The sequence below is a fragment of the Lacerta agilis genome, chromosome 4 (assembly GCF_009819535.1).
Source record: "Lacerta agilis isolate rLacAgi1 chromosome 4, rLacAgi1.pri, whole genome shotgun sequence".
Taxonomy (NCBI): domain Eukaryota; kingdom Metazoa; phylum Chordata; class Lepidosauria; order Squamata; family Lacertidae; genus Lacerta; species Lacerta agilis.
Window position 1 is genome coordinate 70,371,994 of NC_046315.1, and position 241,683 is coordinate 70,613,676.

Consider the following 241,683-nt stretch of genomic DNA (forward strand, 5'->3'; position numbering starts at 1 on the left):
AGATTGCTGAGCTAAAAGTTAAAAGAATGGGATAAACCCAAGCTTATTCTTGAGGTTAGCTCCCAGACTAAAAGGTTGTGGTAGACGTAGCTGTGAACTGGTGATCTCCCACTCCCCAATTGTTTTTACTGCTTCTAAAACAGAGTTTTTAAGGGAGCACTGTTTGGAAAAAGTTGCTATTAAAATTTCTTATATCTACGGCTACTACTTTGTACTACACAAATAGTACAAGTGTCTGGATTAATCTTTCACCAAAGTTTATTCAGCTAAATTTGAGGCGATTGTGCTCCTAAGCTATGATTTTGTGTGTTTCTTTTTAAGTCTTGCACATCAGTCACATGGCAGAATCAAATCTTCTACTTACTCCATGTTTCAAGTTTTTCTTTTTGGTTTTTTAAGGAACTGTAATTTGGCCATTATTAGTGATTTGCCTAGAGCTGTCAAATGGACACTTAGCTGGTGTATAAATCATGCTGTTCTGGCTTCATCATCTCAATTGTTTCTGAACCCGTGCTTTCACTAACAGTTTCTCTTAATTTTCTGTAGTTCAGGCACAGGAATATTGGACTGCTGTTCCGATGAACTGAACAATTTTTCTATTTAGACTTTTTGGATAAACAAGCTGTGATTGTTGATCAGGAGTCTGATCTCTATAGTAGAATGTATTCTGTTGCACTCTATAGTAGTATGGGAATGGTGTTTTTGTGGAATGTAGGTTACTGTGTTTTCATACTCAGAGTAGACCCACTGAATGAAAGGGCATGATTAATTAAGGTCCATTCATTTGAACGGGCCTATGCTGGGACGCGGGTGGTGCTGTGGTCTGCTGGCCATATGACCCAGAAACTATCTGCAGACAAATGCCAGCTCCCTCGCCCTATAGAGTGAGGTGAGCGCCGCAACCCCAGAGTTGTCCGCGACTGGACCTAACGGTCAGGGGTAACTTTACTTTACTTTATGCTGAGTATAACTTAGTTGGCCCATGGTAGCCTTGCATATTTTTTTCCAATTAACTCTGAAAGTGTTGACAAATGGTATTATTTATAAAATTTATTATATCCAGGGGAACCCCGGGTGGCAAACACACATGTAATGGAAATATAATCAAAACTTTTAAAACATTTAAAAGCACCTGAAAACAATGAAATGCAGTAAGACATTTAGTCAAAGCGAATTCTTGTGAATGCACCGTAAAATGTGTTGCAATTGTAGCATGTGCTAAAGATAAAAGATTTTTTTTTTTAAAAAACTGGCTCCCACGGCTCCAAAAAATTATACATACACAAAGCAGTGCATCTGCCATCTGTCCAAGTCGTGATTTGTAATTTTTTTTTAAAATCAAAGACAACCTCAAAGAAATATGCTGCCGGTCAATTACAACTCAGCATTGTTGGAAAATAAAAAGGATCCCTTGATTATTTGAAAAGTGGAACAGTGTTTTAATCTTGGTGAGAGTTCCTCTTTTTTATTGTTAAAATTTGCCTTATCTGAAAACAAACAGCCTTATCGTATCCCAGAAGGCTAATCCTTAATTAGGGTTCGTTGAAAAAGTTCTGCTTTAATAATTCTTGCCTTGTTCACTTCTGGTACATTGCAATGAGCTTCCTAAGAGCTCCTTTAAAGCTTGCTAATCAGTGCCTATCATTTGACTTGTCACTGTGTTGGATTACCGGTATTTTGCAAGAAGGGGTGCTGTTATTTTGAGGCAAAACTGGAAGCCATGCAGTAAGATTTTCCTTAACCATCTTAGATTATCACATTCTTCTCTCTCTCTCTCTCTCTCTCTCTCTCTCTCTCTCTCTCTCTCTCTCTCTCTCTCTCACACACACACACACACACACACACACACTCACACTCTTTGATATTGGGCCAAGCAATGTGAGGCCCCTGCATTCACTATAAGGGCAAATTCCTCTGACTTTTCAAATGCATTAACTTAAAACAAAAGAAAACAATGCCTGTTCAGTTTCAGCCTTGCAAAGGAAACTTCCGGGCCTTAAATTGTGGAACACTTAGTTGAAAATTCAAAGTGGCACAGAAGGGAGAGAGATGGCCATTTTGGTGCAGACATTGCTATTGGAAGAAGTGTTGCTAATATCAGTCATAATACCACTTCCTGACGGATTTGTCCAAAGGCAGTGTAATTTGAAGAGTGTCTGGCTGGGAAGCTTGTAAACTGGGCATTGTGGACAAAGCTATCCTGTGTGTCTGCAACATTTGGTAATGGAAATGTAATCCCAATGAAAGCAGGAGACAACTTTTAGATAGCATGGCTAATAACTATTTGTAGGCCTACTTTTCATTATTTGTCTTAATTCTTCAAAGCTATTTAAGTGAGTAAATATCACGTAAGCAGGGCTGGGGAGCCTGTGCCTCTAGATGCTGGACTCGCAACTCCCATCAGGCCCAGATAGCATGATCAACGGCTGGGGATGATGGGAGTTGTAATCTAGCAACCACCCCTTCCCAAACCTCATTTCAGAGTGATCATAGAATTGTACAAATTCCATGAACTCAATGTAATGTGCTTCCTTTCGTCTTGTCTTGAATTTCCTGTCACTTCATGAGGAGACCTTTGAATGGAAAATGTCGCACTTCACTCTCCTCTTCGATGAAGCAATTTGATGTATTATTGTTGTGATTCTTACTGATTTTGTATATGGCACATTGAGCCATGAAAGGAGGTACCTTTTAATATTGCTGTTTACTTATTTATTGCATTTATATGCCAGATTTTTCTCCAAAGAGCTCAAGGCAGCATACATGGTTCTTCACCTCCTCATTTAATTCCCAAAATAATGCTGTGAAGTAGGTTACTGGCCCAAAGTCACCAAGTGAGCTTCAAGGCTGAGTGGGGATTTGAACCCTAGTCTTCTAGGTCCTGGTCTGACACTTTTAACCACTACACAACACTGGTGATTAATGGAGTTCAGTTAGACAGAGAACTGAAACAGGACCATGCAGCCATCTTGTTGTAATGTTTGAACTAGGCCATTGCATCCCATCTGCATTCAGAGTTCAGATAGGTGTTTTTTCACCCTAGAGTTTCTGGTGACCTACTAGTGGAGTAGAGGAGAGAGTTTGCAAGTTGGAAGAGACAGGCCTGGGCATTAGTTGTAGGCTATAGCTGAAGGGTGAAATGTTGCAGGCATAAAATACTAGCAAGGGTAGTGAGAGGCCAGGCTCTGGATATTTTTATACCTGATCTGGCTACATCTGAAGTGGCACGCCCCAATTCTGTTCCTGAAGATACCTAAGCACACACATTCATAGGCAGCTCTCATAAATTCTATCCATAACTAACTGGAGTAAGTCATAGGCTAACCCCTATTCCTTCTATATTTGAAAATACTGATGTGTAGGAAGGATGTATCACCTTTCCATCCAAATTTTGTTATCTGTCCAAATACTGTAGTTCCATTTTGTATGAGATTCTCTTTAGGGTTGGCAGACACGATGTGGGCCCATGGTTTCCCCAAGGTCACTCCCATGGGAAACTTTCAGGGTTTAGCCGCTGCATTATTCACTTTCTGCCACTTTGGTCTTATTTCTAGTCCGTTGACTATAATAAATTGACGACAACAACTTCCTGCATATAAAGAAGCCTTATGCACGGAAATTTTTCCTGGTAGTTACAAGGAACCAGCTACTGACTCTAACATAACTGCCTAGGGGACATGGGGGCTTCGGCCCACACAATAAAATATCTGAGGCACCTGTCCCCCAGAAGTTGAAGAGTATTCCCATTCAAGTGGTGTGTGTTCACTGCATCATGTGATTATGTGGGGTGGGGCTTACCTGGGCCCCCACAACATTTTGTTCAGGTGGGCACCCCAGCCTCTAACTAGCCTAGACCATCTAATTTCCTAAGACAAGCACAAAGCCATGGCTGCCACTCATCAGAAAAATGACAAACTCACAACCCCAGCCATGGAAATACTTTAATCTGACTGCCAACCATTGATGTGTGCTTTGATGAGACTGTCCTATGAAGTTGCTCTCGTACGCATGCATATTCAGTAATAATAAATACGGTATCACTTTTCTGGAAGGATGTAAACATGATGGGGCCTGTAGGTTTCTCCGCTTCTCTCCTCCTTCCTCCTTATCCTTTCTGCTTCAAGGCACAGAACTCAAAAGTCTCTTAGGAATGCAGACAAAGTGTTTTCACTCCACCCCCTGGCATGTTTGCCATAAGGTACAGTTGGGACCAGTTCACAGTGAGCTTCACTCCCTGTTCCCTTCTCTTACTTTTCACCATTTCTGACAGGGCTCAGCCATTCTCTGCTGATCTAGCCCAGGAAGTTTTATCCACCATCCCTCAAGACCAAATAATACACCCTTCTTTGGGAAATTATCCTCACAGCTTGTCCTGATTTAAGACCCAAGAACAGACCTTAGAACTGTCCCAGGTGAAAAAGATTACACAAGAATTAAGCACACTCATACTGGCTCCCCTAATTTACCTCAGGTTTTTGTTCTTACACAAACAGCTGCTGTCAAAAGAATATTTGCTCAGAATTGCAGTTAAGATGGATACTCTGAAGGTACTCTTGTGTGCTATTCAGTACTTTCTCCTAAAGTACAATCTTATCATGAACCTAAGTTGGGTGTGGGGTTTTCTCCACCTCCTGACAGAACTAGCATCAATCCATTTGCTCTTTTCCTGCCTTGACCTTTGTAGCAACTGTGGGAGGATTAAAAAGAGCCTTGTTAATGCAATGAAAATTGCTAATAGCAGTCAAAGCAAGCGCCTGCTTCTATGTTTGGTGTCACATGATGGTGAACCTAGGAATTTTTGTTTCATTCCTGTGTGCAGTGCATGGAATGGGCACTTGTAGAGTCACAAATGCTGAACCCAGTTCTTCTGCGAGCCATTTAATTTAGACACAGCATTTACACGAATGGAAAGTTTTGAGTTGCTTATTGCTCTTTTAACAGACGAAATCTGATAATGAACTTACGACCTCCAATTTTTTGTGGCATTTTTTGAGAAGACGGCAAGAAATCTACAGGTTACAGGTAAAACACTTTTTTTTTGTTATGTCACTGAACTGATAGCATATTCTTTAAAATGTACTGTTAAATATTCTGAGACAACTACTCACTGGTAAAGGTTGCCCTGATACAAACACTTGAAAGTGCATGTTATGTTTACTGTTTGATAGTTGGGATGTACTGTACTTACAAATGTGTTCCACTTCTTTGACTGTCATGCACACTGAAATGAAAGGAATTAATTTTTTCATCCCCTAGGCAACTCAAACTTAATTTGAGAAAAAATTAGGCAGAAACGTTCCTTCCTTGAAAAACATGATTATGATAACTATTTGGAGTTACTCTGAAATAGCTGGATTGGAACAATCAGCTTTAGACTTTTTATTGAAATGCTGTGTAGTAGAGGTTAATGGAGCATTGGGAACATTAGCTCTTTCTTTTTAGGTTTTCAAAGTAGATGACACAGATCTGCCGGTGTTTGTGGCTCATTGAAACCAATAGGACATACTTCTGAGTAGACTTGTATAGGATTGTGTTTGCACTGCAGACACTCTACCACTGAGCTGCAGATAAATGATTGTGTAGGAGATATTTTTGGCATAGAAAGCATCCCTTGTAACACAATTGGGTTTGAAAAATGTCGCCTAGCTAACAGCAAAGTCCTGACTTGTGTCCACTCAGGAGGAAGTCCTATTGACTTGGAGTTATTTATTTCTTTTGTTGCATTTATATCCCAACTTTTTCTCCAAGGAGCTCAAAGTTGGCATACATAGTTATCTTCCCTCTCCGTTTTGTCCTTGAAATGACCCTGTGAGGTAGGTTAGGCTGAGAGACTGGGAGTGGCCCAAGGTCACCCAGGGAGCTGCATGGCTGAGTGGGGATTTGAACCCTGGTCTCCCAGATCCTAGTTTGACACTCTAACCACTACACCACCCTGCCTTTCAGTTCAGTGGGGCTTACACACAGGTAAATGGGTCAAGGATTGCAGCCTCAGCTTGCATGCCATGTCCTATGTTTGTCAGTTTAAAATATTTAGAACTGGTCTTTTGATTAAAAATTTCCACAGCAGTTAAAAATATATTTTTATGAGTTTGGGGGTGGGGGTGGAAATAGGCTGTATGTGAGATTCTTCTAACCCCTGGATCCAGCAAGCATAAAAATGTAAGCCAGGCTAGCTTCCTGAGTTGAGCTGAGTGCCTGAGTGATGGGCCATTAAGGGAAGCAGAGGAATGGGGGCTCTGTGTGAGGCTAGAGGAGAAAGAGAGTGAAGTGAACTAGAGGAGAAAGAGAGAACAGTATTTGAGATTTTTGTTTGAATCCAAGGCTGCGGCTCTGGGAGAAACAAGATCCTTTTGGTACATTGATGCCCTGAACATCTCAGGCTCAGGTTGCAGATATGTGTAAATAAACCATATATCAGAAAGACACCACAGTCTCTGCTCTGCTTCATTTCCAAAAGCAAACATGAACCCCAAGGTAATCACTTTGAACCCCAGGAATCTCATACCACTCAGAGAATGGAGTGGTGTGAAACAATATTAACAATAATGGGTGGGTCCAATGTATATGAATGGAAAGAGTTTCTTTTCACATAAATGTTTCACTCCATTGTGCTTGTGTTTCTAAAAATTATGCCTTTTTTGTCAAACATTTGTGCTCCAGGCGTATTGTGGAATAAATTTGTCACCTCCTATATTTTCCTTTACCATTTAGGTGGGTAAAGGCCACAGAGCATTAATTTTACACTCTAAAGGACTGCAGTTGGTGAGATAAGGAAAAAACAACAACACCCCACTGTTTAAATGGGAAGCAGTCCTTAGAACTTGTGTCAGTACCAAATTACCCCTATTTGATTGTTTCCAGGTAGCTATTAGCCTGAGCGCAATACGGGAAGCTAGTGTTAGCGTATTACTCTGGGTTTTGTGTCAGTTGCCTTTCTAATCTGGTTTTTAAAGAAACATCCCTGGTGTGCTTGAACAGGAGTTGAGTAATTACTTTGCTAGGATACCTAGTTTCCATGACAGCGATGTATGCTTTCCTGAGCAGAAGATCAGGGAAGTGACCGAATACACTAGTAGGCTTATAAAACACCTGCGTGTGATGTATAGCCATGACAGACTGAAGCACTGGTGGTGGAAAACATGATTGCTGGTCTGGATTGAGATCTAGCCACCAGATTTGGATGTGTAATTCTTTTTGCTGTTGCATCAGTTTTGGACTCCAGATCAAGTGGCCAAATTAGGTCTAATACAGGGTTGAAATGGCTCAGATTTCCCTCACCCCAAGGGCTTGGAAACCAAGGCAAGGCTTCCAATTGGCTGCAGGAAGCTCCTTCAGATTTTTGTCTTCTCCTTAGCATTCCTTACAACACATTTTGCTTTCCCAACCACTAGATAATGAACTATAAAGCAATGCTTCCAATTGCGTCTACTCATGTCAGTATCACTCCTCGCCCCGTATATGTGTGATTGTGATATTTAGCTTCTGTTCACACTTGCATTATTAACCTGGGATTTAATGCTGTGGTTTTTTAAAATTATATTTTTGGTTTATTAAAATTCCTGGGCAGTGCCAAGAGCTCCCTACTTGTCTTTCAATGAAACAATAGTATAAAGCCAATATAATCTTTGCATATAGATAGGAGCTGGTCAGTAATCACACAGTTCAAAGATAGAGTTAACTCTTATTAGCAAAAGCACAATCTCCACGCTCCATGACTGAGTGTCATACCTAATGAGCAGAACAGCTCATTCCCGGTGGTCTTCCTCCATAAAAATCAGTTGCTGAGACTCCCATCTCCTCAGGGCTTTCCCCAAGCAATTGGAGACTATGCCTGCATGCAGCCAACCTCTCCTTTGCTCTTTTCATGCCTCTTCTGGTTTTGGGAGACAAGTGGGAGAGGCGAGATTGTCACAGCAGGAGGGGGAGACATCAGTGACTCTTCACCAGTGCAACCCATCTCTGCCTCTTTACCTCCCTCATCCCACTTGCCAGCTTCTGCCTCTGATTCTGGCCTGCTCTTTGCCACATACTCTGCAAGCTCACTTTGCCACTTTAGTTTCTGCTCAATCATCTCCCTCTTTTCACTCTGACCACTCATTGTTGTCCCATCACCACTCTGGGGGCTCTGAGCCTTCTTCTTTTGGAGGTTACACAACTGTTTCCTTCCACCATTCCTGTCCGTCCAACCAGTCCATGACGTCAGGCCTCCTGAGTTTTTCTGCTCTGATTACTTCCCCTCCTTTTTAAAGATTATGCTTATTTAGCTTTATTAATGTGGACAGATACTTTATGGAGAGTTAGAGCTAACTCACTTGAAAAGGGAACCTTGTGATCAAAGCATGGTCTTAATACATTCAAGGGCATATGTTTTCCTTTGTTTTGTGTACAAAACTTCCATTGATATCTATGAAATTTCTCTTGTGTGATTTTTTTTTTAAACATTCCATTCATTCTTGGATAGAAGTTAAGTTTGGGTTATAACCTATAAAAATAGTTGTATAACTCTTAATAATAGGTCAGGAAGCAATGAATTGCAGCATGTATAGTGAAGCACCCTCCCTTCCATTGCTATGACCTGTAGGGAATGCATTTGAGGAGTTCAATATGCCTTTGTGCCCTGTGGGGTCACCAGCACAAGGGTTTGAGTATAGATTTTGCCCTCCTTGCTCAGCTGTGTCTCCATGGGCTACATGGAATGTAGGAAGTATTGGGATGTGGGTGGCGCTGTGGTCTAAACCACTGAGCCTCTTGGGCTTGCCAATCAGGTCGGTGGTTCGAATCCCCACAATGGGGTGAGCTCCCGTTGCTCTGCCCCAGCTCCTGCCAACCTAGCAGTTTGAAAGCACACTAGTGCAAGTAGATAAATAGGTACCACTGTGGCGGGAAGGTAAACGCTGTTTCCGTGTGCTCTGGCTTATGTCACAGTGTTCCGTTGTGCCAGAAGCGGTTTAGTCATGCTGGCCACATGACCCAGAAAGCTGTCTGTGGACAAACGCCGACTCCCTCGGCCTGAAAGCGAGATGAGTACCACAGTCCCATAGTCGCCTTTGACTGGACTTAACTGTCCAGGGGTCATTTAACTTTTTTTTTTTACATGGAATGAAATAAACTCAATGTAATTGGAGACAGCAGCAACTCAGCTTCCACCTATGACAACAAGGTTATCAAAGACTGGCTGCACCTTGATCAATGTTCCTTGTTAGCAAAAAAAGGGCAAATGTTGTGTGCAAAAGGTCTCTGGTCCAACCCTTGACATCTCCAGTTAAAAGGAATGGCTGATGTGAGAGACCTTTTGCTGAGAGGCAATCAAAGTGTGGGAATATTAGGATAGATATACAACCTGCTCAATCTAGTAGTAGTCAGCTCTGCATGTTCCTATGCACACGCTTGTAAACTCAACATTCATGATTTGCATTTTAGCTTGCAACATTCACACCGAGCATCCTACTTGAAAAGTGGCCCTTACACACCAAGCTTAAACCACAGGGAATAATGTTTTAGTGGTGTTAATAGAACACACTTGCCAGAGAAGAATGCTTATATGATCACAATTAATTTTAATGGAAAACTTTAATGGAAACTTGTTTAGTTTAGGAACACTGGAAACACTGGAAATAGTATTGTTTAGGAACGCTGGCAATACTGGCTCAGAATTGTCTACACCAGGGCTTCCCAAACTTGGGTCTCCATTGGTTTTTGGGCTACAACTCCCATTATCCCTAGCTAGCAGGACCAGTGGTGAGGGATGATGGGAGTTGTAGTACAACAACAGCAGCTGGTGACCCAAGTTTGGGAAACCCTGATCTACATTGACTGGCAACAGTTCTCCAGGATTTCAGGCAAGAGACTTTCATAACTACTTGGGATGGAATCCAGTCTTCTGCATGCAACCCAGACAGAGCATGCCCCACTAAGCTATAGCCCTTCCCTTAATCCATATACAAACAATCATGTTCTAAAGAGCGATCATCCAAAATGGGTTTCGCCATATTTGTACTTTTAGATTATCAACCTTGGTTAAATTAATAAATTTAACAATCACTATTTTTCACTGGCGCATTTAACTGAATACTTGGAAAGCTGGTTTTAAGGGGCTTAAACAACTCACTGGGATAATTAAAGAACAATCCCATTCTTTTGGATTTTTGTTTTATCCCAGCTAGTTTGTTTTACAATACCACGCTCAGTCAGCTAATGTATGCTTAACATGGCAAATGCAATTTTCTGCTGCAAATTATTTTTCCACGGCAAATTAAAACTAAGAAGTGAAGTGGTACAAAACACACACACACACACACACACACACACACACACCTGAATTGAATGTGGAGATGAACAATCTGCCTTCTCTGAACTGATAGCTGGCAGGGCTTCCTGTTTTTTGGATGACTCTTCATGTGACAAATTTTTACAACTATGCTAGTGGAAGACAGCAACTGGTTTTCAGTTTTGGGGAAATGGAGGTGCAAGGCAGGCTAGCTAACCCTCTCATGAAGCAGTATGAATAGCCAGCTGTTATTCAGAGCACTCCCTTGTCTGTCTGGGAATTCTAATTAAAATCTCTGGCAACTTTATTTAAGCCCCAAGTCAGTCAGCTGAGAGACACGGGAAGCCAAAAAGTGTGGTATCTACACTACTATCAAAGCTCTGGATAAATCTTTCTCTTTTAGTGTGCTTTGATACCAGCCTTCTAGACACATTTTGTACTCTAAATAGGGCCCCAACAGATTACCTCCCAACCCATGATTTCTTTTTTTAACCCTCTATTAGAGGGATGTGGAAACTGTACCTCTCCAGATGATGATCCCAGGGATAATGGGAGCTGTAGAGATGGGGTAGAAATTAAATCCAGTTTACATTTAATGGGAAATCTACCTAATTCACCCCCCCTTTTTTTGGAAAACCATCTGAAAACTGAAACACAGCAATCTTCCAAAATTTGCACAACTCTGAATTTTGCAATGAAGTTCACCAGCCAAGTAATGTGCACACAGATTCATAGACTGTGGGAAAGTGTGCATAGAAATACATATATTTGTGAAAATAACATGTAAGAAGCATTATACCAGGGGAAATTGTTTTACTAAAAAAAAAGCTTATTAAGCAAAATTGAATACAAATGTGTATATTATGAAAAATTAGCACTAAAATGCTGATGAATTTTCAGGCGGACTTTTAAGAAACAAATCAAGAAAAAATGTGGGAATGCTGAGACCAGAATGTGATACTGGAGAAACAAAAATGGATAAATTTGCCCATCACTCACTGTAGTTCAGGAGCATCTTGAAGGGCTGCAGACCAGTTTATGTCCTATTATCCTATAACACTAATAGCAAACTCAGGGCACTTTCGGGTTGCTGCTATTTTGGGGTGGGATTTCAATCACACACCTGCAAATTACAGCTAACTGCGAGGTCTTGCACAACGAAGCCATTTCCTCACAAATATTGTTTTTTTTTAAAAAAAAAATTATGATAAGGAAAATGTAGCCGAAAGTTTGGGAAAAGACTTGCTTTGATGCAACATTGCCCAGCTTCCCCACAAACAAATCAGACATGGTGCTCATTAAACAGCCAACCTCATCTGATCTCCCTGCAAAATCAGGACGAACACGTAATTAATAGGTCTTCTTGTTCTCCAGGCCAGAGCTAAAATGTCACCACCCATGTGCAAGAGGGGAGATTTCAGCAGGCTTGTTGTTTGGAACTTGAGGTGTGCAGGAGGGGAGACCTTACAGACCCTACCAAAACAGGACAGGGCTTGGGATGGTGACTGGCTTGGGTCGGTAGTGGAATGGGAAACTGGGTGGAGCAGAAAGAGCTGTGGCTTGGCAGTAGAGCCTCTGCACTGCACACGGAATGTCCCAGGTCCAACCCCTGGAATCTTAAGGTAGGGCTGGGAATGTGACCTGTTTGAGAGATGCTGCCAGTCAGTGTAAGCATTACTGAGCTAGACAGAACCCTGCACGAGGCAGTTTCCTTAGTTTCTATCCTGGAAGGAGGGCAGCATAGCTAGCTAGCTCGCTGGTTGGTAAGCTGAACAAAAACACTCCAAATGGCAACATTTTGTTGCAGGGCCCACTTGTAGTGTTGTTTTCTTATTTAAAACAGAAGCAGACGGAAGAAGAGAAAAAAAAGCAAATTCATGAAGTATGTGTGTACCAATGGCAATTAGCCACGACAAAGGATTGGTGTGGGGAACGGAGGGGGGGGGGAGAACTGTGCCCTGCCCTCACCAAGCTTTGCTAGTTTGCTTCTAGAAGCTTTTGGTTGGCTGTTGATGGGAGCCATTGTAGTGCAGTAGAGTGTTGGACTGGGACTTGGGAGACCAGCATTCAAATTCTCACTGAGTTGTGAAGCTCATTGTGTGACCTTGGGCCAGTCACTTCCTCTCAGCATGTACATTTTGAGCTCCTTGGAGGAAAGGTGGCAATTAATATATAATATAATATAATATAATATAATATAATATAATATAATATAATATAATATAATATAATATAATGCTGGGCTAAATGGACTTTGATATGAAACAGCAAGGCATTTCTTATGATTATATTTGTATCAAATGGGCAATATTTGCTCCAGTTTTCAAAGTGCAATCTGAGCTGAACTGAACTGCAACACAGTCATGGAATATTCCCGAGTTCTCTCTGATGCAGAGCATCCCTGCAATTTAGGATCACATGCTGATGGAGGTGATTAGTCTTGCATTCCAGTTCTGTAGCAAGATCGTTTCCCTGCCCATCACCACTCATTCCTGCTGTTTGGGAAGGAAGTTCAGCAGTCGTGTGGTTCTGCTCAACTTAGCAACTTTGCCCCAGAACTTATTCCAGCTTATTATTCATTTCCTCTGATAGAAATCGGTGCAGAAAGGATTCCTTACTTACGTTAAAATGACTATTTCAAAGTGGTGGTGGGGAGTGAGTTTAATAAACAATGCCAGAATGCAATTCCTCCTCAAGAGAAGTTAAGGCTATGTGTCCCCCCCCCCCACCATTCATGAATTTAAAAAGAAACACACCTAAAAATGAAGAAGGAAAACTCAGGAATATAAAACCCAACCACCTGGTGTTTTTACTTGGTCCCATAAGGCTGACAATTTTCATAGTTCTGCTGTACCAGTAGCTCTTACACCAGCATAATGCAACGTTCTTGTGTTCTTCTGCTTACTCCATGGTAAACTGAAATGAACCTAAGCATGGACTGGCTCTTCCAGAAGAGAGGTTTTTACTCTCTGTGGCTGACCCCCTCCACTAGTCCAGGTGTGCAAAACAAAGTGCTCTGACGCCTTCTGCTTCACCCACATCACTAACCATTTGCATGTAAGGCATAATGTATATGTACATTTACATATATATACATTCAGTGGTACCTCGGGTTACAGATGCTTCAGGTTACAGACACTTCAGGTTACAGACTCCGCTAACCCAGAAATAGTACCTCGGGGTAAGAACTTTACCTCAGGATGAGAACAGAAATTGTGTGGTGGCGGCAGTGGGAGGCCCCATTAGCTGAAGTGGTACCTCAGATTAAGAACAGTTTCAGGTAAAGAACGAACCTCCAGAACAAATTAAGTTCTTAACCTGAGGTACCACTGTACATATGTATATGGTGAAGTGTATGTCATGAAAGCAGATTTTCCTATAAGATAGCAAGGAGTCAGCCATGAAACTTGAGAAAAGTCTAAAAGAACTGTAGACAAGTGGCATGACTTAAATTTAAGCTAACAGAAAGTGAAATCTTGTCCCAGTATGTGAGGCATGATAATGACATCAGGATGAAGAAAAATAATATAATTGCCTTCCATTGCAAAGAGCGAACCAAGCAAGACTTGACAACCAAGACTTTACAACAGACCTTTCCAAACTGTGTGTCACGATGCATTAGTGTGTCAGCTGCAGTGTGTAGGTGTGTCATGCGAATGCTCCCTGTGCTCCTTCTGGGGCTGGAAAGGGGTTAGTTAAACCTCTGGTTTGCCAGTAAAACTGAATTACCATGTTGTGAAATGACGCATGTCTAAAAAATGTGTCACCAACTTGAAAAGTTTGTAAAGCTCTGCTTTACAAGAATAATAAACAGATATATTGTCAAGGGAAGAAAGCAAGGCTGGCTACATCTGTAGGGAGAGAGAATTGTGGGAGCTATGGACTGGAAGCTATGGACCTCAACTTAGAAGGCTATAATGGACAAGCATCTCAAACCTTCTATAGATGTCCAAAAAAAAAAAAAAAGGAAGAATTGGTACAGCGGACAAAGTTAAATAGTTAATGTTGGATTAACAATATGGGATGTTTTGGGACTACAACTCCCATCATCCCTAGCTAACAGGACCAATCAATTTATTTATTGCATTAGCCCTATGGCCATAGCACATAGTAAAAGACCAGGCAGTAGCCTGACACGATTATGCAAAGAATGGACTCCATGCCTCTTGACCAGGTGCTGCTGCCGGTGAAGGCTAAGAAGGCTTGTTTGGCTAGTAGAGAATTTGGAGTTTTAGCAAGCAATTTGTAGAAGGTAAGTGATTTGTAGAAGGACCGGTGGTCAGGGATGATGGGAGTTGTAGTCCCAAAACATCTGGAGGGCTGAGTTTGCCTATGCCTGGCCTATAGCATCTGTAACAAAGAAAGAAGACAAAACTGATGAATACACTTGCGATGGAGACCCCTGCAGCCCTCAGGATTGAACCCTCTGGTCATCAGCTGGAGAGCAGAAGTTTCAATCCTGCTGGGATCTGCTTCACCAGAACATTCCCTGTGGGGAGTGCACTGGCAAAGCAGACCCTGCAGTAAGCAGATTTGCACTCTTCACTCACCAGCTGATAAGCAGAAGATTGAACCCTCAGTCTGGAGGTTCAAAGAACAGTAGTTCAAAGAAAACCAGAGGTTCAAGGAAAGCTCTTTTGTAAACAGCAATCTTGGGCTGCCTCCTGAACAATAAGAAAAAACAATGTGCTGGTTCCCCCCCCTCTCGTATCAATTATAATAGCCCCTTAAAGATTGACTATAGAAACATGGTATTAACAGCAGAACAACATAACTGGTTCCATCAGCATATGATGAGATGGCCCATGAAAAAGATGGGAAATCACCCTGTGAATTGAATCTTTTGGGGATAAAGAGTTTGTCTCCCAATGTCACTTCTGTGAAAAGGGAAGAGCTCTAGCTGTGGTCAGAAAATCCCAAGTATAGTTCTTGGTACCTCCAGCTATTACTAGGAGTGACATCTGCCTGAAACCCTGAGAGCTGTTGCCAGTCAGTATATGAAGCTAGGTAGACCAATGGTCTGACTCTGTAGAAAACTGCAAACACACTATACCTTTAAAACATATCTGAAGCACATTTTCCCTCCTCAAAGAATTCTGGGCACTGTCGTTTGCTTCTCACAGAGTTACAGTTCCAAGCAACCCTTAGCAAACTACAGTACCCAGAGTTCTTTGAGGTGTGAGATGTGTTTTGAGTGTGCTTTAAAGGTATAGTGTGTGTGCAGCCAAAGACAGATTCTGTGTTCCTGCTGAAAAGGAAGCATAGCCTCTATCAGGCAGGGGATGTGCAATGTGAACTGTTGCTATTCATTAGTATGCTGCTGTGGAGCTGCAAACTTGAAGCACCTGCCGTTTATCAACTTAGACATAAGAAAGATTGACAACACTGAATAACAATAATCTGGAGACGTCACTCTGGGTACAATAACACATTTTTCTGAGATGTGTTTTAGAAAGCTTGGTTCTCAGCTTGAAAGGCCGCTGGATAGCTTCTAGACAGGTTTTAAAAGCCATTGTTCTCTTGGAAGCCTAAAGCATTAAAAACAAAATTGGTGGGAGGGAACTGACACTGATTTTATATTTCGGCAGAGCTTAACTTCTAGAAGAAGAAAATGCCTGGCAATAAGTTAAACCCCCTGACCTGGAAGTCATTTTCTCTACTCCCTGATGTTGGGAGACCTCAATGGTGCACTCAGGGTAGGACTTTTGGGAAGAAGTTCAGGGCCTCATTCAGCAGAACGAGCAGTTGGGGTGCTAACTGCAAGAGTGCGGGTTCACTAGATTTGTGTGTGAAGTAATACACATTACCACACACAGGAGTGGCTTCAAGCCACCCAGTGAGCTTTGTAGCTGATGAGCGATTCACACCAAGATCTCCCTAGACTTAAGTCTGGTGTTCTAGCCCTGGGATGGGGAACCTGTCCAGATGATGTTGGACTTCAACTTCCATTGTTCCCAGCCAGCCTGGCCAATGGTCAGGGTTGATGGAGAGTTGTGGTCCAGCAGTATCCAGAAGGCCACAACTTCTCCATCCATGCTCTAGCCGCTCTGGCACACTGGGTTCCCAACGTGAGTATCCTTGGCAGGATGTAGAAGTCTGTGTGCACATAGAAATTGCAAACACAGTTCTCTCTGCCAGGGTTGCTTATAAAAGTGATAAAGACTTAGCTGTTGGATGCACAGGAGGAGAATGAAGGGTTGGCATCAGCCCCGGCTGCTTCCTGTTTCCATGCTGAGAGATACTTCTTAGGGCTTTAGTTTATTATTATTAAGCTCCCTTCATCTATAGCCCAGACTGCTGCTTTGCGTGTATCTACCTTAATAGCAAGAGGGCTCTAAGCAGTGAACAAAACATAAATTACATAGCATTGTAAAAATACATTGGGTCAGGGTGTTTAATGTACTTTATATTAGCTAGCGTTCGCAAGGCGAGGTGGATGTTCTCTTCGTAAGTCTTACTGCTTCTTCTGCTGTGTTGCGTTATCTTGTTTTATGAGGTGTAATTTAAACCACAGATTGAGATCTTATTGAAATCCATACTTTTCTCAACCAGTTTTAGCTCTTTAACTATACAGGCAGTCCAGGGAGTCCACGCAGACTACATGGCAGAACAGAAATCAGAGAAACGCAACAAGCAAACATCTCTAACACCAAGTTACAAGGAGAGGGGTGGGGTGGGGAAGAGAAGAAGCTAACCTTACTGATTTCTAGATTCGAGATCCAGTTTTAATATCAACTGACAAGATATGAACCACTTTTATTTGTTAATTTTATATATTATTTTTACCGTTGCTTTAGCCCACCTGCTTGCTCAAGGGGCTTTTTTCTCTCTCTCCAAAAAGATGATTATGGGACAGACAACGTGACCCATCCCCGCTAAGATTGCCACTTAGTTGTAGGTTGTGAGGGTGACCCACCAGTTGAAGTTCAGTGCTTTGTGATGGTTGTGTAAAACTGAACTTAGTTGGCAAAGTGGCTGTTCACATTAATATACCCACAAGGCAGAGAGATCATGCCATTTTGGTATTTTGTACAACTTCCCAACAAACCATGGCAGCAGCAGCAGCAGCAGCAGCCAGCCGCATTGCTGCTGCGGCAGTTGGGTGGTCGATTGTTGGCTGCTGGCAGCTAGCGGGCAGATGATTGATGGGTTCGTCAATACGTGTGATTGGCAGTGGTGGTCAGGTGGGTGAGCGATTGTCATCAAGTCCCCCCGAAGAAAGCTCAACAAGTCTGGGAATCCCCCCTAAAAAACCTCAACAAGTCTGGGCGATCTTCCCCCATTTCCTCAATTTGGAGTCCCCCCAAAATAGGAGTTGTCTTATATACGGGGGCATGTTATACACGGAAAAATATGGTATGTAGTGGTGGAACTAGATCTGACCCACATGTTGGTAATTAACAAAAGAATCATCTGGGTGCCTAGATTCAAAATGCAGGGCTTTGTGCCGCCAGCAGAGTTAAAAACACTCTCAGAATTATGGTCTTAACCCCTTCATGCACTATTTAGCATTTACACACAGTTATGTTTGACTGCAATTTTCCACAGGAACAGGGAGCAGAGGAAATGCATTTTCCCAGTTCTAGCAATGTCTGGGCTACAGTAAGGTTTACAGATACTAGAAACGGTATTTCATAGCTATTTATTTAAAATTTCATAGCTGACATGGGCAAGGCCAGAGTCCTGTCCTCCCAATAAACAAGGCAAACTTTATCTTGTTTCAATGTTGTGTTTTTATGGTGCTACTTTTTAGGACTTATTTTTATTTGTTCTTGGGCCTGGGGATGATTCCAGGAAACAGTGCTGCTCATGTCCATGATGCCAAAAAAACCCCACAGCCGACACTTTTTTTTTTTTAAAAAAGAAGTTTAATCCAGATTTCACTTTACAGTAGAAAATCTGAAAAGTCAAAGTAACTGTGAAATGTCTGCAGTCAGTCACTGCTGGTGAGGAAGCTTCATAGTGCAATGCTGTTTGGATGTGGCTTATCTCTAATGCCACACTCCTCCTTCTATTTGCTCCTCACCTGAGCACAACATAGCTGCTTTCTTTCCAGAAGTCCACAATACCAAACACAAGACACTCGTTTCCACTGATTGCTGCATACCCCATTTGGAGGAGAAATTTGCAAAAGTAAATATCGCCAGCCTTATCTGAACAGTTACCATGATTTACTATGGGCAAACCAGAGGCGGGTGCAATATCTATTCCCATTTGCTTTTTAGTTTTTAAATCCTGTCTTATGTTATATCTCCCTATATTACTATTTTTAAAAGCCCAAAGTATATACTGTGTTCATGTTATCCCAAGTAATTATTTCTCTGCACGCAAAGTATGGTTCCCTCCACCAAAATATGATCCCTTCCACAAGTTTATTTCTAAGATTTATACCTCTGCACAATGTAAGATCTCTCAACCCAGTAATTTAAAGTCCAAAATGAATTCAAAAAGTGCCCCGCAGATCTGGATCAGTAGAGGGGCTGGGCAAAAGTCTTCTGCTAAGCAAAACACAGGGACATCTTTTCCCCTTCCCCCATCCCATCTAAAATTTAAATGGTCAGCTTGTCAGGGCAGGCACCTGCCCTTTGCTGTTGTTATTGTGGAAAAGCACTACAAACATAAAGCTACAATTTTAATGCATGCTTACCTTGGAGTAAACCCCACCGAACACTGTGGGGTTTTGCTTTGATTAAACATGTGTATGTAAATGTTATTATTGTACCCATTTTGCAGAGAAACCTTTTACACATGCCCCTTACCGGGAGTGGGGAGTTAAAGAAACCTCTGCTTATTTGCCACAAGAGGTCAGTGTATGCTTGTGTGTGTGTGTGTGTGTGTGTGTATTTAAAAATCACATTGCTACAGTGTATGATGACATTAATAAGCGACACACACTGCGAGGTGGGTGAAAAACATCACAGTTCCAAATTTATAGCATTTCATGCCTTTCAGAACGCCACTGTGCCTGGAAGCCCTTTCTGTGAATCATTGCTTAAATGTGTATTTAATGCTGCCTTGTAAAATGGACAAGCTTAATAAAATACTACTTAGCTGTGGCAATCAGTTTACTCGCCCACACAGGCACATCTGTTAAGCATTGTATGTGCCCTCAGATATACTGACAGGCACACACACGCACATTTTTCATGCAACACAACTCCTTCTTAAGCAATCCATTCCAAACATTGTGCGTGCACATGTGTGAAAGAGAGAAAAGAAAGTGAGCATTTCATCTGCATATGCATACATAGATCCAACTACTTCTGGTTTCAGGGAGCGGGGACATTGATTCAGCTAAGATCTACAAGAATGTGTCAGTCCTGATAGCTATCGAGGCACGGCACACAGGGCCTGCATTGACTATACGAATCCATATGGCTAGCTTCCCTCACTCTGGGGTCCTGCTCACCTCCTGGGCAACTTCATTCCTTTTTATTTTCCCTGTGAATAATGAATACAGGAATATTGCCAGATTATGTGTGAACTGGCAGCTTCCTTAAGTCATTTTCAGATGTGATGTTAACACTTTACAACCACCCGTGCTTTCCTGGGAGTGAATAAGTCCCATTGAGCTTGTGGCCTCTATTACAAGGAATGGGTAGCGTTTGCTGTCCTACAACAGCCAAGAAACTGGAGTTGGGTCAAGGAAATGCTGTATGTGATTCTGTCTTTCTTGCTACTATATGCTACCATGGGGGTGATAGGGACTGACAGAAGCAACACATTCCCCATAATGTTTCCTTTGACCCCGAGGGAACATAAATAGAAGGGGGAACCAGCATGGCACCTTCTTGATGTTGTTGGGCTATAATTCTTATCATCCTTGACCGTTGGCCATGCTGGCTGGTGCTGATGGGACTTACAGTTCTAGAGGGCCCTGGCCTATTCCTGATACATAAGGGTTAGGCTATGAAATTGTGCTAGGCAGTTATCCTGTGCTTTGTATGTGGTATGATAAAGCCATCGTTGTCCAGGACTTGCACACCCATTTGTTTTGTTCGGCTATCATCTCAGACCAAACAGGCTTTGAAGGTTTTCATGCATGGTCAAATCTTGCAAAATCTATTTGGTTGGAGATGATAGTGGAAGGAAACCCTTACATTTCTATAGCCTATGCTAAAATTGGATTACTTGCAAATGTGCCGACATTGTTGTCCTCAAGATGTACCTGCCAAAGCATCCAGGGTGCATTGCTTCTGTACGAAGGAATCCAGACTTGGCCAGAACCAAAGCATAGGAACATAGGACTGCCTTATATTGAGTCAGGCCATTGGTCTAGTTCAGTATTGTCTACATGGGTTGGCGGTGCATCTCCAGGAATTCAGGGATTTCTCCAAGTCCTGTCTACTGGAGATGCCACAGGATGAACTTGGGAACTTCTGTATGCAAGCAGATGATCTACCTCTAAGTGATGGTCATAGTCCAAGCATTTAACTCCAGCTCTGCACTTATAGCAAGAGGTAAATATCTGTTGCATTCCATGAGAATGGTTGTACATGCAATGGTTGTACATGCAAGATGTGTGACCTGCAACTTGCATTATCCAGTTGAACAGGCTTAGCTGAGGAAGGGGGTGATTGCATGACACATGCTGGCTGGCAAGAAGCACATTCAAGTCCAATGTGAGATTTCAGTTCTAAAAGCAATATTAGACATCCTGGAACTGGTCAACTCCCCACCTGATGATGGCCCAGATATCTTTTTTGATGTTCTGTAATTGCAGTGCAACACTTTATTTATGGTTTACCAATGCACATCACAATTTATGTCTACAAAGGCAATGCAGCCTTAATTCACACGCACCACTTGGTATCCGAAGAAGTGTGCATGCACACGAAAGCTCATACCAAGAACAAACTTAGTTGGTCTTTAAGGTGCTACTGGAAGGAATTATTTTATTTTATTTTTTACTATGGCAGACCAACACGGCTACCTACGTGTAACCACTTGTACATTTTGGTACAAATGGATATCCAAAAGAATATTATTAGGTTAAATGTAGATAAATGGCTCATCTATGTGCAAATGCTTGTTCTGTTTTAGACTTCAGATCTCAGGGAAGCCTTGGAGTTTTTGAAGCCTGTAGGAATTCTACACAGCCACTGATTTTAGTGAAAATGGATCAAAGCTGACAAGCAGGTAGCAAACTGACGATACCACGACTTTCTCTTTACTAGGGTGTATGCAAGGATACTCTGCACTTGGCTTCGGGAAGGTGATAGATCATTTTTAAGAACTGCACAGCCTCATGCAGGCACAACGCTTTAGATTTCTGTACTTGGAGCAGACTTCTGTATTTATTGACTCCTGATTGTTTTATTTTTGTTGCTTTTCAGGCAAGAACACAGAATTCATCAGGCAAGCTATGTACTTGGACAACAAAGATGACAGTGCCATGTCTAGAAAAGTAGATATGGAGCTGACCCAGGCCCCTATCCCACACCACGTGGACTTGCTCGGAGGTGTAGCAGCAGAACCGATTCCCAACAATTTCAGTGAGCTGGAGCTGTTGAAGGAAATGATGGCTGTTCAGGGAGAACCACACAAGCCCTACCCAAGCAGTGCTCCGGAACAGGAATGTTGCATTACCCTGGGGAAAGATTTCAGTCCACTCTCCATGCAGGGAAGGTAAGGAAAACCAGAGTCCACAGATTCTGCTTCATCTGATGGCATATTGGTGTGGTTGTTTTTATTCTCTGACTCAGTCAATAAATGTTTTATTTAATGTCTTCCTGCAATATAATTAATGGGAAAGAGGCTTAGTTAGGAGGCTGGAGTGGCCAATTGCTGGGAAGGGATATTTTCTCAGCAGGTTTCAGAACTAATATCTGCTTTTATAGCAGCTGTGTTGCACACATATATATATATATATATGGGGGGGGGAAGTGATGTTTTCCGATATCTTGTTTTCCTTACTGATGTTTTATTTAAACCAAATGCTCACAAAAAGGATGCCTTTGTACGGCTTAAAGTTGAAACATAAATAGCCAAAGTAAAGGAATTAACTCTCTAATTATGGTTGACTGCTCTAGACATAAAAATGATCCATTGTACTACGGTTACGAAAGTTTGAACAACACCTATTCTTTCAGAGTTTGATTACATGGGGCAAAGTGTATCTATGGGGCCTCCCCGTAAGGCTGATTGGTGTGGTAGCCAAGTTCGTCAATGACACCAAATAAGTCAGATTGATGAAAATCCAATCAGACTGTGAAGTGCTCCAAAAGATCTCTCCCAACTGGATGAATAAATATTTCTATTTATTTATTTACTAATTAGTAAATTAATTAACTAAATTTATATACCACCCTTCAACCAAAGGTCACAGTGTGGTTCACAGCATGAAAATACAAACTGAAAATACAAAATGCACATCATAATAAAAAGCCTGGTTATAGAATTACTGCATAATACACATCAGCACCATGCTGCCACCTGGCTCTTGCCACTTAACCGCAGAAGTGGAAGAGCCTGCAGGTAAAGTCAACCAGTGGATGGTGGGAGATATAAGGAAATAAGGAAACCGTAACTTCGCAAATAGATGAGTGGGATTTGAAAAGGAAAAAAAGATACTAAAAGGAAAAAGTTACAGGTGGGTAGCCGTGTTGGTCTGCCATAGTCAAAACAAAATAAAAATTTCTTTCCAGTAGCACCTTAGAGACCAACTAAGTTTGTTCTTGGTATGAGCTTTTGTGTGCATGCACACTTCTTCAGATACACTGAAACAGAAGTCACCAGATCCTTAAATATAGTGAGGGAGTGGGGGAGTGGGAAGGGGTATTACTCAGAGGGTGGTGGGAATGGGTGATCAGCTGATAGGTGTGGTGAGATGGCTAAAGATAGCTTTGTCATGTATAATGAGATAGGAATCCAATGTCTTTGTTCAGACCAGGTTTCTCCATAGTTTTAAGTTTGGTGATTAGTTGCAATTCAGCCACTTCTCTTTCCAGTCTATTTCTGAAATTTCTTTGTATTAAGACAGCTACTTTGAGATCTTTTATAGAATGTCCTGGGAGATTGAAGTGTTCTCCTACTGGTTTCTCTGTCTTGTGATTCCCGATATCAGATTTATGTCCATTTATCCTTTGGCGTAGAGTTTGGCCTGTTTGTCCAATATAGAGAGCTGAAGGGCACTGTTGGTATTTGATTGCATACACAATGTTGGAAGATGAGCAATTAAATAGTCCTGAGATGGTATGTTTGATGTTGTTGGGGCCAGTAATGGTGTTGTCCGGGTTTATGTGGCAGCAAAGTTGGCATCTGGGTTTATTGCAGGCTCTGGTACCAGTGTCCATGTTGAGTCCTGTTGTTGTATTATTGTGGGCGAGGAGCTGTTTGAGATTGGGTGGCTGTCGGTAGGCGATGACGGGTCTTCCTCCTAGAGCTTGAGAAAGGGAACTGTCATTGTCTAGGAGAGGTTGTAGATCTCTGATGATGCATTGTACTGTTTTAATTTGGGAGTTGTATGTGATTACTAGTGGTGTTCTGTTATTTTCTTTTTTGGGTCTGTCTTGCAGCAAGTTCTCTCTGGGTATCAGTCTGGCTCTCTTGATCTGTTGTTTAACTTCATCAGGTGGATACTTTAGTTCTAAAAAGGTTTGCTGTAGATCTCTTAGGTGAGAGTCTCTGTCTGTAGAGTTGGAACAGATGCGGCTGTAACGTAGGGCCTGGCTATATACAATGGATTGTTTGGTATGTTTGGGATGGTAGCTAGAAGCATGTAGATATGTTTGTTGGTCAGTTGGTTTACGGTATAAGGTGGTGTCTATGTGTCCATCCTGTATTTTTATAGTAGTGTCCAAAAAGTGTATGCAAGAAAGTCTATGCAAGAAATACAGTTTTTGCTCCCCCAGTCTCTCTTGCTTCTGTCACCAGGAGGAGGAGCAGCAGCCCTGTCCAGGGTGTCCTACCTCGTGAGGGACTAGTCCCCTGGCTAGTCTCACAGGCATTTCCAGGATGGGGTTCTTTCCTTCGTGTAGCCCTGCAATTCAGGAGGAGGATGGCAGTTTGAACACCTGAGGACTTGGAGAGGATGCTAAACACTTTTGCTCTCCTAGCTTCTCTTCCACCAAGGTACAGAAACCGCATGGACAGTGACAATCTAAGGATGCACCCACTCAGTCCTAAAAATCCCAGCACCCTTAACAAACTAGAATTCCCGGGATTCTCTGGGGGAGAAGCCATGTGCTAGAAATGTGCTTTAAATGTATGATGGGATGCAATCTTAAAGTGAGAAAGCCTTGCTGTGTGAAGTACTAGTATCTGTCTGATCTAGCTATCATCTTCTTTGAGATCAGCTATTCTCTTGGAGCGATAGCTCAGGAATTCATAAATTGCCCAAGTACATCTGAAAATCTGAGGATTTGTGTATGTGTGTGGGAACTTGCACACACCTTTCCTCACTCCTTAGTATGTCTTGCCTATTTTATTATTTACTACAGCCTTTACAAACCTAGTACCCCCCCAGATATTTTGGAGTAGTGAACTTCCACCAGACTGCTGGGAGTTGTAGTCCAAAACAGCTGGAAGACACCAGGTTGCTGAAGGCTGGCATTTTGAACTTGGCTTGAAAACTTGGGTTAGTAAATATTGATGTGCCTGTATTTGAAACCACGTAGAGAGTGCCTTCCACCTCAGAAAGGATGGTACTGTAGAGTTCAAACATTTTGTTGCCTGAGGTGAAAGATGAGAAAAAGGGGGAACACAAAATGTTCAGGAGGGTACTGTACCTTCCTTATGAGACAAATTTAAGTCCCTTGGCCTTTTTTTAGTTTTAGACAAGGCAACCAAATGGGACTGCTATCATAATTTTCAGCCCCTTTAACTTCAGGCACTGTTTTTGTGTCCAACACTGCCCCTCTCTACTGACTGCCTCTGTCCAGGTTTGATCCCTGGCACCTCCAGATTAAAGGACTGGGAGCAAGAGACTGAAAAGGCCTCTCTGGCACAGAGCCTGGAAAGCCAGAATAGACAATACTGGACTGGATGGACAAACATTTTGGTTTGATATACGGCAGCTTCTTGTGTTAGTAAGGAGGATCCACAACACATAATTAACTTATAGAATTTACTGCCACAAGATGTACTGTAGTATTGACAGTAGATTTACATGGACTTAAAAGGGGATTACAGTTAGATTTTGAGCCTTTGCCTTGCCATTCAAGGGAGGCAAAACCAAGAGCAAAAAGTATTTTGTTGGGTTCAATAGTAAATGAATGTTTTGTTTCATATTTTCCTCAATGTAAGGAGTGGGAAAGTGACATTGCTAGGGAGATGTAACAATCAAGTGCCTGGAGAGACGCATTCTCCTAGCAGTGCTCAGAACTAACTCTCTCTCAAACATGCCGTATACCAGGGGCTGTGCCCCTGATTTCTTCCCTTGCCACCCCCTGCTACTCACACCCGCTCAACAACCCCCCCATTCCCTGTAGACCTTTTCCAGCTTTCCTTAGACCTCATCAAAGCCCCCACCCCCTTAATGACCTCACCATGTTCCTTTAGACCTACTCCCCTTAGACTTGGCAGCAGATGGGTTGGATGGGAAGTTGGCCAACATGCAATGGTGGCGAGGAAGAGGCATGACTTTCCTGTGCCCACCTTGGGTCTCAGCAGTCAGTCAGCAACAGGCTGTGGAGGGGCTGAAGTGTGGCCTAGGGATTTTGAGGGTGTCCCTTCAGGCAGAGGTGCCACTCCCAAGACACACTTACGTGTGCTGTTTGGGATGTGGTGCTGTGGTCTAAACCACTGAGCCTAGGGCTTGCTGATCAGAAGGTTGGCGGTTCAAATCCTCGTGACGGGGTGAGCTCCTATTGTTCGGTCCCAGCTCCTGCCAACCTAGCAGTTTGAAAGCACCTCAAAGTGCAAGTAGATAAATAGGTACCGCTCTGGCGGGAAGGTAAACGGCGTTTCCGTGCACTGCTCTGGTTCGCCAGAAGTGGCTTAGTCATGCTGGCCACATGACCCGGAAGCTGTCTGCGGACAAACGCCGGCTCCCTTGGCCTATAGAGTGAGATGAGTGCCACAACCCCAGAGTCGTCCGAGACTGAATCTTACGGTCAGGGGTACCTTTACCTTTACCTAGCAGTGCCCACTGTTTCTGGTCACCTTCCTAATTGACTTATTGGGATGAGGTGACAAAAACAGCAGGTGGATCACCACACTGGCCAGGGAGGAGGAAGGTAACCAGTGACAGTGCTAGCCACTCTGGGGCACTGGATCTTGGGGGCGGTAGCACCTGGTCTGGCAAGTGGATGAGCTAGTGGAGAAATGGAGCAAAATCTCCATGCCTTCTGCAGAGATGTTTTATTTGCTTTGTGAGCATTTGAGAGGCATTCAGGGGGAATATATGAGAGAATAAAATGCCAGTTGCTTTAATTCATCGGTTTGCCAAACCTAATATGTTCCCTGCGTGCAACTTTTCTTCTTTGCGCTCAAATAAATACGTATCTGACAAATAGGTTTGCTAACCTTGATTCATTTCTGTGAAGAAAATCTGACTATTTATGTTTCTCTCTCTCTCTCTGATGACAACAGAAATGCAAAGCTGTATTCTCCAGCATTTCACTGCGGCTGTGTGCCCCCTCCCCTAAGCCTCCCTAAAGATATCTAGCTGCTCATGTTGGGAGACTGACTGCATGACTAGATGGTCCTGCATGGCAATTCTTATGCAACAGATGCCAGTAGCATCACCAAAGAGACATTTCCCCAATGGGGTTTGTTTTATTTTTTGCTTGCATGTGAGGTGAGCCATTACTCTTGTCCCTTGTGAAGAACGTTCTATGTAGTAGAAAACTCCAACAGAGGACCTGAAAGCCTGAATTAATTCATCTTTTCTATATTCTTAGGATGAGTACTTCAGCCGCTGTTGTTGATTTACGTAATGTGCATTTCCCAAGGTTTTAAAGAAATAAGAAGAAGAATGGCAATAATAATAATAATAATAATAATAATAATAATAATAATAATAATAATAATAATACCACCAGCAGCCTCAGATAGATCTAGACATTAATCTTTATAGGAGCAATAGGAGCAACTTCACCCGCTTCAATCATGCCGCTGACATGTGAGCACCAATCCTCTTTAGGGTTTTATTGACAGCTGTTTCATCATGTAAACCTCTTAGAGTGAAAACCATGAACGTGATTTTAATGAATATGTCTGATAAAAGGAATAGTAAAGCCAAGGTGGGGTGGGAGGAGGAGAGTTGGAAAAGCAGTTTTTCCTTTGAATTATTAGTTGTATTTATGTTGGGGTTTTTTTTATGATCAGCGCTGCAAGGAATATACAGATTGGATCAGCAAAGATCCAGAGGAGGATCTCTCTCTCTCTCTCTCTCTCTCTCTCTCTCTCTCTCTCTCTCTCTCTCTCTCTCATTCTCTCTGTGTGTTTTACACATTGCTAGGGCATTTCCCCTCACGATACAGGTTAGCTACATTTGCTTCAATTTCCAAGAGAAAATGTAGAATGGATGCTACTAAGGGTGGCCAAATAAGAGTGTGATTTGAAAGCTTGTCCTCTTTCATCCAAATAAATTGGATTAAATTAAAAAGATAATCCTTTCCCCTCTTTTCACTTCTCTCGTCTGGATTCAACACAGCAGCACCATTATTATTATTATTATTATTATTATTATTATTATTATTAGCCCCAGTTTGGTTTCTGCTTTTTGAATTACTCTTTTTTCTTTAATGGATTATGAAGTGCATTGGAAACTGCAGTAGCTATACCCCAAACGTGTTGGGTAAACTTACAGGGGAAAAAGAAAAGAAAATGGCAAATCCTTAGAGCAACCTTTTAAGGAGCTTCTGTTTCTTTTACCACAGGTTGAATAGCAATGTGTATCCAGAAGGTTGCTATTCCAAATCTGTTCATAGTTGTATAACAGCTTTAAAGAGGATTATAGAGCCAGAAATATTTTCTCTAATCTATTTAGTTAGAAATGAGAATATCTCATAGTCCATATCACAAGAAATATGGCCAATTTTTATACATTTTACACGTTTAATCTGTAGACAACATCTCTCCCCTGCCTTGCAACACACATACCGGTAGGTTGCATTAGACAGCCAATCTTGCATTTGTTTGGAGCGTCACCTTTCAAATATATGTAAACCTAATTGAGTTGTGTGAAGTCAAGGGAAAGACCCTGGATCCAGAGCTTAGCTGAGCCCTGGGACATGAGTATGTGCAGAGTGCATTTCTTTTCGTTTGCATTATTATTGCAACTAGTTCCAATTCATCTAATTGTAAAGGCTTCCTGGGCAGGCTGTGGCTTCCAGTGCAGCTTGAACTTTGCAACTTCTCATTTTAGAATTGAGGACTGTGCTGTGTTACGTATAATCCTGGCTTGCTTAACTACTTATTGGCTATAATGCAGAAGCTGGTGACTCACCCAGGATCATCTGCTGTGTTTAGGGACTTTGGCGGGATTTGAGTGCCAGTGTTGTTGGCCTCCCTCGGACCTAACTCTGATTTTGTTTACAGTTGCCCCAGTTTGAGACGATGCTCTCTATAAAATAACATTACCATTGCATCATTTAATTTTATTTATAATGGTACTTATAAACCACCAACTAATAAGAAAAAACATGTCTCTCTCTAAAGCAGTGTTTCCCAAACTTGGGTCTCCAGCTGTTTTTGGACTACAGTTCCCATCATCCATGACCACTGGTCCTGTTAGCTAGGGATGATGGGAGTTGTAGTCCGAAAACAGCTGGAGACCCAAGTTTGGGAAACCCCGGCCTAGTCAATCAAAATGCTGCTTTGCCTTGTGTTGGAAATGCAAAAGTGGCATGGGAACGTACTTCCACATGTGGTGGGAATGTGATATAATTAAGGAATATTGGGGAAAGGTTCATAATGAATTAAAAAAACTTTTGAAAATCTCTATTAAGAAGAAACCAGAAACCTTCCTCTTGGGAATACTACCTCCAGAAATTAAATCAGAGAAAAGAACGTTAACAATGTATGCCCTTACAGCGGCCAGAATTCTCTTAGCAAGAAATTGGAAGAACGAAAATAATCCCACAATATATGATTGGCAAGCTTTAATGATAGAATATATGCAGTTAGCGGTAATGACGGGAAGAATGAGAGGTCAATTCAATCAAAAGACACAAAAGGAATGGGAAGGCTTTATTGACTATTTAAACCAGTACAATAACATCAAAATTTCCTGGCAATAGAAAGGTGAAATCTATATATACGTATTGAATATCAATATATTATTAGAAAGTAATAGAAGATCAAGTTGGATGTAACAAGACCTGTGTGAGAAAAAGGGTTAAGATAAAGAAACAAAGAGTGCAAACGGAAGTCAAGTGTATGTAATTGTATTGTAACAATGTTGTAAATAGTAACCTCAATCTAGACTTTCTACTTTTCTTTTCTCTTTTCTCTTTTTCTTCTTTTTGTTCCTTTCCCAATTTCTCTTTCCTCCTCCCCCTCTTTCTACTTTCTTTATAACCTTTTCCCGTTTGTCTTCTGAACCCCCTTTTAGGACTAGTTTTTCTTTTTAAATACCATCAAATTATGTGTGGGCTGTATCTTTTTTTTTATGTGTGCTTCGAAACTATTGTATATTTTGTCTTTTGTTGTTTAATAAAAAATATATATAAAAAAATGCTGCTTTGGATCTGATTTCTTTACTTAGTGCTCCATTGCTTTCACATCATTCCAGGTGTGAGGAATGGTACATGGGATGCTTCAGAACAATTCAGCCAACATGACAGGGTGGGGGAACAAACATGGAAACTGAATGGTTGGAAAGCTGGTGGCACTGCACATGTCCCATCTACTGGTTGTGCCAATGCCAGCAGCTGTTTTGGTGAATGGTAGGTGAAATTGGGAACAGAGGACTGTGAATTATGAATATTTTAGAGCTGGCACATTTGTAACATTGGACACCTGCTTTGCCAGCTCTCCATTTACTCTATAAATAAATTCCCAATATTGTGTTGAGCCAGTTTGCTGCTTAGTCTCTTTCCCGCCTGACCTCTTTAGTTCACTCTTCAATGACTTCCAGAGACATTAATTAGATTTGTGTCACTGATACTGCAGAGGTAACATTAAAGCAATGACCTGTGATTTAGATCAACATCTTGTGCCTCATCTGAGAGGAGCATATACCTTTTGCTTGGCACCAAATTATTAACAGCAACAACAGTGTATCTCAAGCTCAACTTTTAAATCATCTTTTAAGAAGTTGTTGAGTTTCCTTATGCACCTCAGCGCAACGGCTAATATTCAGCTGTAAACTTGGCTTGAAAGTGCATGTGTGACCCACCAAGCCACCCACCTTGGGCACCTAAGTGCTTGGTTAGCCCCATTTTTGCTGTCACACAGAAGCAGAAAAACCACACATGAAATGGGCTTGTTTGCTTTGGTACAGAAATGGTACAGGTTAGCTGTTCACCTTTTCCCTATCTAATAATAATAATAATAATAATGATAATTTATACCCCTCCCATCTGGCTGGCTTTCCCCAGCAACTCTGTGTGGCTTCCAGCACTTATAAAAACATAATAAAACATCAAAAATTAAAATCTTCATAATACAGGGCTGCCTTCAGATGTCTTCTAAAAGTTGTGTAGTTATTTATCTCCCTGACATCTGATGGGAGGCCATTCCACAGGCTGGGCACCACTGCCTGGTTCCCTGTAGCTTCATTTCTCACAGTGAGGGAACAGCCGGAAGACCCTTGGAGGTTCTATATAGTTATGTGGATAATGGATATATATCTGTTTGTATAAAACTGGGCTCGGAATGGGTCCTTGTTAAGTTCTTTTACGGAGAAGGTCTGTAGGCTTGCATAAAGAATGTCCCAGAATCAATCCTTCAGCTGGGTCTGGGGAATGTCTCCTGACAGAAACACTGAAGAACTTCTGCCGGTCAGTGTAGACAACTGGATGGAACTAGTGATCTGACTCAATATGAGGCAATTTCCCGTGCTAATGTTAGGAATTGATTTTTGCCTTTTTCTGTTTAGCCCAAGTGGCAAGTGTTACAGCCACAATAAAGTACTCTAGTTTAGCCTTGTGTTTTGCCCTGGAGGAAGTATGGATTGATTTTATGCCACAAGGCAATACTCTCAGTTTTAAATGTGACAACTACAATTATAAGTAACGGTTGTTTCTTGCCATATATTCTCCCACCCCCCACCCCTTATCTGCTACAAACTTGTAGGGAGAGAATCACCTATCTTTGATGAACTTGTAATTCGAATAGTGTGATATTTACTGAACAATCCTAAACATCAGTTACACTGAGGAGATGCACTCACTGGTGCAATGTTCACCAAATTCTATTGTTATATTCCATTCCCAATCTCTGAGCGGTGCATGATTCCTGAGAGCTCCAGAAGTGGTTCACCCAGGGTCTGTGTTTCCTTTTGTAAATGAGGCACAGCAGAGACTGTGGTATCTTTATAATATATGGTTTATTTACACATATATACAACTTGAGCCTCTGATGGAGGGGTCCCCAGCATCACACTCCAAGAGGGTCTGTGCAGGGACATGACTGTGATTTCATAGAATCATACAGTTGGAGGAGACTTCCAGGGTCATCTACTACAACTCCCTGCAACGCAGTAATCTCAACTAAAGCACCCAAGACTGATGGTCATCCAACCTCTGCTTTAAAATCTCCAACGAAGGAGAGTCAACAACCTCTCAAAGGAGTCCGTTCCACTGTCAAACAGCTCTTACTGTCAGAAAGTTATTCCTGATTTCACCCCCCCCCCAACACAAACAAGACATGCCAGGCGATGCTGAAACCCCAGTGGACAGATACTCTGCAAAAGCACACATGCAACCCAGAAACATTGCTGGTTTGAGTTCCTACAGAAGACAAGACCTCCCCTCCCTCCTCTCTTCCCAGAGAACTGGAAAGATGATCACAGCAGCCACTTCCCCAGGAAGCCGAAGCATAAGACAGTACATACGGTAGTTGCCTTCACACAAAGTTTCAAGTCCTGCCAGAGGCTGGGAACACTCCCCACTCCCAAGACTGAGTTCCTGGTCTCCCATTTGGTCTGCATAGCTTTAACACGACCCCCGTTGTAGGATAAGGTTCTCATGCTGCCTGCCGGATTCATCTGAAATGGGTTTCTAGTTCCACCCAGCTGCCCTTCAAGTCAACAGAACACTGTACACATTGTCAGTGAGCTTTATCAAGGCTTGTGTTTCCTGGGCACTTGAATCTTACCCCATCCCCTCAGTCCAAACAACGGCCCTAGTGATTCTGAGTGTAGCAAAAGGTCTCTGCCTCCATCTCCCAGGGAACAAAGGCTGTGAATATGATTAATGTTCTGTCAGAATCCTTGAACCAGTTTGTTGAATAAGCATTTTTAAAAGGTAACGTTATAAAGCCAAGGTGCAGACTCTGTGCTGAGGTTGTGTTTAGGGTTTTTGTTCACGCTCGGGCAGTTTCTGAGTTCTGACATGTGAAGAATGCTGGATTAATTTATAAGGCCTGCAAATGACCAGCTCATGATCGGATGGTTTTCATATATTAGGAGTTGTAATGCAAGCTCCGTTAAGGTCTTTTCAAATGATTCATTTGGAGGAGGAGGGCTTGAAAACACACCTGGCGCAACTGGAAAAGCAACAAAACAACCAAGCCATCTGCCTGCCCCCTCTTCTAAGGGGAATAATAGATTGCTTCATGTAGCTAATGTTAACATGGAGAAGCAAGAAAAGCACTATCCCACCCTGAAGAGTCTGGAAAGTCTCTTCCTCACTTCTCTCCAAGACCAAGGGCTGATTTGTTGTTGTTGTTGTTCAGTCGTTCAGTCGTGTCCGACTCTTCGTGACCCCATGGACCAGAGCACGCCAGGCACGCCTATCCTTCACTGCCTCTCGCAGTTTGGCCAAACTCATGTTAGTAGCTTCAAGAACACTGTCCAACCATCTCATCCTCTGTCGTCCCCTTCTCCTTGTGCCCTCCATCTTTCCCAACACCAGGGTCTTTTCTAGGGAGTCTTCTCTTCTCATGAGGTGGCCAAAGTACTGGAGCCTCAACTTCAGGATCTGTCCTTCTAGTGAGCACTCAGGGCTGATTTCTTTGAGAATGGATATGTTTGATCTTCTTGCAGTCCATGGGACTCTCAAGAGTCTCCTCCAGCACCATAATTCAAAAGCATCATCAGCATTTTGGTGCAAAGCAATTTCCCCATGTGTATTCATTTCTAGGCGCATGTTTTTCTACTGTATCAATTTTTGTACACATTGCTTGCCTGGAGAACTTGCATTGCAAAATTAAGAGAATTGTGTGTTTTGAATGATGGCTGTGTTTCAGTTTCATGCATTGTTTCAGACAGCAAAAATTATAGGTTTACCTTTCACTGCAAAGTGAACTGCATGTTTTCCCCATTCTTATGTGTCATCTAAACCACGACTAGTGGTTAAGTTCTCTGCTCACTAACCACAAGCAATGGTTAAAAGAAAACAACCCAACCATTTGTACAGCTTTGTGGAGATGATTACAATTGAAATTAACTGCTTTTTTTTTTTAGGTATCACTTCTCTTTGCCCAAATTCTTCAGCACAAGATCCAAAGATAGTTGCTTTACGGAGAGGACGCCTCTGCTGAAAGTTTCCCCTGAAGAAAATGGGTGGGTAGGAGATCAGCTTTTTGCTGTTCCTCAATGTCTCAGGATTTGCATCCTACCAATGGCATGGACTCTTGGAACAGCAGAGCCTATGGTGTGTGCTGATATTTGTCAATGGTGTTTTTCAGGATAAGATGCATGGCTGTTCATAACACAGATTTCACCACAGATGATGACTCTTGGGAAAACAGCTCTGCTGAGTTTGAGCAAAGGTCCCATCTGGGAAGTGAAATGCCCAGCTTGTCCAGATCTGCTTCCTCCTCAGAGAAATGTGAAATGTTGGACAACTTCCATGTCAAATTCAATTTAACCAAGATGAGGTATGAGCCAAACCTTTTGTTTTGCCAGTATTGAGGGCTAAGGGGAAATTGCCAAGAAATGGATTCCCCCCGCCTCTGTTTCAACAAATGAGTAAAATAACACTCCATATTTTTGTGTCATATCTTGCCATTGATTTCAAGGATATTGCACCAATGAAACTGATGATAAAATCTGTTCAGATTTATAGGTCCATGCAACAATAGGGGCTAAGCAGGCAATCACTTCTAAGCCATGATAGTTTATGTGACTAGAAAACCTGATTCACTGCAGATTTTCATGTTTGGAAGTACAGTAGTGCTGTCGGTATTTCATCTTGTGATCTGTCACTTTATGCTTCTGTTTAGAACTCAGCTTCTTAGCTTTCTTGCATGAAAGTGTCTATAACTCATGAAGGGAGGAGATACATGTGTAAGACAAAGGGCTAGTGAACAGTTTTCATGCATCTAGTTCAGAGATGGGGCAGGGGAGCCTGTGGTCTTCCAGATGTAATTGGAGCTTCCATCATCCTTGACCATTGGCTATGATGGCTGAGTCTTGTGAGAGATGGGGTTGTATCCATTGCTGGCTTTCTGCTTGCACGACAGGCTCCTGCTCTCTCAACAGAACTTTGCCCTGCTCTCCTCTTCCTTGCTGCCGCCACTGAAAATCTGCTCCAGGCGGTTGGGGGGCCCTTTGGAGCAGATTTGGGTGGTGGTGGTTGTGCGGGGAGAGAAGGGGAGGTGGAATGCTGCTCACTCCCTATTGGATACATACAATCCATGGAGTCCATCAAATTTGGAAAGTGTTATGCATTCAGTGGTCTGTGTTTGCCTGAGCTTGAGTTTGGACTAAAGATTCTGAGCTCCTGTGTTCTGATTCGATACATGATGTCTAATCACAGAACATTTCAGGATTTGGGCCTCTGCCATTGGCCCTTGAACTCTTGAGTCATGATTCACAGCCAATCACGTTGGGAGTGGGAGTGGCCCAGGCTTTCAGGAATGTATATAAGCAGTTGCTTTGCCCCTGTTTCCCAGTTATGTACTTCAGTAAAGGTTCTTGCTGTTATCACCATGTCTTGCCTCGTGGGAACCCACCTACACACTTCAGAAAGCCACAGACTTCCCATCCTTGATATAGTGGGTTGGTTCCAAGCAATACACCCCCTCATTTTTAATCTGAGCGGCAAGAGCGGACTCTACCACATCTGATGAACTAACCGGAATACAGTCCATACTCCATTCAGATATAATAAATGCAGCAGCTAATATTTAATTTGGTTAATTGCTGCTACACACACACACACACACACACACACACACAGTTAGCAAGAAGGAAAATTAAAACCCCTAGCATCTGCTAATGATATGTATTGTGCCCAATATTTGTGTGTGTTGGTACCTTTCCTTCTTAACCTTTGCTTTTCTATTTTCTTTATGGATACATGAATGCATTGGAAGCAGCAGGCTATTTCCTTGTTCTGTATCATTGCTGTGTAAGCACAGTGAGATGCAATTGCCCTAGTTATGTGGAGCAGTTGGCTGCTACGCCGGCATTGTTTCTTTTATGCCGCAGCAGAAAGGTGCTCCTGACAAATTGCTCCCCAAAATATTTTCGATCCCATATTATTGAATAAACATACTAGTGCTGCCAGTTGCTGAGATGGCCTAAATCTGCAAAACTCGATTGAGTGCTCTGAGCCATGCATGCTGAAGGCCTAAAGAACAAGAATATTAGCTAGACATCAGAGGCCTTGAAGGGGTAGAGCAAGCAGAGTGAATGCCTGAGTCCAGGCACCTCAGATGAGCAGCCGTGTGCCTTTCTGCAGAGAACAGTTCAATGGGAAGGGCAAGGGAATGATTCCTACCTGTTATAGCAGGCTCAGGAGATCTACACCTGTACAAGTGGGGAAACATGTCTTGGTTGGTGTGCAAGGATAAGGGTGACTTAGACATCTGTTCATATCTCTCCTGCAAGTTTAATGTCTTGCTGGCTCAGATTTTGAGGTCTAAAGTAGTACTTTCAGGAGCGGAAAGAAATGTCAGCCCCAAACCTCTTAAAAGTGCTGCCATGGATATTAGAGAAAAATATATTTGCTATTATGATCCCAGAAGTATCTCTGCTCATGCTTAATGCATCATTCAATTTTGTTAAAACGAACCTTGGAAAATTCTATGCTGCTTAAACAGCCTGCCTGGTCAACATAGATATTTATTTATCTGCAATTCACTTGTTTTATTCCTATCTCTGGAAGAGTAAGGAAAGACTTTTAAGGAGCTTAAGTATTGTCAATAATACTGTTTGCTAGCATCATCGCATAGCGACAATAATTTTGTATCCTCAAGGCTGTTATGGTGAGCATCACAGATAAGAAACTCATACCTGACCTAAAGTGAAGCATTTTGTTTTGAACCTTGTTTCTAAACTAATTGTTTAGAAAATGCTGGCATGTATGTGATAAATGGGACTTTACATGGTACGTTATGCATGATCATCCGATACATTTTTTATTTATTTATTTTTTTACAAAATAGGAGATTCTGGCTTATCTATATCATATAATTTCAAGGTTATAAAATTTAGTCAGTTCAGACAAAAATTGAGGAAACCATTGACACCTTAGCGCCCCCCCTCCAATCATCTTGGCTTCTTCCCTTTTCCTTCTTTAGGCAAGACTTTTAGGTTAGGGTTTTCTCCAATCCTTCCTAAAGCGACCCCAGCCCATCAGGGATCACATGATGAATGTGATGGTGTCACAATACTGCATAGATGATCAGATTTGGCTACATGGTAATGATACCAAAGGCAAACAAAGTCAATTTAGAAGTTGAGGGCTTACCCCACCACATTCTTAAATTCATATACAAATACGCTGCTCAGCAGAAAACATTATTCAGACTTCTTGCTCAAGAACACAGTTCTTACTTACAGATTACTGTTCTTTTAGCTTATTATTTGTTTTCCTGCAGGGGCGTACATGCAATTTCAATAGAAAAGCTGACTAGCGTATTCCGAAGCAGGACACAAGTTGGTGCTAGAAATATGGAAAACTGTATATTGACTTCATTCTGCAGTGGAATACTTTGAATAGAGCTGGCCAATATTATTTATAACACGCGAGAACTCTGCTTGCTTGCCTCCTGTGGAGGTCTGAAGAAGAGACACTTTCTGTGGTTGGATGTCCTGCTGTGGAGAGTCATGCAAGTTCCTAACTTGCACTTAACTTGGAAATAAAAAAAATGTGGATGTGTGACCCCTTTTTGCCACATCTCACTTAAACTGCAGATGCTCCGTTGGCTTTTTAAATTTCCCTAGCTTTTGTCACAGGGTTGCAATGCTATGTCAGATTAGAATTGCTGTGAAGGTCATGGGGAAAGCAAATGTGTGCAAGTCAAGGTCTGACCAAGGCTAGTTTGCTAAGCTGTTAAAAGCACCGAATCTATAAAAGTCTAAGCACCAAAGGGTGGTGGTTGTTGGTGGGTGGAAAATGCTCTAAGTGCTACAGTTTATTAATAAAATTGCATTCTCCTCTCCCAGTGTGAGCTCTGCATGGTATTGTGTCAATTTGCCAAGATGACTTAGTTGTTTAAGGACAAGTGCTTCTGGACTTTTAAAGGATTAATGTAATGGTTCCTAGCTTTTATTGTCATTTTGGGTGCCTCTTTTAGTAACCATAATTTTAATCTTATTTTGAAAAGATTAAGTCAGCCTTGTATTTAATATACTGCATGCAGCTGTAGTTCACATAATGACATTTGTAAAATAAGTACTTTAAATGTGGGGGGGGGGGGAACCATACAATTATAATAAAAGCAGATGCTTAAATATATGAGAGGGAACCTTGACATAAAGTGAAGGCAAGCAACTCTATAACCAAAAGAACTGTTGCATGTAATTTTAATACATGGCTGCATACACCCCGCACATTTAAAACACATTGCTTTTCCCCAAAGAATCCTTTGTATGACCTAAACTCTGTCTGCTGGCCTTGCAAGTTTGTGATTAATAGAATAATACCCGCATCTCATATTCTTTCTCTGTGAAACTTTTCTCCCTTGTTTCTTTTCTTCTTTTTTTTCAGATGCTGCTTAAGATTCCTAAAAGTTTCTGGGCTCTTCATCTTTGTAGTTGTATGCTCTGTAAGTACTGGATTTCCAAACTTTCGGAGTAATTTGGTAGTCCTTATCAAAGTTAAATCTGATAATACAATGGGACATACAGCAAAAACACTGCAGTGTGCTTTTGCTATAGTCAGTCAGCAGTGCCCGTCTCTGTGATATTCCATTCAATTCCCCCTTTCCACCCACTCTTCCATTCTTCCCTGCCCTAGTCAGTCAACATTCCATGGATACTGGGCATGCTCAGTTCTCATTGGTATGTGCTTGGATTTCTCCTTAGGGTTCTCTCTCTCTCCTCCCTCCATCTGCAAAACTTGGGGTTTCCCCAAGCTTGCAAAGGCTCTAGTTTGTGCATGGTTGGTGCTGTTTTGGCATCTGCACTCAGCCTGAACATTGGAAGTAGGACCATGATTTTAAATAGGATATAAAATGTCATATGAAGCCTAGGAGCACGTCTACCTGTTCTTCACTCTCCCAGTTAATGCTGGGAAAGTGTTCCTTTACCAATGCAGTGCCCTTTCCCCTTGGCTTTCGGATCTCTCTGAACTGATGCAAGTCAAGATTAACCACACAGAAGAATTCGATGTCTCAATTCCCCTAAAAGCAGACAACCTAAAATGGAGGTACCAAATGTGATGCCCTCCAGATGTTGTGGAACTCCAATTCCCCTCCCCCCAACCAAGATGACCAACAATGAGGGATCATGGGAGTTGTAGTCCAACATCATCTGGAGGGCACTGTGTTGGTTAACCCTGGTCTGAAACATCCTTTTAGCTCTTTCCCCCAAATTTATATCTTTCTAAACATCTGATTTGGACTAGGGGATAGGGATGATAAGCTAAATTAGGTTGAAACATCCAGCAAGGTTAAACCTATGGTGACTTGGGTAGAATATACACACATATAAAAAAATCCTGTTGTGAATTTTTTTTAAGTTTTGAAAAATACATTGAATTTGCCATAGCTCACTTCACCATCTAGTGTTACATTTGTATATTGCGCTTTACAACACACTTAAAACGTTTTATTTGCAGCTGTATAGCTGAATCCCTGGTACAAGACGATACAACTGATTAATTTAAAATGCGTTTCAAAAGACTGAACTGCTAGATTCAACTGATACTTTATTAGATGTGTAAGTTAAGATAATTTTTCAAGTGACACAAGAGATTAGTTGCAAATCAGTTCAGATGAGAATTACAAATACAGTACAAAAATAAATAAATCTGTATATAAAATGCAATGTATAGTTCCTCCTCCTTTTCCTTTAAACATATAATTAGGAACTTTATATGGATAATATCAAAATGGCTTTTCTAACTTCCTGTACTTTACTGTTACTAAGGGGTTATGAAGGAAGGGAGAAAATGAGATCTGGGTAAGGAACCTAGGAGTGTTTTCATGCACAACACTGAAATCCACTTTGCTTTTCTGGATTCTGTCATTTGAACATAAACATTTTATTGGCTAGAATATATAAAAATGACTGTCCTCTGCTTTTAATCACTTGTTCGTAAGACTCATGTGTGAATTCAAAGAGTGTGTATGCAAGAGGCTCAAAGGTGCTCTTATAGAAAGTTAACTAGGTAAAGGGACCCCTGACCGTTAGGTCCAGTCGCAGACGACTCTGGGGTTGCAGCGCTCATCTCACTTTACTGGCCGAGGGAGCCGGTGTACAACTTCCGGGTCATGTGGCCAGCATAACTAAGCCACTTCTGGCGAAACCAGAGCAGTGCGCGAACTAATGATGATGATAATAATAATAATAATAATAAATAATGAGTGGAATCCTTCTTCGTTCATATGCCAATTTGGTATGTGTGGGTTGCAGCTAAGTAACTTCTATTCAGAATAGACCCACTGAAATTAACAGACCCAAGTGAGTTCTATCTATTTATTTCAATAGGTCTTCTCTGAGTATGACTAATATTGGATACAATCTTGTAAGTTTGGGATGTAAGGCTAAGCAACAGGACCCTGACTTTAGGAGCTCATAATAAAAGCAACAACTTCTTTTTGCAGGTCTTAACTTTTTTAGAGGCAGTTTGTTTAACAGTTCGGCAGTTTCCCACATAACCTTTTAATGTGCCCTCAGATTTTATTTAGCATTCACCCTGAAAATGGAACACCTTGGCAGATGCTGGCTGTGTCACCTATGGACGTCTACAGTATCCTTTACCAATTACTTTTGTTGTTGTTTTTAAAACAAAGCGGTGGAGCTGCTTAGTAAAGAATCACTGACAGTAGGCTGATTTCAAGATGGTTGATACGAAATGGCTGACTCGTTGCTTGCTAAATTAAATCCTGACAGTGATTTATTTCTTGTGAGGCCCTGATGCTTCCTCGTGGGACCGCTTCTAAACCAGCAAATTAATTCATTTGCAAATCTGTTTCCCAAGTTTGCTATCCAAGTGATAATGAAGACTGCAAAGGTCTGTTTTTTTCTGTTATATCTCCTTTAGATGCCTCCTGCATCTCTGCGGGAAAGTAAAGTGGGTGAAAACTGAAGTGAAATTCCAGAAGTGTAAATTTTGTGAGGTTGTTTGTAAGTTTGGGTGAGAGCAACAAAACAAATGGGAACAGCATGCAGTTTTAATTTGTCTATGCTTTATATAGCAATGGTTATTTTATCTTTAACAATGCTTTCCACCAGTTTTCTTGGGACAGATGTTAAGCTAACCAGAATCCTATGAACCATGCTCCTGAATAGGCTACTCACACATCAGGCACAAGATCTACATGGCAACAGTCTATGCATATGGGTTGGCTACTGGTAGTGGGGCTGCCATTGCTAAGTCGTGCTGGGGAGAAATAAGAGAGTTTGTGCACATCCCGGAGGCTGAACAGTTATGGGGAACTGGGACAGCCAAGCCATGAAACACATGTGTTGAATCTGTGTAGTGACTTCCAATGATTTGATTGGGATACTGGCTTGTCCCCCTTTGGCTGCTGGAGCCTGTGACTTGGATATGTGGTCAACACTACACTGTAATGTTTATCCCTCTTCCTCCTTGCCCCTTCACTCACTAATTAGCAATGGCAACCTGCCAGTCTGATAGGAATATGAGCAGGCTGTGGTGGGGCTGGTGCAGGACCCAAATCCAGCTTTGACATGTGAGAGGTTTCTAAGCATACTGAATGTCTTCATTTTGAACAGAAGTGTTTTTTAAAGTTAGGTCCACAGGGGACAGCTGCCGCGAGCACTTCGCCCTGTACAGCCACCCCCGGACGTTTCACGGTCTATGAGTGCTGCACCAATGACAAACGGTCCCCAGCTGCAGCCCCCCCAGACTACTAGCTGGAACCTGCTTACTTCATTTAGCACAGACGAGGATATTGTGAACAAAGAAGTTGTTTATTGAGTACAAAAGCTTGTGGTTGCTGATAAATAAAAGGATGTTCAATAAGCTTATAACGGTTGTCCTATACCGGCCTATTACCTCTAAATGATACCGGCCTATTACCTCTAACAAATAACTAAATACCAATAACAACACGTTTCACAATCTGTTTACCCTCTCTGCTAACTTCCACCTCAGACTCTTAAACTCCCAGCTCTCACTCCTGACTCACGCTCTGCTCAACTACCGGTAACTCAACTCTCCTTCTAACTCTCCACCTTCTAACTCCCCACACGTCTAACTCCCTTACAGACCACAGGGAGGGGTGTTTTATACCCAGGCTGAGCCCGCCCCTAAGGGTTCTAACTGTCACAAAATTTAACCCCTACCTGGCTTTGGGCTAGTTCTCCACAACAGCCTTCCCCTCGATACAGTGATCTATACTGAGTTTTGCTGTCTTCCATCCTACCTTGTGCTCCCTATAGAGTTTGAGGATCTGACACATCCCTTCATTGGAGCCAACTCCTAGGGATCGAGGTCCCTTCACCCCTCCATGAAATATTTGAGGACCCCCCCTGCTAATAGGTTTTGCCATTCAAATGGCGTTCATGTGCCATGTTTTTGTGATTGATTATGTGGGGTGGGGCTTACCTGCCCCACCCCCAATATTTTATTCATGTTGGCATCCCAGCATTCCTCTATGCTAAACCAACAGTTTCTTTCTTTCTTGGGTAGTTGAATTGAGGAAGCCAATATCCCTGTGCTACATAAAGGAATGGCGAGAATAATTCAGAGAGGTGGAACCGTCAAAGAGTCTTATGACACCTTAAAGACTAACATGGCTTGTGGGCTTCCCACAGGCATCTGGTTGGCCACTGTGAGAACAGGATGCTGGATCAGGTAGGCCCTTGACCTGATCCAGCAGAATCTTCTTATATGGATGTTCTAAGACATGTTATTATGGCATAAGCATCCAGGGACTACTGTAATAAAGTTTGTTCATGGTGTCAACAAATCGCTTCATTGTTTTAGCTGCAACTGACCGACATAGCAACCGCTCTCGAAATGGTTACATACAGAGAAACGTGTTGGCCGAACATTTATTTTTAAAAAAATGTTTGCTAATCACTGTTTTGTTTTTAACCGAGAGTGATCTTCTGGAACATTTCTCTTCAGCCAACATCACTGTGGGAGATGGTCCATTTGTGCCGTGATTAATCTGGCACGGCATCAAATCACCTTGTTCCCTTCTCCTCCCCCTCCCCCCACTATTATCAATCTTCATTGATTTGCCATCCGCTTAATGCATGCTTGGTCCTCAGTGCTGAGGTGGTTTGGCTGCTGTTCTCCAATGTGAAGCCAGCCAGCCAGCCATGCCCCCTCTGACTCTGGCCTACAAATGCTACCTTCAACCAATAGGAATTTTCCATTTCTATTAAGATTTTGCTCTGAATCTATTTTGATCGCAAATGCATTTGAGTTCCACCTTGGCAGTGATTCAAATTAAATAGCTTTAGTGTAATTTTCTGAAATGGCGAGGTTGCTGCTGTTCCTCTTTTCATCTGTGACTTATTGGCTTAAAAGCTCAAATACTTTATGATGGGAAGTGTTTGGTTCCAGTGTGTACAACTGCAAGCAAACGCTTTTACTGGACAGAGAGCTTGTGCTAGGCATGTTGTTTGTAAAGTATTTTTGGACAGATCAATCCAAGTATCTATGCTGAACATGAAGCACCAGTAACCAAGAAAGGAAGCATCTCTGAGAATTGGAAGGAGATCCCAATTCTCCCCTTTAGACAAGATCAGATGTTCCCTCACATAGGGCCACCAGGATATGATCATCTGATAATCCTCAGTGCTCTCAAGGCTGGTAGATTCAAAATCACCACCAGTGCCTCAAATGCTTTGGGCAAATGAATTAGAGGAGACTGTAAAATATGTCTGCTTTCTGCCATAATGAAAGCAATTTTTAGTTTTATTGGCTTGTTTGGAATTACTTGGTCTACTTTCCTATCCATTACCGCACTTCCTTTCATGCTGTGTCCCTAATAACTTCTGCTCTAATCTATGCTAAATTATAATATTTTATGCAGGCAAATGGAGGACCGAGGGCTGAAACAAGCCAAATTGCCATATTAGAAATAGACTCTCTGAAAAGAGAAGGTAATAAGGATTCTTGTTTGTTAATAAGGCCTGACTGTATGTGCAGACTTACAGGCTTGTTTGCAGGGTTAGGGATTCTGCTTTTTGCAGTCGGTATGTTAAGCAAATAAATGTTAGCCTTCAGGGATGGGGCTGCTTGTTCCACTTCTATATGCACTCAGTGAACCTACCTTGATTGTCTGAAAAGCCCCCCCCCCCTGTACACAATCACCGTACACAGTGATGCATGCATAGGTTGTATCCAGCCCTTCAGCTGAATATGTCAAAGTAAAGGTGCAGGGACATCAGGTAGGATCCTGTTCCCTCCCTCCATTTGTGAAGGTCTGAGAGGCGCTTAAATATCTGGGGGTTATAAGAAAGCAGGACAACGGGGAAGGCAAAGGTTATGTCCCATAGTGTCGTGAATGCAAAACAATACATCATTCACCTTTCTCTGCGCAAACCCTGCAGAATTACAATGTACTGAAAGGAAATAATTAGAGGTGTGGAAGAATTTGCATACATATTTACACACAGATTGATGCTTTTGCATAAGCCACTTCCATGTGGAACCTAGTTAAGCTCATCTGGGCTTGCCATTCGTCATGAATTTTCCTGACATGTCCTGGTTTCCGGATGTAAAAATGGTGCCAGGGGAATTTTTTTTCCCAAACTGGCAAAATGCCAGGGAAAATCCAGATGTATGGAAAAGCTCAACAACTTTGCAGGTATCAGGAATTAAACTTTTCGAAATATGGCAACCCTAAGCTTGTCTCATTTAACACTTAACCAATGGGCCTACTGGTTAAGCATTTCAAAGTAGGTCTGCAAAGGACAGACCATTTTATATGTGTTACAAGCTCACTCTGTATTGACCACTTCGTTCTATATGTGTAAGATATTGTGAAAATGGAGCTTGCTTTTCCTCCTGTAATTTAAAGTTTCCTTTGTTATGCCTTTTGAACGTGCCATTTGTGTAATTACAGGGTATATTTTAGTCATATTGTGAAAAAGGAAGCAGCTGTAATTATGTGCACCTGAAGCCTTTTGCAGATACAAATTATTGGCTGTACTCATAAAACTGGCTACAGGCTGTCAAAGTGTCCCAGGCCATTAGGTTAATTAATATAGGCCAGTGAACCATTCGGAAGCACAATTCAGAAGTTGAGATAGGATTTGAACCGTGTAGTCTCCAACTCATCTGGCCCTGGAAAATGTAGCAATTATTCCCACCCCTCTTAAATATTGCAAGATTAAACTTTTATAGCGGACAGTTTTTCAAAATGGGTATAATTATTGCTGCCTGGCTGCATCCTTAATCTTTTTTTTATATAGAAATTCAGTTTTTCAGAATGAAAATATATGACTACATCCACATCATACATTTAAAGTGCATAGCTTTATATAAAATATGTGTGCATTATATATGCTTTAAATATACAGTCTAATTCTGTGCTCCACACTCCTCTGGTGGTACTTTTAAACAGATTTTATTGAATATAATGGAAAAGAGGTGACATAAAATAATAATAATAGAATGATTTCCCACCATATTATTGTCCAAATAAGGACGCAGTGAAATTCAGACAGGACTGTTTGGAATTTAGTGCTATACTAATTTTCTCACCCAGGCCAACATCATGGTTTTTCATAGTGGATATTGTTTTGATCTTTTTTGGCTTGAAGAAGCAAAATAAATAGCTTGAAAACTTTAAAAAGCATCACTTACCAGCAATATAGCTCAATAAGGAAGAGACTGTTTTTAATTGCTTTTTGTCTCATTTAGGAATCCTTGGGACATGCAACGTCAGACTCCACTCCACACAGCTGGCAGTTTTATTTTTGACATTTATATCCCACTATATCAGGAGCTTAAGGCCATGTTGGCTGGGGCTGGTGGGAGCTGGAGTTTGGGGTGTTGGAGAATTCTGACAAAAATGGAAATGGGAGTGGAAATTGCCCATGTTCATCTACTTGTCTCATGTCTGGGATGGAAATGAATCTGGAGAATACGAGTGGTGTTCACAGACCCTCCAAGTGTCCCTATTTACCAGGGATGTCCCAGATTTAGAAAAGCTGTCCCAGTTTCTGATTTGATCCCGGAATGTCCCACTTTTCCTTAGGATGTCCATATTTTCATTGGAGAAATGTTGGATGGTATGTGTTCATTGCTTATAGTCTGCAAATGATACATAATTATATTCCCACCCCCTAATCTGCATTGCTTTTCATTTGCGTTGAAATGGATGGGGTGGAACAATGGAATGACTATGCAATTACATAATTTACTTAACCAGTTATGGAAATTACATAAGGTATGTAATTCTACCACAGCAGACAGCAAGACAAATAGCATAGTTTTTGAAGGAAGATGAACTGCAGCGGAATGCAAGCAGTGCTGCAAGTAACAAACATTGGACGAAACTGAAAATGATCCCTCCAAATGATCTCTAGTTGGATTCCAATAACATGAGAACCAGGTTGCAAACACATGCTATAAATGTTTATATCCATTCATCAAGGATTGGTCAATAAGGTTTAGCATAGCATGTTTTTATATAGGCCTTTTAGAATGTTCTTATTTTGAATCCTTTGAAATGAGAGCTCTTTGGTTTTTCAACCTCTTACATAGCTACATACTGTAGGTATTCAAGCCATGTTGAATTAGTTGGCATTACTGTAGAATGCTGGCACTGCTGTTGTTTTTAATTGTGGCATTATGAATGAGATATTCCCCAATGACGGCAGGCTCTTCCCTTCAGAGACAAAATTGCAGTCCTTAACTGTCTTGCCAACAGCTATGAACTTCAGCAATATTCGCGATTCTGCCCTTCTAAAGGTTGAACTGGCAGGGCCCTTTGTGGCAGATGTGGCTGGTCGGCAACCAGAGGATTACGTTGTAGTTCAGATTGGACAGGTAGAAGACTCTGGTCCAAGAAGGAGACGTCAGCAGCAGGTAAAGTTCAAATACCCTGGACTGATTTCATTTTATGTTCATAAGACAAAAGGAAATCTTTCTTATTTCACTATTATGTTTAAACACCCTTTGCAAGACAGTGCAGGGCAGGTTAAAATCCACATCTATTTCAGAGGAAGGTTTGTGTGTCCTGTATCCAAGGTTTGTTTGTTTTTTGCTTACTAATCATGGACTGCTTGCATGAAAAAAAACCATGATCCCTGCTTTGGGGAGAATTCTAAGCCAGGGGTCATGGTATTGTTTCTCCCACACACTAGCGAGGAGGAGTCAGTGGCATATCAGGGGGTGCACAGAGGCAGTTGCCCCAGGTGCAAGATTGTTAGGGGTGCAAAATTTCAACACCCAGCACTGCCTCTGTGCGCTTCTGTTGAAAATGGCTTCTCTGTGCAGACCAGGATGCAGCTTCTCCAGACAACAGAACAATTCTTCTTTCCTTATCTCTGTGGCTGCGATCTCCTGGGTGATGCGGATGCCGTTAGGCAGTTGAATGCACGTGAATACCCTGTCCATTTCCCTCCCACCCACCCTCTGTGTGCCCCTGGACATTGGCAACCCACGCTATGTCACTGGGAGGAGCAATGTAGCTGAGATTAGCACATTTGCAACAAGCCATTAACTATGGTCACATCTGCACATTATATGCCTGAAGTCCTCCTATGGCCGTTTGCCAGCCATGGCTTCCCCAAACAGATCATGGGAACTTTATCTCATCACCATATTTGCCTTTGTTAAGATGTTGTTCTCCAGCCTAGTTCACTTCCAGGCTTGGGGAGAAGTTACTTAGATGGTGTCAAGTTAAAGCAGAGGAGGTCAGGGTTCATTTCTCATGCTGCTTTTGATATAAAAAGTAAACCTCACCCATTTTTTTTAGAGCAGCAAGAAAACAGATGTTTAATGAACATGCATAAGTGTTGGGCCCTTTGACATACTGTACCTTGTATCTCCCCTTGTGCTAACAATAATCCTCGTGATAGCACAAAAAGCTGAATAACACCCAGCCGTTTAAAAGTTCTCCAAAAGTGTCCATTTATAAAGAAGAATCTCCCCCATCAAATTAGCAACTCATAAAAATACCCTGTGGTAGTGGAATTCAAGCAACAGCATTAATCTCTAACTTATTCATGCTACGTCTTTTTTCTTTTTGCAGATCTTATACAATTGGACCCTGCCTTTAAATCTGAGAAAAAACGAACAAGTTATTGTGTCACGAACTTTTGAGATGTTAAGCAGGTTGGTGTGTGAATCCAGAAAAAAAAACCACTTGGTTTTTTTTAATGTTAATTTACTAGGTGCTCAAATCATGGAAACCAGTGGGGGATATCCAGTTGTGGATTCCTGCTTGCACAATGGGCTTCCTTGTGTGGCAATCTGTTCTGCACCCCCAAAATCTGTTCTGGAGAGTTGGGGGATCATCATCCAGAGTAGATTGTAAGAAGTGTGAGAGGCTGAGGATGAGAGGTACGGAAGGGGAATCTCATTGCATCTCAGAGAGTGACGTTGGATTTGACCCATGGGTCTTGCCTTTCACTTTTGCATAAAACTACTGCACAGCCATAATATCCCATCCACACATACGTACAGCAACTCTTCAGAGGGAATTCAGTCCAGGTAACCAGTTGTAGCAGGACCCTGTCTTATGGGGCCTTTCCTCCACTGTTCTTCCTCTTGGGCAGAAGATTTGCCACCCAGGCACCTTCTTCTGTTTCCCTAACCCAATAATAGCGAATGCTTCAGGTAACAGAAAAAGAAAAGAAATCTGTCTTCATGAGTGATGCTTTAAGTGTATGGATGTGTTTACATTTTCTATATGACTTCTATCCCACATTTGTGACTTTCAGAAGTTTTGTGTTCTGGACTAAGGTGTTTTCATCGTTTGTGAAAGCAAACTAAATCAAATTCTTAATATTTTATGATCTCAATTTAAGTCATGATGTTGCCCGTAATAGCTCCGAGAAAGCTATCTGAAAGTGTAAAAAATAAAATAAAATAATGATAATGCTTTCTAGCATTGCCACTTCGTTCTGTCAAACAGTGTTGTTTTTTAAAAAAAATATCTTTCAACAGTAAAGAAACATCCATAAGTATTCGAGCGTTTCTCCAGGAATTGGAAACCATCCCTCTTTCCATGACTCATCAATATCTTCATGCAAATGTAGAGGCTCAAGTCACAATTGCTTCAGTTATTTTAGCAGGTGTTTATGTGCTCATCATATTTGAGGTAAGAATATATATTTTTTAATATAAAAAACTCCAAATAGTCAAGATGAGAAATAGGAATAGAATTGTTTTGAATAGTTAATGTATTCCAGAAATTCCAAGCCGAAAAGTTGCCTGTCAGTTCATTACTACTAAGCACATCTACTGCGTTATATCGGGCTCAGTCAATTTTCATCGTAGCTCCAATTCAATTCCAGTAACCATTCAGTTTTTAAATCTGCCATTTCTATGGGATTTGAAACTTGACTGTAATATCAGATCTCAAATTCCATGACAAATTATACTCAACTTAAAAGGCATTGATTGAGTCCCGGCATAATCCCACACATCTTTGACAGGAACACAGTGACTAAATGAGAATTTGTTTAAACACCACTGTCTGCTTATAGTCACACTGGAATCTGTTTTGGTTCTTAGTGCTGTGGTCTAAACCACAGAGCCTAGGGCTTGCCGATCAGAAGGTTGGGGGTTCGAATCCCCGCGATTGGGTGAGCTCCCGTTGCTCGGTCCCTGCTCCTGTCAACCTAGCAGTTCGAAAGCACCCCAAAGTGCAAGTAGATAAATAGATACTGCTCCGGTGGGAAGGTAAACGGCATTTCCGTGTTTGCCAGAAGTTTGCCAGAAGCGGCTTAGTCATGCTGGCCACATGACCCGGAAGCTGTATGCCGGTTCCCTTGGCCAGTAAAGGGAGATGAGTGCCGCAACCCCAGAGTCGTTTGCGACTGGACCTAACGGTCAGGGGTCTCTTTACCTTTACCTTTTATGGACTAGAAGGGTGTCAAAGTTGTATTGCAAGTCTGTGATGAGAGCAAGCAAAGATACCTGCCTCAAGAAACCATGTTGCTTGTGCCTTCCCTCTCTGCTCATAGCATGTCATAATCTACTTGATGTAGGGAGCTATGGCTCTCCTCTGGTACCTGCATGAGGCTTGAAGCTGAGGTATCCAGAGCACAGTTTGCCATTTTGAGCACTTCTGCATCAAGGCAGGACAAGTAGATCAGGGATAGCCAACATGGTGACCTCCAGAAATTGTGGGAACACAAATCCCATCATCCCAACCAGCATGGCCAATACACAGATACTATTTAATGATTTAAATATACTGCTATAACATAAACAACTGTGGGAGAAGGCTTGTTTCTTGTCTTGCTTGTGGGCTTCTCCTAGGACTGGGGAACCTCTGGCTCTCCATATGTTGTTGGAATACAACTCGCATCATCGTTGATCATTGGCCATGCTGTCTGAGGCTGATGGGAAGTGGAGCCCAACAACGTCTGGAGGGATGCAGGTTCCCTATCCCTGCTGTGGGTGTTTGAATATCTGCTGTGGAATATAGGGTGCTGCATCTGGCAGGGCTGACCTTTTGTTTCATTACCACAATAAGGGTAGATCTTCTGCTAAATGCACCTACGGGCCGAAATGAAATAAATGGGTAGCTGGCCAGAATCTGCCAAAATTGGCCCCCTGAACAGTGGTGAAGCAGGGCCTGGTTTCTTCTTTGGTTTCAAAATTAAAGTCCCCTCCTTCAACTCTGTATCAAGGAATTTTCCTTTTTGGCTGAAGAGACTTTGGAAAACACAGAATCTGAACTCTGAGAGGTATTTGGATTACAGGGGCAGCAGGGGAAGGGAATGTTAAATTAGTTGATGCTGTTTCACTTATACCTACCTACCTACCTACCTAGTGCCCCTCTAAGTTTTACATTTCCCCCCTGCCCCGGTTGTGTTATTTGTCTGGGCACCTCACAACTTTTTCAGCAGCCCATCCTCCTGACTCTATAAGTAGATGCAAGATTATTCTGCTCTATAATTAGGATGTGCAGCCCTGACTCGGGCTGAAAATTCAGAATGCATTTAACCACTTGGTGGCGCTGCTTGCTGTTCTTAAATCTTGGATGCTGCTTTCAGATCTCACACAGAGGCTGTTGTTTTCTGGCAACAATCAGCGAGGTGCCATTTCTTTGCGCCCGGAAGCTGAAAACCAACTTTCAAGAGTGTCCCATTTTTATATCCTCTCTTGCCTTATAAAATATTGAAAAGGGCCACGTTTCGATATGAGCTGTGCTCATATCAAAACGTGACCCGTCTTGCATCATATTTGTGTTTTCTTGTTCTGGTGGAGGCAGCTGTGGAATATTAAGCTGGGTTAATTGAATGCTACTGTACTGCTTCCAGCCTGCCCAAGGCTGCCTAGGGGAAAGAGAGCTGCAAAGTCTTAAAAACGTAACAAAGTGCAAGAATACTCTTCGGCCCATGCACATGCATGTGCATATGTATGCATGCTTGTGTAGTATTCATTCCCATGCATCCAAACTTTCAGTACTTGTTTATTTGGCAGCATAGGTTTTCTGGGGTAGAAGAATAAACAGTAGTAAAATGAATAGCTGCAGAGGAAATGAGATGATAAAAGACTTAACAATAAAGCTAAAAGGTACATAGGCAAACTGGTTGAATTGAAGAAAGGCAATACATTAAAAAATAGAGAGCAGGCATTTCACATAAAGCTGAATATATACCTATAATAGCGAACAATGCTGCATCTGTTGTACCTCAGTAGAACACACAGCATTCCAAAGGAACTACTAAAATTGTGTGCCTTGATGATACAGATTAATTAAATACAGATGTTCAGCTTTTTGAAATCCTGCTGGGGTTTTTTGTGTTTTGGCCGAAGATGCATACTTGGTCTGTAACCATGCTTGATATATTTTAAAACATTTTTTTGGGGGGGGGAGTGAGGGGGGAGTGAGGTTGGGGTTGCTTTTTTAACTTTAGGTCCTCCGTTTTCATTTTAGGAAGCAGTTTTATTTTGCAGTTTCCTCGAATACTCTTCCTTGTAGCTTGGATCTTGGCCAGCTAGTATTTTTTCTGTCCACTCTTGCTTACAAGTGCAACCAGCTGAGTTTTGACCCAGAAGTGTTTCAGTAGCTTAGGCTACCCATAGCAGAAAAACACAAAGCAAAACAAACAATACTGAGATGACAGTTCAGCTTTATATACTGGCCTGTTTGTCACAAACAATTGTGCTTTTATTGAAGTGGCTCTGACAGAACAAAGGTTCACCCCACCACCAAATATGGTAGACCTGAACAACTTGTTTTACCAACCCAAGTGCAGCCCACCAGCCAAGGGTTTTGGCTCACCAGATGATTGACAATTCTGGGAAGGGCTGCAGCTCAGTGGTAGGGCAGCTGCTTTGCATGCAGAAGGTGCCAAATTCAACCCCTGACATTTGCAGGTAGGACTGGGAATGTCCCTTGCCTGAAACCCGATTAGCAGATCGGCAGTTCGAATTGCCAATTAGAAGGTCGGCAGTTCGAATCCCCGCAACGGGGTGAGCTCCCGTTGCTCAGTCTCTGCTCCTGCCAACCTAGCAGTTCGAAAGCACATCAAAGTATAAGTAGATAAATAGGTACCGCTCTGGCGGGAAGGTAAACGGCGTTTCCGTGCGCTGCTCTGGTTCGCCAGAAGCGACTTAGTCATGCTGGCCACATGACCCGAAAGCTGTACACAGCTCCCTTGGCCTATAGAGCGAGATGAGCGCCGCAACCCCAGAGTCGTCTGCGACTGGACCTAATGGTCAGGGGTCCCTTTACCTTTACCTTATAAGTCCGCTCAATCTCCTCTGTGAGATGGCAGTTGCAGCACAGCACTGCTCCGCTGCCATTGCCGGGATCCTTGGGTCAGTTCCCAATGGCCGGTGGGGGATGTCCCAACCTCTCCCTCCGGCCATGGACATTTGAATTTGGCCTGCCTGCAAACTGGGGCATTTGCAGGAGGGCCGTGAGGCAGGTTTTGTATGGGTAGAGCTGACTAGGACTGCTGCTGGAGCCTTCACTCAGGTGCATTCCATGGGCTTAAATAAGGACCACCTCCTGGACCCGGCACCACAGTCGTCTTTGGATCTCCCAGCCACCTTCCTTTGCTATATGGCTCACACCACTCACTATTGAGGGTGTTGCCTTTGGTATGAGCTTGCTATGGAACTTTTGGTCACTGTATTTGGGGCCAGGGAGGAATTTATTCCCTACAGGGTTCATGAGCCCATGGAGGGAGCTTGTGGTGCACAACAGACTGGTGCTCTGCATGCATATACAAGTGCAAAGAGCCATTGTGTGTATTGGTGTTTGGGGGGCAGAGATAACCCCTTCAATGCATTTTGTACCCATGCTTGTGTGTGTAATGGGTTTAGGGAGTCTGTGTTGAGTTCAGCTGCTGTGCATTCTGTGATGGGTCTAGGATTAAAATGGAATACTGCTGAAATCTGAATTCAGATAAAATGGGCAACAGAAGCTAAACCTGTTTTATCAGGTTTTCACCCTATTGTGACAGAAACAAAAAAAAAGAGTCACAGAAGTTGCTTTATTACTTTCTGTTCAGCCGAAGACATTCTAATGAAATTAGCAGTGAATGAGCTTTTGTGGAATGATGCTTTCATCAGAAAATAAATCTGAGTAATATTTTAAGTATTGCTAACTCGTTTGAAGGTGATTCAGTGATAACAGTAAATTCTTTCAATTATATTAAACCTTTTGCAATTGCATTTCATTTAATGAAATTACCCATTTGATGGCTAAAGAAGAATAAGAAGATTGTTTGTAGAACCAATCTTGTGGACATCCTTAATCAAGTTGGCATGCAGGCCTTAAACATTTATTGAGATATTCCATCTTGCCACTTCTCTCTTAAATATTTGCAAACAGGCGGCAAAGTAATGAAAACTGCATGAAATGCTGTATCTTTGTTTCCACAGGGGGAACATCTATGTAAAAGTGATCCAATTGTTGCAATTACAACACACCAGCCACTAGAATGTGGTTGTGAGAGAGGAAATGTGGCTTGCAAAGTGTCTCTCCACAATTCAAGTTTTTGTCGAAAGTAGGGTGATTTGACATTCTTCCAATGTGGGGACAAAACGTACATCTCCTTGCAGATCTAAGGATGAAACCCTGAAGTGAAGCATGACACAACTAAATTATACTTCCTCTCTCACAACTTCCTTTGAACTCAATTGGCTACTAGTTAGTAAATTAAATTGTAAACATGAACCCTAAGCTGCCAAATAGGTGATTCAGGACCCTCAGGGTGGGGCTGCCTGTTGAAGTGGGTGTGGCCCAAGCATTAAAATGGGTGTGGCCAAAGTGTAAAAGCAGGCAGTAAAACCTTTCCAGATGGATATAGTTTATGGACTGTGGACCAGTCACTTCTGATGCTGACATGCCAGTAATTGCCTTGAAGATGTTCAAAGGACCAAGAAGGGAAGATGTGACTGGATCTTTACATCATATGGAGTAAGAGTTAAAAGGACAACAACTGGACTAATAGGGTTGGTCCCTCCTGTTTTTGCAGATTGTTCACAGGACATTAGCGGCGATGCTGGGCTCCCTGGCTGCCTTAGCTGCCCTTGCTGTGATCGGTGATGTAAGTAGCAAAATCTCATATGTTCCCTTTACAAACTCCCAATTCCTAAATCCACTTACAATCTCGCCAAGATCAGCAGCCGTCTTTGGAGGGAGGAAAACATTTCAGTGAAAGTGCCCGTAGTCATCCACGCTATTTAGCGTAGGCACAAAACGGCTTGTGTTGTGTGTTTGCATGTGTGAATCAGGACAAGGACCCTGAGAGTTCTTTGCAGGTGTAAGAAACGTGCGCGCGCACACACACTTACTTATAGTTATATAGTTCTTAAGTCTGCCATCTATATATATGATTGCCTCATATAGATGAAACACTTAAGAAGGCTTCCTAAAGTCGATCTTCATTTGATGTACTATGCATGATGATGGAACATAGGAGGAAAGCATCCTTGAGATGTGCTGGCTACAAGCTGTTAAGGTCTTGATAGCCATGTGATAATGGGTGACTAATTCAGATTTCTTTAAAATGGGATTAGACAAATTCATTGTCAGGAGCTGGAGTCAGGCGTAGGTCAGCAACAAAACAATATAACATCGGATGGCAGTGAAGTTAACTCTTTATTCAAAGAAACAAAACAGCTCATCCCTAGTGGTCACAGCAACTTTTCCCAGTAGGTCTTGCCCCAATGAGGCAGCTGCAAGGATTGAAGGCCCTCACCTTCCCACTGCTCTCTAAGGCTCTTCCCCGGTTAATTCCCCAGCAGCCTAAGACTTCATCATCTTGTCTCACGTTGCTCCACCCTCTTCATTTCTCTGTGTGTTCTGTGAGACTGGTGGGGGAGGGGGAGGGAGATGGTCACAGCAGGATGGGGAGACCCTAGGATTCTTCAGCAGCCTGCCTCATCTCTGTCTCCTGGACCTCCTCCTCTCCTGCCTCTGAGTCTGGAGTGCCCTCTGCCACAGCCTCTTCCTGCTCACTAAACCCTGTTGCCTCTTCAGTTTCTGACACCTCCTCCTCCTAGTCTGCTCCCTCTTCTTTCTCTGACCCTTCACTGCTGTCCCACCACCAATCCCCTGGCTCTGAGCCTTCTTCCCCCAGCTGGTGCCTCCCACTAGTCCTCTGCATCCACCATGGCATTCATGGTGGATGAAGCTATCAATGCTCATAATAGCTCTATAATACTTCCAGGCAGCATGCCTCAGAATTCCTGTTACTTGGTAACAAAAGTGGAAGATGGCAGATTCTGTTTGTGAGAAGCCCACAGGCTTCTGTCTGGTCACTGTGGGAAAGAGGATGCTGGACTAGAAAAGCTTTTGGTCTGATCCAGCAGGAGTGCTCTTATTTTCTTAACAATACCCCTTTTTGTTGTGATTTTCTTCTTCCTCTCCATTATCTATTCAGTTCTTTAAATTATTATAAACATTCTAATTATTATAAACATTATTATAAACAGTATTTCAGTTTTCATTTATTTCTATAAAGGCGCAGTAAGGTGTAGAAAAACAAAAATAATAAGACAGTTGAAAATGCTTAATGTAGGCACCTTGTAAATGAGACCTTCAAGTTGTCTGCGTTTTACAGTGTCAACGGAGAAATTTTTGCATAAAGACTAAAGTGCATTTTAATAGTTTTTTTTAAAGAGTTTGCATTTGCAGAGCTAATCACTAGGTAGGAGATCTATGGGATTAAATGATAATTGCACTCTCTAATTGCAGAAGCCGAGCCTGGTCAAAGTAGTGGCATGGATTGATTATGAAACTCTGGCTCTTTTGTTCGGAATGGTAATTAAAAACTATATATACACCTTGCGCCTTAAGTGTTCTGGAATTATATTATATCAAACTTAATCGTTGCTAAACGTTAAAAAAATATGCTACATTTGAGAGCAGCTACAGTCATATTAGTACCCTTTGAAGCTTTTCCCAGTATAGGAATTTGGAAATTTAATGCCTCTTAATGTGACTGGAAGCTTCTGGGCAAATTTAGGGTTGGCAGATTTTGAAATAATTTTGGCATCCTCCATAGGCTTTTGTGGTAGGAGAAATAATTTCATAAAGCAGGGAAGCATGCATTCCAACAGATATGACTTCAAATTTTTGCTTTGTTAGTACTGACCAGGGCTTTTTGTCATGCAGCATGTTGGCACATCAGCACGTCGCTGGGGGCTGCACAACAGAAGCTGCAGGTGGCATGATACTCTGTGTTGCATGACGGAGGCTGCGGGTAGTATTGCAGAGGGCAGTGTAAGGCTCCCCCCCCTTTAACAAAAAGCTCAACAAATTCTAGCACCTCTTTTTCTAGCCCTGGTACTGACTATCAAATGACAAGCAATAAATAGATCCTTAAAAACTTGGAAGCAGTTTGCACTGAACCTCCGATCATTTTTGATCTAGTAAAGATTAAGTTTTGGGGGCCCTCCAGATGTTTTTTTTAAATATGTAGTGCACCCACGATTACTTGTGCACTTGCAAAATATTTGGACTGGATATACTGCTTCATTTCCGATGAGTGCATGTCCTGTAATTTCCTGGTTGCATTCTGTAGCTTTTTATACCACAAACATTGTGGTTTATTAATTTTTTTGTTGCCCTGTAGTTCCAGAGTTCAAGTAATGCACTGGGGAAGCATATCGGGACAACTACTAAAATGGAATGATGTGTGGATGGTCCGGTATAAATTGACCTGCGCTATTATTGCATCTGTGGCATGCTGCAGGATACACCCATAAAAAGACCCCAGTGTGGAGGGTGCCCTGGCGAATCCCTCTATTCCAAATGAAAACCTGTGCATTCCCTTTTAAGTTTAGTAAGGGAAAATACATGTGCAAATCTGAACAGAAGGATTCTCCAAAAATGGGAAGGGGTGGGTGCATCAAAGCATTCTTTATTGATAAAAACTAACTGTATGAATAGCAAAATATTTTCTTTTCCTTTTTTTAACCTCCATAGATGCTTTTAGTTGCCATCTTTTCTGAAACTGGATTTTTTGATTATTGTGCAGTAAAGGTAGGTCTGTTCCTCCCTTCATTTTAGTGGAAAGCATTTATATACTATTTAGCACCAGAATTTAATAATACTTTGGCACCTGTGCTATACAGAACAACAACAACAAAAAAAGCATGCTTGAGTCCATTTGACAGTCTCTCTTCCCCTCTCAGGTCAATTACTTATTTCTAGCCTATTCGTGCTTTGATCATTACTGGCAGACCTTGCAAAAAAAAAAAAGCAGCAACATTCATTCTGTAATTTTCTAAAGGTTTTAGCAGATGGACGACGCTTTTGGCAAAATTATCTTAGAAGCGATGGGAAAGGGCTGTAGGCACAGTGCTCAACTTAGACTCTCTTAAACCCTGTTTAAATTAATGGTACTTAAATGCCATTAGTATCAATAAGGCAAAGAGGACCACTTCTCACATTAAGTAGTGGCAAATGGCGAATGCTTGCTGCAGCATGTACTATCAGTTTCAGTGCATGTGCATTGCTGTAATATAAAATGGATTCCTTGGCAGGAAGAGCGGAGTATGTTTTTGATTTTTTAAGAAATGACAATAAAACACACCTTTGCGGCATTTTACATGTACTCATAAATTTTAATGTTAGGCACGATTCGCTTTGGCTTCATTATATCTTAGGGAATGTATGATGACATTGGCTTTTGTCTTCTGAAATACTTAGATTCGTAAGGTTCCTCCCCCCCTTTCCCATTTTGAAAAACTGGCAAAAGTCATTTTGCCCAATTACCACAGCTTAACAAACACCGTACCTCTTGGTATGAGGTGATGCTGAACAACAGCTCCACATCTAGTTGCTTAGCAAGAACTGTGATGTTGTCCATCGTGCTAATCAATTCCATCATATTTCCTGTGTGTCTGTTTTTATTAGGCTTACAGACTCTCTCGAGGCAAAGTGTGGGCCATGATTATCATTCTCTGTCTTATTGCTGCGATTCTCTCAGCCTTCTTGGACAACGTTACTACAATGCTCCTCTTTACCCCAGTCACCATAAGGTAGTTCTTCAAAAAACAAACAAACCCAAAACAAACAAGCAAAACCCCATAAAGGTGGAGTGGGCAGGGGATTCAAACCATCTTGAGTGTCCTAATATGCCGTCTGAACACAGGCAGGTAGGGGGTCACCCTGACCATGTGTTCACTCAGGTTGCCTCACCTCTCTCTTGACTTCAGCTGGGCAACAAGTCCCCCTCCCCCATATGGTCAGCTCCAATGTGGGCTGTTTTCTTACAGTCCCAAGAGGCTGGGATTGTGTTTGTCTTTACTGGAGGAAGCAAGGAGCGAAGGAGGAGGATAGACCTGACAGGCAGCCTTTGGGTCACCAGGATTTTTGCAACAAAGCAATGGTTGGGAGAAAACAAACCCAGGGAGGGATGTACCTGGAGACCTTCCAGAGAGAGATGAGTCATCATGTGACTCAGAGCATGGTGTGGGCAGCTACATTTATTTATTCATGTGCTTGCCCCATTCATGCATAAAGGTGGAGGTGGAGGGTTGACCTTAGACAACCAGGTATTTGTATGCGTGATGGCAGCTGAACCCAACCTTATCTCTCTGTGCTTTATTCTTTCATACTGTTCTGCTTTATTCTTGCTTCAGTTCTGAAGTGCAGCCCACTTCAAAACTGAAGCAAAGTGCCTGCAATGATAAGTTTTCAGTTGCCCTCACCATTGCGTAATAAAATTCCACCCCAAGCTTTATTTGAGGACTATCCCCATCACATATAGATACACACCCTCAATATATTGACACTCCTTTCCCCTGCCTGCTGGTTTGTGAGTTTTCAGCTGGAAATTAGTCTTGAAGCCCAAACAAAAGTAATTGTACTTTTCCCTCTCTCTGATATTTTATTAGGCAGAGCTCCACCTTTCAGCCCATAATGGTAGAGTTGTCTCTGAGTAAAATAAATATTGCTAAGGTATTGGTTGTTTCAGATATGCTGCAAAATGTGGAAGTTGACTTAACTGGTAATAATTTATGTGCACATATATTTTTCATATGCAGATGTCATGGTGACATGACTTTTTAATCTCCTTATCTGGAACTCCCCCCCCCTCTCTCACACACAGTTTTTAAACAAGCTCTGTTTCCTCCCCTCCCCTCTCTTACTGCTGTGTTAGTCATTCACTTTATTTTGTTGCTGTCTTCCTCAGACTTCTTCAGTCCAATTTTAAAATGGTATTCTAAGCTGCTATTACCATGGTGATGCAGCTTAGTAGAAAATTCTCCTGATTCCTTGACAATAAGGCTTTAGCCCTTTACCAGCGGTGCATGAAATATGATCTTATTTTCTTGTCACATGTTGCGGCAAAGTCAGTATTTTGCAGGAGTTACCAAGATGAATCCCAATCCTATATACCAGGGGTGGACAGCCTCAGGCCCAAGAGCCATATGTGGCCCTCCAAGCATTTCTGTCTGGCCCCCGGATTTGTCCCCAGCCAGTGTCCCTTTCCTGGGCCACACCAGTCATCATTCCCGCTCTACACCCTTCCCAAGTGCTTTTATGTGCTTGGCAGGACTAAGTGTCCTTAAACTACGTGATTGCATCCTGTTTGCCTGGATGGATGTGTAGAGTAGAAACCTTTAGCTTTTTCTGTGGCTGGAATGTAGCTCCCATCAGTTGCTCTGTTCACTTTTGCATTTGACCCCGTCACATTTGCCTCTGGCCTTGCCTACCACTGGCTTGTGGCCTCTCTGCTGAAAAAAGTGGGGTGGGGTGGGGTTCTCCATATAGCTGGAACAGCACCATCCATACACAAGGCAAGCTGGTTTGCAGAAGTACAAACAAACCCCAAACCAGTCCAGTTAGGCCTGAGCATGCCCAGTGGCCATGGAATACTGACTTGACTGTTGAGAGGAAAACATGGGGCGAGTTGGGGAGGAAATGGAATGGAGTGCCTCGGAAGAGGCATGGCTGGCTTGACCCCTGGAAGAGGAGCACTCCACTTCGCAACATTTTGTTGCAGGGCCCACTTGTGAATACTAGTCGTCTTGCTTTTGTCAATAGGAAAGGGGATTTAAGGAGAGGAAGTGGAGGAGCAACCCAAGCAAACTGCAAACAGATCTGCATCTATTATAATTTCCGCTAGATTCCGCTGTTTGAACTGTTTGTCTGTGCTTTGCAAATCAGGGCTGTACAAGAAAGCTGCAATCTAATATTCAGCAAAGTGAGAAACTATTATGTGAATGCTCTTCTTATGATAAGAGCGAAAAATGATTTGCTCTTTGGGGTGTGGGACACGATATTTATTTTTATCTATCACAAATACTAACGGGCTCTCTTTCTGGCATATAGTTTGAGCTAGCTTTGGAAACATAAACCAGCGATTTTAGAAATCGTATGAAAAGGATCAGATTGTATTTTTGATCTGTGTCATCGCAGGTTATGTGAGGTGCTTAACCTAGATCCCAGGCATGTCCTGATTGCCGAAGTAATCTTCACAAACATCGGAGGGGCCTCTACAGCTATTGGGGACCCACCCAATGTGATTATTGTTTCAAAGCAGGAGCTCAGGAACGAGGTATGTATTGCTGCCTATTGTGCAAATGGAAAATAAATACAGATGCTCTATTCAGTAGTGCTTATCTGTTCTTCCCCACTGTGCTGAAAGATAAAAGACTGCACCTGTTCTGGCAGAGAACCAGTTGTTATTTTTTTCCAGACTGATGCTGTAAGGGATAATGCAAACCTGAGGAAAGAAAGAAAAACACCCCACACTAATACATAATACATATGCATCTCATCTCTGATTAATATAAATTCTACTTTAGTATAAAGGCTGCAGTTCCATATACACACTTACCTGGAAGTAAGTTCTGTTGAATTCACTGGAACTTACTTCTGAGTAGATAAACATAGGCTTGCACTGTAAGTGATGGGAATTATGGGATTTGCAGCTTGGTAATTGGTTTGTTTGTTTGTGATTTTGCCATCCATTTAATCAGGCTTTTTAGTTGTATTGACCATTGCCTTGTTTTCTCCCTTCTCCTTAATCTGGGCATGCGTGCGCACACATGCACACGCACACACACACAGATTTCCCCCCCCCCAAGCATACAAATCCAAAACAACAAACAATTCCCCCCTTTCCCTTTGGAGAATTGAACGACAAATTACATTATGGATGCAGTATTGATATGGGAACAGTAAATATATATATTTTCCTTAAACATTTTATACTTAATGTACAGAATACATTTTCCCCTTACACATCAGATACTCTGTATGCGTTCCATATGCACCTTCTGGTTTTTATAAACATAACAGTATCTTTAATATATCACCAGCATTATAACTTCTGGTTTGTTGCACTTGCACAGAGACACACTTTTATTGCCATGTCATGAATACAGATGGAGGGATTTGTTGCTTCTCCTGGGCTTTCCCCTTGTCTTTCTTTCCCACTGTTGAGCTTTGTATGACTTGTGAAATGTTAAGACTCGTCTCATTTGCTTGAGGCTATCCCCTTCTTTTTTAACATTTAAAACATGACTTCTGAAGACCAGTGACTCCCCAAAATATCTCAACTTGATGTCATTTATACTTGAAAAAGGCCTATCATGGTTGTGGACATTTTTATTGGCTACCAAAGATTCCTCCAGTGTTAACCTCAACTTGCACTGACACTGTGTGAACAACATGGTGGATAATGGCTGCTTACCCGGCCACATGGTAGACAGCAGGTGTGGTCCATCGTACCAAACACCTTCTTCTAAGGAGCAATGCCAGGGCTAGGCAGTTGGCTGTTAGGGAATTCCCAGGCTGGCCACTGGAGACTGGCGGGCTTTCCCGCCATATGTTATTTGAATCCTGACCAATTCGGCTGGGCCAGGTGGGTGTGGCTTGAGACCCAATAAAGGCTGGCTGCACTGACCCCCAGTGACACGGTGCATTAATTTAATACAACCCCAACTGGTTGTTGGTTATTTTTTTTGGGGGGGGGGTCACTTCTCTATGTATGTGTGGCACATGAATATATATACTTCTCCTGGAGATCCTGATTGCTCCAAGGTGATACTTTCTAGAAATACATTGGGTTTTGTGTGTGTGTGTGTGTGTTTTAAAAAATGTTTTCCTCAGACAGATGAAATACATTCTTCAAGTCTAGATTTTTAAACATTGGCAATGGAAATCTGAAAAGCAGCTTATTGCCTCAAACAGAAATAAAATAATACAAAAGCTGTATTTTATGTTAGGTTTACTGTGCTTGATAGATCTCTTTCTCTCCTTTATAGACTCCATCTCTTGCTTGGCTCAAAGACTGTTTGAATGCATTTAGACTTGCCACAATTTGTTCATGAAAAACACAGTGATAAGGATGTACTTTGTAGAAAAATGCAAGTGAACTAAAATGGGAAATATTTCCCAGCAGTGATTAATAGCCCTTTACTCCCACTCTGCAAAGGAATAAAAATTATTGGTACCCTATTTACATAACAGAAGAGGTATATTTCTTGTTCTCTTTGTTTCTTCATTGCTTAGATGGGGAATATGTATGGGCCTATGGCCGTAAATAAAATTCTATTCTATTCTATTCTGCATTAACAATAAGTCTATCAGCTTGATCTTCTAGAGCCTAGGGCTTGCCGATCAGAATGCCGGTGGTTCAAATCCCCGCGATAGGATGAGCTCGTTGCTCAGTCCCTGCTCCTGCCAACCCAGCAGTTCAAAAGCACATCAAAGTGCAAGTAGATAAATAGGTACAGCTCCGGTGGGAAGGTAAATGGTGTTTCCGTGTGCAGCTCTGGTTTGCCAGAAGCGGCTTAGTCATGCTGGCCACATGACCCGGAAGCTGTACCCTGGCTCCCTCGTCCAATAAAGCGAGATGAACGCTGCAACCCCAGAGTCGTCCGTGACTGGACCTAATGGTCAGGGGTCCCTTTACCTTTACCTGTATGCATTAACAATAAGTCTATCAGCTTGATCTTCTAGAGTCAGCAATGGTGGCTTACCCCGTCATGGAGGTGTGTGGCTGTTGCGGCCAATCGTGGGTCCCTCAACCCTCTATGGGAGCAATGTCAGGGGGCTAGGCAGGCAGCCAATCATGAGTAATTCCCAGGCTGGCCACTGGCGATTGTTGGGGTTTCCCGCCACAGGCATATTTTGAATCCTGGCCAATCCGTCCGGGCCATGTTTTAAGACTCTGGAAGCAGGGACTGCTAGAACACAGTTGCCCTGGCATTCCAAGCCAATTGAGGACGACATACTATGACAATATTTTACTTAGTTACAGAGCCATTTAAAATACAAGCTATCCAGATTTCTGGGAGAATAAAATGTTTTAACCTGACCATGCCCAAAAGGTAATCCAGTGTGCACCAGCCCAGCCAACATTAACTAGATGGGGCGTAACATCTGTCTTCAGTGTTGTTGTGTGGCACCCAATTGGGCAGATGCCAGGACCTCTGCTTGCATTAAGGTTTTCAGGTTATGAAAAGGATTGTCACATCCTTTTGTTTCTCTCCATCATTTAGCATTAAGAGCTGTAAGAGACCCAGTGTACTGGTAGGTAAAAAATGAAAATAAATGGTGACATCAAGCACCTGGTAGTAGTTCTCTGTACAGTTGTACCTCGGCTTACGTACGCTTTGGGTTACATGCTTTTTGGGTTACGTACTCCCATAACCCGGCAGTCTAACCCGCTGCGCGTGCGATCCGCGCATGCGCAGAAGCGGTCTGCACACTTTGCGCATGTGCAGAAGTGTTCTGTGCACTTTGCGCATGCACAAAACGCGTTGTTCGGGTTATGTACGTTTCGGGTTACGTACAGCGACCCGGAACCAATTAAGTACGTAACCTGAGGTATGACTGTATATGGCTCGGGGCTGCATATGTCTTGGGAAACCACAAGTCTATTATTTATTTATTTCAACATCTTCTCAAAGGAGCTCAAGGTGATGTACTTATACATTTGTCAATGTAGTTTTAGAATACTACAAAGTTTATTTCTGTAAAATTTCAAAGCATTTCCCCAGGAATCTTAGGTAACAAGTTGCTCGGTTAAATTTTATTTTTATTTGTTTAAAAAACTACTAGAAGAGTAGCACCTTTGTACCCATAAATTTTCAACATTTGTGACTTTGAGGCTTCAGAGATTATAACAATTTCCTATCTTAGCTTTACACGGCTTGAGAGGTCATAAACTAGTAGACCATAAAGTAAAAATGTTGCCTAAAGTTTCAGAGCATCCGCCCCCCCCCCCTGGATAACTCCATAAAGTTTTCTGAAACCTTTTAAAGCTTAAGCTCTGTTATTTCTTTTTTTAAAAAAATGTTCTTGACTGACTTGAGTAGTCTTGTCTTGCTTGTCATGATTTCCATTTTTGCAAAAAGCAACAACTATGATTTTTAGCTCCTTTCAATATGTTTCATTTTCAGATGAAGCATATTTCTGGAACATTTCCAGTTCTGTTCCACATGGAAGCAAGAATGTTTCCCTAATATTAGCAGCCACCTCTATATAGCTGAAGGACTGTCACACACAATATGGGATTATCTTACTTATTTTATGTATGTTGTATATGGCTCTTGAAGTAATTGTGGGAAGAGTAAGTTATAAAATCTTGGTAGATGCTCCTTTCTTAGATGATGTAAAGGGAAGCTCTGATTTCAGAGAATGCAGGATGCTTAAAATCGTGTAACACATCTTAATCAGCAAGAGATTCAAGTGCCAGCAAGAGTTCAAAAGTTTAATTTAGTGCTACATGAATGAGAGTTTGCTGGGTGAGTCTTCCTTTCTGCTGGTGCAGCCTCAAGAAGATCAGAAGCTTCTGCTTCTAGGGATGGAGAAGAAATTCAGTTCAGCATGCATTTAAAGATGAACGCAACAAATTCACACTTTCTGAAAGCTGACCGAAAACACAAAAGGAGGGAAATAAATTAATTATAAATTATATATCTATTTGAAGTTAGTCATTTTATATCAAAAATAAGTGTTACAATCGGAACATCCGCCATTGACTCGTAGGCGTGGGCCAGAAACCACCTGTCAAAAAATTCTTTAGCTGAGATTCCTGCATTGCAGGGGGTTGGACTAGATAATCATTACTACTTTCACCCCACCCCACCCCCCCGCCATGCAATGAAGACAGGATAAGAAACATAATAATAAATTTTAATTGCTACCACCATCACCTCAATAAAACAGAGTTCAGTGGAATACCAAGTTTGATTATTGCAAAAAATATAAAATAAAATAAATTCCACCATCCTTTTTGGTCACATCTGCACCATACATTTAAAGCACATTCAATGTACATGGCTTTCCCCCAAAGAATGCTGGGAGCTGTAGTTTGTTAAGGCTCCTAGGAATTGTAGCTCTGTGAGGGTTAGACTACAGTTCCCAAGATTCTTTGGAGTATGCCATGTTTTAAGTGGTATAAATGTACTTCAAATGTATGGGGCTTATGTCAGTGGAAATTTGCTGAGCATTCACCTGACTTCTCAACTGAAATCAAGGTGCTACACGTAGTGCTATATTTTGGCTGGATTATATTGCCAAGTACAGAAGGAGACCTGCACTGTTCTGCTAAGAAGACACTACAATAATACAGTATTCAGTGCCGTTTTATGTATGGCACTGAGAGTGGCTGTAATTGATTCTTCTTCAGTTATATATCTTTTATTCCCAGGGAGTGGACTTCGCAGCATTTACAGGACACATGTTTGTTGGGATTTGCCTCGTGCTTCTTGTCTCCATTCCTTTCCTGAGGCTTCTCTACTGGAACAAAAAGCTATACAACAAAGAGCCAAGTGAAATTGTTGGTGAGTTTGAGCTTGAAATCATACATTGGGAAAGGGAAATAATCAAATGAACTCTTAACACCCTTCTGTTTTTAATTGTATGAATATGGCTTAGTCTAGCTGCCAAGTCCCTTTCCCTCTTTGTTATACTAATGGACCATTGCTTGTTTTCTTTAGCCCTCAAGCCATTTTCTCCCCTTCTTACATCAGAGATTTGCTGCAGAGAGCACATGGTGCAAAGTGTATCAGATATAATGAATCAGGGTCTTGGGAATTGGACCTGTTCCAATCTATTTTGTTAAATTGATATGATGCTTAATAGAGTTCTAAGCAGTTTATAAAATACAAAGCTAGTTATACAAACATTAAAATATAAACATTCGAAATTAATCCCACGGAAAAATCTTTCTATCATAGGCTGCCTTGGTTATTGAATGGAAAAGCGGAACAAAAGTTCTAAAAATAAACACATAAAAATCTGTATGTGGGTCTCTTCAGCAACAACCAGATTTAAAAAGACTTCATGAAAGGCCATTAAGCCCTTTCAATATAATAATAGTAATAATAATAATTCCAACTCTAGGTTGCAGAAAACATCTTTTCCAATCAATACCTTCAGATCTTTTCTAACTTAAGAATTCTGGCCATTTCACTGCAAGTTTTAAAAGATGCATTTAATAGTAAATATTTCACGGCAAACTTTAAAAACTGGCGAATCCCTAGAGCCCAGTTCACACAGTTGCACAGATCCAGCAAAAATAATAGATTTTTGTGGTCCTCGTAAACCTTTCATAAGGATTGTGGGGATTAGTTGTACATCCCCATTGATTGGTATGTAATATGCGCAGGATTTAGTGCCTTAACACAATTGGGGTATGTACAACTATTTGATTATAGGTTTGATTATAGGTTTTGAGGTTTTCTGCTTAGAGGTTTTTCACTGCTTTAAGGTTTGTTTGTTTACAATTTTATGAAATAAACGATTTTTTTAAATAAATAAATAAATGGTATTGTAAAATGACTGGTAAGGATGAGCAATTTTTGGCTTCTCCCAGTTTCTTGTTTTTCCCAACATTAAATTCAGTCCTCCACATTTCCACACCAGTTTGCATTTTTAATAGAAAAATCCTTATGAGAACTCCTCATCATTTTAGTGCGAATCTCTCTGAATATGCACATTTTTGCAAAGCAAATTTCCCTAATAGGACGCATATTTTGCATGTTAGATTTATTAATATATGCATACTTTGCTATACACATTTCCATACACTTGACTTGCAATTTGGCATTAACAGTGTGAATTTCAAAAGATGCCTGAGTTATTGTTTGTGTATTGTTTCAGAAAGTGCAAATTTGACAGGCTTGCCTTTCAGTGGAATTGAATTCCGTCTCCAGTGGCTAGCATAGATTTTGACACACATGCAGCCTTCATATCTGATTTGCCATATGCAAATTTTGCACTGGGGATCTGTACCCGAGTACAAGGCATTGTAAGAAACGACATTCATTTAATTGGTAATGAGACACAAGGCTAAAATCCCAAGGCATTTACTTGGATGCAAGTCCCCCCTGGAAACAAAGGGAGGGTTGAACTCTTCCTCAAGCTTGGGTTATTTATTGAAAAACAGAAAAGAAATGGAAGGACACGCTGTTGTTTAAAAATAGCATAATCATCCATACAAAAATGGTATATTTAACTAGCCAAAATTCTGCTGCCCTTGAAGAAACAAGCATATTCAGGCTCAAATTAGACTTGTCATCTGTGATACTCTGACGCCTACTATAGTCATATTCAGCAGTTCTCGTAATTAGCAAGCGATCTTCTTTTTTCCCTATAATCAGCAACAAGCTACACCATGATGGAGCCAATCAGTACCTGCTCAATAAAAGCAAATACTGAAGTACTAGTTCTATTAACATTTTCTGTAAAATGGGACGGGAGAGGTGATCAAAGAACATTTCATTAAAAGGGAGCTGGGGTAATTTGGCTTCAGAGAAGCAACAGAATGTCTGCAAGATGTTTTAATGGGTCTTTTCGATCTCTAATTGCTGTGGTTTTGCGATAACCTTCAATAGATTGTTTGAAGCAGCTGTTTCAATCAGCTTGGTGTCTGCTATGTTGCCCTCTGATTACCAATCAAACAAGCACTGAATGTATATATATATATATAAAGGACCAGTTTACTGTTTTCCGCTGCTTTGATTTCCTTCCTTGTCATATCCTTTTGAGTACTGCGTGTTGCTATTCAGCTGCTTAAATTAGAAAGGATTCACAAGACAGATCTTTCCCACTGTAATGAGACTGCTTGCACTCTGCTGGGATGTTCATATGTATTGCAGACTTTTCTTTTTTAATTAACTGTTTATTGAAGGCTTTTCAAGTTTTGACAGAGTATAGAATCATAGAATCGTCGAGTTGGAAGGAACAACAAGGGTCTTCTAGTACAACCCTCTGCAATGTAGGAAGCTTAACTAACGCATCAGATTGCCACTGAACCTCTGCTTAAAAACCTCCAAGGAAGGAAAGTCCACAATTTCTCAAGGGAGATCAAAACAAAATAAAATAAAAAATTCCTTCCAGTAGCACCTTAGAGACCAACTAAGTTTGTTCTTGGTATGAGCTTTTGTGTGCATGCATACTTCTTCAGATCGTGCATGCACACGAAAGCTCATACCAAGAACAAACTTAGTTGGTCTCTAAGGTGCTACTGGAAGGAATTTTTTATTTTATTTTGTTTTGACTATGGCAGACCAGCATGGCTACCTACCTGTCAAGGGAGATCGTTCCACTGTCAAACAGCTCTTACTGCCAGAAAGTTCTTCCCGATGTTGGAATCTCCTTTCTTGTAATTTGAAGCCATTGGTTCGAGTCGTACCCTCCAGAGCAGGAGAAAACAAGCTTCCATGTGACAGCCCTTGAGATATCTGAAGATAGCTATCAATATCTCCTCTCAGTCTCCTCTTTTCCAGGCTAAGCATATCCAGCTCCTTCAACCGTTCTTCGTAAGGCTTGGTTTCCAGACCCTTGATCATCCTGGTTACCCTCCTCTGCACACGTTCCAGCTTGTCAACATCCTTCTTAAATTGTGGTGCCCAGAACTGGACACAGCAAGTGTGGTCTGACCAAGGCAGAATAGAGTGGTACAATTGCTTCCCTTGATCTGGGCACAAGGCTTCTGTTGATGCAGCCTAGAATAGCAGTAGCTTTTTGTTTGTTTGTTTGTTTGTTTGTTTGTTTGTTTGTTTGTTTGTTTGTTGCTGCTGCTCCATCACATTGTTGACTGACGTTAAGCTTGTGGCCCCTAAGACCACCCCAGTACTCCATGGTTGCAGCAAGTTGGCTGTATTTCCCCAGCTGCCTTTTCCTTCTTGTCCTAATCCAACAATTTTATTTATAGGGTTTTGTACCCGGTAGGCCACCTGCATACAGAAGGTCACTGGTTCAATTCCTGGCATCTTCAGATAGGGCTGGAGACCCACTACCAGTCAATATAGATCAGTGTGGGGAACATCCTTTGGCCACTGGGCCAGATCCTTACCCCTGCTACTCCTTGCGCATGGAGAAGCCTGCCTGTCGACCATCTGATGTAACAATGACACCAAGACTTTAAAGCACCACCCAAGACATGCCAAGAGCCCTGAGCATTGCTTTGAAGTGTCACTGATCAGCAGGGTTGAAATCACTACCTATCAGATGACTGGTGGTGAATTCAAGCCTGCTTTGTTCAGTAGACCTGATGCATAAATCAAGTTCCCCATGGGGAACGATGATACAATTTAGAATCGAATGAAACCAGTACTTAACACAGCACCAAAAATACAGCTTAAAGCAGAGAATAAGCATATATAGTACCTAATGTCACATTGTCCCTCAAGAAGTGAGCCTCAGACAGAGCGGCGGTGCTGCCACTGCATTAGATGTAGCAAAACAGCTAAAAGGGGAAGTGGGTTCCGCAGCAGTAGGAGGAGAGGGAGGTGGCGGCAGCAGCAGCAACCTGCCACCTTGTGCAATGCCAGCTCTTGTGCCAACCTTGATTCCAGTGCAAGGGAGCAGTGTTTAAAGGGTGCTAGTTAATATACATGTTAAGGGTGCTACTTAATATACATTCAGGCATGTCTGTCTATAAATACAAATCAGGCATCGAGGTATTTTGGGAGCTGAAACAGGTGGAACTAAAAGAAACTAAAGGGACCTCTAATATTTCAAAACAGACAAGTGATTGGTGGTGGTGGTGAGAAGGGGGCCATGTTACAAGTTTGTATTGGCCCCTGAGATATGATGATTGGGCACTGTTTGTGCTGCAGAACATATGGCAACTCTGTTGAAATTAATGAGCTTCAAATAAATGCTCTGATTTCCCCACTGAACGTTCTTGTTTGCTCAGCTGAAGGCTGCAGCTTTGCAATCATCTCGAAATCTGAGGATCTGGCACTACTGCTGTTCACAGTCTCTTTTAACCCCCCCCCCCCCCCCCGCAATCCTTCAGCTGCTTTAGTGAGCTGATAATGATGGGTACATCTATTTTTCCTGTGATGTTACCAAATTCCGCCAGGGATACATAGCTGCCTTTTGGGGAAAAAATAACAACTTCTCTTTTGCAATAGGACAACTGAGCAGCTTTAGAGATCCTTCAGATTTCACCCTAATTGTGTCATGGATGAAAAATAATTTGACAAGGTGGGGCATGGGGAAATTCACTGGATAATGAGAATGAACTGGCTTTATGGGAAGCCTTCCCTGTGCATCTAGGTTCTCTTAGATTCTTCTGGGGATGTAGAAGCTGCCCCCTTCACCTGCAAAATGATCCTACTCCTACCCGTGAGCAGCATAGTGGAGAGAGTAGAAATATAAGTTGCCAATCCACTCCTTGTGTTTCTGGAGTAAAGTTCTGAAGGAGGAATTTTAGATGTAGGAAAGGTCGTACACATCAGCATGCCAGGAGGATGCCAACTTTCTTTCTTCAGACACTGTGTGAAGAATGGGGGTCTGTGACACTAATTCAGAGATGGGGAAGCTGTGCCCCTGCCAATGTCACTGGGTTCCAGCTCCCATTATCCTTGACCATTGGTCATGCTGGGCTGGGGTTGATGGGAGATGAAGTTCAAGACAGACATTGTACAGGGACGCTGTGATTATGTTCTGGATTGTAGATTCTGAAAAGGGAGTTGGACTAGAACAGTCTTTCCTGAAGTGGGCAACCCCCCTGGGGGGGAGCACTGGGATGATCCAGGGAGCAGTAGTAGCCCCGGATGCATTGAATAAAAATAAGGGGGTGGTTGTGGAAGCATAAAGAAAGAAGAGAAGAAAATTTCGAAAAATCATTTGTACATACATGCATGTATGTACCTGCCCCCCCTGCCCCCCTAAATCAATAAAAATCATTAAAAATACTTAGTTAACTGAGGCTCTGCCCCCTTAACAAAAATCCTGGATACACCCATGTGTACATGTATCATCTGTTGTGTAATGACTTTTACTGCCAGGTTGGGCACCATTGTGGGATGGCAACAACACCCGGCAGTCGTGCTGGAGGAAAGGGCTTTTTCTGGGCTTGAGTGAACCCCTTTTAGCTTCACCTAGGACTAGGAAGTGGATCACAGCTTGTCCGCTTGGCCAATGGCAGGTGAGCTGTGTTGCTGGCCCCACCTCTGGGGCAGATCAGACTGATCCGGCAGATTTTTTATCCTAGGGCCTAGTCCACCTCCTTGTCTATTTTATAATTTCAAGCTTCAAGGTGTCTTCTTTACAACAACATCTTTCTTCACTATGTTGTAGGATGTAGGTAGAAATATCGAAACATAAAAGAACAGACGTTTATCACTGCGTCTTTCTGTTTGTTTGCTTAAAGAAAGTAGATTTCCAGGGGAGCGCTGATTAATATTTTTTCCTGAAAAGAGAGTGGAAGGCCAAATAAGTTTGGGAACCTCTGGTCTAGAGGATCCCAGTTTCCTTCCAAGTCTATCATCCTGATTCTGTTCAACACATATATCCCTGTATTTGTGTTTCCACTATAATTAACTTCATTAATGTTATTTATATCCCAAGGAAATGTCAATATTAACAAGGTATAGTTACACTAAAAGCATTAAGTGAAAGCAGGTGTGGGGGATTCCCTGGTCCTGAATGGGGTAACTGTGCCCCTGAAGGACCAGGTGTGCAGCCTGGGAGTCATTTTGGACTCACAGCTGTCCATGGAGGCACAGGTTAATTCTGTATCCAGGGCAGCTGTCTACCAGCTCCATCTGGTACGCAGGCTGAGACCCTACTTGCCCGCGGACTGTCTTGCCAGAGTGGTTATCTCCCGCTTGGACTACTGCAATGCATTTTACGTGGGGCTACCTTTGAAGGTGACCCGGAAACTACAACTAATCCAGAATGTGGCAGCGAGACTGGTAACTGGGGGCAGCCGCTGAGACCATATAACACTGGTCCTGAAAGATCTCCATTGGCTCCCAGTACATTTCCGAGCACAAGTCAAAGTGTTGGTGTTGACCTTTAAAGCCCTAAACGGCCACGGTCCAGTATACCTGAAGGAGCATCTCCACCCCCATCACTCAGCTCGGACACTGAGGTCCAGTGCCGAGGGCCTTTTGGCGGTTCCCTCACTGCGAGAAGCAAAACTACAGGGAACCAGGCAGAAGGCCTCCACGGTAGTGGTGCCCGTCCTGTGGAACTCTCTCCTTTCAGATGTCAAAGAGATAGACAACTACCAGACAATTAGAGGACATCTGAAGGCAGCCCTGTTCAGGGAAGCTTTTAATGTGTGATATTTTAATGTGTTTTGATTTTTGTTGGAAGCCACCTAGAGTGGCTGGGGAAATCCAGCCAGATGGGCGGGGTATAAATAATAAATATTATTATTATTATTAATTTCTCGAGATATTACTGAAATGATTTTCGAACCCTCCTTCTGAGAGCAATTCCACACTTCATAATAGGCTATTGGCTATTGTGTATATCAAGTGCAGACAGCTGGTTGCATCAATCATTCTTTACCTGACCCCATCAGTTTTAATTGTGTGTGTGTGTGTGTGTTTTTTTTTTTTAAAGAAAGAAAGTATGGTGAAAAATGTATATGTACTTCTGAAACGAGTATAATGAATTGCGGAGAGATTTCTTTTTCTCTGGACAGTTTGCAAAGTGTAAGCTTATCCTTTAATGAAAAATGTTGGCTAACTTGATTTTGGAAATGTTGTTGACCTAGAAGCCTGACACTCTGAGTTACGGTGTCTTGGTAGGGAGTAAATGGACATTGTTTTGATAGATTTCAAACCTGATGCAATTTTCTCAGCAACAAATTACATTGTCAGGACTTACTTTAGTTGAGTGAAGAGCAGTAATTTGTGATTTTGAACTTGCTCTTCTGATGATGTAAAAGGACATTAAATATACAATACTATTGTGAATAGAAGTGATTGGTAGGTAAATAGGTGGTGAAGCAGTCTGCCTTTTCTTTTATTCACAGATATTTCCTGGCTGAGGTAAATATTCAGTGGCAATAGGGATTAGGTACATAATAGGCATACCTTCAAACACAAATGGAAAATGGATATTGTATTACTGATACTATATTGGAGTTTTATAAACCAAATAATGGAAAATTATGTATACAGTGGAACCTCGGTTGTCGAACGTAATCCGTTTCAGAAGGCGGTTCGACTTCTGAAACGTTCGACAACTGAGGGGCAATTGCTGGTTGGCAATTGCAATGGAGAAAATGGAGAAACGTGCCTCAGAAGCCGCTCGACTTCTGAGGCGCGTTCAAAAATGGAAGCATTCACTTCTGGGTTGTCAGCATTTGACTCCTGAAGCTTTCGGCAACTGAGGTTCCACTGTAGTGCATTAAGTTAGGGATGGGGAACCTGCCAGATGTTGTCAAACTCCAGCTTCCATTATCCCTGACTATAGACCATGTTAGCTGAGGCAGATGAGAGTTGGAGCCCAACAACATCCTCAGTCCTGAATGAAAGTGCTGCCCAGAACTATATGGGAGACTATGGGGAAAGGCTGGCAGCAGTTACAATTCTTTGTAATGTCCTCCCTTTCCTCATTAGAAACATTTAATCCAAAAAAGTCTAGAAATGTGACATATTGCTACATTTGGCCATGGGAAATCCAGTTTTCATGATGATACTTATTGGAGCAAAACAAAATCCTTCCAGTAGAACCTTAGAGACCAACTAAGTTTGTTCTTGGTATGAGCTTTCGTGTGTGTGCATGCACACGAAAGCTCATACCAAGAACAAACTTAGTTGGTCTCTAAAGTGCTACTGGAAGGATTTTTTTTATTTTTTATTTTTTATTTTGTTTTGACCATGGCAGACCAACATAGCTACCTTATTGGAGCAGTCATACAGTATGTGATCTTGCTTCCAAATGCTGTTTGTTCAGGAGAAGTTTTGAAGCAGTCACATCTCTTGATTCCCAATCAGTGTTTATCCCATAACTTCCTGCTGAAATCATGTAGCTTAGTTTAGAATACTGGAATTGTACCCCAGAAGGCCCATTTTGAAATGGGTATTTCTTTTCAGCAGGCAGATTTATATGGGAAGAGCTGCATGCATGTGCTAAACCATTTTTATGGGTCAAAACAAGTGTCTTGAATTGTGCCCAACAGGAAACCAGCACTGCTTGTTTAGTAATAATAGTGGGTCTATTGATTCAAGAGACAAGGATCCATTTATGTATTGGGTAGTTTTGCAAATTCTAACAGTGCAATACTATACATGTCTATTCAGAAGTTAGCTTCACTGAGTTCAGTGGGACTTACTTTCAGATAATAGGAAAGCATCATAAAAGTCGTAGCTGAGGCAATGTTTTTTTTTAAAAAAATACACACAACCTAAGTCTAATGCTTATATGCGACCTTATTATATTGACAATGGCATTATATTTGATTAACCAAGGATAGATCTGTGTTAGACTAAACTGCACATTAATCTTTTATACATTGGAATGATCAGGTGCTGGGAGAAAGACGGGGATTTAAATGTTGAATAAGATTTCGGAGTCTCAGTGCTCTCTTGATAAAGTAATTACACAAGTTGACATAGCTAAGAATAATGGTTCCATGAATATTTAACCTATCTGAGATTAAGAATTAAGTATACCTATGAGCAAAATGCCTGTCAGAGCATATTAGTGCTGAAAATGCTCTAAACCAGCTTCAAAATTTTCCTAGGTATACATTTGAATTTCTGTACATGCAATCCCTTGAAATAGACCCCAGTGTTTGGCAACTGAGTGCAGAACACCCTTATAAAATGGTTTATAGACACAGTGGGGAAGGACAGCCAGTATTTCTCCTTTGTCTGAAAGATGCTGTGAACCTCTCTAGGCTAACAACTAGTCTGTACTGGATGAACTGGTCTCTGCACTACCACTTGATATCTAACTCCAAAGCCTTGGTTGTGTAAAGAAAGTGAGAGTGAGCCAAACCACTTTACCATGGGGATACTGTTGTGATATTATGACATGACGAGCTGCGAACGCTGCAGCAAGGTCACAAGACTCAAGAGTCATGTTTCCTCTCTGTGGGAATTACACTGGACATACCAGCTCCCACACATGTGATGTCATTGTATTTTACTATTGTACTTTTTTCCTTTCTGTTTTGCATCAGGAGATGCAAGACGCATTAAGACACAGCTCTGAATTATGAGCTGCTACGCAGAGACATTCTGCTCTAATTCTACAATAAAGTAGATCTTAGCCAAATGGCTTGTGTATGTTGTTTTCAAGCTGGGAACAACTGCATATTACATTGTGCCCCTGGACTCCAGAAGCCAGAGGGCACGGAAGACTTCGTCCGCCTTGGGGTCAGTCTCTCAACTTGCCCCCGCGGGAAGTTTTCATAACATTGGTAGCAGTTGGCTGGTTTCCGAACATCGGACCTCTGATTGACTTCTGCCTGATGTTTATCTGCCGGCAAAGAAAGCAGCCTTAAACTGTGTGCTTCGTTCCGGGGGAGTTATTTCGTGCTGAAGACGGCCGTTTCCCGCTGTGAGAAGAAGACGCGTTAATTGGACTGTGAGTAGCCGGACTGATTTACGAGGCAATAAACCTCAGAAGGCTAGGTTTGTTTGCTTAAATTGCTTTCTGAAGACAGAGAGTGAAAAGCCTGCTTTTTCGCCAATATGGCAAAGGATAGCAAGCAGAGCAGCAGCTCCTTTTGTCCACTTCTCACTGATGAAAATTATCAGACATGGCGTATTAAAATGGAAGCTGTGCTTACCAGGCAGAATTTGCTTGATGTGGTCACTAATGCCCCTCCACTGCTCCCTGGCCCTCGATGGCTGAACAGGGATAATCAGGCGAAGGCGACCATTGTTTTGCATCTTGACCAATCTCAGTTAATACACGTCAGAGATTTGGTCCACGCTAATGATTATTGGGTTGTTTTGCAAAATGAACATTTAAGGATTGCGGCAGGAAGTTCCATGCTGCATTTCCAACGTCTCACCAACCTAAGGTTAAAGGAGGGAGACAATTTGCGTTCGCATCTTAACCATATGAAAGAATTAAGAAGTGAACTCGCACAACGCAACGTTCAATTGAACGAAGATGTGTTTTGTTTCATGGTTTTGAATAGCCTCCATGCCGGTTATAGTGCTATTGCATCACAGCTAGGTGCCCTGGATGCTCAAAACTTAACCGTTGCCAGAGTCTTCTCAACTTTGCTAAATGAGCAAGATCGTTGTGCTGCTCAAAATGAGGCTAATGGAAGGGGGAGTGAAGCAGAAGCGTCCTCTACCCCACCTAGTGGTCCAACTGAGCATGTGCAAGCTCTTAAAGTCATACGCTGCACAAACTGTGGAATGAGAGGACACAGTTTCCAGACCTGCAGAAAGCCCAAGAAAGGATCTAACCAACAAGCAGGTGGATCTACAGGCAAGGCGCAAGCCAAAGTCTCCAAAGGGCGCACAGTTGCATTGCTTACACAAGGCGTGCAGGAGCAGGATGACATTGACATTGACCTGGCTTTTGTTATTGACTCAGCTGCCAGTCACCACATGACCGCAAACAAGCGTTTATTTAAGACTTTTAAGAGGCTGGACTCCACCGTGTCGCAGGTGAGTGGAACACACCTGAAATCGACTGGAGTTGGAACTGTTTATCTTCAGAGTCTCCAGCTATCTATAAGCAACGTTCTCTATGTGCCAGAAATTGCCTACAATCTGCTAAGTGCATCGCAGCTTACCGAGAAGGGATGCGAGCTCAGACTGCGCAAAGGACTGTGCACAATTTTTAAAGATGGAGAAGTTATCTTTACAGCTCAGAAGAACAAAGATGGACTGTTTTTACTGTCTTTTGATTCAAATGACTGTTGTTATGATGTTGTTGACTCTTATTTTGCAGGTGCTGCGAAGTCCAAGGAGACTACCAAACAGCCACGCAGAGAAAAGGTCACAAGATGTTTCCAGCAGGTCTCTGCTGATGTAATAGGACTTCTGCCAAAATCTAGAGGCGGAGCTACCTGTTATTTATTGCTGTGTGATCAATTCTCTAAATTCTCATGGATTTACACTATGAAAAGTCCGCAGCAAGTCTTGGCCAAGTTCACTGAATTTTGTGCTAAGATAGATTTCATGCATGATGGAAAAATTGAATGTTTGTATACTAATCAATTACCAGTGTTTGATTCACAGGAGTTCAAGGACTTTCTAAGTCAACATTGCATTCGGCACAAAGTTGCTGTCAGCCAATCATCATGGAACAAAGATTTGTGTGTTAAAATTAACACAATACTACGTGAGGGTATGCAGGCGCAATTGCTAAGTGCAAAGCTGTCTGACCAGAATTGGGCTGAAAGCCTATCTGCCTTCACTTATGCATGGGTCAGGAGTATTCCAAAAGGAATGGAATGCTCACCTTATGAGATACTGTTTAACAGAAAGCCTTCTGTTAAGCATCTTAAGGTTTTTGGTTCTCAGATGTGGGTGGAATCACTTGAAGGTGCAACCATCCAAGGCATTTTTATGGGCTATGAGAAAGGTCAATACAGAATTCTATTGCCTTCCTCTAACACAGTAATTCTTACTCAGGAGGTAGAATCTACTGTAAAGCCGGAGACACAGGTTCTCCAAAGCTTTCCCATTGATGTCAATACATATGGGGATACTGACACCAGCAGTAGCAGTGCAAGCTCAACTACGGCTAGTTCCGACACAGGTGAAACTGTCATTGAGAGAGGAGCTCATGATAGTACCAGGCCATCAACAGATGATGATGTGCTAGGATCTTTAGAGCCACTGTTTACAATTGGTAAAGTTTCTCCAAAAAGTCCTGTTCAGGAGAAACTCAGCAAAGAAGATCTACATCTTGTGCGTAGATCTGAGAGAGTGACAAAGGGTCAGGCGCCCAAACGTTACTCCAAAGAGTTTGCAATCTCAGCTGTTGCAAATGTAGCTGTAGTTTGCACTCAAAGCAGAGACACTCAGGCTCACTTCACAGATGTGAAAAAGCCTCCACAACAGGTTGCAAAGTTCAACACTGTTCCTACCAACACAAACAGAGCAAGTGCTCTGGTCCCCTGGAGAGTTGGTTATCAAAGGCTCAAACTGGTAGAACCAGTCTCAGAGAGTTCCAAGGGTGGAACAAAGACATCAGATTCATACTGTGTATATGATAACTGTTTGTTTACTTCTGTTAATAATGCCTTAACTTTTGCCGCTCTCACATTGTCTAATATCGGGGGAGGATGTTGTGATATTATGACATGACGAGCTGCGAACGCTGCAGCAAGGTCACAAGACTCAAGAGTCATGTTTCCTCTCTGTGGGAATTACACTGGACATACCAGCTCCCACACATGTGATGTCATTGTATTTTACTATTGTACTTTTTTCCTTTCTGTTTTGCATCAGGAGATGCAAGACGCATTAAGACACAGCTCTGAATTATGAGCTGCTACGCAGAGACATTCTGCTCTAATTCTACAATAAAGTAGATCTTAGCCAAATGGCTTGTGTATGTTGTTTTCAAGCTGGGAACAACTGCATATTACATTGTGCCCCTGGACTCCAGAAGCCAGAGGGCACGGAAGACTTCGTCCGCCTTGGGGTCAGTCTCTCAACTTGCCCCCGCGGGAAGTTTTCATAACACTTACTGACATATATTATTGATATAACAGTTTGCGTTCACACAGGGAAGTAAAAAGGCAAGACACAAGGGCTGGGTGAATTCAGCCACATTTTTAAAAAATTAACATAAGGTCTGCAGAAGGGAACTTAGGTGCAGGATAGTAAATTGCACATAACAAACTGGGTGAGCTAACCCTATCAAGGGGAAGAGGCAATGTGTCATCTACCACTTCCTCTAAGACCCACCCTTTCAGATGAGTAGCGAGGTCTTACTGCTTCACTCCTTCTCTGTGAGCCAGTGTGGTGTAGTGGTTAAGAGCGGTAGACTCGTAATCTGGGGAACTGGGTTTGTGTCTCCGCTCCTCCACATGCAGCTGCTGGGTGACCTTGGGCTAGTCACACTTCTTTGAAGTCTCTCAGCCCCACTCACCTCACAGAGTGTTTGTTGTGGGGGAGGAAGGGAAAGGAGAATGTTAGCCGCTTTGAGACTCCTTCGGGTAGTGAAAAGCGGGATATCAAATCCAAACTCCTCCTCCTCCTCTTCTTTTTCTCTGCTGAGTGCAACTCTGGATCTGACCCCTGATGTATAAATCTTTCAATGAATGATGTTAGCCACTATTTTGTTTTAGAAGCTTCACTTTTTGACCCAGGATACCATGTGTGTGTGTGCGCGCGTGTGTGCGTGCCATCAGCTATTTTGCTGTGATTTAATATGTCGTGTCTTAACTTTCAGCTAAATAATTATATTCCCCCACCCCCACCCCCAGAGCTGAAACATGAAATCCATGTTTGGAGACTTACAGCACAGAGGATTAACCCTGCCAGCAGAGAAGAAACCGCTGTAAAGTGCCTCCTAATGCAAAAAGTTCTTACTCTGGAGATTTTGCTGAGGAAAAAGCTGAAAACATTCCACAGGTAGGGCCCCTGACACTTAATGCGATGTTTTACAAAAGGTCACTGAGCTCATGGGACGTCATGCGTAGCAACGTGGTTTAGACACGCAATATCTTGCATATAAGAAAAAGTAAGGCTATTGTCACAATCTCCCCTTCCTCTTTTTTCTCCTTTGCCAAAGATTAGATTGTAATTTGCCCCGGGGAGGAGACCTGTCACCTTGTACTTTGTGAAGAGCCATGCACATTGATGGCACTAAATACATAAAGTATCATTATTTAGTGATAATGGTGATGATAAAAATCATTACCATGCTTTGATTATTTTTTTATAATTGCTGCAAATTGGCAACATGACCACTTTTAAGCAAATCTCATTTCTGTTATGCTTTGCTTGTATAAATTAAGAATACACAGATTTTCCAAGACTAGCTTAAGTCTCCATTGAGAGCTCCCTCTCTCACTTTGGAAGAAAACAGATGCAGTTAACAGACCCTGGAAACTTCACATTATGACTCCCTTTGTAACAAATGATCTAGGGCTAAGCACTAATAAAGAGACTCAGATTAATTTCGATATGATTTTGCTAAGCATAAGTGGGTACAGAATTGCAACCGCAGTTCTACAAGAGATCTCCCATCCATATGAACCTCTCTGTGGATTTTTGTTTCAGACAAATCTCACAAGAAGATAAAAATTGGGAAACAAATATCCAGGAGCTCCAAAAAAAGGTAAAGTATTGCTTTCACATCATTGCAAAACATTCCCCACCATATTCTATTACATTCATTTTACTATAACACTGTGTGCCTTTCAGTGCACAAATTGCTCTGCGGTTCATAACTTCCAAACAACTGGTTTTATGTAGTTTAGGTTGGACTCCATGTATGAAGCCAGATAGGGACATGATCCTCCACTTTCAGGGTTTAGAAGTATCACCATATAGAAATTAAAATGTGAACTTTTAACTTGTTCCTTACAGAAAAAACCAAATGTCACAGAACAAAGGTGACTTGGAACAGTACTTAAACTACCTTGGCTTGATAAAGGGTTCCTCCAGACTATCAGTATTTTTCTGGAGGGATGCAAGTGCATACCTAGGTTGATTGATGTGCCTGGGTGAAAGAAATCCACTATAAAAAAGGGAAACTGACTTTTTATGGTTTGGAAAGTAATGCAGGAGGCAAACGCAGCCGGCTTATATCTGCAAGTGATGGGCTGGAGTGAAGACTTCGGCACTCTGGTCTGCTGCTCCAGGTCAACCCACCCATCTGCCCCAGATTGGGAAGTTCAGATATTTGGTTTAGGCTGGCTATCTTGTCATGCACAGCAGTTGACCAGGGTTGGATATAATAGCTGGCTGCAAGCATAGTCTTTCACTCGCCAGGGGGACTAGGGGAAGCCCTGTGACAGGCCGCAACTGCCTGTTCCAGGTTCTTCTTCTTCTTCTTCTTCTTCTTCTTCTTCTTCTTCTTCTTCTTCTTCTTCTATCACTCGTACACTCGTAGCCGTAAGAAACACGGTTTTAATAATGAGTCCGTAAGTGACTGTGGAGGCCAATTCTGGACCCACATGTCTTTCCTCAGTGGGGACATTGATTCCTGGGCAGGAGTTGATCATGGTGTGGATTTGCCAAGCATGCCTTCCTCTTAGCACGTTTCTCCCTTGCGTTCTGAGTTCAAGTGTCTTCAAAGTCCATGACACCTTTGGTAAAGGCTGTTCTCCAACTGGAGCGCTCGCAGGCCAGTGTTTCCCAGTTGTCGGTGTTTATACTACATTTTTAAAAGATTTGCTTTGATACAGTCTTTAAACCTCTTTTGTTGACCACCAGCATTACGCTTTCCACTTGTAAGTTTGGAATAGAGTAGTTGCTTTGGAAGACGATAATCAGGCATCCGCACAACATGACCAGTCCAATGAAGTTGATGTTGAAGAATCATTGCTTCAACACTGGTGATCTTAGTTTTCAAGAAAATCAGGTTGAATGCTGATTGTTGTATAACCTCCCCACAAACTAATCAGAATAAATGTTCAATGAAGAGTGGACATCATATGGTATGTATGCAGCCCAAATCTACACTGTACAGTGCTCAGGTGTAGGATAGCCATATTTGAGTTTGTGAGTTTCACACTGTTTCCTAAACAAGAAGTTGGAAACTGTAATGAGTGAAGTGACCCTGAGAATGGGATGAAATAGTAAGGGCTATAAAGAAACAGGAAAAGGCTGATGCTAAGAACAGAGCCCTCTGGGGAACCCAATCCGCGCCTATCAAGGTATCAAGTATTTATGGTGGAAATTGCATTCCAGCCTTACTGCTCCCATTATAAGGAGAAACAAATTTAATAAACACGTTTACTTCCAAGCCCTGTAACTTATAAGACATAAAGCTTCCTTTTTTGTGTGTAACTAAGATGAAACTGCACCTTAGGGTCGCTGCATCTGCCTCCGTACTGTTCCTTAGACTGTAAACAGTGTTGTTCTGAAAAACGTGTTAACATTTGTGGAAACAAGACACAGTTCCTTTCTAAATTTAAGATATTGTTTCATACCTCAGGCTTTTCCTCTCATTTTAATGGATTTGACTGTATTGTTGTTAAAAACCGTATCTATCTATCTATCTATCTATCATCTATCTATATGTTCCCATTGTGTGCGCGTGTGTTACCAACTTGCTCCATAACCGCTGGACCAAACAGCATCAAATTAGGACACAGCATTCCATGACCATCAGGGAATAACATAGGATAATTAAATTTCAAAAAAACCACACCTGACATACCTAAAATAAAGAATAAATGCAAAAAATTGGCACGCCTATTAGATGTCACCAGCAACAGCACTGACATCACAACCAGCAACCGATAGAAAGGCGCCACCCAACTCCCGAGGCGACAACTTACAGCCTCCGCCTCAAACGGCTGCCCGCCATTTGCGGCCTAACTTTCAGCCGCCACCTCAAGGGGCCTGACAACGCATAACAAGCAGGCAGCTGTTCGCAGAGAGGTGGGGGGGGGCGGGGTGGAGGGGGGGCGATAGAGCTGCTACTACACGACCAAATCTCAAGAGACAGGAGAGAAGCCGGGCTTCGAGGCCAGGCGGCATTGCGAGGCCAGGTTGCTATGGTAACGCGGGGCAAAAATGAAGGCCACCAATCCCCGAAGAAGCCATCTGCGTGTGCGTGCGCGCCTTTCCGGGCCACAGAACTCGACAGCCGCTTTCCAGAACGCGAGCTCCATTTGCAATTATACAGCAGTAAGCAACAGAGTTTCAGCATGACCAGGGAAAGTGCAGAGGAGGGGAAGGTAGCAGGCAGAAACAGGGGGAAAGACGAACAGGAGGCAGACGGAAATTCAACGGGAGAAGCTGTGTGGAGGCAGTCAGAAATGGAGGGAAATACGGAGAGGAGGCAGGTGGAAATTCAACGGGAGAAGCTGTGTGGAGGGAGGAAGAAATGGGAACAGACGGAGAGGAGGCAGGCGGAAATTCAACGGGAGAAGCTGTGGGCATGGACAATTTACATTTATATATATATATATATATATATATATATATATATATATATATATAATCACAAAAAAGCCACAGCAACGCGTGGCTGGGCCAGCTAGTTTCAAATAATATATATTTAAAGCATGCTGATATATCTGAAGGGTGCTGCTTCTTGTTGATACGGTTTCTGTATTTTCTCCTTTCCTACAGCACAGAATAACAGACAAGGTGCTTCTCATCAAATGCCTGACTGTTTTGGGAGTTGTTATCCTCATGTTCTTTCTCAATTCGTTTGTTCCAGGGATTCACCTGGATCTTGGTAAGCTCAGCTCCTCTTCTTTCATTGTTGGGAATAGAAAAAGCTGCATTTGAACATGGAGTGTTTCATGCAGCTTTTTGCAGAGGTACTTAGACATCTTTACCATGCAGTCTAAAGGCCTGTACAGATATTTCATTTTTTTAAAAACAATAATGGCATATTTGTAACTCTGCACTCATGATGGCTTCCCTCTGGATACCTTGCTTTTGTTGCTGGGAACTCAGAAAGTACACAATTGAAGATTGCTCGTGAAATGCAAACCCCTTCTCAACACTGCCATGTTGCTCCTTTAAAAGAGAGGGGCGTTGGGAAAATTCATAAAATCTGCAGTTCTATGAATGCTTAACGTGAATGTAAACCCCATTAATTAGTGTGACTTCCATAGTAACATGCAATAGCACTGGGTTTCAGGCATTTATATAAAATTTTAGAAGGTTTAAAGTGCTTCATGTACTAGATGCTTCATGGAAGATTGAGGAATGTATTGCCCAGTGTAATTTCTGTCATCTAAAAGTGGCAGGGGACTGAAGACCCTATCCTTTCCCCATAGGCTGCAGAGCCAACTCCAAGCTGCTATTAGCTGAAATGTGGAAAACAAGAAGACTGAATAGTTGCCTGTATGTTTTCCTCTCTGTAGCTAATAGTAGCTTAGGGAGAAGGATTTGGATCAGGGTCATGGCACAGGATGGGTGGATGGGCTTAGACTCATCTCCCTCTACAAAGGATCCAAGGGAGCTTCTGCCACTGCTTTTAGGAGAAGAACATTATATTGGGAGACACAGGTCTTTGGTCTGTTTTTCCTGGAAATCTTTCCAAAGGAAAAGATTGTGGGCATCATGCCCCTTGAAACAACACAGACTACGTGTGAACTGATTCTGATTATACAGCAGCATCCTAGGTAACAAAAGTATATGAAACTAATGGAAAACAAATATCCTGATATGCTGTCTAGCTGTGTATTTCTCTAATTCTGTTATCTATAGCGATAGGCGCTTTGAGTAAAGACCTTCATTTAATACCAACTTTCTACACTGTGCCTTCGTTATCTTGCTTTTACATGGCTCGGACTGTTAAATTTTTCATTGCTTACAGGAACTGGGGGGATAATCAAACTTTGATCAAATATTTTCTTTTAGTGCAGCCAATACAACAAATCATTTGAATTTTAGAAGAAGCGGTTTAATGGCCTGAGAAGTACATGGGTGCCTTGGGAAACAGTGAAATGGAGCAGCCTGGAAAAGAATCACAATCTTGTTCAGGATTGGTGCCTTCCTCCAAAAGAAGTTCTGTGTACTTATAAATACCTATGGGGTGGTGGTTTATTGCACAGATGGGAAATCTCTTGCCAGGCAGCAAATGGCCTCTCTTTCTAGGCAACACCTCCTCTCCTCAGGCCAGATCCCTCCCTGTGGAACTGAAATGTGCAATTGAACTCCAATAATACCTCTTGCTTGTGTCTGGAAGGAGTATAGAAAGTTTTTTGTGTGAATGTGTACTACCCTACTGTATAAAGATAAAACATACATTTGTTGCTCAACCCAATTTGGTCTGTGGCCCTACCCACCGCTGCCACATGCCCCTTGGCAGATAGCCCAGAAGGGAATGTGATACTCAGCTGAAGAAGGTTCCTCACCCCTGGTTTAACAGAATGGTCATTTTTGCTCTGTCAAGTAGGTAATCAAGCCTGTGAGAATGTTGTAGGCCTTTGAGTTGCCTCGCTCAATGCTCTTGTTAAACCACTGGGTGCTGTTGCACAAGGGTAAAACAGTCTAAGCATGTTCTGCAGTTTGATCTGTTAGAAAGGCCCGTTTCTCACTATTTTGGCAGATGCCCTGGACATTCTTAAACAAGCACAGCTTGTGGGGGACACACATACCCTAAGGTTCATGACATTCCTTTTTGAAATCCATGCAGATTTCTGGTTTCTGCGTGCTAAGTTGGGCTAATTCTGTTGCTGAATTTCACATTTCCTAGCTCGGAAATCTGAATCTCAGCTGTTTATAAATGTTTGCTTCAAATATAAAACCAAATGTCACGGCCCTGAAATTCAAACCAGAGAAGAACCAAAATCCTCTTTGATATTGCCTGTTAGGTTGTCTCCCAAAATGGAGCTTTGTATTTTGAAAATGCAAGCCACAGATATAAAGGTCACTACTGGGTAGGCTCATCATAGAAGTTTCTCACAGTACTGATGGGTGTTGACGTAGCAGAGAACTGGATGGGAGGCTACAATAGCTTAGTTAAGGTGCATCTCCCTCCCAAATGGTTGACTAACATGGGTGAGTATTCCCTGTGAAAATATCTTGCAGCATTCTGGGGGTTCTGGGCAATTTTGGTTATTCATTAATGGCTATCTGGCATTAAGTGTGAACCAGCTGTGCAGTGACATAAGAGTACTGCTTCTGGTGCCGCTAGGTCTGGTCAGCACAATTTGCCACCCATCATGCTGAATGCAGTCCATTGGCGTTGAAAATCTGCTGAGTTTTGGACTTCCGGTTAAGCGCCATCCTGCTCAGTTGGGAGAAACCTCGGCTCCGAGGTTTCTCTGTCGCTGTGCAGGAAGAGGGAGTCGCAACTGCACTGCGACCCCCCCAGAAAAACTCCAGGAAGGGCATCCTGGAAACATGGGATCCGGCGGGCACCCAGTGTGCCTCCCCTACTCTCTGGTAAGTCCTAGTAAGGGCTGCCGAGAGCGAGCGGGGTAGAAGGCGCGGGAGCTGTGGATCAAGCACTACCCCCGCAGCGAGAAGTAGCGACTGCTGACAGAGAGAGCGCTCAATTTTTCCTAAATTTGGATTGCATTCGGACTCTGTGAGTAAAAAATTATGAAAAAGGCTTTAAAAGAATTCGGCACAGGAAGGGACTTAAAATAATGGAGTTCGGTCCCTGACAGTTGAAAGAGAAGGAACAGTGTAACTTTGTATCCGAGGCGCTTTTAAAAAAGTTAAAGATTTGGAAACTTCTGAAACTGTTTCCCCAATAAAGAGGGGAATGATTCTGGATTAATTGGACTGAACTTTGGTTTAAAAAGTTTTACCTGTTTCTTCCGGACGTCTTGAAAGACTTGGCAAGAAACAGTGGCAATATGGCTGTGAGAGCAGCATAACTAATGGTTCTGTTTAGACTATTAAGTTGTTTTTTGACCTTGAAAATGACAAAGGGAAAGTATTCTGCGGAGTTTCAGGAAAAAACTTTGGAGTTTTGGCAACAGATGCAGCAGCAAGTGAAACAAATGGATCAAGCTGTGAGAGCTTTGAATTTAGCTTCGCAGAAGTTAAGTTTGGATAAAAATATTGACATGGAGACGACAATACCAGTTCGAGGAGTTACGGAAGAGGAGAAATTAGAAGAAAAAACCCCAGCCTGTGACTTTCGGTCAGAGGAAGATGTGGACGTTGGAATGAATAATAGAAATTTTATTCTGATTCTGCGAAAGGAAAAAAAAAGAGGTGCAGCCAGTGTGGTCTGCAACTTGTTATGAGAAGAAAATTTGGAAATTCATCTTGTAAAAAATAAGAAGAAAACAGAAGAGAAAAGGAATTAACTTTTGGGTCTTTGTCATTGAGTGGGTTGGTGTGGGCTAATAAGGATATGTTTTTTATTATTTCTCTTGTTTATAAGGTCTAGACCTATGGATTTGGATGTTGATGCAAGGAGAGGATGCTAAGAAGTAATAGCTAATATTTTGGGACTGGAGGGAGGGAAGGGTGAGAAAAATGAAGAATTAAGGGGTTAAATTTAGAATAGATAAGGGTAAATTTGATGCGGGTCAAAGGAAGTTTCAGAAGTACGTAGGAGCCGAGGTTTGAGTTTAAAATGTTAGGAGCTAAGAGTGATTATAAGAATATGTTTAAAAAGATAAGGAGAAATTATATTGAGACTAGGTAAAAATAGATTTGACCATGATTGGAAAACTGGTAAAGAGGATAGACAGTGAATTCAACAGGGCGGATCTGAGGAAGTCAATATATAATGGAATCAAGGAAAGAAATATATCTGGCCTAGTGAAGGGCCAGACCTAAGCAATGATTATTTTTATGTTTAATAGGTTAAATTTGCAATGTTTAATATTTGCTCCTGTGAGAGAGGGGTTTAGATTATTGCTTTCCTCAATGGGAGGGGGGAAAGGATGAAAAATTTAACTGACTATGTAATGTGCTTAAAATTGTAAAAAAAAAACTAAATTGGGGGGGGGAGAAAATCTGCTGAGTTTTCTGCCTGTCTTTGACTGTAAAAATAAGGAGGATGCGAATGACTTGTTATGTCTGACAAGCTGCTCTTAGCTTGCTGTGTTGTGTGGACTGATTCTAGATCATATGGATTGTTCCAGTTTCTCATTTTATTTGGCTGGTGCTGGGTTACTGAAAGTGACATGTTAACACATATCCCTTCCAGCTTGCAAACCGCCTACAGTCATTTTATCCTCGGCATTTGAAGTGTAATTTTAGGTCTGAACTCATACACATCATTAGAAATCTCTTCATCTCAGATGGCATACAACTAAATGTGTGGTCTTCACGGTTTAAAAATATTTTGTCTGATATAACTTGTAGTGATAAGAAAGTTATTTCTATAGTGTTTGATCTGTGATGGTTTGAGCTGGAGGTTTGGAACATGCAAATCATTGTGTAGTGTACAGAAATTAAGAGATGGGTGTGCACATCTAAACTTATTGACAGTGGAAACAGAAAGGCATTTTTTAACCTATTGTATGGGTTGTGCTGGAAGACAGTGGCAATGCAACTCTAGGCGTGTTTACTCAGAAGTAAGCCCCACAGTGTTAAATAGGGTTTACTCTTAAAAAATTACAGCCTCAGAATTGTGGACTTGACATTCAGGTGGTAGAGTGACATGAATGATGGTGGAAAAGTAGGAATTCTTGAGGAATTTGCTCTTTGTGAATTCTGAAGGTAACATGTTGGCTACCACTGATGTACATAAGCATGTGCTTATAAACTGCCATTGGAACCTTTCTTATTTGGGTTGCATTTTAAATATGTGCCTTCAGCACTGCAATATGTCTTTATTTTACTTAATCTGACATCTAATTCTTCAGCAAAATGTATTATTGCCAGAGCATTCAACTAGAATTGCATTGTACCACTCTGATTAGAAGGCCCCCGCTTTATTGTTATTCCTTTTTGTAAACCGGTTGGTATATTTATTGACTAATTTGCATAATATGTAAGAATTTCTGGAAAAAAAATACACCAGAGAAATTAACCACCTTAATTGCAAAGGGCAGCAACAGAACCCCCTCAGGCAGCACTCCCAGTTCCTTAAACAAATGACATTGAAATGCATTATGTAAATTTCCAGGGAAATTGCATCTTAAAACACAAACAAATGACACCTGAGGAAGTGGCAGGATTTGCACATGTAATTCCTCTTTATTTATCTGTTTGTTGATGCTTATTGTTGATGCTTAGGTAGTCATGCAGGATTGCTGGCTTTAGCAATGACTTCCATGGTTAAGTGAATGAATATAACAGGGTGGTAGCTGAGTAGCCATGTGTGACTCTTGCCTGGAGTACTGTCTAGCAGTGATAAAATGTTTACATTACTCTGGGGTGTCTCATACGCTCAAACTGAAATTACTTTTGAAGTTTTAAAATGTGGTGTAGCGAGAGCTGTAGCAGTGCTTGTCTTGCTTAAAATTAGCTCCTTGCTAGACTTCATATTTTGTGATACTGTTTGTTACCTGCATTGAGTTGCTTGTAAGACAGAGCAGGTGGATACAGTTAAAAAAAAATAAAAAATATGCTTGTGGCTGTGAATTCTCACCAGAAGCAGCACATAGGTGATTGGGGACAACTGCTCACCATCTCCTCTCCCTGCTGCGGGGGAGAAATCCTGCAGCACTTTTCACATTTTTTTTCAGGTTCCCTGAAAAAGGTGGAAGAATCAGGACTGGTGCCTACGCTCCCACTGCATATCACAGGGTGCCAGGAACAGAACAAAAATCAAATGGGGGATCGGGTAGAGTCAGGGCACCCTGGTGGAAAACCTGAGACCACAATCCATGATGCCCCACTCAGGAGACTTGCAGAATGATGGCGCCTGATGCCTCCTGACTAAACTCTTCTCCTTAGTTTTGCTACCCCTCACAGCTCAATAGTAGAGATAAGAACATAGGGAACTGCCTTCTACTAAATAAAACCTGAACTTGGGACCTTCTACGTGCAAAGCAGATCCTCCACTGCTGAACTATGGCTCATCCTCAAATGGAAACAAGTCGAAGCTGAAGATTGGTGGCATGCTCACTTGGCAGCATCATCCATCCTATTTCAGAGTCCTTCTTGGAAGGAGGTTGGGGAAACCCAGCCAGATGGGTGGGGTGCAGTTGTTGTTGTTGTTGTTGTTGTTGTTGTTGTTGTTGTCATTGTTGTCTTAAGTTTGGTGAGAATCAAGATCTCACGAAGGCACAAGGATGGTGTGGCAGCCAGACAGATTTCAAAACCTGGCCATTGTGACTTGGAAGCTGCTGGTGCTACAATCAGTTCCTGGTTTCTAGTCCTAATGACCTCTTGGACAGCATCCCTTCTGTTTGGGCTTTGGCCCTGTAGGCTTCTGACTCTTGATAATCCAGTTGGTGCTGCTGGGCAGCTCCACTGCTGTTCAGCTCTTCAGTCGTAAAAATAAATAAATGAAAAAACTTCCTGGCTTAGCCAGTCTGCTTCCCTTGCCTAGATTGTAAGACTGAAACAGATCATGGAAATGGCAACAATATTTTACTTTCTCCAGGGCTCCCTGGAAATGAGGGAGCAGCATAACTTCCTCTTTTTTAAAGCACCTGTGCAGAGTAAAAAGATTGCAGAGTAAAAATCATTCTCAATTTCTGTCTTCTGGCAGATTCAAACAACAACTTTAATGACTTAATTGTGTGTATGCGCACGCACACACACAAACATGTTAAGACCATTAAGGTTGTGATTTGAACCTGCATGTTACATGTAGTTCCTTGATTTTTGATATAAACCAGGCCTCTTGTTTAGAGCTTTGTGTAGCAGAATTGTGTTCTCTGGAACTGGGATGTAGATGAACCATATTGCTAAATATACGGTAGAGTTAATGTGGCAGCCGATCTGGCCATTACCATCTGGTGTAAGAGGAAGGTGGATGGGAGCAAGAGCCAGGGCATTCATGTTACTCTCTTACTCCCTGAGCTATGTGAGGTTTTGTTGTACTGCCACAGGCTGAGCCAGTGTTGTGACTGCTGTCTCCACATGGCAAACTCAGCCTGGATCAGATTTTTTTGCACTTGCTCTAACAGGTTCAGGCTCAGCTGAGTGCAGAAATCCAATCTGTGATGAATTAGGCTCAAACTGGACATGATACTAAATGTGTCATTGGCAACCATCTCAGTTTTTATATGTATATAAAATTAGTAACACATATGGGAGGCAATTTTCATTGGGAACACAGCACATAGAAAGGGGAGTTTTACCCCTCTCCTCCCCAGTCATCATCATCAACAACAACAAAATACGTAGCAAGAATCTTCAAAGAACAAGATCATCTATGTATAAAAAAATAAAATAAGAAAAAGGCACCATACTGGTGAAATGGGGACAGACCTACTAGGCAATCTGTTGAGGTAGATTTTCTTCTCTCTCTCTCTCTTTGCTTTTTAATCTTTTATGTTCTACATTATAACTGTTTTTCTCATTACCTTTTTCATGCAGTAAGTTGATTGAGAAGTGTTGAGACTGTAAAAATGAAATTACATGAAATAATTGATTTTAGAAAGTAAACAAAGAAATTCCCTAGTGCTCAAAAGAACAGCTTTCTCTTATCACATGCCATGAAAACAGGATTTGTTTTCATTCAGGGGAAAGTACAAAATGTTGTTCGAGTGAGCCACAAAGTAACTGCCCAGTTATATGAATGATTTTGAGACTTCGACCTACACAAAGTAACTGCCCAGTTATATGAATGATTTTGAGACTTCGACCTATCTCTGTGTGCTTGTGTGAGTGCTGGCAAACGAACGATGCAAATGCAACACTGGGCATTTCCAGATCATTAGGTTACTGTGCTGAGGCCTACAGAATCTTTGGGTGATCAATGGCAGCATGGGGACTAATTGTGGCAGCTGGCCAACCCATCTGGTTGTTTCCCTTTAGACTTGGCCAGAGTATAGCAAGGAAAGAAGCTATAGAACAGTGGCTCCAACATCACACAAATGAGACAAAAATCAGGACCTCAGTCTGTATCATAGGGCAAATGTAAGGGGAAATCATACCGTCCCAATATCCTTGGAACATCTAGTCCAGCAGTCACTTAACCTTGTATCCTGCTGACTCGAAGCATTCCCACAACGTGGTGGCCAATGGTGGGGCTGAGAAAAAGCTCAGTTAATGATGCCAGGACATGAGGTCCATCAGATACACATTACAGATGTGAAGGAGAGAAGTCATTGTGAGGCTGTTTACAGTGACAGGCCTCTGCTTCTAGTAACGAGTAGTTCTGCCCTAAGTTTTTGTTCTTCCTGGAACTCTCATGAGTTTGCTCAAAAGATTTGCTGTATACCAATATGAGCTTTAGAACCTTATTAAGCCCCGTGCACTTAATACCATCTCTGTGCTCGCAAGAAGAAGCAATTACCATTTACAGTGAAGTGCTCATTATTGTAAGCACAATGAGGCAAAAATGGCAGTCACGATGGAGCAGGGTTAACTATCATTACACTGTGTTCTACACCTCACTGGCGCCTCTGAAAACCAGTCTAAATATATTTACTAAATAAGTTTGTGACCAGCCCTTTAATTGGCCCCAGGTTCCATGGAGAGGCATGAGCAAGAAGGATGATTCCGAAAGGAGTATTAGCAGCAATTAATTCACATACCATTGAGAGTTTAGTGCCTTGTGAAAAGTTATTTCACAGACAAAGCCTATACATTTGCTTCTGTTGGAGGTGATGACTATTATTATACCCCTGGATAGCATGGAAGAAAGCCTTATACTCTGTAAAAGATTAAAGAGACTATATCACTTTTTACATAATGCTGTATATGGAAATAGGCTATGAATACTGAATGAACCTGGGGGATTTTTTTCTCTTTGGCAAAAAGCTCTAACCTTCTTTAACCCATGTCAAACAGGCAGAATTGCTACAAGCTTTTACAGAATATTTGATGAAGATTTCCCCAACAGTAGCTTCCCCAACTTTAAATAATTTATTTCAAACCACTTGCCAAACATTTTTTGGGGGGCATAATACAGGTTGGCACAATCCTTCTTTTTATTATCGATCCATTACCTAAGCATCTTTTTTTAAAAAAATCACCTTGGACAGAACATTTGTGTTTAAAACTACAGTGGTTTCTGAAGATGCAGGCATGCTTGGTTCAAACAGAAAGTTTCCGGCATCATTAAAAAGGGCAGTTTAAAGAAATGCATGAAGGCCCAAATATTTTATAAGTAATGCGCCCATGTTTGTTATTGAGTATCATGGATGAATATTCTTTTGAAGGCCTGGACAGAAAGAGACAGTCATAAATCAGCTCTAGTAGTTGTCAGTAATCACTAGGATGGGTAGTTTACTTCCATGCATCTGTCTGAGAAGCTGAGCCATCAAAGAGAGAGTGCACTGAAGATGCTGGGTCCCATCTCACCAAAGATGGCTCTGCTTCTGTGAGTGGGAGCCTACCCATGTAACATATAAAGCAGGCAGTGAGTTTGTGCCCCATTGTAAGAGGAGGTGGTGTGGTGTGGTGTGGTGTGTGTGCAGGGTCAGATTTAGGTTTGATGAGGCCCTAAGCTACTGAAGGTAATGGGGCCCTTTATATGTCCAGCTGTCCTTTGTCAACAACAAATTGTCACTGCTTTTTGTGTTGAATATATGCTATATGGTAATTTATGGACCTAATAGGTATCGAAAGCCAATTGTTGCATGTTGCCATGCAACAAGTCCATGCAGAATGTAGGCACCCTATATATAGAAATGAGCAAACCAGTGATATTTTAGGGAGCAGGCTAGCAGGCGGGGCCCATTGCTTACACCACAGGAGCCTACGCAACACAAAACACTGTTTCTGTATGTAGGTTTTATTTAATTTGTTTTTTATCTTATATTTTGGAAATGTAAATCCTGTTTTTTTTTCTTCCTTTAAATTTTTTTGGGACTCCCAAGAGAGTGGGACCCTAAGCTGTAGCTTGTTTAGCTTGTACGTAAATCCAGCACTGGTGGTGTGTGTATTGTGCCTCCAGTTTTGTCTTCATCGCACAGTTCTGATATCCTGGTGAAACTCCTGGCTCAACCCTGACAGAGAGCACCCAGGTCACATGCTGTATGAGAAGACTGAAGGGAAAAAAGTGAAATACACCAAATAAACACCCCAAATCAAGTGATTCTGGAGTGCATCTGTTAATTTGAATACCAATTCACTGGCACTTCTGAAATATCGCTGGCCCAAGTGACCAGTTGCACCATTTTTTGCATTCAGATTATCCCTCCTAATGTGTGCTTCGTAGTATACGAAGTACATTTTACAAGCTTTACTTTGCTACAAATGTCATTTAGGATTTTATCAGGTGGCACCATGAGCGCATATTTGATAGCTTCCACAAAAAAATAATTCATTTCAAGTTGTAAAGCTTTCTAACTATTTCAGACCCCCCCCCCCCGGAACTTTTCATATGAGCCAACCAAGAGTCACCATATTAAAGGAGGCAGCCTTTCATTATTAGTCGTCTTGAAAGACTGCAGCTGTTCCCACAATCTTTTGTTTACCCTTTATTTGAATTTTGTTGTTTCTTGCTTGCACAGTCCTTGTTTAGACATTTTCCTTCATAAATTCAGCGTTGACAGCGTTGAAACCTTTTTTTTCTGGGTAAGAAAACCACAACATATTAAAAATACAAAAGTCTCAAAAGCACACTTGCTATTTCTGTTACCTATTTATTTCCTCTGAGACTGCACAGTATATGCAAACTCCCTGTGTAGGAGGTATTTCAGAATTTCACATAAAGCACAACATAATAAATGTTGCTAGAATTCCTCTTTTCTTGACACTCATTGGAAACTGTCACAGAAACTTACCGGTATATACCAGTTCCATAAAAATGAATACTGGCAATAGCCACATAGTGGCATGCACTACCACAATGTTTTCCAGCACGTGGTAGAATCTGCTTGGTAACTGGTCTGTGTGGGAGCAATCCCAAAGGACTATGAATGCCCCCTTACTCTCCTCAGGATTGGATATTTATGATAAGGAAATGTTTTGTTTCCCCCAGAAACTGAAGACAGCACAGTTTTAAATGGGCAACACAAATTGTGCGATGTATATATATTGCCTTTCGCTTTTATATCCAGCTGGGTGTAAACTTGCAATTATCAAATGAAGTTAGTGCTGTATATTAAAGACAGCTGTCTTATTGTAGAGCTTCCTTCAGGGGCTTCAGCGCATCTGGAAACTATATTTGTGAACCAAACTTTATGAAAGATAAGGGATCGGATTGAATGGTGTTGCTTAGCGGATGGTAAGGCTTCCCACACACACCTATATATCTGTACTGGGTCTCCAGAACAAATTCAGGGGAGCATAGGAGGCTGGAGGTGGGAGGAGGAATTACTGACAACAGCTTCTGCTCCTCTGTTCTGTTGATGGAAGTCTTACTGTTGACTGACACTGTTGAATACATCCCTGTGCCTTCTTTGTAGATGCAGAATACACCAAGTCAATCTGTTGGCTCTGCCAGCTGGAGAATCATAGTTATGGTCAAATAGGAGCCTCTTTATTCAAGTGCAGCCCTCATAGGTGTTTGCTTTTGGTTCACAGCCAGAGACATTGGATATCGGGTTAAATACAACACTAGGACAAGTTTAAGATTGCTGCCAGTTTCCTGGCTCCTTTGCCTCCGATAGGCAGATATTCAACGTGATTAGTATGGAGATGCAGAGATGGGAGAAGTTCCATTCGTTGAATTATTGCTAGATGTGAAAGAGCCCTGACAATTAACCCAAAAAAATTGTAGCAAACTGCTTCTGAGTATGTGCTACTGCACAACATAAACATGCTTTAATGCACCTACAAAGAAAATTAAGAATTGCCTGTCTTGAAGAAATTCAGGTAAATGGTTAAAGTCAATAAGGCTGTATTCATGCTGTTTCCCCCCCTCCTTTTATGCAGGGTGGATTGCTATGCTGGGAGCAATATGGCTTCTCGTGTTAGCCAACATTCAGGATTTTGAGATGATTCTGAGTAGAGTGGAATGGGCAACACTCCTTTTCTTTGCAGCACTGTTTGTTTTAATGGAGGTAAGAAGAAAAGTTACAAATAAAATAAAATCCCCGTAAGTTTTGATGCCTTGAAGTGGATGGTAGAATAATAGTGGAGATCTTTGCACACTCACACAGGAGAGGAGATTGCAATAGGCAGTTCCTTTGAAATTGAAGAGGTGTATGCCACAGCACTCTTGTTAAGATGAGATTCTAGATTTCATCGTATATGCAACTTCAGTGCCTATTATTATGACAAGCGGAATATGTGTGGAATGAAGTCTGGTGTACCCATCCATTGGGTCCCAGTCAGTGTAGCCTTTACTGTTACCTTTTAGCCCAGGAGTGAAAAAGAATGCTTTGACCACCCTCGCAATGTTACCCTTACTAACCCAGAGATGCATTTTTAATAAAAGGACACATTCTACTCATGTAAAAACACGCTGATTTTCGGACTGTCCGCAGGCCAGATTTAGAAGGCAATGGGATCGCATCTGGCCCCCCGGGCCTTAGTTTGGGGACCCCTGATTTATACTGTAGAGAGTAAACAGGTGCAGTCAGGGACAGCGGCAGAGCAAGCCGATTAAGAGCCTGGGGTGGCGTGCGTGCCCTGCGCCCAGGGGTAGGGCCAGCCGCCCGCGGGACAGGGCGGGATGCTTTGTGGGGCCTCCAAAGAGTCTGCCTGCCTCCTCCCACTCAGCCGCCCTACAGCTGAGGGGGAGGCGGTGAGCGGACTGTTTCGGGCAGTGTGGAGCCTGCGGGCACCCAATCCACCGCGTCACTCCCAGGAGAGACATGTGGCTCAGGCACGCTGCAGGCCCTGCGGTAAGTGCCACCTACCATATTGTCACCCCCCTCAGTGGTGACACACGGGACAAGCCCCCCCCCCCCACACCCTGTCCTCCGCCCCTGGTCAGGGATCCACTAAGGTAGGGCTAAGGCTTTCTTTGCTTCTGGTAAATCAAGTGTCTGGGATAGGTTTCCTCCCTTTGCCACCTGTGTGCCCGACTGTATCCCATTGACTTTCCATATTTATCTTTGTTTTCTTTTTTGGTGCCATAGAATCTGGGTTTTAAGAACCTGAGAGAAAGAGAGAAATCATGTTGTGAATACTTTTCAGGAAGGGAGGAAGGTGTATGGAGGGACACATTATACAAACGCCAGAATCTTTGTCACTGAGTGCCAGCATGTGCTTTACTGCAACATGTTTGCTTAACCACAGTGCACCGTTTTCATGGAGAAAGTAGAGGAGGATAATTAGGACAGAACTGAGACAGAGGCTACATCTTTTCCAAGTGACCTCAGTTGCTTGTTATCCAGGGCCTATGTGTCATGTTCACTCATGTTTCTACTGTATGGATGAATGGACCAAGGGGCCATTTTGTTTCCCCAAATGCTGAAACGGGGCCTGAATAGAACTGTGCTCAGTGCATACCTCGTGTGTGTGTGACCTTAGCAAGTGTAGTAGCTTTGATTTACACACAAACATATGCAAGATTCCTTGTTGAAACAGAAAGGCTATATTTGTTGTGCATGTGGAACTGTCATCTCCACTGAAGTGACTAGAGAAGTCTGAACTGGCCGCAGCGGCATATGTCATTCTGAAGACCATACACCCAGTTGCGGCATAAAGGAGTTTGCAGCATATCACTGTCTCCTGATAAAAGGATGGTGACCCTTAAAAGGAGTCTATAACCTTTAGTGTCATCAACCTAAGTTAGAAAGACTGAAGGATGATCATAATGTCTGTTCAGGCTTGAAAGAGCAATTTCTTCACAGTAGATTTACCAGTTTCAGTAAATATTATTTGCACAATCATATAGCCAGCTTGCAAAACAGAGCTCAGAGACAATGCAGGACATTGGCTATAGATGTTTAGTAGAAATAGAAACTTTTCATGTGCTTGCCAGTGTTCCATTCCTATGTCTCCAGTGGGAAAAAATTTAATTAAAACCGGCAAGGGGGAAACATTTTTCAGGGGGGCAGTTACCCACTCTGCTGATTCTCACTTTTAAGAGTTATTGAGTACCTGGACTGGCATTAGGAGAGCAGCACAGGGCTGTGAATTCAGTATTTTCCTTGCAGTGTCTAGATCTATCCTTGAGAAATAAGCTGGTTCAAGAGAACGGAATCAGTATGTGTGTCTATACAACTCCAGCGGATGGAGTATATTAGGGCTGTGTGCTTCCCCCAGAAATCTTATTCAGGACCCAATCCAGTGTTTTGAAATGAAACTCAAAGTGACTTACAAAAACAAACTTGAAAAACTAGTATTAAAAACAAGTATAAAACAACCTAAAATTGACAAGTTTTTACACACACACACACACACACACACACACACACACACACACACACATATATCTCACACAAATTCATCTGCACCCCACCCCATCCAAAGATAAAAGACTAGAGAGATGCTACTGCATCTTATTCTTGCAGGGGGTGACAGCACGAGAAAGCCAATTTAGAGTGCTTTCATCCATTGTTCTTGAATCATCCTTGAATGTGGATATGACATTCAACCCTAAATTTTATCTAGGAATTTTGAAGATGGAACCTTGAGAGTCTATATTACCAGCTAAGCAACACTAATAGCTTCTAGCTGTTGTTGGTTTTTTTTTTGGGGGGGGGGGCAGACATTCTCTGTAGGCCCGACTGCTTATGGCACTCAGTTGTGGCTTGTGGTGGTGTTTTCAATGCCATTCCTCACTGAGTATTCATCCCTTGACTTAACAGTAAAACAGAGGAAGAAAGTTCAACAGGTTTGAGTTACTGGGAATTAAGGTTATTTTGGTGGTTCTGTCAGAGGCATGTGTACTATATACTCCTTCTGTCTTTTATGTCACTGCAAACATGATGTTTGCTCTTTATTTTATGTGCTTTTGGTTTACCCACTAGAGCAGATAATGCTTGAAACAAGCAGACAGTTGAATGTGTACTGTGTCTTGGAAACTTGAGGAGGATGCACTTTCTGATTCACATTTAGGTGGTGGCTTGGGTGTGCTACTGTTCCACCTGTATTTGCTGCAGTAAACATGTAGCCATGATTCTATAAACAGGAGATGCATATCACCATAGACTTGGTGGACATGTGTCATAGAAACATCTGTGAACCCAGTCTGCCATATAAAGTCTAAAGCATGATTCTGCTGTTATTTCCAACATAGGCAACAGCTGGAAATAGCATCCATGTTAATTCCCATTGAATACCTGATGATGATGATGTTGATGATACCCCACCCATCTGGCTGGGTTTCCTTAGCTACTCTGGGCGGCTTACAGCATATCTAAAAATATAATAAAAACACCAAGCATTAAAACCTTCCTGATACAGGGCTGCCTGGAAACCCTGGGTGCATGTTATTGCAGCAGATTCACAGCAGTGTATTCAAAATGGACAACCCCCTTAAAAAACAAACAAACAAACAAACAAACAAACAAACAAACAAACAAACATTCAAAACACCATTGTTTGGGTGCCTGAGATATCAAATAATGGTAAGGAACATTCTGACTGAGGATGAAAGAAGAGTCAGTAATAGAATGTTTCAGGTTGATGGAGCTGTCTTGAGGGATGTGGAAAGTTCTTTTGTTTAGAAGAGGATGATATTTGAGATTTGTGAGGGTCTGCATTTCAAAGACTAATTCCAAAAAAGTAACTAGCTATATTCTTTTTTGCTACAGACCACTAGCTACCTTTACAGATGTGAAAGATTTGAACCTAAGGCTTTGGCACAACTGCTGAGCTACACAACTGGGATTACTTGAAACAACTATGATGTTTGAAACCACTTGTGCATAACGAAAATACTGGAACAGAAAGGGCTATGTAGAGCTCCTAGAAATTTACTTTAGAATGAAGGTCATCTTTAGGAGTATCTCCTAAAAACTACAGACCACATGAAGACATTATAACGATCTCTATCCTGGAAATCCATGTTCTTATTAGTTTTAGCAAGGAGTGGGAACCCTCCCACCAAACCATATTAACAAGGAATGGGGAAAAGCCCCCTAAAAGCCAACTAATAAATAAAAAAATAATAAGAAAGAACATAATCTCAGAGAGTCCTTGGGTAGGAATACAAATCTGCTCATGGTTCTTCCTGGTATATTAATGGATTTGGTCAGGTGGGACTGTCTGGGTTATTTTCAAAGGTGGAACTTTATGTGACTCCCTGGTGATTAGATTTCAAACAGTGTTCGTGGAAGAAGAGATGTGATTTTTAAACTTTGAAGTATTGCTTCAAATGGGAATAAAATGTCTGCATTATTGCCTTTTGATTAAATGTGGTTTCCAGAACAACAAGTACAAATGAGTGTATTTTCTGCTAGGAATACTAATCTCTTCAACTCTGCTAGTTATGCTACATTTTAGGCTGATATATAGCAATGTAGGTAACAATTTGTTTTTTGCTGTTCTAGAGTTTCTAACTTCCTGGGTTATGCCAAATCAACAACTTCATCACATAATCATAGCTGCAGCTTCCAAGTTCTTGCTGTGAATTTTGCCCACACTGAGGTGGACCTGCCCAAAGAGATGAAAACAAAAGAAAGGCAGGAGCCCCCCATTATTCAGGGGCTCTTAAGTGCACATTTAACGTGATTTAATATGACCAAGCACAACCTTTTGTTAGTAAAACTTCATATGCTGATAACCCCAAGCCAGGGCTATTTGTCCTGAAGGTTGTATGGCCTTTCTGTTTACTGGATCTGGAAACTGAGCCAGAACTCTGAAAACTTCTCTGAAGTTGTTGACGAGATAACTGACTCTGAAGCTGGGAGAACCCCAGAACTTTCAGACTCTCTGGAGAGCTGTCCCTGGTCCTGCAGAACCTGAGTCAGTTACCCATGACATTTGTCTATTGCCAGCAGCTGCCAACTGCTACTGGTTGAGTGCAATTGAAGGTCAGTGCCTATAAGGTGTGGCATAGTGCCTCATGGATTCCTCTAAAGCTGGCCAGAATAGGACCCTATTTTGGCTAAACTGAAAAGCTTATTGGTTGCTTTCTGGCTCAGTTAAGGAACAAGGTAAATGTGGACCGTCACAGTTATTTTGTGAGGGACAAAATAGGCAGAGTTATAGCTTTAATAATTATATTAATAATTGATAGTTAACTTAATAATTAAGTAACCAACTTTTAGTATAATTCTTACCATGAGAAGTTGGTTCAATGAAAGTTTAATTGAACCAACTTCTCTTGGTAAGATTTGTAATAAAAGTTAGTGGATCAAATATTGCCTTGCTTATTGGTAGATTATCTGTTTTGAAGGGAGGAGTGAGCCACCAAAACGGCAATACAACTCTGTACTAAGGGCTATTTTACATAGACATTTAAATTGTGCATTTTATAAATGTTGATTTTTCCTCCCCGCATCTAGGCATTGGCTCACCTTCATTTAATAGAATACATTGGAGAACAGACAGCTTTATTAATAAAGGTACCATTTATAATAACATCTTACCATGCAGAAATTGGAAAATTATGAACACTTCAGCAGTGAAATAATGGATTCCCCCTTTTGGATATGTGGTGTAAAGCAAGCTCATTACAAAGAGATACAGACTGTTTCCCATCACAGATGACATTAGTGGTATTTAGCACTAGGAGACTATTAGTGCAACTGTGCAGAGAGCCAATGTCAGGAGTCTGCACTGTTGGGAATCCAATGCATCTTGTGCCACAAGAGGGCACCTGTCCTTTGGAAACCCAAATACATCCCTTCTGCTCCTTGCTTTGCTGTCCGATAACCTGCCCTCTTCAAGAGAGAGTGAGAGAGCAAGCAAGGAGAAGCATCAACCCTAACAGACCTTTTCCTCTCCATCTTGTTGGTGCTGTAGATGGAACCCAGAAGGAAATATCTGCACAACAGCAAGGTGGAATAATAATAATAATAATTTATTATTTATACCCCGCCAATCTGGCTGGGTTTCCCCAGCCACTCTGGGCGGCTTCCAACAGAACATTAAAATGCAATAATCTATTAAACATTAAAAGACTCCCTAAACAGGGCTGCCTTCAGATGTCTTCTAAAGGTCTGGTATTTGTTTTTTTCTTTGACATCTGGTGGGAGGGCGTTCCACAGGGCAGGTGCCACTACTGAGAAGGCCCTCTGCCTGGTTCCCTGTAACTTGGCTGCTCCCCCTTCCCTGAAACAGGAGCTCACATTGACTATAGATTCAGTTAGGGAGAGCTATTAAGACCTTGATCAGAGGTGGGGAACTTCGGACCTACAGGCTTCATTAGGCCTGCTATGTCTCCCTGTATGGCCCACGAGGCCATTATGGCCACACCATACCCAACTGCCTTCAGGTGTGGGGCTGTTAAAGTTGCGGTGGCTCCTGCAACTCCCCTTGTTAAGGCGCTTTGAAGGCCTAACTATCAGCTGATTGTTGGGTCTTCAAAGTGCAGTGCAGGGCTCTGTGCAAGCACTGATGATGAGCTGATTGTTGGTGCTTGAAGAGAGCCCAACACATCCAGCATCATCTGCCTGTTGGAACTTCGGATACCAGCCTTGATAATCAACAGGAATTGTCTGGGTCCACCAGGAACTTCCTAGTGCAGCTGAAGGGACTGGAAGATGTCTCTTAAATCTAAGTCACTACCCCTGGCAAGAGAAGAAGAAGAAGAAAAACTCCATTTACAAGCTGGAATTTCCCCCTCTCTCCAGAGGAGATAGTTTAGTCAGACAATTATTATACTGTTTTTACTTTTCTATGCACTTGGAGGTCACATCTGTTTTAAAGCATTGGGGTTCATTTATGTGGGAAATCTGCACAATTTTGGCATTAGTTAAAAAAGAGACACGAATGTGGCAATTTTGGTCACAAAATAATAGCTTTCAGGGCAAAGGGGACTCTAAATTTCTTTCTTTCTTTCTTTGTTTCTTTCTTTCTTTCTTTCTTTCTTTCTTTCTTTCTTTCTTTCTTTCTTTCTTTCTTTCTTTATACCAGGTGGTGCCTGAAGACCAACGCTTGACAGTTGCAATCATTTTAGTACTCTGGGTCTCTGCCCTGGCATCATCCCTCATTGATAATATTCCATTTACTGCTGCAATGGTAAGTTGCATTTTCTTCTGTTAAGGGGCTGGTGGGGAGAGAAGTAGTGTATACCTGGGCCAGTGAAGGTTTCCTTCCAGTCCTCACAAATATCAGTTTACAAAAGCCTGTTTCTTTGTTGCCGAGGGGTCCCTTTTGATAATGCTTTGGGGCGCCAGATTTAAAAGTTATGGTACAATAAAAAGAAAAGTGTTTGAGATGCAAGCTTAGTGTCTTTCTTTTCTTGACTACCTTGAAAAACTGCATTCCACACCATACAATTTCACCTGCAGACTTCCAGTACTTTTAATTATGCTCTCTTAACCTTGGGCTAAAGGTCAGAAATTCCAGTGTCAGTGCGATAGTGTCATTCAAAAATAACAGGAAACAGATATTCCAAATCAGAAATGTAATGGAGAAAAATGAAGAAAGAAGGTGTTGCATCCAATGGTGTCCCTCAGCTGGTAAGGCTCCCTTCAGAAGAACAGGGAAGGGAGCAATTTTCAATGAATCTCCCTTCCCCTTGCAACCTCCCCATACCCTAGATCTGTTTCGGAACAGATTTCAGACAAAGTAGAGGGCAACAAGAATTGATGAAAATTGCTTCCTTCCCCATTCTGCTGGTGGAAACCTTATTGTCAGCTGAGCAATGTGGTTGGATACAGCTCAAGCAGTGTTTTGAAAGATTGATCAAAAACATGGTGGAAATGGAGCAAAAACTCTTGCAGGGTCAATGTCCATTGCAATGCTAGTTTGGTTAAAACAACAACAACATGGTGAATTAGAATTAGGAGAACCATCACTCCGATCACCACCAGTTTTTCAGAGCACATCAAAGCAGTGGTGCTGTTAGGGAAGGATTTGGGAGCAGAAGTCCAGGACCTCACTTTGCAGGACGAGCAGTAGCCAGTGGCATTCCTAGCCCCTTGGCTTCCCGGGGCGGGAAGCCAAGAGGCACCCCTGGGGGGCGGGGCATCGCAGCGCGTGCGTGCGTCATGACGTCATGCATGCACGCGCGGCGACGGCCCGGCATCCCCGGGGGCGGGGCATCGCTGCGTGTGCGTCATGACGCACGCACGCGTGGCGACGCCCCGCCCCCGGGGTATGCCGGGCGGGGGCTTGGGGGCCTCGGCGGGCTGCAAAGAGCCCTGAAGCCGCTGCCGTAGCGCAAAGGGGTGCCAGGCTGCGGCTTCGGGGCTCTTTGCAGCCCACCGAGGCTCCCAAAGCGGCGGCCCCGCCATCCCCGGGGGCGGGGCATCGCTGCGTGTGCGTCATGACGCACGCACACGCGGCGACGCCCCGCCCCCGGGGATGCCGGATCGCCGCTTCGGGAGCCTCGTCCGTGCAGCGCTGCTGCTCCCGGGGTGACGGAGGGAGCGGCGGTGCGTGGGAGTGGTGGGAGGGGCCGCCGCTTGTCACCCCACGCGCCGCCGCTCCCTCCGTCACCCCGGGAGCAGCAGCACCGCACACACCCGCCTAGGGGCGGCACGAGGGGCGGCCCGCCCCCACCGCCCCCACCCTACGACGCCCCTGGCAGTAGCACCCCCAGATGCAACCAGGGTGGCCTGCCATGTTTTGAAGTATATGAAGTAATACACACTGCCTTCTAACACAGAGGGTCCCATAAGACCATGAAGTCCCCAGGACCATGAAGTTCAGAGTCTAAAATTACCTACCTGAAGCACTGCATCAGTCAGGGAATGACAGATAAGCAAAGCATAAAGACTGTTGTAAATACAAAGGAAAAGCAGTATAAAGTCAAAACGAGGAAAGCGATGGCTACACCTATTCAATATTTATTTAAGACATGCCTATGCCACAAAGGGACAATCTAGTGTTGGAGATAGTAAACATGCCAGGTGGGATACAAAAGTCAAATGAAAGAAACATGAGATTATTCCTATATTGCCACTTAAAGGAATGGGGTTGCTATTCCAAACCCAGCTAACATATGATACCTTACAGTGTGTAGGGAAAGGAGGATTCTGCTGCATTTGAGGGTCATGGCTACAGTGGAAATCATAAGCCAAATACTTATTGGATTATGCCCACTGCCTCTTTTAAATATTCCCATGGATATAGTTGAAGCAACTGTTGGATCTTTTATTGGTAACCCAGTTGGTTTTAGTATCCAATACCAGTAATGAATTAACAGCTTTTGCAGTGGAAAGATCTATCTAGTGATTCCTTCAGCACCAAATCAGAACTAATATGATTCTAATAGGATTAATCAGATTATGTTCTAATATGAACATAGCCACATTCAACTCTTCTTGATAAAGCTGCCTTTTCTGTTTACAGGTTTACAGTTGGCATTTTAAACTAGGATAAACATGATAAATCCCACAATATGTGCTTTCAATTTAATGAATGTTTTCTGATATTTTCCACTGTGTTTTTTTTAAGCTGGAAAGGCTCTAAACCAGGTTCCAACATCTAAATTATTCATTTAAAATATAAATGAAATATGATTTTCTTAGCTTGATTAACTTAATAGTTGGGGAATTCTGCCCTCAGAATATTACACGACAACACTTTATTTTCAACAGTCTGCATTTTAATAAACCACTATTAAACTAGGCTGCATATATTGAAACACCTGTTTACGTTTTATTAATAGGGTCCATAAATTCATTTATGTTAAATCACTGTTTAGGTCTTTCCTCCTAATACAATGTATTGAACCATTGTACCAATTTAGCCATGCCCAATGTGTTTTCTGCAAAAGCTGAGTTTGGGTAAAAGGGCAATTGATACAATGGTGTGTTTGTTGTTCTCATTAATGTTGGTGGTTGTTTTAAAAATGTATGCCTTGCCTTATGCTAAATAGGTGCAATCACTAAAATGTCAGTTGGCAACCCAAAAAGCAATTACTGTACAGTTAAAAAGTTTTGTTGGGTTCAGAACTCTAGGGCTGTAGGAATGGTGGTGACTGCTAGGATTCTCTTAGCTGTCAAAGCAGGCAACTGGTGGTTTACAAGTGTGGGTAGGCCTGCCCACCTGACAAAGTTGACCGACAGGGATGGCGAAGATAAGAATCTGGCCTGGCAACTGGATCCCATTCCCACCGCTGGTGTATGAGGACAGATTGATGGACAAGTGATATAGCATGCTCGAGATTTTTGCCATGTGTGGCAGAGTGCAAGGAGTCACAGGATCATCCCTTGGATCAGAAGACCAACACTTCTTTGGACCATGCAACTTCTTTTCCTATTCCTGTGTTTGCATGTGCGGTACCTCTCCGTGCATTTCCAGTTTAGTACTAAATCATGTTCAGGTCAAGGCTACCTTCCCAATGCCAATTACAGCTCTATTTCACTTAGTGACAAAGATGAAATTGTGGCATGGAGGCAGTATTGCTGTGGCTTTTGTATTGCTTTTAAATGTAGGAAAATGTGTTATACCGGGCAGCTATAATTTCATAATGCAGAATTTGAACAGTGCTGTTTCCGCTGCTTGCAGAAGGAGAGGGATTAAAGGCTAACAGCAACTAGCATCGCGCTGAGAAATCAGGCACATAATTGCAGTGTTGGATACATAGTTAGAGAAGCCAGCCTTAAGGACCCTAAGCATAGTGCCTCAGAGAAAATCAATTTTTCAGATAAACAGAGATTGATCAACTGATACGGAAAGTCTTCCAAGAGCAAGCTATAAACAATAAGACACATGGAGAGGGAGAGGGAGAGAGAGAGAGAGAAACACATTTGAAAACAGAATAGCCATTGTAAATTAGTTTTCTTCCTCCTCCCCATTGTGTAGGCCCAGTCATTGTATATACCCTGTCATCAATGGGCAGGAGGTGTATAGCAGTCCTAGGGCATTTCCTGTGATTTTCTACTAAACAGGTAGCATTCATGATCCCCACTGTTGCACTTCTAACACTTTAACCTCCAGGGCAGACCCTAATTTGGACTGTCTTCCTTATATACCTTAGCCATGATAGGATGTCCTGCATGCTTTCTACTTGAATGTTAAACCTGAGTCTACATGAGGAGCCCTTCTTTTGAGTGCAGTCTCTTTTGTGCTAGTATTTGCTGAGGGACTACTGAGGAAGGAGAGTGTGGTGGGGGCGGGCCCACCCCATGTGTCACCAGTGAGGGGGGTGACAAAATGCCCGGCGGCACTCACGGCGGAGCTTGCAGCGCGCCCGAGCCATGAGTCTCTCTTGGCAGTGATGCGGTGGCTTGGGCACCCGCAGGCTCCGCGCTGCCCCAAACGGTCTGCCCACTGCCTCCCCCCAGCTGTAGGGCGGCTGAGTGGGAGGAGGCAGGCAGACTCCTCGGAGGCCGCGTGGAGCATCCTGCCCAGGCTCACCCTGCCCCACAGACAGCTGGCCCTGCCACAGGCGCCCGATCGGCTCGCTCCACCACTTAAATGCTCAGTCCGTGAAAAAATACTAATCATAGGATAAAATGTTCCCCACTTTCCTGTCAGGATCAAGGATTCAAACATAGCCTTTTCCAAGTTATGGTGCTTTGTTAGCATTTGGACCAGAGAAAACATTCATTCGCATTTGGGATCCTCCCAGAATTTCCGTAAAAGAAGCCTACCATGATTTTCCTCTGAATGTTTGAGCCAATGCAAACAGAAACACCGTCACATTTTTAAAAAAAGGAATAAAAAGTTAGACACCAAGCTCATTGTGGTACAACTCGCCTCTACTCGATTGTGCTGTAACTGGCCATCAGGTGTGATCGATATGTAATAATATTGTTTATTTAATGTATATAATTTAAATCCCTTGCCATCATCATGTGATCTCAGGGCAAATCATAACAATTTAAAATACAATACCAATAAGGACAAAACAAGTAAAATACAACTATATAGAGTGGAGTAGTAAGTCATTTGTTAAATATCCCATTAATATGGAATATTTTAATCAATATTTTCCACTTATTGCCTACAGATTCCTGTACTTCTCAACCTCAGTCAGGATCCTGATGTTAACCTACCTGTGAAGCCCCTAATCTTTTCACTGGCTATGGGTGCCTGTCTTGGAGGTAAGCTTTGATGTCAGGCTGTGATCCCGTACAGAGGTTATTCTACTGTCTTATCCCATATCCTGATGGACTTGAGATAGCCTGGGAGAAGGAGGGGTGGAAGGATGATTGTGTGTTTGTATGTTTCCCCTCACATTCAAAACAACGGGAGACAAAGAGGTGGGAGAAATGTAGCCATGCTCAGAAACGTTTCTAAAGCTATTCCCACTAGCACAATGGAAATTTCCCCCTGCACGCAGCCCATGTCCTCCTCAGATTTGCTCTGGAGGGTTGGGTGAACTTTTAGAACAGATTTAGGGAACACGTGGCAGGGGGAATGCTGAGTTCCATTGCACAAGTGTAAATCCTTGCATTGAAAGAACACGTTAGTTGGATACCACCCTGTGTGGATATGATGGACAGAGAGTTCTTTGGAAAAATGTCACCTCCAGTGCGAGTGCTTCTTTCTTTGACAAAACAAAACAAAAGAGGAGCTGCACGAGCCAGATGGGACTGTGGTATGGGACAGGTGTACTTCGGCTGACTGTGATTTCTGAGGTTGGGTGCAGCTGACCTTTATCTGCTGGGGGTTAACCGGAGTGAGGCCTGCTCTTCTCCAGTCTGCTCCGAAGTCCCACCCACTCACCTTGGCCTGGATTGGCCCATAATTCAAAAGTGAGCCAGCAGAAAAGCCTGCCAGTCAGAGCAGCCAGCACATAGATTGCCCAACTGTTGGCCACCTGACCCTAGCATTGCTTCTGGGCGAACTGGAAACCACTGCTCCCAGGACAGGTGCTAGGGCTTCTTGCGCCCTAGGTGAACCACCTTCTGGCGCCCCTGCCCCCCACCAAAGCCTGCTTTAGCGGGAGCCGGGGGGTGGAGAGGCAAGCAGCAGTTTCTCTGTAGCGGAGAGCTGCTGCTCGCCCACCCCCCGCCTGCCCCCGCCAAAGCATGCTTTAGCGGGAGCCAGGGGTGGTGGTGTAGGGGGCAAGCAGCACCTCTCCGCTACAGCGGAGAAGCTGCTGCTAGCCCGTCCCGCCCAAGCCTGGCCAGCGCCCCCTCCATTTTGGCGCCCTAGGCAATTGCCTAGTTCGCCTAAATGGACACGCAGGCCCTGACTGCACCGGGCTGCAACAGCCAGCCACCCCGTTAAGCAGCCATTTCCATCAAGCATTTCTCTATGAAACTGTGACTTATCCCCAGAGGCCAACTGAATAAACCCTAAGCAAGGAAGGGTGTAATTTTTCAAATTAAACTTAAACCTGCCAAAAGCTTTTGACCTGTTTGGTTTGTGGGATCTCACTGCTTGCTGGGCTAGAGCTTTAGAGTAAGTGGATTTTTAGTCTGCCTGGTTTTGTTATTCGAGCAATCCCACAAAAGGAGCGTTGTGGGTTTGAGTTCATTTGCAATTTAGAAGAACAATATAGAAGAGCCATCTGGTTGCTTTTTAATTCATCTGCATGTTGATTATTCTCTTTCATATTCCATGAATATTGGCTATGAATAAGTTAGAACAGAAAAACTTGCTAGGACAAAACGCATAAGAAGCTCCCCCCCTGCCTCTCTCCAAGTAAGAAGTAAAACAGTGAGCTAACTGCCGCTTTTAGAAGAAAGAATAACTACTATTATGTTGAGTGAGTTTAATGACACATTCTGAAATGTTTTTGAATTATTTTGTCCCTTCCCCCCAATACAAAAGAGCAACATCTCACTCAATGTTTCATTCACTATTCATTCATTTGAAATCAAATATGACCACGAATTTTCACTTAAATATTCTTTCTTCAGAGTTCACTGTAGGGATGTTGGAGAAATCTGTTGAAAGTGGATTTATTTATTTTACATTTACATGCCACCTGATTGTAATAAAACCTCTAAGCAGTTTACAAAATAAACATTAAAACAATCAACTAAAACAGTTGAAAATGGGCATTTAAAAACATTCAAAAGATAATCAAAATAAACAGTAAGCAAAAACACATGTCAGCATTGTACATGTCAGGATAGGCTTGCCTAAACAAAAATGTTTTGAGCTAAGGTGCCTGTCTAATGTCAATAGGCAAGGCATTCCAAAGTTTAACTGATGCAACAGTAAAATATTGATTTCTTACAACTGTGGAAGAAGTTCTGCAGATCAGTGTGGTTGGGGTAAGGTGATCTCACAAGTAAACTGGTGCCAATTAATAATAACCGCCTTGAACTTGTCCTGAAAACAAACTAGCTGCCAGACCAGTGAAGATTTCTGAGCAGAGATATTATATGGTGGCAGCATACCATAAAATATACAGTATATTCTAAATTGTTATCTGGTGATATTAGTTTAGTGGTATAAATATGTATGTACTGTGTGCTCTTTTCTCCTGTACCTTTATTTGCTTCATAACTTTTTTGCCTACACTGTTATAGGTAAGCAAGCAGATCTGAGCAGCCATTTTAAAGATTTCCTTCCTCTCAGCTCTGCTCAGTCAGTCCCTGCTAACTGTTTTCCTCACAGCTTCCTTCTCCTGACACCTCAGTCAGTGCCTGTGCATTATCACATCAGGAGGTTGGGCACTTGCGTATTCCATTATTATTAATTCCATTATTATTATTATTATTATTATTATTATTATTATTATTATTATTATTATTATTATTATTATTATTTTCCTCCATGCCTAGTCCTACTTTGTGGAAATGTTGATGGAAAAACAGATTCTCCCTGGGCTCATTTTTCTAGCACTTGTGCTAAACAGGCAGCTGCATTCCTGTTTAGGAACAACAATGTGGCCTCATCCATGGAATAAATATCTGGACCAGTTAATGCCTTTTTCTTCTATATTTCTGTTTCCTAGCTCCTTGGAAGTTGCTAGTGTATACATTCCTTCTTCTTAGCCCCTTCCCACTGATTATATGTGTTTGTACATATTAAAATTTATACTCACTCAAATTTATAGCTGCTATGGTCAGGGGCGAAGGAAGGCGGCGTGACACCCGGGGTGGGAGTCACTACGTAGGGCGCATGTGCGGCGTTGTTACGTACGACACATGCGCCGTACGTAGCAACGCCGCACATGCGCTGTATAGTGGTTTGCTGCCAGCGCCGCTCCAGCGCCGTACGGACAGTGCTGGGATCCCTTTGTTTCTACTACAGCCGCGAATGGAGGAATCAGATCTTCTGTTTGCGGCTGCAGCTGCGAACAGAGGATCCCGACACTGTCCATACGGCGCTGGAGCAGCGCCGGCGGCAAACCGCTAAGTACAACGCATGTGCTGTACGTAGCAGCGCCGCGCATGCGCTGTATAGCAGTTTGCCAGCGCCACCACTCCAGCGCCGTACAGACAGTGCTGGGATCCTCTACTTATGGTTGCAACAGTGGGGAACCTCTGGTCCATGGGCTAAATTAATCTCACAAGGCTGTTTTCCCCAAGCCACACCCACTTGATGTCATATGTAATGCCCATCAGCAACCTTTTACCGCAACCAATGAGGCTCACCCTCAGTGCCACTCAGCTGAAAGTGAGCCCCTTTGAAGTTGTCCCTGATGTTATAATGGCATCAAGTGAGTGGCAAGTAGGTGACCATACCCACCTGTCACATTTGGTTGTGGCAGGGAGGAGTGAGAGCTATCTTGTGCCTGATCTCCTAGTTGTTTATGGGGTGTAATAAAGCTTCAGAAGAACCATCATCCCATCTATTGCATCTCACCTTTTACAAAATAAATGTTCTTGCGAAAATCTCCCTGTTTCCCCGAAAGCCATTAAGTTTCCAGTGCATTTGAAAGGTTGCTGAAAAGTCTGCCCTGGATTTTCCATCCCTCAGGGAAGTGAGAATGAAATACTTGTGCCAGAGTTGGCAATTGCTTTTACGAATTTTGCTATACTTCATAGCTACAGAGATATAATACATATTTTGCATATTTATTCACAGAATAAGGAAATAATTTTGTTGATGTCAGCATTACACACTCTGTTCCCAGGCTCATATCAACCAGTTTGTCTTGGTTTTTTCAAATATATATATTTGAAAAATCCGACTTTCTTTCTAGATTCTCTGTGCTTGCTTAAATCCTGCCAATAAAAGATCCATCAAAGGATCTGTGTTTGCACTGACTGTCTCGCTCCCTGTTTCTGTAGTGATACTTAAGCTAACATCACAATTCTCTTTTTGTAACCTATCTTGCTCTTCCTTTGTTCTCAGTTTTTGCCTAAAAATGAAACTTCATGGTCCAGTGCTTGGCTGGTGCCTATTCAGTAAAACTCTTCAAACCTCTCTTACATGTTTGCTGCTTCTGTCTTTTAACACTCCCCTACCATCTGAATATAAGGATTCCTTGTTTGCATCTGTGCTTTCTCATCCATTTTTCAAGGTACTCCCATTTACCTAATGGTGTTCTGCCCATGTTTTAAATTTTAATTTGGTCCTTATTTAATGCCCATCCTTTCTACCTATCAGTTATTCTTTCAGTACGAGGTATAACCTTGTTCTTGCCTCTCCACCTCAAGAAGCCATTCATCATCTCAACAATAATTTGCTTCCACTTTAGCCAACCTGTTATCTGCTTTGAAGGCCATAGTACATCTGGAATCTAGCCTGCAAGCTTTGAATATCTGTAATACTCAGCCAGCTGTGCTTTGAACAAGCTATTTTGCTCTGCTGCATTGTTTTCTTTCTAGAACAGAATGCGGGGCTGCCCTTGAAGACTTCTTGGAAACTACTGGCCCATAAACTGGCAACAGCCAGATTAGTGGCTGGGATTCTATCTAGAACTATCTAGAATCCTCTGTGTCAGCCCCTAGAGTTGTTGAATTTTTCTGAAGTTTCTAGTAACTTCATTATGTAATTTTCAGTGTATGCTGAAGATGCATGTTTTTACTCTGGCCATTGACACCTGAGATAAATATTTTAGAACCTATCTGGAGCATTTCCCCCCACTTTATTTTAATGCCAAACGACTTTAAAAGGAAAATAACTTGGCTTCCTTACCAAAAGGATCATGCAATCTTTAGGATCGCAAAGATGCAGGCTGTACAATTTCTCTTTTGGAGAGATTTTGTTTGCTTGGTTTCTCTTGTAGCTGGAAGCCAATGGCCGCATAGCTCCTTGCTTGTTCCTGGAAGCACAGAGAAAAGGAGACCTGCTAAGCTCCATCCCCACTCCGGTTAACACTTTCATGTACACAAGTGTGGGTCAGTAACTGTATATTACAATACAGTCTACAGCCATTATTCAATCTACAGGGGAAGCTCTGTCCTCCCCATTTGCAACTCTCCTAATTGACTTCTGGGGCCCTGGGTTAGAGAATACGCACATCCAGCACTTTCCCCCCCCCAGCTGGAACTCGCTGGAACTCAGTTCTGGTACCTCTCAGGTGGGTGCCATTGCCATTCTAAGAAGACAAGGGAGGCGTTCATGGTGAGTTCCAGCACCTCTTTTTCTAGAAAAGCAGCACTGTGCACATCAGGTGTGAATTCAAGTTTGACTACCCATGGCTTTGGCCTATTGCACCAAGTATTGCCAGTTATTGATGCAATGATAAGAAAGTGTTCCTGCTGATAGTATGTACATAGCCATGCCTGGCCATCTTCTGATACATTAAGGTGCTTTGCATTAAAAAAGAGGAAAACTGTAAGAGAGCAGAGATGGAATTTGTGTCCAGCCAAAGGCAAGTGATACTTGGCATTAGTAAATCCTGATAGTGGTAGGATGCCAGAATGTGCTGTCATTTATATAACACAGATTTGCAGATTTTTAAAAATGAGAGCAGGAAAGAAATGATGAAAAAGCTTCCATCCATAATGGACTGGTGGATATCACAATGGATAGCAACTGAAAACCAGTTGAAGATAGAATAATAGTGAGACTGCAAATGAAACATGTCAAGTGTACAGTCACCGTGAAGCATTAGGAAAACATTTCATGTTAGCAAATTCCCTGCCAAATTGCTAGAATTCATATGTGAGCATGAAGATGGTCTTAAAGCTGTGTGGATGAATGTTTGCCAGCTTAAATTTCCTTTCTCATTTGGTTTTGGCTCAACTTTCACATCATGTCCATCTCAACTTTGGGACCCTCATTTTTTCTGCTACCTCATTTTAACCTTACCCCCAGCTCCTGCATTCTTTCATTCTCCTTTTCAGTCTTATTCAGTTGTAGCTCAGAGATGCTTGCCACAGGGAAAAGTAGGGGAAGCTGAACGAGTTTGCCCCATCCTACTTTATTTTAGTCCCCATTGCAGAGGCCTATCGAGAGGTCCTCCAACTTCAGCTTTTTCCAGCTTGCAAGAGAATAATGTTCAAATTCTGTCCAGAGGCTACAGAGTAGGGAAACCAAATTGGATGTAATAGATTTTCAATTACTACTGGGATTAGTGCTATTCTCAAACTGTCACAGACTTTTCGCAAGCACAGCTGCCATGGCGCTAACCTCTTGCTGATCTCAGTGTTCCAGTCACAAATTCTTTGCAAGATGAGATGCTGTAGCTGCCCTTCAATTCATGTCACAAATTGCTAGTTTCTGGTCCAAGCCTTCCCTGCTCTTGTCATGATCATGGCAAAGGCCCTTATTTCAGATTTTGTTCCAGTGCTCCCTTAATCTAAATCAAAAGCAGCCTGTTCAGACAGCAATGAACGAATGACACAGCTCATCTGGAAGTTCAGAGGTGGATGACTGTAGTCTTTCACCAATTTGGAAATGATGGAGGCACTGACACAATCTCCACGATTTTTGTGGTGTTTGGTCCTCTAAAATGCCCAAGCAGCTATGTGTTAGGTTTGAATGGTGTTGGTGGGGAGTCTGTGGGGGAAAGTATTCCTATCCTTTGTTGTTACTACTTAAAGTTACTCCTTACAGCAGCTTTTGATTTAAGGGGAAAAGTCAGGGCTTCTATTTATTTGCATTTCTCCCCAAAGTAGCTTTTAGAAACCACCACCATCACCACCACCACCACCACCACCACCTTCACAATAGAATCAGATGTGTTGAAACTAAGAAGTTGGAGGGGATGTGGTAATATCGGAACACATTTGCGTGGACAGGCGGAGTCCCCCAAACCCTAGGCGACCCCCGAGCGGAATAATGACACAAGACAATGTGCTATGGGATTAAAATTGGCCACAACTTTATTAAGATTCAGATGCAGGGAGACCTTGGCTCAGCCATTGGGCGTTTATCCTTCCCAGCCCCCAGCTGGGGATCAGGGAAACGTCAGGGTTATCCAGAATGTGCGGGGACTGGGCTGGTTCTGGAGATCATATGTTCAAGCAGAGAGCCCGCCCCCCGTTTTGCCGCCACTGGTGGGGGAGAGCAATGACAACCTCTCAGCATATGGACAATTCCTCCCCCCAATACCCCTTTAACGGGGAACCCTGTTATCACCGCCACACTGGGGGCGTGGAGTCACCACCCCATGCCCCCCCCCATTTAGGATTCTGCCCAAGGCCTGAAACTGCCAAAGTTGTGACGAATTACTATGGGAAAGGTGAAAACTGCCAGTGCAGGGAAATTCCTTTCCGGCCCTTCAACAGCGGCCTTGGCATAGCAGTGCCTGCGTGCCTGTGGAAAAAAGGTTAACCTGCAAAGTAAGCATGAATTGAGGGAGTGGAGGGTGGGAGCAGCTCTGGAGCCGGCTGCTGCTTCTCAGGTAAGCTACACACTCTATTGTGTGGGCTGGGTAGTCCGTCCCCTTTCCTGGGCAATCCCTTGGCAACGCCTCCCCCAGGCGGGATTGGACGATTAGCTGGGTAGGCGGAGACCCCAGGTATCCCTTCTGGGGGAGGGCGCAGCCAGCCGAACTACCAGGTGTTGCCCAGGAATTCAGGGGGCTGCGCGCGACCACGCAAACATCACCCCCCCATTTGATATGGGGAGCGGTCATTCTTTTCATGCTTGGTGGGGATGTAAATTTGTCCACACATTCTGGACAAGGGTCTTCAATATCAATTCCAAAATTGTTAAACAACCTCTCTCACCAAATCCATCTTTAGCCCTGCTCTCATTAAACCTAGATTCTGATCTCACTATTCAACATAGCATTATTTTTACTGATGGCTACATATCTGGCGTGCTCTGGTCCATGGGGTCACGAAGAGGTGGACACAACTAAACTACTAAACAACAGCACCACATTTGGTGATAGACTTAAATCAATCAATCAATCCCAGGCTGAGCTACTCCTTGAGGTATGGTTCAACAATATCAGGGATGGCAAAAATCTGCCAACAGCATACAAATCAATCTGGCTAGCCTGATACAAAAACACCCACCCACCCTACTCACACATGAAAACAAAGTTCACCACAGCCAATCACAAATGAACAGCCACACCCTAAGCCAGGCATAGGCAACTTTCGGCCCTCCAGATGTTTTGGCCTACAACTCCCATGATCCTAGCTAACAGGACCAGTGGTCATGGATGATGGGAATTGTAGTCCAAAACATCTGGAGGGCTGAAGGTTGCCTATGCCTGCCCTAGGCCAACCCCAACCTCTCTCGCCACCAAAGGAACACAAGTGAATAGTAAAGAGAACACACACAAGCAACGCTGACACAAAACCCCACACATACATTAAGTAGAATAGAAACATTGCCACCTGACCCCACTCACCTGACCCCACTCACCATGCCCCATCCACCTCTTTCCCCCTTTCTTCCTAAAGTAACACTAATGTCTCAACAAATGAAACTGATCTGTAGAAAATATAACTTGAAAAAAGAGACATGGCACATACTTTCGTAAACCAAGAAATCTTTAATAAAAATATGTTCTTTACAAAAAACAATATCTGGGACAGGGCGGGGCTATTTCAGAGTGACTAACTGGGTAGCAAAAGTTGTTATAAAGAGAGACACCATAGCAAATTTCTCCCACCAGTTTTGCAAGAGAGCCTAGGTTGACCATTAATGCCCTAAGATTGTGTAAAATGACACTAGACTCTTAATGCTATGTTTATTTTATTTTTCTGTGGACACTGTATTAAATTTAATTTAATAAAAAAAGAAAACAAAAGTAAAAAAAGAAACTAAGAAAGGGAGAACGCTTGTGCTGCTGCAACCTTATTCTTCTTCAAGTAGACAAAGAAACACCAGACACTTAGATCTACAGTTCACATCAGCAGCCAATACAGATTTTCACGTGGAAAGTCAAGGAAGCAAAATTAGAGCAGAGTTGAAACAATTCAGTTGCAGTTAGAGGGGTCTCAGGGTCATACTGCACAATGCTGTCTAGCACAAAGTACACCTGCATGTGCAGCAAGGCTGTGTGTGTTGGGGGTTTTGGACAAGACCCACCGTGGGGTTTTGGACAAGACCCAGGCCAACCCCTGATTCCTTTAATGGAATACCCTTGAGCTTGGAGGGGCAGGTGATGGCCGCACCTCCCCTCCCCACCCATTGCTGATCCAATGCCTAACCACCAAACCTTACAAAGTTGTGACGATTGCTACGCAGTAGGCGAAAACCAGATGACTCTGCCAATCTGCCAGATGGGAAAATTCCTACCAGGTCCCCATTGTAAAACAGGCGACCAACAACGTCCATAGCAAGGCCAACGCACCAGATTAAAGGGGTGGGTGGGTGATCCGCTGTGTGAAGGCAAAGAGGTCCAGCAAACATCGCACAGGGATTAAGTAATTTTTCGCAGCCACCCCCCAGCCAAGCCTTTGACTTTGGGGACCAAGTGACCATGAAACAACCAACCGGAGTGGAGCAGGGCATAGCTCTGCCCACACCAGGAGGTGGGAGATGCCTGGGGGCCCGAGTGCAACGCGTACCCTCCTTGAAGAGGATCTGATTTCTCTGCATTCTCAGAACTTGTGGTACTTCAGGCAACTAATTGTACTCCAGTGTAAAAGACACATTTAAAAAATAAGCACCTTGTTTTATTGTTCTTGCATGCATTTTGGGGGTGAGGAGAGGGAAGGAACAACCCATCCATTTTCATTATTCCTTCAATCAATAGCCCAACTTGCTATCAGCAGAGATGTGTATCTCCCCCTCTATGCTTCCTATTCTTTCATTTTATCTTACTCATACGTTTTTGTGTTTGAAACAAGTAATCAGCAAGTTTCTCAGAATATTTGCAGAAGATGCCATTTTGACAACACAGCTCTCCCTCCCTCCCTCCCTCCCTCCCATTGAGGACAAAGACAGGTCTACCTCTGAAAACCTTCAGCTATTTATAGACAGGGAGGTTATTGTTCAGGTGATATCCTTTCAGGTGCATGTGAAATGATTGATTTCCCCCTCCTTTGCATTTAAGTCTGCTAGCTGATCTAATTGAGTGGCAAAGCCAAAAGATAAAGAGCCTCAATATCAGCTGGAATTTGTTTTTGTTTTGAATTACAGGTAATGGGACATTGATCGGAGCATCTGCAAATGTTGTTTGTGCAGGAATTGCAGAGCAACATGGCTATGGCTTCTCTTTCATGGAATTTTTCAGGTACATTTTAGACTCGAAACGAATATGTTTAAATTTGACTCTAAAAAAGTGGGGATTTGCTCTACAAACCAAAATGAGTCAGGCAGAATAATCCATATGGCACAGGGGTGGGAAATCTGTAGCCTTTTGGATTATATTTGACATTGACTCCCATAAGCCCCAACTATCATGATGATGAAACAAAATTAAAAAATTCATCCCAGTAGCACCTTAGAGACTAACTAGTTTGTTATTGGTATGAGCTATCATGATGATGGAAGTTGTAGGTCAGTATTAACAGGTGGGCCACAGATTCCCTAGTTCTGATACAGTATTTAAGAAAAAAATAATAATAATAAAAATGTCAATGAGATATAAATCCATTTTGGTGACACAAATGGTATTTATTGCAAGGATGTGTTTGACAATTGAAATGCCTTCATCTCTCTAATGAGAATAACAATAAATGGAGGGGGTGAATCCTTTTCAGGTAATTTCCCCCCCTCCCGCATGAGTTGTTATAACACAGGATTCTCATTGCTAACGTTAAAAAAATCTATAAAATATATATTCTAATATTTTGAAAATATTGTCAATCATAAACATGGAAGGGTGGGATAGCAAATTTGCGAGATCATAACGAGGGCTGAGTTATTTACAATCTAAACTGATCTCTCTTTTGGCATAACTTAAAAGATTTTGGTGGTGTTTGGCACAGAATACCTGATTTAGTTTAATGCAACAGTCCTCCAATATAATTATGTTTATCACTGGCTTGCATCGCTACTGCTGCCTTATGATCAATGAATGCCTTAACTATGCCACACAATTAAAAAAAGCAAATTAGTTTAAGTCTGTGCTGCAGACATAGATATGGCTGTTCAAGATGGTAGACTATTAGGTGCTAACCACTGCAAAATTAGATTTGCTTAGCTGTATACAGAAGATAGCTTTTCTGAGGCCAGGGCAGTATGATAGAGGCATCATTACCCACAGTATACATTCCAGTAGTGCTTCAGAAACTTATGGAATCTGTTTAACTGTGGACAACTGTGGACCAATGAGCATGTGTGCCAGAGATTTTGCACAAATAATGCTAGTATATCCTAGCTGTTGATGTATTCTAGGTTGTGCCAAACAGCATTTGGTATAGGATTAAAGGCACATGATGAGATATGAGCTTTTTACCATATTTGCGTTTGTTTGCTTAAAAAATAACAATTGCATTCATTTATGCATTCTGACTCTAAAAATAAATAAATCGGTGCACAGTTGTTATAAAGTATGAGAGGATTATTGATGCGTTCAACGAAGCATGTTCTCAGCCATCCTTTCTAAATATACTCCACCAGGGAAATAGACGTCTAATAATATTTTGATTTAATTTTGGATGGCTGCCACCGTAAACACTTTTCTTTAGAGAGTTAAGTTCGGGCACTTGTTTCCCCATTGTCATCAGTTTTCATATGTTATGCTGAAGGTTTGGAATCACAGTGTTTATCAGATGATAGCATACCGTAATATTATAGGACCACCGTTGGATCTCTGCTTTCAGGGTATTAAAAATGTGGTGTCAAATCTTACGGTTAGCTTCTGTTTCATCACTTCCTTGGAGATGGGTGGCTGTCAGTGACAGACCCAAGTCCCTGTTTTGTCCATTTACTAGAATGAAGTCCATGCAACTGAAGCTACCCAAGCACCCTACTGGTAAGCAGTACTATCTGCCGAGAAGGATAGTGTTGGAAGGGACCTCATGGTCACCTAGTTCTGCCTCCTGCCATTGTGAAGTGCATTTTCTTTTACCCAGTTAACATAAGAGACATAGCACTACGATTGGTCCTCTATATGCATTTCTCACAAAAGGTGTAGAATACCAAATTGCTGCTAGCCTCTGCTTTAGGATACTTTCTGAAATAGCTATGCAGACAGTCAGTTTGGATATAACCTTTTCAACATGTATGCTTCCATGGGAATACTTTCATAAGTACTTCCATGGACAAAAAAACCCCATCGTGTCAGAAAAGGTGATTCTCCCCTGTGATTCTGCATTTGGAGTAAGCATGTTTTTTTGTTAAATGATGCATAGCCAAACAGTAAAGGTCATGTGGATCATTACACCAATGTGCTTGTCATTACTATTGTTTATGATCATCAGCAAAAAGAAAAGTCTGTTGAAAGAGAAAAACGGTTTTTGCTTTTAGTCAAAAGGAGGTCAACTCTTTTAAGAAATTACTCCCAAACTATGTTTTTGCATCTAACATGCAATTGTTTTTTTTTCTTCATTCAAATTATATCAACTGGTGGTGGTAGGAGGACTGATAATTAATGGGATCAGAGCCCTGCTTTCATCTTGAGGAAAATCCCTTTCTAGGTCAAAACTGCTAATATTACAACACAAGAAATAAGCATCAGATAAAAATACAGGAAACCACAAGATCTGTAGCAAAAAGTGGATGAACCAGCCAAAGAAAGTTAGCCCAAGACTGAAGTAAAAAGCTTAAAAAACTAAAACAAAACAAAACAAAACAAAAAGGGCTTCTGGTGTTTACATCATAGATGGTCAAAACAGCTCTCCTGAGAGTAGACACTACAATGAAGACAGCCCTTAAAAGTGCTTGTGCTAAGTGCATCTCAGGCTCCCCTGATGACCTTAGTGGACGAGTAGGATCAAATAGGAGGAGGCAGTCCTGTAGACATCCTGATCCCAAGGGCATGTAGAGCTCTAAAAGTAAAGCCCAGCAACCAGTGCAACTGATAATCCAGTTTGTTGTTGTTGTTTAGTCGTTTAGTCGTGTCCGACACTTCGTGATCCCATGGACCAGAGCACACCAGGCACTCCTGTCTTCCACTGCCTCCCGCAGTTTGGTCAGACTCATGTTGGTAGCTTTGAGAACACTGTTCAACCACCTCGTCCTCTGTTGTCCCCCTCTCCTTGTGCCCTCAATCTTTCCCAACATCAGGGTCTTTTCCAGGGAGTCTTCTCTTCTCATGAGGTGGCCAAAGTATTGCAGCCTCAGCTTCAGTATCTGTCCTCCCAGTGAGTACTCAGGGCTGATTTCCTTAAGAATGGATAGGTTTGATCTTCTTGCAGTCCATGGGGCTCTCAAGAGTCTCCTCCAGCACCATAATTGAGTTATATGATCCTAAAACCTGGTCCTGGTCTGCAGTCTACCTACAAGACATGTGATGTAACCAAGGCAATGTGTAACTAAGCCAAGTCCCTCATTCCTTGCAATTGGTGCGGTACTGTTGTTAACCTGATTTTCAAGGGCAGTGCTGCCCAATCCAAGAGAGGCTGAATCTACTTGGTCTTCCTAGCTAAGAACACTTCTGTCTCATCTGGATTAAGGGATTGTTATAAATTATAATGCTGTATTCCATTAAAAATGGAGTTTTTATATTTTGAAAATATGCCACCCTAGTCCCTTCCTGCTTAAAATATTTCCGGGACATCCAAGTTTTAAAAAATAAATTATAAATGAAGCTAAGGTTATAAACTGTTTGAAGATAATTGGCAACATCATATTATGTAAAATAAATAGGGCCATATTGATCTGGCAGATCAAGTTCTTCTTTAAGATGCTATTCCCATCAAGGCCTCAACTAACATACCTGTATGGAACCCTAAATAGAATCCCGTACTATGTAGATCTTTGTGGGCTTCAACTGCTTCCTCTCTCCCCACTCTATTGTGGTGGAAAATGAGGACCACTGTTTTGCCAAGCTGAAAGACTTTTCAGGGCTGTTCTTGGGTGCTTAATTTTATTTTTTACAGAGAATAGTTGAGGACTTTATTTGACACTGATCAGATGCTTCTGAATAGAAATGAAAGCTTTTTATGGACAAGATTTGTACTGCAAATATGCCAATACCTGTCTGAAAGAACATGGCACATTAAAGCCCGTACAAAGAATAACTGTCTTTATACACATCCAGCTGTGTGTATGTATTGCAAATCTGTCACGGGTCTGATTAATCGCATGCCCATGTAATATTAGAGATGTCAGAAACCCTCTTGTGCTCAGGAATAATGCTTCGGAGTTTTTGTTAAAAGGCCCTCCTGTGGGTTTATTCTTTTAGCTGTGCCATTTCCTACATTTGGTACAAGTGTTTCAAAAGAAAATTCTAGGAGCTTAAATTGAGATCAAAGGAGAATCTAGCTTTTATCATACTGAAGGCCAAGAAAATGAAAGATCCATTTCCATGGTTGGGTTAGCTGCTTGCTTTTATAAGATGGGATGAATCTACCTGAGATCGGGGGGCGGGGGCGGTTTGGAGCTCATAACAACAAAAGGAAAATGGTCAGAGACAAATCTCAACACAATCACATACCAAAGGGGAGGGAGATAAGAAAGAACTTGCTATAGAAAGAAGATGGGAAACAGAGAAAAGTATTTTCTTAATGAAGTTGCCACAGGCCAGATATGTCACCTAAAATAGGGATGGAGAGAAAATTGATTCAGTCCACATTTAAATGATAAATCACATAATATGCACTTTCCAAAACAATATATAAACTGAAACACCACCATACTTTGAATTTTGCTCTTTCTGAATTTTGTCTCCTGACAATTAATATGTACACAAATATGTACACAAGAGGAATGGGTGGTGCTGTGGTATAAACCACTGAACCTCTTGGGCTTGCTGATCAGAAGGTCGGCAGTTCAAATCCGCGCAACGGGGTGAGGTTTCGTTGTTCTGTCCCAGCTCCTGCCAACCTAGCAGTCTGAAAGCATGCCAGTGCAAGTAGATAAACAGGTACCACTGTGGTAGGAAGGTAAATGGCATTTCCGTGTGCTCTGGCTTCCATCATGGTGTTCCGTTGTGCTAGACGTGGTTTAGTCATGCTGGCCACAAGACCCGGAAAGCTGTCTGTGGACAAATGCCAGCTTGCTTGGCCTGAAGCAAGATGAGCTCCACACCCCATAGTCACCTTTGACTGCACTTAACCATCCAGGGGTCCTTTTCCTTTTACCTTTACACAAATCCGCATACTTAGGTAAAGTGTGCATAAAAATGCATATATTAGTGAAAATAACATCCAAAATTTCATTGTATTGCAAAAATGTGTCTATTAGGGAAATTGTGTTTCAGCTGTTGGTGGGGAACTCTGGTTTTTAAATTGCAAACTGATGTGGAAATATGGAGAACTGAATTTAATATTTCAATTGTTTCCTTCTGTGTGTGTGTGTGGGCACATTTGCTGCACCCTCCTGCCCTGAAAGAAAAGGAGAGCTCGGCTCTCCCACAGGGGCAACCATAATGTCATGGACTGGATGGATGCAGATGAATGGTGGGAGGAACTAGCTGGGGAACCATCACGTGAAGGAGGCTCAGAGCCCGGGGAGTGGTGGTATGACAACAATGAGTGGTCAGAGGAAGAAGACTCGGAAGAAGAGGTGTCAGAAGCTGAAGAGGTAGCAGGGCTTAGTGAGCTGGGAGAGTCTGTGGCAGAGAGGTGTCCAGAATCTGAGACAGAAGCTGAAATAGGTGAGTGAAAGGAGGGAGGCCTGGAGGCAGAAATGAGTCAGGCTGGTGAACAGTCACAGGTGTCCTCCTCTTTTCCTGCAACAAGCTCCCTTCCCCCTTCCCATCTTTCTTGTATGGAGTCTTCTTGGATGTGTCGGCAGTGGAAAAACAAGAAACTGAAATTGACAGACTTGCCCACAGTCACCTAAAAGTGAGTCCTTTCCTTCAACAACTAGTAATACACAGTAAAAACAACAAACCTAGTTTTGCGACTTAAATTCACTTTGGGGTTTATGAGGCTCAGCTTATCATTATTATGATTTTTATTTTTATATCATAAAACACCCTGTGATCTTCGGATGAAGGGCAGTATAGAAATTTAATAAACACTACTACTACTGCTGCTACTGCTGCTGCTACTACAACAACTAATGGCTGCTGTAAGATCAGCTCAATTAAAGCAAGAGTAGGGTAGCCAACAAAACTGGATTTTCAAGTTCAGTCAGAAAACCGTATTCTGCAAGGTACCTGGTATTAGGCTGAGTGAAAATTGTACATATGAAGTTCTCCTGGGCCAAATAGTTCCTGTTTCTAGAGAGGAGAAGTTATTGATCCCCTTAATGGAAATGGCAATGCTAGAAACTAAACTGCATGTGTTGCCTGAAGTGTGACTAGGTGGAATTTTGAGTGCTAGTTTTGTGCTGTAAACATCACACCCAAACTTGAAATATTCAGTTGAACTCAATGGGATTTGCTTCCAAGTAGACATGTATAGGATGGCACTCTTAGCTGACATATATACATGGGGACCCAATGTCCACCGGATACACCTGTTGTTTGGTTGATGAGGTCTGTGTCAGTTTAGAGGTGCATATAAGTCAGTGAGCTGGATCAAAAGGGTCTGCAAGCCTAATTTGGCCCAGAGGTTGATATTTCTCCATTCCTGTGTTAAATACTATTTAAAAACAAAACAAAACAAAACAAAACAAAAAACTTAATTTAATATTTCTTCTCTTTAACACAGTAACCCCAGTATTTTCTAGAATTCAGTGAAGAGCTTGTGACAAAAGATGCCCTTGAAAATGGGGACCAGATGTAGTCAGTATGTCAGGTCAGATAACATGGCTTTCTGCAGCCTACCTCTGTAATGCCTGCTGTTATGTATTGAAGTTCTCACCCTAGGCCACTAGGGGTGTTGTGTATATAGTTTCACTCTGCCCACCATGACTGCAGTTCTCACTCAGGTCCACAACATGCAAATGAAGGATTGAGAGTGCCGTTCACTGATTGAGTAGCTAGAGAGAGTTGTTACTGTTGCATGTTACTGAGTACTATATAAGCAGGCTGGCTCAGCCCTTCAGTTCAGTTCTGTTCCAGCCTGAGAATAAAGAGAGCTGCTTGGAGAATCACTGTGTCGTCTGCTATGTCCACCCACTACTTAATACCTGCTCTGCTTGGAAACACTTAATAAGATTGGTGTGTAGGAAGAGCAAGTTTCAAAATGGGATTTTTGCTTATTAGATATTGGGATTTCAAATTATCTAATATGTCTTTTAAAAATAGGTGGTGAGAGGAAGAGGTCTTATTTCTGAATTCGTTGACAGCCATAATTTATCTTGTTTGCGAGGCTGGCTTTGAAAGAAAGTGCACTCTAGAGGACCTAATGGAGTGATTAATGTTTCTGCAAATCAAATGTGCTTTGCTTACTTTAACTTGCCATCCTGTATCTCAATATACATTGTTTCTAGCTGGCATTAATTTGGCATCCAGGCTACTCAAGAGACATTGTAGTCCTCAGGGAAAACAAGGCTGATTAAAGTTTACCTGTTTCTGTCCAGCCGCTATCTGTTTCCTCTTCCTTTGCTGGCAAACTGCATGCCTTGATCTGGGCATATCACCCACAGAAAGGATAGAAGCTAATAGAGTTGTTATCTGTTGATTTAAATATTTTTGCCACTGAGTGTTAAGTACTGCACCTTTTCTTTCCTGATGGAACAAAGAGCGGCCCCTGCCCAAAATGGGTTGCATCAAATGTTAGCTCTACTCAGAGAAGACCCATTGAAATAAATGAACCTATTCATTCGTTTTGGTGGGTATGCTCTGGGAAGAGCTACCCTTGGATACAGTCCCCAAACATTCATCTGAGCACAGGTAGGGCATCCATTATTCACAAATAGACATTAGAACATTTAAAGAGACAGACAAAAGTGGATTTAGTAGCAAACTAGATAGCCGTCTCCTCTAGCCCCAACATTTCCTGATCTATCTCCCCACTCCCATATCCTGTTACAGAATAATGGGGAAAGCTGCTTTAGTTTAATATATTTTTGATTATTTAGTTGGCCCTTATCTGCCAACTGGACTGAAATATTTGACCATGGGTGCTTCTGTTGTGCAGTAACTTTTTGTACTTCCATTTATTTATTTAACAAAATTCACATAACACTTGATTGTAAAGAAACAACAGCCCATGCCTCTAACCAGCTTACAATATAAAAACCCCTTAAAAATCATAGGGGAAAGTGTATTGAAAACAGATATTAAAAATATTCAAAAGATTATTAAAATCAACACTCACTAAAATAAGTAAGTAAGACACAAGTAACTTTTGCATATCTGGATAGGCTTGCCTAAACAAAAGTGTTTTGAGGTTTGCATGCATAAGCTATGCTAAATTTCACAAATATTCAAGCTCAGTGAGCAGAACCATAGCAGAAACAATGGGGGAGGGGGGAGACACACACAGCTGTCCATCCCAAATCCAGTTTAAAGCATAAGAAAGGAGACCAGGAGAGGCCTTCAAGTTGCCCAGTGACACTTGGGCAGCAGATGCAGTAGGCCCACAAGCCACACTCTTCTCCACTATGTTGAGATGTAATATATTTGCATTTAAAATACAGAAAGTATTTATAAATTTCATATATAGATAGAAAGAAAGATATAGATATGTCTCCTTTTGTCCTGTTTCCTCAGGTGGATGTGTTTCCTCTTTTTCTGGCGACGTGATAAGCTGCCACTTTTTTCTTTTTCCATTTCCCTTTTTGTTGCTGATCCTTGTGGTTCTTCCTCTTCACTTACTGAAGGTTTGGAAAGAGTGACCCTGTGTTGGCTTAGTGCAGGGGTGGTCAACCTTTTTATACCTACCACCCACTAATTCATCTTTCTTGATGGTAAAATTTCCTTACCGCCCACCAGTGCTCGATGGAAGGAGGATTCAGCTTGTGCCGTGGAACCCCCTACCGCCCACCTAGAATCCTGAAACACCCACTAGTGGGTGGTAGGGACCAGGTTGACAACCCCTGGCTTAGTGGAATGATATAACCCAGGAAGTGAAACAATAACTGTAAGAGAATACCACCCCCCCTTTGCTGTTGCCAGTGGAAGCAGAACTTGATTAGTGGCAAATTGGCTGGGCTGCTTATAATTCAACACACAGTTCTTCTAGGCAGTCCCCCAGAATTGTTGTATAGCTCAGCATACTGTAGTGTCAGTATTAACATCCCTTCATTTGTTGCTGACTCCTGCCAAATCTTTCTTTAGGAAGATAATCTGTGCTTTTAAGTGGGTGGCCATCACTGTAGCATACCACAGTTTGAACATCCCTGTAGACCTTTGCATTTGCCCTAGTTGTATCTGACTTCCTGTTTACCCCTATTCTCAGCCAAAATGTGTGTTCTAGACATTGGCAGTATGGGCTTGACTTGTCGGGCAAATGTTTTTGCTTGTCTGCCGTTCTCATGTGTTAGTCACACTTTCCCCTCTCCCCTCGTGTGTGAAGTTTCAGACATAAACAGGTAGTGGTCCATGAGGGAGGTAAATACTCCTCGTGTACGGCGCTGACTTTAAAATATACTGTGGGGCTATGATAATATGAACAAAATATTAGAGCCTTAGGTGAGCTAACTGAAGGAAGTTCATGTAAATTGAGGGACACTTTTTTTCATCCTGAGATGTGCATTTCCTTATCAGCAACTTTCTGAAGGTGACATGCCAGGGGCTGGCAGGGCTGGAATCAAAAGGGGGAGGACCAATGGAGGTGGGTCTTACTTTTGTACAGTTCCAAAATGTCAAAGGTTTCTCTACACATGCACCTACATCTCCATCATCTGTCCAGGTTTATCCCAGTTCAAGGACACATTCCAGCTATTGCAGGTTATGGGGATGCAGCAGGCAGTCTAGAGACTGTAGCAACATATAATAATAGTGGTGTGGCAGCAGCAGAGTAATAGGAATAGGGCTGTTATGAACAGTGAAAGCTTATCCATGTGGGCAAATGGGGTGCTGCCCCACTAACCTCTACCCTCAGCCAGCCCTTCACTTGCTGCCTTTCATACCTGCAATCAGTTCAGGGAGTGGCAATGGCTGTCAGCTTCCTCCTCCTTAGTCCCAGGGATGCAGGTGGCGCTGTGGTCTAAACCACTGAGCTTCTTGCGCTTGCCGATCGGAGGGTTGGTGGTTCAAATCTTTGCAACGGGGTGAGCTCCCGTTGCTCTGTCCCAGATTCTGCCAACCTGGCAGTTCAAAAGCATGCCAGTGCAAGTAGATAAATAAGTACCGCTGCGTCGGGAAGGTAAATGGCGTTTCCGTGAGCTCTGGCACTCATCACAGTGTTCCATTGCGCCAGAAGCGGTTAAGTCATGCTGTCCACATGACCCAGAAAGCTGCCCGTGGACAAACACTGGTTCCCTCGGCCTGAAAAGCGAGATGAGTGCCATATCCCATAGTCACCTTTGACTGGGCTTAACCATCCAGGGGTCCTTTTCCTTTACCTTAACTCAGTCTCAGTAATGCCCTTGTGTCTGGGGGGCGGGGCGGGAGAGAATGGGGACAAAACTAGAATTAGTTGGTTCTGCCTGTCTTTGGCTCTGGCTCTTTCCCATTTGGTGTCCCTGCCTCACCCTTACCCATTCTCTTGAGCAGTGTTTTTCAACCTTTTTTGGGCAAAGGCACACTTGTTTCATGAAAAAAATCACGAGGCACACCACCATTAGAAAATGTTAAAAAATTTAACTCTGTGCCTATATTGACTATATATAAAGTAATTCTCTTGGATTTTCCCATTTTTCCCACGGCACACCAGGCAACATCTTGCGGCACACTAGTGTGCCGCGGAACAGTGGTTGAAAAACACTGCTCTTGAGTACCACCACCACTGGCTATGACATGTGTCTCTATTTTCAGCCGTGTATGGGATTAACAGTTTCCCAAACAACCATTGGTTTTAGAGGTTCCTGCACTGTGATGTGTGTACAGGATTTGCTCAAACCTCAGAAATTTGGTTTGTGAAGCTTGTTGTTGTGGTGGTGGTGTGTTTATGTGTGTGTGTATATATATAAATATATTACATACACCATCCTAAGGAAGACTTGCCTCTTTTCAAACAGCATGGCTTTCTACAGTGTGATAAATCTTAGTCACTTCAGAATGTCCCAACTCTACAGTTCTCAACAGAAGAAAGAGAATAATCACACTGTGTCTCTCCACCCCCCCACCCCCCATTTGATCTGGCAACTGTACCTTGGAGCTAAGTGCTGCAACTATTCTGTAGGAGGAATTCAATTTAGAAATAAAATCCACAGAAGTTTAAAATAAATTAAATATAAAATCAATATCTCAGTACAGCCACTTCTGCTCTGCTGGTTTGATGTAAAATTCAATTCCTCCCTTTTCATTCACACAGTTTTAGACTTTGTAATGTCAAGGGCTTCTGTACAAGGGGCCCATGATGTAAGGGGCTGATATGCGCTTGGGAACAGAGGAACTAGGCAGACAAGTTTTGAAATGTCACACAAAGCACTTTGATTTGAAACATCCAGAAGTTATTTGTGTGTGCATTTTTTGGGGGGGGGGAGGGAGGGTAATACCAGGAAAATCCAGTCTACTTTAAAGCATCCTGGATTATTGTTCCTAGAAGGTTAAATAAACCTTTTCTTAGTTTCCAAGTTTAACCTGCAAAGGATAGTACTCTCCTGATCTCACTAATATGAGCAATGAAGGATAATAACTAAAGTTACTAAACAATATATCCACTTCTAGTGTCAAAATCCATTCCTACATAATTGTGTTGTCTCTGTTGCTCTGCCCTTACCATACACATATTATTGGTATGATGTAGGCAGTTCTTGGCATCTAGAGAAAGTGTTGCCAATGTGGAGCCCCTCAGAAGTTGTGGACTACAACTCCCATCATCCTTGTACATTGGCCATGCTCAGTGTTGTAGTCCCAACAGTATCTGGGAAGCTCTGCATTAGCTACTCTGGATTTAGCTCAACCACAGGGAATATTCTTAGGATTTTCTTCATAACCAGGAGGCATCCTTGACAGCATCTTTTCTATAAAAAGTTACAGGTCAGGATTTGCTCTACGTAGCTTATGGTGTCATTCCATGGCAAGTCACAAAGTCACGAGAACTTCAGGTTGGTCAGCTAGCACCTGCTATTTCTTAACAGCCCTCATTTTACTAGCCAAAAAATTGCTGCCACTCTATATAAGGTTTCCTCTCCTAAGCCAGCCTTTAGTTATTGCTCATCGTTGTTTCCCTGTATTATTTAATCCCATGAATCACTTAAAAACAACAACACCACTTTCCCTGTTTCCACCAAACTACTGAAATAATCATGGGGAGGGTCCTGCTGTCAGCTGTGGAACTTGCACTTCAGTGAATAGATACAGAATTGCCTGCCTTGTTAAAAAGAGGTCTTGTATATTGAGCAGCTGCATTGGAAAAATGGCTGGGATCCAGGTAATCTTTGGCTGCTTTTGCTGAGGTTTTAGTCTCTTTCCTTTCACCCTTAGTTTAATTCTTGGTCCATTGTCTACTTACTGTAATTGCAAAACATTACAAGATGAGACTAAACCCCCATGTCTTTGAAATTTGGGCCTTTTGGGGTTGAGATGTACCAGGTAGGATTTTCAACAAGGTGAACTTGTGGAGTATTCTCCACCCCCCACAAAGCATTATCCAGCCCTCACAAAGTAAGTCATATCAACTGCTGTTAAAGTGCCTTCCCAGGATGTACATGAAATCTTAAATTCTTTTCTTTCAGTGTTCACACAGATACTACATTAATCTGCAAAGCTTTAAAGACACGGAGCGCTTATGTGATAACATCTTAATTCAAACATTCTTTTTATACCTTTGCAGTTCGGATTTAGAAATTCCTTCCACAGACAAAGCTTCACCCATACTTATAATAGCTGTCATGTGTCAAAATAATAATTACATAAATCACACTGAGTTTGTATAGGGTTATGTTGTTATTAGGAAAGCATTAGACGCACACAACCATGCCTAATAAATAAGGGAAATGTTGGAAGCCCTGTCAGTTTATGTTTTCGTGAAAGCCAAACTTGCCTTAGCTTGCTGTGAAAAAAACAAATCAGCTTGCATGAAAAGAGAGAGGGGGAATAGCTCGGGGGAGACTTGCAAAGGTACTTTTAAGAGATCATCTTGTAAAACATAATGATGAAATCTTTAGCAGCAAGAAAAACATGCCTTTACCCTGAATCATACTAGTTAGAGACTATTTCCCTCTGGTGTATCTTAAAGTTATATTATTCATGATCTTTTGTAATTGATACTTGAAAATGATGTAAGACTCAAGGACAGATTTAGTCCTAAGATTTAGTAGCATCCAAATAAGTTAAAAACCCTTTCTAGTAATAATCTCCTTAGAAAATCAAAACGGTTTATTTCAGCCAATAAATCAAAATCTATGTCCTTGGCCCCAGAAAAGAAATCCTTATTAAATTAGTTAAAGAAAAACAAGATACAACCTGGAAGCTGTTGTTAGCACAGAATGAGGTTGCTAGGTTGGTGAGTGGGATCATGTGTCATTAGTTCTGAAAATGCTGCATTGACTGCCCGTGAGTTCCTGGCCTAATTCAAGGTGGTCTGGTGGTCTATCTATCTATCTATCTATCTATCTATCTATCTATCTATCTACCTGTCTATCAGATTTATACTCTGTCCAACTTCCTGGAGGTGCCCAGGATGGCAAACTGATCCACATTTAAAAACAAAAAAGCAAAACAAGAACATTCTAAACAGTCAAAACTTCCTAAAAACATCTAAAAGCAGTTACACTTAAAAACACCATCCAATGATCTTGAGGTTGCCAGGAATGATAACCTTCAGCCACCAGGTGCCTGGGTAAACAAGAACATTTTCTTCCCGAAAGTGAATGATGGAGACACTAGCGTAGACCACCAGTACTAGTGTTCAAAGCCAAAACAGGTTGGGACCAAAATAATTTGAAGAACGCCTCTCCCCAGTATCAACCATCTCAGCTTCCTGTGATCAGTGAGAGAGGCCAACACTAGGTGCTGCCCGGTTGGCACTGAGCAATGACAGAGCCTTCTTGAGAGCAGTTCCCTGTTTGTGGAATGCTGTTGCATCTCTCTCACTCATCATGAACTTCCAGGAGGAATTTAAAAACACCCAGGTATTTGATGGCTCAGATGTACTATTCTTAGTAACCAAAACAGGAAATGAAACCCTTGATATTCTGGCTGATGTTGTTAGGTCCTGTTGATGCCTGAGTGGATATGGGGACAGAGTTGGCATGTGGGTTTGTTGCAAGGTTTCTGATGTATAGGTTGCTGCTGCTGGTGATTGGGGCACATTTTAGGCTATTTCTGCACTGCAGCAGAGTTGCAGCACACATGAAGAAGTCCTTGCTGTACGTATGGGACTTTAAATGTGTTCAAGTTTGTGTGTATCCTGAGAAAGTTGCTGCAAACTTACTGAGTAATGTGTGGCGCCCAAAGGAACAGCTGGAAAATCCACTAACTAAAAAAAGTCCTTGACCTGCTCGGTTACACCAGCATATGGTACATAAAACTGCCTCTAGGCACTTGCAGTATAGGTAGGCATGCACAATTGACTGCTTAAGTATTAAATATCTGTCTTGACTATGCACTTCTAGGCTCCTGGCAGTTCATTTTTGAGTCACAACATGTTCCAGTAGTATTGCCCCCTTCTTTGGGGTTTTTCTTTTCCTCTGGAGCAAGAAAAATATAGTCTTTTAAGTGCACTCAGCTGAATGAAGTATTAGAAACAAGTAGATACTGTATAGACCAATCTTAGTTTTAGAGGACTCAGTAGATTTCCACAATATTGAAACTCGGGAAAAGCTACTTATGGCAGATAGCTGCCTGGTAAAATTGCTTGAAGAATCCCTAAAGCCGCGTGTGATGGAAAATATAACCAATGGCTGCAACAGCTTGGGTTTTCTTCCCCATAGCTTTCAGGTGAGCTACGGCATCACATTTAAGATAATCTGAAAAATTCTGCACTGTTTCAGACTGTGTCTAGGAGATTGGTGGGATGCTGAAGTGTGATATATGACATAACATGAATTAGTACCCTCAAAATGCAGCAGCTGTGAGCTTATTAGGCCTGTGCATGTTAAGGAGGGTCCACTGCATGCTGTAAGGATCCCCATTTCTGGCCATTCTGTTACATAGGGACGTGGGGAGATGCCCTTTACCAAATCAGACCACATATGCTCAGCATTGCTCACAATAACTGCCAGTGACTCTCCTAATCAAACATATTGAGAGTAAAATAAATAACAGTAGTCCAGGAAGGTGTAGTGGTAAAAATGTATTTGTGTGCACCATCTGGTGTAAATAAGCCAGTTAATAAGTCGAGGAATGCCCTCTGGAAAACGTCTAAGCAATTGAGACTAGGTTTAGTTCATACCACATTCAACACTCTTCTAAAACTGTTCTATAACATTCAAACTTGCAGTATGAAATCATTATCCATCACAGCATTGGGTTTTTATTTGGTAAATTATGTATACTTCTCTGAAAACGTATAATAAATTAATTCGGATGACCAATGGCATTCTGTTGAATTACGTTCTGTACTATCAAATTCTTGTTGCTTTGTGCACATGTTTGAATCACAATTTGCTGCGCCTTAATTTTTAACTTCATCGTTATCAGCTGGATTCATTCATTTTGTATGGGGACTGCAGATTTTAATTTCACACTAAGGTCATTTGATTCCCCAGCTGCAGTTGCCATTTCATCATCGCCTTCTCTTTTTTTGCTTGCTTGCTTTTGAAGTTGCACATACTGTAAGTTTCTTCATGCTTTAGCTTGGTGCTCTTGTACTATGTTTGATTTCTGAATCGCATGAACTGCATTTTTTTTTAAATTATTTGTGAAACTTTTAAGAGCTTTCAGATCATTGTGAATAGTGTTACCAGGCATCCTGAGCTGACTTGCAAGTCTCCAGGTTTGCCTGGTCCCCTGCATGTGGCAAGGGGAAGCCTTGAATCTCCAGGTGCCTTAGAAATATTATTATTATTATTATTATTATTATTATTATTATTATTATTATTATGCACACAGCTTGCAAGCATAGATGGTGGGCTCATCCACACTTCTGCTTATCACACTGCTTTAGGGAAACCCACTCTTGGTTGCTGAATTGGAGCAAAAGTTAATTGGGGCAAACGTTAAACTGGGATTTCTGCACGGATTCAGGGGTACAGAGTGGGTTTTCCTGGGGAAAGTAGTGGGGCAAATGGGAAACTGCTCAGATCAGACCCATGCCTAGTAAGCACATGCAATGCATGTAATGTCTTTCATTCTATGGTTGTGTGGTGTGTGCTGATATTGTATTGTGATGGCTATAAACACAATTAAAATCTATTGATTGATAGTACGCACAGGAGAAGCAGAAAGCCTGTTGGACCCATGCTTTCCAGGCACAGGACAAGTGTAGTGTAGACGAACCCTTTCCGGAGGATATTTCCTTTTCCATTTCCTTCTCCCCTTTCCCAATTAATCTCCATCGCCAGGACTTAGTGGCGGGAGGGAGCGGCGGAGAATAAAAATAACTGGGCTGGGCTCAAGAGGGTTATGAGTGTGCATAACCCTCTAACCATGGCACTACACTGGAATTTAATGTGATTATTTTTTTTTTAAAAAAATAGCATTGACTACGCCTCAGTACTGAACTGGGCCCCTGGTGGCTAGGGAGGGAAAGCTTGACTTTTTCCCCTTACCACTGTCCTGACAAAAACTGCCCTCCTTTCACATGGGTACCAATAAGAACACTTACCCACCAGAAATAATCAGTGTTGTGGGGTGGTGGCAGGATGAAAGAATTTCCACTGGAATCATAGTAATGAGGAAAGTGCTCAGTTCCCTCTTCCTGCCTACTGTGGTTCTGACCCTGCTTCAATAACTGTTTTTTGTTTGAAAAATGTGCATGTTAAATGCAGTAACATTTAGTGATACACGTTGATTAGCCCTTATGACATTCCCTAAACAAAGAAAAGCTGAGGCAGAGGTAGATATCCTCAGGCAGCATATTATTCCAAAGAGCTAGAATTGGGCCCTGCTTCACACCGCAGCAGATTTAACTACTTTGATGAAAGGAAGTCAAAGCAGGTCCTCCTTTGAAGTTCTTAAAATCTCATGCTGGAACATGCAGTCCCTGGACTACGCTGTGCTCAGGGTGCATAGAGGTTCAAAGGATGAAACCAATATTTCAAATAGTACCCGAAGCTAACTGCAAATTCCTTGCAGCTCGCCTAGACTAGAGCACACCTGTTCCTAGCTCCCTATTCTTCTTGATGGGTGTGTTGTTGTGCTTTGCACCAGCTGTAGCTTCTGTCCTGGGCATCCTCATGGAGAGCACAATGCAGTAATCAATCCTCTTGGTTACAAAAGCATTGCTGTGCATAACGGAAGTCACAATCTACAACCTTCCCCAAGCTGATAACAGGTCTTGCCAGCCCCTGGCAGCATGGCAGTACTGCCAGAGAATATGGGAGTTCTGGTTTGGCAACATCTTTAAGGATGAAAGCTCAACACCCAGGCAGTTTGCTGCTAATTTTAATGACAGTTAATTTTGTTATTTAGAGCTTGGTGGTTTTTTACATGACTGTTCAATTGGTGGTCTTAATGACATAGTGAAGAGGGGTGGTTTTTTAAATTTTGATTTTAGTGTATGATCACTTTCAGTGTATGGCTGTATTTTATAGTGTTGCATTTCCCCCCTCATCTGGTGGATGAAAAGTGCATTAGGACTTTAGAGAATAACAATAACAATAATAATAATAAATTTATACCCCACCCATCTGACTGGGTTTTCCAGCAACTCTAGGCGGCTCCCAAAATAATAATAATAATAATAATAATAATAATAATAATAATAATAATAATAATAAAGCAATAAAACATCAAACATTAAAAACTTCCCTAAACAGGGCTGCCTTCAGATGTCTTCTAAAAGTTTGTTTCCTTGACATCTGGTGGGTGGGCGTTCCACAGGGCAGGTGCCACTACCGGAGAAGGCCCTCTGCCTGGTTCCCTGTAACCTCGCTTCTCACAGTGAGGGAACCGCCAGAAGGCCCTTGGAGCTGGACCTCAGTGTCCCGGCTGAATGATGGGGGTGGAGATGCTTCTTCAGGTCCCCAACCTTTTTAGGCCTGTGGACACATTTGGATTTTTGAGTAAGTGCCATGGGCACTACCTACTCTGGTCACTTATCTTCCCTCTCCCTAGATCGGTCCGCCTTGCAAGACACAAAAAGAAAATGTGCATGCATGTGTGTGTGTGTGCACATGCACGTGCACGCAAACAAACACACAGCTTTTCCAAGCAATCTGAGTAAAAGTCAGATCCAGGAGAATTAATCTGAGCCTCTGAAAGCACATAGGCCCAGAGCTGAAAGAGTAAGTCCTCCTTCCAACTTCCTCCTTTAGCTCTATGTAGTTTTTAAGAGAGAAAATAATCATGCTCACTATCTCATGACCAATGGGATGGTGATGGTATATTTGTCTCAGAGGCCTTGCTTTGCTCTAAGGCAGGCATGTCCAAAGTTCTCCAGTTGGTTTAATCCTACCCCTGTGGCAGTTTATTTCCTGGGGTAAAATCCCGCCCCAAAGGATTCATGAATGTTCACTTCATCAAATCTGGCCCTCTTTGGAAAAAGTTTGGGCACCCCTGCTCTAAGGGAAGAGCTGAAGGGCATCTGTCGTTGCATCATTGTTCACCTGGGCACCATGTTGGTGACCGCTTCTATATGATAATGATGATGCTACCACCAGGCTGGGGAAGGCTAATCTACAAATTAGATGAAGCAGGTGAAAATGTCCTTCCCTACCACTTGTAGTAGGAAACTGGTGGCAATTTGATAGGAACAGCGTGCAATGGGAAATGCTTTCATGATAGAAAGCTATCTGTGGAAAAGAAGAGTGGAAGTGATAATGCTTTCTGGGTAAGAAAATGTGTGCATGATGTCATGAGGCCCAAAAGCTTACTGTCTTAATTGGAAGCATCTGGCAGCTGTACTTTCTCTAGAAGGTCAGTATAATGTTTAGCACATATTTTGTCTGAAAAAAATGAGTGCAGATTTCAACAAAATAAATCCAGCAGGATTTTCCAAATTTGAAGAGCAAAACCTAGCTTTTAATTTGCCTTTCTTGAGATCTATTCTTCCACCCCCCCCCCCACACCCCTGATGTGTGGGTTATTGCTAACAGCAGCTAAATGTAAAAATCTGGGCACAGACTCAAGAGGCAGAAATCCAGAAGTAATTCTTGTAATTTTAGCAATCAGAGCAAAATAGGATTATAGCTTTTATTCAGTGTTTTCAGATCCTTGGTGACTGCCATGTATGATTACTGGTAGGTGAGCATGCAGTAATTCTCATGCAAATCTAGGTTATCTGGAATCCACAGCAATTTTGATGTGGCATTAAGGATCACAAAGCAAATTTAGCCACCTGCTGTGTCTGGAACAACAGGTGCCCAAAATTTAGTGGATGTTCTGGACATCTCTAAAATGTAGGGGGGGAATGGTCTGTCTGTATGTTGTTGGAAAGAGGTGTTTTATGAGATATGTCTATGATTTGTACTACAATTTGATATATGAGATAAGAAAATTAGAACATACAAAGAGCCCTTCTGAATCAGAAGCCCTTTCAGTCCAGCATCCTACTCTCAGAGCATAGATGCCCACATCCCATAGATGCCCATGGGGAGGCCATAAGCACCAAAGCAGTCTCCCTATTAGCAGATCACTAACAACTGGTAATCAGAGACACACTGCATCTGATTCTGGAGGTAACATAGCCATCATGACTAGGAGTCCCTTCATAGCCTCATCCTTCATTAATTTGTCAAATCGCCCTTTAAAGCTATGGGTGGCCAACACTACATATTCCAAGTCTCATTTGGGATTATTCCCTCCATGCTTGGTAGCTTCATCCACATTGTCAAGGGCTTGCTTCTCCAGAGGAGAATTCCAGCAGAACAAGGAGGAGGATGGGATGAAAAACCTCTGTCTGGGGATCCAAGCCTATGTTTGCTTTTCCTGTTTGCAGTTGTTGTTGTCAAGACAATGGCACCACAATGGCTTGAAATTTGGATCTGAAAGCACATGCACAGAGGCTATCTTGGTCATTTACAGTGCATACATGTATAATGCTTGCTTGTTTATGTTGCACATAAACTTAATTTTATGCTGCACAAAAAGGAAAGTTCCCTGTTTCTTCCTCTTCCACAGCAACCTCTGAGGCCCATCTCATGTTCTTTGCAAGGGGTCCTGAAACCCCAAGCTAGTTTTTTTCAGCAGCCATAGGTGACTTGCAGAGAGGAGAGGAAGAACTGGAAACTTTCCTTCTATGAATTTGCTTAAGTTAATTTATCTTAGGATCCAGACCATAAGTTGTAAAGTATAGTCTGCTGTATGAAATGCTAGAAACAAGTAGATACAGACTCATTTAAGTTTTAGTAGATAATGTAGATTTTAGGAGTATTCAAAATGTATATAGCTGCTTTTTGCAGATAGCTACCTAGTAAAATTTCTTGAAGAATCTCTCACACCAGACATTTTGTGTGTGTGTGTATGTGTGTGTGTGTGTGTGTGTGTGTGTATGAGAGAGAGAGAGAGAGAGAGAGAACAGAACAGTGATATACAATGAACGGACTGTCTCTTTCCCCACTGCCCAGCTTTTAGGTGAGTTATGGCACACATTAAAAAGTAATCTGAAGAATTCTGTGCTGTTTCAGTCTCTGTCCAGGAAATTGGTTGGGCTTCAAGGATTGATATATGTAGCATAAAGTCTTATCCTCAAAATACAGCAGCAGTGGTTTGTTGGCTGCGAGCATATATTGTATGTCAGAGGGCTCATGGCTCAGGGTAAAAGCCTAGATTCAATCCCTGTGATATTTTCCAAGTAGTGCATCCGAAGAGAAGGTCTCTGCCTGATTCCTTGGAAAGCTGATGTGAGTTAAAAATAGTGGAGTGGTGTCATCTAGATACTGTTGGTCTACTCTACATCTTCAATTAGCTTCAGCTAGCATGGCCAACGGTTAGGGATGATGGGAGCTGTTAATCCAGCAACATCAAGAGGGTACCATGTTGGTTGCTCCTGGATTAGATGTACCAGTGGTAAGGCTCAGCAGAAGCCACTGAGGATGCACACATGTCTAAAACACGACCCGGGAGACCCTCAGGTTGTCAGGTACGTTTGGGTTTGGTAGAAGGACACATATACAGGTCTGAGGCCCCAACTCTTTGGCAGCATAAATTCCAAGACCAGTATCAAAGGTTAAAGCATCAGGGGATATGAAGTGGATGTTGGAGGATGGAGAACAAGCAGACAGTGGGATGGCGAACCCTTCACCCTGCCATTTGTTGTTGGGATATAGCTCACATCATCTCTGACCATTGTTCATGCTGACTAGGGTTCCTTGGGAATTGGACCTTCCCACAACATCTGAAGGTCCCATCCTCAAATGATACAACTGGTTGTATATCAAGGCAAGGCATCATAAGAAAAAGAATTCGTGGCACAACCGCCAATAATTTTACATAAATTTACATCCTCCCCCTCCATGTACATTGCTTTATTTGAATGTCGTTAAATGGCTATGGTTTGCCTTTTTGTTAGATTTTCCTCTCGTCTCATTTGGTTAAAAAGAAGAAAGCATGCTTTAGAAAAAAAAATGTAGGCTATGAGATAGACGGCAATAATTTTTCTTGTGTGAAAAGTAGTCAGATGTAACCATTTAATTAATCTTAAGCTCCATACAGCCACCTCTCTCACATTTGAAAATAGTGTTTAATAATTGCATTATTTTAGTCATAATTTTGTGAAAAGATAAAGCAGATTACCATTTGGAAGCCAGGAAGTGACCTGTGAGATAAGGAAATGTAAGGACTTTGTACTTAAAAATCACTACATGTTTCAACCGAATAAAAAAGCACAAAAACTGTACTTAGCAGTAAAAAAGGCATAAAAAGATGAAGCTGCTTAATGATTAAACCAGGTGACAAACAACTTTATTCTCATTAAAATTACTTGAAGTTTATGTAATTAATTCAAATTATGAGAAACATTGGCATCACATTATAATTTAATTTATACACTACTTAGATGCCAATATCCAAACACATAATTAAAATAGATTTTCCAGAGTTAAAATGATGCATGCCATTTTTATATAGCTTTCCTCTTAAAACTAAATTAATCAAAACTCCGATTTACAGAGGCCTGAAGGCTATAAATTTTTATTCTTTGTCATGAAAGGCAAATATCCTAGGATCACTTTATGGTCTAAAAATACATAAAGGTCTCTCAGAGTGGAATATAATCAATGAAACAAAAGGCAGCAGGATTCAATATGATCATCTTTCCAGACTTTATCTGTTTGGTCCAGTCACTCTTAATAAGCCCTGTACAAATTTTAAAAGCATATCTCTCTTGCAACATGGTGACGAGGCCTTTGTACAACACCAGACCCTCCAAGTGTCCCTATTTTCCAGGGACATCCCTGATTTAGAGAAGCTGTCCCGGTTTCTGATTTGATCTTGGAATGTCCCACTTTTCCTTAGGATGTCCCTATTTTCATTGGAGAAATGTTGGAGGGTATGGAGTTATCCGACCCCTGAGCCATCTGAAGGCAGTCCTGTACAGAGAAGGTTTTTATGTTTAATGGTTTATTATGTTTTTTATATATGTTGGAAGCTGCCCAGAGTGACTGGGGCAACCCAATAAGGTTTATGGGGTATAAACAGTAGCATTATCATTATGGAATGGGACATCCCTATTTTGATTGGATAAATGTTAGAGGGTATGCAACACACCCTTTAAGTCCCCTTGCTTTCCCCCATTTCAGATTCCTCCATCTTCTGCAGCATGTGAAAGAAACTAGTCTGTTTGGGAAGACACCAAATCAAGAAATAATCTGACATGTGGAAGGGTAGATCAGAGCTGGGGAAACTTTGGCGCTCCAGATGTTGCTCAACTATGACTTTGCATCAGCTCCAGCAAGAATGTTCAATGACCAAGGATGACAGGAGCTGTAGTTCAGTAGCCTTTGGAGGACCAAAGGTTCCCCACAGCTGGGGTGGAGAAACATCTGGGCAAACCTTTCAGAACTCTTGGATAAATGTGATGAAGCAGAAGAAACAGAAACTGATAATGATAGTTTGGAAAACTAAAGTGATTAAATTTCATGTGCTATTCCTTGAGTCTAGGTCTCACCCACAATTTTTCTCAGCTCTTTTAATGGAAATGAGTGCTTTATGTCGGCTTGACATTGTAGAGGACTGGAAGAGACATACAAATTTCAAGAATATATAATAAATTGTGTACTATAATGCTAATGGCTAATTCCATTTTTATAGGGTTTTTTTTTTTGCCTTTTCTTTATAAACTGGCAAAACCAGAGAGACAGTTCGGCAGTTCTAGAATTCTTCTGTTGAGGAACACCGGTAAACCTAGTACATGCCTTGGTGACATCTAAATGAAATCCATGAGTTACTGTGTTCCAAATTACTGCCACAATCCAGCACAAGTTTGCTAAGGCTAAGCCCCTTGAAATCAATGGTACTTTAGATGAGACTAATTCCCAGGACATTGTTTTCAATGGCTACATTTTGCCCACTTATAGTTTTTAGAGAGATTTGATGGATTGTAGATGTATGAATGACTCCTGCATCTGTAAAACTCTCTTCTTCAGATTTAATGTGAAATGTGCATTGCCTTCTTATTCAGCATTTTTAGAAAATATAGGTGATACCTTATCAAGTCAAACGCAGAGTAAACCAGTTGAAACCAATGGACTTTAGCTACTACATTGATTTCAATGAGTTTACTCTGCCTAACAGTGGATATCGATTATGTGATTAATAATACCTTGGGTCTGAAAGTTACTATGTGTATTTGTCGCTGATTAATTAATTTAGAATTTCAGCAAGAAAGTGATGTTTCTTCAATTATTTTTTCTTGTTGTTTCAGGTTGGGTTTTCCCATGATGATTATGAGCTGCATCATTGGAATGTGCTATCTCCTTGTTGCTCACGTTGTATTGGGTTGGACCTAAGAATGTGTATATTGATTATATATACTGAAGACCAAAAGACGTTTTTCATTCTTTTCCAACCTCTGTTGCATTTTTACAAGGCTGTATGAAAAAAAAAGCTTTTATTATTATTTTTTGGGGGGGAATCATTCACGCTGCTACTCCTGTCCAGCTTTCTGTTATGAACATGGGAATTCATCCGATGCCTATATGGAATTTCTCCACTTGGAAATGATGCCCACATTCATTTCAGTTGAGAGAACCAATTTCTGTGCACATTATCTTTGTGTGTGTGTGTGTGTGTGTGTGTGTGTGTGTGTGTGTGAATTGCCTACCTCTGCTGAAATATTGACAGGGACCATTGTGAATGCAAGAGAGAGATGTGCTCATATCTAATGCACAGGAACCTCTGGGCCACAGCTGTATTTAATAACTGGCAGCTAAACAGCTGAGACACAAAATCAAAAGCATCTCATAATGCACATTTTTGCTGGGCTGTACCATTTTAGATTAAAGGTGGAAGAATTGTGGTGTGAATGCCATACAGAATAGAAACTAGTGTGTCAAGAGAAAAAGCGAGAGTTAGATCCTTACTTATTAGTTTTATATATGAAGAAGCATTCAAATGTGAATCCCCCCACCTGCAGTCTAAAATTGTATAGCAGAGGGAAAAAATGCACCATATGACCCTTTAGATAATGTGCTTCCATCCTTAATTGACGTCATTGTGGGCTTATGTTCTTTGACCAGCTTATAGAGCAGAATATTGTGATTTAAGATGTACAAATGGTCTTATGGTGGAACCAAATTTCTTTAGGTTCATTTATCAGCTTGAAAGTAGTGATTTTTGTGAGGATGATTCCTCCTAGTTCTTTAATCCTCCTCCTCCTCCTACTATTAAGAGAAGCCTGCCTGATACTTCTCAGAGGTACTTTACTTCTCCTTTGCTCCCACTTCAGTGGACTTTTAAAGAAAACAACTCCTGGTGGGATTCAACACAGGTGTTTCATGTGCAGAACAATGTCAGCTTATGCAATGAGATTCCAGCCTCTCCTTCCTCCCATGCCTTCTAAATCTGTTCTGGAGAGTTGGGGGGGAACCCCCCCCCCCGGAACAGTTTTAAGGTGTGAAGGGGGAAAGTGCCATTGCATGAGTGGACCTTGTTCTCCATGCACATAACCCACTTGAGTTCCACCCTGTTTCATTCTTACTTGAGACCACACAATGGGCACAATGTCATCAGAATGCTAGGTAGTTAATCAGATTTGACTATTTGCTGTAACCAATTATAGTATTAAATAAAGACAATTATTGCCCAAGAAGGTAGAACCCCAAACCAGTAGGTTTAAATGAAGAGAGGATATTGTTACTTTTTCTTTTTTTTAAACAACCAGAGTCTCTGTTAGTATGAGTTGTTTGGATACTGGAACAGACTTCCTCAGAAAATGGTACACTCAGCTCCATTGTAAGTTTTTATGCAGTGGTTTTAACAATGAGATTTGAACAAATGTCCTGCATCAGCAGATGGTTGGACCTTTGCTGTCCTGTCCAACTCTGTGATTCTTTGAAAATGAACACTTTTACAGGCCCTTAGCAATGATTGACCAGAAACTGCAGAAAGAGAGAGACTTCTTTCAATTCCTATAATGATCCTTGTGAAAGTGGTGTCCCTTTTCAGCTCAGCCCTAATTAATATCCAAATAAATGCTTGTTGAGATATGAGTATTCACAAGGGACTATATTTTTATCCTAAAATTATGTTTGCTGTGGTCTGCATGTACTCACAGATGAAAACCCCACTTCTATGGCAGATGTTCAGTAGTTTTTCTTTCGGTTGTCAATTTGCCTGTTGATATATTCTCTAATTGTATGAAAGCACCTGATATTCAGCCAGTGTTTGCTTTAGTAGATAAGTAAATAGACAAACTGTGCATAATGAATGATACATCATTGTCTGTGTTTTAAAATAAACACATCCAAAGGAAGATTTGGAGTGGAAACAATAATCCCTTTTAATCTGGCTCATGGTTATCTGTAGCTAAGTATTTTCATGGGAAGTATCATTTGACACTTAGATGGGTTTATATAAATTAAATGAGGATAAATTAGTCTGTTAGGTAAATTTCAGAATTGTTTACCTACATGGGAGATACAGTGATTTCAGTATTTTTGGTAGTAGTCAAGGATATGTACATACTTGCTTTTGGTGTTGCTAATCAGTGCTGTTGAAGAACAGCAGTAGGGCAGAATCATTTCCCACTGAGTGCAATCTTATGGGTAATGTGATTGCAAATATAGAACCAGGACAGCTATAGAGAGAATGAGTGCATCTGGAATAAAAGAACGTCATCTTGTAAATACTTCCCAATATTTGGAAAAGCTTGCCATCTCCTTTTCTAACTGCCACGATTCAAAGAAGGAGCAAGCTGCCAATCCTGAGATAAGCTGCTGTTCTTTTTTGTAATACCATAATAAAACAGTATTCAACAGTATACATAGGTGTAGTTTTGCCCTACATACACCTAGTCCTCCTTTGGACTGTGCCCAGAGACTTTTAACAGCTGTATGATAGGGAGAAATCGAGGGGATGCTGTGGTCTAAACCACTGAGCCTCTTGGGCTTGCCAATCGGAAGGTCGGGACTTCGAATCCGCATGACAAGGTGAGCTCGCGTTGCTCTGTGCCGGCGCCTGCCAACCTAGCAGTTCAAAAGCATGCCAGTGCAAGTAGATAAATAGGTACCACTGCGGTGGGAAGGTAAATGGTGTTTCCGTGCGCTCTGGTTTCCGTCACAGTGTTCCATTGTGCCAGAAGTGGTTTAGTCATGCTGGCCCCATGACCCAGAAAGCTGTCTGTGAACAAACACCAACTCCCTCCACCTGAAAGCGAGATGAGTGCCACACCCCATAGTTGCCTTTGAAAGGACTTAACCGTCCAGAGGTCATTTACCTTTTTTTACCTTTGCCTAGGGAAAAATCCAAAGTACGCAGTGTTTCCTATTACTGTGACACCCTGAGATGAAGAACTCTGTGTATGAAGGGTAAAGAACTAGCAAATGTAGTTTCATTTAATAAGGATTCTACTGCAATCTGTTGGTTATTAAACCATTTTATGAAAGAGATACTACCTCAACAATGAAATTATGAATTGTCTATGCTTTGGTATCTTTTACTATCATGCTGTGACAAACACACACACAATGGCTGCTCGAATAAATCAAGTAGATTACTGTCTGTTAAGCCCCTTGATTATCGGGAGGGGTAGCCAGCATGGTGCTCACCAGATGTTTTGGTTTACAACCACCATCAGCTCCAGCCACCAGTTCTCAGGGATGATGGAAGTTGTAGTCTGAAATATCTGCGAGTCACCATGCTGGCTTGGGTCTCCATTCAGTTTTTGAACTTTTCCCTTGCATTTATTTCTCTGATTGGTTGAGATAGCAAGTTGCCACCTCTTCCTGTCCATTAAAAATAGCTTACTGGAACTGACAACCTCCAAAATATTTTATTTTTAAATGTGGGAGGTTTTACTTGTTCCATGTAATGGGGACCAAAACTTATTGGGTTGGATTTAGAGTTTGCAGCATCATTTGAATGGAGTTCTGCTTGGGATGCTGGTGGATGGAGAGATGAGAAGCATTTTCGCTGATTTTCATTTCCCTATGTCACTCCTGCTCCCCAGCACCACCTTCCATTGTTGTGGAGGGTTCCTCAACCTTCAGAAGCAGATTTATTTCAGTGGGGTCACAGAGGGCTGCAAGGGGCAGGGAATAAATGAAACTGGCCTACTCCCCAGTTCTGCCAGTGGGGTTCCTTTACTGTAGAAGCCTTTTGCGGATGAAAGGAACTCTTGGTTGTGGAAGGCAAATCCAACCCATTGATATTTACTGGCCATAAGATTAGTATTAGTTCATTTCTTTCTTTCTTTCTTTCTTTCTTTCTTTCTTTCTTTCTTTCTTTTAAAACCCCACATTGATTTCTGGATGAAATGCAGACAGTTATATAAAACAAATGCTGAATATTTTCTTTTTTTTACTGAGGGTTTAATAGTCTAGTAAACACTACTCTGACAAGCTCAAGAGGCATGCTGAATACATGAATTAGTTTCTCATTGTAACCTATGTAAGTCATCTACCAACATACTTTTCACGAAAATGGAAGATATTTCCCTTTGACATCCCTTGTAGTTATCCTAGAAATGTCCTCCCTCATCACTATAGATGAAATAGTCTGGCATAACAATATACATGGTGCATATCCCAAAATGTCTGTGACTTTTTATTTCTGTCTTACCACAACACCAAATATATTCGGGATTGTTGGGTTTTGTTTTGTTTTTGCTCAAAAGATGAGAAAGAAACAAGTCAACTGGAAAATTAATATTTCATTCAAATGTGTGTCATTCAATAAACATAATTTTTGAAAGCAGGCATGATGATCATTCGAAGCATGGCTTCTGTATTGCCTTATTATATCCCACAATGTTAAAACTCAATTTGTGTCATCCTACTTCAGTTAAACTCGGGGAAAATGCACTTCACTTGACAGTTACTCAGATTTCCCCCTGGAACTCATCGGGGTAAAGCAGCTGTCAAATAAGACACCCAAAGAACTTCATTATGGTGGGAAGACACATACTAATATGCCTGACTGATTGGAATGTGATGGATTCCAGCATTTTAAACAGTTAACAAATTTTCCTACTTGCCATGGGAGTGGAATCAACAATTAGCATGCATGTGTATGTGTATATATATATATAATGGATCCTTACGAATGGTTACTGGCAATTTGTATGGTCTATCAATATCTGTGTATGTAATATATCTGAAACTATCATTTTAACAGCATTAACTCTGCCAACATTCACTTGATGAAAATAGCAAAGTTTGAAGTAGCTTATTGATTTACAAGTACTCCTTTGTTTTATGTAGCTCATGAAAAAATCCATAAAGCACAATATGCACATGGGTACAAATTTATGCATGCGTTTTGTCTGTGTTGGTGAGGGCTAATGCAGGTAAAGTGCATGTGAAATCATGCTGCGGGAAAACGCTCCCTCACCACAACCGAAGCTACACATACAGAGATCCATGATGGAAGAGTGTGCACAGCCCGAGTAATGGCAGTGGACTTTGAGTGAGATTCGGGCAAGCATCTGCCCACCTATGTCGAATAACAAATATTTGGTGTGGTCAGAACAGAACGATCACTTTGGTTTTGAGAGGGGAAGAAGGGTGGATGGTACTGACTGGAGGCCTGCTCTTTCTAACCCCTTTATTAAGTGATCGTCATTGACACCATCTGTTTTATGGCTATAGCACAGATATGTCCTTTTTTATGGGCACCTGTGACATTGTAGCAAATGTAGCGCTGTGAGGCCGTTAACGAAATCACATGGTTCACAAGTCAAATGGCAGTAAGAACAACTGAGAGTTCTTTGCAGTGACAGCAAAGAAGAAAGGAAATGGTGCCGAGTAGCAACAAGAACTAAGTGAACGAAAGGGTGCTAAATAACACCAAAAACAATGAAAACATATTCTTAGTAAGTTGCCTGGAAATGGTAGCCGTGAAAGCAAACATGAAACTGTAAGTAGTTTGAAGTAGTGCTGGTGTGTGTGTGTGTGTGTGTGTGTGTCAAATGGGACTTCCATTAATTAGGTGTTGGTACGTTGCTTCCTGTGCTACTAGAGCTCTGGTTTCACTGCAAGTCTGACAGGCCAAAGTTTGCAGTTTGGGGGGATATCATCTGGACCATAGATGGGGAAACTGTGGCTGCCATCAGCCCCAGCCAGAATTGCCAGCATCCGGAGGGCCACACATTCCACAACCTGGATCTAGACTGCAGTACCAGCCTAGCTGAGCATTGTCACCTGACCCTAAGGATCAATACCTGTCCACCATAAATCTACAGCCCCGGAGCTTGCACCTTGGTCCAAGCAACTTGTACTTGGTGCGAGGGCACAACCTATGTTCCTTCCCCCTTTTTGTGATGGTTGCCTTGGATCATTATCTTGCCTGGCTTTGATTACACATTTACCTCCTGCCCCTCTGATGCTTGTTGGCTGCTTTGGAACTTGCCAGTTTTGGACCACACACCTGATTCTGGTGCACTTAGATGGACAGCCACCTCCACTCGGTCCTGGAGCCTGGCCTTTGATGAGATTCAACACACAACACACAGAAGATAAAGCAACCATTATCACATTTGCAGAACGTGACTTCAGTTGAACCAGCCTTTCTGCATATAATTCCAGCAATTTTATCTCCATGTATCAGAATCCAGCACACTTAACCACTCAAAAGCTTAGCATTCCCCTGTGAAGTACTCATCAGGATTCCAATATATGTTCTTCATACCATGTCTTCCAAAATCACTGTTTCCCTCTTTTATAGCCTTTTAGAATTCTGGGATTCTATTCCTCTGCAGGGGCTTCACAAGAAAGGAATCTGCAAGAGGAAATGATTCATTGATAAACAAAAGAGGTTTAGCACTTAATATTCCTACTCTGAAAAAGCAGGATTGTTGAAATGGTCATTAATGGCACTCCTTATAATGTTCCCGTTAATGTGAGTGGTGGATGCTATCTTGATTCGATCTTTTATATATTTTCTTTAATTTAAAAGAGTCATTACTCTTCATTGCAGCAGCAATCTCAGAACAGTGCACACAAAAGTTTAATTACTGTACATCTAATAAAATAAAAACATGTCACTCCATAATAATTAGCAGTAAGGCTTAGGCATTAATGCCTAGCAAATGCCTGAGCAAAGAGCAGTGTTTTCAGCTGGCGCTTAAAACAAAAGAGTTAAAAAGAAGTAGCTAAACACACTTCTAGTCTCTCTCCAACATCCACCAGATGTAGACAACTGTGTTGTAAATTCCAGGGGCACCTTGGAGTAAGGTGAATGTCAGTTTCAGTTTGTCTCTTACGAATTTTTTTAAAACCCAAATAATTCCAGTCACAAAAAAACCTCTTGAGGAGATAACCAAGCAGGACCATAGCGGAATGGGACCTGAGAAGAGTCCTGAGAGCCAGAGAGGCCATGACCAGAAGTTCCCCACCTCAATTCTAGAGGTAGAATGCTAGACCTGATCAAGCCAGGCAATTCTTATAGTCCTAAATTGCCCCAGGCTGAAATTTACAGCTGCTGTTACTGCCATGGCAGTTGTGTGTGCCTTCAGTTGGAGATACTCTGTTTAATTCAACTGGATAATCAAATGATATTTAACTAAGGATATTGTTGTTGTTGTTGTTCAGTTGTTCAGTCGTGTCCAACTCTTCGTGACCCCATGGACCAGAGCACGCCAGGCACGCCTATCCTTCACTGCCTCCCGCAGTTTGGCCAAACTCATGTTAGTAGCTTCGAGAACACTGTCCAACCATCTCATCCTCTGTCGTCCCCTTCTCCTTGTGCCCTCCATCTTTCCCAACATCAGGGTCTTTTCCAGGGAGTCTTCTCTTCTCATGAGGTGGCCAAAGTACTGGAGCCTCAACTTCAGGATCTGTCCTTCTAGTGAGCACTCAGGGCCGATTTCCGTGAGAATGGATAGGTTTGATCTTCTTGCAGTCCATGGGACTCCCAAGAGTCTCCTCCAGCACCATAATTGAAAAGCATCAATTCTTCGGCAATCAGCCTTCTTGGATAAGCTGCTTGAAAATATCCATTTATCCAGCAAGAAAATGTCTGAAAGTTACAGAAGGGGCCCTTGTTTTGGAGGCAAGCTCTTGGAAATAAATTTGGTCCATTTTCCAAACAACTGTTTTTCCTCCTGCTATTTCCCTTGAAAGTAAACTAGTGTGTTTCCTGAAGCATCCTTGCTGTTTCATAATGGTGAAAATAGGCTTATTTGAAGCCTCTATGCAAATAGATGCATAAGATGAAGCTGTTTGTTTGCATAGGATCTTCCCCCGCTCCAATTATAATCTAACTTTCAGTGACTGAAAGAAGCCTGGAGAAGGATATATGAACATGTACCCCACAACCCTCCTTATCTGTGATGCCTGGTTCTTGAAGTACACCAAAACAAAGATACAATATGCTTCAAACAATTCAAGATAATGCAGCAAAATGCAGTTTGCAAACTGAATGTAACTACAAATTCCATTGTAATGGTAATATGTCTATTAGCTGAAGCTCAGCATCCCTAGTGTTCTGTGCTATAATTCTTACAGATCATGAATTAAGCAATATAACTCATTGGTTGTATCCAACATAGTGCTAAATAAGCTTTTCTCCCGCACAAGAATTCCATTTGCACAACGGGTCTCCCCCCCTCTCCCCACACACTCTTTAAATCTGTTTTGGGGGATCCTTCAACACACTCACACCCCAAGCAGATTTGGGGAGGATGTGGGGTTGGAAAGTAACAGTGTGCAATAGGAAAGCCACTAACAGGACACATTAATTGGATGCCAGCTTAACTTTTTAGTTAGGTAATAGAAAGCAAATCTGAAAATAAATGCCAATTGTTAAGTATGTCAACAGCCCCAAACATGGGGGCGGGGGGGGGGAAGAGTATCAGAATTAGAGATGGGAAAACTTCCTTCCTGTTGCCACTCACATCAGTTTGGATTGGAAACGAGGGAGGACAAAAAGAGTGAGTGAGTGAGCAGACAGACAGGTCTTTCCCTTTTCCTTCCCACCATTGCTGCTGGCCAGTAAGTATTCATGGTGAAGAGGGAGACAGTTCGGGGAGTGGCTGGTTGGTAGGGACAGCTTTTTAGTGGAGTAGCAAGGAGGGGGGTGGTAAACTAAGAACAGTGATAGGTAAGAAAATTGATTCAATTTGTATTTAAGAGGTGGCCACACCTAATATGTACAGTGGTACCTCGGGTTACAAACAGCTCAGGTTACAAACACTTCGGGTTACAGACTCCGTTAACTCAGAAGTAGTACCTCAGGTTAAGAACTTTGCCCCAGGATGAGAACAGAAATTGTGTGCCGGCGGTGCGAGGCCCCGTTAGCTAAAGTGGTACCTCAAGTTAAGAACGGTTTCAGGTTAAGAACGGACCTCCGGAACAAATTAAGTTCTTAACCAGAGGTACCTTTTTAGGGAAGTTTTTAAACTGTGATATTTTAAATTTATTTTAATATTTGATGGAAGCCGCCCAGAGTGGCTGGGGAGACCCAGCCAGATGGGCGGGGTACAAATAAATTATTATTATTATTATTATTATTATTATTATTATTATTATTATTATTATTATTATTTATTATACCACTGTAATCTCCGAAACAACAGCAATCCTTTGAAATACATACTTATCTGAATTTTGCAGTGCAGTTTTCTAGCCAAGTAATACGTAGAAAACAACAACAACTAAAGTGTGAATGGAAATGTACATATTAGTGAAAATGGGAGGGGGGGAAGTGTTAGGAGAAATTTGCACTAAAATGCCCATGAATTCTCATGAGGATTAAAATAATAATAATTCACAAACCAATGTGAAGATGCAGTGAACTGAACTTCAGAGCGGAAAAAGAAGAAACAGAGAAAATGAAATTCACAGATTTATCAATGCTTTTTTGTTGTTGTTGTTCAGTCGTTCAGTCGTGTCCGACTCTTCGTGACCCCATGGACCAGAGCACGCCAGGCATGCCTATCCTTCACTGCCTCTCGCAGTTTGGCCAAACTCATGTTAGTAGCTTCGAGAACACTGTCCAACCATCTCATCCTCTATCGTCCCCTTCTCCTTGTGCCCTCCATCTTTCCCAACATCAGGGTCTTTTCTAGGGAGTCTTCTCTTCTCATGAGGTGGCCAAAGTACTGGAGCCTCAACTTCAGGATCTGTCCTTCTAGTGAGCACTCAGGGCTGATTTCTTTGAGAATGGATAGGTTTGATCTATCCTGATGTTGGGAAAGATGGAGGGCACAAGGAGAAGGGGACGACAAAGGATGAGATGGTTGGACAGTATTCTCGAAGCTACTAACATGAGTTTGGCCCAACTGCGGGAGGCAGTGAATGATAGGCGTGCCTGGCGTGCTCTGGTCCATGGGGTCACGAAGAGTCGGACACGACTGAACGACTGAACAACAACAACAACAAGGTTTGATCTTCTTGCAGTCCATGGGACTCTCAAGAGTCTCCTCCAGCACCATAATTCAAAAGCATCAATTCTTCGGCGATCAGCCTTCTTGATGGTCCAGCTCTCACTTCCGTACATTACTACTGGGAAAACCATAGCTTTAACTATACGGACCTTTGTCGGCAAGGTGATATCTTTGCTTTTTAAGATGCTGTCTAGGTTTGTCATTGCTTTTCTCCCAAGAAGCAGGTGTCTTCTAATTTCGTGACTGCTTTCACCATCTGCAGTGATCATGGAGCCCAATAAAGTGAAATCTCTCACTGCCTCCATTTCTTCCCCTTCTATTTGCCAGGAAGTGATGGGACCAGTGGCCATGATCTTAGTTTATCAATGATTTTAACCTGAGCCAAATAACAAGTTGAGGGTTTGTAAAGCTCTCCCCTTCTTTGATATAATCTTTACAAATCTCTGAAGCCCGTATCTGAACCTGAACTCTGCCACCTTGGCCAGCATTTCTAGAAGAGGGATGGGACTGTCCATATGTTTTTGGACTACAACTTCCTTCATCCCTGACCATTCCAGATGGGACTTGGATTTCAACAATGTCTGGAGGGCCACAAGTTCCCTGTTCCTGTTCTAGAAAGATTCAATCACACAACAGGTTTAACCAAATCCAAATCTCTGCTGCAACAGATGAAAAGGCAGAGAAATCCTCTTGTGAGTATGAGAGAACAGTATTAATTGAGGATATATTTCTTGGAGGTGCAATTTCACACAGCACAACATCCTTTCTCTTCCTCTGAGGTGGCCAAATGAAAACAATTCTGTGAGGGGATCACCCAGAAGGTAATTGGTACCAGAGGTAGATTTGGTGGTTCTGTTTAGATGAAAATTTGAGGAATTCCAAGGGATATAAAAATATTTTTGCTAAAACACATCAAATTTCTCTAACTTTGAGTTTGCAAGCATATCAGCTCAAGAATTGCCATCCATTTTATAGCTTTGTTTGAAGTTCATTTTAAAATAATAAAAAATTGAAAGCTTAAAAATCCAGCTTAGTGTGTCAAGAAGAATTTTCTTGTAATTATTACATGATTTGCGTTGGCATTTTAAGCCAGACAGAAAAGACTGACGTCTGTGAGGTCTCACTACACCTGACCTACAGATTTTTAAGCATCAAGGATAATATTTCTTACGAACATCAGACACTTGAATAGTTTCATGTATAAATTACATTTAATAGTAGATTAGGCTGTGCTGGGGGTAGTTTCTTGTGGGAGATAATTTTTTAAAAAGCAAAGTTTAAGTTCTGTTTTCTGCTGTCAGCACTATAACATGTTGCAATAAATGTCTCATGTTTTAAAAAAAGGTCAGATCAACTGTTGCAATCAAAATTCTGATCTGGGGAATTCAATGGAAAGGAATGTAAGTGAAGATTATATAATACTGTACATGGTTCTGGGAGAACAAATAAGCCAAAGAGATAGAGGGAGAAAGAAATTAGTTATTATCTATAGATAGCTCTGCTAAATGAGCTATCTATAGATAATGAGACACTTAATCTCAGGGTCGTGAGTTTGAGGCCCACATTGGGCAAAATACTTCTGCATTGCAGGGGGTTGGACTAGATAACCCTCATGGTTCCTTCTAACTTTACTATTCTATGATTCTATTAACTTGATATTGGTAACATGTAACAAAGAGGGTCACACAAATTTGGGGAGGGTAAGGCTGCCAATGGCTACTAACCATGGTTAAAGAATGTACACAAATTATTCAAGATGAGAGAAAAGCAGGGCTGAAGAGGTGTGTGACCTGGGGAGACTTCTGAGGGCCAGACAAAGACATATAGAGGGCCACATTTGCCCCCTGGACCTGAGGTTCCCCATCTCTGACCCAATAGCTGATCAGAGCTATCAGATTTGATCATTTGATGGCCAAGCAACAGTAGATGCACATCATGCCAGCTGTGGGTATGCAATCTGCTGCTATTGTTGCTGCTGTATCCATGCATCTCTGGCTCAGGGCCTCTGAGCACAGTCTCTAGGTGAGCACAACACACTGCAGACCTACTGACTTCAAAAGTACATTGGAACGTGGCCATAAAAAGCAGAGTGGGCAAATCATGATAAAAGGATTTATGAGGCTAGGTCATTACATTAATTACCTTGTGGCATATAAGGCATAACAGTCTGAACTGAGCCATTTTTGAAGCCTATTCTCTGTGAGATCATTCAAAATGATTAAAGGCTTAAAAACAAGTATTTTGCACCAACTGCTGCCTAAAGAAAGCAAAATGCTTTAATACAGCCAACCAAGAGAAAATTGTTTTGGCAACCCATGCTTGCTCTTTATATTGGACTCTCGGATTCTCTCCCTCTCTCCCCCGACCCCTCTTATTATTATTTTTTAAAAAGCTATTGATAGAACACCTATTATCCCACAGTTGGGATGTGATTCAGTTTCCATTTAAGGCTGAAGTTCTCAAATGTGCCCTTTCTGAAACAATGAGAGAACCAAAACACAACAGTCTTATCAAAATCTGTCTGTAACAAATCTGAGTTTTGAAATGCAGTTCTCCGACCAAACAATGCTTACAAAAATCTATATATTAGGGGGAAATGTGCATAGGAGAAACTGTTTGCAAATATGTGTACATTAAATTTTCAGGAGGATTTTTTTTTAATCACAAATTTCTGTAGAAATTCTGTTTGGCTGCAAAGACCATTACTTAGCTGCCCTGCATTGGAGATTTTTTTAGCAGAGGTTGGATGGCCATCTGTCACAAATGTTTTAGTTGAGATTCCTGCATTATAGGAGATTGAACTAGATGACCCATGGGGTCCCTTCCAGCTCCAGAGTTCTAGGATTCTATGACACACTAGTCTACCACACTAGTTTACCAATGCAAATATAACAGCATGTTACACTGCATTATGGTTTTATAGATATATAGCATGCAAATCCAGTGGTTGCCTCTTGTTCTGGCTTTATTCTCAGTGTAAAGGAAGAACTGTGACAAAAACTCTTTTATAAAAATGAAAATTATCTAACATGAATGACAATTGGCATTCAAATAGTAAAGCAAAGAGATAATGTTTGGAAGATAATGGGCGTACTGAGGCAGTAAATTAGTATTTCTGAAAGGCATTTACAATATATAAAAAATCCTCCTACAGTATGTGATAACTGTGGTCCTCACCGTCTTGAATGAAAGCAGACTGTTGCTACAATGGGGCCTCTTGGTGGTAGGTGGGGCTTCAGTGACATCATGTGGACTTACAATTATCTGTTGTGATTTTTGCCCTGTTGCAGTGCAGATAAAGGGCAATCACGTCCTGCAGTTCAGAGCCATCCCAGAGCAATATCACTGATATAATTTGCCCTTTTCAGGGTGTAAGTACCTCAAAAAACTCTCCCTGCATGCTGGAATGCCACAAACGGAAGCTATACAGGAACAGCCTAAGGGTTGCTTACGGTAGGCGGTTCTGGTATTTATCAGAAGATGGAGAACACTTTTATACCACAGAGTGGGAGAAATATTTGGCAGTCATTCATTGTAGACATGGAAAGCACTTGTGTTGTACAAGCTTGATTACAATGATCCTACGGTCTGCCATTACTGTTGCTATGACCGGCACCAGCTCTATTGCTGTAGGATTTTCAATCTACCCTTTCCCTGATGAATCAGTAATCAAAAGGAATCATTTTCATTGCTTGTTCCTGGTCATCCAGCTGACACCCCCCCTTGCAGTCAGAGTGGCAGACCTATTGCTAATTTCTCAAGAAAATGGCAGCAGAACACTGGCCAGTCCTATTCCCATAACAAAAGATTATAGAAGACCTTCCCCACACCTATTAGCTGAAGTTGAGCATCCCCAGTGTTCTGTGCTTTAATTCTTACAGATCATGAATTAAACAATATAACTAACTGGTTGTATACAACATAGTGCTAAATAAGCTTCCCATCACCGGAAAAAATTTCCACTTCTTGTTCCATTTGTTTTCAATCTACCTTTCCCCTCGCCAACCCCACAACTTTCCCCTATAATTGCTTTCTAATGGGAGCATGATGCTCTTTAATGTCGTTTGCTTTCTTTGAAACAAAAATAGTCCATTCTCTCATCCACTTGGAATATTTTTTTTTAGCAGCCTTCGAGAGCAGAAAATATACAGTAGGCTTGTCAGCAACAAAAGCTAGGCAGGCTCCGAAGAACAGCAGTTAGTGCCAGGAACTTCATAGCAAACTTGGCATTGTTTTCTATTCTTCCCTGTCTGGCAGTTCTATCGTTCATTCTGAAAAGTGCAAAGCTACAAAGCTACGCATGCGAAGATTCCAAACCACAGCAAGTCTGGAACTGAGTTGCTTGGAAGTGTAAATTGAATGCAAAAGTTTCTCATGGACTAGACTCGGGAGCGCTAATGCTCTGGGATGTTTCTTGTAGTGTCGACAGTGGAGCAAAGAGCGCTAAGAGCTACAGGCACCAGATTGAATTTCCTATGCGACGAGAAGCTTTCAAGTGGGCAAGCAGCAGACTGCAATTTTTCTTCCTTCTGATTTTTATAAAATGAAAACTTCTGTGATTTGATTACTGCTTGTGAGATGGTTGCATTTAAAAGCTCAGTGCTGTTCATATCCCACATATAGTGCCTTATCTTGAGCAGAAAGTGGTTTGGGGGACAAAACAAGGAAATGTATTTCATCATGTCTCTTCCTGTTCTGTGAAATTTGATTTGAACATTCTTGGGTTATATGAGACCTAAGTGACCAAGTCAGTGGGCACATCTGCACTATCAATTTATATTGGCTTTTATAGCAGATTCACTGTCATGGCTTCCATCAAAGAATCCTGGCACAATTCTCTAGTTTTCTTGGAGAGCAAGTGTGACTATTAAAACAGTTGAAGGCTGTGCTGTAAAAATGAAAAACAGGATGGCACCAAATACAGGAAAGGGGATAAAGAGAGTTAAATAGATAAAAAAGAAGGAATACAGAGAGTTATGTTTATTGAGCCATGTTGATTAGGAATTCCTCTTCTGGGGCACTCTCAAGCACAACCAATATCTGTCTTTTGCAACAGATTTGAAACCCAAAGGTTCAAGTTATCTTAAGGATTAAGAGCACTCGGAGAAGGATTGCTATACAAAACATGCTAGTCTCAATGAAAGTGTTTCTGTGCACCTGGAGACTCCCCTCCCCGCCAATGTGGTATTGATAGATATGCCTATGTGGCATTTAGTACGTCTGATAGCAAATATTCCTGCAGAAAAACCAAAGGCTCAAGCCTGAAGCTTGAACTAAGAAAAGCAACTCCTATTCCAATCTAGATAGGCTGCTACAGATTCTACTAAGGTATCTGCCAAATAGGATGTGTTTTAATCCACGCCAAGGCTGTGATCTGAGGAATATCTAAAATGTATGCTCAAAGCTGCAAGTGTATGTTCCCTGTCGAGCAATTTATCCTCTACTCTACTCTACTCTACTCTACTCTACTCTACTCTGTCCTGCCCCCTGGTTAATATAGGGTAGACATGAGAAGTAGGGCCTTTTTGGTAGTAGCATAAGACCTTAAGGAGGCTTCTGCTGGATCAGATCAAAGGCACATCTAATACACCATCCATAAAATAGTCCAGATAATAGCATAGGAAAAGATACAGGAAAAAGGTAGCCCATGCTGTCAGAGTTCAAGACTGGAGCATCTTACACACAAAGAAAGAAAAAGATACATAGAGCTTTTTAGCTTAGCTGGGCTTCCCTGCATCCAGCAGGCCAATTGCAGTAAGACGTTGGACTAAAATGGACCCTTAGTCCAATCCAGCAGGGCTCTTCTTCAGCTCTTTTGACTTTTATCATTTGGACGATTTGAGAAATTGCTCCAGAATTTCAGTGGTTGGTTCTGTGGCTAGCTGCCCACTGTTCTATAAAACCATTGAGCATAGATGAAGATTAATTTACATTCCAAATCAAAGCCATCAGAATGTCAGTGTGCAGTGTGCAGAATGATGTAGTAAAAGACTGCATATGTATTGATGAAACATAGTCCGATGTATCTTAAAAACCTTTCATCCCAAGGATTTCTTCCCTTTACACAAGCAGCATTTTAGGAAGTTTGCCCAAGTACCAGAAATAACTATACTTAAGAGAGTAAATCCATCAGTATGAACTTGCATCACACTAGAAGTGAAAAATTATAATATTCAGTTCTTCTTCTGACAACATAATTCAGCTGGGCAAATGCATATACTGTATATGTATTTTAGAGTGACTGGTGATTTATGGAAGTTGGCACATCAAGCTAACACAGTGTTTTCGGAAATATAATTTACAACTGGGAATTGGTGCATGCATAAGCAAATGAATAAAACAAGCCACTCCTCTCGGCTACCACTCGGATCAACCACTCTTGACCTGATCTTTAAATATCACCTGTAGCTAGGGGTGGGGGACCTCAGGTCCCTCTTTCTGCCCTCCCATCCTATTTGGTGCTCCACTCACTTTTGCCATTGGCCACATCCACCACAGGTATGGAGTCCCCTGGAAAGTTGAGCATGAGGGAATGCAGTCCAATTTCTGAGAACGGTTCCCTGCCCCTGATGTACACACCAACCTGGTCAGAAGTCTCATTAACTCAGTGGGATTTTCTTCAGAGCAGACATGTCCAGGATTGCACTGTAAGCCAACTGAATTTGGAATTTCAATAGATGCATCTGGATCTAAAGTCAATTCACTGTAGTCTGAGATTTGGGCCATTAAAAATGTAGGACACATTTCTGGAGCATAGTATTGTATTTCATACAAATATTCAGTAATTGAGAGGAAATAAAAATTATCTCTAGGAATAGGATGGTTATTTTTCTTTCTTTTTATTCCTTTCCCTTAAATAGTGCTAAAAATGGAATCTCTAACGGGTAAATAAACTTAGATGAGAACGAGATTTATGAATATTTGCAGTCTGATGAGGTGTGTTTATCTTGTCAGCTTTGTTCATCTCAGTGTACCTACTTCACAAGCAATTGCCACCTCTTGTGAAGCTCAATTGTTGTACCTTGAGATTTAAATTGGCATCACAGTCTCTTTTTAGAGCATTGCCCTGTTGCCTAAATGCATTCATATGATCTGCAATACAAATTATGCTTTCAGATTTTTACAGCCTTGGTCATTTCCTGCCTCTCTTTTGTAAGACAGTAAAAATGCTGTTTACCATTGTTGACTCATTAGCATGCACAGAATACTTAAAAGTGCCAAGGGCATCCTCATCAGTGCCTGATTAACCCTTGCAATATTGCTCATATGAGAAGGAGGTTGCCCCTTTGCTATTCATCTTACCTTTTAGCATTTGAGAAACCATGCCTTGTTTGAGACCAGACATTCAAAGTTTGTCAAAACCAAACAGGCTATCAAGAAGGTTCAAATCTCTGAAACCTGCTGTAATCCAAAAGGAGGGGTTTGTGGATCTTCACTTTCACTATAGTTAGATCCCTACAACAAATGGGTTTTACCTTGTTTGAGACCCACAACTTTCTTCTACATTCAGAAACGTTTATTCAGATGTTGACATGGTTTGAAATGATGAAATCCCTGTGCAAATAACTTGTTTTTGTTTACAGTATAGGAAGAGAAGGGAAATATATGTTTGTCCATTGTGAGACAGTAACCTTCGGTCAATCACCAAGTCTGGTCTTGCAGTAAAAATTATTGCACTTGAGACTTGCTAGTTTGCAGAGCTTAGAAGATGTTTATAGGTGAAGACTACTCTGTTCTTATTTGAATGGGGGCAGGGAAGTGGATTAACAGCTAAATAATGCTCAGATGTAGACAAGTCTCTTAGGTACATGTTTTATGGTGTTGGCATATTGATGCCTGAGTTTGTGTCCCTAGCTGACTTGTATTTTCCTCTTCTCTCCCTTTTAATTTCTCCCTATTGCTTCCTATTCTCACCCTAATATGGATGTGGCTAGAAGGCTGTCATTGATCAGATGCTACCTCTTCCTGCTTGCCACCCTGGCCATGAGATGACTTTCACCCATAAATTTGGTGCAGTGGGCATTTATTATACATGTACTTGGATGCTGTGCAATCCAGACTTGGCCTTCTCCTACAAAAGGGTTACCTTTTAAGAGTTCTGCAAAATGGGTTTTTAGTCAAATGGTGGTGGTAGGGAGCATTCCAGATAAATGGCTGCTTTGTACAAATGATAGGCAAACGTGAACATGCTAATGTTTTTAGTTTACCATGCTATGTGAGAAGATAGCCTAATTTATGATAGAAAACAGAAGCATTTTGAGACAGGAGGAAGGACAATTATATAATGTTTTCTAAACTCACATTATAGTGCTCTAAAGGTGCTGCAATCCAGGGTAAGGTTTTACAATAGGAGATGCATTTCAGACATGAATTCCTCTATTTTATTTTAGTTGAAAACAATTATGATGTTTGTGTGTGAGTGTACAGAACAGCTGGAATTCAGAGTTTATTATTTGTGCCACGTCCTCTTGCATTCTGCTCAGGAAAAGCCTGCAGCAGATTTCTGAGAGCTGCCCCTATTAGCACACAGAACAACCTGCTTCTAAACTGAGTTGCAAAGAAGACCTGGCATAAAAAGCTATTTTAAAGACGGTTAATAGTTCCCTCAATAAGATTTGGAATCCTTTAAGGCCTCCAGCCATTTACATGAGCTTGGGGATGCTCAAGTCAAAAGTTCTCAGTTGAAGCTGTGCAAGGTTTGATACGGTTAGAATGGATTGCAACTGCAAGAGCATCGCAACTGGTAGCAACACTGGCAAACAGTAGGAGAATCCATCCATCTGTCTCTTTGTCTGTTTCTATCTCTCTATATAATGCAAAGCATCTGACTCGCACATGGTCTCTGAAATCGGTCCATGGATTGATGTATGCTTGACTGACAGATTTAATACTGAACAGAGTTTGCTGCTGTTTCATGATGTAAACATTTCTTGACATCTCCCCAGCTGATTTGGCTTGCAATTGCTCATTATTTCCAAAGACATAAAAATCCCATTTATTGCAATTGGGCTTTATTGTGCATAAAAACATATGACTGCAGCCCTAGAGATATCACGTGAAGCCATTAGTTATCATCGTTTCAGTTCTATTCAGTCCAGTTCTGTAAACTGCTTTGAGGGTTGTTTTTTACAATCAAGAGGTGCATAAATTTTATGAAATTAATGACTAAAACCCAGAAAACTGGGGCAGATATTTGCAATACAGGTAGTCCAAACTATGGCTTAGCTGCCTTGGTCCTCCCTGGTCCTTTATACTGGTGCATCTCACTGAGCTAAGCCAAGGTTTGACTAAGGATGCTTTCCGAATTGTGAGTAGTGGTTAAGCTCTTTCTTCCCTACTGCTGAGTCTGCATTCAAGGGTTGTTTTCCCTCACAGCTCAGGGTTATAGAGGATGGAGTTTAACCACAAGTCCCAGTTTGCACCACACACTAAGACAAACCTAAGACAGATAGGAACTTTGGCCATGCGGTTTCCCTGACTGAGCCAATAGAGAGAGTCTCAGATCTGGTAGGGGAAAGTTTTTCTGGGGCACTTCAGTATCTATGCTGGGACTGCCTTATTTGAGGAAGCTCAGGATTTCATGGCTGCCATGATAAGCAAGGGACTGCTCCAACACAACATCAGTCCAACTCATGTATCAAGACAATCTCTAGATGTGGGTTTCTTAGGTGATATTGTAATTGCTTCCTTTAGACAGAGAGTGACCCCCAGCTTCTTTACAAGAGGCCATAACTCACAAACAAACCTTAACTGAACCCAGAAGATGTTAACGACTACCAGCCAGACACTACATAGTGGAGAGCCTTACCAAAGAGGATGATGATGATGAAGATTTAATTTGCCACAACTTGCACCAAATTGGAGAGTGTTGGTCTACAATCCCACCGCAGTCAACCTGTACATGCTCTTGGCTATTTACGGTCCTGCAGCTACCACCCATTTGTCATGAAGAGCCTGCTGTGGCTTTCTTTCCCCACCTGTATACTACTACTGTATGCAGGATCCCTGCCACAAATAACATAGATGAAAAGTACTTACCTGCCTTATATTGTGGACACCACAGTATACTACAGCATGAATATTTGCAGGCTAGGGTGTGTGTGGATTATGTGGAGATGTCCTTTCTCCAGTCCTGATGGCTTTATTCACCCTCCTGCTGCACATCACCAACACAGCAGTTTGTATTTTAAAGTGAATTTACCTGATTCTCACCACCTGAACTGAAACACAATTGTCCCTCAAAGTTCACGCTTCTCTGTATTTTGTGATGCAGTTCCCGACCCTGCACACTTTGCACTATTGTTTAAGCAAACTTACTTCTGCCACTTCAATGTGTATTGATTAGCATTAACAGTAGCAGTACTAGTGTGTCATGCAGCAATGACATAACAAATGAAGAATTTCTAATGAGTAAAAAGAGGAGCAGAGTTTATGACAAGGAGCTCAAGGTGGGGCAGATACGCCCTTGATAGTGTGACTCAGCTTTTACCTCCATTCCAGCAGCCTGCCTCCGAACCCTCGCAATAAAAGGCAGGAGAAGGGCAGACAATCTATATATCAAAATCGTTTGCTAGGAAGCAGATTTATTAAACTGGAGGGAAAAGAGACTAGTTCCCTGCCAAGACAGCTTTTCAAATAGGAAGTCTAGGAACATACACTGTTCTGACAAATTAAGTCATGGAAACTCAGAGGCTGGTAGCAGAAGGGCTGGGAGAGGTTACTGGAGGTCTGCTGTGGAACATAAAGCAAAGGTCACCAGAAAGGAAAATGTCATGTAGTTTTCACCTTGCACAAAGACACATTTATACACTTAACTCTTTGGAATGTTCTGATTTCAGAGTTTTTGGTGCTGCTGTCAAATACCATTTTTTTTAACTTTAGGATGGAACGTGGTAATGAAACAAGTATTAAAAATGAGGCAAAAATGAACTACTTTCCATTAAAAAGAATCAGGATCCTTTTAAAATACATTTTAAAGAGTACACGTGTGCACACACACAAGCTAAAATAGGTTATTCTTTCCCCTTCCTTTATGCTTCCAACAAATGTGAGTTTTGGGGGGAAATTACTATATTTTTTAAAGACTTGCTTTCCAAGGCAACCCATAAAATAGCTGCAATAAAGTAGGATAAAGGTTCCCGATGCTCTGCAGAAAAGTGAAGTTGGGATGAGACAGCCGTTTCCCAACATCAAAAGAATGCTTCAGAAAAGGGAGAAAATTGTTCATTTCCAGAACTATTGACAAGAGGAGTTAAAAAAAGGCCATGAGAGAATAAAGGAGACTGTGAAAAGTTTTAATAGAGATCTCTGAAATGTGTTACTAGGTTGAAAATGTTGCTTGAAGCTGAGTGATAGTAAGCAAACCAGACTACCTAAGAAAGTAATTGCTTTGGAATGGTAATTCCAAACGTAATTCATTCATTTCATTCATTTGTTCAATCTTTTCCACAAAAAGAATCATGCTCAAAGCATAGCTGTCAACTTTTCCCTTTTCTTGCGAGGAATCCTATCCGGAATAAGGGAATTTCCCTTAAAAAAAAGGGGAAAGTTGACAGCTATGGCTCAAAGTGGCCTACTACAACAATAATGAATAGAATTCCAAACACTACAAAAACAATTTGCAGAGTGACTCCACCTGTAGCTGATCAGCCTTCAAGGACACAAAGTGCTGATAAGAACCAGCTGGATTCAACCTTCTAAAGCAGAGCTTCCAACAGCAGCCAGATGCTGGTAACAAAGTTATTGGCCCTACCTTGCTGCTTCCTGCTCATCTTGACCCTTAGCCCCATGATCATCAGATTCCCTGATCCCTGGACCATATGACCATGTGGATTGCTGTTTGCCTCACCCTAGGACTGGACCTGACTCTGACTCCAGGCAAGTACACCTCAGAGATTCTTATGGTTGGCTGGCCTCCTATTGCACTGCATGTTGTTGCTCAGCAACGAGAATATGACATTAACATCCCATAGTTGGAGCAACCAGGGAGTGTCATAGTTTTACCTTAGTCCTTGACACATCCCTCCCGTGAGTCCAGTGTTCCCCAAGAGAGATTGACTGGAAATATGATGGGAACCATTACTTCAGGAAGGAAGCAGTTCAGGCTGGTAGCTTAGGTAGCAGCTAGGGCATTATTCTTTCCTTACTCCCAGTCAGGCCCTAATTTATGCAGGTGTTTCCATGAGCTTTTGTCTGTTTCTGAGGAGTCTCGTGGGTACTTTGGTGGTGGTTCTGAAATCCTTGACTGGCTCATGGCCTCCTCTGCTCCTGTGGCAGTGGGTGAGAGAGTCTGAGATAGTCTGAGAGGCAACCAGAAACCCACGCAGCTGGTTTGGGGACCTCTAATCTTGGAGCAGGGATGCTCAGGTCAGATGGCTTCTCAGGTTCATTGGCAGTGTGGAGATGTGTTGGAGGGTTCAGCTTCCTTTGAACTTCATTTGAGGAGACCTCAGGTTCACAGTTCAGGCAGGGCTGAACCCTGACAACAGGATAGGGGCAGAGAGCAGGAAAGTAGTGATTTTTAACCCTGTATGATTCAGTGGCCAGAGTGTTGGGTTTTGGGGTCAGAAATACAGCTTCAGATCCCCTAAGTAGTTTTGAAGTTGATTGGAGATGTCACTAAGTCATAGTGATGAGTGAATCATTATAATTCTGGGCCATGTTGTAATTTATGTTCACTCTTAGCCCATTCTGTGCCATTTATCTGTGATTTTTTTTAAAAAAAAATGTTTAAGCACTTTCAATATACCTAGGAAACAAAATAGGAAATTCAATATACCTATTTATAAACATATTTTCTCTCAGAATACATGTTTTAAAATATATTTTTTTATACTTTATTGCATCAAGAACTGTATTTCAATGTTAAGGAAGTATGAAAGTTGGTGTATAGCTAAGTTCCAACCTGCGTATTTGTCTAAGAAAATGACCGGGTCAGTTTGTACTGAAATCTGTGAAGGACCAATTGCTTAAGCAACTATGCAAAAGAATTGTCTCGGGGCTTAAACAATGCCCTAATCTCCTTGGAGAAAGGATCACATGCATATATAACTAACCAATTCACTCAGGATGTTCTGGGTGGCTTTGTAAGCTGGAGCTATTTCATTGAAATTCCCACTGTACATTTGGGTTGATTTTTGTCAGCTGTGTTCAATGTAAACCAAGATATTGTGACATTTTTCTTCATAATGCAGAAGTTCAAGGAGCTCTTTGATTTCCAAAAAAAAAAAAGTATCCTCAGGCTGAAAGAAAGGAAGAAAAATTAAATCTAGACATATAAATCATTTCTGGTTTAGCAGAGTCTCTGTGATACATATTTAATATTCACAGTATTATCCATAATTATCCAAATTGGATTTTAAACATAAATCAGTTTTGTTGGACAATTATTGGAGCGTGTTTACTTCAAAAGTTTCATTTTGTAAGTATAATTTACCATTCTCTCTTTCTGGATAAAAATTACGGTAACACAATACTGAAGGACTTTCACCAAACTGCCTTTTAAAAACCATTTTTATTAACACAGAGCATATTTTATTATGTACTGAAATGCTGCATGGCAATAATTGACACAGGTGGTTGCAGGAATAAAAACCCCAAGGGGTAAAAACAAATGCTGATTTATTGCCTGATTAAATTAGCCTTCTGTGCTCAATAAGTTTACTCATTACTTCTTACCATCCAAAAAAGCATTTATTAGTAATGTGAAGAAACAATATGAGTATGAGGAGAAATTTAAATGTAAGAAACACTGTTGGATTGTAACTAGCGTTGGATTTTCCTTTCCCAGTGTGAAAGGAAAATGTTTATCTTCCATCTGAAGCCCAAAAGATAACAGTGAATTGGGGTTTATTATCAAGTAATAGTCAAACTAGTTCTGTTGTTGAATATATAATTATGCAACTTGTTGTGACTGTTGACTGGAAAACATAGTCTTTATATGATGGAGCGGAATGCAGAAAAGCCAGAATAGGTTCTTTCGAAGAGATTCCATTCAAACGTATTGGTCCATAGCTATAGGCCAATGAGGTTGCAAAATTCCAATAACAATATATCTAGTGGTTGTTTGGAGGGTTCTGACTGGAGAAAATAATGGTGTTTAGGGAGTAAGTTGGGCAGTCTTATGAAAAGGATCATTGGGGAGCTTAAGAAGGGACTTAAGAAGAGGTGACATGCAAGTCTGGAAGGAATCTGGGATTGAGATCAGCTGGGGGATTAGCTACAATCCAGAGAAAGAGTGCTGAGGGATTCTTGTGGTAGCCAGAAGCTTATTAAATAGCATAGGTCTTACAGGAAAAGGCAAGGGGTGAGGTGGCTAAAGATAGCTTTGTCATGTATAATGAGATAAGAATCCAATGTCTTTGTTCAGACCAGGTCTCTCCATGGTTTTAAGTTTGGTTTGTTCAGTCGTTCAGTTGTGTCCGACTCTTCATGACCCCATGGACCAGAGCACGCCAGGCACCCCTATCCTAGTGTTCCCTACAGTGATCTGTAGTAAAGTTACAGTTTTGTGAACAGGCCGGCGTGCAACCAGGCAGATCCAGCAGCAAAGGTGTCGTTCAATGAGACTGAATGTTAGGAGATTGAGGACAGACATTACAAAGTACTTCTTCACACATAGCACAGTTCAGTTGTGGAATTTGCTACTCCAAGATATTGATGGCCATCAACTTGGGCGACTTTAAAAGAGCATTAGACAAGTTCGTGAAGGATAAGGCTATCAATGTTACTCCAGAGGCAGGTCGCCTCTGAACACCAACTATTGGGGGTCACATGTGCGAGAGTACTATTGTGCTCATGTCCTGATGTCCTGCTTGTTGGCTACCCATAGATTTATGGTTGGCCTCTGTGGGAACAGGTTGCCAGACTAAATGGGTCTTTTGTTTGATCCGGAAGAACTTATCTTATGCTCTTAACCACACAGGGTGGTTGAAATGCTTTGTTGTTTTTTTAGCTTCTGCTGTGATTCTAAAGTGATGAGCAATTCCACACACTGCCCAGTACAAAAGCTTCTGTTGGTATTTCTAGTTGATCTGAGAATCCTTGGAAATGGGAAGCTGCTATTTGTAATGATGTCAATCCTTATCCCCCCCCCCCACCATTAAGGAGCACTTATTTGTGCAGAACTCAGGAAAAGTACATTAGCCTGAAAATAACAAGCTAAGAGATCATCTCGAAAGGCACTGCAGGGTGAAGTAATCGAATAATAGGCTGCCAAATCTTTGTCAGGCTACAAAAATAGAATATGGTTGTGTGTGGTGGTGGGGGGGGGGGATCATTGCTGGAGGTGCTACAGAAAAAAGAAAGCAGGAAGCAAGGTGGAGCTCCTTTGGAAACAACATCCCAGAGATCAGAGGTGCTGAATTGCTTTCATCTCAAAAGACAAGGCACTTCCTTTGAGAAGTCGCATATGCTCAAACAAAAATTCAGGCCAAATCAGTTCAGTGACAGCCGGCCCCCTACAAATATACATCACCTTCAATGCTGTGCGTTGGAGAACAGAGGCTTTTATACTTGGGTTTGTCTCATAATCCTCTTTGGATAATGTCAGAATTATCAAAACACTGGCAGTGTGTATAACTTAAGTAATAGCTTCCAAACCTTTACCTTTTACATCAGGCAGCGGCAGATTGTAGCTAACGCTTCATAATTGGTACTACAAAGCAAGGAGACCTATTAGGAAAGGGTTTTTTTGTTTGTTTGTTAATGAACCCACATGTGCTTTAAAACTAATCCAGGCACTAAGCAGGTCTGTACACCAACTTTTAATGGGAGAGTGCTATTCTTAGGTTAAATATCTATCATATCATTTGATTCAGGCTTCCAAATTCAAAGCCTTATAAGTAAAATATGCCCTATAATTGAGAAGTATTGTTATATTATGTAGATTTGACGCCCTCCTCTGAGCAGCAACTGAATCCAGCAATAGGATACAAGGAAGCAAACTTTGGGTTTTGGTGGCCAAAAGCAAGTTTTATAGGCAGAGATTAGATGTGGAAATCGAGCTTCTCCTCATGTAATCTTGGCATCAGTGCATGCTACAGAATGAAATTATATTCAGTCCTTAATTCACTGCAGCTAGACAGTGTGGTATAGTGGTTAGAGTGTTAGAATAGGACCTGGGAGATCAGGGTTCAAATTCCCACTCTGCCACGATGTCCACTGGATCACCTTGAACCAGTCCCTGTTTCTCAGCTAATCTACAATGGGAAAGAAGAAAACCATATGTGATACCTTTAGCTCATAGGAAGGCTGGCAGGATGTAAATGTAATAAAGCAAACAGAATAAAATTGGCAGAGAACTGGAGAGGCAGACAAGAAACATATCTTTGAGCACTCCTCAGGCAACACTGAGATCTCTGGATAAGTTCTGATAAAGGCCAACATGGCAGCGTAGAGCAAGCTGAAAGAATTGCACTGGCTATGAATGAACAACTGGGCTTAGTTCCCAGTGCTGGTTTTGGTGCCTAAAGCCCTATATAGCTTGGGATCTGGACACCTGAAAAATTGCCTCGCCTCTTGTATATCCCATCATCAGGGCCGGCGCGTCCATTTAGGCGAACTAGGCAATTGACTAGGGCGCCAAATAGGAGGGGGCGCTGGCCAGGCTTGGGCGGGACAGGTTAGCCAGCCCCATCTCGTCCATTGGGGCTGGTGGTGCGGCGCGGCAGGGCGCCGCCCCCCCCCAGTGCCGCCCCCGCGAGCCCGCCGGCATACCGGGTGCCCCCTCCCCAACCTGCCCCCACGGGCAGGTGGGCGAGCGGGCGCTCGTGCGCTGGCGGCACAACTGCTGCAGCCCATGCTGCTCCCGGGCTGCGAGCCGGCCGCCCACCCAGCCCCGTCTTCGAGCGCAGCGAGCGGGGGCAGCCGCGCCGCCCCGCCCCGCCGGCAGCCTCCCCCTGCCCCCACGGGCTGCCGGGTGCTTGCGCCGCCCGCGCTCTCCCCCAGACGCCCCGGATGCATGGGGGCACCAGAAGGATCGCCGCGCCACGGTGGCAGATGTCCCCGAGATGGCCCTGGGGCTAGCAGCAGCTTCTCCGCTGTAGCGGGGAGGTGCTACTTGCCCCCTACACCACCCCTGGCTCCCGCTAAAGCAGGCTTTGGCGGGGGGCGGGGGGCGGGATTGGCCTTTCCACCACCCCCACCTCCTGCTAAAGCAGGCTTTGGCGGGGGGGGGGGGCGGGGCGCCAGAAGGTGGTTTGCCTAGGGCGCAAGAAGCCCTAGCGCCGGTCCTGCCCATCGTTCATTGTGCTCTACAGGTTAGGGCTGCTTTTAGATGCCATGTTCATCAGGAGGCCCATTCTGTGTGATGTAGGCATTGGGCCAATAGTGTCACGGCACCTACAATACCTTTCTGCTCTTGCATTATCTTCCTCTAGGAGAAACAACAACAAAGACCCATGTGGTGCCTGAAAGACTTAAGCTGCAATCCTAGCCCCACTTATGTGAATTCAGTGGAACTTAACATCTGAATAGTCTTGGCTAGGATTGTGCTGTAAGACATTTATTATAGCACAGCTTTTTGTGGACTTCACCAGAAGCTGCCTTTCAGTGAGTCACACCATTACTCCATCTAGCTCAGTAGTGTTGGCAGTGACTGGCTACAGCTCTCCAGGGTTTCAGGTAGGAATCTTTCCAATGCTGCCTCATTACCAGGATTTGAGCATGCAGAGCGTGTACTCTACCACTGAGCACTTTGCAGCACTCTAACAACCCCCTCAGCTGGCCCTTCCCATTGTCAGATTCAGGAAATGTTATAATGCTACCTTGAGTTCACTCACACACACACACTGCAGATTTAGCGAAACAGAGCGAGGAATTAAATGTTAGCAATGATGATAATTGCATTAAAGCTTAAATATATATGAAAATAATTACAGTCACCAATTCACAAAGCAGTGTTGATAACAACACAAAGCAACCTGGAATAACACAAACATTCTCTAGGACGATAACTCCTTTGATAAAGCTGTGAATGTAAGACTTACTCTCAAGTAAGCCCGGTTAAAAGTACAGGGACTTACATTCGAGTAAAGATGCAAAAGGTTGCATTGTGTGCCTGAATATATGTCCATATAAAGAGAACTTACTATACAAAAAATAGTTGTTCACACCTAAGTACTTCCAAAGCCTCTGTTACAAAGAGGTTAAAATGCGCACACATAATATAGGAGGTCTATATCTCATGTGCTGGGATGTTCATTTTTATTTATTTTTGTATTGAGGACAATTTGTTCAGGATAGCCTCCTGACACCTCGGCATTAGAAGACAACGAGCTTCTTTGTATTTGTAACAAGACTATCTGCAATATAGCGGACCAGCTAAGGCAGCACAGGAAATCCAGTAAAGGTTTTAAACATGGATAGGAAGTGGGCTATCACAATGTACCTAGAAGTCATGAGTAATTATATCACAATATATTGCATCTGTAGCACACCAAATTCCCTCCAGCAAACATTGGATGTTTTGCTGCTGCTCTGAAACCAAGGGCAAGCACGCATCAGCTCAGATTTTGCAGAACTCATTGCTCCACAGAGAATCTTCTGCTTCCCAGTTGCGACAGTAAGCCCTTGTTTATCTTACGAACATGCCGCAGCACTTTTGGAAGAAGACAGCTCTTGCTGGCGATAGATTGACTCATTAAGCTGATTCACACCAGAGAATTAAAAGACTTCTTTTTAGAAAAGGACATGGACAGGAACAGAAGGCTTTGTTGATACATCTGCAGTAGCAAAGCATAACCCCAGTAAATATTTGCAGATTATTTGATAACTATTGTCCTAAAACACACTCTTACACAAGGAGGGAGGCATATGTATATTAGATCAGGCCTGATGTTATAGTAGCATCTTGGTTCACAGGATAAATATTGTAGTAAAAACAGCCTGGTCAATGACAGGAAAAGAGCACCCCACCCCCAATTACAATTTCTCTAATTGAGGCTGGATCTACACTGACCTGTTTAACGTTATCTAATATTGTTCCTATAGGGGGAAATATGTTGTTATAAAACGTCACATGGCATACTTGTTACTTGAAACTTTATTTTTACCTTTGTGTGTCCGCCCCCCACCCCCAGTCAAATGTAAGTAATACCCGACCACACCACTTTCCAAAACACTGTTTCTTTCCCTGCTGATCACTAGTTGCTCTGTCCTCTGGTGTCATATTTTAATTCTCCCTCCCTCCCTGAACACCATCCTTTGAAAACTATTGGAGGGAGGCCGGAGTTTGAATGCAGTAAAAAAAGCGAAAACATTACATAGGGAGCTGTGCTTCACCAATATAAAGCGATTAAAAAATTAAGCAATAAAAAGCCACATTATGAACGTAAAAAGTAGAACATCATGTGTCCATCTACATTATCAAAACTCTTCCTTAACCCTTCCTTAAAGTTAAAAGCCATGAGGGTAGATTCGCCCTCAGTAAGAGTGATCTGCCCTCAGTAAGAGTGATCTGCAGATATGGATGTAGATTCATTGTAAACATGCATCTGCATTGCAGTGAAGTTATAATTGAAATCAGGGGTCCATGGGCTGTCATCTAGAACTACAAATTGCTTGTAGTAGTAATACTTCTCAAGGACCAATGTCTTAAGCCAAATAAGGCATTATAAAGGTCAAACACCATGGAGGTCCTCCCTCAGGTATGATGTCCGTTGTTGTCTGGTTGTCTGGTTACATAGAACTGCTGTCCATGAAAAAAGTGTGGGCAAATAATTGCCCATCAGGATACACACACACACACACGCAAGTAAAATAAACATCAATTGCAAAACCTAGAAGCATTCCCTCAGCTGATGTGCAGTTTTGTACAAATAGGAATCCTGCCTCCATCATAGTGGTGGTTTCAAACAGGCAACCCATCTAGGCACATCTGATGTAGACTTTGTAAATGGACAACTGGATAGCTCAGTTAGTTAGAGCAAGGTTTCTGATAACACCAAGGTCACAGGTTTGATTCCCATATGGAACAGTTGCAGATTCCTGCATTGCAAGGGGTTGGATTAGATGATCCTCAGGGTCCCTTCCAACTCTCTCTCTCCCTCCCTCCCTCCCTCCCTCCCTCTCTCTCTCTCTCTCTGTCTATATATATATATAGAGAGAGGGGGGGGGGAGAGTGTTGGCGGGGAGCCTTGGTTTATGAAATAAGCTTTATTGGTCAGAAAGGATGCAGAAACACCTTTCCTCCACTCTGTATCCAATAGCATAGGTTCTCAGACTATTAAAAAAAAAAGTAGGTATCCTTTGATAGATGTCTCAACGGGGGAAGATTGCTGTGGCAACAGAAAGTGCTTCAATGTGCTCTCAAAGGTTTTGTACTGTGGAGTGCGTGAAACTTTTCCAAGCAGGTCTCTTCTGTTGACAGAGAGCCATATTTCATAAGGTGGCCAGATTTTGTCTGCCAGGAAGGATTATATAGTATATGGGTTTCATATAACAAAGCCTTAAGATTTCTAGCTCATCCTCTTTGAGCTTCAATATTTGCTGGAACATCCTGGCCTAGTCAGACTGAAAAGTGTTTTCTGGCTTAAACTAGATAAGGACATCAAGGATAGCTGGAAAATGGTTTCTGCTTTGTTACCATAGTTTACACTGATATTTACTGTTGGGAGCAACAGGAGACAACACACAGCCACTTACCCCATGATCACTTATCCCTGGCATGCATGTAACCACTTGGAAAGCAGGCAATATGTATTACCCACCCACACAATGGGAAAACATTAGCACCACATGTGAGTCTGGTCGGAGGTGGTCAAGTTGTGGTACTTTTTTGATAGACTTGTGTGCAAATAGCCTCTTGAAATTCTCCAACCTATTTGTGGACAGAGAAACTAGAAGGACCATTTCCCTAGGGGCAGAATTCTTCAATAGTTTCTCAGGTGTTGCACTCAACATTAGTAGTGGCAGTAGCACAGCTCCTTTGTCTCCCCCCCCCCCAAAGGTTGGTTTGTTTTTTTCTGCTGAAAGGGACAGAAGCAGACATTGCGTTGGGAACCTTGCTGCCATTTTGAAGCTTTCACAATGTCTAGGGCCTGATGCATACCCCCAACTGTCCCATTTTAACTGGGACATCCCGGATCACAGAAGCCAATCCCGGCTTCTGTTTGTATCATGGAATGTCCTGCTTAAGACTGGCACCCTGGCATCAGTCAGCAGGCTTGTGCCTGACCCTGCTGATGAGCTCCAGAGTGCCTTCTGGGATTGCTTTGGCATTGGTAGGAATGTGCCAGGGTGATGGACCTTGATGATTGCCAAGGCACCTTCTGGGAAGGCGCACTGGTGATCTGAAAGGGACATGCCAAATAATAATAATTTATTATTTCTACCGTACCCATCTGGCTGGGCTTCCCAAGCCACTCGAGGTAGCCTTGGCTTCATGGCAGTGGTGACCCAGTAAAGGTAAGGCAGTGGGCAACAGGCATGGGAGGGTGCCAGGTGGCAGTGGCAAGCTGAGTTGACCTGGGTGGGTTGGGGCATGGTGGGCTAAGGCAGCCTGGGCACACTTGTGGGTGACAGGAGGTCAAGGTGGCCTGGGCTGGTGGGGGTTGGAGGTGGTGGCAGCATGATGGGTGTGTGCGTGCCCCAGATTTGGGACAGAAAATGTTGGAGCATATGCTAGTGCTGTTCAAGGGCTGTGTGTGTGTGTGTGTGAGTGAGTGAGAGAGAGAGAGTGGTACCACAAACAAGGGGGGGAAATGGCATGCCCTTAATTTTATTAAAATAAATAAACACCACTGTATTACACATCTAGGCATAGATAACATTAAGCAATACCCTTAATTTTATTAAAATAAATAAACACCACTGTATTACACATCTAGGCATCGATAACATTCCCACAGTGCTCCTCCTATCCGTTGTAGGAGGAGAGATGATGGAAAATTCATGTTTCTCCCTCATTCCTGCATAATAGCAAAGGTCAGGTCTGCAGAGATGCAGAGAAGAAAAAGTTTATTTCTGTGCAGTGGAGTAAGAACACACTCATCATTAAAAGGGAGCTTTCCCACAGCTGCATGTATAAACAAGTCCTTCGGTCAGTGGTTACTTTCTGCTGCTGAGTCTTCGTGCCCCTGAAGGGCTAAGATACTACTTTTCTAGCAGAGAATGTGTCCCGATTCTATTTCTATTTAAGTAATAAGAACTCTGCCATGCGCCTCCCACTATTGTTAATGGGAATCTCTCAGCTAAGCCCCTTTTAGCACACTAAAAGCCTAATCTCCCCCCCCCATCATCAGGCGACATAGAAGTATCTCTTCCTGGGACATATTTGGAGATTATTTCTTAATTCATATATAATACCAGCTAAGGGCCGGCTTCCCACGGAGGATCTCAGAGACAAACAGGAATGATTGTGGAAGAAACACTTTTGCAACAGAAACCTGAATAAGTGCTTGGGACTGTATATTCTCCTCAGGCCAATCCTGGGCCTGGATCATAGCTGTCAACCTTCCCTTTTTTGCATTGGGAAACGGCGCTGGAATAAGGGAATTTCCCGCAAAAAAGGGAAAGTTGACAGCTATGGCCTGGACGGGCCAGCAACCAGGGATAATTCTCAGTGAAATTACCCTTGTTCCTTTCGCACCAATCTAAGTGTTTCTGCTCTGCCCCCGCCCCCAAGTTGTAATGAGAAATAGTTGAGATTTTGAAGAAGTTGAGTGCGTGCTGCTGTTCCACAATACCCAGGGTCTGCACTGCCTGCTTGTTTTTGTCATGCCCCATATAGAGCATGCTATAGTAGTCTAATTGGAAGATTACTAGCAGGGGTGACTGTGACTAGGGGCTTCTGGTCTAGGAAGGACGGTAGCTGATGAACCACCCAGAGACTTTTAATGTTAAGTCCAACTCAATTAGCCTTTCCATATTAACTTTGAAAGGCTAGAGAAGTAAAAACATGCTAGAGCACGGGAAGACAGGAGGAATATAATACTGGAGGAATTAAAAATGCATTCCATCCATGCAGTGCTCTAAAATTAAGCAGCGGTGCACTGTACTGCAACCACCTTAAGGTATCATTTGCTGCCATATATCAACATGACTTTTGTGCTTACTGTTCATAAATCCCTGCAATCCAGTATTTAAACACACACACACACACACAGAGAGAGAGAGAGAGAGAGAGAGAGAGAGAGAGATAGAGAGAGAGAGATTATTATATACTTTTAAAGATAAGTTGTTTTGAATTGTTTCTTGTGGAAAAAGTGAAGACCTTTGAAATGTTGAATGCTGATCAGTGAATGGGCATGTTTTCATGCAGATCACTTCCCAGTCACCATAAAAGAGTTGACAGCTGATGAGCATCCTTCACTGTACTGCCCATTTTTGCCTGACAACCTCTGAAGCTTTTGGTTTCCTTAACAAATTTGTCCAGAAAAGTATTTTATATCCTTTCCCAAAACTGTTGTTTCTACCTTCAGTGCTGCTGACATAACAGCAGTTGGGATATCTCCCCCTAAGCATTTGTTTGCTGGCACAGCTCTTGTCAAACCATAAGCCTGTTATTGTTTTTTTTTTTTTAAAGGACCAATCTGGCAATAACAGTGGAGCTAATCTTGCTGCATAATTGCATCGTCATAAATTGCATCTCTGTCTCTCCAGAAATTGTGGTGCCTCCTTGCTGATCATTTTTGAGAGTGGGAGGGGAATAGACTGATTTGGCTGTAGAGCCTATTGTGAGTTCCAGCTTGTTCAATCTACAGTCCTATTGGCTTTGAGATTTTCTGAGCACCTCTGAATGAGGTATGAGTTGTATAATATATTATCATGACCAGCGGAAGAATTATTTTTAAAAGCAGCACCTAATTTGCTTGGATTGCTCTCACCATAAAGTTTAAAGCATCATTTGTAGTAAGTTTAAAGATTAATTTTTTTTTGGTCAAAGCTACAAGGAAACTAAATTCAAATGCAGAAAAACACCCCCCCCCCCAATGCAGACATTTTCTTCTTTTTGGTAAAGATAGAGCTAGTTTTGCTTGCTCTGGGGTTTCCAGCTTCATAAATAAGGTGGGTTCCCCCCACTTCTTAGAAAAGCCTGGTTCTGCCTATGGGGAAATCTGATGGTTCCCCTGCCAGCAGGTAGAGAAAACTGTAAAACAAAACAAAAATGCTCAATCATGCAGCAGGACTGGCTGCAGATTTGAGGGCACCCTAGGTTTCTGTCCTGTGGTATGCAACTTCGTTGGACTGGTCATGTTGTGCGGATGCCTGATGATCGTCTTCCAAAGCGACTACTCTTTTCCAAACTTAAAAATGGAAAGTGTAATGCTGGTGGTCAACAAGAGGTTTAAAGACTGTCTCAAGGCAAATCTAAAAAAATGTAGTATAAACACTAACAACTGGGGAACACTTGCCTGCGAGTGCTCCAGTTGGAGAACAGCCTTTACCAAAGGTGTCATGGGCTTTGAAGACACAAGGGAGAAACGTGCTAAGAGGAAGGCACGCTTGGCAAATCAGCCATCCGTGATCTCAACTCCTGCCTGGAAACCAATGTCCCCACTGTGGAAGGACATGTGGGTCCAGAACTGGCCTCCACAGTCACTTACGGACTCGTTGTTAAAACCGTGTCTATGGAAGACAATCTTACTCGGCTACGAGTGATCGCCAAAGAAAAAGAAGATAGGGTGCAAAAGAACAATCCTTGTTAAAACTAATAATGCATTTTCTCCAGCCTTGAAACTCATGTAACCTGAAACCTGTACAGAACTGAGGAGTGATTCAAAACTAAACAATTTTGCACTGCAAGTATATAGCACTGTATTATTCAAGTACAAGGTGCTGAAATATCGACCTAAAGTACTTATAGGTTTTATACCTGACTAAACCCTCAAAAGCTAGTGTTTAGGGAAGACAACTTCCTTTCATCTTTGTGACCTCCCAAGGGAACCTAGAAAATACCTTGGGCCAAAGCTGTTCTTTAACCGTAGTGCAGGCTGATTTTGACTTGATACTCGGTCACTTTTGAAGATGACAAGGGGGGATAAAAGGGGAATTATTGGATTGATAGATCTATTTGTCTCATGCCATTTTTTGGAACTGTAATACATCACCTTGACACATTTCTGCTGTGAGAAATAGATGAGAAAGAAATGCTCTGCAATGCACCTGGATTTTTCTAATGCCTTTAGAGATGAGCACTAGACAGTAATGAACCATGTTCGAGTAGATGCCCCATTAAATAATTTGGGAGGAAATTGCATTATGGTCTTTCATCCCAGTCTTAAAGAAAGGTGAAGCAGTTAAGGCACTCATCAGAGTAGATTTCTGCAGCTATGCATGTATGCAGTTTTCCAGTGTGGCTCAGATTTAACAGGGGGGAAACTGTCTGGGCAAAGTGCCCATTAGATAATTTCCATGGCATCCTCAATGGCACTGTTTTGGATATCTGGAACAGCTTTGCAATTGTTTTTCAAATGCCCTCCTCCCCAGGCATGGACATAGCCAGGATTTTTGTTGCCCCCCCCCACAATAACGTCAGATTTGTATTGATTAAGGGGGGCAACTCCCTCCCTTCTCCCCCTTGGCTACACCCATGTCCCTAGGTGAAAAATGACCACACACATACCATCATAATTCCTCCTCCACCACCAAAAGGAAGCTAGCATTAAGGGGGGAACTGATGGTTGAACCAGTGGTCACCTTACTGGAATTTATGTGCAATGAATGTTAGAATTGCATTGTAAGCAGAATCTCTATTCACTTTGGATAGACTTCTAAGCTGGCTGTCATTAAAGTTCACCTTGCCTGTTCTGAGATTGGAATTCCTTAATGAAACTGGGAAGTGTTAAAATTAGAAGTTTAAAGTACATAAAAATCTGTGTTTGAATGCACTGTATTTAAGATGCTATGATAGGAAGTTTACCTTGGGTGGAAGGGTTGCATTCTGGCAAAAGCGCCAGAGAAGGTTGGTATATTTTTCATTAGAGCGAGATAAGCTACCTGGTGACTCATCTCCAGAAACATGAGCTTGCAGAGCTTTCACAGTAGGAAGCTGAAACTTGAGGAGCCTTCGTTTGCTTGTTGGAGGTGACAGGAGTGCCTGGCATGCTCTGGTCCATGGGGCCACGAAGTCAGACATGACTAAACAACAGTAGAAGAAGCAGCAATTTTGCAATGATGTGCAAGCTTAGGTTCTCCCTCTGAACTGCATAAAAGACTGGACCTCATTGCTTCTGTGCAATGTGCTACTTTGTCATTTTGTAACATCTGTCTTACTGTAACTAGTATTTAGGTTGTCTGAAAGCTTTGAAGCACATTCTGCCATAAAGCTTGGAAGCACAATTTTGTTGTGGTGGAGATAATTTGTTTCTACACAAGGTCCAGATCAGGATTCCACTGAACAACTCTTAACGGGAATGTCTGCTTATGGCATGCAGAAAGGTTCTTTCAGCTGTTTGAACATGTGCAGAGTGGAGTTTCTTTCCAAATGAGTCACCAGGATACTCTATGGAGTAGGTTATCAGATCAGAGAGTGCACTTTACTTACAAGGTTCTGAACCCTAAAACTGTCTTTTTTATTTTAAGAGCAGATATGCCATTTAAGAATAAAAATAATAATTCTGGTGTGTTGCTGCTTCTTTCCTAGCATTTCTCCCCTCCCCTTCTCTTTCTTCCCCATTTCAGCTGATATAAGGATGGAGATAAGCATTGTGTGAATTTAGGAAGAGAATCATAGAATCATAGAGTTGGAAGAGACCACAAGGGCCATCCAGTCCAACCCCCTGCCAAGCAGGAACAGAATACAAGAAATCCTTGTATAAGATACATGCAGTTGTTCAGAGTCCTTTATATGCATTACCTTAAAGCAAGACTTTCAACTGACATGCCAATGACAGGAACTACCACTGCAATATTATGGAGAGCTACTCTTTCCTAACCCCAGTGCTCACATATGGCTTACATTTGAGTAACGTTTGAGGACGCAGGTGGCGCTGTGGTCTAAACTACTGAGCCTCTTGGGCTTGCTCATCAGAAGGTCAGCAGTTCAAATCCGCACAACGGAGTGAGATCCCGTTGCTCTGTCCCAGCTCCTGCCAACCTAGCAGATTGAAAGCATACCAGTGCAAGTAGATAAATAGATACAGCTGTGGCTGGAAGGTAAATGGTGTTTCCATGCACTCTGGTTTCCGTCACAGTGTTCCATTGCGCCAGAAGCAGTTTAGTCATGCTGGCCACATGACCTGGAAAGCTGTTTGTGGACAAACGCCGGCTCTCTCAGCCTGAAAGCAAGATGAGCGCCGCAACCCCATAGTCGCCTTTGACTGGACTTAACCATCCAGAGGTCCCTTTCCTTTACCTTTACATTTGAGTTAAGACTGCATATAGTTATAAGGAGGGCTGAGAGAGAATCATTCAGTAACCTAAAACTTGTGGCCTAAACTTGAAAAGTAATTAAAAATAAGGCACTCTTTCTCTCAGCTCTTCTGCTCATTCTGCAGCACGGGGAATATTAACCTACAGTGCAGGATTTTTGCTTCAGTATTACAAGTCTAACCACACTACCCTGTGTGGGATGCCTACCTATTCTGATCTCTGCAGAATATCTTCACCTTGCTGGCTGTGCTGGCCTCAGCCTTCAAAGAATTGTCAATGGAAGATCTGAGAAGTCACATCCCATTGCTTTCTAATAATCTACATAATTTATTGTAATTACATTTACGTTAAAGAAGATGTTATGTTTCAAGTACCTCATGAATTCCAGAAAACGTCTCACAAGCAGTCAGAAAACTGGCTTAACATGGCTAGGAGTAGAAGATTTAAATAATTCTCTCTTCTTTAGGAAAATTACTGGATGGTGTTGGAGTACTAAAACAGAGTGCTAATCACAGGAAAGCAAGCACATGTTCTTAATTGAAGCTGTCTCAAGGGTTGTGCTCTTTCTCTTAATAGCCAAGCTTCGGGGGGCCTACGAGGAGGTGTGGTTTTTAAATTTTGTTTCCTTTAGTAGGTTCTAGAACAAATTTTCCAGAAGCTAACATCAGAACGAGGGATCAAAGCTTGCTCAATTAGTCCCGGGAAAAAGAAAAAGCATGTTCACATTGTTAAATGGCTTGGGAGAAAATCTGATAGCTCTACTTAGTAATAAATAGATATTTGTATACAAGTTGCTCTGAAGAGGCGTGCTCCAAGAGCTCATAACTAGCGTTGCTAAGCAACGCAACCTCACAGCCATAATGTGAACATAAAGTAGGCCCTAAGGAATACAACACATCGACAACGGAAGGAACAAGCGTCACACAGAGAATGTGGTGCTGATCCAGTGACCAAGAGTATTTGCTGAATTGCTATCACCAGGCCCTGAGTCAGTTGCGGATATAATAACCTCCAATGGTTCCATAGCTGAAGGCTGTAGCTCGGTGGTAGAGCATCTTCTTTTCATGCAGAAGGTAGGAAGTCCAAACTTGGGTGTCATTAGGTAGGACTGAGAGGGTACCTTCCCTGAAACCCTTGAAAGCCACTGCTAGTCAACAGTACTGAGCTAGATGGGTCATTGGTCTGTCCAAGTATAAGGCAGCCTCCTATGTCCCATTCCTAATGTTTTATTATGTGTTCCCTACCCCACCCCCCAAATCCACTCAAATCAGCCCATGGTTGGACAAATGGGATTCATCTCCTTTGTCTCCTCCTTATTCCCACAGCCTTCTATGGTAAAATAGGCTGAGAGAGACTGAGAGAAAGAAAACGGCAGCCAAAGGTCACCTGGGCTGTATTCACATGGCGGTTTATTCTGTTTTCATTACTCTTCTCCAACTGTTAAGGTTTTCCACACCTATCAGCCAATCACCCATTCCCACCACCCTTCTGAGTAATACCCCTCCCCACTCTCTCACTATATATTAGGGTCTGGTGACTTCTGTTTCAGTGTATCTGAAGAAGTGAGCACGCACACGAAAACTCATACCAAGAACAAACTTATTTGGTCTCTAAGGTGCTACTGGAAGGAATTCTTTATTTTTTATTTTGCTTTGACTATGGCAGACCAACACGGCTACCTACCTGTTAAGGTCTACATTATATTTAAGTATTCGCACAAAATAAAACCACTTCTGGGACTATAGTGGTGGTGGTGGGAATCTATATGCAAATAATACGGAAACAAGTGCTAAACGTGTGCTATATTCCACTATCGCTGATCTTTTCTGGCATCCATCTGTCTTGGGGGACAATGGAGGAGTGCACCTTTGGGGGTGAAGTCAAGCTGTCATAAAGTTGCAGTGCCTGCTGTGACTGTAGAGACCAATATGGGAGAGATTTGTTTTATTGCAGTTAGCACAGAGGAAAGCGTCTGGTTTCTGCTGCAGATGCACCATGGCGTTTCTTCTCTCTGTGCTTTTCCCAGCAGTCATTCCTCTTCTGGTCACTGCTATGGATTGCACGACTTGTCTGTCTGTCTATAGACACTGTGGTCATCTGCGAGGGATTTTCACAGAGCAGGGTTAATGTTTCCACTATAGTTTCAGAAGTTACATCTACATTGTGTGAAAGCTCAAATAGATTGTGAAAATTAACAGTTGGGGAAATGTCACAAAAGTGGAATAAACTGCCATGTGAATGTAACCCTGGTGAACTTTATATCTGAGCTATCATGTCTCTCAACTCCATGTCCACCATGTCTTTAGGAATTAAATATCCAAGTATGTTCAAATAGGGCTGCATCTTGAATTTGTTGCAAATATATATATGTAAACAATGCCATTTGAGTTTGCACAGCACAGCTGCTGAGGTTGCATTAAGAACATAGGAAGCTATACTATACCGAGTCAGATCGTTGGTCCAGTTACCTCGGTATTGTCTACACACTGTCTGACAGCAGCTCTGCTGGGTTTCAGATGGGGGCATCCCTAACCTTACCTGGAGAATGGAAACTGAACCTGAGATCATCTTCATACAAAGAGGATGCTCTGCCGCTGAGCTATGGCATTTCCAGTGTTTGAAATGCTAATAACATGATTATGGCTCCCCCCCAATAGAAGCACACACACAGCTTTTAAATTAGTGCATGATGGATACCAAATATAGCATGCAGAAAACAATCTTCAGCTATAGCTAATTGACGGAGGGCAGGGATCCCATCTGTAGGCGTAGGGGTGTTCTAAGCACACATTTCTACTTTAAAACGTTGCAAAGACTGGCACAGCAGAGTAAAAGATACCCGGTGATGGAAGCTTGACATTGGATTTCATGAGCCACTGTCTGTAAATATCTTCCTTTCCATTCTTCATTTTGTTCTCTCTCTCTCTCTGAATGGATAAGCTAAGCATTTGGTTGCCTATGTGTGAAACAAATGCTTTGACATTTGCAAATGTCAGTTTAATAACAAACTCTGGAGGCCCTTGCATTGACATCAGCTTGGTGAAGCATTTCGAAGAATGAAAAACAACTGTCTCTTTCCAGTGAATGAAGCTGTAACTTATGGATGTGGGTACAGTACATTATTGATTGTGTCCAAATGAATTGTCTTTGTTGCGAGAACCAAGCCAATCCCTGTCCTTTGCCATAGTACTTCATAATGATTAATCTAGCAAAAGAACGCTGTATAAAGTCCATTTGTCTTTCCTTGCTGTGTTTTGTTCAGATTTCAGAAGCAGTCTGAATGTTCTTTTGCAGCTCTTCTGTTGTTGTTGTTGTTGATGATGATGATTTGGCTTTCCATTGGTGCTCCATTTTTCTCTTTGTGCTGCATTGTCCCATAACCAATACAGATTTAATGGCGGGATTACAACTCAATAGGTAGTTAAACTTACTGAGCAAAATCAAATGGGACAAATTTGATTTTTGTAGACACGTGAAGCTCTTGTGCTGCCGAAGCTAAACAATAATGTTTCTGAAAGTTACATTGATAGGCGACAGTCTAGGAACTGGTTCAGTGGTCAAAAAGCCACAGTTCCAAAATGCAACAGGGTTAGACTCTCTTTGCTTGACAGTTTATTCTATTTCCCTTATGTTTTCCCTGTTAATCTCCACATTATATTTGAGCTTTCAAATGTACAAGCCACTTCTGGAAAATTAATGGAATACAGCACAAGTTCAGTGCTCATTTCCATGTTATTTGATCGCAGGGGGAAAAAACCCCCCAACAATTTCCAGCCCCCTTAATTTGAAAAATCGTGGGACTAATGTGACAAAAATTGGGGTGGTATTGCAGCAAGCAGTTCTCTCCTGCTGTTTTCATGGTGGAATAGAAGCAAACACATGCAGAAAGAGTGGGAGAGTGGGAGAGTAGCAACATTGTGGAAGGTCATCCGTTGTGTCACACCACACCCACTGGTGTGAATGAGAATTAGCACATCATGCTCAGAAAGCCATAGCCCATAACACAACAGTTACTGCAGTTAGAAAATGGGACAGAAGCATTGGCATTATAAGCGGGTACACTAATTCCCCACATTTGAATACACCCTCAAAATAATGTTAGAAACCGGGACAGAAGCGCTAGTAATACAACCAGGAAAGCTAATGCAATGAACCTCATGTTTGAATGAAGTCTTAGGTAGGTTTGCCTTTAAATGTGACCTGGATCAAATTTCTCCCCTATCCTGACTTGCTGTGGGAGGGAAGGGGAGGGTTGTGGGCATGTGTTGTGAGCTTCACCCACACCACCACCTCTCCTCCCTGTGCTGTCCAGGAATGTTTCAGGAGGAGTGGAAAGGGATGACTGCACCTTTTGTGAAATTGTTGATTCACCCTCCCCACAACATTTTCTGAAGTGCCTCCTGGAAGCCTGTCATTCCCACCTTGCATTAAAGGCTCGCTGAAACTCCATCTGTAGCTGGAACTACTCGTTGTCTTTCAGCCAGAGACATGTTGTTATGAGTTTGGGTTGGGAGGACCAGCTGTATGCTTGGGTGCTCTTCTAATTCCTGTATCCAGCATGAATTCAACTCCTGGAAGAGCCAGGCTAGCTTCCTGGTGAGGTAATGGCACTCTTAAGTATGGGCCATTAAGGTTAACAAAAGAAGTAGCTCTGTGCCAGGGGACAAATAGGTTGGGTTCCCTCCCTCAACTTGCTGGTACTTAGAAAGATGAAGGCCAAGGCAGAGGGTTGAGTTATATGAGCTGCAAGCTGGCAAGGCTGAAGGCTGGGCAGCTGAGAGACAGAGCTATGCCTGATTTCTGTTGGAATCCAAGGCTGCGGCTATGGAGAAGCAAAGCCCTCTTGGGGTGTTAATGCTGCGAACCCCTCCACCGTGGGCTCAGGTTGTGTATATATATGTATAGATAAACCATATATCCTAAAGACACTACACTCCCTGCTGTGCCTCATTCTAAAGGGTGAGAGTGTCATGCAACAATAATTAGAGTGAGATAACTCAGGGCAATGTGAGTGATTAATACCGTATGCATATTGGAAGACGGGAGCCTAAGTAGAATTGATGAGAACTTTGCAGTGCAGAGATCATTAACAACAGCTTATTATAGAGGATGCAGTCTGGTTTCAATGATACATGCATGCTGTCCTCTAACTTGGTGCAGATTTAATTTGTGGGGTGTGGGGAAGCAGTGGTGGCACGAGCAGACAAATGGTAATGTATAACTATTCTTTGCAAACGGTTATTCAAATGCCATTTGCCCACAACAGAAATGAAAATGACTTCAATACCTGCTAGGGGAAAGTGTCGACTATACTGGTTGCCTGCAAAGGAAAAATAACAACAACAGGACTCTCTTTAATGTCATGGGCTTCCTTTGAGCACTACACCTTTTACCAGCCACAGCTATTTATTTTGGGGTGCAAGGAAGGTGTCGAGTGAGGGCCAGGCTCAAACAAAGACACTGGCCTTATCCATACTTTCCTTCCTTCCACACTTTCCAGGCATGGCCTGTACTTTAAAGCTCCATGACCCCCCCCCCCTTTTCTTGCTCCGGAGCTTTTCCCATGAAAACCTGCTCTTTAAAGCTGAATTGGCGCAAATGGCAATGCACCGAAAACCCGAATAGCTGTTTGCTCTGATTCGGCTTTAAAGAGCGGGTCCCACTGTTGTAACTGGAGCCCAGAATCTGGTTAACAACTATGACTGGGCAGGGGGGTGCATCTCAGTAGCACAGCATGTGCTTTCCATGGGGAAAATTCCCTGGTATATCTCCAGGTAGGCCTGAGAGTTCTGTCTGAATCCTTGGAGAATCACTGCCAGTCAGTGTAGACCAGGGGTTGTCAACCTACTGCCTACTAGTGGGCATTTCAGAATTCTAGGTGGGTGGTAGGGGATTCGATGGCACATGTTACTGGAGCACCGGTGGGCGGTAAGGAAATTTTACCATCAAGAAAGATGCATTAGTGGGCAGTAGGTATAAAAAGGTTGACTACCGCTGGTGTAGACCATACTGAATTAGATGGAACAATGTTATGATTCAGTATAAGGCAGCCGCCTATGTTCCTTGATGTGCGTAATATGGTGAGGTTGGTAAAATACATTTTATCGGCTTTGAAAGCTTATAGCTTTTTTTGTTCTGAAATGGAAATTTTGGATTTCAAATTTGTAGCAAATTGTATTTTTTAAGCTGTGCTATTTTTTCTGGGGGGAAAAGAGGTGCTGGAACTCACCAAGAATGAGTGTTCTCTTATAATGACAATGGCACCCACCTGAGAGGAGCCTGAACTGATTTCCGACTGAAATAAAGTCCTGCTTGCAGGCACCCTGATGTGTGTGGGTTTTTGTTTTTGTTTTGAATATGCAATGATAACCTTTTTTCTTGTTGCCATGTCAATGGGACATATGAAAAAGCTCATTTTCTATCAACATAGAAACACAGTTGTAGTTGTTGTGTATATGAATAGATCTGATATTTTCTTAGGTAACGGAACTTGAGCCTCACGTCTATATTTAGTTTTATTCATTAGATTTCCTTTAGGCAAATTACAAGAAGCACATTACAGTGGTACCTAGATTTTTGAATGTCTCAGTTGACGAACATTTCAGTTTTCGAATGCCGTAAACCTGGAAGTAAATGCTTCGGTTTTTTAACGTGCCTCAGAAGTCGAACATGCCACGTGGCTTCCGCATTGAGTTTTCTGTATTGAGGCTTCCATTTTGAGTTTTTGCTTTTCGAACATTTTGAACTCGAATGGTCTTCCGGAACGGATTACGTTCGAAAACCGACGTACCGCTGTATTTCATTGGGAAGATTAAAGCTACGTTTATGGACAAATAGATGGAAAGAAAAATAACTAGATTGACGTTTAACCCTGTAATTAATGAATATGTGTGTGAGTACATATGTAATTTGTGAAATTATATTTAAGTGCCAAGTGGGGAATTATTGTAAATTCATGGTGTTTCTTTATCCCTTAAAAAACATTCTAGATCACTCTGCTGAAGTAGGAGAATCATATATATTGATAGTGCTCTAAGTTGTCTGTATGCTACTAGACAAAACAGCATTTTGCATGCACAAGAGGGAGGTATTAACAGGTGTGTCTGGTGGAGGAGGAATCCTAATATTTTGCAGAAGCAGCCTGTGTTTTGGATGGCAAGGGGGGGGGGGGAAACTTTATTAAAAAATAGCCCTGGGGAAACCTCAGCCACACACACAAAAAATACTTAATGAGGAATGAGCATGCTCAATGGACACTGAATGCTAAGTACACAGTGGTGGAAAACAGTAGAGGGATGAGAAATAAAATGGAGTATCTGAAATCCTGATCAGATGATAACCACTTGTAAAAATTACTAGCCATCGTTCTACTGTGGCCAATTTTGTCACATTTATAATTGACAAAATGTGTGGGAGCATGTGAAATAATCGGAATAAAAGAACAGAATGGGAAGGAGATCTTTCCCAATCAGAATCCAAGCCAGATTCAGGGAAAGGAGTTATTTCTGGACCAGGATTACCAGATTCTAGCAGGTTCCAACCTGCATGGTTGGGAGCAGCTGAATTTAGTTGAGGGCTCCAGATGTTAGAGCTACTTGTTCAAATAGCAACAGAAATGGGAAAAACTTGGTTCAAACAGATAGGGCCACTGCATATGGAAGCTGGTTGTCTAGGACTGGGGGAAAAGAAGACTCCAGCTTCTTCTTCTTCTGCTGTTGATCCAAAGATGGCTGCGGCTCCAGACAGCATTTGTAGGAAAGGCAGCCTGGTATCTGGCCTCATGCATGCACTGTGGCAGTGCCAAAGGGTGGGGTGGGGTGGGGAGAGCTGGACACTGGGCTACTTAAGCCCATTGCTCATTTTCCTCTGCCTTCTGCATTTTTGTGGCACCCACTCACCAGCCCTGCATTCAGTGCATAGGTGATGCTTAGTTGCCTTTATGAAGTCAGGTAGGATTTTTTTTATTTGGGGGAGGGGGCTGTCAGCTGATTGCCCTTGCTGGCTGGATTTTTGTCGACTCTGCACTGGTTTGGTGACCAGTGCCTTTGGCAGGTTGCGACATACCTCCACTTCACACTCTCCCCTTGTTACCAAGTGAATTTCTAATCAGGTGCTCTGGGTCAAATTTCAATCCACCCCACCTGTCCTTCTGAGGTCCGTCTGTGATATCAATCCCCTTTTATTAATAATCTGGGGATCTCTTAGTAATGGGAGTTTTCCTGTCCAGCCGCCGTGGCCGGTTATATCCTCCGCTCTGGGCTTCAGGGGTTAAACTCTTCTTTGCCTACAGTTCAGGGTCTCTCTTTCATTAGATCCCTCACTATATCAGTTAGCTAAGCCCTCTTAGCAACTCTGTGGCAATGCCAAGGTTTCCGCCTGCTAGCCCCTCCTGAGGGAACTCCAAGACACAAATTATCACCCTGCAGGTCAGTTTTGTCTTTTCCCTGAGTTCACCTCCTCATGAGCATACATAACTCGCTGGACCAAATAAACGACGATATTTTCTTAGCTCAACAATAATAAGTCTTTATTTCATTCAGATCATAACGGTTTCAGTAATGCAGTCGTTTATAAGCTTAGTTTCATAACAGTGTAAACTCTTTCTTTCAGCATCATATACACATCTTCAACTTATCCTAACCTACCCACCACTATCCTGGCCACACGCCCTCCTTCTTCCAGTCACCACTCTCCTTCTCTAACGGCTGCTCCCTCCTTTTAAGGAGCGGAATGTCCCGCCTCCCATGAGATACCTGCCACTCAAACTGGGGTGCCCATTAACTCATAAAACACCGTGGGTTTGTGAAAATCCCTTAACTTAGATCCGATGCGTTACATAGGTAGTCACTCTTAAATAGGTTAGTTGGCCAGATCGGCAGGAAGTTGTGGGAAGTTATCAGGTAGTTAAGGTTTGGTGAGCACCCTTAGGGTGAAGGGTAGTAATCCCAAGATTTGTCTTCAGTGCTCTGGGACTTGCTGGCATGGCAAGGAGCAGCTTTGTAAGACCTGCCTGGAGTTGCGGTGCCCTGGAAGGGGTCTCTACTCACTGGAAAGGGTGGGACTTAAGGGAAGGGGTAGATGAAATATTGCCTCTTATCCTTGGCTGGGTTGACTCACCTAGTCTGCTTTGTGCACCTTGGTTTTGCACTGCAGATCTGTTGCATTAATAAGTCAGGCCCAGTTCACCTAACCTTTGTGTTTTGCCTCCTTATTTCACTAGGTGGCTGCAATTCAGCCTATAGGCGCCATGCTTCCCTGTAATACAGTCCTAAATACCTAGGACTGTGCATATTTTTGAGGCTGCCTATGTTAGCTGGTGATCCTCAGTCTGTTTCAGTTGCCTGAAGTTCAAAAATGAAAAAAGTGCGTTATTTCATTTCATTTCATTTGAGGAACTAGGTATTCCTCTCTGCTCTTCTATACTGAATTTTTTTCTGCTGGAAATATTAGAGCTTCTGACTAGACATAGTTAGAAGAAGCTTAATTATTTTATATTTTCATAGGGATTTGATGGCGAGTTTTGTGTGTTTGTGTGCATGGAACTGAGGGACAGGTATTTAAAATTGTTGGTAATTTGTTTTCTGGGTGTTTAAATTAGCATATTGTTAATTAAATGAGTGTCTGACATCTGGCAGGATATAAGCCTTCTAGTCCTTAATTCTGTGTAAAGCTTCTCTGCTAAGCCAAATTATTGGTGCCATTTGGGAGTATTGTAGCTTTCATCAGAGATTGCAAAGCACTCTCCAACAATTTCTGTTGCTAGCATCTTCTATTATGCTTTGTGTTGCAACTTGCAGTGTGGTCAATGAGTTCATCGGCTCAAGGAAGTGAAGGCTTTCAGACTCACTTAGGGTTGAATTTCCAATGTCCCTACCTCCCACTTCTCCTTTACCTATAGAGTAGTACAGAAAATATAGTTAAATTGGTATCCTTTTAGGTAGTGCAGATTTAATGCAAGTGAAAAGCTGAAGACAGTGCATGGATTTTGGCAGCTTATTACAGAGAGCAAGATAGAGAAGAATTTTTAAAAGACAGCTATTACCCCATAGGCTCATTTTCACAATCAAATGCAAACGTGAACTTTAGTACTTGCCCTTCTGTAAGTACCTTTCCACTTTCTGCTCTAAGAAGCTTGTTCTTTCCATATATCTAGGTTTCTTCTACTAATCTCAAACAAGTTTTGACTCTTGTTCAATAAAGTTTTCCAATAGCATTCACTGATGCTTGGCTTTCCAGTTCCCAGTGCACACACAATGCTGTAGACTCCGCGGACTGTGTCAAATGGATGTTATGTCAATTGGAAATGGATCCAAGAAGTGACAGTTTATTACTATGACAAATGAGAGAGAGAGGAATACCATACAGCCACTCACAAACTCTACTGACAGGCCTGCCTGAGCGTTGAGGAAGCTTTGCTCCTGGTGCCACTGTGAAAAGAGGGACAATGGTGCGTGGAAGGAGCTTTTCAGTGATAGCTCCCAGGTTGTGGGATGCCCAACACTTTGCTCCAACATTGTATGGTTTTCATTGGCAGGTCAAGTTGCACTTCTTAGTCCAGGCTTTAAGAGGAGTGAGGTGAGGTGACATTTTACACCCTCTTCTGTATTGCTACCTTCTCTACTGTATAATGCGATAATTTTTACTGTGATTTTAGATACTGTGTTTTTCTGGTTTCATCTTCTGACGTCACATATCCTGGGGCCTTTGGGTGAAGGGCTGGTAATAGATACAGTCAGTCAGTCAGTCAGTCAGTCAGTAAGTATGGCAGGCTAACCCCATTATATTCTATAACATATCCTCCAATGTGAAGCGGCCCCAAACTGGGATGCCATCTTTTGGGTCACATGACTCGTTAGAATGTGGCCCCCCTCCCCAAAAAAGTGCTTCTTCCAGGGACAGTGCCCCAAAATGAGCTCAAGTGCGGCCTGAAATTATGTGAGATTGCGGCAGACATTTTGGCTGCTGTCCTCTCATGAGGAAAAAAAAATGGATGTCCTGTTTTCCCCCGGGACAGTTGCCAGGTATGCTATAACTAGTTCGTTTAACATGTGGGATAAAAGGCAGAAGCATTGCACTGAGTGGGGCAGAGCAACTGCACTACCTTGTTGGCAGGTGGGTCACTGGGTACAAATGCACCAGTATAGCCAATCTGATGCTCCTGCTGACATGTTTGCATATGCCATATGGACTTCTCCACTACCTCTGCCCTCCACCTCTTGATAAGCAACAGTGACTCAACTGCCGGGAAGCTAGCATAGCATCTCTGCCCCACCCAGACAGTCACTTGCAGTAAAATGTATCAGTGTGATGTGATTAATTCTGCATTCTCTAACATCACAGACCAATGTGAATACGGCCCTTGAACTTCTCCCAAGGGTAAAATCGGCAAAGGATAATCAGCTCCCACATAGCAAACAAAAATAAAAGACAATAGGCAGGAATATTTTTTAAATTTTAAAAATGGCTTTTTATTGAAGATAAGGCCATGAATTTTGGAGGAATGCAAATGCTAATGAGGCTCCTACTGGATTGTGAGCACTTTGAATAATTCTGTTAATGTGCTGGGGACAAAAAATTGGCAAGCCACTGTCAAAAAAAACTTGATTGCTTAGTTGCTCACTCTGCATAATACACAACATACTCTTATTTTGATGTTGATGGGATATTATCATGAATTATCATAAAAGTCAAATTGGTTTGCCAACAGCATTTAAAAAGCTGGCATGCCGACCATCAATAAGAGCGACTCTATCACATTTTCTGCTGCTATTTTTAGAACAGAGTTTACTTCTAATCAAATGAAAATATGTTACAAGGACTTTTTATAGTTTTGCAAGCCCAGCTCCATAAATAAAAAGGCTGAGTAGCTTTGTAGTAATCACTCATGATAGTTTTTAACCTTATTAAAACGTGAAGGTACAAGGTGGTTTTACTTCATACTTTGAGTGCTACATGGATGGTCTGATTCACCAAAGGAGATCTATGCAGAGGAGCACCTGTGTTTTTTTCTCTGCTGAGGGAATAAACCCATTCAAAAGGCTGCTACATAGGAAATAAACAGGCAGTCACCAACCTGAGGTTAATTTGTCAGGAGCTGCCAGCTCTGTGTGCTGGTAGCTCCCTAACACGGTGAACCTAAAAGATGGTCCCACTCTTTATTTACCAAACCAATCACTGCACTCTGCAGAAGAGGACCTTCTGTAGAAACCATCTCAACAGGGTTCCTGGTCCATATGGCATACCTTCTAAGTGTCCCGATTTTTCGAGGAAAGTCCTAGAATTACAAAACCCACCCTGGTTTCTGATTTGAAGTTGGAATGCACCTATTTCCCCCACCAGTGCCACCATGTCTCAGCTTGAGGAGGAGGATGAGCTTGTCCAGAGCAACTGTAGCTGTAGTGGCTAAGAAGGAGCCTCCAGTTGCCTCTCCACTGTCCCTTGGGCAACTTGTAATGGCTGCTGGAGAGTGGGGGAGGAGGAGGAGGAGGAGATGCTGCGGCCACCGAGGCCTAGCTGCGTGTGATGTGCCGGCTCCAGGGGGGCAGGCAGAGGGAAGGGCCGCCCTGGGCAGGAAGGAAGCCGAAGTGAACAAGGAGTCTTGATTTTTAAAAAGAGAAAAGAATCTTTGTGCATCTGTGTCTAAGCTAGGCTGTCTCTAGGCTGTCTCTAAAAACTAGGCTGTCTCTAAAAGTTGTGTGCTTTTCTTTTTCTAAATCTACCAAAGAATAAAATAAAACTGGGATTAAGGAGTTTTCTCAGGATGGTGGAGGACGTGTGTGCTGTGCCCTATTTTTGAGGTGGTGTAGGCACTTGCCCTTCTTCCAACAGTGGGGACAGGGACTAAAAATGGGGAGTCAATGAGAGTCAGTTGGTGGGGGAGTGAGAAATGTTCCTATTTTCATTAGAGGGTTGTTGGAGGTTATGATATGGTGCAGGAATTGGGCCTTTAATATGGTGACATATTGCACAGATACAGTCTCTATTATCTTCTCATCACCTATTGAAGACCTTTCTTTTTCTAACATTCTTTCAAGTGAAGATTTTCATCCCAGTTTATGTCTGTACTGGACTTGAATGGTTTTCTATATATGTTTGTGATTCCCACACACACCTTTGAGATGTTTTATAGCAGGGGTGGCCAACTCCCAAGAGACTGTGATCTACTTACAGAGTTAAAAACTGGCAGTGATCTACCCCCTTTTGGGGGGTTCAGGTCAAAGTTGTTGAGTTTTTTTAGGGAGAAGGAAAGCCCTGTTTTGGGGGGATGCAGGGCAAGAAAAATTGAGCTTTTTTAGGGGAGCCAAAGTTGTTGAGTTTCTTTGGGGGAGCCAATTATCTACCAGTGATCTACCACAGACGTCCAGTGATCTACCGGTAGATCACGATCTGATCTACCTGTCAGATGTGCCTGTTTTATAGGAAGCAATTCATAAATGAAATTCATAAATAAACCATTGGACTGCAGGTAGCAGTTTCTCAGTGAAATACTTCCAGCCTCTGGACTAACTCTTGCTCACCCAGGCTGGCTATTGGACCCGCCCGGAAAGGAAGGAGCAAAAGATGACTTCCTATTCTGTTTAGCTTTGCACAAACAAGCAGGTCTGACTAAGCTCTGGTGTTTCTTGTATTGTTGCCCCCTATTTTGGACATCAGGCTTGCTCCTGCCATTGTATTGCTTCCTAAACCCAGGCAACATTGCCATAACATCTCTGCCTCTTGCATTAGTGCTGGTTGCTTTCCACCTAATTCTACAGAAAGTGAAGATTTGGATGAGAATTTAACAAACTAGGGAAACAGAGCTGTAATGAATCTAGCAATTATGAAGTTGGCCCATTATTGTATGAATGCCTGTCTTGGAAAACACATCAGCTTCAGTTTGTGCTCTGGGAACAATTGTGTGAGTTAGCAACACCGCTTTCCTCATTCATGCAATTAGTGCAGAGAATTAATATATGCAGTGTCAAAAACAGTACCCTAAATGGAGACTAATGATGCTTGATAATAGGCCCTTGATGGGGGTAACCTTACTTTTCACTTCACGCCCTGGTGTCAAATGTATGCAAAAAGGAAAAAAGAAATTTAATAGCAATTAATAGTGTGCTAATCATTATGTCATGGAAACTGCCATACCAAATATAAATCAAATGGGCATTTGGTCATCTCCTATTAAAGGATGCTCCAATAATCTTGTGTTCCAGTTACATATGCATACTAGTCCAGATTTTAGATCCTTTTTTAAAACAACAACAACATTACAATGCTGGTTGTCACATTTAAGTACAGAGGTAGCCAAAATTTTGACCTCCAGATGTCTGGGACTACAACAACTCCCATCAGCCCCAGCCAACATGGCCAATTGCCAGCGATGATGGGAATTGTTGTCCACAACATGGGAGCCTACCCCAGCCTGCAAGTACAGTGGCAGCATCACAGGGCTCTGTGGCACCAGTGTGTCCTGCACTGGCATTTATATATGATGGTGGCCCGGTGAAACCATACACTAATAAGTGTTTTGTCCATATGCCAAGTTTCAAGTTCCAACCAGGGCTCTCATTCTGAAAACAATCCTTTATGGCAGTGGTAGGGAACCTTTGGCCCTCCAGATATTACTGAACTGCAACTCAACATCTCTCCCAGCAAGCATGGCCAATGACTATGGACGCTGGCAGTTGTAGATGAGCAACATCTGGAGGGACAAAGGTTCCCCACACCTGATATGAAAGGACATGGGTCTTTGCTGATTCGGACAGAGACCTTCATCAGACACCACACTCTAATCCAGGATTGGGAAAGCTCTGTCCTGACAGACATTTCTGGACTCAGCTTGCATCTGCATGGCCGATAGTCAGGGATGCCCCAATGATGGGAGTTGCTGTTCAACAACATCTGGAAGGCCGCAGGTTCCCAATCCCTACTCCTGGACCTGTTAGAAAGCCTCGCACAGGCATCTGTGGGAATTTCCAGGCTTCAAACTAAAAGTGAGCCTGTGGAACTGAATATAATTCATCAGCCCCAAGTGCAGAGTTCTGCTGTCAGCCTCCGTGATGTGTGGCTTAGAGGTTCTTTGCCAAAGCAAGAATCACTCACATCTCCAGACTTGAACCTGTCAGCTGCAATGGGTACCAAGGGTGATGAGCCAAATGAGAGAAATAAGAACAGAACTGGATTTATTATAGTTCCATGAGCAAAGATTGTGGGCTGAAAGCGGGTAGCAAAGCAAATCCAGCTAAGATAAGAGGATATCTTCTTTTGTCTATGGAACTATCTAGTGAGGAGATGGGCTTTATGTAGAGCAATGGCAGCTTGTTCATAGATGCAAAGGGCGTAATGTAGCACAATACTTTAAAAAAGAATGCTCACCAATCTTTGCAGTGCTTTCCACCTGAAGCAAAGAGCTGGAATGATAGTACACCATGTCACATTGTTAATGACACACAGAGGTGGAGGCTGGAAGTAGGAAAATGGCATTGCCTCTAGAAACTACTGGCTCCTTTGCACAGGTTCATAATGAAGTGACTCCTCGGCACCAGTTTCTAATAAAATAGGAAGTTATTGATGGAGGAAAAGTTACATATTCATATATGTACAATACTAAATTCTATTGTAACTTGTGCCTAACTTTGTACGGCATTGTGACTCTGGTGAATAGTGGGATCAGAACTGATTAAATAAGTTAAGACCGCACAGGCTACTTAAGAGGAGTTAAACATGGGATAAAATCAGCATAAGCACAAGTGGTCTTATGGGTAGTTGGTGAGGATAAAGGACATCTCATAAGAGGGTAGGAAGATTTCAGACTATGGCTTCTTAGTGGAGAAGAAAAGGTGTTAATGCCATCACAACCCTTTTATCCAGGAAAATAATATGTAATAATGCACTAAGAATGCATTGGATTTTCTTTATGCCTTTATTGTCATGCACTGTGCCATACAGAAAGGTGTCTTTTGAACACTACTAATAAAGTAGGTCTGCATTTCCCCAGGGCGCTGTAGGTGGAATCCAGATTTAGACTAGATCCACTGAAATTAGTCAAGACAAACATAACTCCCATTGATTTCAACAGGTCTAAACATGACTAAGTCTGGATTCAACACATTAAGCATAATCTTTGTATCCCTTTTGACACAATTGATGGAATGAGAGCAAATGAGAAGGTAGGCAATACTGAGTATTGCAAAAAGTTGTAACAGTCTCGGCTTGTACGCAGTTGCGCTTTTTAATTTTATTTTATACTGACATAGGTTTGGCATTGTTTATTTTTTAAAATTCTGTTTCATCTTTCTATTTATTTTTAAAGGATGACCTGCTTAGTTTTGTCTGAGGGCAGAAAAATGAAAAGCACCAAACTTCCCAGAGCTTTGTAACCCAAGGGGTTTTGGAGTGTGAGGTTAGCAGTGAGGAGATAGTCAAAGGCTTAAAAAATGTAGTTAGTCTGGAAGTGGGCAGTTCAGGATGGAACTCGGTGTGATATGAAAAAGCATCAGAGATACTAACAAAGGAGAGAGAAAATTCTGCTTCAGAATAATTATTTTTTCCCAGAGTCTGGTAAAGTGAGTGTTCGTTTGAGTTCAGGAAAGTGGGTGGTGTTTTAATCTACCGGTACTTAATTTTGTTGTTTTTTTTCCATTTGGGAATTGGCACGATTCCTGTAACTTTCCCTTGTAATATATTTCTCCTAAAACTCCATGTCCCCCCCTCCTTAGTAAACTTTTAGCTTTTACTTACTCCGTAAAGCTAAAAATGCACTACCTTGATTGACTTAAGGGAGACCCCAGGGAAGTCTTCAGGTGGGCTGATAAAGTGCAGACTTGTAGAAATAATTCCCCCTCTTCATCTGGTGGCAAATGGGGAATGGGGGTGCATAGCAGGATGCTGGAAATTACAAGGAGAGCACTATTGTACTTGCATCCGACTTGCAGGGTTCCCATCATTTGGTTGGCCATTGTGAGAACAGGATGCTGGACAGGATTTGGCCCAATCCAACATGGTGGTTCTTACGTTCTTGTGGAAAAACACATTCAAGCCTTTGCATTTTATGCAGTTAAAATGTAAAAACTCAAAATGTTCTGAAGTTACTTTACACACTGTGGGTCTGTTCTACAATCCAACTTCTTCATGCAACATTATTTTTAGGAGGCCTGTTCAGGGAAGTGACCCACAGCAAATTATATTACCCTGAGCTGCACTGATGCTTGTGCCTTTCCTTAGTAATGTGTCCATTGTTTACTATCAGGGGGAAAAAATGTACAAGGCATAATTGTATTAAAACCTCATTTTCAAAAGGCTGTACCAGGCACAACTATTCCTCAGAAGAGGTAGAAGGTATTGACTGTCAAGAGCAACTTGCCAGTATTACTATGATTAGGAGAGAGAGAGAGAGAGAGATTCATGTCTTAATTTGGTATAACTTCATTTCCAAAGACAAGAAAGGCAGTCTGAATCATCAATATATGGAAATGTGGTAACTGAATATAATTAAGCATGTTTACTTCCTATTACTTTGTATTGATGGCAATAATATACAAGCATTAAAATCTTACCTGTAGCAGGCATCAAATGAAGTGGCTTCTGGTGCTTGAGAGCTTAGGATACAGCGAAAATGTGCTTGCCTTTTCCGCAACCGACTGACTTGCAGCACCATGGACTAAGGCAATTGGTGAACAAAGAATCTTGTAGCACCTTTAGCGATTGTGTGCGTTTGTGAAAGGTCACTGTTCAATATGTAATTGTCATGTTCTGTACTCTTCTTCATTTTATTTCATTTCTGATCTCACTGTTTACAATCCCCATCCCAACCAAACTTATGTACTGTATTTTTCTGTGTATAAGACGAGGATTTTTTTATTTTAAAATTATGTTAAAAATTGGAGGTCTAATACACGGATAGTGCAGTGTGGGGACAGGGGATTGGTTGCTGCTGCGAGCAGGATATTGTCATTGGCAATTGGGCAGGTGATTGGTGGCTGTGGCAAGGGCTGTTGTTGCTGTGGCAATTGGGTGGGCGATTGGCAGGTGCTGGTGGAGACCGGGCAAACGATTGGTGGCTTCGGTGACGCATGAGATTGTCTGTGTTTGTCAGGTGGGTGAGCAATTTTTGGCAATCCTCCCCCCCCAAAGCTCAACAAGTCTGGCCAATCCTACCCCCACAAAGCTTAACAAATCTTGGCAATCTCTCCCCATTTTCTTAATTTGGAGTCCCCCAAAATAGGGGGCGTCTTATACACAGGGGCGTGTTAAACACAAAAAAATACGGTATCTGAATCTCAGGGTAATGCTTCATGCACCTGATAAAGTGGACTGTCGGCAACAGCCTCTAACACCATAATATTTTTGCTAGTCTAATTTAAGGCAGAGTTTTCCAAACTATTCCTGTTGGTGACACACTTTTATACATGCATCATTTTGCAACACAGTAATTCAGTTTTACTAGCAAACTAGAGGTTAAACTAACCCCTTTCCAGTTCCGGGAGAAGCGTGGGGAGTGTTTGTGCGACACACCTACACACTGCAGCCAATACACTAATGTGTTGTGACACACAGTTTGGAAAGCTCTGCTTTAAGGTGTCACCAAACTCTTTGCTGTTTTCACATGGCTACCCTGTTGAAAATTGTTTCAATAAGCGTATTGGCAGCACACTGATACAACTCTCTCAAGTTTAGCATCTGAAACATTTGAGTCAAAGTAGCCACTATGGTACTTTTAAGGAACAAAATAAGACGTAAATTTTAAAACTTACTTTGTTTTGCTTATACCGCACAATTCCTTCCAGGGTTATAAAATAATAAGCCAATAAATATTAACATAGACCTGGTTTTTTTTGGGGGGGGTAGTTTTTAATGTTTGATTATGTTTTTATATGTGTTAGAAGCCATCCAGAGTGGCTGGAGCAACCCAGCCGTATAAAATTATTATAACTTTTGGAAGGTACTTAGATGTTGCAGAAGGCTGACCCATTGTATGTAATAAATGAAAATGCAAGTCACGTGTCATATATATTCAGCCAAACAATATATGCATTACATTGTTCATACATTTTTTTTTCATGCTACAGGGCTTTTTTCATTTAAAAATTGAGAATGAGTAGGCCTACGCTGCTTTTGCTTGTGGTTTCCATAAACATGCATAGCACAGTCAATCAACAAATGTTTTGCTAATTACTGTAAGGATAACAGGTGCTCTTATCCTTTATGTTTTCAACACCTCCTGATGTCCCGCAAGTAAGGCAAACAAACGTACATCAATAGCCTTCTGTGTGCAAGAAAATGAATGCTTTTTCTATTCAGAAAAGGGCAACAGATTTTTCCTCAGTGGCAGAGTAATAGAGTATCAACAGCAGGCAGAGCAGAAGTATTATGACTTTCTCCATGCATGTCATTGTACATCACATCTGTATTAGGGAACAAAGCTAAAATCACTCCATGCCATTCAATATATATTAGGGATGCCCTGAACTTTCCCATTCAGATCTGGAGCATTCATTTTAATTTAAAAGGGTCCCCCTGCAGCTCTGTGAACTCAAAATGGCAAGCTCCTTTTCCTGCTATTATTTCAAAGACATGAACATATTTTTTAAAGTATGTTTTCATTGATTTTCCAATATCGTTCCAATAACAATACCAATTTCATCCAATTATTACAATTATTAATGCCAATTATTCCAATGTCAAATTATACAATTTAATCAAACTGGCCTCCCCGCATGCTAGATTTGATGGCTTCATTCTTCTACATTTTTTGGATGCTGCCATGTATAAGACACTCCCCCCTTTGGGACTCTGTTTTAAGAAAATGAGGGGATATAGTCCAAAGTGTTGGGAGATTCATTTCCCCGTGTGCAGTCATGGGTTTATTGTTTGTCACATGACTGGGTATGTGTTTTCCTTCCACAGAGTGGGAAGTGACAGAAGACAGGATGTTTTGTCTTACTGTGTTCCCTTAAGTGGGACTATTGTCCTTTGTTCTTTCTCTTTGCTGTCTGATGCTAGAGAGAGAGGGAGCCATGTTGAAGTGCTCCGACTATGTATATATGTAATTAAGTAGGTTAGCCAACATGCTGGCTGCTGTGGTCTGTTATGCAACTGTGCAAACCTCTGCAGATGCCTAAAAGTGTGTTGATGTACTCCCACATCAATCACTATGATGTCCGGGGGCTGAAGAAGATGAGAAGCTCCCGAACGATCGTCCAGGAAGAAGGGAACATGCCAATTGGGCATGTGTCTCTGCCAGGGTCCTACTTGTGAGTTTCCTGACATGAAGTTGTTGATTCCCCCCCCCCCCATGCAGCTGTGGGCAGGAAACACTCACTTGATCATTTCCTGTGTGCAGCAGCATTGGGGGAAGTTGCGCGCCCGCCCGCCAGCTGGCGGGCTGTGCGTAGCCTCTCTCCCCCCCCCCACAGCTGCGGGCAGGAAAAACTCCCTAGATCATTTCCCGCTCGCTGCGGCATTGGGGGAAGTTGCGCTCCCGCCAACAGGCTGGATGGTTGGTGTGCCGCTTCTCCCCCCCATGCCACTATCCGTGTATTGGACGACCCCAGTTTTTTGACACCATTTTTTATTCAAAAATCCTCATCTAAAACACTGAAAAATATGGTAATTTCCATTACATTAGGAGAAGTGGTTACCTCAGTTTCCAAAAGTCACTGCATCACTTCGTCCTGTGATTTGGCTTCCAGCAAACAAGACATCTTTGCCATTTTTACAGCCTAGGAAGAACTGTCTGAATCCAGAATGCAAATAGCTAATCTAAAAGCTTCTATTCCTGCAACTGGTAGACTCCTTTCTTCCCTGCCACTGATATATGGCCAATTGTCCTTATCTCAAACACATTCCTTTGTGGATAATGTTTAGGGAGGATTTTGCTCCAAATTTTCAAAGTGTAGCATTCCCACCCCTTCCCTCTCAGTTCCTTTCTCTCACGCTGTTCCAGTTTTGTTAAATTGCATATTTATATCTGTACAAGTGAGGATGGAAGAAATTGTACAGATATTTTTTTTTTAAAAAAACTTGCATTCCAGGGAGAATTGTCGTATCATAAATGTGGAGAAAAACTTTGATATAAGCAAACTGTGGGCTCCTCTTCCCCCATAATCTCCGATTGAAATCCCCTCTCAACCCAAACCTTTTAAATCCTTGTAGCTGGGTTTGTTTTCGCAGTTTCTTATCTCATCATCTCCAGCATGTGTCTGTAGTTTACTCCATTTTTTTTTTTAAAAAAACTAATTAGCAGGATACCTGGTGCTTCCAGGAATGGGATTCCAGGGGTGGGTGTGTCACGGCAGCATGCACCCAGTGCCTTTGCCAGCCCTCGCATTCCATGGGGAAGCAAGTGGCAGACTGCCAGGCAAACTGCAGGTGAGAGCCAGGTTCCTTTTCCAACCTAAGAGGAATGCAGAAAATGCAATTCCGTCATTTTCTGATTATCGCCATCTCTCTCTGTGGTGTTGGGAGAGGCATCCATTCCCTGGCGCACAGGAAGCCGGAAGCCTGAAAGACGCTAATTTAAATACATTTCCCGCTGGAAGCAGGTGCTTTTTCTCACTATTGGCAGCATTTGAAATATTAATTTGAACATTTGCAGCTTTAAGTGAGGAAAATAAGCACAAAGTGACGCAGGAAAGTGGATGCATCGCCTATTCCATCACTCCGAATGAATGCAACCTATTGTCTAGGGAAGGAACTCTCGTCGACTCTCTGTGGAGTAAAGGCATCTTCAGTTGCACCATCAAAGCCCACATTTGCAGTGCACACCCTGCCTCCCAAAATGAGCTGCTCTCCCTCCATGACAAACTCAAACAACCCTCTGTTAAAATTGTACTTGAGTCACTAATTACAACCTTCCTTCATATATATATATATATATATATATATTTAAAAAACCTCCCCCATCCATCCCAAGACTTTAAATAAATGAATGGCCTTGGGATGTTTTGGAGCCTGTGTTCTCATCATGCCTCTGGGGGTTGTGTTGAACAGAAGGAACGCAGCAACACATTGCCAAACAACTGCATGATATTCCTCGTTGCGGTCCCAGTCACAATGCCTCCCTATCTCCCCCGGTCTAATACTATGACAGGAGAAACTCAGGCAGACCACAATCGGGATTAAAAATGGCCACAACTTTATTGATGACAGGTGTAGGTGGAACTTTGGCTCAGACATTGGGTGTACATCCATTTCAGCCTCCTGCCGGAGGGCTGGAACTGCTTCAGGGTCTTGCTTTGCATTATGTGTGGGAATGATTAGGGAGGCAGGAGAGGATATATTATTTAATGATATCCTTCCTAACTTGCGCTAGCAAGTTCCATATTCTAGCAGAGTTCCAAACATCCCCCTTTTAAATTACGCAGCAATCAGCTTGTTGCTGACTCACCTGAGTCTGACTATTAAAGATTCCTTCCTGGTAAAATCCCTTCTAATCCCTCTTAAAAAGAATAAACACAAGAATCTGATTAACGTTGATATAAAAGTAGTTTACTCACAGATTCATTCAGGTTCACAGACATATCCCTGAAGGCAGGCTTAGGTTACATAGCAACTAGAACTATTCCATAAAGAAGTTAGTCCCAAGTGACTGCGACTAAGCAGTCACTTCTCCAAACACACAGCAACATACAAAATGGAGAACACACACTGATCAGAGCATGGAGGCTTTGTGCTCCTCCATGCCAGTACAACAGACCACACCCTCTTCAAGTCACATGTAGTGGAAGTCTGTCCCAGCTCAGGAGGAAACAGGAAGTCTTCTCCTGAGTGGTACAAAACATCCCCTAACATGTCCACTGTAGGAATGTTGTACTTGACTGCAGTTTTACACCCCACATAATGGCCTCCACAAGACATCAATCTACTGAGGTGGCTGTCCTAAGGCCACTGTTGGAAGCCCTATGGCTCGCCTGCCCCATGCTTAGCTTCAGCCAACCATGCTGTAACAGCCATTTGTACATAAATGGCTGACCCCATAAAGAAATTTAAAATAATCAATCAGCTGTTGTGGATATATATATATTCTTAATTACCTGCAGAAGCCTGACAAGGTAGAAAACTTTTCAGCAGGTGTTTAAAAGTTGAAACAGAAGGTGCCTGCCGAATCTCTATTGGCAGAATATTGCACAGAACTGGGATGGAGACACTAACACAGGGATCAGCAAACTGTTTCAGCAGGTGGCCGGTCCACTGTCCCTCAGACCTTGTGGGGGGCCGGACTATATTTTTTTTTGGGGGGGGGGGAAATGAACAAATTCCTATGCCCCACAAATAACCCAGAGATGCATTTTAAATAAAAGGACACATTCTACTCATGCAAAAACACACTGATTCCCGGACTGTCCGCAGGCCGGACTGAGAAGGCGATTGGGCCGCATCCAGCCCTCGGGCCTTAGTTTGGGGACCCCTGCACTAACAGTTCAGATTCTTGTCAAATGAACCTCTCCAATTGAAGGAATTACTTGTGATGTTCCTGCAGACGATCTCAGAGACTGAAATATAAGGGTTCAGGTGGTCTCTAAAGTACCCTTGGACCAAACTTATTTGGGGCTTTTAAAAGCAATACAAGGTATTGATGGTTGACTGTTGATGAGATTACATATTAGGAGTCTGTCAAAATCAAACCATCAAGAGATGTCTATGTACATTAGGTAATTGTATTTATATGCAGATTTCACAATCTGTATAAAAAAAATTGATTCCCCCCCCCATCATTTCTCATTGAAATGATTTGAATGGGAAGCAAGAATGAAAATTCACTAATATCTATAGATAGTAGTTTCTGCTCTAGGGTAACCCTTTACTTCAAGGACTTAGTTTGCCACAGCATACCTGAATTATAAAACTGAATCATAATTGTCTGCCACTGTCTCTGTACAGAAGAGGATCAGAAAGAGTGGGCTGTTCCTTTTTCTTCTTGTGTTTAATTATAACTTTTCAAAACTTTTTCTTGAAAGTGCATTATGGATTTCTAAGAGAATTAGGTTTCAACAAGGCTAATTGTTGCTGGAAAATACTTAGAGGAGGAGGAAGGAGATTAAAAACTGTCCTTCCAACTCGGCGGCAAGAATGAACTTTTAAATCTCCTATGCATGGTGGTACACACGGGGTTGCAGAAGAGACCCGGTACATGGAAAATTAATCATGCTATCTCCATCTGACAGCTCAAGTGATTAGTGTGCAGAGACCTTTCATATCTCAAACTAGCAGCACATAAATTTGATCAACTTTAGGCAGCCGACATCCGTTATATAAAGTCATATTGTAGCAGGAACCTAAGCCTCTCAGTGATAGTGCTGTGCTAATTTACTGCCTAAGTAACAATGGCTGAGGGGGGACAAAAGTCATCTTCCTTTTGGCTTGCAATCATGCAGGTTTCGTTTCTATTTAGGGAGTCTTCGTATCTCTAGCCAAGCTAAGATCAGAAAGCAACCGTTTAATTGATGAATTTGGAACCTCTTTTGATGTTTCTCCTGCTTTCTCATTCCAGGAGCAAAACCACAATTTCCTTTGCATTTCTAAGGGAAATTAGTAGAAGGTGCATGTATACTGAATATCTGCCTTATTTGTGATTATATTAATTTGCTGTGCACAATGTCTTCCATTCTGAAGGTGACTGAATGCTGGAGCCAGGGTTGGATCCAGACTAAGTTCTCTTTCTGTTCCACTTTTACACATATATCTTCACCTTTCCTTCAAGGAATTCAAAGTGCAGTGCCTGATTCTTCTCCACTCCTATTTATCCTCACAACAATCACATGATGTAGATTTGACGGAGAGACAGGACCTGGCCCAAATCTTGAGCTTCACAATCTTAGGCACCATTGAAATCAACTTGGCAAGATAGTAACAAATTCACATAAGACCCATTGCTTTCAACGAGAGCTCAGTTCCACAAACTTAGTCTGGCTACAACTCAGAGTGAACACCTTTACAAGCATGGGATATCCGTCTTCCCAGGTCACCAATGCCTACTGATGTCAACGGTCAAGACGGTGGAGGCTCCCTGTGCATTTTTAAACCCTGATTTTCCAGAGTACTAAATAGCACAGGGAACATATGTGAGTCCTCCTTGCTTCAGAGGTTGGATATCCAATTTGTGGAAGGTGACTGGAATGTGCTTGAGATCACACCCACCCTCACCTTCCTTTCTTACCTAATACGGAAGTAGAATGCTTGAAGAGGACAAGTGCTTTAGTGTGCAGTTTGCTTGGGACCGAAGCACTCACTACAAGAGGCTGCACTATATTGAAACAGACCATTATATTAGTCCATCTAATTCCTCTTTCCTCTTATGGGCAGCATCTCTCCATTGCATCTGGTAGAAAGGTTTCCCGGCACTGCTGTCGGAGTGTGCTTTTTAACCACAATCGAATCTAGAACCTTTGCACTTTCGCAAGTTATCTACATTCTCTGACATTTCTGGACCAGAGATTAGAAGGACTAGAGAACTGATCTATGTTCTTCCGGCTCCCACAACCTCACAGACTCATAGATTTTCTTCTGTCTCATAGGCTCATAGAATTGTAGAGCCTGGAGGGTCATTTAGTTTAACCCACTGCATTGCAAGAATGTTTTGCCCCATGTGGGGCTCGAACCCACGACCCTGAGATTCTCATGCTCTACTGACTGAGCTCCTGCTTTTCATGCAAAAGCTCCTCCATTCAGTGCCCCTCATCTCAGTACAGATCAGGGAAAGGAATAATGTTTGTAACTTTGCAGTGCTGCCTTGCTGGCAAAGCAAGAACATGGAACAAAGGGTGTTCCAGAACAAATGCTGTGGCAGAGCATTTTTTATCTCTGTACCCTAGGCTGGTTTTTGCACACACCCTTTATTCTAACTTCCACCCAGACAAGCAAGTCTTCAAGAACACTTTCCAGCCAGGCCCAAACATGGTGAGGTGAGAGGTATTGCTTGAGGGAGGGGTGTGGTTTGAGGAGAATAAGGAGGACCTGGTAAACAAGATGTTGGATATCGTATTTCCCAGCTAATTTATTCAAGTCACTTATAGTTGTTCCAGCTGTGTCAGCTAAGCTACATGGTGAGCAGTTGTGCCACCAGAGTGGAAGCAGACATTTATTCAAACGCTGTTGCTGCACATGCTGATTTGTATCTGTGATGATGGCTGGGGAAGAAGTTGGTTCTTTGGCTTAATCCCTACTGCAAGAACTGTAAAAGAAAAGAAGGAGATTCATCAAGAAGCTTAATTACTGTTGTGACATTAAAAAGGGCACATTGTTGTTTCTGAAATGAAGTCCCTTGTGCTGCCATCTCCCAGGTAACCATGGAATTCAGAATGCAGCAGCCTCTTCAGGGAGAATGTTTCAAAACACAGTTTCCACCCTCCTGTATAATTTATCACCGATTCATCTGTCAGTAGATGGAGATCCTTAAAGAAGCGGACAAATGGCTGTACCAGCAACCATGACAAGCATGACAACAGCATGGGAAACAAGGTCAAATCCAGTCCATCAGCATTTTGCAGGAGGGATTCAAGCACATACTAGAAATTTAGGTTTGCACAACTGAAACGGATTAAAGTGCTCTGTTGCCCTAGTGCAACAAATCCACTTTATTTTTTTAAAAATAAAATAAATGGGCTTTTTGCTGTTAAGAAAGTGATAGGAAAATGCACTGGAAAGTGTGGAATGAATGTAATGACAAGACATGTGCACACCTTGAAGCAAAATCATAATGAATGCTTGTTGTCGTAAAACCCAGATGGGTGGGGTATAAATAATACAATTATTAATTGAAATCATTAACCTCCCTGCAAACAAATCAGAACAAATGCTCAATCCAGAGTGGACATAGCCTCACCTGCACAAAAGCTTTGTACAAGCAGATCAGGATGAATGCTCAATAGAGTGGTTGCCTGGTGGGGACTCAAGTGAATTGCCATAGGGAAGAATAGGAAAACTAAGACTCATTTTAAAACTAAAGAAAATAACACAATTAAGAACCTGTGAAATTTTCCACATATATGGAGAGGCACAATTTTGTGCTGATATTGCCTTATTCCAAAGGCTAGCAGCTTCCATCACTTCCTGTTATGGTTTTACTAGTCGTAAAATTGGTCCTACAAATGTGCCAGTGCAGGTCTAGATTATGATACAATCTATTTCTTGAAAAATGGCAGGAGGCAGCAGTTAGTGGTTTGTGTTGAAGCATTCAGAAAGCTGCCTCAATCGACACAAATGCTCTGTCAAGCAATAGGTATGCAATTTCCCCACAATTTTGTATATTACCTGTATCCTAAATTTAGGATTTTGTACTTAATCTTAATCCACAAATCTGTTTCGTTGGTGGGTTCTTGGATTTAATGTTGCTTGTACAAGATGTTAGCAGGACTGCCTCATGCTGGCAACGCAAGGTTGAGATTCGTGTACCACAATCTGTTTGAAATGGAGATCAGGAAAGTAGGTACATATGTGGAAGACATAAGCAGGGGATGCATGAATGTTCTTGGAGATGATGCTACAGTAGCCAACAGCATGCCATATGATGTTGGACTCCCAACTCCTATCAGCCCCAGTCAGGATGGCCAATAGTCAAAGATTCAGCAACATCTGGAGAGAACGTCCTAACTCAGGCACCCCCAAACTCGGCCCTCCGGATGTTTTGCGACTACAATCCCCATCATCCCTGACCACTGGTCCTGTTAGCTAGGGAGGGATCATGGGAGTTGTAGTCCCAAAACATCTGAAGGGCCAAGTTTGCCTATGCCTGACATTAGCTATACCTGACATAGAACGATAAAGGCAAAATGTGGACACTGATGTTACTTTATTGGCAGTTTTGCTAGTGCACAGTTTCTTAAGATTACCCCCTCATTAGGTTACTGAAATCATTTTGAAGCTAATAACAGTTTAGGATAGACTGCTGGGGTTTTTTCTAGTCCTAAAAACATTTGTTACAATTAATTCAGTTGCAAGTACCTGGACTTAGATGTGGGCAACTAAACCCCTCAGGATTTAGGATGTTCTATTTCAATTAGAACCTATAATCTGATTCAGTTTAAAAATGTAGGCTTCCTTATGAATGTGACTGCATTATTAACCTTAAGGAAAGCGATAGAATAAACCTTTGTCTTTTTTGTCTACACCAAAGATCTTAATTTTTGAAAGCTTAATGTGTTGTTACTGATGACTGGGCATCATTTATGGATCGCTTTTACCTGAAAAAACAAAAACAAGTTTTGTTTTCATCTAAAAAATAAATGTAGAGGCAATCTAATGATGGTCTTGATTTGGCTTCAACCCCTCTTTATAATAAGAGAAAGGAAATGGCAAATAAACAAGAGTGGAAAGGTACCTAAGAGCTGGCACATACGCTTTCCTAAATGGTGAAAAGCAATTTTCAACCTTCCGCTGTTCAGTTTCAAAATAACCATAAAAATAAAGTCCAATGAAACGATAAGGTTAGCAAAGAACATCCATATTCTCAAATATAACTCTGCTGCATTTAACACAGGTGCTTTAAAAGGCTGGTGATCTCATCTCGGGAAAATATAATAGGTTTAGAAAAGGTATATGAAGGCAGGGGGAAGACAGATGACTAGTAAAATGGAATAGTTTTCAGATATAGGTACTGTATGAGGGTCAGGTACGAGAAAAGGTTTATGAGAGAGGGATAAAGGAAGACAATAAGAATATAAGGGGGCTCCAAAGGGTTCCACACAAACCGGGCTAAGCTGTTCAATTATACAGCTGGAAAGGCTGAAAACAAGGACAAAAGAGGACATAGATTTGCATTAAAAGCAATAATTTGTATTTTATGCTTATTTATGAAAATTTAGAAATGATTTACATTTGCCATAATTTAAACAGATCTGCGACAGTGTTGGTAAGAAGGCTGTAGCGAGAGACTCAGCCTGATTGGTAAAGAAAAAGCATTTTATATGTGTTTTATATGTGACGCCAGATGGCGCTGTGGAGTTCCATTTTTGCCAACTCGATTTCTCATACAAAATTAACTGAAACGCTTCTTTGATGCGTCTAGATCCAGTCCAGGTGACCTGTATGTCTGCTTGTTCTGCTGCCCAGGCACCTCTAAGTGTGGCAAGGCAATGTCAAAGCCTCTGCTCTTCCATCTTACATTTCTTTGACGAGATGTGGAGTGGGCAGATATTTCAAATAGAGGACTGCCCTCTACAGAGTAGGGCAGGCAGTCACCCTAACATACCTAAATCAATCAATCCCAGACCAGGCTGAAGTGGTGGGGTGGACAGTGGCACTCAGAAGAGAAATCCTGGATGAATAGAGGCCCCAAGGCTTTTTGGCTGATAGTCTCATAGTATTAGACTATAAAAAAATACTGTCATTTTGAAGCAAGCTGAGCCTTTATAATTTATGAGCTTTGAATGTTGGCATTGCTACACACAGATATTTCCCCCATGAGGAATACTAGATTGCACTAATCTGTCAATCAAGAAGCCTTTGATTTTCCTTTATTGACCAGTAAGTTACTTACAATTTGTTTTCTTAACATGAAAACCATAAAATCTAGAGAGGGAAAATACTTTCTTTGACACCTAATTCATCTTGCTTGCTAGGGCAGCACAGTTTCCCTTTGATCATTAATCTATTTGTGATATTTCCCCCATAAAGTTTCAATGGTGTTCAGCAATGGAGTTCCCATAACTTATATTGAAACATACTTCTTCTCTGGTGGCATTTTGTGATTGTATCTCACTAGGAAAAAAAAACCAGGGAAATGCTCATCTTGACAATGAATGTCAGGATGACTACCAAAACATTCAATGTAAGATGTAGGAAGAAGGATAGATCCTTTCACTCAATATATGGTAATTTCTTTATATGTGTATTTACCACATGTATGATCATCTAATCATCTGTATACTTCTATCTCATGGCATAAACAGACCCAATGCACAAGATCCATGATCAGATCAGATATTATTTTATTTTGTCATTTTAAGGCACTTTCAATGGACTCCGTTGGCAGTGGGCTGGGGGAAGGGAGATGTTTAACCTTTTCTCACCAAACCATTTCTCCAATACTAATCTCTGTGAAGGGATCCAAACTTGTGCATGTTATACCTTACCTGAGGTATTTCTGAGCTCAGGTGGGTATATTGGCTTCCTGCTTGGTCCTAACTTCTTCCTTATTTCTCATCCTGCCTTTGGCTTTGCTCTTCATTCCTGACTCCTCCCTCAACTTCCTAGCTCCTGGTTCCTGGCTCCTCACTCATCTCAAACAGCTGTCTACAGTCTAGCCAATATCACTCATTGGGTAGATTTTGATGCAGGGCCATTCAGGGACTCAAATATCATGGGAGGAAGCTGCATTATACTGAGTCAGATCATTGGTCCATCTTGCTTAGTATTGTCGACACTGACTGGCAGCAGCTCTTCAGGCAGGGTTGGTTTCCCAGCCACACTTGGAGATGCCATTGAGAACTGAACCTGGGATCTTCTGCTTGCATGTGCTCCACCACTGAGCTATGGCCCTTCCTCTCGTTCGACTTGGTTGCGAATGTTGGCCAACACTGGTTCCATCATACTTTGAAATATATATTTCTATTCTGGTGCAATGTCTAAAAGGACAAATTATAATCTACAGGAGTGTTGTGTGTACTACTGCAAGCAGAAGAGAACTGGACTGAGTTTAATTCCATGGAGCACTTTTGAACTGATTTACTATGCTAGATTTTATTTTTTTTGTGCTTCTACAACAACATTAATTCTCACACACTGCTGCCTTGACATTAATTACTTTGCAACAAAGACAAATGATCTTTGCAAACTGCTTGGTGCCACGCATGTATTAACAGAGGCTGGCCAGTGGCATGTGGATCAGAAGCAGGGTGGAAATTCAACTCATTACTGTAATGAAGTAGCTTGCCAATACCTGCTAGGAAAGTGACAAGTCTGCAAGGTGAATAAAGACCACCACCAAAGCTTTACCTCCTTGAAACCCTCTCACCCCCTGGGAGTGTGCTTTCTTAATTGTGGACTTTAGCACGTCCAACTCATTAATTTTGCACAGATAAATAAATAAACCTTCCCTCATGCTGTGGTTGCAGCAATAGTCTCTCTCCCCCCACCCCGCCCTTGCCTAGTGCTGCTGGGTTTTATAAAGGGCTATTTCTTTAGTGCTAGGTCCTCAACAATACACTCTTAATAATGCCTCCTCAGAGGTAAGCTCCACATAGATAAATGGGACACATTACACATTCCCAAGTACAGTCGTACCTTGGAAGTTGAACGTAATCTGTTCCGGAATTCCTTTTGATTTCCAAAACTTTCAGAAACCAAAGCGTGGCTTCTGATTGGCTTCACCTTCCCCAGCTGCAACAAAACATGTCTCTTTTGTATTGGTCTCTACAGACATAGCAGGTGCTGAATCTTCCAACAGTTTGACTTCACTTCCAAAGGCGCACTCCTCCCAAGACAGAAGGAGGCCAACAAGTTTATCACAACATTTTTAAATATGTATTTTATTTCCATGTTGGCATTTCTAAAAAGAAATCCCTAAAATATGCATTTTAAAAACTTTTTTTGGTTACATTTCTAAAGCCAAGAATGCATTGCAAAAGTGTGACATTTAAAAGATAATTATGTCCTTTGTATGCATACCGTGAAATAGGTTGGTTTGCTTAGAAATGTGGAGGAAACACAGTTTTGCTCCATCCTTACTTAGGTGTGTTTGGTTGCAACCTGAAAATTTCTCCTGTATCTTTCAATTTACCACTGAATCGGGAGACTAGGTAAAAGGTAAAGGGACCCCTGACCATTAGGTCCAGTCGTGTCCGACTCTGGGGTTGCGGCGCTTATCTCGCGTTACTGGCCAAGGGAGCCGGCGTACAGCTTCTGGGTCATGTGGCCAGCATGACAAAGCCGCTTCTGGCGAACCAGAGCAGCGCACGGAAATGCCGTTTACCTTCCCGCTGGAGTGGTACCTATTTATATACTTGCATTTTGACGTGCTTTCGAACAGCTAGGTGGGCAGGAGCTGGGACTGAGCAACGGGAGCTCACCCTGTCGCGGGGATTCGAACCGCCGACCTTCTGATCAGCAAGCCCTAGGCTCTGTGGTTTAACCCACAGCGCCACCCGGTAGTCGTCCCTTATTCCCTTTGCACACCCTAGTTCTGTAACCTGTTGATTTTTCTGGTCTCTCATCTACTGAAAGGAGAAGGACACAAAGTCCTTCACAGCCAGAACAGGAAGGGGAAGATGACTGGGCTCAATAAGGGCAGAAAGCTGACTGGAAAACACAACCACTAATACTTTTTCCCCCAGTTCAGAGCTAGATTTAAAAGGCACTGGGTGGATTTCAGGTTGCAGCCTAGGTTCCATCTGTAGTATACATTTATAGCAGTATAATACCACTTAAACAAGTCATGGTTTCCCACAAAGAATCCTGAGAACTGTAGCCTGAGAATAATTTTGAGACCCATATGCTCCTCACAGAACTACAATTCACAGAGTTTGTTAAACAACTGTGAGGTCTGTGAAGGGAATAAGGGCCTCCTAACAACTCAGCCCCCTTAATGAACCACATTTCCCAGGATTCTGTGGGGAAAGCCATGACTATTTAAAGTGTGGTGATACTGCTTTAAATGCATAATGTGGATGGGGCCCTAATCAGGACACAAGTGTAGCAAAATTATTTTGTGACTTTCCTGAAAGGAGCCTAGAGGTGAGTGGAATCTGAATAGAGGCTTCCCACCTCCAATCCCAATTCTCTAGCTCAGGGGTCTCCCCAGGGTTCAAATATCACCTTCCAGGCCTCTCTATCTTGGTCCTCAAGACTTGTCCAAACCCACACACTGTTCTGTAAGCCACACCCATTGCTGTCCCTGCTTATCTCAATGAAGGACAGAGAGAGGTGTGTGCTATTATGCAAAGGTAAAATTTACATTGATTACTCTGCACACTTCCTCACAAAGTTGCCCAGAATGGAATGTGGCCTTTGGGATAGAAAAGCTCCCTCAACCCTGTCTAAATATGTTGGGGGGGGGGCTTATCTGGTTGCCCCTGGCCATCCAATGCTTCTGAATCTTCCATCTTGGTTTGTTAAGACTACATCCTGGCTATAAATGTTTCACAAATCCCCTCCGTCTCCCCCACCCTGCTTGTGCAGTTTCATATACTAGAAAAGCCAGAAATTTAGTCAGTCTCTCTCTCTCTCTCTCTCTCTCTCTCTCTCTCTCTCTCTTTCTCTTTCTCTTTCTCTTTCTTTCTCTCCCTTCCCTGATGGTCAACATCACAATTACATACTTGCATTTTGCATATTCCTTAAAATCAGATTTTAGTAGATTTGGGTGTTTGTTTTATCATGAAGTTCTTAAAGAGGATCTGCAGTATTTCATTGGGAAATAGTAGTGTTAAGTATAAAAGAGAGCGATTATGCCTATTTTGTGTCTTGAGAAAGACACTTTTTGTGCCAGGCTTGAGAAAGATGGACCTTTCATTCCTTCTCAGTTTATCCCTTTTAAATTGAATTAAAGCGGCAAAAGGAACATTGACTAAATCCCTTCTGTGCAGTGAGAAGATTACATGCAGAATTGTGGTGGCAGGAACTCAACTTTTAGGGGGTATTTGGGGGTGTGGGTGAGTGGGAGGGTTGACATGATGGAAATGGGGTGCTCTGAAAAACAGGTGGCATTACAAAAAAAAACCCACAAACAAGCAGAACGCAGATCAGAATAACTTCATTATGTAAACTTGACATTTATAAGCAATTTAAGCCTCTTTTTTCGGAAGCAGCTACTACTATCTTTAATAGCAGCTGGAACTTAGCCAAAGTCTTCCAAAGGACTGAATTATTTATGCTTCCAAATTAATATGTCTTTCCACTTCTCCAAAAGACTGCAGTGTGCTCTGCAGCAAGCTTTCCTCCTCTAAAAAGCATGAATGCCCCACAAGATGCGTTGATGACCACCAATTTATAGGGCTTGTAAATAATAATAATAATAATGGGGGGGAGAGAGAAACAAGGCTAGGCATAAGAACTGTCCTACTCCTGGGGTCAGAGACTGTGCCCAAAGAGTGTATATTGGTGAAAAAAATGCATTGCACAGGAATGCATGGCATTAGGGAAAAATTGCTTGCAATAATATAGATATTATTTATATATATACAGTCCTTCACCCAAAGATCACAGGGTGGCCTACAGCATAAAAATACAAAATGAGAACACAAAATGCATAACAACCTCCCACCCGCAAACTAATAATCTCCTTCCCATTAACACCTTTAAAAGGCCATAGAATTTTTTAATTAGCCAAAGGCCTGGAAAAAAGAGGAATGGTTTTGCCTGGCACCTAATTGAAGGCACCAGGTAATCTTCCCTGGGAAGAGCATTTCACAAATGGGAAGCCACCTCAGAAAAGGCCCATTCTCATGTTGGCTCCCTCCGGATCTCTCATGGAGGAGGCACACAAAGATGATTATCGCAGGGTCCAGGTCAGTTCATATTAGGCAATGCTGCATTCATAAATGCGTATTTTTGTTGTTGTTGTTCAGTCATTCAGTCATGTCTGATACTTCGTGACCCCATGGACCAGAGCATGCCAGGCACTCCTGTCTTTCACTGCCTCCCGCAGTTTGGTCAGACTCAAGTTAGTAGCTTTGAGAACACTGTCCAACCATCTTGTCCTCTGTTGTCCCCTTCTCCTTGTGCCCTCCATCTTTCCCAACATCAGGGTCTTTTCCAGGGAGTCTTCTCTTCTCATGAGCTGACCAAAGTACTGGAGCCTCAGCTTCAGGATCTGTCCTTCCAGTGAGTACTCAGGGCTGATTTCCTTCAGAATGGATAGGTTTGATCTTCTTGCAGTCCATGGGACTCTGAAGAGTCTCCTCCAGCACCATAATTCAAAAGCATCAATTCTTCGGCAACCAGCCTTCTTTATGGTCCAGCTCTCACTTCCATACATCACTACTGGGAAAACCATAGCTTTAATTATACGGACCTTTGTCGGCAAGGTGATGTCTCTGCTTTTTAAGATGCTGTCTAGGTATATAAATGCATATATTCAACTGCAAATATAACCATACAAATCTTTCATTTTTAAAAACCATAAACTGTGATGTGAAAACAGAACAAAATGAAGTTTGGAAGAAATGAGTAACTGAGAGAAACCAAGGCTGGATCTACACATATCTGTTTAATGTTGTTATGATGATATTAGAGATATTGTTCCAAAACGTCACAGGGCAGACTTGTAACTTAAATCGCTTCTTACCTTGTTTTGTCCATTGAAATGCTGTTTCCCTACTGCTAGTTCCTGGTTGCTCTGCGTCACCCTCTGGTATCCCATTTTAATATTGTCTTATGAACGTTAAAAGCAAAACATAACGTTATGAAATGTTATGTTATGAAAACCATTCCTTAACCCTTAACATTATAAACCATGAGTGTAGATCTGTCCCAAGATTGACAGATTTATCAGGTGGAAAATCCAACTAGATGGGTGGGGTATAAAATCATCATAATCGGGGATGATGTGAGTTTAACCCAACAATGTCTGGAGAGACTCAGTTTCCCTCAACCTTCTTGTAGGCCTAAATACATTGAGCACAGCTGCCTCGGTGGTTGGGATTGCTCTTCTCCCTCTTGTCAGTTACAATATTGTTTTTTAAAAAAATATTTATTAAGAGTTTTTCCAATTAAATTCAAATTACCGGGTACAATACATGATTAAATTTTTCCAAACTCCCCTTTCTCTCACCAAGGGGAGCATACAAAACAAACCCCCCTCTCACTGGGGTAATCAACAATTCTTTCCCAATTTAACCACTTACTTTGCACATATCATATTTACCTTTTACGACTTCCCCGGTCCCCCCCCCCCGTTGATTTCCAGATTAACCCTAGTTCACAGTTATTGCCAATTAATCCCCATATTACTTTTTCTCCTTCTCACATTTTTCTTATTTAATTCTTTTACTAAATAGTTATTCATCTTACACATATTTATCATTATAACCTATCCTCTGCATTCACTGTATTCCTGAACCTCCATTGCCTAATTCCAAATTTCTTTACATCAATCCATTTTGTAACAGTTACAATATTGTTTGTAACTATTTCAGCAAAGGCCAGCTGTGCCCATTAAAGCATCTCTGATTTCCTATTGCTGCACAGGTTTCTCTGCAGGCATTTTAAATAACCCGAGAAATGTCCTGCAAATACCTAGGGCATTTATAATATTAAATAAAAATTACCTTTTAATCTCCTGCAGTTGATGTAATTTTATAAATAGGAACCAGAAAGCGGGGGGTAGGGGTAGGGGGAATGACCTGCAGTATGAATCATTTTGCAAAGCTGACAAGAATCAGTGAAGAAAGTACCTAAGGCAGAGTTCCCATACAGTAGATGCCGGTAAGGTCGATGGAAACTGAAAGCACATGACTAAGGTTTTCAGGATAGCCTCAATTATTTCAGATTGATTTTTAAAGTTGTTGTTACAGGCAGTTGCTCATAACCCAAGTATGGAACTGAAGTAAGGTTGTCATGAAAAATCCATTAATAACTAAATATGATTAGGTTCCCTTTAGGGTACGCACAGAAACAGCACAACGCTTACCTTGCAACCTCCCAAATGATAATTAAATTTCGGCTGCTAGCCTTTCCAAAACACTTTCCCAAGGAAAGCCAGTTAAAAAATAATTTGCACAGGCAGATATACAGTGTGTGTGTGTGTGTGTGTGTGTGTGTGTGTGTGTGTGTGTGTTCAACTCTACTCTTAAAATTGATAAAGGCAGATACACCCTGAGTAGAAAGCTTTTGTGATGCAAAATCAGAACCCCAAGAAACTGGTATAATGGATCTGGCTGAAGACACTCAGCAGTGGCCCTAGAATTAGTCAAAGGCCACAAGTCCACTCCAATCCCTTGGCTGCTACAGAAGAACATTCTTTCGACATTACATGGGGATAGCTTTGCTGCTGCTTCAAGCTGTGACTAGGCTTCTCCCAGCTGTCTGGTGGTGTTTCCTTTTCTAATCTCAGACAGAATGCGCCATACAAATGATGCATTCCTGGGTAGGAAAAACATCGCTGTTGCAGTTGGCACATGCAAGGCACTCAAACAACAACACACGACTGGGCTACATGTTTCTCTCATCACACAGGGATGACACAGAAAATGATCTCCCTGTGGTGCAGGATGCCCATACTGGCTATAACGTTGCTCCTGATGTTTGCTGGAGCGCTGAGACACAAGATGACGGCAGATGTCGTTGCAGTGAGTAGATAACATTATAGGCAATGGCAGAGATTGCTCACCCTAGGGAGTCCCATTTTCAGTGGCGAGTTCGGTCTGTGCTGCAGCTCAAATTCATCTTGCATTCCTTTCACAGTGTCTTAAATTCAGGGAGGATGAAGCTATTGATGGCTACAAGCCATGATGGCTATGTATCAGAGGCAATGTGCCCCTGAATACAGCTGTTAGGAATAACAAGTGGGGATAGAGCTGTTGTGCTCAGGACTTGTTTGCTGGCTTCCAATAGGCATCTGGCTGGTCCCAATCCTGCAGCTTTCCTCTTACATTCTTATGCACTAGCTTTGCTCCACACAAAGGGAACATAATAATTGAGGGACTTCGATATTTGTCTTACAAGCCTTTTAAACAATGTGCTCAAGGAAACCTGGGGGAGAGGGTAGGAATCTGGCCTCTCAATGACTGATATTTGGTGTTATATTCTGAGCTGCAAATGTTTGGTTTTGTTCTCCTCTTCTAGGAGGAAAATTGTATGCCTTGTTTTTATTGCATTTTAATTATCATATTTTATTTTATTTTATTTTACTCTTCACTTCTGTGAGCCACCCACAGAGCATTTGCTGATAGGCAGCCCTGTATGTGCAATAATAATAATTATTTTAAAATTAATTGCCTTCATGTGACTAGATTGTGCAACGCTTGAAACATATAGGGAGAGTTGAAAGCATTGGGTGGCGTTCAAATTTTACTCAGAGCAGAACTATTGAAATTAATGGACCAAACATGGTTATGTGCATTAATTTCAATGAGTCTGCTCTGAGTAAGGCTTACTTGAATGCCAACCATTGCCCTTTAGTTGGAGCTGTTGCTGTGCAAATACCAGCAAGTGAAGACATGCTTCTGTCATGGGTCGCATGACTTCCAATTGTTAAGCCCCACTCCCTTGCTTCAGAGGACCTCAGTGGGAGCTGTTGCCTGGCAACTGCTAAATGCCAGCCAGAGAAGATTTGCTTCCATCACGGTCTGAGTGAAATCCAGTTGCTTAGGCCCCGCCACTAGTCCATTATTTGCCTCAGAGGAAGCCCAAGGTTGAGTATAGGAAATGCCACCTGAGCAATCCTGTCACTCTAGCAACATTTCAGTTCCCATTACCAGACTTGGAGGTCCTTTTGTTGTTGTTAAAAGTGACACCAGCGCCATTTATTGCAAAGATACTGTGGAAATTCAGCTGAAGCTGAGGCTCACCAGTTAATAACAGGAAATTAATGGCATGTTTAATCAACAGCGTGAGAAATGTCACCTTACACTCTCTCCCCGTAAAGGAAGAAGCACACGAAACTGTAAATCTTGTTCAATGGGGCTGAAAGATGCTCGGCTGTGTGCTATGCTGCACCCAGAGGCTTTAGGTGCAGGGCAGCTGCTGGTAAATGGAGCCAGCCTGATCAAAGCATTGCTGTTTCAACAGACATCATCACCCATTAGCAAGTTCACTGAGGTGAGTCAACCACAAAGGAAAATAGGGGTTTTTGCCTTGAGAATCTTTTGCTAGCCGGTCCTTTAAGCGGGGAGGTTGACCCTTTCTTTTCACAACTATACTTAAACTTAAAAAAACAGTTATGCACCGCAATCCTATGCAGGTTCCACTGTTTTCAGCAGATCTTACATCCAGTTAAGAATGCAGCGAGGATTGCAGCACTTAATTTTCTCTGTATTGTGCTTGGTCCTGTGGATTACGCACAAGATGTTGCTCGTGATTTCTGGCTCACATGAGCCAGAATATGTATATGTATATGTCCCTATCCAATTTGCGAGAGTAATGGGAAGATAAGCCTTCATCTTTGTAGTGCATTGTACGATGAGGATCACATTTCGGTGCATATCTGCATCCAGTCTACACACACACACACACACACACACACAACAAAAGAAAGAAAGAAAGAAAGAAAGAAAGAAAGATAGATGTCAATGCATGCAGGGAACCATAGCCATAGGATCCCCCCCATAAGATACCAAGAACCTTGTGTTTGTTAAAGTGTTGGGTATTTATAAGAGATTGGAGGGAAGCCTTAGTGGGCAGGAAGTTGGAGTGTTCTGCCTCATTCCTTAGCCTTAGGATGTTTCAATGCCCTTCACAAGATTGGACTCATGCCTTTGTTTTTCTCATTTTTGGCAATGTCCTACATGGTTTTGCGCTTTAGCTAGAGACCCAAATATTTTCACACAGATCTCTAAAATTTGAACCAATGTCAACTCTTTGCAGGAGAATGAGTGTCCTGAATTTTAGGCAGCAGAACATTATTAACAAATAGATCACAGGGCTGCCAAGGAAATGTTCAGCTTTTGCCAAGTTTTAGCTTAAAAAGAAAACATTTTTTTTCCTAAAATGTAAAAAGATTAAGTGAAGCCAGAACCTCAAAGGAAACAGAAGAGGCCATTTTCCTAGCTAATGAATGTTCACACCAAATTCCTTATAATATGGGTAGCCAACATAGTGCCCTATAGATGTTTTTGTACTCCAGCTTTCATCAGCGTGGCCAAAGACTTCCAGGGCACCATGTTGACCACCCTTGACTTAGAAGAAGCAGGCCAATAAATATATGACATCTAAATCAGAAAATCCAAATCAAATGCTTCCTTAGTAGTGAAAATAAATGTAATGGTAACAGAACAAGTCCTTACTTTTAAATATAACAGTCACCAATGCTCTTATGTCAGCACCTAGCATTTAAACATACCCCCACTCCTCTTGTTACCTGAAGAAGTCTGATTCAGATAGCAAAGGATTGCCATGCACTCTTGGAAGTGTGGCCTGGAACAGACTTTAAAAAAAACAACCTATGGCCTCTGGATTTTTTTTGGAATCTAAGTCCCTTCAGCCTCAGCCATTGTGGCAAATGGTCAGGGATTCAGGGAGCTGTAGTAGTGCAGAAAAATCTGGAGGGTTCTCCATCCCTGACCAGGAATAAGCGCCATAACACCATTTAAACATTAAGTGTGTCCATGAAATGATTTATGGAGATGATTTTCAGCCAAAGCTCTCTGAGTCGCTTATTAAGTAAAACAGTACAACACCCTGGAGTGGCACTTGGACAAAGCAACTCAAAGGACATTGAATTTTAAAAACAGCATAAAAACAACATATGCAGACTGGAAAACAGAAAAGGCCAGAACATCAAAATGGTCTTCACCTGGGGCTGAAAAGAAAACCAGAACTCAGTGGAGGCTGGTCCATTAGGGTGAATGTGGCACTTCCTCACCAACTTCAGTCTTCCCTCAGCCAGCCCCCACCTCCCTGCCATCTTATTTATAACCAGTCAACGTGGTGTCTCTGCCTCTCATTGGCCCTGGTTCCCATCTGAAATTGCTCCTCTCTGCCTTCCTCCCTACCAATCTGCAAGTGCTATGCCAGGTAAGCCTCTTTGAAGAGGGAATTCCAGAGATGGGGGGCTAAACTGGGAAAACCCTGTTTTTGGTTGCCACTGTACTCCAGAAGGTGAAGGGAGACATAGCAGGGCCTCAGAGGTGAACACCAGTGGGGAGATTCTTGTGGGATATCGGCAGCTATATAGCGAAGAATAGCTTAATGTGGCAGCAATGGCACCTCTGATAACATGAAGAATAAAACTAGGATACGTTATTTTATTGGCATGTTCAGCACGAAGATCTGGGACAGCATCTGAAATGTTATTAACCAGAGAATTCAATTAGCATCATCAAGTACTAATTGTCTGGTTATTATTATTACAGATGCCCGTAAACTGTGTAATTACTGACAGTCATGTTTCATGCCATAAACAGTCATAATATTTAGGAAAAACAAATGGAAACTAAATATAGGAGGAACACTATTGCTGAAAGGAGTCTAGTTAGCTAGGAGAGGGAGGTACCATAAGTATTATGCCGACGACAACAACAACAACAACAACAAAAGGTTTTCCTTTTCCTTTTTGTGCAAATATATTTCCACCACTAGCACGAAGTGCTATACTGTAATCCAAATCCATTGGCAGACTTTGCAAACTCATTCTTGGATCAGTTTCAAAATTTTCAGGATACACTCATTCTTGTCTCATGCAGCCTGAGTGGGATAGTGGCAGAGAGGGAATAGAGTATTCTTTGCCAACAACAAAGGTTTGGTTTTTTGGATGTACTCAATTGGTCAACTGCTTATTGAATGCCTCAGCTGTTGCATTCAGAAGAAAATGTGTTTTCTCTTCAAAAGCATCTAAATAACCAACCCAGGTCCAGGGAACTTGAAGGAGTTGCCCTGATTGGATAGGATGCCCATTTGACCAAATGCAATGAAATGCCAAAGCTCCCATCCTCTTTCTTTTAAAAATCACTATATCTGCCAAGTACTCCATCCTTCCATAACACTGACTCATGTAGGCCAAGCTTCTCAGAAGATAGTGCTTTCTCTGGGCTATTCCATCTAGATTGCAAGGAATGAGAACATATATTCAAGGATGTTATCTCAGTGAGCTAAACGCATGTGTGGAACCCGGTAAGCCCAGATCCTTATCTTGTTATTTGCTTACTGCTCTCCATGTCTGCCATTGCCCCTTAGAACACAACATCAAAATGGACAGTTTGAACATGCAAGGGCCTTTGTTTCACCCGGGGAAGCTTTGCTTGTTTCCAGGACAGAACCCATGCCATTGGCAGGCAAAATGTTGCTATGGTTTCATTTGTAAGCTACTGAAGCTAGTTATGGAATCAATGTCAAACACTAGTTAGCAAATACTGGGTTGTATGAGTAGACTTCCCTCTTGTGAGCTCCTTTTGTAGAGCTTTCCCTAAACCTGTGTATTTTGGTTGTGTGTGGGGAGCTTCAGGGTCAGGAGAAGAAGGGACAGTCCTATTGCATGATCAGAACTCTGTGCCACTGACAGAGAGACCCTGTTGGATTTCTCCCACTGTTGTTTTAAATGTTTCGATGGAACCTCATAGGAACCTAGGAAGCTGCCTTATGCAGAGTCCATGTAGCACAGTACTGTCAACACTTGAGTGGCAGCAGATTGCTAGGGTTTTAGATAGGGAACAGTCCCAGGGCTAAGAGGAGATGCTGGGGCTTGAACCTGGGACATCCAAAACAGATGCAAAGCTCCATTCATTTTCCTATTTATTTTACTTGCTTTATTTTTAAACTTTTAATAACAGAGATTGGGTTAGAATTCTGGAGTTAGCAAAGTATTCTTCCAAGTCAGGACCTGTCACGTTATGCTTTAAGCTTCCAATGAGTGGTAGGAGGAAGGCATGAATTAGACTTATGGCAATAGTGCTTCCCTAACTATCAGATTGATTTGTGCAGTTCTTAAGTACCTCCCAGCTTGGGAGAAAGAGTGGCCACTTAATGAATCTCAGAAGGGTGTACCACTCACCCCGTGAGCCTCATAGGGAACATGTGGGAGTGAGTGCCTCTTTGTCGCACCAATCAACACAAGATAATACCACCATGGCAACTATCTGTAAACAAACAGTTGGAAAATTAAGATTAAAAATACGTTGAGAATGCATAATTAAGACATACCTTTGTAGTAAATAATGTACAAGGGAAGACAGTATATAAATGACTTAAACCAGGGGTATATTTACTAGAATATAGGTGAGACAATAACTACTGTAGTCTATTCACCCATACATAGTTAATATCCCCAGTCCCACTAATACAAAAAATCTGATTACCGGAATAACGAAACCACAAGTGAACTCTTTCTTTACTGTGTTTGCAATTGTTTAAGATAAAACCTATTTTGGAAAGATACTACTTTTGCCATTTTTATGGACATTTATTGTTTGTTTACAGATAGTTGCCTTGGTGATAGAATCTGGTGTTGCTTGCAGTAGTCATTGTATCACCACCTTGTTCATTGTTTAATTGTTTATTTGTCATACCAGTATGTTTTGCTTGGCTTTGCAGAATATGCAGTCTTAAAGCACACTAGGGTGACCACGATGCATGGCTGCATTAGGAAACCAAAGTGAAATATTATACCGTTCAGCTGAAATGTGGAATGGGAGGATGAGGCTGAATGCATGATTTGATTCATCCACACCTATGTGCAGCTATGCTCTGTAGATTTACCAAACTTTTCTGTAGCTAAAATAATTTAGTATAATTTAGTCAAGGTGTGTTTAAAAGAGAGCATGAATAAATGGCCTGGAGCTTTGGCCTTGTGGGACTGCATTGAGGGGCACTAAGTACTTTAAAAATAGTTTAGCTACAACTAATATCTATGCTAAACCAATGGAAGGTGTAATTAAGTATGCTGGTGACACCCAACTGTCTCTCCATTTCGTGTGCACCAGGACAAGGTCTTCAAGTTCTGGACCAATGCCTACAGCAGAGACAGGGGGCCTAAGGCCAACAATCTGACAATGAATTCTTATAAAATGCATTTTCTGAAGGCAGATGGGTTGCACTCTCCGTGAAGGAGCAGGTGTGTAGCTTTGAGGTCCTCCTTGATTCTAGGACGACACTAGAGGTTTAGGTGGTCTCAATGAGGAGGAATGGCTATGTCCAGCTCTGGCTGGTTCACCAGTTGCATTGATTTCTGGACATTACCTGATTACCTTGCTTCAGTAATCCATGCTTTGATAATCTCACTATTGGACTATTGCAAAGGGTAGCTCTACATGCTACCCTTGAAGTTACAGCTGCTACAGAATGCCAAGGCGACATTATTTGGGGCCCGAGATGGGATCATTTAGTTCTTGAGCTGTATGCTCTTGAGCCCAATCCGATGTATCAATGCTGGTGTACAAAATCCAAAATGTTTGGGGGCCAAAGTAATTAAAGGACCAGTAAATGACATTTCCTTGTCATTTACCACACAAGGAATATGACTGCTCCCTCCCTTCTCCAAATGCTGAAGATACTAAAGGATAGTATTTAATTGACACTGGGATCTGTAGAGTTGCCACAGCTGTATTGTACTTAAAAATGAAGCAAACATCTTTTTACAGAAACAAGTTTACCAGAAGAACACTGTTGCCTCTGTTTTGGCAGGAGCACTGGGGAAGCTTTCATATTCATATTTTATATAACTCCAAAGGAGGTGATTTTTCTTCTTCAAAACCATGGTCAGAGAGACTGTTAATCAATGCAGGGGGGGAAGCACCACCATCTTATCTGACCTCGGCAATCTTAACAAATATGAAATGTGAAGGTAACTGTTACAGGTTTGGCAAGCATGTTGACTGCATTCCTGATAAGGTGTCTCGTACATAGTTTGTTTTGTTTAAATGAATAAATGAATGAATAAGTTTCATCCATTTTCTGTTTGACCAGTCTACACAGATTCAAATAAAATGAGGAAATCAGTCTTTGGATCGGTAAATGCATACAGTACTATTTTTTTGTCTAATGGTGTCAGACATGAGGTGAGTTTTTCCAGGTGATCTACATTGAGATTTGATCATAGATCACACCAAGGAAATGTGCAAAATGGGAGAAAATTGATTGGTGCAAGGGTATGACTGCTCTGAATTTCTTTGAATTTAGCCCAGCTTATTCAAGCAACATTAATAAAATGGGACAGAAAGAGGTCTTGCTAATGACTCTTTTATTGATCCTTTGTACTTCAGCAATTTTGTTCTACAGTATATTAGAAGCTAATTATTTTTCTGGTTGCAGTGAAAATACTAATGAAACATGACCTGTTGGGTAAGTGACTTGGCTTGATATATTATGATGACTGTTTAGTCACCCATCCATTTCACAGTGTTTCATTTGAAATTCTACAGAAAATTTTGACCAAAACTTTCCTTACTTGTTTCATAAGCATTTTATGCAAGTAGAAGGTCATTTAATGAATTACTCATAGGGTGCATCATTCTAGTGATCTAATGTGGGTGAAGGTGCTCTGTGCTGTCCAATTTATTTCAGTGAAGCAGTGAACTGTATTTGAATGCCCATTCTTGCATGTGGAGATGTTCCATCTATTGAAGTGAATGGCTGCATGTGTGCAATGTCTCCAGATCAATGAGAAAGAGTTTTAAGTGTTCTGGGGAAGTTAGATATTTATTTACAGCAGACACTGATTTTAATTTATAATTATCATTGTTGATTTAGTGGGAAGCAATGTCTTGGGAGCAGTAATATTCCTTAAAGAATTCAATAATTCAGTTCTGTGGATATCCAATCAACATTATTATTGCTTTCATTCTTACAGAAGATCCAATATAAGAGTAAATGATAGTCTCCTGTCACTCTACATAGTCTTTTAGTAGAAACGTATTTTTTTATTAAACCTGACAGTACTTTTAATCACTGATCAAAGGTGGGTTGTTTTTTTTTAATAAAAAAGAGTGAACTGCCTTGCAGACACATTTTGTCCTTGACCATCACATCCTACAAAACATGTACAATCAAGATTGATTTGCAGCCTTAATCCTTGTTCACTACGAGGCAGACCATTTGAAGGACCAGCCCCTGTATTAAAAAAAAAGTTGTAAGATGTCTTTGCTACACTCATCACCAATATGCTATTCCAACTTAATATTTTGTGGCTTTAGCTTCACTGGTTGTCTTGTATGCTGCTTTGAGGATGACTTTCAGGTGGGATGTACATTTTAAAACAAAACAAACACGACAATCTATGGTTCACAAGCCAAACTAAGGCAAATGGGGGCCATCTTTCGGTCTCCTTTTTTGGCAGTGTGTTACACACCACCCTACACTGATCCAACACTGAGTAACACGCACTCAGTGAAGGGAAGTGAGCAAACTATTAATACGTTTGTATAGATGTGTGTGGTCTGTTAGCAGTTGTGGTGCTATATGGTTTAGCCTGCATTGAAATTTGTTTTCAGAAGATTATCAGAAGTATTGCAGATAACTGGTGGATAATTCAGCAAGTTCTCTTTCTTTTCCATCAAAAGCTTCTCCAGATGAATTCCTTCCTGGTATGCATTTGGTTTTTCACCCAGCTTCTGGTTCACAAATCTTGAAAAAGTACTCTCATTCTATGAGATGCTGAGAAACTTTGAGCTTATTTTTGTGTGTGCTTTCAGCTTTGCAGCAAAGAATTAAAATGAATGGAATATGAGAGTTGTGCACTCTGGCAGTGAAGAGAGCACAGCAAAGCAAACAAACCCCTCATGGAAAAGCAGAACAGCAATGAAGCTGATTACAGCTGTGAAGTGAGGACTGTTTAAGACCCGTGATTCTCTGCCAGCCCTGGGGCTACAGTCGAATGCCTACTTACTTGGGAAATCAGCCCTGGGTTAACCCATGATCAAAATGTTACTGTGCTTTGAGGGCTGTTGCTGTTGTTTTTCTTCAAAGTTCCCACGTAAGACTACTGTTTGGATCAAGGAAGCCTCTCCCACTCAACCCCATGGAGTTAGCAGCAACTTGTGTCATGCACATGCTCTTTAAACGGAACTTTTTATAGGATGGGAGAAAATGTCTGGCACTTTTCTTCCTCCTTCCCCCTGCCCCGCACCCTCTGCTGTGAGTATAATATGTGCTGCTTGTGGCAGCAATGTAGATTTGAACAGATTTGGCTCCCTGCTCTCTCTCTCTCCCCCCAGCAGAATTTCCATGGCAATGAGGGAGGGAAGGAAGGGGAGAGATGGCGGGAAGAAATTGGTCCTGGAAAATCAATATATCTGCTTCAATATGTATGTATATATATATATATGAAAAGGAGAGGCAAAACTGGTACCCTCCTGCTATGCAGTGGAGCACAAAGGCAGCAGGGAGACATACCGGACCTACTGTGTTAGGGTCGAACTGCTTGAACAGCAGGTTAGAATCAAGACATGAATCAGACAAGGGTCAGAGACTCCAGGTCTTGAACAAAAAAAGCCAGAGTGCAAAAACAGGATGTAGCTAGTGAGCCACAATGGTGTGCATCTATTCAGGCTTCAAAGTTCTTCTTTTCAAGTGCAGAAGGGCATCAAGGTGTGTTCCTGCATTAGTTCCTGCAAGTGGAACTAGGGATGCACGAAGAATTTGATACATGCAAATTCTGATATGGACTGATAATATTTAAGTGGTAGGGATGCAGTTGTCTATCAGAGTTTGCCCTTCTCTGACAGTGCTGGAGGGCCATTGCAGACCCTATCCAGAACCTGTTGCCAGACTTTGAATAACACCCCTGAGAAGTCAACCATTCACTTGGTTAGACAAACAGAGTTGGCTTTTAAAAATTCCCTGCTAAAAGTATCTCCACTGAGCCTGAGATTTCTGATGTTCATATGTACTAGCGGGACCGGCAAGATGATGATGTAAGGTATCCCCAACCCCCTAGAGGAGTGCATCTGTTCAGGGCTGCATCCAGTCTAGAATAGGAAAAGGGGGGTGCTTGAGAGCCAAGGATGAGTTCAATTTTCCCATATGTAAAAATGCTTTTAAGCAATTTTGGCTAAAATTTTGCAAAGCAATTTCCCCCAAATATAATGTATCTTGTATGTGATTTGACATACATGTGCATCTTTATGCATGCTTTCTCAGTGCATTTTGTACACATTACTTGGATGGAGAATTGCACTGAAAAATTCAGAAAAAGGTGTGCATTTCAAAGGATGACTGTGTTTTGATTTTTGTTTTGGAATGTGTGGATTAGAGGCGTTCATTGTTAAATGTGAACTGGATGCAACCCCCTCCCCAATCCTTAAATCATTCTAGTTTGCTCTTAGAGTGAATGATATTGTGTAACAGATAGCTAGAGAGTCAGAGAGAGAGAGAGAAGGGGGTGAAGGGTGAAGAGAGCCCAATATTACTGACAACCACAGCTCCAATATTTTTATTAGCTTCAAGCAACATGCTGTCAAAACAGCTACAATTCATATTACTCTAATCCAAAAGTTATTTGGCTGTCAAAGCTTCCTTCGAAAACACCCCCAAAAGGTGAAAAACAAAAACAAACAAATCGTGGTCATATCATTTTTCCCTTCTGCCTTTTTGTTCTTCATAAAATATTTTCAGATCCCAAGGATTGGGATTTTTTTTCCTGCTTTCAGTTAACCTTCCTGGCTTAGAAGTCAAAGGATTGTAGCTTAAACAATGCAAGATGCTTTCCCAACGTATTAAATTCTTGGTTTTGATTGAATATCAGACAAAAATTGGGTGCTTTGACTATTTGACTCAGGGGCAATGCTTTGCACAGTGAGACCCATCAAACTCAATTGAGCTTAGTCAGCAGACATAGGATTGAACTCCAGTATCTTAAAATGATAAAACCATAAGTCTTCATAGATTGCCAATGGTGATGGATGGTTGGATTTTCTTAAGGGAAGGCCACAGCTTAGTGGCAGAGCAGCTCCACAGCATGCAAAAAATCCTAGGCTCAGTCTTCAGTATCCCCAGGTAGGAGGACCAGGAATAACTTCTGTCTGAAATTCTGGACAGCTGCTACCAGTCAGTGTAGCAGGAAGATAGACTATAGTGCTTTCAATGTTTAGTGCAGATGGGACCACCGGTGTCCAGTTATTTGGGTTATTTGACAGTAGCAGGTAGATACACCAACTCATTGTTAGGCAGTTTCCTATGTTCCTATCTATGTCCAGATGGCTTTTCCAAATTGCCCGCCCTGTTTGTGGGCAGAGTAATTGAGGGAACCATTTCACCACACTTTTCCAGCAAGATGAGAAATCTTCCCACTGTTTCAGTCCATGACAGCATCTAGTCTGGAGTTGGTGCCATACAAGAGACCTCTATACATAGCAAGAGCAGAAGTTGGGCAAAGAAATTCAGTAGGGAGCAGGAGCCCCATTATAGCCTCACTGCTCCCTTTCCTGGTCTATCTGCTGAGTTATTGTTTGGCATGGGGTCTTCTCTGACTTCTCCTTCTTGAGAGCATGAGAAGAGCTCTGATGGATCAGGTAAAAGGCCTATCTAATCTAGCATCATGTTTTCACAGTGACCAACTAGCACTATGGGAATTGCTGAGGGCAGCTTCGCCCTCCTCAGTTGTGATTCCAAGCAACAGGCATTCAGAAGTATATTGCCTTTGGCAGTGGAGGTAGTACATAGCCATCATGGCTAACAACAGTTTACTTAAATTCTTTGGTTGGGAAAATTAGGAAAATGGCATAATGGACAGTTCTGTTTTCTTTACGTAAGGCAAAAGAGAAACAGGTACACACTCCTGCCAGCAGGAGAAATTTCTATAGGAAGGAGAAGTTTGGTTTGCTACTGCTGTATAAAGAGAAAGATCAATAGAGACAGACCAACAATCAAAACTTCAAGGGGGAAATCAGCACTAAGCCTATCTATTTTCTTCCATAATCAGTTTGTTGTGCAGCAGTAAAGTGTTAAACAGAATGCTCTAGAGAGGAAAAGTGAAGACCATAGGAAGGAAAGTGATATGTAGCACCTTCAGTTACCTGGTGAGAGACATAGTGGATTCTTTTTGTCCTAAGGGAGTGACTATAGAGCAGCCTTGGCCAACCTGGTGCCCTCCATATGTTTTGGATTACAACTTCTAGCAGTCCGATCTGGACGGCACCTGGTTATGGAATATTGTTCTAGAGGAACTAAGAAGAGTAGAAAGATAGGAGGGATATGCTTTGAGAGAGAGATAAGTTTGCATGGAAGAAAAGGCTCTCAAGAAATACGCTTTTCAACAGTTTCCAAAATGAACATGAAACGAGGTATATTGTTTTGTCTCGGATCTAGACAGACTTCATTGGAAGAAAGTAGCTGCCAATCTTCATCTACTTCTGGAAGCTACATGTGCTCTGCCATATTATGCAACTGATTTTTTTTTAAAAATGAGTTTACTGCTTAAGTCTGCATCCAACCTTCAGCTTATAAATTACTGAAATCCTAATACAATAAAACAACAATATTAACCACTATGCCAAAAGTCATTAGTGAAAAACTGGGTGAGGGATTATACAAATTAAAATGCCTGGGTAAATAAAAACATCTTAACCTGGTACCAAAAATATTGTAAAGCAAAGGCACCACCAATGAAGAAACCCTCTTCTTCATACTGTATGTACTTCAAACCATGCACTTTTGAGAAGATCAGCACCTAGGGCAGGGCCCGAGTTGAGGATCTTAAGACATTGGCAGGCTGGTATGGGAAGAGGTGCTCCCTCTCAGGTATTTAGTTACAGATTTTAAATGTAAATCTCAGCACCTTAAATTGGACCCAACAGTGTAGGCAACCATTGACGTTCTTCAATGATTTGAGTATTATGAGCAAACCTGGTGGCACCAGCAAGGCCAGCCCCTACCACTAGGCAAAGTAAAGCAGCTGCCTTAGGTGGCAGATGCTAAAGAACTGGAGTGGCAGTGAAGGGCTTGAGGACAAATCTGTATGTACAGCACAACTCGTCCTACACCTTCTAAGCCATCCTGCTGCCCCCAGGTATGGGGTCCTGTCAACAGTGTTGACATAAGATTCAACCGCTGATCCTATCACCCTTTGTAGATGGGATAGGAGTGGGTGCTATCTTATCCTCTGCTTCAGGAAGCGAAATGTGTGAGGCTGGCCATATGTACCTGTTAAAATTCTGGCAGCCAAATTCTGCACTAATTGAAGCTTCTGCGTCGTCTTCAAGGGCAGCCACACATATAATGGATAATGGCAATCCTACTGGGAGGTCACCAAAGCACGGATCACTGTAGACAGATAATCACCTTCATTTTTACATTATCTCATGTGTTGCAGAAGCTCGACAATGGCTGAGACCCAGGGCAAAGAATTTGGCCTGACAAAAATAAAACAGCAATATTAACCACTATGTCAAAAGTCATTAGTGAAAAAATGGAGGTAATTTTTGCAAACCCCAGAATAATCAAACACAGCAGTGATTACCACCCAATGAGTTCAATGGGATTGGATGGCAAAAGGAATCAGAGGTAGAAGAAAAAAGGGGTAGAAGAAAGCATATTAAAAAGGATGAAATTGAAATAAATCACTAGTTCAGTGGAAAGTGTTATTCTTTGATTCTTTTAAAGCAGGTTCAAGATGATTTGTCCACTTAAAATACATAGGAAATAGATTATATACTTGGTAACTCCTTGTAAAAATATGCAGGTGATCACAGGGGACCAGTTTTTCATGTTGCTTCTTCTATTCACATAGCCAACCTGCTGTTATTAATAGGCATATTTTATGGCAATCAGAAACCCAGACAATTGTGCTAACCACTGGGTCTATGCAGAATGAGCGGCCGGTCTGCAAAAAGAGCTTCTTATAGAAACGGTGTGACCTGCTCTGTTGCTCTTCATTTAACGAAAATATTACACTTGTAGGAACATAACTATATGTAGATTGCCACGAACATGTATTTAACTAATGAACTGATGCTAGTGCTAGTCAATAAAGACACAACCCATCACAAATAAGGATTTTTCATTCCTCCTGGTTTCATTAGGTTAGATTTTGAGTGCATGCTTAACTCTCCCACTGAAATCAGTGCGAGTTGATTGAATATTGTTCAGATATTGTTTTGGAATGTGTGAATTAGGAAACTTTGCCTTTCAATGCAAATTGAATCAAACTTCTCCCTCAACCTAATCCTAGTCCCCTTGATCTGCCCTGCAGCCTCAGATGGGGTGAAGGATGATACCCCATGAACAGTGGTGGAGTACAATCCATCTGCCAATCCAGTTGTATTATGTATGCAGAAATGGGAGAGACAGCTATTTTCTCTTTTGCCTCTGGTGGCAAAATATATCGGGCAGGCCCTGTTCATGTACTGGTATTGTATTTTGATAGCCCTCCCTTCCCTTCCCTTCCCTCTCTTCCCTTTTTTATTTGCCTGTTAGATTGTGAGCCTTTAAACATGGCCTATCTTTAAAATCACATCTTCCCCACTTTGGGAGATGATGAGGTGAAATAAAAAGGAAGCAAGTGCCAACAAACCAAGAGAGGTGATTATGAACAAGTTGGGATCTTAACTTCCAAATAATGCCAACTGAATTAGCATAGAGCTGGTGTTATGCAAGTGTTTTTTGTAAGTAATGATGAGGTTTTGTAAACAGATAGAATATAAAACTACTCAGTAAAAGAAAATGGAATAATGACCAAATGCGTTTCAACCCCATAGTCTCTGTTTCCACACACACACACACACACACACACACACACTATTTGCATATACAGTACAGAAAACAATTTAAAACAAACAATGAATGTCTGTCTCTCTGTGTGTGTGAAAAGCAGTTGTTAAATTTTTTTGTAATCTAATGGAAAAGTATGTAAATAAAATTACAGTCGTACCTCGGCTCCCGAACACCTTGGGAGTCAAACGTTTCAGCTCCAAAACAATCAAAAACCGTAATTGAGTGTTCCAGTTTTTGAAAAAAAAAAAATGGAAGCCGAACATCTGGCACAGCTTCCACTATTGTTTCCAGTGCGTCTGCACAATCGGAAACCAATCGAAATGTTTTCCGAATGTTTCGGAAATCGAAAGGACTTCTGGAATGGATTCTGTTCAACTTCCGAGATACCTCTGTATTAAAAGACAGTTCACCAAATGGGGCTAATAATAATAGTCAACTGGTCACATATGTGTATTTTTCAACCAAAACAGGCACTCAAAAGCTGATTAGATGATTAACCACATTTTAACACCTAACCTTTTTGTAACTAAGGCTTGGTTCACACAAATAGTGCTTCTTATTCCCTACAACCCCACAGATAATCATAAATATGGGTGCACACTTAGAATGGACAATCCTTAGTAGATACATATAGGGAATGGTCATAATCATTAATTGCCGTGCTTGTGACCTACCTTTGCCAACCTGCCATTGCCAGAGAAATGTTCCAGTTAAGTCTTTGTTTGTGGTCAGTTTGTGAAGACTATGCTTGTGCAATCTTGGTTTTCTCCCAAGGCCATGAGAGGAACAATCCATTTTAGAACTTTATCCAGCCCAGTACACCAGTCTATATTTCTTCTGTTTCTCTTAAATGGCTGTAATTTGCAGAGTGGTTTAACAGTCAGTCTGTCTTCCCAGAGATCTCTGGAATAGTAGCTCTGTGAGAGGAATAGGGGTCTCCTCTGAGCACCCTTAACAAACTGCAATCCCCAGGATTCATTGGGGGAAGCCATGGCTATTTAAAGTTGTATCATAGTGCTTTCAATGTATAGTGCAGATGGGACCACTGGTGTCCGGTTATTTGACAGTCTATAAGTGACATACCTGAAACTGCATCTGAACTGAGTTGCATTGCATGAGTTTTTCAGGCCTTTATCCATGTGTTGCATAAGGCGTTGACAAAATTTTCATTTGACCATTTTTGAAATAGCAAGCGGAATGTTCTTGCCCAAGTATCCCAGGCAGAGAAAGAATGGGGAAATATGCACCTCTCAGTAACGTTGCCTGTATTTTGGTAGAAGACTTTATAAAATAAAAATAGTTGCACATAGTTTCGTCTCTTACCCATTTTATTTCAGACGTGATTGCCGTTAAATGAAATCTTGAACTAAATATGAAAAACAATTTGCAGACATTGTAATTCTAGGTAACAAAGATAAGGTCACAGAATCATAGGACTGTAGCATTGGAAGGGACCTTGGGGGTCATGTAGTCCAATCCCCTGCAATGCAGGAATAAGGTCCTCTTAAACAACACTTCCTGAAGGTCCGGTTTCCACTCTGCTCTCTCATAAATAATCTCACATAGGTATGAATTCGCAACAAAGGTACAGTGGAACCTTGGTTCCCAAATGGCTTAGTTTAAGGTTACCAGACGTCCCTGTTTCCCGCGGACAGTCCCCAGATTTACAAATCAGTCCCTTGACAAAATCCATCTATTTAGTAGGAAGTTGAAAAGTGTCCCCAGATTCATTGGAAAAAAAAATCTGGTAACCTTAGCTTAGTTACCGAACAAATTGGCTCCTGAACGCTGCAAACCCGGAAGTAAGTGTTTCGGTTTGTGAATGTTTTTCGGAAGCCGAATGTCCGACGCGGCTTGCACTTGAGTGCAGGAAGCTCCTGCAGCCAATCGGAAGCCATGCCTTGGTTTTTAAAATCTTTTTGGGAGTCGAGCGGACTCTTGGAACGGATTAAGTTCGAGAACCAGGGTACCACTGTATTTCTGTTAGTACACCTATAAGATTGTCAGTGGTGCGGTTACTGTCTCTGGGGTCAGATTTTGTTGCTATTTAGGGCAAGCAGAGTTAGAGGGTGGTTCTATGTACATTTACCTGGAAGCAAGCCCCACTGAAAACAGACATGTGCTGTAAGCCGGGGGTGAGAGCAAGAGGGAGAGGCCAGAGGTACAGAGCACCAGCAACTTAATCTTAAGGGCCAAATTCACAGAGGGTAGGGAGCATCCAAACCCATATACAGCTCTCCATATGGTGCACCATTGAACTGCAAGGGGCAGCTACTTTGTAAAGTACTTTCAGGTCCTGGACCAGGCAGGCAATTTGAGAGTTCTGGACAGAAAGTTGTGTAAGAAAGCTTCTTGTTTCAGTGTATTCCTGTAGCTTTGGTTATTCTGCGGTCCTTGCCCCTGCCTCCTGGTTTGTCCTCCAGCTCTGACTTGTTTTGTGGTCGTATTCCTCGCTTCCTTCTTGCTTATTCCTCCTTGTTTGCTCTTCAGTCCTGATTTATGGCCCTGATCTCTGGCTTGGTTCCCAATCCTCCCTCCCTGCCCCCCCCAATTGTGTCTGATTCAGAGCCTGATCCCACAGCTCACGGCTCATCCCAGTTGTGTGTCCAAATTTTGTCTGTGACATGGTTCTCAAGAAATGGTGTGCCTGACATAGGAATCAATAACCACGTTACACATTGCCAAGTTCTGATAATATGCGCTTTTATTTGTATTCAGAAATACAAATGTTAGAATCAAAATACAAATATAAATATTGGTCTAGATGCACAGCCCTACCTCTTTAACACAAAATTGGGTGCATGTGTCTTTAAGAGGGCAGCTTTCTATTGGAAATGCTTGTGTAGGGAATAAAAGATGGCTGGCTTTATTGGACTGGTTGGGGCTTTATGTGAACATTACTAAAATTGCTACCTAAGCTAAAATGGCATACTGGCACTAGTGCTACCTGTATTAATCAAGGCACATTTTGGGCACAGAATTATACTTTCAGTTCACTAAAACATCACAAGCTGTACTGCTAATGAAGAAGGGAAAACCAGTTTTAAAATAATGAACCTTCTGTAGTTTTTGTATGTAATTCTTTTTTCTTTTTTGAAAAAATTGTGTTGTAGTTCAACAGTATTCCAAATCAAAATGACTATCAGGTAAGCTGCAAAACAGACAGTACAGTTGGGTGTGTTTGCTTTCTTTTCACTAAGTTAACTATAACTTTAATTGTTGTATTATTATGGTACAATATTTTGCAGTGAATGACAACACAAGTAAAGAGTTTGATCCTGCAAATTCTCTATCCAAGAATATTTTCAAGCCTGTTTGTTCCTTTTGTGTACAATTTTGATTATTTGGTTCTTTTTGAAGTGTCACAGTAAAAAGAAGATGCATACCTTGGCTTTCAAATATATTTAAAAATCGAGTCGGATCCCTTAATATGGATAGATCCAGAAGTGTGTTTTTGGCTTCTTCCTGATAACTAATTTTAAAATATGTGTATGTAGAACCTCCACAAGAATTTAATTTCATTTTGGGGTACTTACTGAAAAACCTAAGTATATTGGCACATTATGGCTTTGTCACAATTGACAAGGGAGTGGACAGATTTTTCTTCCTGATCTGATGTTAAATTATTTTCTTTAACCTTGTAATATTGCAAGTCAACTGAAGCAATTTGGGGAGGGGGGATTTTTTGAGTGTGGATAATTTAGAGAATAATTTGTAGCAAGCTGCAGAGAGTTGGCACAACTTTTGTATAGACTATTAAATTGGGTAGACATGACACATTGCTCAGTGATCTAGAGGCGGGCGTAAGAAAGACTTGTCTCACTGGATTTAAGCAAGGTCAGTCTAGTTCAGCATTCTTTTCCCAACAGTTCCCAATTTTATACCTTCAACAGAGCTAGATGATGCTTCTGGGAGTACACAGCAAGCCATGATGCAAATGACCATAATCTTACTCTCTGTTTCTTCCATCTGATATTCAGTGCTCTACTGCCCCTGAATGGGAAGGTTGCATTTCATTGTCATGGCTGATAATTCTTGATAGATAGACCTATCTTCAGTCTATACAACTGCCTTGCAACACTTCCTAATTCATCTTTGGTAGATTATCTATGTGACGATGAAATGTCCAACGCTAATTTCCACTTCTTTGACTGAGCTTTGTGAGTCATGCAAAAATACTTGGAATGAAGGAAAAAGAGAGGACTACCCATGGAACTCTGAAACAAAACTGAAAAGCTCAGTCATTCACCTCCTTTCTTTGCAAATGCTTTTCTATTGGCTCATTCATCTCTAATTCACCTGGGACTTTAGCAGTGATAAGGTTAATGATAAGGTCTTGAGGCATTGTGGTCATTTTTGGATATGTGCATGTCTTGTGGGAGATGAAAAATGAATTCAGTTTGAAAATAAGAGGAAGAGAAAAGGTTGGTGGGTGGTTCTAATTGGATTGTCTTCTTCCTCCAATGGTCCATATCTTGGTCTGGGAAATGTGAGTTCTGCAAGCTACATGAGTCACATATCCAAAGTAAGGTGTGTAGGCAGCATATAAAAATATTTTATAGTACTTTTACGTTTCTTCTCTTGAAAGCATAACACTTGTTCGATTAAGTAGCACTTTTTAAAAGTGAAAGAATCACCATGGAATTACTATGTGGATACTTTATCACCTCAAAAAATAAAGACTGAAGGAAAATCTCAGTTTTGCACTTTGGGATAATGGTAGTCATCAAATGTCTGAATAATCTGAGCTTTCCTCACTGAATGAAGATGTTCTACGAGAGGAACTTCAATGATTATCTTTGAACAACATCTAAAGCAGGGCTGGAGAACTTCCCATCAGCCCCAGTTAGTATGCCAAATGTTCAGGGATGATGGGAGTTGTAGTGCAACAACATCAGGAGGGCTACAGATTCCTCAACCTTGCTTTAGATGCTGCTCAACAATTAAGTGAAGTTGACCTGCACATACTTTACACAAGAATACAGCAGCACCAAATGTCATTGTTTAATATGTAGTCCAAATATTACGGTATTATTTCCCCCTAAAGCATACCGGTAGTTTAAAAAGTTTGGACCAATTCTATTCATCACTGTGCTAAGAAAACTTCCCATACAATTGCGGACTAAGATCACAGCACTGATACTGGCGTCCTTCTGTTGGTTTTGGAACTGGACTCCAGTCTTCCCACCACAGCAGCTATCAGTCCTTCTGCACTGACAGCTGCCTCCTGCCTCCTGCCCCTGCTCTATCACTCATTATAGGTCAATTGTGAGGTCTTGTCAGTTCTAGAGGGAAGGCGGAAGGGGACAGCATCCCCTCTCTAGACCTCTCATGCTGCATCATCTATGCCTTTTTGGTCCATTGATATTACAAAGGCCATACAAATTTGTGTCAACTAGCTACAATTGTAAGGACGCGGGCTTCTTGAATTCTGAAAAATTGATATTAAGCTGCAGCAGATCAACTCAGCAGTGTTGCATTGTATTCTACAACCTGCTCCTTTTACGGTGTTTGATCTGATTTGGTGACATGGTAAACAAACCATTGTTTAATGAGACTGCATAAATATGCAGGTTCCCAGAGAGGAGCTCATGTTTCGGCTCAGCATCTTCCAAACTAGGGTTCCTGGTTAAGCTCTTGCCTCACTAACCCCAAGCTGTAGTCAAGGGAGTCTGCACATTTGCATTATCTGGCTAAGCCATACGTTGGCTTACCATGTCATGCAAAACTGCCCTTTGTCTATCCTCCCCCTTTTGGAGAAGGATGTATTTTGGCCTATGTTCACTTATAGTAGTGTGATTTGTTCCAAATGCTATATACAGTATCAAGAGCATAAAAAATAATATTCTAAAATTACTTGAGTTGGCTTCTCTGTCTTTGATCGCATTTTTTCCTGCAAATCCCATTTTGAAGGGACCACTGAGGCTTCATTTCCTTGGGAGAAATAAATGACAAAGAATAGCTGGAAATGGAAACAAATGAGAAATCAATACGCCAATTAATTCAGACATGCTGTATAGCATTTTAGCTCATAGGTTAAGGGTCTAGTACAAGGACCACTTAGTGTAGTGCTGCTTATTTGAGAACCAAGGGAATGGAGAGTTGCAGTTCTTGTCCAGCATAAGTGGCTTGCAAATTACAGGCAATGGGCTGAATCAACAAAATATTGTATAGTGCAGTTATGTTCATCTACCTGTGAGTGCAGATGGGGTTTATTTTTTTTTTTTTATGGGGGGGGGAAGAGAATGAATTTGGCATTGGTGGATAATTGAGCCATGAATTCCATAAAAACAAGAATGCTTCTACGAGGCACTAAATGCTCAACAAATGCCGCTTTTAATATTATGGGGAAACATGATTGCTGGTTGCCAGTTGACATAAGGTTCTGCAATGGGGGGGGGGGAGTTCTGATATGTGAAACGTTCGCTTCTACTAGACAAAAATTGGCAATAAAGGGCAGAAGATCCTTGTTGCTTATTTTACAGCATATCTTAATTATAAAGCAAGGGTTTTTAGTGTCAAAGAACAATCCCTATGAATTCCGCTTGCCCTTTCCTTTAAAACTTTTAATTGCTTCTATGTGGCAAAATAAAATATAAAATACTTGGACAAGCATTGTCACCAGTGCTTGCAAATTATGTTTCTTTCCTTCCATTATTTTCAAAAGCCAAGGGATGCGTTAACAGTTGCTTGGAAGAGATATCACAACAACAGTTAGAACTTATTATCACAGTTGGATCCACCAGCTCCAGATTAAAATGGCACCTCCTTGTCATTAGTGGGAATAAGGAAAATAAATGACTTGTGCAGTTATGTTTATAGGGTTATGGGGTGAAATTACTGCTACATTTCTTTCCACTGAATATTTTCAGGGAAGGGAGTAGCATTATTTCGCCAGCCATCTAGTTGACCACTGTGAAAACAGGAGGCTGAACTAGATGGACCATTGGCCTGATCCAGCAGGCTCGTCTTATGTTCTTACTCGGCCAAATCACTAGAATGGATCATGGAAGCCCAAAAATGCATCTTCATTTCAGTAGGATCCAGCAAGCTGGAACTCTTAGTAAAAGGTAAAGGGAACCCTGACCATTAGGTCCAGTCGCGAATGACTCTGGGGTTGCAGCACTCATCTCGCTTTACTGGCTGAGGGAGGCGGCATACAGCTTCCAGGTCATATGGCCAGCATGACTAAGCCACTTCTGGCGAACCAGAGCAGCGCACGGAAATGCCGTTTAACTTCCCGCTGGAGTGGTACCTATTTATCTACTTGCACTTTGACGTGCTTTCAAACTGCTCGGTTGGCAGGAGCAGGGACCGAGCAATGGGAGCTCACCCCGTCATGGGGATTTGAACCGCCGACCTTCTGATTGACAAGCCCTAGGATCTGTGGTTTAACCCACAGCACCACCCATGTCAGGGGAGCGCTTAGTGCTGAACCCTATTTTCTCCACATGAGCCCTGAAAGTGGAGCAGCATTTTTGACTCCCTTCTTGGTTTTTTGTGTTTGTTTAATAAGCTTGCTTCGTTATGAGAGGGGATCTTCCTATGATAAATAGTGTAGGTAGCACTGCCACCAGCTTCTCTGGGTAGGGCTCTTCCTTTAGCTTATTGGCCCACTGATGCAGCCACATTAGGCGATGGAATACCATACGGCAGTGCCCCTACGGATGCTCTCCTTGCCCTGGCAAGTGTGCTGCTGTCATGTGACCCTGGTAAACGAGGCTTTTGGTGTTGGAGGGGCAGTAGTACAGGGGTGGGCAGCACCTTCCCATTTCAGCTTAGACAGTGAAATGGGATGGGGGCACCTCTGCTTATGGCAACAGCGTTGCAATTCACAGCCTGCCATAGTCACAGCCTGTTATTGCCTCTGCTTAAATGATGTTACATCCATGTCATTCCAGAGGCATTTTTCTTCTCGCGCACAATAATCTCTGACTGCAGCATCATTCAAACAGTCCGCTGAACCACCATCATTACAATTTCCAGATCAGGTCCAATGCTCTGGAAAACAACAGGACCCAGATCCATTCTAGAAATGGTTTCAGCCCTGGCAAAAGTCAGTGTTCTGGCACAAAGTCAGCTGTGGCCCATGCTTAATTCTGGGACAAATAGATCAAGGCAAAAGTTAGCTCAAGGCCATATGCTTTTTCACATCTCCCTATAAGGTACTTGAAGAATGCATCCTAGGAAAGAAGAAACGCTGGAAAAGTGGTTGCTTCAATGCCCTCCAGCACTGGTGATCAATTGGCTAAACTTCATTAACTGAAGGAAGTTCCTATCAGGGGCACAAGGTGACATCAAACATCAGAGTAGCTAAAACCCATTTATTTCAATGGATCAGCTTTGAATATGAGTTGTTTGGACATGGATTCTTGTGTACAATAATTACCAGAACTAACACGAGCACAACAGTGCACAGTCATGGAAAATGGTAGGGAAGAGCTGAGAAGCTTACATAGGCCCTTGAACTGTCCATTACTCCCTAAAGAGGGCATCCTCATGCTGTTATAATTATGGCACCACATACCCAAATTGCAAATCATTTTACTTCATGCTGATGCCAATGAGATTAAGTGAATTGCATGCTTGTCTCTATCTGGTTTTGTTGTGCTTGATACTCTCTTCAGAGGTAATTCGTAACACACAAGGAAAATAGGCAATGTTTCTATGAGTTCTGTTTTGTTGGAAGTGGGGTTTTGCTCATTGATCACTTACCTGAATCTAGTTTCTCTAGGTGCATTATTCTTTAAAGCGAGCAATTTATTTTAAGCTGTGCCGGATCACCAAAGTCTTGCTATACTCAAGCCATGTAATAGCTATCTGGTTCCAGAAATGCAGGCACAGGAATTTGGAAGGCAAGCAAAGGAACCAGTAATAAATTCAATGGATCAAAGTGGAAACGAGGACAATGAAGAGGCAATAGATCATATGAAAGGAGGAAGACCTCAACATATCTCATAAGCAGTCTACCACACAAATGCCAGTATGGTGCCATAAACCAAGTCAATGACTGTTTTCAGAGGGCAGATGCCATGGAACTTTTAGTTACATGATGTTTTTTGTGTGTGTGTGTTGGGGGGGAATGACCATGATCCTGCCAAAGATAAATATTTTTAAGTTTCATTGATTTCAATGCAAATAGTAGTTTAATTCTCTCCAGGTGCTACCATTGGCTTCCACCTGTGTTTGGAAGCATTGTTGAATTTTTGAGGATGAGGATTCCTGTCTACATTTGGTTATATTAGACACTCAGGTTATGTATGTGTACAAATTTAGATATGCCATGCTCAATGATTCATACAAGAAATCTCTCTCATAGGGTGAAGGATGAAAATTGAAAGCCAATTTTCATAAGAAAATTGGTTTAAGAGACTTCCAGACCCCTGAATTTTGACCTGTAGATGCATTGTCTGCACTATTTTCATAACACACTTGTTTTGTAACAAGATAGGATAAATGTCTTGCATGAATGTGTGTGGCACAGGGGTAAGATCTTTACCACCCAGGCAGCCCAAGATTTCTGTGAGGTTTTTTTTTCCCTTGCCAAAGTTAGGAAATCAGTCACTTCTGATCAGATGAGGTACTTTGGTAAAAGAGCATTTTAAGCCGCAAATGATGTTGTTTGTTAATTACACAATTAATTGTCCAGATAAGGCACGGTATTGTGACTGAATCCCAATAGAAAACTAATGCTAGACTATAAAAGCAATGTCCTATAAAATGAGAGTTCTGTTTACATATTTTTATGTAACTGGGGGGAAAGTGTGGCTTTCCCCCTTCT

The 241,683-nt window shown here is 42.0% G+C and overlaps 1 protein-coding gene across 1 annotated transcript; it reads left to right on the top strand.

Annotated features, from left to right (window-relative positions):
- The first annotated feature begins 4,639 nt into the window (after positions 1 to 4,639).
- On the top strand, positions 4,640 to 142,447 carry OCA2 (OCA2 melanosomal transmembrane protein). Its single transcript, XM_033147523.1, has 24 exons — positions 4,640 to 5,022; positions 21,604 to 21,895; positions 33,786 to 33,884; positions 34,010 to 34,201; positions 38,263 to 38,320; positions 40,395 to 40,467; positions 46,580 to 46,737; positions 47,906 to 47,988; positions 48,823 to 48,976; positions 54,324 to 54,395; positions 56,048 to 56,113; positions 57,281 to 57,337; positions 58,214 to 58,338; positions 60,725 to 60,863; positions 65,973 to 66,105; positions 79,935 to 80,082; positions 80,734 to 80,791; positions 83,761 to 83,869; positions 96,007 to 96,134; positions 101,478 to 101,537; positions 103,051 to 103,155; positions 108,044 to 108,137; positions 118,441 to 118,534; positions 142,263 to 142,447. Exons 2-24 carry the CDS (start codon positions 21,633 to 21,635, stop codon positions 142,345 to 142,347), a joined length of 2,553 nt encoding a protein of 850 aa, XP_033003414.1. The 5' UTR covers positions 4,640 to 5,022; positions 21,604 to 21,632; the 3' UTR covers positions 142,348 to 142,447.
- The last annotated feature ends 99,236 nt before the right edge of the window (positions 142,448 to 241,683 follow it).

What these genes read in the sequence shown, in the direction of transcription:
- OCA2 (XM_033147523.1), top strand. Translation starts at nt 21,633, where the DNA reads ATGTACTTGGACAACAAAGATGACAGTGCCATGTCTAGAAAAGTAGAT. An exon ending in GTTTCCCCTGAAGAAAATGG is followed by an intron (nt 33,885 to 34,009) that starts GTGGGTAGGAGA and finishes GGTGTTTTTCAG; the next exon opens with GATAAGATGCATGGCTGTTC. An exon ending in GAAGGAGACGTCAGCAGCAG is followed by an intron (nt 46,738 to 47,905) that starts GTAAAGTTCAAA and finishes TTCTTTTTGCAG; the next exon opens with ATCTTATACAATTGGACCCT.